This window comes from Sturnus vulgaris, chromosome 4 (assembly GCF_052056855.1).
Source record: "Sturnus vulgaris isolate bStuVul1 chromosome 4, bStuVul1.hap1, whole genome shotgun sequence".
In the NCBI taxonomy this organism is placed as follows: Eukaryota; Metazoa; Chordata; class Aves; order Passeriformes; family Sturnidae; genus Sturnus; species Sturnus vulgaris.
This window is the reverse complement of record NC_142246.1, coordinates 67,403,732-67,638,992: the sequence shown is the minus strand read 5'-3', so window position 1 is coordinate 67,638,992 and position 235,261 is coordinate 67,403,732. Positions and strand designations below refer to the sequence as shown.

At 37.5% G+C, this 235,261-nt stretch overlaps 3 long non-coding RNA genes across 15 annotated transcripts; 2 read left to right on the top strand and 1 right to left on the bottom strand.

Annotated features, from left to right (window-relative positions):
• The first annotated feature begins 9,941 nt into the window (after window positions 1-9,941).
• LOC148224070 (uncharacterized) lies at window positions 9,942-19,777 on the top strand. The gene is made up of 4 exons (XR_015803580.1): window positions 9,942-10,229; window positions 12,936-13,014; window positions 15,793-15,857; window positions 18,660-19,777. It is a non-coding gene; the product is annotated as an uncharacterized LOC148224070 (long non-coding RNA).
• Window positions 19,778-65,548: 45,771 nt separating this feature from the next.
• LOC148224069 (uncharacterized) lies at window positions 65,549-98,807 on the top strand. Its single transcript, XR_015803418.1, has 5 exons — window positions 65,549-66,547; window positions 67,509-67,594; window positions 68,462-68,537; window positions 70,542-70,668; window positions 97,611-98,807. It is a non-coding gene; the product is annotated as an uncharacterized LOC148224069 (long non-coding RNA).
• LOC148224068 (uncharacterized) lies at window positions 86,448-218,094 on the bottom strand. Of its 13 annotated transcripts, XR_015803411.1 has the most exons (11): window positions 217,726-218,094; window positions 216,763-217,158; window positions 215,532-215,658; window positions 203,264-203,336; window positions 185,676-185,825; window positions 181,168-181,205; window positions 179,596-179,724; window positions 174,245-174,373; window positions 106,341-108,852; window positions 87,447-87,592; window positions 86,448-86,792 (listed from the first exon to the last, which is right to left on the bottom strand). It is a non-coding gene; the product is annotated as an uncharacterized LOC148224068 (long non-coding RNA). The 13 variants fall into 13 exon arrangements; XR_015803410.1 differs by lacking the exon at window positions 185,676-185,825; XR_015803412.1 differs by lacking the exons at window positions 215,532-215,658; window positions 216,763-217,158; window positions 217,726-218,094 and adding exons at window positions 193,257-201,045; window positions 203,838-204,147.
• Between the last annotated feature and the right edge of the window lie 17,167 nt (window positions 218,095-235,261).

The following is a 235,261-nucleotide window of genomic DNA, read 5'->3' as shown; positions in this document are numbered from 1 at the left end:
CCATTATTGCTCTCTAGAGGGGAGTTGTAGGCTTTATATAATTAATTTAACAAAATGGACCGAAGGTAAGTGTGAATTTTTTCTTAAAAGGGATATTGGTAATATTGTACTGAAGACAGCATGTTCATGAAATATGATTGTCTACTGGATAACAAGATTATCCCCTACCAAATTCACCCTGTAAAGAAACAGGCCTAATATGCAATAAAGGAAAAGAATGTGATCACTAGAGTTGTGAAGCAGGTCTTTGATTGCCGCAATGTTGCCTTTTGAACAAAGTGGAATTCGGAAAGTTAGAGAGTTAGGGGTCAGAAAAGTTGTGAAGTGTCAAATCAATATTAAAAAAGACTTTCTTATATATTAAGTAAGATGCAGTTTAATATTACCAATTCTCAAGATGTATTTATTTTGAATGCTTTCAGCAAATTGAGATTTTTTTTTTTTACACAGTATTTGATCGGACATAACATTTTTAATATGACGGGTGTTTTAAATGACCAAATACATCAGATAGAAAAATTTCTTTCTGGCTCCAGTTGTCTTTGGTTTTGTAAGAAAATCTCAGGGTCACTTAAACCTATGGGTATGAATTGGTGTAAATCTTTCTTCTGCTGTTTATCACAATGTACAAATACAAATAACTTTGTTATTGAATACCATCAAGCATCAAGCATAGGCATACCTGACTTCTTCAAAAAATAGTTACTAAACTCTTATCTAAATAGATCATGTAGCCTTAAATAAATTTTAAACTTCTGTAAAGATATATTTTTCCTTTTTTATTCGGTGGCTTCTCTTCTGAGCTGTTATTGCCAAGGAAAACCTTTTACACTGTTCTCTGACACAGGGTAGGGATGTGTTTATAAGGACTTCTGCCTTGTTTCTTTCTCACTTGCCTGAGTCTTGTGTCCTTGTCCCTAGAGCAGAGGCAATTGCTCAGTGGTGTCACCTTTATGGTACCTCAGGTGCTGTTAGGCCGCTCAAGTCCCGGACCAAAGCTGCCGTCAGGTGAAGGAGGGGTGAGCTGGGGTGGTCCTCAGCCTCTTTATTCAGTTTAGCCATAATGTGCAAATCTCCTTGCTGGCAGCGTTTAAGCCATTTGCCATCACATTTCAGTGTGTGCCAGCGCTGCTGAGCCCAGAGCCCTGTGAGGCCCGGTGCCCCAGGACAGACCCCCCTGAGCCCCACAGTGCCAGGCCTGGCTTTGCAGGCTGGGCTGTGCGGGGCCAGAGGAATTGTTTGGATGGCCGCAGGCAGGGAGTTGTGGTCAGCGGCTCCATGGGCGGCTGCAGGCCAGGGATGAGGGGTGTCCCTCAGGGAGGGCGGTGCCTCGGCCCCGGGGCTCAGCAATGGCTTTTCCAATGGCACAGAGAGTGGCTGGAGCTGCCCTCAGCAGGGCCTTTGCAGGGGACAGGAAGCCGAGCGGGGCAGGGGCTGAGGAGAAGCTCTTGGGGTGCGCAGGGAGGAGAAGCTGAGCGCGAGCCGGCAGTGGGTGCTGCCAGCCCAGAGAGCAGCCGTGGGCTGGGCTGCATGGAAAGGGGCAAAGGGCAGCAGGCAAGGGAGGTGAGCGTGGCCCTCTGGGCCATTTTTGTGAGACCCTGCCTGGAGCACGACATGCGTGTGTGGGGGCCCCAGCATAAGGAGGACGGGGACCTGCAAGAAGGAGTTCAGAGGACTGAGAGGGAGAGAAAGAGGGAGTAGGATAATCAGATGGAACTAGGTGATTTTTGATGTCCTTCCCAACCCGTAAGTATACCATGACTCTAAAAGATGTGGGGATGTTTATTTCAACATGACTTACTCATAATATTATTAGCATAATATTTGATTCATTTTAGTTTTTATTATAATAATCTACTACTATTTCTTCTCTTTGTCCTTCTTCCTTTCTTCTCCTTGTACTTTTCCCTTTTCTCCTTCTTCTTCATTTTCTTCTTCTTTTACTTTTCCTTCTTCTATTCTTCTTCTACTTCTTATTCATATTCTTCTTATTCTTATTCCTATTCTTATTCCTATACTTATTCCTATTCTTAGTCCTATACTTATTCCTATTCTTATTCAATTTCTTTCTATTCTTAATTCCTATCCTTATTGAATGCTACTGTTTCTTAATCTTCTTCATATTCTTCTAATTATTCCTAGTCTAATATTTTTTGTGTGTGTATTTTTTGGGGGTTTTGTGGGTTTTTTTTGGATTTTTTTTTTTTCCCTACTACTAGTTATTTACATGGAAGGGTGTGATGTTAAAGCAGGAGCTTTTCCTGGAAGAGCTGTCCAGCGTCAGAGGATGTTGCTCTGGGAGGTGGTGGAGTCGCTCTCTCTGCAAGGTGTTGAGTCGTCCGGATGTGGCACCTGGGGACACGGTGTCAGGGCGATGGTGGTGGTGGTGCCCGACGCTGGGTGGGACAGGAGCGGCAGGCAGGTTTGGGGCCGGCCGAGTGCCTTGGATGGCGCAAAGCAGGCGGGTCCCGCCGAGGCCGCGGGGCCGTGCGCAGGCCAAGGCAGCCCGTGTGGCTCGCTCAGGCCGGGCATGGCTGCGGGCCGGCCGCCATGGCAGAGGCCCGGGCTGGCGCCGGCCGCGGCCCCTACTGCTCGGTGTGCGGAGCCAGGCAGGGGCAGCGGCAGAGGCGGCGCAGCGCCCGCAGTGCCCGCCGCAGCCGCGATGGCCGCCTCTTGATGGCCACGGGCGCCTCCACACGGGCAGGGGAGGAGGCGCAGCACGGCCCTGGGGAGCTCGGCTCGGCTGCTGCCGGCTCAACCCAGGCCTCGCGAGGGGCAGCCCCGGGGAACCCGCCTGCGGACAAACCTGCCCATCGTCGCTCTCGCTCTGCCTGGTCTTCAGTGAGCTCGAGGACGCTCACTCCGTCCCACTCGTCTTCCTCATGCAGCACGGCCTTGTCCCCGGTGGTCTGTTCCCAGCTGTGCTGCATGAGGTCTGGGAGGCTGTCGTTCTCCCAGTCGGACGGCAGAGAGGGTGTCTCACCATGCCCTGGGGACTCCACCTGCTGAACGGAGACTTCCTCCTCAGAAAACTGCTGGGCCATGGACTCCTCCCAGTCTGACGCTTCCTGGTGACAAGCGACATCGCTGTGGGACAGCTCTTCCTGGACGCAGTCATCCCAGTCGGACAGATGGTGAGTGTCGTGGATGTCTTCTGGGGAAAGCTCCTGCCCAATGCCGGCTTCCGCTGGGGATCCCTGATGGCAGCTATAGGTGACACTGCTGCAGGCCGGCAGGCCAGAGCTGTCACCTGCTGCCAGCCACTGCCCGCTGATGGCCTGATCTTCTGGCCTGCTGGGCATGGGGCTGGCTGCTTTGGAGTTTGGGTGGGTCTTTCCCTGCTCCATGTTCATTGTGCTGTAAGGCACAGAAGTCCCTGGAGCTGCTTCCTCCTGTATGAGTGGCACTCCTGGGACTGGGCAGCGCAGGGCCCTGTGCCCCTTATATACCCCTGCAGGTTGGGGCTGTTCCATGTCACCGGGACAACAGAACGCCCAACAACGCCCAGGAACCCGATAGAACGCCCCTGCGTCACAAAGGGCCCAGCCCAGCACCCCTTCAGCAGCCCAAGCCCGTGGAAGTGGCATGGAGCAGCACCCAGACCGGAGGGCTTCTAGCCCCTTGTCGTGATCCACTGATTAAAATGATCAGAAATGGCTCTGCCTCAATTAGGGTGCAAATGAGACCGTGTGCCAAAGTCAATAGCATGGGTTTTATTGAACGGTAAATTAGAGAGAGACAGAATGAGAGAGAGAGAAAAATAGAAATGGAATAGAGGTGGGGGGAGAGAAAGAGAGTGTCAGAGGCAAATGAAGTAGAAAACCTCAGCACTCTGTGGATCCCAATGGAATCCTGCTCTCTGATGGAGAGCATCCACAGATCCCTTGGAGATGGATCCCAGTGGCATACTGTGGATTCTCTACATCTCTGTCTTCTTGGTGCTCAGGGTCCCCCACAAACACGGAGTTCAGGGGGTCAGTGCACACTTGGGCCAGGGGGGAAGGCCCGGGTTCCTCCCCTGTCAGGGACAAGTCTGGCACAGCCATGGCAGCAGCCTCTGGCTCTGCTGCATCCCTTTGCATCAGGAGCAGTGCTGTGCTGCAAGGCCTCAGCAGTGAGTCTGGGCAGCGCTTTGGGGCTCTTGGATGGATTCTGGCCCCTCCTCAGGTGTCCCTCACGGCGATGTGCCGTGGATGTGGCCTTCCCTGGGTGGGCATTTTCCGGCTGAGGCAGTTTGTGTGAGGGAGGATGGGTGTTGACTGCCTGTGAGCAGAGGTTCCCCCACAGCCCCAGAACTCTCGTCCTCCCTGGCTGGCTGTGGGCAGTGTGTGCAAAGGTGGCCTCAGCAGATGAGCCTGTGGGCTACGGCCTTCCCCAGCCCCAGCCTGGCCCAAGGCGATTTTCTGAACAGCTGCTGGGTTTGGCTTTCTTTGGATACATTCTCCTGCCTGAGTCTTGTGTCCTTGTCCCTAGAGCAGAGGCAATTGCTCAATGGTGTCACCTTTATGGTACCTCAGGTGCTGTTAGGCCGCTCAAGTCCCGGACCAAAGCTGCCGTCAGGTGAAGGAGGGGTGAGCTGGGGTGGTCCTCAGCCTCTTTATTCAGTTTAGCCATAATGTGCAAATCTCCTTGCTGGCAGCGTTTAAGCCATTTGCCATCACATTTCAGTGCGTGCCAGCGCTGCTGAGCCCAGAGCCCTGTGAGGCCCGGTGCCCCAGGACAGACCCCCCCCGAGCCCCACAGTGCCAGGCCTGGCTTTGCAGGCTGGGCTGTGCGGGGCCAGAGGAATTGTTTGGATGGCCGCAGGCAGGGAGTCGTGGTCAGCGGCTCCATGGGCGGCTGCAGGCCAGGGATGAGGGGTGTCCCTCAGGGAGGGCGGTGCCTCGGCCCCGGGGCTCAGCAATGGCTTTTCCAATGGCACAGAGAGTGGCTGGAGCTGCCCTCAGCAGGGCCTTTGCAGGGGACAGGAAGCCGAGCGGGGCAGGGGCTGAGGAGAAGCTCTTGGGGTGCGCAGGGAGGAGAAGCTGAGCGCGAGCCGGCAGTGGGTGCTGCCAGCCCAGAGAGCAGCCGTGGGCTGGGCTGCATGGAAAGGGGCAAAGGGCAGCAGGCAAGGGAGGTGAGCGTGGCCCTCTGGGCCATTTTTGTGAGACCCTGCCTGGAGCACGACATGCGTGTGTGGGGGCCCCAGCATAAGGAGGACGGGGACCTGCAAGAAGGAGTTCAGAGGACTGAGAGGGAGAGAAAGAAGGAGTAGGATAATAGATGGAACTAGGTGATTTTTGATGTCCTTCCCAACCCGTAAGTATACTATGACTCTAAAAGATGTGGGGATGTTTATTTCAACATGACTTACTCATAATATTATTAGCATAATATTTGATTCATTTTAGTTTTTATTATAATAATCTACTACTATTTCTTCTCTTTGTCCTTCTTCCTTTCTTCTCCTTGTACTTTTCCCTTTTCTCCTTCTTCTTCATTTTCTTCTTCTTTTACTTTTCCTTCTTCTATTCTTCTTCTACTTCTTATTCATATTCTTCTTATTCTTATTCCTATTCTTATTCCTATACTTATTCCTATTCTTAGTCCTATACTTATTCCTATTCTTATTCAATTTCTTTCTATTCTTAATTCCTATCCTTATTGAATGCTACTGTTTCTTAATCTTCTTCATATTCTTCTAATTATTCCTAGTCTAATATTTTTTGTGTGTGTATTTTTTGGGGGTTTTGTGGGTTTTTTTTGGATTTTTTTTTTTTTCCCTACTACTAGTTATTTACATGGAAGGGTGTGATGTTAAAGCAGGAGCTTTTCCTGGAAGAGCTGTCCAGCGTCAGAGGATGTTGCTCTGGGAGGTGGTGGAGTCGCTCTCTCTGCAAGGTGTTGAGTCGTCCGGATGTGGCACCTGGGGACACGGTGTCAGGGCGATGGTGGTGGTGGTGCCCGACGCTGGGTGGGACAGGAGCGGCAGGCAGGTTTGGGGCCGGCTGAGTGCCTTGGATGGTGCAAAGCAGGCGGGTCCCGCTGAGGCCGCGGGGCCGTGCGCAGGCCAAGGCAGCCCGTGTGGCTCGCTCAGGCCGGGCATGGCTGCGGGCCGGCCGCCATGGCAGAGGCCCGGGCTGGCGCCGGCCGCGGCCCCTACTGCTCGGTGTGCGGAGCCAGGCAGGGGCAGCGGCAGAGGCGGCGCAGCGCCCGCAGTGCCCGCCGCAGCCGCGATGGCCGCCTCTTGATGGCCACGGGCGCCTCCACACGGGCAGGGGAGGAGGCGCAGCACGGCCCTGGGGAGCTCGGCTCGGCTGCTGCCGGCTCAACCCAGGCCTCGCGAGGGGCAGCCCCGGGGAACCCGCCTGCGGACAAACCTGCCCATCGTCGCTCTCGCTCTGCCTGGTCTTCAGTGAGCTCGAGGACGCTCACTCCGTCCCACTCGTCTTCCTCATGCAGCACGGCCTTGTCCCCGGTGGTCTGTTCCCAGCTGTGCTGCATGAGGTCTGGGAGGCTGTCGTTCTCCCAGTCGGACGGCAGAGAGGGTGTCTCACCATGCCCTGGGGACTCCACCTGCTGAACGGAGACTTCCTCCTCAGAAAACTGCTGGGCCATGGACTCCTCCCAGTCTGACGCTTCCTGGTGACAAGCGACATCGCTGTGGGACAGCTCTTCCTGGACGCAGTCATCCCAGTCGGACAGATGGTGAGTGTCGTGGATGTCTTCTGGGGAAAGCTCCTGCCCAATGCCGGCTTCCGCTGGGGATCCCTGATGGCAGCTATAGGTGACACTGCTGCAGGCCGGCAGGTCAGAACTGTCACCTGCTGCCAGCCACTGCCCGCTGATGGCCTGATCTTCTGGCCTGCTGGGCATGGGGCTGGCTGCTTTGGAGTTTGGGTGGGTCTTTCCCTGCTCCATGTTCATTGTGCTGTAAGGCACAGAAGTCCCTGGAGCTGCTTCCTCCTGTATGAGTGGCACTCCTGGGACTGGGCAGCGCAGGGCCCTGTGCCCCTTATATACCCCTGCAGGTTGGGGCTGTTCCATGTCACCGGGACAACAGAACGCCCAACAACGCCCAGGAACCCGATAGAACGCCCCTGCGTCACAAAGGGCCCAGCCCAGCACCCCTTCAGCAGCCCAAGCCCGTGGAAGTGGCATGGAGCAGCACCCAGACCGGAGGGCTTCTAGCCCCTTGTCGTGATCCACTGATTAAAATGATCAGAAATGGCTCTGCCTCAATTAGGGTGCAAATGAGACCGTGTGCCAAAGTCAATAGCATGGGTTTTATTGAACGGTAAACTAGAGAGAGACAGAATGAGAGAGAGAGAAAAATAGAAATGGAATAGAGGTGGGGGGAGAGAAAGAGAGTGTCAGAGGCAAATGAAGTAGAAAACCTCAGCACTCTGTGGATCCCAATGGAATCCTGCTCTCTGATGGAGAGCATCCACAGATCCCTTGGAGATGGATCCCAGTGGCATACTGTGGATTCTCTGCATCTCTGTCTTCTTGGTGCTCAGGGTCCCCCACAAACACGGAGTTCAGGGGGTCAGTGCACACTTGGGCCAGGGGGGAAGGCCCGGGTTCCTCCCCTGTCAGGGACGAGTCTGGCACAGCCATGGCAGCAGCCTCTGGCTCTGCTGCATCCCTTTGCATCAGGAGCAGTGCTGTGCTGCAAGGCCTCAGCAGTGAGTCTGGGCAGCGCTTTGGGGCTCTTGGATGGATTCTGGCCCCTCCTCAGGTGTCCCTCATGGCGATGTGCCGTGGATGTGGCCTTTCCTGGGTGGGCATTTTCCGGCTGAGGCAGTTTGTGTGAGGGAGGATGGGTGTTGACTGCCTGTGAGCAGAGGTTCCCCCACAGCCCCAGAACTCTCGTCCTCCCTGGCTGGCTGTGGGCAGTGTGTGCAAAGGTGGCCTCAGCGGATGAGCCTGTGGGCTACGGCCTTCCCCAGCCCCAGCCTGGCCCAAGGTGATTTTCAGCACAGCTGCTGGGTTTGGCTTTCTTTGGATACATTCTCCTGCCTGAGTCTTGTGTCCTTGTCCCTAGAGCAGAGGCAATTGCTCAGTGGTGTCACCTTTATGGTACCTCAGGTGCTGTTAGGCCGCTCAAGTCCCGGACCAAAGCTGCCGTCAGGTGAAGGAGGGGTGAGCTGGGGTGGTCTCAGCCTCTTTATTCAGTTTAGCCATAATGTGCAAATCTCCTTGCTGGCAGCGTTTAAGCCATTTGCCATCCCATTTCAGTGTGTGCCAGCGCTGCTGAGCCCAGAGCCCTGTGAGGCCCGGTGCCCCAGGACAGACCCCCCCCGAGCCCCACAGTGCCAGGCCTGGCTTTGCAGGCTGGGCTGTGCGGGGCCAGAGGAATTGTTTGGATGGCCGCAGGCAGGGAGTCGTGGTCAGCGGCTCCATGGGCGGCTGCAGGCCAGGGATGAGGGGTGTGCCTCAGGGAGGGCTGCGCCTCGGCCCCGGGGCTCAGCAATGGCTTTTCCAATGGCACAGAGAGTGGCTGGAGCTGCCCTCAGCAGGGCCTTTGCAGGGGACAGGAAGCCGAGCGGGGCAGGGGCTGAGGAGAAGCTCTTGGGGTGCGCAGGGAGGAGAAGCTGAGCGCGAGCCGGCAGTGGGTGCTGCCAGCCCAGAGAGCAGCCGTGGGCTGGGCTGCATGGAAAGGGGCAAAGGGCAGCAGGCAAGGGAGGTGAGCGTGGCCCTCTGGGCCATTTTTGTGAGACCCTGCCTGGAGCACGACATGCGTGTGTGGGGGCCCCAGCATAAGGAGGACGGGGACCTGCAAGAAGGAGTTCAGAGGACTGAGAGGGAGAGAAAGAAGGAGTAGGATAATAGATGGAACTAGGTGATTTTTGATGTCCTTCCCAACCCGTAAGTATACTATGACTCTAAAAGATGTGGGGATGTTTATTTCAACATGACTTACTCATAATATTATTAGCATAATATTTGATTCATTTTAGTTTTTATTATAATAATCTACTACTATTTCTTCTCTTTGTCCTTCTTCCTTTCTTCTCCTTGTACTTTTCCCTTTTCTCCTTCTTCTTCATTTTCTTCTTCTTTTACTTTTCCTTCTTCTATTCTTCTTCTACTTCTTATTCATATTCTTCTTATTCTTATTCCTATTCTTATTCCTATACTTATTCCTATTCTTAGTCCTATACTTATTCCTATTCTTATTCAATTTCTTTCTATTCTTAATTCCTATCCTTATTGAATGCTACTGTTTCTTAATCTTCTTCATATTCTTCTAATTATTCCTAGTCTAATATTTTTTGTGTGTGTATTTTTTGGGGGTTTTTTTTGGATTTTTTTTTTTTCCCTACTACTAGTTATTTACATGGACAGTTCTGATGTTAAAGCAGGAGCTTTTCCTGGAAGAGCTGTCCAGCGTCAGACGATGTTGCTCTGGGAGGTGGTGGAGTCGCTCTCTCTGCAAGGTGTTGAGTCGTCCGGATGTGGCACCTGGGGACACGGTGTCAGGGCGATGGTGGTGGTGGTGCCCGACGCTGGGTGGGACAGGAGCGGCAGGCAGGTTTGGGGCCGGCCGAGTGCCTTGGATGGCGCAAAGCAGGCGGGTCCCGCCGAGGCCGCGGGGCCGTGCGCAGGCCAAGGCAGCCCGTGTGGCTCGCTCAGGCCGGGCATGGCTGCGGGCCGGCCGCCATGGCAGAGGCCCGGGCTGGCGCCGGCCGCGGCCCCTACTGCTCGGTGTGCGGAGCCAGGCAGGGGCAGCGGCAGAGGCGGCGCAGCGCCCGCAGTGCCCGCCGCAGCCGCGATGGCCGCCTCTTGATGGCCACGGGCGCCTCCACACGGGCAGGGGAGGAGGCGCAGCACGGCCCTGGGGAGCTTGGCTCGGCTGCTGCCGGCTCAACCCAGGCCTCGCGAGGGGCAGCCCCGGGGAACCCGCCTGCGGACAAACCTGCCCATCGTCGCTCTCGCTCTGCCTGGTCTTCAGTGAGCTCGAGGACGCTCACTCCGTCCCACTCGTCTTCCTCATGCAGCACGGCCTTGTCCCCGGTGGTCTGTTCCCAGCTGTGCTGCATGAGGTCTGGGAGGCTGTCGTTCTCCCAGTCGGACGGCAGAGAGGGTGTCTCACCATGCCCTGTGGACTCCACCTGCTGAACGGAGACTTCCTCCTCAGAAAACTGCTGGGCTATGGACTCCTCCCAGTCTGACGCTTCCTGGTGACAGGCGACATCGCTGTGGGACAGCTCTTCCTGGACGCAGTCATCCCAGTCGGACAGATGGTGAGTGTCGTGGATGTCTTCTGGGGAAAGCTCCTGCCCAATGCCGGCTTCCGCTGGGGATCCCTGATGGCAGCTATAGGTGACACTGCTGCAGGCCGGCAGGTCAGAACTGTCACCTGCTGCCAGCCACTGCCCGCTGATGGCCTGATCTTCTGGCCTGCTGGGCATGGGGCTGGCTGCTTTGGAGTTTGGGTGGGTCTTTCCCTGCTCCATGTTCATTGTGCTGTAAGGCACAGAAGTCCCTGGAGCTGCTTCCTCCTGTATGAGTGGCACTCCTGGGACTGGGCAGCGCAGGGCCCTGTGCCCCTTATATACCCCTGCAGGTTGGGGCTGTTCCATGTCACCAGGACAACAGAACGCCCAACAACGCCCAGGAACCCGATAGAACGCCCCTGTGTCACAAAGGGCCCAGCCCAGCACCCCTTCAGCAGCCCAAGCCCGTGGAAGTGGCATGGAGCAGCACCCAGAGCGGAGGGCTTCTAGCCCCTTGTCGTGATCCACTGATTAAAATGATCAGAAATGGCTCTGCCTCAATTAGGGTGCAAATGAGACCGTGTGCCAAAGTCAATAGCATGGGTTTTATTGAACGGTAAATTAGAGAGAGACAGAATGAGAGAGAGAGAAAAATAGAAATGGAATAGAGGTGGGGGGAGAGAAAGAGAGTGTCAGAGGCAAATGAAGTAGAAAACCTCAGCACTCTGTGGATCCCAATGGAACCGTGCTCTCTGATGGAGAGCACCCACAGATCCCTTGGAGATGGATCCCAGTGGCATACTGTGGATTCTCTACATCTCTGTCTTCTTGGTGCTCAGGGTCCCCCACAAACACGGAGTTCAGGGGGTCAGTGCACACTTGGGCCAGGGGGGAAGGCCCGGGTTCCTCCCCTGTCAGGGACGAGTCTGGCACAGCCATGGCAGCAGCCTCTGGCTCTGCTGCATCCCTTTGCATCAGGAGCAGTGCTGTGCTGCAAGGCCTCAGCAGTGAGTCTGGGCAGCGCTTTGGGGCTCTTGGATGGATTCTGGCCCCTCCTCAGGTGTCCCTCACGGCGATGTGCCGTGGATGTGGCCTTCCCTGGGTGGGCATTTTCCGGCTGAGCCAGTTTGTGTGAGGGAGGATGGGTGTTGACTGCCTGTGAGCAGAGGTTCCCCCCACAGCCCCAGAACTCTCGTCCTCCCTGGCTGGCTGTGGGCAGTGTGTGCAAAGGTGGCCTCAGCAGATGAGCCTGTGGGCTACGGCCTTCCCCAGCCCCAGCCTGGCCCAAGGCGATTTTCTGAACAGCTGCTGGGTTTGGCTTTCTTTGGATACATTCTCCTGCCTGAGTCTTGTGTCCTTGTCCCTAGAGCAGAGGCAATTGCTCAGTGGTGTCACCTTTATGGTACCTCAGGTGCTGTTAGGCCGCTCAAGTCCCGGACCAAAGCTGCCGTCAGGTGAAGGAGGGGTGAGCTGGGGTGGTCCTCAGCCTCTTTATTCAGTTTAGCCATAATGTGCAAATCTCCTTCCTGGCAGTGTTTAAGTCATTTCCCGTAACATTTCCATCCAACACCCAGAAGGAATTCTGTTTGTCATTTTCCCACTCAGGTGGTGAACAGAGGGACAGGTTTGATACATGAAAAGGATGGAGTGTGTTTTTTGAAAGTGTAGAAATTAGATTAAATTTGCTTATGTGTATCTATTAATACAAGATCTTGAGATCTATCTACCACCTCGAACTCCTTCGAAGTAATTTTTGTCTTTCTGAATACTGTCATTCTCACCAGTGTGATTTCCTCTTGAGGTGCAATGTTATTGACAGTAGTAAGCCAGACAAGAACACTTTTCTTTGGTCAATTTGTCCCACTTCAGCACTGAGCAATTCTGATTAATGAAAGAAAAAATAATGCACCTGCAGGCAATGCCTAGAGAATCCAAATAATGCTGTATCTTGCAGCATTATATGCCTTTTAATCACATGTTATGGCTTAATACAGGACTGCAAAGTCATCAGCACAAGAAAAGTACAGACCTGAAGGCAAGATTACTGAAATGACACATATCCAAGAGTTGATACATGCCACAATTTCTCCATGGGCCGAGATTTGGGTCATAGCGTGAATCTATATACTGGGATGAGGGGGTGGTGAGGGAAGGAGAAAAACGGAGAGAATTGGTCAAGGCTACACAAAGAAAGATTAAGAAATTGAAGGCAAAGGAAGGAAGGAAAGGACAGAAATCAGAGGTTGTTAGAAATGACACACGGATTGAAATATGGCTTTTAAAAGGACCAAGAAACATAGAAATAAAGGAGTGATGGTCATGTTAGGCAGGCACAGACACCCCCAGTTGTGTCCCCCCACATCTCTCACTCAAAAAAAAAAAAGGTGATAAACCAGTTGAAAAACTAACATGAATTCTAGCCTGAAGTCTTCCCCAGCCTTTTAAATTGTTAAAATTATTTTTTATTAATTGACAAGAATAAAAAAGCAAAATCCTTTGGCACTCCTGTCTCCTTTTCTGTTCTCTGAGTGGGATCCATTTTCACGTTATCCAGATACTGTGTAAGAAAATGTGCTGGTCCAAGAGAGAAATGGCCCATGGCCCTTCAGTCCAGATATAGTCCATGTGGCTAGAGAGCTAGCAAGACATGAGCTGTAACAATCTTTGCAAAATCATTTGTGAAATGTGCTGCCTGCATTTTAAGCAGCAGGTCATCTTTGTTTCTGTTAACAGAAGTACCTTTTGTGTACCTCAGGAGGAGCCTTTCCACTTGTTTGACTGGATTTGTCTTCCTAGAACTCCATCTCAACAGGTTAGACGTCTGTCTGGGAATTAATCCTGTGTTTTTGATTAAACATCACTGTTTGTCTATTCATCCTCATCCTCATTCTTATTCTGTCCTGGTTTTAGAAAAGGAAAAACAAAACTCATGGCAGAGCCCACCCAAACCTTTGTGAACTCTAAAGAGACAATCTTTCATGTCACCTAGCAATGTAAATGAGTATTAGATGTAATAGTTATATTTAACTGTGTTGTTCAGCTCTTTACCTGTGAAAATATATTGAAAAGGGCATGTGATAGCACTGTTGTCTCTTCTGTAGTTAATTACCTGAGTGAAACAAACAAAAGGGTATGACCCCTATTTGGACTATGAACATTCTCCAGGCTTAAAGAATTTGTGGGCCATATCGTCTGAAGCAGTCTCATTTTCCATACCCTCGTTATGGCCAGTGGAGCTGGGACAATTTACAAGGGTGGAAGATCTGACCTGATGTCAATGTGATAGATAAAATGATACTTTATTCTCATTATCCTCAGTGTCAGCACATATGGCACTTCTATGTGATACAATTCCCTTAACACACAGCAAATATTTACTCAGCTCTTCTTTTTGCTTGAGCTGGACCATGGGTGACCAGCTGCCATCATCAATCAATTCATCAAGGGAAAGGTTTTAACCCTTACTTTATAAAAGCCCCTGATTGAATAGGTTTCTTCATGAGAGAGTGTCCAAATTCAACAGAATGATGATTCTTATGTCACTTGGAGTACTCGGCAGTAATATTTTACAGTCTCTTGGAAAACCACTGGTGCTATGAAGCCTGTTAAGAATTTCAGTTCATTTTGGAGGGAGGAACAGGGCTCCTTTATGATATGGATACTATGCTTTGGAATGTTAATATAGAAAGTATGATTACTTTCATTTCTATTTAAATTAAATATCGAATGCCAAGTATCCCAAGGTGCTGGATATGTAATATGAGATGTAAGATCCTCCATTCTGATGACAGTAACAAAGGCTATTCTGAAATCCAGAAGTCTCAATGCCTTGAAAAATTAATTCTCTCAGAGTTTTGTTTTATAAAATATATATAATTCAATGGCACTGGACGGCAAAACTACAGTGGCAAATTACAAGAGTTATGAAAAATTCACTTTGAAGCTAATATCAAGTCATCAAAAAAATGGAATACTCCTGACCCTTTCTCCAAAGTGTAAATTAGCAGCCTAATGGTAATATTCAAATGTAAGCTCCTTTTGATGAAAATAATATAGGAAAGTGCTTCCTACTGTGAATCATCCTAACATGAGAAATAGAATTTGGGTACTATGATCTCTGCAAAGGGCACAGCAAGCTGGCAAATATGGAAATAAAAGATGAAAGCAATTTTGTGCATCTCTTGCCAATGTTTTATTCCCTTTTTAGTTATTATATAAAATCCAAATATCTGAAAGCACTTTTCTGTGTTGCTATAAAAACAAATTACTTGCCTAACCAATTAAATGTTTTCATGCAAAAAACTGTAGTGATGAATGTAAATTAGAGCTAAAGTATGTAATATACTGACCATGCTTAAGAATATTTATTGTAAATATTGTGATCTATCAATAATAGGTGCTTTTACTGAAGCATTAATATTTGCATAAAAAAGAAAAAAAGGCAGTGATTTGAAATAGTATTATTACAAAATTATAGTTATGTAAAATATTTTCTTCCATAATTTTGTATTATAGGAGAAGAGTGTTTAAGAATTCTGAAGCATAGAGAAAGCAGATTATTTTTTTGTTTGTCCCACCCAACTAAGACCACTCAGGGCAAAGGTTGTACAGCCTAAAATTTCTCAATGCTGGAAAATCCCTTTTTTACTACTAAAAGCTTTATTGTATTATGCTAATTACTTTGCTCTTTTAGTGATGGAAATTAGACTACTTGTTGCCATATATGTTAATATCGTTAAGATTGTTTCTATGTATAAAGCAGACAGCTGTGCCTTTCCCATCATTAATTTTGCTTGCTTTCTTCCATTCACTTTTGGTGGACACATCTACTAAAATCTACTTTTCATCAAATGTTGACCCAGCTTGCTTTCCAAGATTGGCTAAGAATGAAAAGAATTGCAATAAACAAAAAATGGATATTCATGTTGCATTTTTATCTTGACAGTTCCAAGAGAGAGGTGAGAGCATCCTGGCTGATTCATTTAATTACTTCTGCAGAATCTTTATCTGACTTGAAAGCTTCCTCTCCTGAGGACAGATCTTTCCACCCACCTATCACTGATACTTAGAAGTACTCTTGAAATCAAAGATGTTCTGCTTTGGACTGAAACTCACTTAGTTTGTTATTGATAATAATTAATAAATAACTTTATATATGTCTATATAGAGTAGAATTGCTAAAAATGAGAGTTTACAGTGATCAATAGAATTTGTGTTGGTTGCTATTAAAATCTATTTGATAGCTCTTTAAATCTTCCACATTCTTTAGTCCAGTATATTTTTCAGAGCAGCATATTTGGGTGCATGACTGTAATTAGCTGAAGGCTCTGATCCAGAATAAAAGCTGAGAATTTGGAGCCAAAAGACAAAAAAAGCAAGCTTATCTGAGAACTTGAACTCAGAGTCAACCTTAGACTTTGGTCACTGGCAAATGTAAGTAACCTAAGGTAGTTATGGAATTGAACTGATATTTCTCCTCTTCAGCTAATGTTCTTGCACTCATGGTTGACATATTCCAGATAAAGTGCTTTGGTAGCCCAGCAATCACTAAGTTTGGTAGGATGTCTAAATTAAGTCTTTTTAATTACAGTTGAGAAACACCCTCCAGAAAGCTCCAGGCTCTGTTCTGTGCAGATGATCTGTATGTATGCATGGGTGAGTAAGTGGTGTCTGTCTCCTTTATAACAGGGAGAAAAGTGCTTATTATTAGTCAGATTGTATCTTGGATCTCTCTGAGTCACTACACTTCAATGCTGGCTAAGGTGCTTGTGCACAGATGTTGTGGGGTGTCATGAACTGGGTATTGTAAGGTTCAGGGCACTGTGGATGCTTACACATTGATTTTCTGTACATTAAGCTTGTATGATTGCCTGCACTAGCAAAATTTCTTATAATTTAGTGAATTGTGATGATAGAACCTTTTGACTTGGTTAAAAAATGCCATTTATTTAAGAATTGGAATTGATGATCCTTGTGGGTCCCTCCCAACTCAGGAAATTCTGGGATTCTATCAGCAGTAAATACTGTGAATTGTGTTTCCTAGAGAGCTGTATAATCTAGCCTCACACTAAAAATAACTGTGTATTTTGTGTCATGTATTTTGTGTTGTCCATGTAAGAAGGCCAAGTCATAAGCAAACTTCGTAAGAGTACAAAGAGGGGTGAGAATGCCTGAAAATAAGTATGAACAAAATTTAGGTACCAATTTAAATTGATTAGTTAAAAATCAGGCATCTTGATGTACATCTGGCTGTCACTTGTAATGCTAGAATCATTCTACTTCCTTCTCTCTTAAAACAGCTTCTTTCACAAAATTGCCTCTTCAGTCTACAAAACCAATCTTCTATTTTTTGTTATTTAATCCAACTTCCCTTGGGACTTAAAGTTCATTTATAAGTAAGGGACGTTTCTTACAAATGATAAACTTTGTCATGTACAGTGAGAATGTATCAGTCACAGGGTTTCAGAGAACAACTTCACCTCCACTATGGACAGGAGGGCAAACAGCAGAAAGAAGCATCCTGCTCTAAAACCTTTCCTGCATCAGCTCCTTTGGCATTATGATAATTAGATCATCTGTCTATATAGGCTCCATATGGTAATTTTTCTGTGAATGTTTTCTTTACTTGAACACAGTGTATCACTCTATTTACAGCTCCACATTGAAATTAACCTTGGAGACTGGGCTGAGTAGTGGAAAGTGTTTTATTACTCAAGGCAGGGGTGATGGAAATATGAGACATATTTTCTCTGATTCTGAAGAGTAGGAAACAAGTGACAGATAAATGAAGACATGCTCAGATCAGCTAAGAAAGTCTAGTATATCAGAAAATCCTGGACAAGTTTGCCAATAGGGTTACCGTGTTTTGTTTAAAAGTGCAGCAAATCAGAAAAAGTACCCCAGTTCTTTAGTCCACAGGCTGTAAAGTGTGCAAATCTTAGTTATGGCTCTGTACGAGCAGCCAGCTGGAACACTAAGAGCATGGTGTTTAAATAAACTTAAATCCCTTAAAATAACAACATCTCACTGCAATTTCAGCAGAGAGTAGTTCAATGAAATTGTTATTAATAGTCATCACCTTAAGAAATAACTAGAAGATAAAAAAAGAGGAATCTCCTTCATGTAACCCTAAAACAGTCCCAGTGTGGGTGAGTGAAAGTGTTGAGTGATGACTCAGAAGCCAGACTGGCTGGGCTGTTACACCTCAGGTCCACACTGGTGGCCATGCTGCTTGCCCCATCAGGCACGAGGAGCCACTGGCCCAGGGTGGAGCATCTTGAGCCTGGCTTTCACTGCGTGCCTGAGGCAGTGTCACAGTGCCAGGTCACACCCATCAGGTCCTTTTTTGTCATCAGGGGCTGATGAAAATCCTAGCCTGTTACTGACTTGCAAGGAAGCTGGCACCTTTTGGAACATCTGCCCCGCTTTTGGAGGAGTAAATGGATTAAAAGACAGTGCAGGGTCTCTGCAAGTAACAAGCAATGATTTCGTGGATAATTAGTGGAGAGCCTTTAATTGGTAGGTTGTCTCTTTTAAGTCTTTTTAAGACTTTGGGGCTGGCTTGCTGGATTAGATTGTTATTTACTTATGTATTTCACCTTTGAAAGATATTTTATGCTTTTATTGCATGAGATATTCTGATATCTGCCCCAAAATATTTTGGATTATTTCAGACCACTGCTGTACTTGTCAATGACAAAAATAAAATTGCTGCACTGTTTCCTTTTTTTTTAAAGAGTTCTAGAGCTGCAGTCTTCCATTTCATCTTTTCTATTGTTTCTCAATGTTAGGAACTAATAATTCAGAGATATCTCTGCCTGAATTAGGGTGCAAATAAGACCTGAATTATCTCTTTTTTGCCATCTGTGTCTATTGTGGTAGCTTATCTTGTGAGAATTTCCTCCTTTGTCAAAAGTTTAGAGCATCATTTTCATTTCTAGAGATGGGGATGTGCCAGTTTTTCTATCATATTCAAATCAGTTCTGAGTTTGCACACAGTAATCTTTATGATCAAACAGGACCACCCTCCTGTCACTTGATTTTAAAACTAAAAAAAAAAAAAAAAAAAAAAAAGAAAATTAAGCAGTTTTCACTAGCATCATCAGTCCTCCGAAGAGGATGAAAATAGTCAAAGCTAAATGCTACAACTATGACGTGTAATCCATGTAAATGAACACAAGGATTTTTGTTATTTAAAAATGAATTTAAAAATGAAAAGAAAAGCACTTGGGACTTCCTTCACTTTCCTTCATTGCTTAGTGTTGCAAAGTAAAAAGGGGCTAGAAGGATAATGGTATTTCCTCATCTTCATAACAAACTGCACTAGAATTTACTGGCACAGCAGGAAATTAAACAAGATTGTTTTGTTTTTTGTGGTTTTTTTTTTCAACCAGAGTATTGTGTTCCAGTTAAGAGATATTTGGAAATGTTCTGAAAATTCATTTTTGCTCCTTACAGAATTTACTATTGAAGGCTTCAAAGACACTCGTGGAAACCTATCTGGATAAACAAGAGAATGTATGCAACCCAAAGCTGGGACAAAGCATCTGGGCTTGAACAAAGTGATGAGAGGAAGTTCAATGCTTACAGATATACTTCTGATATTCAAATTAATTTCCACAGAGACTCAGCCTGGCCTTCTTGAAGGCAAACCATTCAAAATCCATCTTATTTCCATTTATATTTCCATTTTATATTTAATGTAGGCTGCAAGAGAGATGCAGTGCCTCGCTTCACTTTTTTAATCATTTCCCTGTTCTACTACATCTCAGTATTGCATACAAGTCCATCACTCACATTAGAGGCATGGTCTTGAGGAGACAGCTGGCAAGCTGGACTGTATTCCTACCTCACTGCTGAGGCACTTGGTAACTCTGGACATCTTCTAAACTTTTGTTTTCATCAGAATGCCTGCAGGCATCATGGAACAGTAACAGGCCTATTATCAGGATCAGCTAATTGCTGTATGCCGTAGCTAACAGGACCAGGGCTTCAGGTTTAGCTTATGTACATACAAAACAAGCTTAATTTACAAATTAATCCACATGTATTCCTAATGGAGACTGGCAAATAAAGCCCTGCAGTCAGACAAATGCAAAAACAATAGGAAACTAGAATTATGTGTTTTTCCTATCCATAAATTTAACGACTTCCTCATATGGATTGCAGCAGCTCCACATTTTCCACTTATATCACTATTCATGCCTACAGCCTAAAGCAAAACAAGAATGATTACTTTAAAATGCAAGATTTTTATGATGTAAAATTAGATTTTTATCTCATTGTCCTGGTCCTGACTACGAATTAGTTAATTTTTGCAGTAGCTGGGATGGGGCATGGCTGAGATCCAGAGGTTATTCTGAACCACCTTATGCCATTCAATGGGAATGAAGGAAGGAGTTCCTTTGGCTCAGGGTAGCTAGCATGGAGGTGGTTGGGCATTGTTGGGATCCTGTGCTATATTGTGCCTGTATAGCACTTGCAAGTGGATCACTCACCTCTCTTGTTTGCTTTTGCTATAAATGCTGTTACTGCTCTTATTTCATTGCTGTTTCCAGTAAATTGTTCTTATCTCAGTCTATGGTCATTGTCTTTTGTGTCTCTTGTTCTTCTCTCCACACTCCCAAAGGGGAGGAGGAGGAGGGGGAGTGATCAAGTGTGCAAGGTTTGGAGTGGTTTCAGTGGGAAAACTAAATTGAAGAATACCATTCTTAAACCACAACATACATTAACTGTATAGAATATGGAAATGGTATAGTATTTTTGCTGTCAGAGCAAAATGCTCAGATTATATTTGCATTTAGTTCTTCTATTCTCCAATGGCTGTAAATACAAGGAGGGTGTTCACATTTCTAAGCTCTTTAATGCCTTTATAATCATACTAGTAATAGTAGAGTTTACATTTTAGATTCTGTAAAAATAAAGGGCTCCTCCCAGTTTTGTATTATATGGGAACTGGTTTAAGCATCCCTTCCAGTCTTGTGACCAAGTGATTTATGAAGATGTTGAAGAGCCTTAGGCCTAGGATGGAGCCCTGCAGAACCCCACTACTGACAGGTCACCTTAAATCTGATTTAAGGAAATTTTCATTTCTGCAGAGAAATTCTGATGATTGTCAGTACACATGCCCTGTAGGTCAGTGTTATTTATTTAGTTTGTTTCTGTCCAGTATCTGTCCAATATCAAAGTGTTTTCTCACATCTCAAAAGCTACTATGTGACTTCATTTTTCATAAAGCCTCCTGCTCTCTGTTTCTGCTCTACTGATGTGAATTACTGATGTCCCACTCCCTGTGTTAGTGCTTTTTCTTGGTTGCTTTACAATTTGTGTATTTGCAGAGGAGCACAGTCCATGCAAAAATATGATATTCAGTACATATTTCTTTCTGCACAGTGCTACAGCCTGTAGCATTACCTGATGTCTAAGCCCTAATACAAGACTAACTTGTAGGTGAGAAAAAATGAAGAGTACCTAACAGAGTGTGTACATACTAGCAATCATCCAGTGTTTTTGCAGACACTATCAGCATGATGCCATGCACACACAGATCCATGCACACAATAAAGCAAAATTCTAGAATATGAACAACTCTGACAACAGAAGATGGCGTGGCACTGGTGAAGACACGACCATGAGTATGTCTCTGAAAATTACTTTTATTGACCTCTCAAATGAGTAATTCCAAAACTCTTCCTGATGCTAAATAAATAGCTACAAGGCAAGCACCACTTGTGCCAAATATTCACTAGGTCTGGCATAATGACAGTGATGACAGAAACCATTGCTTTTCATTGCTGTGTGCAACAATGCTATTTTAATATTTTGAAAAAGCAACAGTTGTACAGATGCATCATTAAATTGTTTCCTTTGGAACTATGCACCACGTTGGCAAAAGAATAAGAAATAAATTTAAAGTAGTTTAATTATAGAAATAGTAATCTCAAAATATTTTCCAGCATCTGCATTGCTAAGAAGCATTCAAATGTCTCAGGTATCAGCAGCCAAATAGTTATCAATATTAATCACTTCTCTGTCCCTGTTTTCCAGTAACTTGTATATCCCACTAGTGGGGTTCTTAAAACAGTGAAGGATATGTTTTCCTAAAATTTATGATGGCTTATTTAGCTAATTTGTATTCCAAAGGGTAATCCACAGTATAACTCCTCCCTGATGCTACAAAATGAGAAAGTGGAATAGTCAGTAGGACATTCAGTTGGGATTAAAGAGGTTTGACTTTTATCCAAGGCCATTAATGGCATAATTCATAACAGCAGACAGTTTGCCTCTCCTATCTTTGAAACAGGAAAATATTTACATGATCCTTTGAACTACTCTTTTGAACAGAGTTTAAGCATCTCACATTCTCATCTAACCTAGTAGATGGGTTGATCTCCTGCAATGAAACACATCTCCAACCAAATATCACCAAATATTTCAATTTGCAAAACATCACAGTGCTGTTCAACAACCAGGGAACCAATCTGCACAGCTCACTTGAGCCAATTCTGTGTTATAGAGAAAATAGTTATTTGTATGACTTTGGAGAAAAATAAAGGGGAAAAATGAAAAAAAAGGGTTACATCAGCCTGAAAGAAAGCACATTTTTCACTCCCACACACAAAAAAACCCTCAGACAAAACAAAAAAAAGCCCCATATCCAAAACCTTCAAAACCCCCAAATCCCCCAAGGGGTGTCTACCCCACCCCTTCCATCAATAGAAAAATAGATCAATAAGAAATGCCTGATCAATTTTGGTATTTGATTCCTTTATCAATTTTTTTCATATCTAGTGATGAGAATCGTAATTAGTGCTTTAATAAGGTGTTGAAGAATAGTAGACATCAAATGTTCTCATGACAACATCACTTAATGTTGCTTTCAGTGTAGCACAGGAAGAATGATGTGTAAACTCTGAAAAACTTCTCAGAAAAATATGCAAATGTTGTTTTCATGCAAGTCACATTGTGCAAGGCACAAAAACAGAAGACTGTTTTAAATGTTTGAGAACATTTAACCAAATTGTTCCTGAATGACCAAATGATAATTACTTCCAGAGATTATAGACCTCTTTAAAAACAAAAGGGCACTGTCACCCCAAACCACTGGTAGTTGTATGGAGGCTGAAATGCAAATGGCAAAGTTCAGCAATAAGGTGAATCTATTTTTGCATTTGTTGCAATGTAGAACTAATAAATGAATGCTGTGAATTCAGGGGCACAAAAGATGCCCTGTTATCTGATGGATTAGCATGTGAAGTAAATGAAACTGTCACAGAGATGACTGTTAACAGAACCAAATTTAGATTTAAAATGAGCCCTGAAAATACCTGCTAAAAGAGATTCAACAAGAAGAATTCACCGACTTCCCAAAGTGCAGGAGGTCGTGTATTACACCAATTCAATCAGCTGTGCCCCTTCACTGAAAAAAACAAGAAATGAAGAGCTCAAAGTGACTGAGATTAAAACAAGTTCTTAAAAGAAAGAGTGATACTCTATAACTAGGGTCGTGGGTCACACCATTTAAAGATAGCAGAAGCACTCTTCCAAAGAGTGCAAGACAAGGTCCAGATGGATCCATTTCTTTCAGAAGATCAGAGCACTCATGAAGGCTGAAAAAAAACAGACATAATGCCCTTGTTTTATATCACATTAGGAAAAGTTTTTATAACTCTAGAAAACCATGGCTAAACCCAAAAAAATGGCTGCAAATAGAATGTAACATCTTGTCTTCCTTACTTAGTAAAAGTGTCATAGTCACTGTATTCTAAGCTACATAGAGGCAAAAAATAACACTGCAAGATTCTAAAATCTGAGCTTGATGAGAGATTTTTCTAACTAAAATGAATAAAGAATAGAACATATCAACTGCAACAAACTAGATTATAGATTATGTTATTAGATATATCACTAAAATCCCTACTTTACCAACCTTGCTGCCTCTGAGGGACCTGAGATTGGCTGAAAAGCTACATTCTATTTGGGATCAATCCAAGGGAAAAGGAGAAAAAAGCCTCCCAGCACTCGTGGTTCTTGCAGTCCACCTGGGCTTTGAAGCATTCAGGCACACACCCTTCCCCTGACAGAGGAAGAGTAGCCCACTCACACTGGAATGCACTAAAACCATTAATTTTTAATGAGTCACTGTAGAAGCCATGTTTACACATCCTCACACCTACAAATGGATGATGGTTCCCCGCACAAAGAAAAGATCATAGCAAAATTAAAATCCCAAATCCCTTCCACTAAATTCTTCTACTTGAAAGAAGCATCTTCTCTAAGTGTTCCCCTTCTTGGCTGTTGGCAGAACAAAGCACATCTCCTTCCAATAAATTTATCTTTAGAAATTCAACCAGTCTACATTCTTTTTCTCTCCCCAAAAAAACCACTGGAAAGAGACTTTTGCAACTGTTTGAGCACAAAATGCAGGGCAGTTGTTACAGAATTAAAGGCAAAAAAAAAATCCCCGTGCAATTATATGGATAAATTAATACTTGTTCAACATGAATTATAAGATAGAACTGGTCAGTAGAGACCAGCAGAAATCAAGCAGAAGTCATCCAACATCTTAATGATGAGAAAGACCCTGCAGGAATTCAGCACAATGCAAGCATAAGTGCTGCTGAACCTTGGAAGAGTACAGTGTAGAGATTCTCCTATATTCTGAATTTGTGCTGGTTGGCATTATAAAAACGTGAAGCTGTTTTGAGTAATCAACTCGAATTCCTCCTGTAGCCCACCACAGCCAACTGCAGTCAATCTGCCCTATAATATCTTTAATTTTCTGGATACAGAAGAAGAAAATAAAGTGCAGTGGGAAAAGAAAAGGTAAGCATACAAAACCCAACTGGAAGAAATGTTGTCTTTGCATTTTTATGGCAACTTATCTAGGTTGTACAGGCCTCCCAAATTGCTATGCTGAAGCTTTAGATACTTAAGTATCAGAACACAATCTCTCTTTTTTCTAGCTTTCAAGGATATTTGGCCTATGATTTTCCTTCCAATCTTAAAAGCAAAACAGAGACACCTAGGTTAGGGTGTGTATGAATAAAGAAAGTTCTATTCCCTATATATTTTTCAATTTTACCTTAGCCAATGCTAAATGGTTTTCCAGTGTGACAAAACAAAGTTTTATTTTTCATATGTGGAAAAATAAAAAGCAGTGAGTATAAAGAAAGTAAAAATCTACATATATATGCAGAAGTCATCACTGTTTAAGTCAGAATTATCTCTTTATCATCACAGTTTTTAAATGATTCAAATAAAACTCCTATATAATTCCAACGAGGCCTGAGTAGAAAGCATCAAACAGTTACTAATATTTACAAATATGTCTTCCCTAAAGAAAAACTTAGTGAATTACTATTTAATAAGCAAGTTACCCAAATGATCCAAGTTATGAATACTAAATTTAAATTACAAGCTCTGCATTCAACCTTGAAAAAGCCATAAAAATTAATATAGCAATTGAGTGCTATTAAGGAAAAAAATGTCTATTATTTATCTATTGTTTCTAAATATCGTTGTTCAATCAGCTATTCAAAATTCATACCAAAAATTTTGTGAGTGCCTGTCACCATTAGAAAAATATAGAAAAAAAATTGGCAATAGCTCCCTAGGGTACAATATCTTTCTGACAATGGATTTTAAAACATATGCCAAAAATTAATGAGGCAGAAATTAAAACAGATTGAGTAAAGTTTAGAATAGAATAAAGTGAAAGATATTTATTATGAATTATTTTCACAGTTTACTGAAATAAAAAGAAAATAAAGACTGAGGCAATGATTGCTAGGAACCAATTATTAAAAGAGGTGCCTGAATTAGGGTGCAAATTAGACCATATACTGAAGTCAATAGTATAGCTTTTATTTAACTTATTTATAAGTATTATACTTGCATATACAGTCCTGCTTTTCACCATTTACTGTCGAATGTTGTGGGTTTACATTCTTTCTTCCAGTACTTGTGGTTATGCCCCAGGGTCCAACCAACTTGAATAATGAACTAAACCTCTGCATCCAGAGCAATGGCTAAATCTTCTACTATAGGTGCATCTCTTATTTCTTTGAAAAAGAAACCCTCTGTATAAATGGTAACTCTTTTTTTTGTCCATGTATTACATTTCTGACGAGTTAGGCCTCTCTTTGTGTCTTATTAAGACTCTCTGTAAGATTATGGGTATGAAAACTCAGTTTGGATTGGGTGATAGTGTGGTAAAGTCAGTTTTCAAGTATTTTTAGTGAATATTTTATTAGTCTAGGTATATTGTCCGAGACACCAGTGAATCTTTGGTTTCTAACCAGGAGCTAATTCCCCCCAGATTGAGAGCCTTCCCTTAAACTTGAAAAATTAATTGATTTCACAGTTCTGCATGTTTTCTATTTTTGCAAAATGTTACTGAAGTACAAAAGGGCAAAAGTCACTGTCTCTGTGGTGGACCTTAAACTCCCTAAGAATATTGAATAGAATCAGGAGTACATGGAGAAAAAGAGCTGTGAGGATTTAGTCCAAAGGTAACTCCTGCTTTTGTGTCTGACACTGTATGGAAGAGTGGCACAGATATTCCAGATGGAGTAGAATAAAATTAAATAGCTCAGCTCTGAAGAGTGGAGATATGGGGGAATAAATGGAAAGAAGGGAATGGTGAAGAGCAGGGAGAAAATTACCCATTTTGCATATAAATGATGTAATTACCCCCTCAGCTTCTCAGGCAGAAGTTGACATCCCTAATTAGAATAATTTTATGATCTTCTGGGGACAGATATACAAAAGCATAAAGAGAAAGAAAAAATAACAAATACAACCAACATCATAGGCTGCTTTTACAACATAATTTTGCAACAGAACTGATGATGTACATCCAGTCTCAGCTTTATAACAAATTACCATGTTTGTATTTTACTTCAGATGATTCACAGGGCTCGATATAAAAGGCAGAGACTGAATGAAACCTTTTCAGAGAAGAAAATGATGAAACCACAATACAAAGACAGGGATTTGAAAGCCTACTGTAATGTGTTTCATTATTTTCTTCTGATTAATACTGTAAAATGAAAGCCACTGTGTTTAACCTGTGCTGATGCTCCAGTTGCTGTAATTAAGCATGAGAACTTATAACTTGTGCATGCTGATTGTTTCATACAAAACCCCTGGCACATTTGCCAGGAAATACTCCATTAAATCTACACCAGACATGTCCAGCCACCAAGGTCTGCCATTGTTACTTGTCTAATTGATCTACAGTATTCCACCACATCTTCACTTCCTAATTGCTGGGCAAAAAAGCAGATCTTTAGCCTTTTCCAGATGGTGAGGTAGCAAGGGGACATGTTGTTTCTGCCATGTGGGAAGGAAGGGATTGTGCTACAAAGGAAGATAAAACCCAGAGAGTGTAGCAAATCTGGAAAATTCCATTATCATATGGCTCATCTTATCATTCTTATCATCTGACTGACTGATTTAATGTTGCCAAGAGACTTGACAGACCAACTTGTTAGCATTAGATACTGCACGCAGTCTTTATTGCTAAATCAATTGTTACCACTAATTTTACTCCAACAGGTTAATATTCCAGTAGTCAGGAGTTGGCTGAATGATATATTTGTGTACAGGCATTTCTTTTTTTTTTTTTTTTTTTTTTTTTTCCCTCACGTAGCTGATCCTCTTTTGCATTTCCTAAATGTGATTTCATGGTAAGGAGACAAGCTAGAAGCCAAGAGAATAAAATTATCCTCAGGCATAAATGCAGAAAAGCAGGCTTGAAATCTCAGAGGAACTGATGTTCTTGTCCTATAACCATTACTTAGAGTAGTGACTAAGTTTTGAATAATTTAGAAAAATTAAAATCTTTCTAGAGTTATTTTCATGTCCAATCCTGATTGATTAATTAATAAAAGCTAACAAAGATTTCAAGCCTCAGAAAAGCTTTGGGTTTCATTCTGCTCAGAGGATGGTCACGCTGTCAAGTCCATTAGTTCTGAGCTGATTCATCCTGCCCAAATTAATACGATTCTCTCATAGACCACAGAATCTGGAATAACCACTGTGGTTTTTGAGCTAATTAAATATTATCTATTGCACCACGTGCTTAATTCTTCAAGTCCATTTACATAGGTGGAAAGGGAAACATATTCCAGTTATTTTATCCAGAAATTAAGTCTCAGACGTCATAAAGATTAATCCTTCCCTTCCCGATTCCAGTGTTTGTTTTGCAAAAGAGAGAAGGACCAGATAAAATGACAGTAGGAGCTCAAAGCATCTCTCAAGGAGTGGTTTTGTGCAGGGGGCTCCACAGCAGGCACTGGTGGGGTGGTCAGTAGGGTTTAGGGTTTTTTTTTTTTGTGTTTTCCCAGTGTGAGTCATGGCTGCTCTGAACAGTGCACCTCCCAAATTTATGGTTTTTAAGGCTGGGAATAAAAATCAGTTCACAGAAAAGTGGAGTGATCAGTGAATATTCCTGAGTGAGATCTTTTGCAAAATGCCCTTCTGTGCAGGACTCTGAGGGAGCTCAGCAAAGGTGTCAGGGAGCTGAAAGAACATGTGCACAGGCAAAAAATGTCCTTTGGATGATGTGATGTCAATGAGAGAGCAACACAGCTCTACTCTTCCTCTGAGAGAAAAAGAAAATCAAAGGCAGAAGAGTGTAACACATTGTGCAGAAATTATCTGTAGCACCAGTACAATGTGTAACAAAGCTGGCAGAGAGGGACTTTGGTGGATATCATGGATGTGATGATCCTGCAAACATATAACATAAGGGATTGATTGTTGAAAATAAGCTGAGAACCATGTGGAATGATCCATCCTTCAGCTACCCCTGTCCACAAGGGAAGGGTGCTCAGCATTTACCCTCTTGCTGGAGTTGCTTTCAGTCAGAAAATCAAGATTTATTTGCAGAATGCTTAACTCAAAAGCAAATATATGGCTTTCCAGCTTCTCCTTTTGTCAAAATGTACATACATCCTGCCAAAAGTAATATGCAGTCAGTATCAGATAGAAATTTTGTTTATTTCTGGATTGCAGCGTGCATATAAATGAACCTGTCTTTATCGTTATTTCACAAGAGGTGTGCATTGCTGTCCACAGACCAGCATTTATCTTTCTGGTTCGTGGCACTCTGTGGATAATACATCACTAGAGCAGTGGTGCTAGTTATGATGTATGACACCAACATATCATAAAAGTGTTGCCACTTGTGTGATGTATTATTAAAAACACGGAACTAAACAGAAGGATCAATATAATACAGGTCCCTTAATTTTTTTTAAAGTGGGTTAGAAGTTTTCACATTAAAGAAAATGGGCTTCAGAGAGTTTACATAGAGTCTCAGTACATAACAGAAACAAATGAGAATAACTGTGATTTCATATATGACCCAGTTCTTAATGAAAAAAACCACTCTTTTAAAATTTCCTACCTTTCATGTCCTCTCTGTACTCAGCTGTGATGCAGCCAGCTTCCTACCACATTCTTACAGAGCATCTTCCACAAAATACCATTTTCTAATGTGCTCAATAATCATAGTATTTGAATGAGAAATTATTTTGATTTGACATTTCTACTTTTATTTCAGTTTTGCATCTCCTTCTAAAGTGCTTGGAGGGTTTTTCCCACCTTTTGCTCGGAAAGGTGAAACAGGAAGAGTCTGCCAGGTATTCACATACATGAACGTCAAGATATTGCAAAACATTATTAAAAGTAACAGTTGACACTTCTGGCTTCTGCAAAATCTCACATAAAGAAAAGAAATCCCTCAGCAAGCCAGAAAGACATTTTTAGGTTGAGAAGGTTCTGACCCTATACACCTTAACAGAATAAAACCTCAATATTAATGTCAGTTTTATTTTTATTGAGGAGTTGCAAGCAGTCTTTTTGCATTCTTCTCTTTTCTTATGGTTTTAGTGCAGCCACCTGTGTTGTCTTCTCTACTTGAGTATTTGCATTTGTCCATCTCATTTAGCCATTGTATTCTGCTCTCTACCCAAAACCTAATGGTTTTGGGATAGTGTATTTATTAACCTTTCCTGGGTAATGTCCACATTTTTTTCCTGCCTTGATATTATTTCCTTGACTCCACGAAGATACTTTATATTGTTTTATATACCCTTAATCTCTTTTTGCCTTAGATATGTAAATTAAGTTCCCTTCCTTGTTCTTCCTCTGTAATACTTTCTAATCCTTGAATCATTCCTGTGGTCCAAATTAGCAGCATGTGTGTTTTCTGGGGCCTTGGAACAGAAGAAGGAATTAAGAGTCCTCTGTCCACCACGAGGTGCTGCTGTGAACATACCTGTAAGGTCCAGCCCTAAACAAAGAGAATCACAATTCTTCTTGCACAGAGTGGGCTGTCCTATTTACCATGTATTTTCATCAGTTTTTGGTACTATTCACAGTCCCAGACCCTGTTTATGCATTAGATACTGTGTTTCCCAGCTCAAAGAGCTTAAAGTGGAAGATTTTAATTGCATGTGAGAAACCCCTAGCAGAGTCCCCTACAGAGAGAGCTACACATTGAAACCTCCATGGTGTTTCAGTTCCTTTGGAATACATATTTAAGACATATAATTTTAAGTGATAAATGTGTTTATACTTATAATGTATTTTGTCCTAAAAATAATGTTTCAATAAGAGCATTTCTGGGACAGTGAGAGAGGAGGGAAATAGTTTGGACTGTGCAACATCCAAAACCTCTGCAGTTTATGGAGCTCAATGGCAATTTACATCTCTTTGCCCCAGATTATACAGAGGTGTTCATTCAGATCATTCTGATGCAAATATAGCTAATTTTATCTAAGCCAGAGCAAGAATATAACACGGGTCTTCCAGCCAGTGACATATAATAACTGTCTTCTCTCTGAGGAGGGACAAAAATGTTTTTCTGTCTTCAGGTCTGAGTCTAAACAAACACCTACATGTGATCAAAGTACAAGTGATGCCAAAGAGAAATATGGTTGTGCTGATAGGCAGCTGAAGATGCACATCTATCTTCCAACTTCCTCTTCTCTCTCAATGTTGTCATTGCAAATGAATTAGCACAAATGATATGCTTGATGTAGAATTTCCCAAAGAATTGCCTATAAAAAACATGGGGTTTTTGGACAGAGTACAGAATTCTATATTGCTGTAGCACAGAAGAGATTTACTTAATAGAGTGAAAAATAATCTGTTAGGGTTGATTATGCTGTTGAATATGTATAAATGTGAATACAAATGTAAATGAGCAGTGTGATTGACATTTCATTTCTAAGTTTCTATATGAAGTACATATGTTCCAGTATTTTTTATGTTTGTGTACTTGAGAGTACCAACATCTCTAGGAAAAGCGACCCTTTGAAATTCTGAAAAGACACGAGTGAATGCTGACCCTTTTTAGAAAACCTGTAATTTCCCTGACATCAATCTCTGACTTTATGTACAGTGTTGGCAAGGAGTCAAGAGCAGAGGGACTGTCTTCTAGGACAGGAAAGGAATGTTAAATTTTCAGTGTTGTTTAATGCAAAGTTTCTCTGAAACATCATATATCTGTCTCTCTACCCTAACCTAGTCCTCACCATTCCCTATTTCTACACATATAAAGAGCCAATCTAGGAGCTGTGAAACAATGACCCACGGTTCCTACAAGTGAAACTTTCCTTCTGAGAATTCTCAGCTTTGAGATATAATGAGTGCAGTGAAGAAGTTAATTTTGGTAATGTCATGGGCATTCAGCACCATACCTTTTTAAGATAAATACAAATATGTATGTGTTGTATCTAGAAATAATGTAGTGGAAGGTGGATGTTGCAATTATTGGAAGTACATACAAGGTACAAAGAGAGACGAATGCGTCCCAACTGGCAGTCATAAGTAGAAAGTATAATGTAATTTCCTTTTTTTTAGAGCTGTGTTGGAGGTAAAAAGCTAGATGGGAGCCATTAGCTTTTAATGATTTATAATGTTTTTAAAAGCTTCCACAAAATGAACAGAGAAAAGAAGAATGGTACTGGTCTGTAATTCACAGATGGTCATTTAGGCAGAGAAAATATATCCTCTGATGTGTTTATGTGTAAACTTTTTGCAACACGAATAGAGACTTGATAAAAGGAGCAGAATCATGCAGCAATTATGTAAGGTACACAGTTAAATCCTGAACTTTTCGTTCAGAAAAATATCAGTAAATATGAGAATGTTGATTTGCAGAAACACATATTTGGAAAGACTCATGGGTTTCTTTTGAGAACTTTTTCATTAGCATCTAGTGCTGCCAAATTAAAGCAAAAGTAAATTAACTTAGTACATATATTGCTAAATTTCAAAAGGACAGAAATTTCCCTGAATACATAAAGAGAAGTCTAGAACTAAAATATATCTCACTGCAGCCTAGGTCAGAACAAAACATAGTATATAATTTCCCTTGATAAAGGCAACATGACTGCTAGGAATTGCTACCAGGCTTTTAAAGTACTATTATTTTCCTTAAACTGCATCCTTGCATCCAAATAATGTTATTATCTAAGGCAGCAAAACAAAGGGAGGATGAGTGTACATTTGGTTGAAGATTGAAGATAATTTATAGTTATTTCATTTTTATTGTGGAAAGAGAAAGAAAAAAGATGGTCAGCCCTTGAAAGAGGCTGGGAAAGTTCTATTTTCAGGCAGATACTGTGCATTATTCAGCAAACATCCTGGGTCAAGTAAACACAGAGCCTTTTTCCATGTCTCATAAATGTATCCTAGCACCTCTGACCATGGCTGCAAGCCCTACATTGCCATGTAGAAGGTGAACTGCATTTCCACAGAGACCACTATCTTATATTTTGTCCCATTAAATGTGCTTGATCTGTCTATATTTAAAAGCTGAAGCTCCTTCAATTGAGTGTTTTTTGCCAGTGTTTAGCTGCCTGCTGGTGTGTCCTAAATGAATGTGATACTTGGGAGCAAGTAGGTCAGGTTAGAATGGCTTCTGAAAGTGCAAAATCATTTTTGCTCCTTTGGGCTGCTGGTTTGCTCTGACGTGGTTGTCCAGTTTTGGGTACCAGGCACCCTGCTTGGAAGTGGATTGCTGCTTCTCAAGGAAATTATTTCTGTTCTGCAACCTGCAATTTAGTTATTACCTTTTGAAAGACTATTTCTCTTACTCTGGCTGGCTTTGGTGTCCACACAAGCTGGCTATTGTGAAGAACCCTATTAATAATTCTCAATATTTAATGTGGGTGATTTAAGGACCTTATTCTGTGTTGTCATTTTCTTTAGCACTGAAGCACTGGTCTGGCTCCCATTGATTCCTGAGATTAGGTAATTACTAGCTTGAGATGTAAGGGGAATGTAATTCAGCTATGGAAAACAGCATAATGCAATGCCATACACCTTGAAGAAACCTATTACATGACTTTGGGTGACGTTCTGGAATTTGACAACTATATGGCCTTGTTCCAAACAATTAAATGAATCTCTCTTCAGAGCATATGGTGTAGAGAACATGTCATGTTTGAGAAATATGGTTGGCTGGTAATCTTGATTTTTAATTTTGCAAAAGAACAATTATTTGGCACAGTATAAAGCCTTTTCCCTCCCCTTCTCTGTTAAGTACAGATGTGTTTTCTTCAAAGACAGAAAAAAAATCTTTTCAAGAAAATCCAGTCTTTCCTTGCATATCTGATAGCTATTAGTTTTTGTCTCAGTTCTTTTGAACAAAAGTGTGGCTGTTTTTATGTCCTATTGATGCTAAAAGTTTGTGATGAAAATCAAAATCCAGACTCAGCTATTGGAGATTTATAGATGAAGGATCTGGCTGGTATAATTGTTTCTAAAAAGGTGGTGCTTGAGACAAAAGATTCATTGTTTGATGCGCCAGAAATTTATCAACTAATCCTTCTCCCCTGCCTGAGATTCATAATTATGTTTAATAGTTGCACTAGGGTGGCTGGTGGAGGGGACCTGTTTGTGCTGCACAAAGAAGGAGCAACCTCACTTTTCCCAGGCTTCTGGAAGCATCTCAGGTGAGATGTGATGCCAGTACATCCCATTGGTTTCACTGGGCAGAGAGATGTGTTATTATACTCAAACCAGCCACAGACATCTGCCTGCCCCTTTCTGCTGTTCCTCAATTGTGGAGCACCTTCAGATTCCCTGAGCTGTCCTGGGTGAGGAGGATCAGAAGGTTCTGCCCAGCTGGCACAGGCTCCATCCAGGCTGGGCACTGTGCCTTGAGCTCCCCCAGAGTGCATTTTTCTCTCAGGAGCTAAGGGGATTAGGCTGTTCAGGGGAAGTCTAAGAGGATTGTAGATTTAAGAGATGGCCAAAGGGGCACATTTATAGTTTTTTAATTAAAAGATATTTTGACTAGGAAACCAGAAGGATTAAGGAATTGGTAAAACCCAGTTAATGTCAAGTGCAGGGTTGAACCACAAATTAGATGTATTTCTATCAGATCTTTGGCTTCTAATTTATTTTTTTCCTGAGATTAAACAATCTGTAAATCTTACTAAGGTAATTTCTCATCAATCTTTTTGACCACTCCACCCCTCCTGTCCACAATTATGACATTACAAACATATTTAAATCCAACACAGGTATTTGAATGGCTGGTAGTATAAAAAGGGTGACATTTAACAGACTATGAAATACTTAGAGAAAAATCTCATATTTCATGAGAGTAATAACTAAGTCCTCATTTTCTAAGCACAGATGTGTTTGAACATTTAAATGGACCAGTATTTACATTATTACTTTTATGTCTACTTATTTTAAATGATCCTCTGTATATGAAAGTCAAAAGGAGAGGCAGAGCATCAATCAGGTTATAAAGAGAAATTGTTGCAGTTCTAATTCTAATGCAAAATAACTCCTGTTCCTTATTTTATCTATAAATCTCTTGTTTTTATACTACTGAGTAATGTAAAATTATTTTAAAGGTAAAGTGAAGGTGTTAAGTCAAAGGAAGTAATTCTAAGTTTTTAATTATTCTACAAGTTTTGCCCTACAGCACATTTTCTTAAAACTGTACCTTTTGTTCAGCACTAAATTGCATGAATTACTTATAAGGCAGACAGATCAATATCTCAGAATGTCTTACAAATAATAGTTTAGATCAACTGGCAGTTTTTCTGGTTTTGTTGTTCATTCACCAACATTTTTTTCTCATAGAATTAACAGCAAAAATATGCTAGTGACATAAAAGAGTTCTTAATCAAATGAATCTGTCAGTTCAAGGACACAGCTTATATTTAAAATAATATTTAACAGCTGCTAGTATCCTGACTTTCAAAATATGAAGGGGAATAGGTGAATATTTCTGAAAATCTTTATTTCAGGTTTAGTATTGGCGAAATGTTGCAGGAAAAGTGTCCTGTGTATGACAGATGTCTGTATCTGCTTGTGGCTTTAGTAAACCATATTATTTGTTGGACTATGCTCTGTCAGGAGCATCTGTAAAATCATCTGCTTTGAATATCTTTGGAAAGTATTAGCACAAGGTTAAAAGGAAAAAAAATAAGCCAGGACCAGAAGACTTAAAGCACACAAACCAGTCCTAAAATCCCCTGTTTTTTGAAGTCCAAGCAGAAGATATCAGGGTCGAGCATGCTTCCTTAAATTTCCACCCAGGGATTTCTCTGAGGACATTGCTGTACCTTTAGTGCTTTACTGACATGTTATTTCATTCAGCACTTGTATCAGCTCCTATCAGCTCCCTGGAACACACTCTAATCTGTGTAGGGCCATGACTTGCTGCATAGGGTCAGTCTCTCAGACCTGGGCAAGGTGCTGCTCTTTCCTTTGCAACATTGTCCTCATATCCAAAGCAATGCCAGGATTTACTCTGCTGTTAAAGATAGTCACTTTTGACCCTCCTGTTTGTAAAAAAATCTCATGTCAATCCTAAAGCTAAAATACTGCTGAACCCCTTAATTTGTGGAGTTCTTTGATCTTATGGAATGAGAACATCTAAAAATACATCCATTCATTATTTTCCCTGTGTGATATTTTGAATGGATAATGCAGTCAAGCTCACTGTTTTGCTTTTTGTTTTAAAATAGAGTTGGTTCCTATTTATTTTTACTGCTTGTAATTAAAGGATTGGCTGGGTGCTCAATCGTGTCACACATCCCTTCTAGCTCTACCTTTTCTGAACGTGGATTTTGTAGTGACACTTTCTTCTGGCCCAAAAGATTCTCACTATCAACCAGCTTAATCTGTTCAGTCCAAAGCATTTTTTTCAAGAGAAATGAGGGCAAAAAAGCATTGCTTGGGTGCCAAGTGGCTTCTCTTGCTCTCACATTCAGTAGGAATTTGGGGCACCTGAATCTTTCAGGTACTCAAGTTTAAGTCAGAATTTAATTTGGATTCCTTTAGATATTTGTTGGTGCAGGTATGCTGTACAAAACTGACCTTGCATATTTTCCCTCTGTCTGTTTGTGCAGTTTATGGTGATGCTGTGTTCTTTCAGGATGTTTCTCTCCATGAACTCAACACTTTTTGAAGAATGAGTTCTGGCAATACTTGGAATCATATTGATTCCTGAATACAAGTTTTCCCTTTATTTTGTTCCCTGTTAAGTCTATATTTATAACATGCTATATAAAAGTGGAACTCACACTACCCTCCTACTTCCTTTAACAAATTCCCCCTGTATTGACAGCTACTACTTTGGTATTGATCTTTATCAGGCTGACTTTATTTACAGTGTAACATGTTCATACTAATAACATCAGTCTATAAAACAGTCAATAGAACATCCTAAACTGCATAAAACCACCTGATTAACAGTGTTTACAACACTCTCTTCTGAAATAAAAACACTGTGCTAGATTTAGACATCTGGCCCCCAATTCTTGGAGGGGTGATAACTTCTTTTCTCTCTCATTGTTAATGCTGGCCATGTTTTTATCTACTTTTTCATGAGGGTTATAGCTGCTGCTGCTGCAAAGCACCACTTATTCACACCTGGAACTTGGCTGATGCTCACTTCCCTTTACTTCTACCTGACATCTTCTATTAGGAGAGTTTTCAGCAATATATCTGTAAATGTTCTGGGCAAAGTCAAGGGAACATTGACATCAATCAATATTTCAGAATTATATTTCATGGGGTTTATAGTATTTGTCTGTTTATGTTTTGCTTTTCTATTTAATTGTTCATCTGCACTGTTTTTCTGGCAATTCAAATTAATTATCCTTCATAGATTCTCAAGATGCATTACACTCTTTATTTGTTATACTACTGACCATGATTAATGACCTAACACAATCTTAATATCTCATTTTTCACAATCATCATAAATTGTATGCTTTATATGCTTCCCATGCAAGATCTAAGTGAAAAAAATTATGTCATAATTAGGAAGCACAAGAATACTTTGCCAAAATAAGGCTGGCATTTCCATGCTTTTGATAAAAGGGTTTTATAGCAAATCAACTTAGCTTTCTGTTCTATTTTTATAGGTCAGGAACTTTACCATCTCATATTGAAGGAGGGTCTTTCTGCAAATATTTTGATTGCTGCCTTGAGAACTCACGAAACAGGTTGGACAAAACAGCCTGTCACATGTCAAGGTGGAACTGAAAGGCTCCTCATACCTGGTTTATATGGGATGGATCCCAGACCCACTGCTCCTTGGTGGCACACTGCCCAGCATGTCCCAGCTAAAAACAAGTGTCATACTGAAGGCTGGTGACGAGCACCATCACACTTCTTAATTCTCTTTTTTTTGCACCCAGGAGAGCTGTGGGCATGCAGGCTGCAGAGGAGCTGCAGCAGCTCCTACAGTCCCTGATATGGGTGACTGAGATATCCAGTATCAGCCCATCAGGCTGGATAAACTTGGTCTCTCCGAGTGTCACATTTAGTGTGACACCTTTTCATGCTTAGTTTCCCCCTGTCTTCCCTGGTCCTGCTGTCTTTCATCACTGTCTGGGTGACAGTGGAGGCTGAGAGCACAGAAGCATCAATCCCAGTCCCAAATCACCTGTAGCTGCACTTGTGGAAGAGTGAATGTTTAGCAGATCTCTTGCAGTTTACCACTTGATTTTAGATTTTAAACAACAACAAAAAAAACCACAGTAATGGAAATGGTAATTAATATTTTGAATTTTTTTATTATTATTAATGCAACATTTATGGTTTCTCTACTTGTATCTGTCTAATCATTCCCGAGTTAATGTCTTGCATTGGCAAAATGTTGTTTTGGAATATTCAGTGTGTTTGTTGCTATCAAAGTTGTTGTGTTTGTTTGTTATCAGATAACACCATGCACTCTGCTGAGAAGCAGGATCAGCAGTCAGTAAAATTGAAATTAGGTAATTCTTTGGCTATAAGCATAACTAATCAATTAACAGGATTTTTAAAATTCGTTTTTTTCTCAGTAGGAGTCATTGGACAGGAGTTCTTTAAGACTGGAGTCTTAAAGAAAAACCATATTATTCCTTCATCACAGAAGAGAGGAACTGTGAAGTGTTGGTGGGAAGAATCTGGAGAGACAGAAGAGTTGGATCTCTCTTCTGTCACTGCCCAAACAGCTTTGGGAGTGCAAGCTTCTCTTGATTTATCAGTCAGGATGCTTGTTTCTAAGGAGGAGATGCCAGGAATTGCACAAGTCCTCTAAGAAAAGCACTTAATGAAAGTTAAGGCTGCATGTTATGGTCAGGGTTAGGGGTTAGGACTGGAGTTAGTTCAACCTCACAGAGTTTTCTCAACTGATGCTTGAATTTGTAGTGCTAATTTTAATTTTACTGACTGAATTTTATTTTATTTCCTGATCTTTTAGAGACTCTCTTCCAGGTCTAGGAATCTTTACAGATTTTTGGACCTTGAAATAAAGTATGATTTTCCTCAGAAGTTAATTGCTGTTCAGATGAACTTTAAAATATCCAAGCAGAACTTCTATAAGCAATGTCTGGAGGGATAAGTGATTTCAGCTTTCAAAGAAGCACAAGAATGGATTACCTTTCAGGATTTTAAATGAAGCAACATGCAGCAGAAACACTTAATCAATAAGTTGTTTAATCAACTGGAGAACTAGTTATGACTACCAGGGTTTCTGCTACAAACTTACATCATTATTAGTAATTTTTTTTTCTTTATGCTAATAATGGAGGATTTTGTGCTTTTTTTCCTTGAAAAGCACTTCTCTCTAGACAGCACTGTTGGATAGGGAAATCAGAAGTGGTGTATTTATGATAAATAACTGAAGGAGAAGAATTCTGTATGTTAAATTCTGAAAAAAAATTATTCTCCTACTATTTGTAATGCTCTTTCCATTTCCCTGTTAACACTGCCCATAATTTGAAAAAAAAAATAGTTATTTTCATTTCAGCTCTTTTTCACTTTCACCGATGTTCTCTTTTTTAAAGTAGAATTAATTATTTTTTACTCCTACTGTTAAAAATGTTACAATTTTCCTTTTTAGTGAAGATCAACTGGGAAAACCCATAATTTACCTACATGTGAAATCAAAATCACTGGCCACAGAGATGGCAAAACCATCTTGTTCAACAATATGGAAGCTTATGCAAAGACAAAAGTATAATAATAATGGCAGATTTAATTATCAAAATAACAGAAATGGAAAAGTCATAGGCTTATTGAAAATGAGAGAATCTAAAATATTATTTACATGATGATTTAGCCACAATCTATAAAAACTCCCATGCATCTGGGAACTGCACTTCAAACACATAATTTTTTTGCTTCCATCTGCATCAGGACTGCTGTTTCAGAGTTGTTAGTGACACTTTAATGTAAATGCAGTTTGAAAATCTCAGTCGAGATTCCATGTCCATATTAAATGCAAATAAGACAAAAATCAAAGCAAATTTGATATGGTTAATGAACAAAACACTGTAATCTCTTTTCCCCTTTTCCTTTGGTGATTACTATATCTAATAGCATAAGACCATTAAATTGAGTCTGCATGCTTTCTGAATTTTTTTCAGAAGTATTCTATACTTTAGATTTTATGAACATGTTCATGTACATGAAAATTGTGTATCTTTATTAGAGGCACAGTGCTAAAACCAGAAGAATTCAAGCTTAGCCACAGCCACTCTTAACATAATTCCTGGTTCAGCTCTGTATCTGTCTCCTGATCTTTGGCTTTTTCTCCTCTTGACCCTGAGAAATAAGGCTGGTTAGAAAAGTCTGTGTTGAGGGTATTCTGATGGGTCTTTTGTGTCTTTGGTAAATAACACCAGAAATGCTATAAATCTGTTGCCCCCAACAGGAAGAAAACAGTGGAAAACTAAATAAACTCTTTATCCATTATTTCTCTGTATTCCTGGTCAGAACCAGCTCTATCTTTGCAATGTAAAGGGTTTTTTTGCAGAATTATTGTGTATTACGACTCAGTTGCAATTTCAAAATTGTGACCATCCTCCGTTAAGGGTAATAAGTGATGCTCAAAGAGCCAGATCAACTCCTTCAGCAATTTTCAGATTTGAAACTGCCTAGTTTGGAGCAGTTGCTAGATAACCTAGGACCAGCAGAGAGTAAAAAAGAGAAGGAACTGTGTGGGATGAACCACAGAACTGTCGGATTTGCCTTCACCACTTGCTCTGCAGATATTTTGTGGTTCTGTTATTGGGCTCATGAGGGCCAACAGCAAGAGTCTCTCAGGCCAATGCTTTGCAGAAAGCAGCTGAAGGTGTTCCTGCTGGAACATATTGAAAATTTTCAGTGAGACAAAGTGGGAGGGAGAATGGCAAATAACTGCACCATAATTGCACTCTGCTGAGTGACCCAGTGGAGCTGTCTCCAGCCAAACCAGACAGAAGATGTGTGGAAGGGATGAAATTCATAGAGATTTATGGAAAGTTTGGTAGAGTTTTCTTCTTTCAGCAAGCCTCTGAAAAGGAGTTGCTAAAGCAGAAAACAATCCTGCTTTTAAGAGAAATGATTGAGAGAGATTTGTTTTCTTTAGTTGTCTCCTGTCTATCCGCTTTTGAATAGTCTTGTTTTAAAAGCCTACGTCAATCAGTTTTCTTATTTCTTTCTGTAATTTGAAAAAAACAATTCATAGAATTTCAAAGCCTTTTGACATGCCTCGTTCAAAAAGATGTTCAAAACTTCTTCTAGATCAGAGTTCCACTCGAGTAAACTTTGAAGAATTTACAAACTGATAGTAATGCTACAAATGATCAATTGTTTATGAAACTTTCCTTTTCTGAAATCTGTACTATAAAAAGAAAGTCAAAAAGTGTTCTTTTGCCTATAATATTACCATTGGCAGGTTGTTAAAAACAAATTTTTTTTTATACTTATGTGAGGTACCTCATAGATTTTGTGAAGATTAGATAAGAAAAAGGTCTCTTTTCTCTTGGGATTTGTATTTCAGTCCTAAAGAGCAAATAATGAATTTGGGTATATTATAGTCCAATGCAGTTAACATTTAAGTAGGATGGCCATGTGCTAAAAAGTTGCCCACACTGTTTTAATTCAAATGACTGGAACAAAGCACTCATAGGATGCATCATGTCTCTCAAACATTAGATGTTAGAGGGAATTTAAACAAATTTTATGTACAAGGGAGTGGATGCATCACATCACATTCAAATATTCATGAATGAACAATGCTTGACTAATTCCAGAAGAACAAAAATAAGTGAATTTATTCATCTTTTCACATTATAATCTCATTATGTGGAAGTGCTTTTATGTCTTTTTAATTTTTTTTTGTTTGTTTGTTTATTGCAGGAGGGCTTCTAAGGTGTCTGCAAGTGGCTGTGCTGCTGTTCAATTTAATGGGCTCCAGCTGTGCAATGGCATTATCAGTAAGAAAGAAAAACATCGCTAGTAGAAAAAGCCAGGAAAACACGATACTTTTAAAGGGTTATTTGCTTATTGGGAGGATGCATCACTGATAGGTGTGTGTGGGGAGTTTTGAACAGCTCTGAAGGCATACTGAGTTGCACAGGCATGCAGTGTAATTTTGGTAACCTGAGAAACTACAGTGACACGATTAAAGATCTGCTCTGGAACGACTGCTCATACCTGAATGTCTTTTCACACATTCTTTGTCTGTAAAGGAATTCAGAATTATGTTTTTCTACGTGTTAGATAACTTGTTTATGAGATGTTTCTCAAATTCGTGGAGCTTCAAGAATTTTCCCCTGCCACCTTTGCTGCCACAGCTTCCTCTTATCTGCTCCACTGCATGCACAGAGCTGCATCGTTGCTGTGCTGCATCAGCACTGCTGGCTACCTAAGGGTCACACCCCAGGATTGCTTCCTGTGCTGTCCTAGCCCTCCATCTCTGGGATATTTTTATTTTAGGAACAACAAGAAATGCTTTGGTAACTGTTGTCACTATGTCCCCCTTCCCTTGTCTCTCACTCTCCAGCAGTGTTTTGGTAGCTGTTTGAGGTGAATGTACCAAAAGCAGCAGGTGATCACCGTGACTCACTGGGCACAGATTTCTTGCTCAGGGGCTGTTGTCTGATGATGACATTTACCATGGATGAGCTATTTGTGAGATTCAAGTGTATCTGTCATGCTCAAGTCCCTGTTTGCATCATACCTGTGCCTTCATTCTTGCAGGCACCACAAGGATAAGTTGATTTGACCCAGAAGAGCAGGGAAAGTGGAGTTAAAATAGAGTGTGTATAGGGAGGGGCAGGCAAGATTTGAAATTTGTGTTTCACAGAGCTGTGCCTAACTCTACATACTGAAAATCTGATGGTTTAGGGAAGGTACTGATTGCCAATCTTCTGAAAAAATCAGAGCCTTTTTGATAATGACCCAAAATGTAAGCTACTTTCTCTCTTTCTTTTGCCTTCTTTCTAAACCTAATTCGTTTTTCCTGCTGTACTGATTGATCTTGCTGAATTTGGCCAAGAGAATAAGGCTTGTTTACAATTAACTTGGAAATGCCATGAAATATATAGGAGGTTTTTTTGTTTTTTTTTCTTTTAGCCAAGGTACCACTAATTCCATTCAAATGTTCTCTTTTGTCTGTAATGATGTGACTTTGAATTTACTTTTTAAGAAATGCTCGTCATGAATATAAAATGCTCATCTTCAAAATCAACACAAAAAAAGATCCATTATTTCAATATGTTTTCTGTCATTCAGCTATGCTTTCTGGTTATTTTTAATGCTTAATCCATCACTTGTGACCTTCAGCATGGGAAAGGCAAATGTAAATCTTTCCAATAACAGAGAAACAAATGGAATGAAAATGAAGACTGTTTTGATAAAAATACTAAAAAGTGAAACAGAGAATTCAAGGTAAAGCTTTGCTCCTCAGAGGGCTGTTCTGCTGACTTTGTAGGAATTATTCATTTTATGTGCTTATACTTGAGGATAGGTAAACAAGACCACCTCAAGTTTTTTAAACTGTGTCAAGGGAAAAGTTGCAAATCCATATAAAATTTTTGATTTATGCTTTTCTTCTGTATCCTTAACCCAATGTGTTTGGGGTTCTTTTTGGGTGTTTTTTTTTGGTTTTTGTTTTTTTTCAGCCGGTTTTATCAGCCCTGTCCTGTTGGGGATTAGAGGCATGGAACTGAGGGCAGGAGACTGGACCTGCAGGAGAATATTTAAGGGCTGATAATTCACTATTGGGATCTCAAGCAACACAGGCTCTGTATTTCATTCCCACACATAATCTAATTATTGCTGACATTTGGGATAGAAAACTTTGGGACATAAATGAGATGTTACCCTCTTAGCTAAGATGGTAAACAGGTTTTCTTTTCCTACCTGGCACCCAGGAAATGTGACATGGGTTTTTTAACTATGAATATATTTTGGGCAGGTTTTGTCTGGTTGAAGGACTTTTAAATCATTGAATAGCACAAGAAGGAGATGTGCCTCTGTGATGTCCATGTGGTAAACCACACACATGGTTTTCAGATTAAAGTTCCTCTCATCTTTGACATGAGTGTGATGCTGGTTTTTCTGCACTGACTTTGGCCAATCCTGTTTGGAAAGGATGAGGTCTTCCCACACTCATCATTTAGCCATTTGTGATGGTGAGGGCTATTTGAAAATCGTGATGCACTAACATTGCCTCAACTAGAAATAATGATTGGAGATGACTTATTTTCTATATATATGAAAAAAGAAAGATGAAATGATTTTTCAGATAAAATCTACACACATTTTGGTTTTGACCTGTCAGAAATGTTCCTTTCTGACTTTTCTTTAGTGCTTGTAACTGGTTCCTTTGCCAGTCCTATGCTGGTCTCTAAAGGAGGTGCAGAAAGTGTGTGACCATCATCCTGTTTACTAACAGCAGATTTATTCCACTGAAATACCTTTAGTTACAGAGGACACCTCTCTAACTTTGTGCTCAGCTTTGTGTAGCACTCAGGGAATCAAACCCAACCCTAATCATAAATTAGGAATTACTTTTTAATCCTATTATGCTTTCTTTTGTTCCTATCTCCAGTTTATTGAATTAGTAGCAGTTAGTCCAAATAAGAAATCTGATAGAAAACTGGTGAAAGTGAGAAGCTTGTTGACGTTTTTGTGTCTGTATTTGAGTGACTTTAATATCTAACTGGGGATATGTTTCTCAGCAAGCTTTCTTTATATAAGAAATTCTCTTTGACTAACAGGAATAACAATTTAATTTTAGATGTGTGAAGATGCCTATGTCTCAAATGAAAATCCCTCAGAACAGTGTACTCAGCTAACACTGCATTCAGGCTGAGACTACATAATATACATTTTGTCTAACATAAAACCAAAGAAATTGCATCATAAAAGTCAAAACACTGTTTTCACTGGGGTTTAAAGGTCTGTATTGCTTTTGTAGCTAGGGAAAACAAGAAAATAGTTTATTCTAATATTTATTTTCCCTTTTTTCCCAGAGGATATGATATGACCTTTATGGAAGTCCATGTCCCAAGCAATGTTATAGTAGGCTTTCTAGCACCCCTTTCCTGATTCTTACACTTTCTCATTTAACATATTAATGTGATTGTGTAGAGAAAATTCAATATCTATATATTTCTCAAACTGTATGATTAATGTAATAAGTGCACTTTGTTTCCTGTTATTTATTTCTTACATAGCCCTAAAATGCCACTCACCATAACAGCAAATGCCACTTTAATTATCTATTTCTTTAATTAACTTCATTTCTCTCTCTGTATATACACTACCAGTCTTTTTCCTCTGATGGCTGTCACAGGTGGAAATGAGATGACAAGGTGGTTTGTGTCAGGTGGAAATTAGATAATATCATGGCTCTTACTACTCCTATGGGTTAGAAGTTGGAGTTAATCACTCTCATATTATCTCTGAAATAACAGTAGGAAATTTGCAACTCCAAATTAGTTCTGTAGTAATAAAATTAAGAGAGAAAAAGCAGTGAGAGCTAAGTTGAAAGTAGTGTTTTATGACACTTCACTGAGTAACTAGTAATCTGAAAAAGAAGGAAAACAAGAAATCAGCTAAGGGTCAAATAGAGATTTCAGACAGAAAATTAAAATAGACACAACTGTTGTAGCCTGATGCAGAAAAACCCCACCAATCCAAAATATTCAAATGCTTGCAATACAAATCCAATTTCTCCCTCAGAGTTATGTAAGTAAAGTTCTGCTACTTCATATACTCTGAATTATCCTCATTTGTTGAAGCTAAATATCTTGTAAAAGCAGAAGTTCTAGATAAAATTTGTTTGAATAAAACTGGTTTAGCTCTCCTGGAATTACATTAGGTGTGCTCGCAGAGGCATCGATATTATCTCAACTATTGGAGAAATACCTTTTCAAATTTTATAAGATTCATCTTCATTTTCCATACTGCTCTCCCCAGTATCAGCTCCTATATTCAAAAATTTTCAAAGCATAGATAGAATTGGGCTTCCTTAATTAGAATTTTCTGTATCCAAGATATTTCTGAGGATGATCCAGTTGATGTTTTAAAACTTCCTAGCATGCCCTGAAGAGGGCATGACTCCATTACTGACAGCTAATTCATTTACTTGGATTCACAATTGTATAAAGAGCTGCCTTTTTTAAATTTTTTTTTTAAGACAGACTTATTTGGCACTAAAGAAGAATTTGCTAAAACCTGATCCTTCTCCTGTCTTTTTTACAATGAGAGTCTCAAATGAGGTATCAGAATTTTTTCTCTTTAATCCATTTCCTATTGCCTAGACTGTCTACCATTATCTTTTGTCTCCAGCAGCAGAATGTTTGGCAATATTGATCCATCTCTTGTCTATTAATATATTATATTGTACATTACTCTAAATCACTTTGAAATGAGGTATTTCTCTGTGAGTTGATGAATTAAAGTATCTTTAAAATCTGATATGCAAATCAAGAGCCTCTGACTCCTGAAGGGCCAAATGTGAGAGAAGGAAGCTGTAGAGCAGTTCATAGGCAGGAATATTTGCATTATAGTTTGCAGTCACCTTGCAAAAGAAGTACATGGAGATGAGTTTGGGTATCTTGTTTGGGTAACCTGTTTAAAGCAAGTTTATGAATTCACCAACGGAAAACTGAGTTATTTAGCAAAAAATAGCAATGCCACAACTTTTTGATGCTTTACTATGGAATATCAGGCATATTTTATTTGACTTTAATGTTTCAGTAGTAATTTTACTGCATGAGACAGTATATCAGTAACAAACACTGTCGAATACTTAATAGTATGGCATTTAAAAAATTGAGGTTTTATATATTCTCTGTATTAATATATATTTTTCAAGAGGATTTTCTACGGTTCACCTTCATTATTTTCTCTTTGGCTCATGCCTTTTGAAGTAACAGCTCAGTTCCTGCAGGGCTACTTGTAAAAGACTGTCATTATTTAGAATGGATCATTTAATTAACCTACCACAGAGTCTGTAAGGAAAATTAATCAGTGTAGTTATAGCCTTGTATGAGTCACAATTACCAGGCAAATAGGTTACTGCCCAATAGAGTTGCTGCAATCCAACTGCACATAGGCTCAAAGAATTTGGGGACAAGCTTTGTTTACTTGTAATTACACCTAATGCCATTTACACTAGATAGGCTATAGCTTTTGTTGTTACTAATTAATTTATGTAGTGAGTAAAATAATTTATTTTAATACCAGTGTGTGACACTATCTGAGGCTAAACTGCCTGTCCTATGGCTAGAAGGAATAATTACAGAGAAAATATATCAATTAAATTGAGCTTTATTAAACTATGTTTATATCACAAACACAGTAAAGCAAACCTCCAAAGATCTGATCTGTATGCTTGACCTTGGGGCACTTACTTACCAGAACATTTTCAGTGACTCATACATTATGTTTCAATTGAATCATCAGGAAAACAAAGAATATTGATCCTTCATCTCATGATCTAAATCCACATACCTGGAGGACAGATTCCAGAAAAAATATTTCATCTCATTTGATATGGTAAAATCAGATTCCTTCCATAAAGAAAAGCTGAAAATTAGAAAGGATGCTCCAGTTAAAATAAATTGACCAACAGCAGAGCAGATCTTGCTGTTTCAAGTGTGGCTAGAGAGATTTTGTAAGATAATTAAACTTCAGAGTGGTAATTTTGAAACAACAAATAACATACCCTCAAGGTGCAAAGCACTGGTAGAGTGCTACCAGTGAATTTTTTTTCCAAAATTCCTGAAATAATACTTTACTCTGTTAGAAATGTTACTGCTTCTGTTGTTTAATTTGATTTCCTGCACCAGCTCACAAGCCCTTGTTTCTGTTTCCTGTGTGTTCCCGGTGTGCAGAGGTCCATGGGGCAGGAACTCCAGGGATGTTTCTGAGCAGGGCACAACCAGCAGACTGCAGGGAGCTGCACAAGAACACCTGCAGCTGCAGTGCCCACACTTCCAGCACGGTGTGAGAAGTTGGTAAGGGGCTTGCAAGAGCCAAGCTTGGTCACATCACTGTGTGAGTGTGTGTAACTGGAATATTGTGGTATTATAGAAGTGGGTTTAATCATTTTTAGCAGTTTATTAATTTAAATACTTTTTTTTCAGCAATTTTTTTTTTTTTAAGTCTGCAATTGTGGTGTATCCTTTGCATACCTGATACTGATCCTGGGTGTGTAGTTCAGTGAATTACCCATCCTTAAAAACTGGTCCATCCCTCCTGAGCAGAATGGTTTTCCCCCAGAGCAGACCTCTGCCCTGGATTTTCCTTCCATCAGCACGTGGCTCCTGTCACTGCCTCAGCAATGTTCACTGGAACAGCAGCACAGCATCCCTGCTTAGCCTTTTCCAGGACTGGAGACAAATTTCCATCCAACTTGGAATGTATGGACTAGTGTGGGATGCTACAAGTCTCATACTGCTGACAATTCCAGCACAGGTAGTTGGGAATTCAGATTACAAGCCTGAAGGGTTTAATGCACTGGGTTTATGAAGCAGTATTTGACAACTGCTCTGTGTATTTGAATGCTAGGGAAAAAAAAAAAAAAAGGCAAAATTAACAAGTTACTGTTCAATCTTCAGTATAAATTTCCTTCAGTTTGAAAGGTGACATCAGCCTGTGGATATTGTGCATGTACTTAGCCCATGACTGATAATGTTTGGTTTTGTATTTCACATCTTTCCTTGTGAGAGTGTGAAGCCCTCAGGCTTTTGGTTAATAAGGGCTTGTATGCTGGAGTGAAAAATTACTTAACATGTTAGGTAACCTTCAGTCATCTAAAATTTGCATGCTCAGCAAAGACAATTTGTTCACATCTCTGAGATTCACATAACTGGGAACAGTGGTGAAAACAAATACATTTTTTGACAGTTCAAAATAGATTTTACACAATTTAGGGCTAAGACGCACCCTCAGAATCTTTCAGTAATATCTGGTCTCTGCTTTTGCAATTTTAATGATTTATTATTTGCTGCCATTTTTGGAATTCTGATTTGAGCCAAAGAAAACTTGAGGGTTAGGAGGTACTAGTGCCAGCACTAGCAAAATACTGTAATTACAGCTAGAGGTTAAAAATTAATAGATATGATTTCTCACTGAAAGTTTCTGAGCAATTCAATGGGGTTACCTTGATGTATGAAATTCTGTACAGCTTTTCTGACAGGCCTGCATAAACTTTAACTGATACCTAAGAAACATACACTAAATACCCTTTCCTTTTCATTGCAGCATGGATATCATATAAATTGATAACATTCAAAATGGGTATCTGCAATACAAAGTGTTTTCAGGAAACAACTCATTTTTATGCATAGACTAAAGTTCAAGATATTTTCTGTTGATGTTTCCTAAAAGTATGGTTTTGTTAGCATTATATGAGGTTTGCAATCTGAAAACTGAAGATTTATGGAAAAATAATAGTATATGTAGGGGAGAAGTGGTATATGGCACAGGAGAAAAAGCATGCACTTACAGAAAGTAAATAAATGGTTTATTTTTTAAAAAGCTTGTTGGTTTTAGTTGTAATTGACTGAAAGTGCTGTATGTGACTAAGAGAAAATATCCATTTTATTTTAAAAGTAGAGAACACTTGTTTTCAGAATTTTACTATATTTGAAGATATGAAACTATTCACATCAATTAGATTTTTGGTTTCCTGTATTACTTTATACCTCAATGAATCCAAAAGTCCCTTACAATTATTTATAATATTTACCTAACCAAAAGAATATTTTGCTGTGGATTTTAAACAAAAATTGTCTTTCAAAAATATTAGCAGCTGAATTTACCTCAAACAGCTGGCCAGCAAAAGCCACTACCAAATTTAAACAATAACTTTCAAGATTAAAATTTTTCATTTTTAATAATACATAATATACCATTTATTTTCTCTTACTCTGCTCTGCTATTTTTCTGTAATTACAGTAATTTTTAAGTCTATCAATGTAGTCATATCAATTTAGGAAGCCAAATCTTAATACATTATATTTTTTACCATTGAAAGAGCACCCTGTTGTTGACAAACCCAATGTGCAATGTAGTTGTGTAGAACACTGAGCCAAAACAAGTTTCAAAAGCCTCTGGTAAAATATTCTCTGCTTAAGAAATTCTGGTATGAAATAGGTTTAAAGAGAATAATATAAATTTCATGTTTTGTTAGAAAGAGATTAAAAGTGTAAGTAGCTCATGTCTAATACATTGTTCATATATGTTCCTGTTCCTTATAACAAATTCTCATACCAAGCAAAGTTTTAAACTTGCAAAATAAAAAATTTCTAGAAAATCCTTAAATTTAAGGGTTGAGGATTTCACAACAAAAGACCCATTCAAACCTTGCCTTTTTTCTCCTGTTTTATAAACAGGCTTAAGTATTTCCTGGCTCATTTTCCCAACTTGTGAATCTCAATTCTGTGCTTATAAACAAACATTTAACTGAATGGGGAACTTTATATTCAACAAATGTACCGTTATTGATTTCCATATCAGAACTTGCTATTGAGTGTAAACATCCCACAATAATTTTTTGGTCTTATGTTTTTTCTATGTAGTGCTCTGCAGGATGCCTAAAAGTAATGTGAAAATAGCTTTATTTTAAAGCACAAAAACTGAAGGGACAGACAGGCTGAGCTAAATGCCCCAACTGTTAAACCTCAAGTTTACTGATGAAGTATTCCATACAATGGAATTTTTCAATTCTCATCTTAGAATTCATTGAATTCAAGTTAGAATTATCTAAAACTCCGATTCCAGTTTTAAATTGCATTTTCTTAGATGCCGTTATCTTCCTGTCAGCTCATGTTCTACTTTGCTAGATTGAAAGATCTTGCTAAAAATAGGGATTTACAGAAGAGGTGTCCTTTTAACTTGAGGACAAACATGACTTTGAGAGTTGAGCTCACTGTTGAAGCATGCTTCTGAAAGCTCTTCACATTCCTTTTGCTTGTTCTGAAGTGCAGGCAGAGGAAATGGAGGCAGCAGTTTTCTCATCAGTGCTGCACAGAGATGTCTCCTCACAGCACTGTGTTTCTCTTGTATATCTGGAAAATATTAGGGCCAGAGGGTCATGTAGAAATTGATAGCAATTCTATACAAGGGTATTCTTTTCTAAAATACCTCCTTTTAACATGACAAGACAGATGAATTTTCTGCCTTGCTTAAAATTAACTATGCACTCACACATTTCCCTACAGCTGCAATAGATTTAGCAGCACAATAAAACCCCCTCTGTCATCCCACCTTAGCATCTTAGGTAGGTTTTATGCAGAGACTGAGAGACCTATACCTTCAGAACCATCAGAGAAAAATAGACTAGAAAAAGTTTGGAGAAAGACTACCTCAAAGATGTTTTTTTCTTGTTGTTTTCTTCTTCTTTCTCATTGCTGTTTTTTTCTTTCTTTTTTTTTCATTAGATTCACTTAGATGCAATAGCTGATGATGTTCTTATTGTGTTCTCAGCATCACTAAGGAAATAAAATTTATCTATAAAATATCTTCTTCCAAAACAAAGTGTATTAATTTTCCACTTAAATCACAAACCAGATTTTGTTTTGTAGCTTCAACTGATTGCTTCAGGAGTGAAATAGTTTTTCATGCATAATGCACTTAAGGTTATAGTAGATGTTGCAATCTATAGCAAAAACTAAGAAAGTTTTTACTAGATATTTTAATGCTGGAAAAGAATCTGTATTTTTCAGTCAACTATCAGGTAAAACTAGTAGTGGTTTCAGGAAGGACAAGCTTCATAGAAAGAAATGTATATATGATAGCACAGGCCTTTAGTGTTCTAGAAAGACCATTGATAAGGTGCCCCTGCTGAAATCAAACCTTGCAGGACCAGAACACCTAAAAATCCTTGTTTTATGGTTAAGCCACAAATACAAATACAGTTGCTAAGTTAGGAATTTTGATTACATGACCAGCTCTGAGGATGTACTTCAAACCACAGTTCACAGACTTTAAAATCTCTTGTACTGTTAAACAGTATGGACAAACTAGCTGGATGTTACACTATCCCTATAATTTTTACGTTTTCCAACTGACTTAGAATCTGATAAATCCGGAGTAACTGACTCTGATGTTATTTCACTTATACATACATAATGATAGAGAGATTTTCTGGCAAAAATCTGCTCATGGTCTTTCTTTTCCTTGGTACTGTTCCTTCCTTGAAATCTGTTACTCTGCAACCAAAAATACTTACATTTTAAGATACATAAACTGTACCAGAGTGGTCAGATTGTACTGCTTCTTGTTTAAAGAATTATGTATCTCTTCAGTCTGATTATAGTCCTCTAGTTTATCCACTTAGTAAATCAAGTTGCAAGGTCATAGGATCCCCATAACAAAGATTGCACAATGTCACTGTGAGGTCAAATGTGGAGGTAGAGTAAAAGAAGAAGAAAAATGGGAAAAAAGAATCCCTCAGCAATGAAAATTGTCCAAATATAACAAGAAGATAGACGTCACAAATCAGACATCACTATTGCCCTGAAGTCAGCAACTGTCAAAAAATTTTTCCTTAACCAGAAAAAGGCTCTGCTTTTATCAGTGCCCTGCATGTGTGGACCAAATGCATCTCAGGGAAAGGAGCAACCAGAAGCCCAAGACATTCCAAGCAGAAGCTGTGAGAAACAAGCCACAATTTTGCCCGTGGATCTTACCAAGAATAGTATTTTCATAGGCTCATGTAATGTCATGGATCAGAAGAAACCTTAAAGGAAATCTACTTTAAGCTTCTCCCCTTAGAATTGGCTGAAATTTTTCCTAATTAAAAAAGGGGTGTGTGGTTTTTCTTTAATACTAATTTGATATGTTAATTTGCTACAAATGTTCTGAGTTGTCCTGTTAAATGGAAATTTTTGTGAATTTAGGAGCACCAGAACTTTGTCAATATTTCTTAAATTTACACTTTTCCTGCTGGTTGTAGCTGGGAAGGACCTGAACAAAATGACATTGAGAAGAATGATACGTTTGATCTGAAATGTAATGAAAATGATTTAGGAAAATCATGATGGTTTTTTGGCCAGCTGTGAATCAGAAAGTGGTGCATAGGAGCAGGAACTTTTGGGTGAAAAGTTTGGAGGCATTATGTTAACTCATATTGTAATTATGAGTATGTGAGGTCATTATGTAAACTTAACCTTCCTTCTCTTGCAACTGCTCACTTGCAATAATACTGCCCAATTCTGCTCTTGCAAAGTCCTACTTCCAGTCCCATGCTTCCTTTAATCCTTTCCTTCAGAGGTTTTAATGCATATAAGAGATTGTCAAATTTAGAGTCTACTGCTTGCTGGCTGTCATCAGAATGAGCTTCACAGATCATTCCTTTTTTTTTATTTTTTTTTTTTTCAGCTGAAGAAGTGTGAGAAGATTCAAGGGACTACTGACATCCTTTCAATTTGCCTTAGTCTCAACAGGGTTTTCTTTTGTTGCTTCTTAAGTTCAGCAGAGCAAGCAGAGAATGGGAAGCACACTGTGCACTTGAAGTCACAAGACATGTGGAAGAGAGGAGGGCAAAATTGTAGGAAGCACACTTCAGAGACAGGGGTACAATGCATGAGAGAGACATCCAAACATTAAAATTGTGTGTAACTGGTGAGCTACTGCTGCTCTGTTGTCTCTTTCTCCTTGCAGCACTTATGTTCCTTTCATCCACCATGCCTTTGAAGTACTGACTGTCCTCCAGCTGACCACTCTAGTGTGTTATCTTCACTGAAGTCCTGACTAGAACTACAGCTCAAGTTTTTCAAGAGTACTGTGGAAGTGTAAGGAAGCACTAGTCTTAATTTAAATGCTAGGAGCAGGGCAGCTTCTAAGCTCATGAGCAGAATCAGATTTTCTACAAGAATACATTACAAAGAAACTGCATTTTCCCCCCTAGCTGCTTATGTTCTTCGGCTTATAATCTTTTCAAATAGAAATTTTACTACTGAAAGTCAAGAATAATATCCAGAATTTATAATTTTCTTATTTAAGGGAGATTGTTAAAACAACCCTTCTAATGTTATTGAAAGACAAGGACTCATATTTGCTATAATTCTGCTGAGTTCTTTTTATTCATGTACATTTTCCTCTTAATGTTGAGTTCACTTTGGAACCGTATCGTTCCCAAATATAAATGAAAGCAACACTTGGCATTTCATTCTTGATGGCTGGAATTTGCCATCAAGAAGTTTTGAGTAAATCTGCACTAAAAAATAATGTATGTCTGAATTCAAAGCCCTTGAGATGTTTGTAAAGATTATTATCACCTTCAGTGTGTTTGGGCCAGGTCCTTTTTTAGAAACTGAAGGTAAACCTCTTTCTGACTTTTCATATTGCTTCATGGCAGTAACAAATAAAATCCTCTCCCTTACCACTTAGGAGCCTTCTGTTACAGCAGAATGGAGCACTCAGGCAGGATGTGGTGACATAAACTACTAGTCTTTGAGTTCAGCAACAATTTATTTATTATACTCTAAGTATTTACAGAATCTGTATTTGATTTATATAAACCTCACAATGTACACTTTTTTATGAGATTTTTCTGGTTGTAAATTCCATATTCCTCTGAGTGTGTTTTCATTTTTAATTTACTACATTCCCCAAAGGCTTTCTTTTAACTAGTTTGCTTGTTGTAAATTCAGCAGTGATATTCTTTAAATAAACAGAAGCACAGAACATAATTTCCTGGTAACACTGTTTAGAAAATGGATCAGAATAAGGCCCCAAAGCTATTCTGATGATGAATTAATTATAAGATTCCAAGAAAAAACATGGCATTGACATTTTACAAGTTTTGGCATGCAGCCTTGTATAATGCTGTGCACTTAATAAAGTTGTTATGACGCTTATAGTATGAACAAAGACTTAAGTCTCTAAGAATCAAACAGTATTTCAGCATAATGTAAACTCAAAGGGTAACCTCCTGTAGCTAGTTCTCCATTTAAATTCTGGAAATCTGTATTATGTAAACAGAACAAAAGAATGGCTGTTAAAATTCTGAGCCTATATTACAGCATCTTGACTGGCCTTTTCTCTTTTGTATAAATTTTCAACAGCTTTTTCTTTAGCAGTGAACATTTTTCAGTTTTTCATCATAAGAATGATCAAGAGAAAAGCATAGCATAGTAAATGTTTTTCCTTCATACTATTTCAGTAACAGTTTGGGTTCTTTCTTCTTTACATTTATGCATTTTCAAGTAATCTATCCATATATACCCATGTACTTTTGTGTCTCCAGCTGAGAAATTTGCCAATATTTAAAACTCAAAATTCCTGTAAAACTGAGGTAAGACATACCTGGTTTACAGTTTGGGAACTGAAACAAATAACACCCAAACGTGGTATACTCATAGGAATGCAAGTCACATTCCAATTAATAGAAATTAGATTGCTAATAAACCTTTCAATATTTCACCTGAAGAAATAAAGCCACTGACAGGAAGAACAGAAAATTCAGATGAGTGTGGTTTTGTATACTTGCTCTCTCCTTTCTCTGAAGGAAGCAAGCTGTAGCACTCACAGCTATTTTTTGCCACTTTTGCTACTGTAGGAAATATTTCTCAATCTTTCTCAAGCTGAAGGAGCTGCACAAGTTCATAAACATTATATTTTGCCTGACTTTAAATTAGCTATTCTGAGAGCAGGATCTGGATCTAGCAGGAAGGTTGCTGTGATATGCTGCAGTCAGTTAAGTTAATTTGTTGATTTGTTGATTTTCTGTGCTGGGTTTGGTGCTCCACAGCCTAAATATCTTGACTACACATGGACTGTCAGATAAATCCTGGCCTTGCTGAAATGTTTGTGACATGAATTGTGTGACTGTGTAACACCTGTCTGACCCTTACTCATATTCAGCATCATAACAAAGGGGGTTTATAATTGCTCAGTATTCTGGTGTTTCTGCATTTAGCCCTGGCCAAGGAAGTGCCATAGACTGTGAATAAGAAAAATTAATTTTCTAAATTGTTTAATAATTTCATAAAATGCAAATGACGTTATGACAAGAGCTTTAATTAGTTATTGTTTTAATTTGACTGCTTTATCCAGCTCTGTTATTACTTAGCCTTGGAAATTACCTTAATTCTGATGAAGCTGTTTTTCAGTCATAATGAATCCTACAGAAAATACTATATTATATATTCAGTTGGTATGCAAACTATCTGGATAAAGGATTTCCTTGCAGATAAAGGAATGGATTATGGAATCACAGAATCAGAGAATCAGCTAGGTTGGAAAAAACCAATGTGATTATCAGGTCCAGCCTGTGACCTGACACCACCTTGTCAACCAGACCATGGCACTGAGTGCCACATCCAGTCTCAAACACCTCCAGCAGGTAACTCTGGTTCCACCTCCCTGGGGAATTCCTTTCAATGCCCCCCCATCACTCTTTCTGTGGGGAAATTTTTTTAAATGTCCAGCCTAAACCTCACGTGGTGCACTTAAATCTGTGTCCCCTTGTCCTATCACTGGTAGCCTGTGAGCAGAGCCTGATTCCTCACCTGGCTACACCTTTCAGGTGATCCCTGAAGCTCTTTTTTTCCTGCCTAAAAAAACCCATTCTTTTTGTTAAAAACCAGATTGGTGTAACTCTGAGCAAGACAGCCTTGGTTTGCTGAGATACTTGTAAGCAAATAGCACTTTATACTTCACATCTGCTGGTTGTAAACTCTGAGCACAGGAGTAATGTTGTTAGTACAATAATTTAAAAAAATAGCAAAACATTTTATTTTTTAGAAAATTAGTATTATTAAGAATATATCAATATATTTATATTTGTTAAAAACAATGTTCTCTTGCACTCCAGCCAGCCAGGAGCTTATTCTAGTAAAAGAATAAAAAGGAAACACCTCCAGGCATCTGGGCAATACATTTATTTCTCAGCCAAGGCTCTCAGTGTATTCCACTTACACAAGAGAAAACCCTTCAATTATAGGATCCTTAATTTACCCAGGAAATTTCATAAGAAAAATGATTAATTACTTTAAGCAATCAGTTTTACAGTTAATCACAGTTTTTTTACTTAAACTGCAAAAGCAAAAGGGGATCTTATGAATAAAATATAAAGAAAAAAATGAAAAACATATTTTAGTCTAATAAATATGAAATTACCATTGAAATATTTCTTCAGTTAGACATATCTTGTTAGCATTATATCTCTTCATATTAATGTATGAAATACATGGGCTTGGAATATAGGCTTTAGCACAAAGCACAAGCAAAACTTTTGTTAAAATGACCCACTGCTACAAATTTCTGCATGTTTTTATTCCTTCCAATCCACCTTAACAACCAGAAGCACACTGCACATGGGAATAGAAAACCAGAACTGAGATGTGGTTAGGCATCCTTGACTTCTACTCAGTGACCCATTGTTTGTTTGGTTTGTTTTTTTTTTCCCCACTGCCCAAAACAGCAGAAGGAAAGACTTCAGCTTCCAGGGAGAACCATGACTTCAAAGGGGGAGATGTGAGCTGCATCCACTGAATAACAGAATATTTTGTGTGGCTCTCAAACCTTTGTGAGAGTTTGCAGGCTAACACAAGCAGGCAGAGGGATGCCATAGTGCTGCCAACTTCTCAGGATGCTCAAGAACTTTATGTTATGAACACAACCATAGAAATTTCACTGAGAAAAACCAAGGCACCTTTGGTGTTGGATAGCAGACATTCTGTTTCAGAAGTCCTGTACAGCACAGAAAGGACTAAATTCTTCTCCAGGCCCAGCCTGAATAACGTTTGAGTGCAGTATTCTAGATACTGTGAAGAAAATTAGATAGAAATTTCAAAGGAAAATGAGGAAGAAATTTACCTTACATTCTGATTGTCAAATTCTAACACTGCCCACGATTTTATCTGAAGTGGTTGAGTAATTCATGCCATACAGGCTGTATTTGGTATTATTACTGCTGATGGGCCACAGATTTGTGTGGCCAGACAAAGAGCAAAACAGTGTACTCCTCAGCACCAAAAATAAATTTGATAATTACTAGTTCTTACTGAAATTGAGCTATCAGGAGCACTGTCTCTCATCTGAGAGGCTGATAGCTGTTTACATTGATTAATATGCAGGAAAAAACATAGTTTCAATTGTAGGTAGAAGCACTGCTAAGGAGAAAATTTGAAGGAATGTTCTAGATTAGGGAAAATAGCATTCTTGGTCACCCAGATCGTGCTTATGCATCTTGGATTGAACCCACGGGGCCCTTGTTTGAGGAGATAACAGAAAGGAATGTTGCTGTTTACAGTGGTAGATGATGTTGCCTTTCTGCTGCAATGGTGTCCTGCTTGGAAAGCATTCTGAATGTCTTGTTAAAGCTGTGAAGTTTCAGCTGAGAGGCATCTCATTTGTGGCAAGGGCATTTGTGCTCCTGAAGCCATGATAGACATATAATGTTTTGCCATTAATGAAAATTTTCATCTACAGTGCAGTTGCATCAATTGATGGGATTTCTTTCTGGCACTGTGAACTCCGAGGATTTTTTTTCCTTTTAGTAAGAATTGATTACCCCTCTAGCTTTTCCTAGAAGGAGATGTTCACATCTAAAAGGTTTCTTACCATAATGGGTATCTCCTCTTATGAATACTTTTCTGGTTTTGTATTGACTCAGCCCCTGAGGCTAACACATCTATTTGGAAATACAGATTGAGAAGGTTTGTAAGGCTCAATTTAAACATGAGATATGAGTGATGGATTATGATCATGAAGAGAGTGGGGGGAAAAAAAAATCTGAAAACTATTAAACTTGCACTAATGATCACCTTAGTCCCTAAAAGAAAAGAAAAACCTCCTTAGCAGCAAAACCTCTGTTGTAGCTGATATATGATAGTTTTTGCAAGTTTTATTTGGGTTTGCAGTTTGTTGTAGTTTGCAAAGGTAACAGGGACAGTAACAGGCAGACTAGTAAGGGGGCAGTAGGTGATCACATTGATCATGTTCAGCTATGAAAAAAGAGACATGAGAGGATTATGTATCTGAAAAGGGAACGATCAATAAAGGTTTTCCTTAGGATGTTGTGACAATTTGCTAAGTGTTGTGAAATGTGGGCAAACGTAGAATTAGGGATGCACTGGTAATTGGAACTGTTGATATGGAACTATCATGAAGTTCCACAGTACAATCTGATATCAGAGGAAATTATTACTGTAAGTTGTCACAGCTCATTGGCAAGGAAGATACTGAGTCAGAGTGGACATGAGAGGGGACATGTTTGCTCACAGTCCAAAAAGAAAGAAGAAAAAAAAAGTAGTGTTCCAGAAAGAAAACTGAGGTAACAGCCCAGTGTTGCTGCATTTAAAAACTCCAAACATATTTTTATCTTATCAGCAGAAAAGGGGAAAATTCCAGTATAAAAAAGAGCATAAATCACCGAAGTTGTTCTTTGTCAGTCAAAATACAGGGGGAAAAGGGCACTTTAAAGTGTTAAATTATATATGAGAATTATATGGGGCTACAGCAGCAGGCCAGACTACAAAATACCAAGATTAAAATGATGATGCTGTAACCTCCATTTGACTTCACTGTACCTATGATAGTTTACACAGTCTGAAGTCTGACATTTTACAGGGTGCTCTGAAATATACCCCAGAATTTCAAACAGCCTTAAAGGAACACATATTCACCACTCTTATTCCTGTGTCCCACATGACTTTCACAGACCTGTAAAATTTCCTGCTGCCTGAAGATCTACCACTACCCCACACATCTCTGATGCCTTTTGTATCACCTCTGCACCATAAATATTTCACAGAATTGTGACTGGAGGGATGCAAGAATAGGTATAATTACCAATGCTCTTGTAGGAGAAGACAAAAACTACAAAACGTATTTTAAAAGATCAATTTCTATGAAAAATGAGAAAATTATACAGTACGTTGCTAGGTAAACAAAAAATACAAGGAAAAAGTCATGATTCTTTGTCAGCAAGGAATCTAGCAGCAAATTTCAGGATTGTAGTAATCAGAGCACATAGCTCTCAGATTCATCAAATCTATGTGCAATTATTTCAGATCATAAGAACAGAATAGTAACCCTGTCCATACAAATTTCTAATAAAATAAGTAATTGTGATCTAGTTAATGAGACCTCCTCTTATTTAACGTTTCTTGGCTATTAAATCCCTACGTTCCAGAAAGATTCTGATGATTTATGCTAGCAAAAAGACGGCTTCAGGTTTTATTTTGCCTTCTCATGAATGTATTTTTAATGTAGTCATTACTGAGTTAAACATTATTTATACTAGTGTGTGCAATCTAAATACCAAATACAGATGCAGCTGAATGTACAGGATGAAAGTGTGCACTTAATTTATAATTTTTTTCCTTCCAAGCAATAACTGTGTCAAGAAAGAAGCATGATTTTGAAAGTTAACTTTGCACAAAGGTGTGATTTTGCAAAGAATGTGATCTTAATTGGACGAATTTAAATCTTTTGAAGTGGTAAAATGCCTGTAAGCAGTAAGTGACTCCATCAAAACCTAAGTTCAGTTCAGCATCTCTTTCACTTCAGTACCTTTGATGAGACTTGAGATTCATCTGGTAATGGGAATTATCTGGTCCACACTATGCTTTCCAAACTTGCAGGAAACACACTCAGTGATGTGAAGGGTATTTGGGATCCTAACAGATCCACAATTACAGCCAAGTACAGAAACCCCAAAGTGACAGAATTGTGATGGTGTTTCCTTGGCTTTGGCTGAACAGATGTGAAGCCTACCTTATTGTTTATTACAGAGGTATTCCTGAATTATATAATATTTTTCTATCTTTTAACACTGGGAAGGCAGAATTTAGTCATTGTTAATTCTGTTCAGTTTGTAACTTATCCATGCCCAAGTCGTGGGTCAGACATTGTAAAAGTGGTCCAATCAGCAGGGGAAGAATTCTTGACATTAACATAAAATTCTAAGAAAATCCTGCATCAGTTTCAGACTGTAGTGGTATAAAGAATGTGATGTAATCCTATTCCTTCTGTTTAAGTGAATTGTGTCAAGTGGTTGAAATCACAGGCAATACTGTATGATGGCAGTGTCTTAAAAGACAATTTATATAGGGTTTTGTGCCTTAAAATGGTTGGTAAGGGATTTTAATTAGTCACATCAACTTGGATTAAGGCTGGAATCTACAAAGGTGCTCCAGGTTTGTGCATCCAAAGGAAAACTCAGGAAAATTTTCTTTTTACAGCTTTTCTAGAGGGCAGGTTGCTGGTTTTATTTATTTATTCATTTATTTAGGTTTAAGAACTCCCCACCACAGAGTGCTCATCCAGTACTCTGAGGCCCCATGACAGACACTTGAAACAGAATAAAGGTGATTAACACAATTAATCACTGTTGCATCAGCAGCACCAGAGATTTAGGAGTTACCTTGTTTGATTTTTAAAGTTTCTTAATAAAAAGATATCTGTTGTGACAAAATTTCTGGTACTGGGCATTGACCTTATTCACCTTTCTACTGCTTACACTTAAATTGTTATTTTCAGATAAAGAAAACAACATTTCAAGCATGGAAGCTATTGGCATTATTCTCCATTAGGCTGTGGATGCTAGTCACTGTGTGAGATATAAAGGGAATAATTATACAATTTATATTCTTTCTGGGCCCAAATTAGCAGGTGATTTGAGGTAAAACATGGATGAGTCTCCTATATCCAGACTGATGTTGCAAAGGAGATAGCTAAAAAGTGCCTGTGGTTATCTTGAAATGAATTTATATTAGAATTCTGTCCAATATACTATATAACATGGCCAGGACACTCAGGGTAAATAGAAAGTGATGGAGTTTTTTTTATTCTCCATAGCCTTTGTTCAAGTGTTCTTAGTAATGTTATTTATATTTCTTTTTTGTTTTATAAAAATGAAATTTTGAGAGTGGTATTTCAAACTGCTTGTGACCTGTTCTTTCCTAACAGAGTTAGTCTACATTTTTAAAGTACAGGACCATGTCTGATGGGCTCTTTTAGCTCTGATTCCTTTTCCTTGTCCCTGTGTTCAGTCAAACTGTATTGTTCATCATTCATGTCATAATGGCTATAGCTGGAATTACCTGCTTGATCATATTTGCAGCTTCCCAAGATCCAAGTCAGCTGCTCATATGTGTGTTCTCGTTTTCTGTTCCATCATGGGAATGGGGCTGTTTATTGTCTCAGGATCTTTTTTTCTTGTAGGACTGTGACATGATCAAGCCAAACAGTTGGTTTGATACCACAGAGATCAGGGAATTATTTTGACCAGTGTTTATCTATAATAACTGTTTGTAATTTTAAACTTCCTTGTTTTAGAAACTTTACAAACCATGGTTTTTACATGATGTAAAGACATGGATAATTTTTCCATGTATGTCTAATTTTACACACCAGACTTATTGGTTCATCGGAAGTGTTTTCCTTTATCCCTTTCATTTTACTTAGTTACAGATTTTCAAACCATGCTTGAGACAAAGTATAATAGTTTAGCTTCACAAAGTTATTAAAAAATGAGTAAATGAGATGCTCACCAAATACAATATTAAACTGAACATGAAATATACGAAAAATGTCAACATTTTCCACCTGAAATTGAAAGACTTTAATTAAAATCAAGTTAGATATATGTGTATTATACTAATATACTAAGTAAAATTATTTTTAAAAAGCTTTGGATTTATTTGATATGTCTACATTATTGTAGTCAAAGTTAAAATAATTTAGACAGTTCTCCCTCCACAATTTCAAGAACATCAGAGCATAAGAGCTTCTCTCTGAAAGGGATAATAATAATTTTTAGCAAAGAGACCTACACTCTCTCCATTGGGAGGCTTATATGAGAGATCTAAGTGTCTTCATGCTGTCCACACTATTTCATCTCACTGCTAGAAGTGGCTCGGCTTCATAAAGGGCAGGGGACTAAAATAAAAAAGGTATTTTAGAAGATCTTGAACTATTTCTGTATGAGTTAACCTGGAGCAGAGGCATTTTGTCACAGCTTCTTATAACATCTGCTGCTTTTCTTCGTCTTGCTACTGACAGTGCATCACCGTCCTTTGGATCCCTGATTTGTTTCTTTCTTTTTCTTTGAATTTCTAAGTATTTCTGCCTTTGAATAAAATCAGGGCAGTTTTTAGAAATGAGCCTGATTAGTCAGTATTTGTCATAGAGCATTCACCAGAAGACCATCAATTCTTTGTACAGCTGTCTGCCCGATTCACTCAAATTTACATTTGTCTAATAGCAACAGGACATAATGCTGCTTATGATTTTTGATTAATCTTTTTGACAATGTAGAAAACTCAATATCATTGTTTTTTCCAAATTTTGTGCAGGATTTTTCTTCTTAGAAAAATGATTAAAAAAGAAATTTCACTTTTCTTAAGTCATTTGCAATCCTATAACCAATCTGCAATCTCAGTGCTGCCTAACAAACATTCTTACTTCCTCTGTTCATTTCATGACTTTGTTCAGGTTTGGGGAGGATGAGGAATAGCAGAGAAAAGAGGAGGAAAATAATTGCTTGTATAAACAAGCATTGGTATATTAAAAATAAAAATGAGTCTTCTTATTTGGTGGAGTTCTATGTGATTCCCATGTTGAAATATACAGCACTTGAATGTGTTCTAGGTAAATACATAACCTAAAAAGAAAAAAAAAATCTAATTTAATTGCTTGATTCACTAATTTTAATATTTTTTTCAGAAATAACAATGGTATTAGTGAAATCACATCAGAATATGATAAAAATATTAAACACCTTTAATAGACAGAAGTAAGACTAAGAGGAAAGCTCACAAAGGTAGAAGTTATACATTATAATGAAAAAAATCTCATTCTTCAAGGGAAGAAAAGGAAGCCCAAAATTAGAATGGTTCTTTTTTTTTGTAACAGTGTCTGTTCTTTCCCCTTGCCACTGCTAAGCCACGAAGTAAACGTGTGGAAAATGAAATTAACGCTGACATACCCATCTCGTATCATGGAAATACAGGCTGACATGAAATAGCCAATAGAATCAATGGAATCAATAGTCTCTTTAGAAAAGCAGTGAAATAAAACTGAGAAGTTAAATTATGAATAGGAGTAGAAGTATTGAAGGATAAAGTCTGTTTCTGACTGAAAGCTGAAACGGCTTCACTGTGTGCTTCATCTGCTTATTTTGCAGGTGTTCATATTTATACTCACTTCAAGAGAAAACTCCTATTTAATTATAATTTCTATATCACTTTCAAGAAAGAGACTTTATAACAGCAGAAAGCAGCAGTTCACACTGAGATGCTGCAGTGATTGGCATCAGCACAAACCAAAAATAGGTGTAAGATACCCATTGCTTCTCCTTTGCTGTCCTGTAATAATCCCCCAAGCTACTTTGTCAGCTCATCTCATTCTGCTGTTTCACAAGAATGGCGTGCAAAGCACAGAATGAAAGCAAGAATATAGGCTGTAAAAAGTGTACATAAGATTATGGTATTTTTTTCTAGCTAGTTCATCATCAGCAGCAAAACACCTCTGAACTGTCTAGACAAAAAAGAGTCAGTAGAAAGAAGCATTATGTCAGAATTCAGTACCCTAACGTCATTACTTAAATTTTTTTTCTATTATTTTTCTAGACAAATATTTGAATATGCTTTCACACTTTCATATATTATGATGAATATATTCTTTCCAGATTTTAATTGCTTCACTATACACACATTCTGTAAAGTTACTCCATAATTTTACTCTTTTTCTTACCTCATTTGACCCATTTTTCTACAGTTACTTTATTTTAGATAAGATCTGTTTCAATGCAGAGGAAAACTACTTCTAAAGATCGTGTAACAATTGTAATTCTGTCTATGAATACAATATTTTTCTATATTTTAGCAGTAAGGCTGTTTTTTAGTCCTGTTAAAACCTGATTTTTTTTAAAAAGTTTACATATTTCAGAGAAGTGGAAATGAACAGAAGTCCCTTGTAAAGTCTGACCTCCTGGTTAATTTTTGGATTAAGTTCTAGCTGAGAACATCGTGCCATTTTGACCATGAAACAAAGGACATTTTCACAGTTGTCTGAAGTGCTCAGTAATCCTTTCCTTGCCTGTGGAGCTGAGCTGATGTGACGGGGGCTGAGGAGGAGATGGGGTGTTTGGTGATTGCGAGCGACGGAAAAGCCGCGCCTTGCAGAGCCAGGCAAGAGTGCTCAAAGAGCGAGGCAAACTCAGGAGCTCCTCTGCTCTCTGTGGATGTTGGGGTTTGTTTTATTCTCTTTTGTACTGCTCACCTTATTTCCTTTTACAGTTTTTATTTGTGTAATGTCCAGAACAAAGCCAAATGTAAACGGTAATGTTGGGTTAAATGTATAGGACGTTTTACCATTTTAACAGGTAAAACACCCCAAACATCCTCTAACACTCGAGATTCCCTTTTCACATATGCTAAAAAAAAATATTTAATAGTAACAGAAAACCCAGAGACAATGACAACAAGCACTTTTCTTTTTCCCAAAGGCTGTGGCACAGATGATGTCTGCTATTATTAAGATCTAACTCTAACTCGTCCATCTGTTATCTTCTTGTCTGTGCCATATCAGGTTATTCATAACTAAAGGCTGAATTTAAAAAAAAAAAGAAAAAAAAAGACTTTTTGCTTCTTTACAATCACCTTGAATGACCAGGACACTCTATTCATTACTGTCTTCTGTTTTTTGAAAATGAGAAATTTTGTACACTTCTGTGTTCTTTCATTTAGAGAAGCAGCTTTGTACTTCCAAAGGATTTTTGCACTTACTGAGTCCTAAGAGAATTGAGTCAAAATGAAGCAGCTTGCTTAATGTCTGTGTGATGCATCCTTTAAAATTCATTTCAGTAGCTTTAAGTGAAATGTATCTCAGGCATCTGAGAAGGAGGAGGGAATAAACAAAAAAAACCCCAAAAAACTTAAGTCATGAGAAAGAAGCCACAATTTTCCAGCATATTTTGCATCCCATCCAGGCAGATGTTTGACCTTAAGACATGTAAAGCAGATGGATTTGATCTGTTCTTGATCTCCCTGTAATTTTGTCTGGGGAGATGAGAGAAGCTCATCAGGAATTTAGCTAAATATGGGAAGTAAGTAGTCAAAAACAAAATGTTGGAGAATATTTTAATATACATATCGAAAACTAGGTTTATATTTTCACCAATTGCATAAATTCTACTGAAATAGTATAACAGCTTGTGTTTAAATGGGTGTGATAAGCCTATCAGGATATAATAAGAATATTTCTAATGAGGGATGTGATTTTCTTAAATTTGTTTAGAAATCTAGTTTTAGACTAGCCTGAAGAAAAACTAAAGCATTTTTCTCCATTTTGTAGTGCACTGGATATGTTTTTAATTGCAATATGTGCTTTATTACTCTAATGAAGAGCAACTGTAGTAAAGAGTCAGTCAAACCTGGCAGCCAGTTTACATTTCAGGGCAAAATGTGAAGCATCTCAATTAATTTTCCCAACTCAATTGTTGCAGTGCCTTCCAGCTGCATTGTCTACTTGGGGCATCCACTTCTCCACTGTTGGGGGTAAAGATGAAGATTTTTTCCTCCTTCTTCTAAATTTCAGTGATCCAATGAGAAGGATAAAAAGAAATATTTGCTTTCTTTGCTAGGTGTGTTTGAAAACTAATTGTTGTTTTGGATCGTCAAAATATTTTTGATACAATTTTTGGGTCATATTTTATTTTTGTAATAGTAGTAATTGAGAAACCTGGAAGACAAATTAAAAGCATTACACAAGGTGAGAAGAGAATTGCCTTTTTTTTTGGCACAAGAGACAAGAATGGCACACAGACCATGAAAGTTGCCAGCAGAGCCCATCTGTTAAGCAACAGAGGAAATCAGATGCTGCAAGGTTCCAGTGATTGCAGGAAAAGCAAACACTGAGAAGGGGTGAATAAAGGCAGGAAGGTCATTTTCACTTCTTTTCTTTTGTAAGCTGCTCTTAAGTTGGTTCTTTCCTGAGCAGGGCTGTGATTGATCAGTCGGCCTGAAATTGGATCCAGTCTTTGCATCGCTGGCTGTGTCTGGGCAGGCTCCTGAAACTTCAAGGGCAATATCCTCATGGCAGCAGCCCTTTGCTGGAGCATGGTTCTTGACAGATTTCTCTGCTGGATCTTTTCAATACTTGCTCATGTGCACAGATGCTACCTTGGGACTCCAAGGAGCTAGGAAGTTCAGGTCCATAGTTCACTTCTTTGGATAGAAATAGTTTTTTAAAAAGAGTAGAAATTCAGTCTTGAGCACAGATACTTCACTTCATACACGTGAGATATTCTTGGAAGAAACAAGTCCTGAGGAAACTTTTTTTCCCTAGCAAACCCATTTCTCTTATTGATCCAGACGATAATTTTCAGATCCTGCATTTACAAGAAGCATTAATGTGAGTCTCCTGGTTTTCAGCCAGGAAAGAGTAAAAATTTTTGGTTTTTTTTTCTCTACAGCCATGAGAGGGAGGAGCCTGAAACTCACGTGGATGTGTCTGGGTTGTTATTCTATGACACCTCAGGTCACCAGGAGGAGAGTGGAAGTCAGGAATTCTTGCTTCGAGAAGAAGGAGCTCGTGGCTTGTGGCCAGGGAAAACATGGGTACATTTTAAAATAGTAAATGTTCTCTCTAATGAAAAAAGCACACTGGAGTCTGGAATCAGGCCCACAATGGCAGAATCTGGAGGGGTTTTAGAGCTTCACTACAAAGACTGTCTAATTCTTTTATTCTGACACCTCTTACCCACAACACACACTTCCAATGCCAAAAGTACACAAGATTTTGCATTGTTAAGACTACTGTTGGCCTTTGTAAGCTTGTCTTGGCATGGACTTTAGGCTGTTAATTATCATGAAGAACTGTAGTCCAAAATGGTAATTTTACTAATTTTTTTTTAGAAAATCATAGAAAGAAAAAGCAACTCTGTTTGATCAAGTCACAAAGAAGAACCAATCAAAAAATTTCATTGTAGAATACAGTGGACTATAACTAAGTGTATAGTTACAGTGTCTATCTGAGGCTCAAGAAATCTTATAGTTACTTTTAGAATTAGATTCCCTATCTTAATACCTAACAAACTTTAAAAGATATATTATTGCTTTCTGTAGGAAAAAGAGTGGCAAGGAAAAAATGTGTGTATGTGGTTTCCCTGATGGAGAAAAAAGTAATAATAGAGTACAGCATTTTTCTATTGAATTGTCTGAAACAGTAAATATTTCTAAAACCATGGATATATCTATTTAACTTTTCTCTGCCTTTCATGGGAAAAGAAAATCCTACTGAAGATCTTGATTAGCAATTTTATAAATTCTACTCTACAGCACATATCATTCTATGCATTCATGACCTTCTAATTCTCTTTGCAAATGACTATAATTCACAAGTGCTTCGAGCAAAACATAAAAGCAAAAACGTGTGTATGTATATATATATGTATTTTTATATATATATGTATTTTTATATATATGTTATCTGTACAATGAAGCATGCAACTGTAGTTTTCACTGCAAATGTATGGAACTTTTCTTCTTTTATTGCCTGCCTTTTTCTTTCCATCATAAGCTATGCTGATATGTGCTTGTCCTGGACCAGAGTCTCTGAAAATGGTGACCAGAAAGAGAATGGTGCAGCTGGAAGTGGAAATGCCTGTAAGTTACTCTGGTTTTACTAAGCCTTACTTGAGGTAAGCTATCCTGCAGGGTCATTTAGAATGAAACTAGCTTGACTACCTGTCATTTTGTTCAGATCTTAAAAACACGACCAGCTTTTTAAAGAAATAACAAAACAGTTGCTTCATTCAGTCAATTAAATGAGATTCCAGCTCATATGGTTTAATACTGAACTTATTTTTAGGTGTTTGCAAGAAAATTAGAAATAGTCTCAACCTAGATGATCTGGAGCAGCTGCTTGCATGTGTCTGGCAGTAATAAAAGCTGGAAGCTGTGTAAGTTTATGGGGAAAAGCCTTGAGTAAATGAAAGGTGAAATTAAAAGAGTATTGTTTAGATTGTATCCAGTATATTGAAGTGTGTAAAGATGGATTAGCACTGTTTGTTACTAGTCTCTGTTCATATTATTTGACATTTCGATAGAAAATGCTTTTTCAGAGTTTTAAATCACTAAGGTAATCATTTAATGATGAGATATTGAAGGACCCTTTTTTTTTAAAAAAAAAAAGATAGTACTTGAAAGCTTTTCTATAAGAATGTGGATTTCCAAATTTTTCATAGAGCTAAAAAGGTTGGTGTTAAACAATAATTTTAATTAAAATATACTATGGTAAAATGTGAAGGGCCATATACATATGCATGCTTTTAAAATAAAAACAAAAATGTATATACTTCAAAATGAACCTAAAAGAGACAACTGTTCACTCATGTAAAATATTTAGAAGAATAAAAATTAATGTCTGTACGGAGTTTTAAGCAGTCTTTCTTTCACAGGTAATTTTTAGGCATTTGCTGAATCAGGAAAGGCAGGAAGAAAAACTGAGCAGCTTTCATCTCTCTTTTCCAGGTACCATTTTTTCCCCTCTATAGCAATATCCAGGTTCCAGTGGATTCTATGACAGAGACTTCTCCAGCAGTGAAAGGTATACCCCTCCTGTCTATCTGTGAGGAAAATTCACATTAATTTCCTGATCAGCTGTCACTCCATCTCTCATTCCCAACCACTGAGAATCCTTGCAGAGGATGGAGCACGGTGTGTGTGCTGCTGGGGGCTGCTCTCAGTAAACTCTGTGACAGCAAACTGAGGTGGTTAAGCACAGTTAAGTAGAGCCATTAGTGATGCTGGGATGTAAATAAGCTCAGAATGAAGTGCCCAAGATATTTTTCACAGCTGACTTCATGGCCAAAATATTCCATTCCCTGGATTAAGATTTATGTGGAATGATGCCTCCACCACTTAGTAAATTTTGCATCCAGTCTTGAAGAAAAGACTGCGAGACAATGTGTATCACTCATAATGACAACACCTTTAAACATAAATAACCAGATAAAAAAAGCTAATCATTAAATCCCCAAAATACTTTATCACTCCTACAATACACCTAACAGCTATGTGTGCCCGTGCTTTACTGTCTGCCTGTGGCTTTTATTTCCCAATTGACATTAAAAGCAGAATAGCTTTGGGTAATAGCTGAGGTTTTTTAATACACTGAACTTGACATCAGCACATTGCTGTATTCTGAATCACATCCTCATGCTCCCTCAGTCCAAGCAGTTCTGTTTGAGGAATAGAGGTGATCAGATTGGGTCTTCCTAGTGCATAAGATTAAGCAAAGTAAACCATTAATCAAATAGATATGCAAATTAGAAATAATAATATGAGGTGTTAGATAACACAATCTGCATGCAATAGCAGTTGGATCTCTCAGGAAATTAATTTAGCAAGAAGTCCATATTTAACAGACTGCGTGGTGGCATTAAGAATGAAAATCTAGACTATTAATCATGCAAGAAATTGAGATTAAATTGTATTTGTTAATTTCATAGTGAAGAGTTTTAAAATTGAAGCATTAACCATTTTCTTGAACCTTTATTTCGAGGCAATTGTAATTTAGAGGCAAGTGAAATACAGTTTTTATGGGTTAAAAACTCTTTATATATAATATATTTAATTGGCTATGAATGCTTTCTTTGAAAAAAAAAAAGGGCACAGATCTCGAATTATGTATCAGCTTGATCCTCACAATATTTTTCTCTTAGTTCCTTTGTTTATTTGTATCTCATCTACCCCAAGCTACACAGTGGTTGAGGATTCTGAAAAATTAGGCTTTTTCCAGATTTTTATTCATTTGTGATCAAAGTGTTTGATTTGTCTATGTCTATTTTTAATATATGAATGGAAAGCCATGAAGGATGCTTCATTTGCAAATGTTAGAGTTCAGGTCAACTGGAGCTAGTTTTGTTATTTCCTCTGCATTTTTTTAAGGCTTAAAGATTACTTTTAAACTTTGCCACTGCAACATGAAACATTGCAAGTGCAAACTGAAAACTACCTTAAATTATATTTCAACTTTGAATAAAAAGTGAAAGAAAAATTGGAGAATAAGTGGCATTTCTATTGAAATATTCAGTGTTATCACTGCTATTAAATAAGTTGCCTTCAGCCTTTAGAGAGGGCTTTGAAAGTCCATCCCTACTAAGTGGAGATAAAATGACACAGATAAGACCTGAGAGGTCAATATTTCTGATGAGGGATTAATTTAGTGGATGATCTTCAAAGAACTTTTTATATTTTTAATGTATTGAGTAGATGATTTGCTCATTATGAGTCACTGAATTTAGGCTTTACAAAGTTTAGTTGCCTTGAAATTATGGGTCCAGTCTAAGTAACAGATGATGTAGTTTATTTAGATAATACCTCAGGAGACAGATTCTTTCCTAGACAATGCTCTTACCTTTTACACCTTTATTTTAGGTGGAAGAGATTGCTTCTGTGAGGTGCTCTTTTCTCTAAAAAGACAAATGAAAAGAAAGTGCTTTAAGTTTCTAGATGGCAGAAATTAGATGAGCTTTTTCCATTAGGAAAAAATATTAAAAAAAAAAAATTTCAAAGCCAATGTCTGACTGAACTTCTATATTAATTACAGGTTTACTTGTGATTGTATCCAGTTTTACCTCAGCTAATTTCAGTGGTACCTTAGAAATCCATGCACTTCTACAAATTAATGGAATCTGATGGGGGAAAAGAAAATCTCATCAAATTGCAGTAGTAAGGTGATGCTTCACTACAAAATTGAATTTTAATATAGTGTATAATGTTCTAGTCTTACAAAATGTAATGAATGTAACTTTATGTCCATCTTATGAGAGTGTTATACTTGCCTCCCAAAACAGTTGCTAAACCTTTACAATTTATATCAGTTATTCTAGAAGTCCAGTCTTTTCTTGTGTAATAAAATATATTTGTTCCCCCCTATCCATCATATTATTTTGAAAGTGTTATTTTTTTAATTTGCTTTTTTGTAATGACGATTGCTAGTATTGTAGAATTCCCAGAGCTCTAATTTCATACTTAAAAAGCAGAACTAAGTTACAACATGTGTTTTTAAGGCAGACAATTTTGAAAGCTACACTTTACTTTCCCTTTTGCAGTACTGTTCAATGAGATTTCATAAAGGGCAACTGTTTACAAGTAAGTAATTTCTTGTTCTACTAACAGAATGTGAAGATTAGGTTTCATAACATTCTCAAATATCTTCTGGATGCTGTTTAAGGAGTATTCCCTGTTTACTCAGCACCAATATAATTTACACTTTTTTGTTATTCTAATAGGAATGCAGCATTATGTATCCTGGTGTGTTTTGTTCCATGCATTGTGCTTGTCTTTCCAATCTGATAACAGAGTATATTAAAACATCTGTCCTTGTGTTACAAGTATTTGTTATTGTAGGAGACAGGAAATCGAAATATGAAATTAATTTTCATTATGAATTGTACTTGCCCTTAAAAGAGATTGCTAGATACTGCATGTTTTTCTGTTTCAGAATAAGAAGTGAGATTATATCATATTACATTGATTAGAAATTCACTGTTAAAATGAAACTTGTGCTTGGAAAAAAGCACCCAGCATTTGTTTCTCTTCATTGAAAGAGTCAGGATTTCTGTGTCTCTCTGAAGGCAAGCACAGTCAGGATTTCAATCAGTTTTAGCATATGTGACAATTGAAGTGTGCCACGAGTTATATGAAACAGCGCAGATAATGGTTTTCTTTATAGGATGAAATTTATGCATCGATTATATTTGTATGTGTCTGGAATCTTTTAACATCAAAGAAGTTAAAGCAAGTTTTGGTATGCCACCATCAAGACTGTTTTGGTCGAAATAAAATGTCTTCTTTGTGATGTTTGTTTGGGAAGATTAATATCAGATGAGATTCTATTTTTATAAGAGTTGGAAACTTATTCAAGGCACAAAAAAGCCTAAAGATGCCTTTTACTCTAGTCAAACTTTGCAGCCCTCCTCAAAAAGTGGTTCAGAGTGTTTCTGAGTTCTAGGGGCTTTTAACTGTAGATTAATTATTAAAGATCAAATAATCGGTGGATTGATGATGAGATTTAGAAGATTGTTGTAATTTTCAAATTTTCCTTCAACTTGGGCTTTGATTTTTGTTTGTTTTATTGGTTTTGTTATCCTATGGCTTCTTTTCTTGAGATCCTAATGGTAAACTGCCTGTACTTATCCTACAGGCTTTTTTTCCCTGCTTTTTTTTTTTGTTTTGTTTTGGGTTTTTTTATCCACAGAAGGAAATATGTAAGATTGATTAGCTCACACATGGCACCCTTTAAATCATTACAACCTTCTTGAAATGGAGTTCTGCTCTGTGCAAAAAACCTGAAGTCTTCTGTTGGAGAATATGAGAACTTTTTTTTTTTTCTAGCAAAAAGAATTCATTCTCTCTCTCCCTCCCTCTCAAGACTTTAACTTCCATTTAAAATTTATATATGGCAGCAGAGCCACTTGAATACTTGTCTAACTCAAGTAAGTCAAGTTTTTTTTCCCAAAAAAGTTTATGCTCAGATGAATGGATATCCAAGTCTTTTTCTACTAAAGTCTTTTTGTATAAGAGTAAAATTTTTTAACTGTTAGGCAAATTCAGAGTGTATCTGACCCAAAAATATGGAAGCAGTAAAGAGAACAGCTATCTTGCCTGACTGACTGTGCAAATTCTAGCACTAAAATCTTCTAAAATGCTCTAAAATCCAAATTATCTAAACCTCTTTATTGCTTGATTTAATAGTTTATTGCTTGGAAATTTGCTGTGAGTCTTAATCCTTTCATGCACACCATGATAAAATAAGAATAATATCTTAAACATCCTATGATACTAGTCTTTAATTCATATTAGTGGTGCTGGTCACATTGCTGTGCTGTTCTGGGAAATGGCTTTGATTAGGTATAGGTAATGTTTCCCAAGTTTCTATAAAAACCACTGAGGTGGGTTGAGGCTGACAAGATTCTGGCACTCACCAAAGCCCCTTACTCACTGCCCTCTGCAGCCAGGAGAGAGAAAAATTAAAAAAAAAAAATTATATATTCTGTCTAATATCAGTCTAGACTCTAATCTTTCTGTGAAATCTAAGACAAGGAGTGGCAAGAGGAGACTAGAAAATAATATAGATTCTTGATTACAATAAGTAATTCTTTTTGTTCTGTTTGAGCATCTTTCACACTAAAATATTCTCATTGTACTGGCTGTCAGAGTTCTCACTCTCTGTTATTCAGCTGCAAGCCAGAACCTGAACTTGCACTAATACACTAATCTAAGTAAATGTGGCCAGAGGACCTCAGGGTCCATTTTATTCTGCATATCAGTGTACTGCTGATGCCCTGCTGTGGGATAGTAAAGGACACTTCAATTTAATTTTCATTTGAATTCAGTGATTTATAAAGTCATACTGCAAATTTGAGGCCAGTCTGCCAAGAGCTTCCTCCCAGGTGCAGCTTAGGTCAAGGAGCTCTGATCTCCTGGGAGCTCATGAATTGAGCAGGAGTTAGGGAAGGCAGTGACCAAAGTTACCTACAGTTAATTCCCTTTGGTTTGCAGTGCCAGCAGTGCCAGGCTGGTGTTCATGTCCAAATGTTAATGTGAGCAGGGGAAAAGGATGGGGAAACACCTCCCTGCTCTACAGAGGTACCTGCCTTGGTGTGTCCTGCTCCCCAAATAAAATGAAAAATTTGGAATATTTGTACATGCTGTCATGACATGGATGGGAAGAAAAGTCCCTTAGATCCAGCTCCCTCTTTATCCATGTGTGAGATACTTTGGCAAAAATGTTTGGCTTGCAGTCAGGAGAGTGATTAGAGAGGAGCAGGGCTGAAGTGCAGATGATGGCTAAAGAGAGGGGAGCTGTGGAGTTAAGTGTGGATGTACGAGCACATTTACTAAAACTGTGTGTCAGCACTCAGAGAAGCACAGTTTTGGTTTGTTTTTTTTGTTTACAGTAACCTTACACTACCATTGAAAGCTTCAGTAAGTGACTGCCTCAGTTCTGGCATCCAGCCTCTTTCAGTGTTCTTTCCTTCTGAATTTCACTGGCAGTTCAAAGTAGGGAAGTGAATTTGAAGTTGTTCTGCTTTGACAAAGTTAAGGTGTAAATCCTCTGAGAGAAAGCTTCACTTTTGACAACTAATACACCCTTGTTAAAATCTTTTGTTTGGCAGCTTTGACTGCATCACAGGAATGAAACTGATAATGATTGTTCTGAAGCATAACAGAGAGGAAGAGTGGACCCTCAGTCTCTAATTTAATGCATTCTTTGGTTTTAATGTAAAACTGAGAGGAAAAAAGCTGGATTTAAAGGAAAATACTTCATGTGGATAAACTGGTAATGCCATCAGAAGAACTGGGGAGATGATCTGAAATAGCCCAGGAACAGAATCAGGCCAACAAGAAGAGCACAGCTGTCAGTCCAGACTGCCCCATGTCTGAATACCTTGATCCACAGTCGAGAAGAATTTGTACCTAATGTCACTTATACATGTATCTTAAAGCATAAGTTTGGATGAGACAGGAGGAAGGGCAAGTTATTTATTATTTCCTTACAGAGAAGTTAATCAAGTCTTTTCTCAATTGTCTTGAGTTGGTAACTCTCAAAAATATGTTCCTCAGAATGTGGATAGCAGACCCATTAATATGTAATATATTCTTACATAAGTGGGATTCATACCATTATTACTTACTATCTTAATCATTAATAAACACCTGAAATTATTTTATTTTCAACCTTTAAGTAATGGGGAATTCTTGTGAAAGTAAAAAAAGTGGAAAAAATCAGCCTTTTGATCAGCTATATGTTCATCTCACAGGATGCCAAATGCAAAACAGTTCAGGTTTTAATCAGCAGTGAAACCTAGCTTAAGCTTAGAGTTCCTGAGAAACAATTTTTTTTTTCTAGAACGAGTAGCTGTTCATTATTTATATTTCTGTAAAATCTTTAGCTACTGTGGAGAGGGTCATGAATGATAAAAGAGCTAAAATAGAGTAATTTATATCTATGTTCCTTAATATCATACAGAACACAAGCTGATTTCAGAATAACTGTGAGTACACAATAAGCACAAACACATCTTTATAAAGCATAAATTTTAATGTCCAAGTAGTGACATTATCAGGTTAATACAGTCTGTGTGTGAATGACCAAAAATGTCAGTATTTAGCAATGGCTGTGCATGGCTTTCTTGGGTGGAAATTTGATTCCCTTTAATATTGTTTGGTTTATGTAGCTCTAGGGAATGCACAAATCTGAAGCCTTAGGCTACAATCTTAATAGATCTCCTAAGCCAGAATAAGTTTAGAAGGTAGCTCAAGTGGAAAACTGAACACTAATGGGATTGTGTGCTGTTGGTACAGACTTCTGAATGGCTATGAGCAGTTCAGTAAAAGCAGCGTTTTTAATATTCCTTCATATATTTTTAAAAGGGAGAGCTTAATCAATAAAGTTCTGTGGTGCAGTTTCCCTTCTCAAAAAATTAGTGATTTATCAGGTTGAAAGGAGATTTTTAGGTGATACTATCCAGATAAGATAGAATGGGAATGCCCAGTGTAGAGGCATGTGGTTAAGAGAGATGTCTCAATTGTTCTCATCTTTCTTGTTCATTCACAACAGTCCCTCACTGGGAGATCTCACACTTTTCCACTTTCCTTTCTGCCCTGAACTTTGGAAAATATTTGAAGTCACGTGTTCAAGTGCATTACCTATTTTCGGAAACAGAAAATCTTTTTGAGACAAATTTATCAGGGGCTGCCTGACATGCTTTGGCATCTGAGAGATGGGATATAAAGTGTAAGGAGGCATCTTAGCAAGATTTTAATTTAGCAAGGGGAGCCTGCAATACTGAAGTAACTCACAAGAGATATTTGGTGCCGGATCTGTGCTGGAAAAAAAAATGGCTCAGAGCATAAATGTAAATGTTAGTGCTGAGAGAGGAGCATGCATGTCTTCAGTATCAGAAAAATATGTGCTTACAGTCCTGACTGCCCACGTGGTTGTAAAATGAAGTATTCTAGATGTCAAATAACTCCTAGATGTTTGCCTGAAGGAAAACCAGGTATCATTAGTACATCACACTCCAGGATACCCTGTTACACCCAAAATACACCAGGGTGCTTGGAAGGCTTTTGAGGTTGAATGTAATCATTCCTATCATAAATTGATGGATTGCTGTATGACGTTTACTAATTAATTGCTATTTCAATTATAAAAAATCTCTGGCATTAAGGGCAAGACAATTTGTCTAGGGCTCAGACAAGTTGAGATTTAGTGTGGTCTCAAAGCAAGGATTTGAGAGGATTGGAATAGAGTCTTTTAATTGACTTAAAATATGAATGGATGGACTTGAGAGATGAAGGAGCACAGACTTGGAAAAAAGCTTGAAGAACAATTAGGTTTCTCAATGGGGTGAACTGAGGAAAAAAAGTCCTCTGTACTGTCTTTGGCAGTTAGAGTTAATAATACAATAGCAATGTGAAGTTACAACAGCAGGTGTAATCAGAAGATATAAGAAGGGATGGTCTCAAGACAATTTTGCATCCCTTGCATTTCTAAATTCTTCTACAGCAGAATGACTTTTGGAAGTGGGATTTCTGGTTGTGGCCATTTTTTTCTGTAGGGAGTAGGACTTTTACAGTTCAGTGTACTCTAAGAAAAGTAAATTGGGGTCAGCAATGCATAAAGGTGATTCTCCACAAGGAGAAAGCTGATGAAGTCATCAGTTTAAGTTCTTTGGATTTATTTAATGTATTCATTACTAAAATATAAAAAAATTTTATTTGCCTAGTTCTATTTCACTAGATCTAAACGTGCTTGTATTTTCACAAGTGAGTTTTGTTTCTAAGCTGAGAGAAGTAATGGGGTTTCAGATATACTTTTGTAAGTGTGAGCTTAAAAGAATTGATGATTCAGTTGTTTAGCCTGTTACAATGAATGGTTTTTCTCTTTTTTTTTTTTTTATAATCCTACCATATTATATGAGTTTTTAAATCTTTTTACTCTTTGTTAATTTCTCAAGAAATAGCAGATTTAATAATTTCAAATGCAATTTCGATTCCTCTCTGACTAGGAAAAGCACAAACTGTTGCTTCCCTTCTATTTTTCTAGGTTAAGATTTTTAAGCCTTTGATAAACCCCCACGACTAATAAGTGAAAGAAGGAATATAAAAACATTCAATGCACTCTGCAATGTGATTTTGCTGGTGTGGTCAATTGCATCATCTGAAAAGGAATGACATACTAGAAGGTGATTTGGGGAACAGTTTGATAATGTCCTTTTTATTTCATTGATTGACAATTTTCTAAACAGCCTGAGTACTGGGGCTAGCTGGATCCTTGCAGGAGTTAAATAAATGTATCATTGGGTGGGGGAGTTCATTTTTTGTTTTGGTTTGGTTTGGTTTTAACTATGAAAATATGGCACAGTAGATGACATGACACTTCCCACTTATTTTAAAAATGGGGAAATCTGTTGTGGTAACTCATGCTGTACAACATGGCACAGTTACAGACAACCCACCTCAACCTGGTGTCCCTCCACCTGTAGGAGGTCATACACAGCAGAAAAACTGGGAAACTGGGGCAGTGGGAACTGTCATTGTGCCATGTGATATTTCAATATGTTTCTGTTAGCATAGAAGAGACAATCTGCTATCATAGGATAGACAGATATGGCAGAAAATATATATAAGAAATATATATATATATAAGAAAAGCTTTAACTTGCTCACCATTCTTTAAGGCATGCTGATGTTGGTATTGCTAATTTGAATCAGACAGTTGGCTTGATTTCTCATTTGTTACTTCTTTGTACTTCAAGCATCTTGCTAATTAATTGCTGGACAGTTTCCTACTTGCTATGTGTCATCAAGAGAGTGAATGGCTCTGCATTGTGTTGTTTATATTTCGTGTTAATAAGTTAAACGTGTTAAAACTTTCAGTAATGGCCTATAAGGCAATCTGTGACAGAGTGGCTGTACTAAATTAAAGAGCTTTTTCTAATTTTATCTTCCCTCATTTACCTGTTGTCTGCTATTGAATCAAATAGTGAAACTGGTAATGTCCTTATGATAACAGCATTGGGAGCATGCTCAAATACCTTGTTTTCTGAAGAGATATATGTTATGTTATGAATTTATGTGGTCTTATTTTATGCTTTATGATATATGTTGTGTTAATGTTATGTTACGTTTGTTATATGTTATGTTTGTTTCCCAGCTGCATAGAATACAGATGAAATATTTTCATCCTCTACTATTTTCACCATTGTTTCTCCCCTGCTGCACCACTTTCTAGCCAGTTAAAATGGATCATACATCCTGTGAAAAAGTATGGATTATACTTTTCTGGTGAAGACTAAAAATGGACATGCATTATTGATCTTTCCTGTACTCCACAGCTAGGTGGAGTCATTTTGATCGAATTGCAAAATAATATAATGATTTCTTTAGAAAAAAAATTAATCTTCTACTACCCTCTGTCTGGCAATAAAATATATTTTTGCTGTCTCGTTGTCCACCTATACCATAGAGTCCCTGCAAGGAGGTTTTGGGATGTTCCTTTGAAACCTTTGCTGAAATAGAGGTACTGCCATCCTCTCATCCACAGACTTCATCATTTCATTAGAGAAGACAGGCTGGTCAAGGCTGATTGATTTTCTCCAAAGGAGTTAGGGTGGTACAACTGCTTAAGGACAGAATTGTGCTAAAACACTTCAGTTCTCAGTGTTAAAATCTCACAGCCAAGTGAAATTATTAATTATTAATGAGCTTCTAGAAAACAGGAAAAACTTCAACTCTTTCACTTCTCTAATAGTGTAGATTGTTGTTACAACAGTCCTACAGAAGAGAAAAAATTAACCATTACTGTCTTTATTCTGATGACTGCTAAGTGCAGTGAGTGGTAATATTTGGAGGGGCCTTCCTCTTTTAACTGCATAATCTTGTGAATAGCAAGAGCAGATATTTCCAGTAGCTTTTTGACTTTAAAGAAACAGGTGGAATTTAAGTTTTCAAAGTTCCCCTACTGCTTGTCTTTCATGTTTTCCCTGCAGAGTGTTCACACTTCATGCAGGTGCCTGTCTGTTTGCTTGAAAGGTTGTGATTCAGGCATGACCCAGTGTCTGGGATTCTGTTTTCCACTCTGGGTCTGGATGCTTGAAATCTGTATTTTGCAAGATCCAGTGTTTTATTTCGAAATCAGATTCTGGAAATAGGCCTATATTCCTAATATATGTAATAGCTGAAATGATTTTTTTTTTTAACGTTTCCTTTCTTTATAGCTCAGATAAAAACCCGAAGGCATTTAATGAGAATAATCAGTTCTAAGATTTTTATGACAACCCTGTGAAACTATTAGTGCAAGGACTTATTAAACTTTGAGCTTAAAACCATAACTTGGAAAATACAACCCAAGACTAGCCTTAGATAAATGATGTTTTATAGTGAATGCAAGAAACTGTATGTCTTCAGTGAATTTGCTTTTATAGCCTTAAGACTTGATAATACTCATGGAGAGTTTCAGAGTTGTGAAGCTTGAGGTGGCATAAAGGATGAGAAGCCCTTGACAATGCAAAAGAGAGCAGCTGAATATCAACAGTGTGTGTGTGACAGACACCTCACAAGTGGAGAAGAGAATGAAATGTGGTGGCATTTATTAAACATTAGAGATAATGTTCAATTTATTTGTAATATTAAACATAGATCCTTTCAGTTAGTACTTCGGAAAACCCCGACAAATTTTTTTAGGCTCACATTTTATTCTTAAATGATTTTTACTGTTTTTCCTCAAGTAAGTTCTCAACCTTCTGGCTAAAACACAAAGAAAAAAGCATGAGAATGTCATATATGTGGAAGGAAGGAAATTTTAGCTTAATTTGTAAATATTATATATATATATATATATATATATATATATATAATTTTTAAAGAAGCACACAAATACTTGAAAATGTTAAAAAAAAAAGGAAATTGCATGAAGGAAACAAACTTTTTTGTGCTCTTAGGATTTCAAATATGCAGATAACTAATACTGACCAGTTGTGAGAGGAGGAATTATAAGTGGATTTTCATCCTGAAAAAACTTAGACAGATGAGTCGTAAGCCTCTGGAAATGAGATTTCTGATGGAAACACCAAATCAACTTTTACTAAGTAGAGTGTCAGGAATATGACATTATAATAAAGTACACTGTTGTATCTTTATTTGCCTTTTGCAAACACAATGAACTGGCTTCGGTGGAGAAGGTGCCAGGGTGTTCCATCCACATCTGCTGCTTTACAGGATAATATAACAATATTCAGACATGTGATGCTGGGTGTTATGTGTTTGCACTAGAAAGGAATTTCCTTAATCGTGACTAGAATAAGTCTGTGAGTTTCTGTATGGATTATGGCATCTACACTCATCCCTGTGGGAACAGGTTTCAAGCCATCAATTTTTTATTTATTTATTTTTTTTGCAAGTAGTGATGACAACACCAGTAGTGCAGACTGGGGCCCTGTCTGGCTCATCCCCTGTCTGTCCCAGCAAAGGCTCAGCGTCAACCCATTCATCCTGTGCTGTTTTATTGATGACATTTGGTTTTGAATGTCTGCCACTGTGCTTGGCAGAACCTGGGCCTTTTGTTGTCCCATGCTTCCCAAAGATGAGCCCTGTTCAGGAGCCTGAGTCAGGATGTGGCTGAATGCACACAAACAGCAGTGCTGGCTCTCTCTGATCCCAGAACATGGACAGAAGACAGGAACTGGAGACAAGGGCTCTCTCCTCATCCTGCACTGACCTCTGCCTCGAGAATTCCCAGTGACACCTTTGGTTTAATAGCTTTGGATTACTCTTTTCTGCTGTCACCTCATATTCTTTTTGATGGTGGGAGAACTTGGAGCTGTGCCCATAAATCCTGGTGAGGGTCAGTGCCCAGCGAGGGGGAGGACTGGAGAGGTTGAACAGCTCCAGATTGGCAGCTTGGAGAGGTCAGGGCTCTTTGCCACCGTGTGCAGAAAAGAGCAGCCACCTTCCCACTGCCCTGAACAGCAAATTGGTCAGGTCCCAAACCAAATTAATGCCATGAAAGGTACACAAGCTATGTTGACATCTGTGGAGCTACTGCAAATGCTGTTAAGTGACAGAAGAACCACCGAGTCCTTTATTTTTCCTATTTTTCCCTCTTAGCTAGTAATAATGATGAATAACTAAAAAACTAAAGGCAAGTTAGGTTGGAACCCAAAATGTATAGACTTTCTTTTAAAGGAATCTCCATCTTCACAATGTTGCTTTTCTTGGGCTTTTTGTTTGTTTGATTTTTTATTTCAGGAAACCATGGCGTGATTTAGGCACCTGAATATTTTAAGCTTTTTCAAATGGCCTCTGGCATCCCAGACATCCACCAGGAGCTGGCAGAAAAAAGACAGAGCTGACAGAACATGCTTATCTTCCTAGGGCAGCATTTGGTGAAATGGCAGAAAAAATCTACATTTGAGCACCCAAGCTGCCCCACACGCCACGTGCTCATTAGATTTTCTGTTGTAACTGAGTGGAATATTTTAATCAATGTTTACAGCTGAGTTTTTGAAATCAAGCTACTAAAACCATATTATAGTCTGTGCTTTTGTAACTTGTAGTGGAGGGGTGCAAGTCTGGAAAAAGTCTGGTTTCCGTGCATAACTTAATCTTTTTAATGGTTATAAGGGTTACTGCCTTTACATTGTAATGCTTGCTCCATTGTGTGTCACAGTACTTGTGCTTTATTTAGTGATTGTTGAGATTAGCTCAATTTTGCACAGCACTGATCCAAGTACAAAATTTTCATTGGTTAAAAGAAAGGCATCTTTGAAAAAGGTCAAATATGTCAAAGATCCTTAGCTGGCATGTTTTGTCTTATAAACAGAAAGTTAGAAGAGCTGCATTGTTGCCCTCTTTTCATTAATATGTGTACTGAAAGAGTTTGTATTTCAAAGACTTTATTTGTACGTGCAAAAGCATAAAAATGCTACCAGAGAACAAAATGTCAAATAAAATATTTTTCCCATTCACACAAACATGCACAGCCATTTCTTGAATTCAGATCCACTTGAGAGCAAATAAAAGATATCTGGGAGGCAGTGAATGCAATTACTTCTTAACACCCCTTCCTCTGGCTCCAAATGTCAAAGATACAAAGACACAAATGTTTAAATTAACCGAGAAATATTTCCACTTCTTCTGCAATATTAACATCAAGACCTTTATTCATTCTCTTACTTTGTTATTATTTTATTTGTTTGGAAGCCCTGGAAAAGGTGTTTTTATGATCAAAACTTTCAGATCTTAAGTAATATATTCTAGGCAGGAGCTGTCACAATGTATTAGTCTGAGAATGACAGTGTTATTCTTCTAGTAATCTGAAACATTATGTTATTCAGCTGCTTTCTTATTATTAAATTTAATTAAGCCCAAAATTATGAGGCAGTTGGGTAATTGAAAATGTTGTAGAACTATTTTATTCTATTTGTGTAGCCACACCTTGGCCACGCTTGTCCTTTATAGCTGATCAAAACATGGGATTTCTATTTTTAGGAACTTCTTGAAGAACAAAACTATCCAATTAGAAATACAAGAGTTACATTTGTTTTTAATTGTTCGAAGAAGCAAAGATTAAGAATTATGCATAATTTCACAAAACTGTACATATTCTGCTCTTCCATACTAAAGGTACTCGAACAGCCTGGCATTAAACTTTTGGTTCTCCTCTCGATGTGGTTTGGCACTGTGAAAGATTTGTAAAAAAATATAGGTAATTCCCTCTATGGGATTATCTCCCAGCTCAAGGAATCATTTTAGGGTTCTCTGTGATGTTCCTGCATGAGCTTCTCCTTAGATTTTTCTAGAATAAGTATTTGGGTGGGGGAACTCCTGAAGTTTTCCACATGGGTGGAGAGGCTGTAACACTGCACCTGGCTTTTATATATTCCCACATGCCTGGAGCTCCTTAGGAGGCTAAATTATAAACAGAGGATTTTCTCATGAGTAAATCAAGCCAAAGGAATCGTGCCTGCACAGTTCTGCTGCCTACAGATTGCTGTCTTTTAAAACTTTTGGAGGTAATTGCTCACAATTTAGATTTAACAAGAGTCACAATAGCTGCACTTTTGCTTCGATTGCTGTACCACACATTAATGAGGTTTATAATAACTTCTGCACCCTATGAATATGTTATAAACTGAGATTCCTTACCTCTAGTCCATCCTCAGTCCTAGCATGCCTTGATAAATTTGACATGCCTGCTCTTGCTAAAATAATGGAATTTCCACTTTTGCTAGTACAATGAACTTTAGAAAGTGTTTAATCAGAGATGTTGTGCTCTAGAGGACCTTCAAAACTCAACTAATCTGTAAAGTTGATATTCTGAAGACAAAATAGCGTCTTAGTTATTAAAAGAAATTATCTGTACAGGAAGAAAAAAAGCTCTAAGTCTTTCCCTTCCAAATCTCAAGTGGTTAATGCATGACTCTGCATGAATCAGAAGGATTCATTTGATTCCTGTGCTGACCCCTTTCAGAAAATTTAATTTCTCCATCTCAAACATATTATTTTTGTCTAATACAAAAGGGCATTAACCTGAACCTTATTGCACCCTTTTACAATTAGTTACCCTTTTTGTGCATTAATCTTTTATATTATATGGAAGGATTAGTGTTTGAACACAATACAAAGCAAAGTCTGAATACAAAATCATTGTGGATACTCCCTGTATTTTATTTTGTATTATAGTGAGCTGATGAAAAATTTTTGACTTCATTTAGTCTCTGATTTGGTTTTGATCCCAAGGGTCAAGTATTAAAAAGTATTCTGTTTGTAGACTTAGCAAAGATCAGCGGTATGTTGTAATTACATCTGAGGATAGGAGATAAGCTTTTATCCTCATTAAGGCTGATTATTAAAAGAATGCATATGGGTAATTCACTAATGATAATTCTGAAATCTAAGTGTCTACTGAAAGTCAAGATTTGGATACCTTCCTCTCCAGTTCCTTCCAGAAAGGTCCAAAGCAACTCTTTGCAGTTTGACATACAGGTATAGTTGACATCCAAACCTTTTCTGTTCTGCATTTTTAAAAATTATTTTAAAAATTAATCTAAAGTGGAAAGCTAGGAAATAAGATGGAAATGTTTCTAAACCTGTAAATGATGGGTCATGTCTCAGTACACCTTTGAAACTAATTGCAAATGATAACTTTCTTTAGTTAATGAAGATAAAGAAGGAATTTTAAAACATGGGTGATGGCATGATATCTTTGGGGGTTTCATCTGCTTTTATGCAGGTGGAATACTGTTTGGTAGGAAACTATAGATTTTTAAGAACTTGTATATGTTCTGATTTTGCCTTTGACTCTAAATGTTTGGGTTTTTTCCTATTTCTGGTGTAACAAAGCTTTGAAAATCTGTTTGATTTCAAAGCATGTTCCCATGTACCACATTGGAAAAGGGATTAGTTTTCTTCCCAATTCCATTTCCACAATGATTTTAATAGATATTGCCTGATGGAACTTTAGAGAAAATACAATGTCTTTATTTAAAGTTTGGAGTTCTGCTGTTATATATGACAAGTTATTTACAAGCTTCTTTTCTGTATTATAGTACAATGACTACTCTTGCAGATAAAATAACATAAATTTAAATTAGAAACTGAGTGAAATTTGATGGCACATCTCATTAAAATGGTAAGCAAATAATTTAAGAATTTTAGCAGGTCTTCAATCTGTTGGAGAGATATCACAAAAATTACCTTGAGTTTCAATTCAGCCTCATCTCTTCTTCTATTGCTTATTGATTTTAATGTTTGAGGATAAACTTACTTCACAAAGTTAGAATTGATTAGGGCAGTGTTTTGTCTGTTAAAGTGGCATCTTTCATTTCCCCGGAGAGCTGGAAAGAACTTCTGCATTAAAACTAATACCAGCAACACTGTTCACGTTAGAATATCCATTTATACTAAAAGCTGTAAATGTTAGCTTTTCAGGGGACAAAGTGCCCTGCTGCTTTACTGATCAAATGAATTAGGATTGTAGAAAAATAACTGAAAAGATAAAGAGAAAATGATAGGATGAAATGTCCCTTTTCAGCATAGTAAATGATTGGGAATTGTGAACTAATTCATAGAAGTTGTGTACCATTTGTAGAAAATTAGAAGATACCAAATGATTACATTCATCAAATAAATGACTTGGCAGTTTTGTTTCCAAAGAGTGGGTATTATTAGAAGAAATTAATGAATCCATGAATACAATACAGATATACAGAAATTATAAATAGTGACATGAGTCATAATTTTAATGACCTGCATTGAATATGCTTCCACACATTATCTTGTTTGACTTAGCAATGATAATGCTGAAGAATTTGGTTGATACTGGTATGTGCAAACAAAAGGGAAAAGATGCCAAAGATTATTGATCTTCACTGAAATGTAAATAGTACAGATCCTGCCAGTCCAATCATTGATCATGTGTGCCTGTTGCAAAAGAATCTATTTATTTTAATGTATTTGGGAACAATCTGAAAGACGAAAGTGAGAGATGAACTGTAATAGTTGGGAGGCAACAAGAACGTTGCAGTCAGTTGTGAAGCTACTATGGTCAAGTTTAAATACTAAAAATGCTGTAAATTCAAATGTCACATGATCACACAACAGTAAGAATTAGCAAATACACGTATTATCATTCATTTTGTCAGTTGAATTTCAGAACAAAGGCTAACAATATTAATGTCTCTTTTATCCAATGAGCTGCAAATTGTGAAGTCAGTTGTCTTTTCTATCTAAACTCTTAAAATAATTGGGTAAATCTAGAAGAAAAATGTGAGTGTTTGTGACACAAATATACTTGAATTAATACCTGATTTTCCATGCATCAGAAAGGCTACTAGTACTCAGATAAATGATGTAATTTTCTGTAATAATGTGTGCTTATAAGATAGATGGTGTATGAAATGGCCACTTCTGTGTATTGTTCCAAATCCAGCACAATCTGCAATACTTCATTATTGCTCAAAGGTGATTTCAGCCTTGGAGGGATAAAAGATGTAAAGAAACACTAACTCGTTTCCAGGAAAAGGGAGAACTGCTCTATTACAGGTAACTTGTTTAAACAAACAAATACTGCAAGCATTTTCAAAGCAATGCATGATCATGTCTGCAACATTCTAGAGTTGAGTATGAGACTTGTAACCACTAAACTCTCTCCCTTATTCACCTCAGCTGGTCTGCATCATTTTGCTAATATTAATTATACCAGTTTCATCTTCTTAACCAGTTAGATTAATGCAAAGTTCCAGCAGGCAGAACTGGGATATATGGACAAGGTAAGATTTGAACATTAAGTATTTTTAACACCCCAGGACATTCAAATATTAGGGAGCAAACTGAAGTTCTTTTACTCTGGGTTGGCATACAGAAGAAAAACCAACCAGATATTCTCAAGATGTCAAAATCACACAAAAGTTTACTGGCAAAATAAAGAAAATCAAGGAAATTTGGCAAAGGCTTTAATACAACACCAAATTCACTATAAAACACTTATAGCATTAACCTATATCTCAACACATATAACTAGAAAGCTTTATTTCATAATATGTTAAGTTACCCAAAAAGCTCCATGTAAAGAGAATTAGGAGAAGAAGAGAGAGAGAGAAAGACAGGAAAGGTATAGAAAAACAAATATCCAGCTACCAGCTGGACAGCTCCGCCAGGATTTGGGCTGGGGATGAGGCATTTCACTGCCTCTCCTACCACAGACACACACAGGCATTCCAGGCATCCCAAAATGTCTTGAGGTATCCATATTTTCCAGTCTCTGTCTGAGTTTGACCCGAGTTTCCTGGGGAAAAAAAAAAAAGAAAAAAAGGAAAAAAAAGACAAGTTTGATTCTGTAGCAAAAACATGTTCTCATCTCATTTCCTTTGGCTTTTAAGTAACATATTGTGAACTTTCCTCAGTATAAATTATCTCTCTAAATAAGGCCAGAGTAATCAAAAGAGCCTTTTCTGAGGACTTTTTCTTCCTGAGTCCTTCTATGAAAGACAATTTTTAAACTTTACAGTTCCACATTTCAAGAACTCACAGGAATGCCCCAAGAAAGTGTGGGATCTACCTAACCAACTGTGCTGGTTATATTTGTTCCTTCATTTTGCCATTACTGAAGATGTTTTAGCAACATGAAAACTAGAATAGAATGGTCAGTTTATAAAAATCCACTTTACATGAATACTAAAGAATTTGCATATAAATAGGATTTTATATTTAAATGCCCTGTGGGTGAATGTGATCCCATACCCCTCAGAAATCAAAATCCTGAACCATCTCATTTAAAGTTTGCCTGCTGAAAAGAAGGTGAAGTTGGACACCTTTTGATTAACATGACATTCCTTACTGGAGAGTGCTTCCAAGACCAACAAATCACAATTCAATTAAGCTGTGCCCTGTCTGGTACTTTCAGTGTGTTCTCTGCAGTTCCTTTTTCATTCACACTTACCCCATTTTTCCCTTGACTCATTTTGCAAGGCTTCACGTGTAAAGTCCCACGAGAGAGGCAAATGAGGCACATTTCCAAAACCTGATTGCAGATCTTGCTGCTTAAGACACAGGCATTGCCCACGTGTGCCATTTTGTCAGCTGACTCTTTAACAGAGAGAAGAAGAAGTAACCATTAGGATGCATTTACATTTCTCCAAGCGCTTTGTTTGCTCCCCTATAATTAAAGGTGGTGTCAAATTTTCCGTTACCAAATCCTATTTTTAAGGCAGCAAAAACTTAGCACAAAGCCATGCCAGGCCTTTCCAAGCAGTGAAAAACCCAAGCCTGAGTTTATCATCGACTTTGTGCAGATGATAAACTGATTAAAGCCAGGGTAATGCAGCTGGCAGCCCATAGGAAGCACCAGCCACAGGCCATTTGTGGCTCACAAATGCACTTGGGCAGCATCCTCCTCACTCTTCCAGTTCCCAATGCCTTCTTTAAACATCAACCATCTCTCCTGCAGATTGTGCCTTTCCACACTGAACTGTGAGTTCCACAATAGATTTTTGTAAAGCTGGTGTGTGCACTCACACACGTGCATCATAAACACTCCAGTGTAATCTCTTTAAAAAAAGCTCTTTGCAGCAGCAGCCCATTCCCCCCAGTCCCCATCCCAAAGCAGCCAGGGGATGTGTGCCAGTGAGCCCCTGCATGCTGAGCTGCTGCAGCTTCTGTGGCCTCTTCTCTGCCTCTACTTGCCTCTTTTCTTCAGCATCTGCAGATAATTTGAGAAAAGTACTGTGTGAAATCTATAGAGCAAGTAGTTTAACATGGCATGAAAATTGCATTAACTTTTAGCACTAAACAAAGTCTTATCAGTTGGATTAGTGCCTTGAACGTTTTTAGATATTGCAAACCAAATCTAGGTGGGAAAGTAGCAGCCAGGGGGAGATCCTAGGGAATTTCCACAGAGGTGTTCCTGCCAAAGGCATCTGAAGTGACCTTAGGCCAGACAAACTGGGGAATGCTGCAGGATTTTCCTTTTTCTTTGCTGCCATCAGGCAGGAGCCTGGCAAACAGCAGGATGGGGGACAAGCCTCTGCTCCAGTACCTGTTTCTCTGTGGCAGAAACAACCACAGAAAGGAGGAAGAAAAATGGAATAATATCTATTAATTTGGAAATTACTGAATTGCATGCAGTTATTTTTAATTCAGCTGTTAGGTATGAGGATCTGTGGTGCACCCTGGATGGGCTCCTGTGAATGGATGCAAAGCACGACATTCATCTTTAATCTCTGAGTCTGTATTAAGGCTTTTTTTTTTTTTTTTTTTTTTTCCACTGGGTATGTGCTGTGTATATTGGGAGCACTCAAGCTTTGATTAAACTGAATTCAATCCCCGAGTCTTTCTAATGAACTGTAAAAACTCTCTCTAATTTACATTCAAACATCACTATGCTCTCCATACTGTAATTATATTAGTAATGATCTATCTGAAGGCTTCTTAAGTTTTATAGGAATTTACTTGTAATTATAAAAATATGGAGAAGAGATAAGGGAGAGAAAATCAGGCCATAAGAAAGGAAATAAAGATAAAGAAAGAAGCTAGGAAGGGAGGAAAAGAATCTAGAAAGACAGCAAGAACAGAAGAAACTACTAGCATGGCAACATGATTGTATAAAACCTTGTCAGAATCACTTTCTTGCATAAATAATATATCAAAAGAAAAGTTTTTAGCTTTATCAGAGTAGAGGCCTTTCCATTTAAAGTTAATGAGACTAAATAATATTTAATATTAATAGCATTAATAAATTTTAAGTAATTACAATACAATATACAAAAATAATATTCTTCCTCCGTGAGCAATCAGAGAGCTGCCATTTGGAAATTACAAGGAGTTAAATTCTAGCTGGCTATGAAATTACCTCCATTCTAAGACAAGCTCTTGGGACTGGTTTAAAATGCTAATCCCTTTTTCTTTTCTCTCTGCTTTTGATGAACAATTTCTCATGCTCATTTCATTGAGTAATAATGTCAAAGTGTTCAAAACCCAAGCATTTCAATTATAAGCATATCCCCAGCGATATCGCTGATATAAAAGTAATTTTTTGTCTGGTTAGGATTTGAATTGTTAACTCTTCATGGTTTTTAAATCAGAATTTGAAAACACACAGTAATAGTTATGGTATCTTGGCAGGTTAATGTAGTATGTCATGTCATATTTCTGTCTTGTGCCATGACATACAATGCATACAGAATTTCATTGTTATTTTGAAATGTTCTTGTTCTTTGTGTTGTACAATCCATTGCAGAAATTAAGGCTACAGGTTAACAAAATAGCAAGAATATGGGTCTTTTCCTTAATCCGTGTAAAGTAATATAATAAAAATTCAAAACATAATATTTTCTTTTTTCCTTTAAAATTTTGGTTTTGGTGTTTTTTCTCTCTAGAATGTTCTCTCCTTTTTTCATGTTTATTTAAACACAGCCAAATACTGATTAGACCTTTTTTTTTAACATGGATTTCTTTCTTCTGTAACTTCTCTTTCTTGACTAGGTGTTTGAAAATTCTGTTTTTGAAATAAAATTTAGGGTTTCTTTCACTCTATGCAGTGTGCAACCATAATATGCAAAAGAAACCACTGAATCATTGAGGGAAAAAAAAAAAGCGTTGCCTTGTCTTGGTAACATTTTTTTTCTGAGGGATTATACAAACCTTTCATTGACATTGATATTATTATGCTCCCAGTGATTTTCTCTGTTGTCTTAATTCCTGTTAAGTTACTAAGAGACAAAGCAGCTCTTGAGGATCAACATAGCATTAGTTCTCAAATTATTAGTCTCATTTTCTTCTTTAGTGCATTTTCATTCTCCTAAACCTTGCCACTAAAAGGGTTATTATTGTTGTGACAATAAGATGGGATAAGGAAAAAATTTATTCAAAGTCACAGCAAGGGTTTAAGGAGAGGCTGACACAGCCAAAGGGACTGACAAGGGCAATTAATGTAATCACAGAGTGCTGGATGTATGGGAAGATGAACAGAAGAAATGGGAAGACTGCATTTATAATTACCAATAATAACTCGTGTAAATAATGTGTGACTCAAATACAAGACAGGTCTCTACCTGCAGGCACTGACAAGCTTTTAGACATAGGACAGCAATAATGGTAAAAAAACTTGCTACTCCAGGAGAATAATTATCACCATGTCTAATGTCTATGTGGCATGTCAAAAATGCCCTGTTGTGTTTTTAGCTGTATTTAAAAGAGTAAGAACTGAATAAAATCCGAATGAATGCACAGGAGAAGATAAGAAGCCCATGGCAGTGTTGAAAGGCCAGCTGTAAATGTGTGCACAGGGATTTGGGGCCAGCCAGGGAAGGTAGTTCCAGCATGGGGAGTTGCCCAGGATTTTTTTTTCCTTTTTTTTTAAATTTTGGAATTTTTTAGTTATGTATAGAGTGGACAAATGCAACATTGTAAATTAGTAACTAGAAATTTGGGAAGCAGTGACCCCTGTTTGGGTCAGCTGTGAAAGTCCAGTCTATCTTCACTGGTTTAGGGGAGAAAACAATGACATAAACTAAATATTGCACAGACTAAGAAATATGATGCAAAATATTTGGACTAGGCTGCTTCCATAAATAATGCAGCTTCAAAAAAAGAGGAAAAAGTCAATCATTCTCTTATCCTGTGAGTATACATTTTTGTTTTGCAGACATTTAAAAGGATTTTGAAGTCCTATTTGAATATAAAGTATCATGAATTAAAAAAACAATCAAGTTTTCCAGCCTTGCTTTAACTTAATTTGGGAATTTGCCTGTTAAATTGATGTATATAAAAGAAGAAAGCAGTAGAAGTTTGTTTTCAATGCTGCTGAAGTTGTTTGCATCTGTCTCAGCAATTGGCTTCATTTCTTTAAGATGACAGAGTGTCCTTTTTATCACAGCTATCATACATTATTATGCAGATCCACAATGCCATATGGAAGCATAAATGATAAAATGCACTTTCATTTAAGCCAATATAAATAGTAGTTATTGACAAATTCATTCTTTTCATCCCTGATCTCCCCTCTCTGGCAATAAAGAAAAACTGAGACTACTTGTCTAAACAGTTAATACATAATTTAAAGGCAGAGTATCAAGAGCATTATCACAAAGTCCACACACAAATAGAAATCATATTTGTGTACAAATACAAATTAACTTTGGAGGCACCCATTTTTGTGAACAAATAACAGTAATCGTTTATATTGACACGTAGCAATTTGTAGTATGAATTATAGGAGAAGATAAATAATTTGAATTGGCAGCAATATATTCTGCTTTGAACTTGTGGGGATTTGGTAAAGCCTCAAAGTACAGCTATGATTGTCTTGAGAGCTTAGAGGCATTAAGAGTCCAAGAACTGACATCAAGATTTAGCACACTACTTGGAGGACTGAGAATACCTCAATGAAAAATAAATCAATGCTGTAAGTAAAGTTCTTTTAAAATCCAATACCTAACAGGTGGCATAAAGGAAAGTTTAGAAGTCTCACTGCAGTAAGTGCAGGTCAATGGCCAGTTGAGAAAAAAATAACCAAGTCTTCTGGATCTTTATACCTCAAGTGGAAAAAAAAAAAGTGTGGGTCAAATTTAAAGTTCTTTACTATTAAAAAGAAGTCAAAGAATGTTGTTTGTATTTCAGTAAGCTTCATATTCCTTATTCACAGAACTTGGTACCAGACCCATATTTCAAAAATAAAAGCAGCTTGTGTTAACCAATGAAAACCTCTTTTATATTTTTTCATTGCTCTGTCATCTTCAGCCAAAGTCAACAGCAAGTTATAGATCTTAAAGATGAGCAATTCCTTACATTTCCATGAGAAATGCTATACATAGAAGTGAGAGTCCACAGTGTGGAAAAGCCTGCAAGATAAGCTTGTTTTTTCCATGTGATGTGCTGGTTCTCCAGACAGTAGGAGCAGTGACATATTAAGGAATGCTGCACTTTGCAGAGGAAAGGGATATGTGAGAATCCAGAGCTCAAATTCAGTCATTAAAACGTGAAGGTAATGTCATTTTCTGGTGCTGTGTTCCAGAGTGCAGGATTGTGATATGGGTACAAACTACTGAGGGAGAAAAGCTTGAGCAAAAATTGTTATAATTGTCCTATAAAATCAGTTTGAGTTTGCAGAAAAAATCCCCCGTAATCACTGAGGCCACACAGGTTGATGTGTAGGAAATTCTATGAAGGGTAGATCCCAGACCTCCAGGATGGTGCATGGCATCACTGAGGAACTGAATGCTCTCTGTTTATAGGACACTGTACAGCAGTCATGGGATCCTTAAAACAGAGCACTGTAAAAAAGGTAAGACTTGTATTCGAAAAGAATAAATAAGAACTTTTGTTGTTCTGTGTTGTAAAAACATTTTCTGAAATAATGAAAGCAGTGCTCTAAGAATGACAGGCATATCTGTGAATTAATTGAAGATACTTGTGCACATAACAATCACAATAAGCAATAATCTAAATTAGCATTTTTCAGCCATAGCCTATTCTACCATTTTCTTCTGTTTAATGGTGACTGCCTGTGTACTTGAAACTGAGACTATTCGCTCTAAGTAATGGGAAACCTCAGGAAGACTCCTTCCTTTTATTCTGAAACTAAGCTGAAAAATGTTTATCTCAGGCCTTAGGTGGGTATCTTTATGCCCAAATCCAAGCCTGGCCATGCAGCAGAGACAGGAAGACTTATTCCCCAGTAAGCTACAATGCCATTGAGACTGACACTGTGCTTTAACTGCGTGTCTCAGAACGGCTGGTGGGGCAAATGGATCACGGTATGGTTTTTATGCTTCCTTTTGTTGGTTTATGAATTTGTTTGGGAGCAAAGCCACCAGAACTGTAAGTCAAATTATCAGCTCAACAGAGAGCTCCAAATAGCTCTGCAAGGCCGGGTTTGAATAAGACTCTCATATAATCTGGTTATAATAGTCTGTCTGGAATATATATTGAAAGAATCCTGCCTTTGAGGTCTGATCTTGTAGATTGAAGCCAAAGAGAATTCTGTGTGTAATAAAGTTGGTGTATTATAAATAGCACAATATTTGTGTAAATTAGTTTCTGCTAGATACGTTTTAATACCTCCAGCTTCAGATGTCATGAGAATTCTTTGCCCCAGCATAAAACAAATCACCAAACCTCGCACGAGCGGTGGCAGGAGTAGTTTAAAATCAAAAAGACATTCTATCTGCATGTGCACGGCAGCGACTGAATAGCAGCACGGGAAGTATAAAATCAGAAAGACATTACATCTTTGCAGGTTACACGTTGCTAACACGGCTGTGTGACTAATTTGATGTGACTCGGAGTCCCCAGGAGAAGATTTGTGGTTCTGTCAATCGCGTTGGGTGACAGAGCTGGGGAGCGGGCTGTTAATGCTCGGAGAGAAAACGTCGTGGTCGTGTGATTGAATTCTGGAAATACTGACTAAACAGTTTTCCATATCTTTGGAGCTGGTTAAATGGAGTGATAAATATCTCTAATTTCGAAAGTGCAGTTTCAGGGAGATTAAAACCATAGCAATACCCCATTGGTTATCGTCTTGCTTATTTTGCGGGATGACTTTGTGACCTGAAACCTGCAAAACTGAAATGCAGAATAATTTTAGATGCTACTTTATTTAAATATGAAGGAATGCAAAATTGGAGTACTTAGATGACAGCTACTCTGATTGATGCCAATTTCAGATTTTCAACCAATTTTTCACTGAAATTTTTTGAAGTAGAAATCATCTTTAAAGCCAAAGCCTTTCCCCTTTTATGCATGTCGTTCAATTAATTTAAAAAGTAACATAGTGTAACTAAGGTTTTCTACAATGGTTGCTGATTATAGAATATTTCCATAATGTTTAGCTGGAAAAACTGGAGTTTCACTTCTGTGGCTATATAAAGAAACAGGTTTGCAGTATGGAGAGGGATAGGCTGGAGAGATCTAATCTGAGATGCAGAAAGGTACCATGGCTTCACAATACATGTGTTAAGTGCTTCTTTAAAACTATAGTTACTGTACAATACCTATAGGAATAATGCAATAATGAAAGATGCCATCAAACTGAAAATAAGGGTATGAACACAAAAAAATTAGGAAGTGACTGCACACTCACAATTAGCATACTTGCATCTTATTAAACCAAAAAAAGGATATGGTCATATGCAAAATTTCTTATTAACAGTGAAAACAGATGAATTAAGAAAAACATGGGGATCTTTTGTGCAGTAGAGGAGAGGAAGGTTTGTCCTCTTCCTCATCTTCTATCTGTGTGTAGGGATTTTGGCCTGGTTTTCCATGCTTGTGGTAGGATGGGGCTGTGAGTGTAATACTATACTGCTTCATTGTGGTATGAGGGCTAGGATCCTTTCTGTATTGTTAAACTCAAGATTTTAATGGCTTTTGATGGTTAGTTCAGCTTATTTTGCCATCTCCCCTTTGTCTAGGAATATTATATATATTCCTTAATTGTATAGTTTTTTATGTCTAGGTGTTGAGCTATTATTCAAGACTTCTGCTTGGTCTCACTTACTAATTGCAGTAACCATAAAAAGCTCTTACTAACTACAAATTGCCTGTCATTATAGTCAGTTGTTTGAAATCACTGAAGCATTTCTAAATTCGTGAGATCTGCAAGGATATAAACTCAAATACTTTAAAGAAGTTATGACTACTCCAATAGGGTTCATCATAACACCACCTGCTAAATTTATTTTACTTTTATAAATCTGCATAAATAGTTATTGTGTCTTCATGCCATGACATTTTATAGCAGCTCATTTTTATTGGAAAACCAAATAGCATCAGGCCCCTTGAACAATCAGACACTTCTAAAGGCATAAGGACTCGTTATGGATATATCATTTCAGTCCTCCCAAACTCTGTCTTCAATGGCATTATGGTTCAATTAAGAGTCAACTATCAAAACAAAAACTGGCATGTACCATATGAAAAAAGCTTGTCCTGGTAGCACGAGCTGCGAGGCAAAATGGTTTTGAGGAGCAGAGTTACAGCCTGGAGTTTGCTGCCCACAGTTTAATTAGGCAGGCAGAGATCCATCAGTGAACTGGGACTCAGATTCTGCTGAAGGTTTCTTATCTCAGGGCACAGGTGGGTGTTAGGCTTTGGGAGGGAGGCAATGATTAGCTCATTCTTGTTTCCCCAGGTAAAGGATAAATAGAAAATTTGAAAGATTTTATTATAAAGCAAAGGAGAGAAATCGATAAAAAAGATCAGGTGAAATTTCTCTTTAATTCCTGAATGATTATATAAGAAAGATGAAAGCATCCCTGCTCTAAGACTTTGAGATGAGAGGACTAAAGTGCTTGAGTCTGTGAGAAACATGAAAAACAGTGAGTAAACAAATAAATCACACAAAGACATTGCGACTGGAGTGCTGACTTGTTATAGGATAAGTTTTAATTACAAGGGGATAATATGTCATAAAATGGGCTTAGCACATGCTCCTAATTAGTATTTTAAGTGATTTTCAGTTTAAATGTACTTGGATATAAAACAGACTTTGGGCTTCTAGATTTAAGATACTTTGAAGTTTTTTTTTTTCTAGTGCAATAGTTGAGGGAGACAACATTCCAGATCTTAACAACACTGAATTCTGCCTTTCACCTAAAGGCCTTTTGTTTTTTATTCTACTGCAATGTGTAGCTCAGGCAGAGAAAGAAAAAATATAACCTAAAATATAACCTAAACTTGGATTAATATACTCTATGCAGGGTATAAAGTAATAATTTAAAATAAGAATTGCAAATGAATGTGTTGTTGCTGAGATCTAAGGGCATTCTCATATGGTAATGATGCAATACTTTCACTCAACATGAGTTTGCCAATGCTCTGCTCCTTTTCCTGGGAATTGTGTGGCTAACGTGTCCTTGGAAAAGTTAGAAAATACTGATTCATTTAAAGTGAAATCTTTTGTGGAAATGCGGAAATCTGAAGAGAAACTTCATTAAAATATTAGACTGCTCCCCTTTGACTTTTCTGAAAGACTGGTAGAGTTTTCAATTAAAAACAAAATACCATTATGAAATGTAAAAAAGTATATACAATTCCATTGCCTGTAAATGTAAAAACTGAAGCTGATGTGAAATATTTTGTTTACAAAAATAAATTATTTGTATTATCTTTGGACCTGCAGGCATCTTAGCCTACTTCGTTTAACAGTGCCCAACAAAATAGAGGCAGGGGTTCTTTCCTGACTCATTCTGCATTTTTCCCCTTTGATGGCGTTCTGAAAAAGGGTTTCAAACTGGTTTTATTATCTCCAGGGTTCAGCTTCTTAATTGAAATGAACTCCGGGTAGTTTCACACCAGCAGTTTCTTTAAGGTTTATTTTCATTCCTATGAGGCAGGGAATCTCCTCGCAGGCGTTCTCCTGGTGAGAAGTTCCAGTGTCTCCCCCCACACCCTGTTGTTCTTGGGGAGCTGCTTATAGAGGTGACAATCCCTAACAGACTTTCTGGGGCTGGATCTTAAAAGCATTTTCTCCACAAACAGCAAAATTAGGGCCATGTCTAGTGAAAACAGAAGGGAACGTTCAGCTTACTGAGCTCATCCCATGGGCTTGACTGCAATGCTGAAGCAGGAGTCACTGCAAAGTCAGTGCTTGCTGAGTCCCACACACCAGCAGCAGCTGACCTTGTGGTGAGCAATGAATAAGGGCTGAAGCAGGGATATTCCATGGTATAAAGGTCTGGAAGGACAACGAGAGTCATTCTTTCTTGCCCGGGAAGAAAAGCTGCAAGGGAAGGTGCAGATACTTCCCTCATCCCTGCCTTATGCTAGCATCCTGCTGCTCCAAGGACATCAGAGATGAGCTCTGTGAGCCATGAGACAGAATGCCAGGCATGCTGGGCAGGAATTGGATGCATCATTTGCTTATTTCTGGCACCCATTTGGATGCCTGGAGAGGAGCTGTGCCATTCCCTGCTTCCCCAGGGGAGCTGTGGATCTGTTCCTCTCTGAGCAGTACAACGTAGCCCTCCCTGACTTGAACATTATGAAGATTCTTTCTAAAAATAATTATAAATAATTTAAAGTCTCTCATAGTTAGAGATTAAGCTGCTGTCAAATACAGCCATTTCTCCTAATCTCAGAATTTTAAAATTCTTTTTCTTTGTTACAGGCAGCACTGTGGAGTGATGCTGTTCCATGTAGAAAGATATTTGCAGAATTTGTCTTGAAGCAGTTTTAAATTTCTAAATGCAGCTTCTGGAGACCTGCCTGAAGGGACACCCCCAGGAAAAAAACCAAAGAAAACAAAAGAGAGCTTCTGCCTTGTGGTGCCTCAGCTTTCCCTGAGAGAACAGAATGAAAGAGAAAGAGCAGGAGAGCTTCAACCTGAGCCACCAGGACCTCAGAATGGATCAACACCACCCCTGTTCCATTTCCAGCTGCTGGGTCTTAGAGGGACAGTAGCAATTTTGGGCACAGATACGGAATACAACAGCATTTTGTGTTACACAGGACATTTGACTATAAATATAAGTGTCTGCAATCTCTTTTGACTTTGAGCAAATACAGCTGAAAATAGGAAACATACATATTTAACACCATTGTTCAAGAAGGATTGGAGTTTTTAACATTTTCATTTTTCCTTGAGGTAAACAATTTGTTTTGACTGATGGTATTTCAAGAGAATGTCTTCTTCATCCTTTTCCCTGACAATGTCTTTACATAGTCTGTATAACCTGCTGTTCTATTTCCCAGGGTATTCTTTTATTAAATACACCAATAACAAGAATAGAACAGTAATATTTAGCTTAAGGTTTCTTTTCAAATATGATAGTTTCATTTCTTTCCTTTCCCCTTAGAGTGTCCTACTTTGTGCTGGTGTTTTTTTAACAACTGCACTATATTGTGCAATTTTGGTCATCTCAAAAATAATGGCTTGATGGATCTTTCATTGACCAGGTACTGAAAGATAATATTGTAAATCCTTAAAATTGGGATGATTCTTAAAATACCATTATTATTTCTTCTTGCATCTAAGTAGAGAGGCAAATGAATTAGGTGAAAGCATCACTAGGCTTGTGTAGGCATATTGAAATAATATTAAAAGCTGGAAAGGTTCAATAGAATATACAAAACACTTTTTGCAAGTTAAGACTACGATAATCTGGTCTGTAGTTGTGTTTATAAGCATTAAAAAAGCTGTTTCCAATTCTGAGCTTCTAGGGTTCTCCATGGCATTTTCATTTCTGTTAAGAATTTTGTGAATGTTTCATTTCTATTTCATTTCTATTAATATATTTCTGGAATGGTTAAAAAATGTGATTTGGTTCTTGTTTAAGATGGCTTGGATGTGTGAGGTTAAAATATAAAAAACACAGTATTTGCCTTGAATTTGAATATCATAAATAAAAGAATAAAACTTTTCTGTGTGTATTGGACCAAAGACAAAAGTTTCCCTATATGAAAAGATGGAATTGATTCCACAGACAATATCTTCAAAAGTGGCATTTATGATCTTATCCTTTTATCACTTCCAAATGTATTAGTGCCACTATCTTTTATCTTGTGGTTATAATCCATGCCATGAAGATAAATTAGGAAATTAATAAGGACATCCCCCACAACTGGATCCACAGAAATTTATAGTGATTAGTGTTTTGCAAGGAAGTGGTGATGTAAAGTCCATAGGCTACATCTCCTGCAATTTCCTTATCTATCCTTTGTGCCAGGCTACCAAATTTTGGCTGGTTTTTATCTATAGAAATCACCTGCCTTTCTTTCTTGTGTTTTTTTTTCCCCCCATAATTTATTTTTGTGTGTTGCAGGTAAATACTCCTAAAGATGAAAGGGAGGGGTTTCCTGGGTGTGGTTTTTTGATGGTATGAAGGAAAAAAAAAAAATCTATCAAGGTGACTTAGTCTGCTTCCTTCCCACCCTTGGAAGTGTTCAAGGCCAGGCTGGATGGGGCTCTGTAGGTTACTTGCAGCAGTGGTAAAAAAGCAAGCTTGAAAGGCATCTGTCTTTTGTAATTTGCCATAATTTATTTTGTTTATGTTTACTTTTAATAATGTTAAATGTGCAGTTAAGTTTTTTTTAAGTGTTATTACTTTCCAAAGAGCAAAAAACTAATGGTGGGAATGTGTATTCAGCTCTGATTTGTCAGAGAGCCATAAAGAGAAAATGGCCTGTTTCAGTAATCAAAATGGTGCTGGCTTTGAGGAATCAACAGAAACTACACATGACAAATGATTAAAACAGATTTTGAAAGAACAGAAACAATAGGAAGGCAGTGGGGAAAAAAGTATTATTGTCACTAAGTAGCCTGAGTTAATTTGTTAAAATACTTTCCAGCCCAGGGAAAGTGCAGAGTAACAATCCTAATGTTCTAATTAAAGCCTTGTGCCTTACCAGGAAAAAACATCTTTTACTTGAAAGATGATTTAATGCCCAGAAGGTGATGAAATATATATCCAGGTTAAAAGCCATCCAGATTAGCTGAACTTTGCTTCTGTTTACAGGCTTGGTGCTCAGGTCCAGCAATTGATGAGAGATCAGCATTAATAAATATCTTTTTGACAGGAAATTTTATGGCAAGTTATTGAATTCAAGTCAAGATTTAGTTTCTATAAAAAGTGAAGAATAAGAAATATTTTTATATAGTAGCAAAGAGACCCCCACAGCAATCAAAACTGAGCAATAAGAGTGTTATCCTGTGTCCCAGTCTCATTAATTCCACTAATAATGTTTTTAGGAATCCATGAGCATCTGCAGAATAAGCTAACAGATCACACAGCCAACAGGTAAAAGGGAAAAAAAGAATTTGGTTTTACTGCCTTTTGGAAAAAACACCATTGCACTTCTCATATAACAGCTTTTAAAAATGAAAAGCATGTGGGTGGTGTGTACCTATGCATGTAAAGATGCCCATGCATGTTGATGTGTGGATGTTTTGAAGGAAGAGTGTTCTTGTGCATGTCTAGTCTATTTTCCTAGAGAAAAGCAGACAGAAATGGGATGCCTGCATGGTATATACCCTATATAACTACAATGTAGGATTTGCTGTGAAATTAACCTAGACTTCTTCTTTAATAGGGCTGCAATAATATTAATAATATTAATAATATTAATAATATTAATATTGGGTCATCTGAAGCTGCCACTGTTGTGCAGCAGGTGTAGCACCAGTAGTTCAGTCAGTGGCAAACCTCAAGAGGTGTTTTTAAGGCAAACACTACAACCACAAACTCCCTGCATTCTTGCCCAGTTAGAGTATTGTAGTGAATGAATAGAAGATCACTTAAATTGTTAGAAATGGAGGATTAGGGACTCTGTAGAGCTTCTGTTCCTCAGTGTAGTTTGTAAGTCTACATTTATAAATTTTCTAAGGAATTATCAGGTGATGGTTGTTTGGAGAAATAAAGTTTTTCAAGTGTTAAAACCCAGCAGGAGGGATTTTTTTTACTAAGCCAGTCCAAGTTGCAGTGCAAAGAGAATAGGGAAAGTTAATGTATTTCTACAAATATATAGCACTAGGAAAAAATAATTACATGTGAGAGATTTCTAGGAGTGTGTACATGAACCCCTCAAGATAAGCACTTACTCCTTCAGAAGCTTCAAATAAAATAAAAGAAAATAAAAAATCCAGTTACAGTGTCAAACTTTCTCTCAGAAAGCTCTTAACAAAACCTCCCAACTTTTGTCTCCTATCTCTAAAACTTTAAATCTCTTCCTTTGACTCAACAAAATCCTACAAAAAACTCTAGCCTTTTCATGGGTGTTCAAAAGAGCTTTTGCTAAGCCAGAATGTCATAAATGAGTCTTGTCTTGGAGACTCTGAGTGTGATTTAGGTGTCCTCTCTTTAGGCTGCATCTTTCTCTAATGGAATTTCATATTATGTAGAGTTAACTTTTCATATTATGTAGAGTTAACTGGGATGGATCACACAATGTTCTCCCTGCCAATTCTGCTAAGTTATGAAACGCAGTTTATTATGTGAAAACAGCATGCTATCCTGAAATTATTATACTGTTATGTCCTTTTTTTTTTTTTCTTTTAAATAGTAAAATACTATCACATATATCAGGAGTTTTGCAGAAGGAACATCTGACGAAACTGCACAGGAGGCAATACTTTTAATATTTCATGAAAAATAACGAAAATTTAAACAAGAAAGCAATGCAGCCTGGCAGTTTGAGAGATATACTTGCATTTAGTTAAGAAAACTAACCTGAGGAAGAAATAAATCATTGTATTTAGGAGGAAAAAACTCCTAGATTTCACACACTTTGTTCATCTCGGGTTAACCTTTTTAGAGAGATGTGGTATTTTTCAGACACTGAGAACATTATAGTTATATCTTAAACCATGCTGCCTTAGCAACTACATTCCAAATAGTAATTGGGGTGTACCTTCATAAGGTTTTGAAGAAAACTTGTCATTAAAACATCCACAGTGGAGGAAAATAGTCAGTGCTCGAATCACAGTGGATTTGCAGGTAGTGACATTCTGGTGGGAACCTCAGCATTTAAAGCAAGCAGATCTTCAGCACCTCTCCTCAGAACTACATCAAATGCCTGTGGAATACCTGCTCCTGATGTCCTGAATGCAAAGGCACAATAATATGGCCCTGGTTTTGGGATCTCAAACCTATCACAGACGCTGTGGCAGCAGCACAGAGGTTCCCCAAGGCATCTTTTCAGTGACAAAAGGAGGCTTTGTCGCTCTGGCTCCCACTGGGTTTGGGAATTGTGAAGGAAAAGAAATTTCTTGCATTAAAACTAAGTTATATAAATACAAAGATGCCTTTTTAAGGGATCTAGAGTACTGTGTTTTGTCCCCAAAGGTACAGCAAACACAGCAGTAGCTGCGTATGAAAGTGTGGATTTTGAAGAAAACTCTGTAGAGAAGAGAAGTGAAATGACTTCAAAACCAGCTTGATGTTTGGTTCTGCTTTTGGACACGTTGCAACCTTTAGTGGATGCTAGTATTCATGTTAGGAATTTGAATCCCTTTGCAGAAAGCCAATAATGCTTTTAAACCATTTAGTGCTATTCAGTTTTCAGTCTCAGTGTTACGTGGTTAAAGTCAGCCCCTGCCCTTGTCCTGGTTTAGGTTTCTGTTCTGTGAGTGCCATTTCGTATTTTTCACAGGTACCACATGCCTTTGTTGTCACCTTTTCTCATTATCACTGTAGGGATCCGTGCACACTGGTTGTTGTCTCTGAAATGAAGCCTTCAGCCTTTCCCTAACTTTCAGCTGGGACTACTCAGATGAGTTTTCTAAAGAACCATAAACTTGGGTAATTATGATTTCTGATCTGAATTTCATCCAAATTTGGTTTTCTGTTGCTCAACTCTGTCTCTCTTTAATTTCTACTGAAATGATGATTAGTTTCTGATGCACACACCAACTGGATAGAGCCAAGGTTCAATGAGACCCAAAGGAGGGATGCTGCCTTTTGTGGCTTACAGAGGCTCCAGCGTGGAATTTTTGGCTTTACAGAAACTGTCATACGTAAGTCCATGCTTGGAGACAAAGTCTGAATTAGAGATTTACTCTCATGCAGTCTGACTCATTTTATTTTCATTACTTTGGGGTTGATTCCCAACCCTTGCTCCTGTCTGCATCTCAATTTTCCCTTTTAAGGGATACAATTATGGTTGCTGGATAATAATGAATAAAATAATAAGCTAGTTAATGGAGGGTGCCTTTCACTAGTGTTATTGAATCAAGTGTGGCAAAAAATTTAAAACCATATGATATTTCTGAGAGATTTTGATCCAAGAATTTTAGTTCCATATGTTTACTCTAGCTAATATTCTTTTTAATAATGGATTAAATATTGCAGTAAATATTTTCATCTATTAGTGAATAAATCACAGGTACTCTAGAGTTCCTCTTTCATTCATTTTAACTGCACACTGCAGACATAAAAAAAAATAAATGGGTGTAAAAAACAGATGAATGATGAGTGAAAGCCAATTTGCAGGAGTAAGGTAAAGTCAAACTCAGATTTTGTGTCATAGTGTGGTAAAGTTTAGTATGAGAAATTTTTCACTGAGCTCTGTATCCTTAGACTAGGGTATTTTGTTGACCTATTCACACCCAGATGCATGATTTTTAACTATCCTACCCTAGTATTTATGACAGAAGACTCACTTGCTCATCTTGCCCATGCATACTTCCCAATGTATGACCATTTTAGCAGGGAAAGAAAGACAGTGCCTTTCCACAGGAAAATGTTTCCTTAAAAAATAACTAAATGTGGGATCACTGTGATGTGCAGTGGTACCACATGTTGCAGAGATGTGCAGATGCATCTCCATGATTCCACCAGCCCTGCAGGCCAGCTGTGAGACAGTGACACTCCAGGGGGCTGTGCCTATACTTCATTCTTAGTAAATGCACTCTGCATTTACAGTCCAGGGAATAGGGAAAACCTACTGATCTTTATTTAAAGAGAATATACACTGAGTTTCCTCTTCAAGGAAAGCATTGCTTTGCAGGAGAAAAGGCCCTGATGGTTCTTTTGTCAGTGACATTTTAAAAGCAGCTCTTTATAGTGTATCTCTTTCTGCTGTCATTAAGGGAGGACAAATAGAAGTATGCACACTGCCATGCTGGCACTCATCAGCACCAGTCTGGAAAAACACGCAGGCCTGGTTTCAATTTCTGCTTTTCTAGTGTTATTTAGTTCATTTGATCAGATAGTTGAAGTCCAAATACATAACACTACTTACAGCTAAAATATTTGGCAAAATGCTGCTACAGCCTGCTCAAAGTGTTTTAAGTAGTTAAGCATCCAAAGAGTACATAATAATGTATACACTTAAATGTATACATAAATTAGATTTAAGAACATGTAGCTCTACAGGTTTTGGAATGCTTTTTAAACTGCTGCTTTCTCTGTTAATTAAAAGCTTCCAGTGCCAGTTTGTTCCTGTTTTATTAAAGTGCTCCAGTGTTTGGAACCTTTCCATGAACAAATTAATATAAGCAGTGTGTGCATATATATGTTAGAAAACATCTTTTGGTAAGATAGTTCTTTGCTTCTTAATCTGCCAGCAAATACTAATCTACCAGAATGCAATTGTTTCTGCCCATAAATTGCATTCTTATACAATCTCACCAATATAATCTGATGGAGGAATCCCTATGCAGATATGAACCTACAGATATTTTTTAAAAGAATTTTGTATCAGGTATTTTAGAACTGCATGTGTTTTAAGCATTTTTTTTTTACAGCATATATAATTTACATACCACAAATATAGGAAATTTTCTTGTTTTACTTACTCACAACAAGCTGTAGAACTCATCTTTTCAGCTACATCCGTAAAAGTATGATAGCTGGGGTTCTGTTTTTTGTTCAGCAGAACACAAGGAGACATCAAGCCTTTTTGGCAATAAGTGTGATTTTTATTTCATATTCCAAATAGGAAAATATTCCATTGCTGAGTTCAGAAAAGAAATTCTCTTTTTTCTTCAAAGAAGTACATGCAGTAGTTTTGTGTCAAACTCACAGATGTATGCATGCATTTTATATGTGGATATGTGTAAATATGTACCCATATGACTTGGGGACCAAACTGGATAAACACTTGAGTCTTTCTCATGCTTTACAGGTTTCAAAAAATCCCTTCAATATGCTTTTCCCTTCATTTCACTCCTGATTTGCCTCTGCCTTTGACCACTTTTTATCTGTTTCTCCATCTGCCAATGATCTTACAGCAGCTAAAGCCCTGTTGTCTGATTTTAAAGGACATGGAAAGATCAGACAAAATGAAAGTTGGTCAAAACTTGGGAGCTGGCTGCAGCTGCAGCTCAGGGAAAATGAGGCTCTGTGCTGAGAACTAACTCACCAGCACTGGCCTCAGGACTTGCTGGGACTCTCCTTGGCTAGAGTTCATTTTAGCTTGTTTCTGCTGTGACAGCATTTGTCTTCCTGTCACAAGATTATTTCCTGCCTTGTTCAAGCTTATCTCCATGCATACCAAATGTGATCAAGATCTGGAAAACCTGTACAGTCTCTACAGAACGAGTGAGAAAACTCCTTTTGTGATAGCTGGGGCTGTGGGATGCTGTTGTGTATCAGGAATAGTGAAGTGGTGACAATCATCAAGCTTTAGCTGGGATCCAGTGGGGAAAAAAAAAATAAGTAAGCAAACTGCTTGAAGAAAACATGAAACAAAGTAGCCCTGGGCAGATCCAATACTGAAGAGAAAGAAATCTCGCCATAAATGTCACATTCCTCCCAGCAAAGCCCTTGGGATGCTGCTAATAACTTGATTCCCCTCCAAATTCCTTGAGTTTTTGGATCCAGATGGTCACCCTCAAGGCTGAACGTAACACTGAAGCAAAAGATTGGATACCTGAAAGTGAATGTATAGCTAAATAATTTTAAAATATTATTACTGATTTGTTGTTGTTGTTGGGGGTTTTTTTTGTAGCATTTGGGCACTGCTGTAACTGGGCTGATAGCAAGTGCCCATTGCATTTTGATTTGACTGTCAAAACCCTAATGTATCCTTAATTCCTTGGATCCACTTAAAATGCATATTCCCTTTCATCCATAGCAAGATCCTGAAGTGTAATGCTGTTGTGTTACTGGTTCATGCAACAGAACAACAAACTTTGGGGGTGTGACTGAGTCGTCCAAACACAGGATGTCTTTTGACACCACTTGCTGTCTCTGAGACATCTGTTGTAGGACACTGACAAAGTAAAATCAAAGCAGATTCATTCTGTACCAGAACTCCACAGGGAAGCTGAGTGGGACACCCAAGGATGTTTACCATGGCATTAGGTGCTGCTGTCTCAGGAAAAGCACTGCACTTCCATGACACATGATGTAAAGGCACAGTGACGAAAGCAAAGATTTCATGTGGGTTTTTAGCTCACCATAGTCCTTGGTGTGCAGCACGTTTCAGTGGGAAGCTTTATGAAGTCTGGCATCAGCCACCAGCTCTCCAGAGCTGGCTCCTCAGTGCTGGCCAAACATCAAGGGATTGTAGAAGGGAGAGCATGGAACAAGGAAAGAAAATCCAGGTGAGTACAGCTGAGGTTCTGTCTTTTATCAGGTCGCTGAAATAACTCCAGAGAAATCTAAAACTTGTCATAAGAAAAAAAAAAAATCACCATTTTTTTTCTTTCTTTTACTTAAAATTTTAACTAACTAGCTATGGTAAAGTTGAGAAATTAGGGAATCTATTAGCTCTTTGATACTTTCTGTTAATTTCGTGTGCAATGAGACTACTTGTCCCATACAGAGCAGAAACCAGGCAAGTTAGGTTCAGAAGCATCGTGGTAGGAGCTAAGTCAGAAAGAGCTTGCAGTCTTTGCATGTAGGAATGTAGGATAATTCCAATCCCAAATAGAAAGTACATAAAAAAGCTGATAAATCAGCACAGTAGGAATGGTGCCAACAGCAATGATGAAAGATATTAGTTTTGAAATTAAAAAAGGAAATTGTTTAAAACTCAGAACCTTGGGTTAAATAGTTGCTTCATTTCCCTCAGTTTTAAGCATTTTAACTTTCAAATTTACCTATGTAGTTTGGATTTAACTCCCCTAATGTTTATTTTGGGAAAATGGAATTGAAAACTGAATTGTCTAAGCACCTGTATTGGGTATAGGAGAGGGAATACAGAAGACAACTTATACATCTGAATTATTTTCCTGAGTCCAGTACAAATACCAATGATTGTAAATTCTAGGAGATATATATTATTTGCTCTGCAGTTTCAGTGGGATGGCAGTGAAATTATTAACAATGGCATCTCAGGTTTTATGTGAATATGCATCTCTGTAGTGTTTCCTTTGGTTCTTACCATAACAGCTATCAAAGCACAATGGAACTATTTTATTCCAAAGTTACTAGGCATAAAAATTTTTTTCAATATGAAGCAATATCTTCCCTTTAGCTGGGGAAACATAATCCTAAATCATGCCCAATCCCAGGGTTTGCATCAAAGGAGTACATATGTTTCTGTAGGTACTTCTACATCAGATATTTTCTTTCCTTGCTGAGGATCCAGCCCACACTGATTTCCTCCCGAGCCCTCCTCCTGCTCGCTGGCACAGGGGACACATCACTCCTGAGCTCTGGCTCCTGCCAGCTTCCTTGCAGCTGATCAGCCTGAAGGCACAACCACATCACTCTGCTTTGTTCCTGCCTGCATGCAGATAACAGGCTCTGCACCACAGGGCTTTTAACAACCAAGGGTCAATAAATTTCGTACAGCACATGCCATGACAGTCACAGGGATGCTGCCTGTACCAAGCCCTGTGGCAATTAACTACCAGGTAATGTCCCCTGTCAGGAATTTTACCTCTTTGACATCCAGCACTTTGGCACTTTAGCCTTCAAACAATTCTTCACAAAAGGTTCACGGCAGAGTTAACTCTATTTAAAAGTGAATCATTTTCTGGTTTGTTTTGTTCTGGAGAAAGATCAGTAGGAGTGTCTCTTTCTTTCCTCCTTGAAGCCTTCCATTCCCTAAGGAAGTTTGTGCAGCCATTCAAACACTGGTTTATCAGAGCACAGATGAAATGGGGAGTGGTGTGTTCCAGGGAGAGCATCAGCACTGCTCTGCATGGATTCCTCAGAGGGAGATCCAACAGCAAAATCAGTTGCTGGACACAATTCTTGTCCTATAGCATCTACATCTCTTCATCAATCCATAATCTATTTTTTTTTTAAACAGGGCTAATTCAAGAAGCCCTGGTAAAAATTTTAAATGTCTCAGAAATCTAAAAAAACCCAAAGTCATCAAGGTTAGGTGAAAGAAATTTTTTTTATTTTCCTAGAGCCAGAATAAAATAACTAGAAAATTCTGTGAGGAATTCATCCTCAAAAGCAGAAGAAAAAAGGGCTTTGTCCTTTGAGAAGTAGGTTCATGACTCAAAAATCTTGCTGGGCTTCAATACTGCATGAAGGCACTTGAAAAATCTCATCTTGATCTTCTGCTCTTCCAGTCATTCATATGACACTGCTGAGTGAAGGCTGTTTGTGATTTTCAGTTCAGATTATATTTTTCCTCTGCCAACATAAACATTTTTTTCATTTGAGAACCTTAAAATATCTTTTTAAAACACTATACTCAGTTGAATAGCTCACAGCAATATAGCTGGAGATATCTATATCTCTGGAAATGCATATTCCTGAAATTTAGGATGTGCAATGTCCTAAAATATTCTAAAATTGCCATTGTTTACAGCTTATCATAATGTATCATATATTAAATATAAAATTACATGTATTTATATTAATTAGATACTAATTTTAATTCTGGTTTTGAATGAAAACAAAGTAAAATAATTTCTACTCATCTTAATGGTTGAAATTCATGTACTACATGACAATGAAAAAGGAACAGTTCTTCTAGATACCCTTTGTTGAACTAGGTTCTCTCTGGAAGGAAAACAAAACATATATAAAACCTCATTTCATAAACCTGGAAAATGCAAGTGTGTCCAGCATTTTGCAATAGTTTTGCAATTTTATGTTTTTCTAATGATTTTTAATAACTTCAGAAGAAGAAAAAGATCATGCCTTAATCATCTTTAATGATGTCAGGAGAGGTTTGGAAACTGGTACCCGTAGCATGCATGGAATTTAAGGGTTCTTGTCAGGAGAATATTAGTAAATCAATATAATGTTGCTACACAACCATCTTTTTGCTGCACTGCTCTAGCAAAATAACAAAATAAGTTGCTTGAGATTCTTCAAGAAATGACTTCACTGTAGACGGATCCATAGAATCACAGAGTTCCCAACCCCCTGCCATGGCAGGGTCACCTGATGATCTCCTGCTGGAGAATATTTTGTATTTCAGTATTTTTTTTGTATTTTTTCCCCCCAGCCATTCTTCTAACATAAGGTTGTTCTGTTTTCTACAAGCTGGAGAGCTGGTTTGCCAAACCCCTGCTTCTTCCAAATACTTTGTCAATATCTGTAAATAGTGCAAAAGGTGGTTCCTGCAAAACTCAAATTCCATTCCATCACCATTCTGCTTGTGGAACGACTTGATCTGGAATGCATTTTTCTATGCAACCGGTACTGCAAATAGTCCTTAGATTTATGAGGCAACAGGTGATGAGGCAACAGGCTGTTACTCATCCTTTTGTACCAGATAAGTGCCCTCAAAAATAAAATTAGGGGATTGCAGCATTTCACGCTGATCATTCGCTTTTAGCAAACGCAGGCTGACATGAGCTGGCTGCTGTTAGCATCACGTTATGCCCATGACAGGGGAAAGCAGTTTCAGAGTTAGTGATGTGTTCAGCTCAGATATACACTGTAAGTTGTCTGAGCACTGGTAGAATAGCAATGGCAATTCTCCTGTAAGGAATTCAGTATTTTTCAGGTATTTAATTGGCTCAATGTTTTTCATTAATTGGGGGAACAGTGCCTTTGCTTTTTTAATCTACTTGATGTACCAAAAATGTATCTTGATGTGCTGTCCTGTAAACAGCCAGTCAGGGTTTTGTGGCACACACAAAGTTTCTGGTTTTTAAACACCTATGTACAATAAATAATGAATGAAATACCCTACAGTAAAATGCAATGCAGATAAGTCATCTGAGTCCAAAATTTAAATGTGAACCAGATGCTTTAATGTTTTAAAGAGCTGGCAGGATTCATCATGCCAGCACAAGGATTCTGTCAGGACAGCTGTTCTGCACGCTGAGTCCCAGCTGCAAACGTGATGTACCTTTCTGAAACCAACTCAAAATTGCCACAAATCCTTTGCTAAAAAGTTTCTCTGAGGCTTCAAAGGGACTTCAGTAATGATTAGGTTTCTGACATAAAAAGATTTGTTTACTGAAGAGGTCCAATATACAACATAAAGGAGAAATTAGAGTTAATGGCCACTCGTAAAACATTTCATTTGCCCTTGCCTGGGTCACCAGGCTATGACATTTCTTCTGTACCATTTATTTTTAGTAGAAAGAGTACTGCAATAATTGTGCCCAGTGATTGAAGATGAGGCCAGAGAGTAATTCCTTTGAAACAGAGCATGGAGCAGGAATGAAAAAAAAGGCCAAAATAACACTGAGAAAGTCATGTGTGTGTTTTACTTTAAGCATTTCTGGTACTGCAAAAATACCTTTTTGAAAGAGACCAACAAAAGATTTAAAGTCTTATAGTTCACAGACTAAAGAAGAAAGAACATCTCATAGTCCTCTTCCTTTTTTGGTTATTTTTGTTTTGCTAAGTGTACTCTCTCTGTTTGTCATTTTAGCTTAAAGATTTGTCTGCAGAATCTTTTCTTCTAAATTATTCTGTTCAGGGAGCTTTTGGGCATCAATCATTGCAAAAACAACCAGCAAAAGACAACAAATGACAGTCATTCATCATCTGAAACAAATGATTCTAAGTCTGTCAAAGGACAAACTCTAAACTTGCATTCTTTCATCAGGAAAATCATAACCAAAATAGATTAATTTTGAAATTGTACCAGAGAGAATTTGTGAAGTACACAGATAAATAGAAAACCGAGTTTGATTATTCCTCAAGGGGAGCTGCTTCCTTGCTGCTTTGTTATGCTAGACATGGAGGAAGCTTCCAGAAGCTTCTCACAAAAGCCACTTTTGTTGCCACCCTTCTACCCAAACCAGGCTGTGCAAACCCAACACAACCACCTATTGCTCCTGTGGATAAAAAAGGGAAAGAGCAGAAACTGTGCAAGAGGGCATGATAGAAATTCAGGAGGAGCAACAGGATGGGTTTCTTGTCATCATGAAGGGTCCCCCAGCTTAGGGCATTTGGGACAATACTTGTGGCATAAACTTCCTTGGGATTATACAGATTTTCTCCTACCACTCCTGTATCAGGAGCATTTAATCCATGGCAAAGAAAATGAGGTCCTGTTCCTGACTTCTGCAAGTGTTAAGTTTGTGTTTGGTCTGCAGTTTTGTCTGTAGACTTCTCTAAATCATGCCCAAATGTCACACTTCCTAAACCCCCCAAGAGATTTGGCCTTAATGATTGTTGCATAACACATCTTTTAGGGAAGAGGTTTTATATAATTTGACTAAGGAGAACATAGTGTCCATTAATGCCAAAAATTATAGTAAGAGCCCTGTATTTCTAAACAAACAACTATGTTTATTAGTAAACTTTATCAGTGCTTTCATAAAAAGACAAAATAAATTTGGTACCTTCATAGGGAAGGGGTATTTTTGAGAGCCAAAAGAGATTTGGTAACATGGCCTTTTAATAGGCTGCAGTCAGTATTCTCAAATTGAGAAGGAAACAGAAAACTGAAAAGATGGTACAAATTAGTCACAGCCTGCTGCTAGAATGACAATATCACTCTTGAAAATACTGTTAAAAGCAGAGAGAAAGCCAGCAAAGGGGAGTAGTTAAATATTTACCACCTGAAACTTGTAAAGAACTCAGCCATACCACAGCCCAGCTGCCCTCAATGTCTTGCCTCAGGAAGATCTGGGTTTCTTGGAACCAGAACATAATTCTGCTTTGTAACATATCAGTGTTTCAGGGTCAAGAGACTAAGAGTGCAGAAGTGCTATACAGAAGTGCATCTGCCTGCATTGCTGAAAGATTAATGGAAAAAAAGACAACAGTCAAAGGTACCACAAGGCCAAAAAAAAGCACAGGCTGAGAAAAGCCCCTCAGCTGTGCACATCACGGACCAAAAACTCAGCAGAAAGTCTCACTGTTGAATTGGCCATCATCATTCATTGGCAATCAAATCAACTCAGTAACCACCACTTTGTTGCAAACATTATTTTACTTCTGATTGGCAAATGCTGGTAATCATGTAAGTGGAAACCTTCTGTGGGGTTTTTAGACCAGCAAATTTTGTGTACGAGACTAACGCTGTTCCACGAGATGCTAAACAGCTTTTATTGGATGAAGCCCAAAACACTGGAAATAATCAACATTCACAACTGCATGCTTAGATCTATAAAAAAAGCTAGATTTTTAACTGGCTAGGTATGTAGATAGACCAATCCATATGCCATTTCAGGAACTGGCTGTTAAATTTATATCTAGAGGAAAAAAAAATAATGAAAGAACAGATCCAGCATGTTTTCTGAGTGACATTAAGAAAAAGCAGAGAGACCAATAGCTATTAATTCACAGTTCTATGAATACATGAAAAAAGAAATTAACTTTGTCTCAGTTTTCAAGTAATCTTATTAGTTAAAAATAGACAATCAAGCTGGAGCTAAATACAAGCTGGTATTCAGCCTAACTGGCTTTTCAGGAGAATATTTCCCTAAGACAAAGCTTATTATTATTTGAAAAAAAAGAATAATTTTTAATGCCTGTACGAGGCCCAAATATTGTTGCAATGTTGAACTGAGACTTTATTTTATGCTGAGTCAATAACTTTTGTGTTATTTCCAGGGCCAATGGAATATTAGAGTGAGTATGAAAATATTAAGTGTAAGGTTATATATTATGGACTTCAGGGGTTTTGTTTATTTGTTTTCTTTTGTTTGGTTTTTTTGTCTGTTTTTTAAAGCACCATAATATTCCTCATTAATGCAGTGAAAAAGCAATTCCAGAAGTTTTCAAAGCAGTTTTTACTACTGTTGTATGACATTGCCTGGTTGGATGAAAAACAGGTGAATGCAGAATTTTGGTTTTCCTTTCCAGGTTTCTTCAGGGACCTGGGGAATTTGTGGGCGTGCTTTTTCCTTTCACAAGTAAGGAGTAACAAAAGAAATATTATGATTTTTTTTTTTTTTTTCTTTTCTATTTCTTTCTTTTCTAAAAGGCTAATTCTTTTTTTCTTTTTTTTTCCCCAAAATTCTGGAAGAACACTGCTTAGCAAGGCACACAGCTAAATAAAACTGTTTTTTCTTACCTTTTCACAAGGGGGTATTTATATGATGCTGCAACATTAGGAAAAAGACCCCACAGATTGTTTGTAAACATAGCAAAACTAAGACTTTGTTTATATTAAACTAGACTTTGGATGTGGAGTTTTTTAGTTTTACTGACACTATGTCTTCCTGATCAAAGAAGAAGTTTATTTGGATGGTGCATTTTTATGTTTAGAAAGCAGAAAAGCATGTCAGAAAGTTTAAATAAAAAGAAAAGAATGGGTTGATTTTACCTTTTGCCAGGCACACCTGTATTCTGCTTACTAGGCAGCTATTTTTTTTTTAAAGTGCATTATTTGATTAGCTTCAAATAAATGGTTTAACGGTACTCAATAGATCGTTATTTAGTAATTGAAATAGAAATATTACATGTAGAATGAAATGATGAGAGGAAAATGCACAAGGATGCAGTTGGAGCCCACTAGAGATCATCATCAAGTTTAGATTTTGTGTATATGCCTGTGTCTGGCCCAGCACAATTTTCAAATGAGTTATTAGAGCTGTGAATTAAGGAGGAGGTGGGGGAAAATAACTTTTTTCTGTGCCACAGAGTGATTTTACAAACATGCTAAAACTTACCCCTTAAGCATGTACTTTTAATTTAGTATTTTATAGCTGTTTATGAAGCAGTGGGTTGTGGCAGTTTAAAATTCAGGGGTCACATTTTTCAAATGCTTTCTGCCTGTTGTCTTACTCTGATGGCACTCTGCATTAATAGTTAATTAATAATTAATAGTTAATTAATAATTTGCACTGGACCTTGCAGGACTGTATTTGGATTAGAGAGGTACCAGCACTGAAACAGTCAGGGATTGAACCTGAAGAAGAGCATGGAATGCTTTTCCAGAGGAATTGCTTCTTCTATTTAGAAGTATTTCACTGACAGGTTTTTGTTCAAAAAGAATTCTATTTATATTCACTTTATTCAGTCATAATGTGCTTTAAGCACCATATGTTGTCCTCAGAGAGGGTTTACAGATTTCCAAAAACTAGACTTTTTTTAAAATTCTCAGTTATGGCATTCAATTGTTCAAACTGAATGATAGTTTTACTTTTAGATCTAAATATTGTTTTCAAAAGAGGCATATCTTCCAGAACTTTCCTTTATTTTTTTTCCTTTCGTTTTCCCCACTTCACCTTAAATCAAGGATAAAATTGCTTAGTTTCTATTATGTTGCATCTGTGCTAAATGTGTTTGACTCCCACTCTGCTTTCTTTTTCCTCAAGGAAGAGAGAAATTGGAGCAAATAAAATTTTGAAGTTATTCTTTGAGCAGATTTGAGGTAGAGAAGAAATGAGCAGGAAGGATCTGAGGAGTGATAACCACTAAGCAGTGAAGCTAAACCAAAACACAGTGTAATTACAGCTGCTTTATTCCAGATACAATAATTGCTCCCATATCATGTCTCAAAACATATCTAAAAAGAGAAGGCTCAAAAGGGTAGAAAAATATGTAAAATTTATATGAGACTCTTCCTCAGATTATCTCCCAGAGTCCTGTAATTTGTCACCCAGGACTTCATGGATCACATTTTGCTTTGAACCTGCACCCCACGGGTCCATGCAACTTCTCAGCATTCGCCTCATCTTGCCATAAATTTCATAAACACTTATTATTTATACTTAAATGTCCATTATCAAGGAAAACACTTTCAGAATTCAATTCCCTGCCAGGGAGGAATTACAAACCCTGCTGCCTTCCAGTTCTGTGGAGCACTAGTTGGTCTGCTGATATGCCAGGTTTAGGGTAGTTAGTGACTGCCAATGTCCCAGCTCAGTTTGATGTTCCTCACACCCACCCAGGAGCCTCAGATGCACGAAGGGAGAGGGGACCAGGATGTTTTCAGCTGTATGGGTGTGCAAACATGAGCCTGAGCATGGAGAAGCATCCTTCCCCATTTACAGCTTTTGCTGGGCTCAAACATTTCTGCCTGCAGGGGCTGGTGGTGCTGGAGGCAACCAGAACTTGCCAGAAATGTGCAAAATAATTAAAACCTCAAGAAAAGCCAAACACACTGCTGGCCCTGAAGGACATACTGTTTATCATATTGTTTGTGGCAGCAGCTTCACTCAAAGAGAATCAAATTCATGTAAGTGGTGGAAGGAGGTCTTTCCTAACCTGGTTTGCTCTGCCTCATGTGGTTGGTGGAAACTCTCCTGTGGCCAGCTCAGCTCAGCAGGTCTGAAAAAAGCAGCTTGAGATGGCTGGTAAGGGCATGGTTGGAATTACAGATTTGGCCAAACTTCCATCTGTAAAATTAGGACAATAATTTCATATTATGTGTTACAAGGCTTCTAAAAATTACAGTGCTCGGCATTGCAAAAAGGACAAAATGATGATTTTCTGTGTCACTGTAATTTTTTAATATATTTTCTTTCTCTTTAAATGGAAGCCATCTCAGAAATTTAAAGCATCAGTAACTGGTCTCAGTTAAGTTTAACAATAACTGTTTTACTTCTCCCCAAATTGGCTATAAATTACCATAAAAACAAGCAATACTTACACCACCTCCCATAATATTTATTAGTAGGAGTCAACTGATTTTGTGGAATTGGCCATTCTAATCAGTGCTGTTCTGCTCTAAGAATGAATTCTCATAAGGTCAATACTTGATGCAAATTTATATTTACGAGGCGTTATCAGTGAAAAAGAATTGTACTGGCAAAATTTGACAGAAAACAACACAAAACCATTTCATTTTGTGCCAAAAATATAATGAGGTTTGATAATGGCAACAGAAATGAATCCATTTTGAGACAAATTTAAGATTTTAACCTTAGGAAAGGATCTCCTTAGAACCATATATGAACACTATTACAGTACCACTGAAAGGAACAGATGGCTTTTTTATTTTCCCAGAGGGAGATCTGCATGTGGATGAAGTGCAGTGCTATTAATGATCACAAAATCGCTTGAAAATATTTCAAACACAAATATTAGTATATCTCACACTTGGCAAATGTCTTCCTTTGAAGGAAGACATATATTTCCTTTCTTTTGAATTCTGGAAACAAGATTTTCCTTGAAACTAGAGGTACTACTGTAATTAAGGAATTGCTTGGTCAGTTTAACTGAATATTCAGGTGACACTGGCGAAAACTCAGGAAATGGAGAAAATTAATTATAAGATTTTAAGAGCACTTCAACATTGGCCTTTAACATGTCACACTGTTTCTGACAGACATCCTGCATTGACACATTTTTCTAGACTTTCTTTTATTGCCTAAATAATGGATACTAATTGTAAAACCTATAATGAAATGGTGTAAAATATAACACTGTGACCCTAACCTTGATATTTTCATCCCTTTTTTTATCACTACTCCTTTTATAGGAATTAGATTCCGATTGTACCTATTATTTGAGGTTTAGTCAATGCTTAATAAGGACTGTTAAATTTCATTGACACAAAGAATTCAACATTTGTACATCACATGCCTGTTTTCCTTGTGTCAAGAATAGCTCAATACTATCACTGTTCATTTCCTGATGTTCCAGGGAAGCAAAAGAGAAGCAGTTAATCCCTGAAATGTCAGTCAGCTGTTTTGGGAGAAATATATACATAAATTAAGCTTGCTATTTTCAAAAGATATCCAAACCTAACTGTGTAGTTGATTTTCTCATAAGATTGACTCCACCTTACTGTGGATTATTTTTTTGTTTGTGTCCTGATCAAAACTGTCTGGATGAAGTTGCTGATAAAGGTTTTCTCTCCACTTTCCCGAACTTTAATACTAAATCTCTAAACCTCCTAAAGGACTGCTGGAAATTAAGTGGATAAAACTGGAACTGTATTCCTTTTCCACCTAATTAACTGGGGTTTTTTCCTAACTCTTAACTTTAACTAGCACAGTCTGTCAGTTAGAGCTCTTTCTTTCTGGCATTTTTTGCACTTTCCTATTTCTAACAAAAATCTGCCATTTTTATCTTTCTGTTTCCAGTCTATCACAGGATCCTCGAGTCCAACTCTTAAATGAATGGGCCTACATGGGGATCAAACCCCCAGCCTTGGCATCATTAACACCACACTTTAATCAACTGAGCTAATCTCAGGACTTTTTTTTGCACATCTTGTTCAAATAATTATGAGTTTGACTTTTGCCCTTAACCTGAATCAGGAAAGCTTCTCTGATATTTAGCAGAAATGTTCCAACACATCTCTATGACATTTCTCAGGAAAAGAAAAAAAAGATGACTAATTAATAAAATAATTTTTCTGACCTTAAACCACTAAGAATTTGAAATCTAAATCAAATGTATTCAGCGAATGCCCCAGTTTATAATACTTGAGGAAATGAAAGAGCATAAATTAAAAAAAAACCCAAACAAACAAAAAAACAAACCAGCAAGAAGCAAAGTTGAGGTCAGAGTGTCAGTGCTCATAGTGGAAGCTTACATTTAAAATACATGAAAAAATGTCAAGAGGCTTGACCAAGGACAATTTTGAACAGTCATAAAAGCATCCAAGTCTGAAGGTTCGCATGCCTTTGTTTATGGCCAGTAACACCCCAGGTGTTTGCAGAGAGTCTCAGCTGGATAATTCCCTCTCTTTTTCAATGCCAATCAGCTGGGTGCTGGCACAGCTGGTTCAGCAGCCCTGCTGTGGGTGCAGGAGTTTGGGAAACAGGCACATCCAGGATAAGAACCTTTCCAAACTTGCCTGTGTCTAGCTAATGAAACTGAGCCAAGGAAGCATTTCCTGAAGAGGCAGGTATTAACATTCTTATCAAGGTTACTTAATCCTCATGCTGGCTTCAGTTGCTTCATGTGGCTTATTGACAAGATTTTGTGCTGTGACATTATCCTGGGCTGTGATGCCACGGGATTAACTCGTTGACTTTCACCTTTCCTGGTGAGCTGGCCATATGACACCACCATATGAGATCCCTGCCCAGCCAGCCAGAGGCAGCCCGAGATGGCCAGCATGCCAGCAAATCCCTCCTCTGATATTTGGGCTCCCCTAACAAAGTCTTTGAACAGATTTCTCTGTCTATCACCACCCAGGACAGATATTGCTGTGAGAACAGATTGATTAAGTGATGGAAAATTGCTTCACTGAGGTGAAGAATTAATTTAATGTAGTCACAAGGATGTTGTAATCTTACAGAAATGAATGCTCTGTGCTAACTAAACAGTCTGTTCACGTTGTAGGATACACTTAACATTTTGTTTTGTTATATATATATATTTAAAGGTTGGGGTTTTTTTTTTTAGTTTTAGTTTAGTGCAATTTTTTATTGAATGCATCAATTATTTGTAAATTGGTTTTATTTTTTCCTAGGTGACTTTCCAAGGCCTCTTGGCCTCCTTCCTTTGCATGCCAGAATTTAGAAGCTGGTTTCCATGGATTCTGTGCTTTCAGATTCTAAATTGATTTTCCACAATGTTCATATCATTAAAATTAGATAACTTAAATATTTGTGAAAACAAACAAATGAAGAAATTGGTGGTCTGGTCAGCCAATATTATTTTATGCAACTTTAATTTTCCATGAAGCAACCTCCATGAGGCTAAAGAAGTTAATCAGCTGGGGATGTGGGATAAAAAAACTGTGATCTTTCAGTGGATTCTGCATAAAAGCACCTGAAAATATCAGGTAGATTTATTTAAACAGTGCAAACCGTAGAAATGTGTTGAGTTAATCATAGCCTTGAATCAGTTCCCATTCTAAATATATCTGAGCTAGGTACATGCTTGGGGTGAGCAGGTGAGGGATGGGAAGTGGCTGGGTCTCTGCAGAGCTCTGGAGAGGCAGGTTTGATGCTGCTGCTGGAAGAAGCTGCAGTCAATCACCTCCTGTCACAGGGTGGGCACAGACATTGAGAGGAGCATCCTTAGAAGCAGTTTTTTCCTCTCACAGCTTCCCACATCCCACCAGTAACAAGACACAGTTCAATAAATTTTCTCATGATTGGTTTCCAACGCATCTCAGCCTCCTTAGCTCTTCACCCCCATCCATGGCTGGAGCACAGTGATCATGGCCCCTTATTTTGCACATAACAAGAAGTAATTTAGCCAATGCTAAAGAAGCACCTTTTATTAGATGATGCTTAATAAGACAAAAAGAAATCTCCGTGTCCTTTGTGTTAGCACAAAACCGTGAAGGCTGTTTATTGGCTGGTGACACGAGCTGACACTGCTAGTTCTGTCATATTCAAAGAGCCCTTGACACCAAATTTCATTTCTGCCTCCACACTTGTCTCCATGCTACGCTCACTTTCACAGGCTGCACTCACAGCTTGTGCTGTCAGGAGAAGCTTGGTTGGCTGGCAGGTCTGGAAGAAGGGCAGGGGATAAAAGTTCTAGGATTAGCACTTTAGTGTCTCTGTAGCCACTGCTGTAGGATGTGTGTGTCAGGTGGGGAACATCAGCTCTAGATGAGACACTTCTGCTTCAACTGATACACAGAAGAGAATTTACATTTGATCAGAGCACGTGAAACATAATTTAATGCTGAAACGACTCAATTATCATCCATCATTAGAGGGATGAGAAAAGGAAAAAATGGAATAGATTTTTTTTTCATTTTCTTCCTGATTCCCAGGTACTATCCCTGCTCTCCTTTATTTTGTTGACAGTTATCTGCCAGTACAGATGGCACAGATTGCTTATGGTGTCTCAGGATCTAAGGCAATTCTGGGCTAATTGTTATGAAGAAGAGAGTGCATGGATAAATATGATCCTACAGTTGCTCTTGCTTCCTCATGCTGCTTTCTGAACTACCCAATCTGGAGACTCACCGAAACAGGAAAAGGGGATTTGGTTCACTATAGCAATATCTTCAAAAAAGCTGTATTTGTTGTGTTTTTGAATATGAGTATCTAAGTAGTAAACACCAGAAGAGAATAAAGAAGCACTGTTCTAGTGATTTCAACTCTCAATTCTCTCAGTTCCATTGATTGTGTTATTCCATATGTGTAAGTCTTGCTTTGCAGAAAAAATGTAGCCTGCCTCAACTCCAAACCCAAGATCCTGCAGTATTTATAAAATAATCAGTATTCTTTCAGAGACACAAACTTCAACAGCAGATTAATGTACAGTAAGGGAAATAACTGCACATTTCCCCTCTCCTCTTTCTGAGGAAATAACTGAATTGTTTCATCCCTGTTTAACCCAGCTTTCAATTTTCACTCAGATCCCATAGCTCAGTAAAAACTCTTTCACCAAAGAAATAAAAGGAAAATAATAAAAAATCCCTCCCAAACAAATGAAAAATAAAATCCTCCCAGTACCAATTTCATTGCCAATCCTTTATGTGAGTTGGACCTAACTGCTTTCTATTGAGAATAAAACAAAACTCCAACTGATGAGGTCAGTAATCTAATTTTGCTCGAAGCAATCTGATAAACAAAACGCCAAAAGCAAAGTGAATATTCTACAAAGATAATAGGTTGAAGATAGAAATCAGTCTCTCAGGGTTGGAACCAGCTCAACCAAGGACTTATGCACACAGCTTTCAAGTCCTTTGCAGTCTCTCTCCAGGTCTTGAAACATTGAAAATTATACTAAATACCAATATATAATTTTCTCCTATAATTAATTTTTCAATCCAGGCTGGAATAGTCATGGTAATTAAATTTTCTGTGAAAAATTACAGCTGTATCTCCAAAGACAATGTGGCTTGATGAAACATCAGGAATCAGAATGAAACATCTGCATGTAACAAATTCTCCTCTGGCAATAAACTTCAAAGAGCTATGGATGAATGTAGTACTTGTTCATATGTGTATAATACATCTGTATTCAAACCTGTGAGAGCAGTTATCAGAAAGTTGGGGTTTTTTTCTTATTTTTAGCAACACTCTTCACTTATTTCTTTTTCCTTTACTTTGTCCAAGTTAAGTAGACCCAAAGAGGGGATATTGAACATATATCATTGGCTTAAGAGAATGTTAAATAAAGAAAATAACAAAAGGATACTCTTAATGCCTTTTTGCTCCTTGAGGAGGAGTCATTTCAGCAGAAGATATACATTCCTAACTGCAATCAGTAGAAGCCTCGATGCCACTTTTTAAAATTAAAAACACATCCCAGACTAATGCTGGTGGTAAAAGAGCTCCATCACTCTCACCTACCCAGCCTGTCTCAGGATCCAGGGCTGGACTGATCCATTCAGTTGATTTTTATTCAGAATCAGCGAGGATGGGAATCTCCAGTAGCTCGTACCTGCATTCTTTTCCTCACTGTGAATTTAGAGAGCCCTTTGAGCATGAAGCATCCCAGACAACAATCTTACACCAAACACACAGTATTCAAAGGAGCCTTGAGAAATGGCAAATCCAAACTGAAAGGTTTGGATTGATACCACTAGGTACTTATAAAAACACTTTCATGGGCACTTAAATGCTCTGCAAAATTAGAATTGGGCTTTTCAGTAGTTTGATTCACAATTCATCCTTGTTTTAGTGAATTAGTCAGGACTTTGTACTCCCTGATTACAAAAATCCATGACTAAAACTCATAAAGTTGATCCTTTACCCATAGCTATCATGGCTAGTAGGATTTCTTCTCTTCTTCTAGAGTTTCTAATAGCTTTTGAAATATGTATGTCTAGTAACCAAAGATCCCACTGGTGTGATTTGAAATACTCAGCTAAATGGCTTTGGAAAGATGATGCTCAACCAACCAGTTATCAAGGTCATGCCATTATTTGTCACTTTATGGTCTGTTGGTGAATGTGTAAAGGGAATGAGGAATTCACCTCTTCTCCAGATAACTCCCACTGTGCTACTCTGAAAAAAAAAAAAAAAGGGAAGCTAGTAGTACTTTGAAATTGCCACAGCGTTTTTCATATTGTTTCACCAAATAATTTATTTGCAATTTCCTTAATAACCAACATTGTTATTTAATGAGGATGGCTTTGTAATGATCAAAAGTTACATGCTTTTGTGGAGTGTTTTTATAATTACTATCATTCTTGTTTTAGGCTCTGGTATTACTCATTAATTAGACTCCTACTTGTTGGAAGGCACCAATGAAACTCAATTTATCACGTGCAAATATCTCTAAAAGGTACCTGAAGCAGCTCTAAATAACTAAAGAGGGAAGTAGAGTGCTGGATTTATCAGGCTGAGTTTGACAATGCCTGTGCTGCTCAGAGGCCCACCCCAAAGAGAAAAAGGCAGCAGCCCTGCAATTTTTCCTCTGGAAGCAGCATCACCAACAGGAGCCCATCAGGTCACAGCCAATCTGTTGGAGCCACTTTCAGTGCTGGGAACAAACCTGAGCTGACACAGGAACAGCTGCAGGTCCCGACACGGGCATGGCAGGCACAGACCCTCTCCTGCATGGACAAAAACACAGCTTTTGTGTATTTTAATCAGCTAGTAAGCAGGAAATTGAGTCTGCCCAACATTCTTTTTAATGTAAGAAAATATAAACATAATGCTTCAAACCAGCAACACAGAAAATCGGTGTTCATAAGTAATATAATATAAGTAATAAAATTTCCTGAATGTTGTTTTAATCTTTTATTTTTCACCCTTTTCTTGCATAATACAACTTTTCCTACACTTGTCTTTCTACACTTTTTACCATGAGTGATCACTGTGCAACTTGCCCGGTGCCTCACCTTTGCTGCTGGAAGAGTAAATAATTCTGGGGAGGCAAAGGCAGGTCCTGGGAGCTGTCAAAGGCAGATCGTTGCCACAGAAACTATGGCTTGCATTTTGCAGGTTCAGTTAGTTTGGTTTAATTTCTTCTGGTCTGAGAAAGGTGGTGTTCCTCTCCTGAAAAATGAAAAACCCCATGGCAATTGGAAAGCAGCAAGGCAGCAGTCTAGACACCTGGCTCAGCTTTTCATTAGGCACAGACTGTCTAATCCCAAGACTGATGGTGTGAGATGTTTTCATTTTCAATGCACGGGGAAAACTAAATTTTTTTCTATCTGCTTCACCTGCTTGGTAAGTGTATCATTAGGTAGCCTTTTCTAAGGGTTTAATTTGAAACCTGAGCTCTTTTTCTAGTCCAGTGACATAGGAAAACAATCACATTACCAAATCACTGCATCCACAGGTCTCCCTAGACCCATCAGGCAGCCATCATGCCACTGAAAACCTCATTGCCTTGTTGAATCCATTCATTAAAAGTTTAAAATAGCCTAAAAGAAATATTAGGCAAAAAAATTTACTGCACTGAAGGAAGATGAGTGACAAATCAAAGCACAATGCAAATTAAGAGGGCACTTGACTCTCGTGGTGTAAGGAAGAACCAGAATTTGAAGCTTATATCACATTCTTTTTGACAAAAGTAAGAATATTCAACATCATACAGACTTACACTGCTGCTGAAAGAAACAAACCTGATACAGAAGAGAAAAAAGCTTGCATTGAATAGGGTAGATGGAGAAAAAAAGAGATAAAATAAGGAGAGAGTGATTTATTTTTCACTGTGTCTCATATTCGATAATCTTACATGAAATACATTTCATCTTAGTGCTCTGAGGAGCTCTGCAGAAAGTCTGTGCTATAAAATCTCCTGCGTAATCATAAAACATTTGAGTTAAACATATGCTAGAGAAAATAAAAAGCAAAGATTTTAAATAGTCAAGAGGTCTTAAACCTATTTATCTTTTTTCTGCACAACTGTGCTTTCCAGCTGTTGTTTCTTATGATGATGAATTCTGCTGTGATCATTATGGACATCCTTTCAAGGGATAAGATTGTTTTTAACAAAGAGAAGGAAAGTCTTTGCTATTTAAATTGTTTATAAAGTCAGGTAGTTTTAGCAAATGACAAGTAATTTGGAAAAAAATATGTCTTCTGTTCTTAAAAAAATTGTGGAAGTTTGCAAATTCTTTCATTACAATGCCCTTATTTTTATCTTTCTGCTAATCCTCAGAGGACATACACAACCCTCCTGTTGATCAAGGCTGAAGTGCTGCATCTCAAACCACATTTTCAAGAGAAGATGACACATGTTTTGTGATTTATTTTGCCAATAAAAATGCTAGGGAAGATTACATTAAAAATGAGTGCCTTCTTTAGTCTTCTTACATTTTGTGTGCCTGCATGTGTGTGAGAAACCCAGACAAAACCCGGTGTAGTCTCCAGTGAGCTCCTGAAATGCCAGCCTATAATTTGGATTGACACCAGGCAAGAAACACTGATGATTTTTGGCATTCCCATGTTTCTGAACTGCCCCTGAGTGACTGTGGAGATTAGACTCTAAATTGGAGGATCAAAACACTCTCCTTGGCTTACAGCTCCAAGAATATCTTAACTTTTACCTGAGACAAGATCTGTGCTTAAACCTGCTCTTTGTTGCCTGGCCTGGAAGGAGCTGTGATGCCTGAGCCTGTCTGGATGGGTCTTCAGTCTGGACAGTCAGGAGATGTAAATCCAGAGTATTTTACCTTCCCACTTTAGTCAATGGGCTACAGACACCAAGAACAGAATCAATTTGAGTGGTTTAAATTTGGTTTTGTGTGCAATAACTGCAAGCATATTTTCCCTAACTCCCAGCTCTAAAAAACAGAGATGCTTTTGAGCTCTATCACTCAGGAAAAAATAACATTCCTTGTCCATTTTTTAAAACAGGATTTTGATTAATTTTACACTTCTCTCAGTCTCCATAACTTTCAGGCAGCCCATTAGACATTTAGCACAGCTTGAAAAATAATTGACTCCTTTTGATTAGTGAAAACATTTAAAAAGCTCAGAGGTCCTATTGCAGTCAGCCTACTGCTCATTGCTGTTTTCATTGCCCACTGATTAACTTTTAAAGTGAGGCTTCCCTAAAGTAGTAAGCTGAGAATTGGATTTGTTAGACCTCTACCCACTGCAGGATACAGTGGGCCTTCTAATGGATTTACACCAATTCCCCATGAAATACCAAAAACAGCAGTTGCAAGTTTTGTTACAAAACATAAAACAAAACAAATACCTGCTTTAAATGCCCCATTTTTCCTGAAATGTCAGACACACACTGTAGAATGATATCAGGAAAAAAAAATACATGAAAAATATACAAATTACAGGAAAATTATTAATGGTTTTGCTCCATCCATTTTTATTTCAATATGCACAATCAGTACCCATTATACTATATGGATTAGGTTGAAAGTTGCCTTAATAGATGTTCTTCATTTGGTATTTAGTGACAATATATTATAAACAAGGATCTATTTTTGCACTAAGTTTTAAAACACTAGGAGATAAAAGAAAAATTGTCCTTTCTACCCTCCCTTCTTTGAGTTGTTCCACATGGATTGAGAAAACCTCTATCTGTGTGCTCTGGGATGATCAGAGAAATGCAGAAGTTTGCCCTTCCTAACCCCCCTGCCCTTCATAACCTCTCTGCCCTCTTGTCCTCTTCAAAGGAGAGAAGAAATGAAGAATGGGACACTTGTGCCTTTTGATTCCTTTTGCCATTAGTCCAGCAGAACCAAATAAAGAGGTTATTTACATTGAGACCCAGGGGAACCCTCTCCTGCCATGTGCCACACCTCTGAGGTGGAGGAGGCAACCATCCAGAAAGACCAGTGAGTCCAAGAGCTCCATGCACACCCATATCTTGGACTGGTCTTGCCTAAAGACAAGTCCTTCTGCTTTACAAATGGAAAGGAATCAAGTGAGAAGCGATTCATCTGGTCTCAAATGTCTGAAAGTTACATATTGGTCTCTGAGGCATTTGTCTAGGCTGGTCTAATTAGCATACAGAACAAAGAGAAGTTGAGAGTGATCAAGTTCAGAAGGGGTAAGTATCACTTAAAAATAACCTTTTTAAAGGTGGATAAGGCAAATTTTCTCCTGAAGGTTCCTATATCTTTTCACCAACAATACAATGTCCCAACTGAGATTTTATGCATAATCTTTAGAGCTATAGTAATTTACAGTTAGAGTGCAACAATGTTGTTTGAAGAAAATGAGGCCTAAACTTGAAAAAATGAAAGGAAAGACATTTGAGGGAAATTTGAGTTTGAGGATTTAAGTTTGCAAAATGAGCTCTTTTTCAGGCCATGGCCATTCTGTTTCTTTGATACTCAACATGTATTTAAAACCTGGCAATTAAATTCAACAACGCAGATTTTCTAACTTGTATAAAAAGTTCAATTTTTTAGAAATGTTAGATTTGAAAGCCTAACAAGGATAGCTCCTGTAGCCTAAGACACATCCTTGAAATCCTCACTTGTATAAAGAAAGACAAACTTTGGCATCAGCGGTATCAAAATAATCCTGGAGACGGTGCATTAACTCAATTAGCCTTTTTGCACGTAATTCAGTTGGGTAAACTACAGAAAAAAAATGCTAACTGGAATCATATATGAATAACTCTAACTTCTGCCAGTCATCCCCACCTCCCATATCTCAGCAAGTAGTTCCCAGTGTGTGCTGCTGCTTGTTATCCAGGGTGTGTGTGCAAGAGGAATACCGCTCCATCCCACTGGAAATGCACAAAAACCGTATTTTTGTCCTTGCTGGAGAGGGTCTGTGCCTGCCATGCCCGTGTTGGGACCTGCAGCTGTTCCTGTGTCAGCTCAGGTTTGTTCCCAGCACTGAACCTGGCTGCCAACAGATTGGCTGTGACCTGATGGACTCCTGTTGGTGATGCTGCTTCCAGAGGAAGGATCGCAGAGCGCACAGCTAGCGGGAGGGAAAACACATTAGCCAAAATAATTTGATTTCAACAAGATAGGAACCCGAGCTGACCTGTTTTACTCTTGTTTATTAATTTGAGAGTCTCCACAGAAAACTGTCTTTTACGTTCAGGAAGTACAGGAAGTAGAACACCTTGCACATTAATTTTTAGTTCTAGAAGAGGTTTTTATTCTGAAAAAATTAAACGTGTATTCTTGAGCACTTGACTTATCCACCCTAATACATATCATTATTTTCTATGTATTTTCATTATTTTTCATGCATTTTCATGCTTTGCACACCTATTTCTTTCTTAGATTAACTTTTTAAAATGTTAGTTCTAAGACAAATACATTAATTATCTGCTATATGAATCTATATTGATTTTGTTTCTGGTTACCATAACAATTAGATGATCCAAAGAAGCAGAAATAAATGAAGTTTCATTGTTTTCATGTTATCATTAATTTTGCACTTGAAGGTGTAAATGGATCCAATTAATATTCTTTCATACACATCAAATGGAAAAGGTGGGTAAGCACAGTTGCTGTCCCCTCAGAAATAAGGACTTTGAAGTTTGTGTCCTACATTTAACCAAATGTTAATATTTTACAGATAAATAATTACATTGCAGGACAATAGAATTTCTAGTCCAAAGTAAGTTATTACCAGCAGCTAAAATGGAATCGTGTGTGTGTTGACAAATCACTAACAGTGAATAAAATTGTTCAAAATAAGCAACACAGATAAATATAAGCAAGTTTTCAAAATCATGCATTTTAAATACCGAATTATTGTTAAAAGGTTTATTAAAAATTGGCGACAAGAACATCTGTTTGGTAATTATTAAAAAATGCATCCGCTATGAATTAATATTTTTTACTAGTTTATTAAACATGGAAGATCTGTTCAAGCATTTAATTGGCTTTAAAGGAAACAACAACGAAGAATTCATTAGGTATTAACTAATTACTAAGCAAAGAAATTAGCACTTACTAATTAATTTGGTTGATGCCTTCCTTGGCCTAGTCCTAATACACAATTTCATCAGTATGTTTTGTACACATGGTTAGGGCTGGATTTTAGAATCCAGTTGTTTACCTAAGAAAGTGCAGTGATCAGTCAGCTGTGTACAGGAATGACAGGGGCATTTCTAGAAATTGTGCCTGATTGCTGCTAACTTCCCAGATGTTTTGATCTGATAAAAGAGCTTTTCCAAATCCTGTCTGAATTTACTTTTGCCTGTAAAGAAATAAAATAATTTCCTTTTAAGACCATCTATTCTGTTGCAGAGTTCACAGTGAAAAATGCATTAACTGCAGTGACATCAATTAATACTGCTGTAGGTAATTAAAATACTTACAGCTCAGAAGACATTTGAGCCTTTTGGACTCTTTAACATCGATGTCATTCCCATAATCATACCCCCAGTAAGTCTGGAAAGAACCATTTCCCTTTCTTATCATCACGTATCACACAGCATTTCAAAAGAGCAACAAGGAGCTCAAAAATAAAACATCACAGGGAGATTATTTGAGTTCTTGTGTGATTATAGTCACTGGCTTAGTGCCAGCTAACACCACCTGAGGTGTAGTATAATTGCCCAAAACTTCGATGCTTGTCATGTTTTATTTGTTAAGGGCCTGTCAACATTATCACTATAAATCCTAACTAGCAGTGATAGAAAAGTGATACTCATTTTAGAATGTATGAATACATGCAGGTAGATACATTTTGTGTATATATACACATATGTAGCTACGTATATAAGGTGTCTGTGGCACATATAATTTTTATATACATAGAGTTTATTTATGTAATGAATTTATTGCTGTATAGTAGTCATATACCATATGTAAATCTATATTGCAAATATATTGAATATGTATAAACGTACAAAGTATTTTTCATGTGTATGTGTATATATATATAATATTATATAATCGATATTAACTCTTTTGTTAAAGCCATAAATACATATATGTATATTTATATCTGCCTATTAATTGCAGCATGTTTGTCTATTTATAACTAGGAACCTCATTTTGATTCCATAGTGAGATATTCTGTGAATTAATATGTTGAATGTTAATGAAACATAACCTTCAGCACTCAAATATTTTTTACTGAAATGTTCAGAGTGGAGGACCTGATAGTGAAATCCCTAATCAATTCATAAATAAATAGAGTCTAAACAATACCAATGCAGTATTTAACATCTGATAAATCAAGAAATTAAATAAATACTTATAGATTTATTTCTTTCCAATAGCATAGTAGATTCCCAACTATCAGATTAACAAGAGAGGAGTAAAAGATAAACTATTTTAATCATATTTTGATTATTATGAATTACTGTATCTTCCATCCATGTTTGGGGAAGTGTGAGTAAAATGAGGTTGCTTCTCTTTCCTCTAAAAAGATCGAAGTACAGCCACCTTCCTATGTATTGCTTTTCTGAAGAGCAGCCTATCTTATTCACAAAGATAGAAAACCAAGAAAAATAAATTAAGATTTAGATTTTTAACTTGTGCTCAATTTGAAAAACTTGATGCCAGCTGAATTTATATTTGATATTCACATTACATTCAAGGTGCAAAGAAATAGGAGCCACAGCATCAATAACACAAAGGTAATGTATGTGTCAGCTTCAATATTATACCTGCATTATTGGAATTCTTGGTTCAATAAAATCTCTATGTTTAGCCATGGTATAAGCCTTAATACGAAATCCTACTTTTCACAAAATATTTCAAGACTGGTACATCATTTATCTTAATCACCTAGATGGGCTCTGGCTATAGATTGAAATCCTTCTCCAGCAAGGAGGGGGTTCCTCTAGAGATGTCATTTTTTGCTATAAGTAATCTCCACTGTCTGTGTCCCTGACCCCCGAACTGACATATAGACCTGCTGGACATGGAAGAGGAGTTTCCCCAGTGGCTGTGTCCTGTATTCCTCCTCCTTTAAAACTTACACATGGTTATGCTTCCAATGTTAAAGAATACCGGTGCTCAAGAAGAAAAAAAATCTAGTAACATAGGGTGTTGTGTTCTTTTAAAAACAGGACATGGAGGGGTCTCTTTTTCTCTTTCCCAGTTCCCAAGAGTGTACCTGCAAGTCCCCAAGGGATGTCTTGAGCAGTCTTAACTTTTTCCCCTTTTTCCCCACTGGGTTTTATTTTGTTTGTTTGTTTGTTTGTTTTTGTTAAGACCATTACAGGTAGGTACTCTGACTTTAACACCAATAAACCTCCAATATATGGGCATATGTTGGCTCAGAGATTTCACTTTTACTGCCAAGGTTATAAAGGTTAACTAAGAATATATTCCAGATTTGTGTCCAATGGACTGATGGTATAAGCAGTGGATACAGGATGTGCAGGAATTAAGTAATTCGAAGGGGATGACTCTTTCTGTTGAACTCTCAGATTTTCCTGGGTTTCAGATGATAGATATTTGTTATTTAACTTCCTTCCAACAACTTTGACACAATTAAGAGGTCCTTAAAGTAATAAAAATTGTTTGTTTTGGGGTTTTTATGGATGCTCAGGGTGGAAATCACATACTAAGTGCCAAAAGTACAATCTCAAAAGTATTCCATTTTCTTTCTGGACTTCTCTTTGCAGTCAAAGGCTTTTTTTTTTTTTTTTTCAATTTTATTTGCTGATTACAACATGTCCAGGAATTTACAATATGTGTGCACATGTGTTTGGGCACCTTTGTAAAACACAGAGAGTATCAATAATAATTTGCTTGCTTTTTTCTTTTTTACTGTGGTTTATGTCCTTCCCTTTGGACACCATAATCCTTCCACAGCAATGTCTCATGCAGTTTGATTTTTTTTCTCTGTATTTTAATTACTATAACCAGTTCAAATACTTCCTCATTTAAATGTATTTCTGTCTGTGCTAGCACAGGCATACATATGTGCAGAAAATAGTGTTTCCAAATGTAATTCAAGTCACCAGAGTGAAATATATAATAGTAACTGTAACTGCTGAAGTGAAAAAAGAAGGCAGAGCCTTACCTTGTCACAACAGATACAAAGCAGCATGGGAAGCACTGCACAGTAGCCTTTGGATTTTCTAGAATTAAATAAATGAGGAATTTCTGGATGAATAAATTTATTCAGATTTATTTTAATATTATTGGGGTCCTGATAATGTTCACCAAGGAAATAGCTGAGCAGATGAGCAGCTTCAATGTTTATTCTCATTTCAGTTCACCTCTGAGGTAAAAAATTATTTTAATTTTGTGGGCGGGGAACTGTCTCAATTTAGCATGCATTTCACATATGTGAACTTAATTAGATTGCATGCTAGAAGGAAACATCCCATGTTAAAATGAGCATCAATACTTCCATTACAGCACCAGGTTTCTCAGTAATGATTTCAGTACAGTGTCTACTTCTAGGATGATTCAATAACAAACACTTTATTTTTGAAATATGAAGGTGCAGCTCCTACTGATGTGATGGCTCAGTTCAGCCCCAGGGTTCAGTTAGTCCAGAAAAAGGTTTTGCTCTGATGTAACCCAATGCTGGACAAATGCTTTTATTTTAGGGTTCAAAAACTGCTGCTTAGTTTAACTAACTTTTGCAGAGATTGACTCACGTATCTGACAATGAGCAGCATTACCCTAACTTCTATAAAAAATATTCAAAAATCATCAAAGTGTTCTTTGTGTAAATAAATCTGTGCATTAATCACCAAACCCTAATATAAATATGAGCTAATACATCCACACATAAAAATTGTGTCCAAAAGAGGTGCTGAAAATCTGTTCTGATGATCATCATGGGACTCTGTTACCACCAACTTACATTTCTGCATGTCTATTTGCAGTAAACCACTGCTATTGTTGGCTTGTTTTGTGTCCCAGCACTACAAAAATTAGCTTCTGTTTGCTGGTACTTTTTTTAGCTTTTTGTTTTGTTTTGTTTTTTTCCCATTATTTTTCAAATTGATAATTAGGAACATCAAGAATAGAACTGAAACAACTCTCTGTCTTAATGTGACATAAAAATTCTTAAACTACTGCTGCTGGACATCATCATTCAACATGGTGACTTAATTAATTTTTGTTACACTTATCTGTCATTTTGCAGGTAGCAGGCTGCTTTTTATAAATGTTTTAATTTCCCTAATTATTCAATTTTCCTAATTATTCAAGTGGCAATGGGCTCATGATTCTACCATTCAGCAATGCCCTTCTATTGTTTGACAACTGTACTACAGTTTGTATTTTCTGTCACATTCAGACAAAAAACCCCGATATTTCAGCCAGTAAATGATTGAAATCCCATGGAAAATAATGACTCTTAAATTCTGGGCTCTGGATCATATTAAACAAGTATAGTAGCTCATATATAGCTCAATAAGTATATTAGATTCTAGACTAGCAAATACGAAAAGAACAATCAGTTTCATTGCTACCTTATAGACTTTAGTTTCATTCTTCTAAATGAAAAAATAGTAGGAAAAGGGTAAAAAATGAAGGAAAGAGGTTTTGTATGCATAAATGTTTGTCTGTAAGTGTTGGCATACAAACACTTCTGTTGGCATGCTAAAACATTCACACATAAACAGTTTTACGTGAATGTTTATAATAAAAAAAAAAAGGCACCTTCCTAAGGCACCTTTTACTATCATAAAAAAAAAAAAAGTGCATGGAAAAGCAAAGGGGCTTTGCTACTGATGTGGCTGGATCATTTTGCTGGATTCAGCAATCATGTTTGTGAATTCATCATTCTACTTACTGCCCAGTAGTAACCCAGAGTGAGATAAATCTCCTCTAAGTATACCTGCCTTGTAGAACTCTTCTTCCAGTTTGCCACATAACATTGAAAAAAATGAGGAAGAATAAATCCAAACTTTTTTTTTTTCTTTACTTTTTTTTTACTTTTTTATTTTGAGAGGGAACAAAGTAATATTAGCAGGCTCTTTTTATATATGAATGAAAGGTCAAATACTGAATTACTCCTGGAAATCTTATCCCTTAATTTTTCTTGAGATTATGGTCACATCTTTTCTTTCAGTATCACACAGTTCCACATTATGTTTCAAGCTATCATTATCACTGGGGAAAATTGCACCACATTTTTGGAAAAACGTTACTGACTTGGATGTGGTTCTTAATTGTGGAACTTAGCCCTACACTGGGGACTTGAAGAAACTTGGGGGGCACATGCTGGGATAAATTCTGAGCCTTCAGCTGAATATTTTTTTTCATTAGGCTACACAAGGTCTATTTAATTATTATTTAAGATTATTTAATGTACATACAGTCCCTAATGTGTGATTATAAAACTCTGATACTCCTAGAAAATAATTGCCAGAATCTCTTCAAATATTTTTGCTTATGAAATACAGTAAAATTATTAGTCTCAGGACAAAATTTAATTGCAAAACTGGAAAATGTCACCTAAATATAACTGAACATTTTAAAGGGCTTTCTGTATGCAAACTGGTAAGCAAGAACCAGAAAATTTATACATTGATTTTAGACTTATACCAAAAGCATAACATAATGTAATATTGCAGTAGGTATCACCAGGTGGCACTGTTACAAATATATTGATTTATCTCATGAATTGATAACAAGTGGGTGACTGTGATAATAATCCTGTTGTTTTAAGGGGGATTTTCCTCCTTATCATTTGCTCAGTATTTTTCTTTAATTTATTTGATTTGTGCCTTGGAAGTGATACTATCAGAGAAGGCTAGTGTGTGTTTGTATGGACCCACCTGTTTGATTTCCTTCCTCATTATCAATTTTTCCTTACATGATGTGCTACTGTGTTATTGGGAGAACAACAGCAACAAATCCAACACAATTTTACAGGTTAATTTTACAGAAATGTTCCTATATTTATTTATGGATTTTTCCTGCTTATGACAATCCTGTTAATTACAGACCAAGGAAACTCCAGCACCGTGTAACACCCATCAACTGATGTAGATTTGCTCTACCAGATCATCCCTAATCTAAAGCAGGTTAATTTCCAGGAGGTGCTTATGTCTGCTTTAAGCATTAGAGACGTGGTTATCCTTTCAGGTGTGGCCTGTAGGCAGGCAGGATTAGCTTTTCACACTGATATGGTCTCTCAAGATGTACTTAGCTATAATCCCCAGCAAGCTTGCTGTGTGCCTCCTGTCTGAGAGCACCTCCAGGGCTGCCTGCTTGGCCTAGGAGCCTTTCTTACCACCCTAAAATGGAGTTTTAGTTTAGATTTTATATTAATGATATTGATGCCCATGCTCCAGAGGAACAGGTCACTGAGGGAGTGGCCACAGGCAGGTCAGAGAACAGCTCTGTTTTGTTTTTACTAGGACAGTAATTGCATTAGTGCAAGCAAAAAATGGAGCAGGTGACATGGAAAGCAGGGCAGGGGAAAAGGGCAGGGTGACAGGAGCAATAAGCTGCCTCCCCTTCCACACAACCCCACTGAGCAGGCAAAGAACTGAAAGGAGAAGCTCAAAATCCCAAGGAGTGTAAAAACAGGATAAACCTTGAAAAAATAAAATTTGTGAACTTGCTAGGTCAGGAGATTCTGGGATTTAGATCACATTATCAACAAAACAAACTGAAAATACTCCCAGTTCCACAGAAAGCTTTAGAAAAGCTTTGGAAATGTGGTCATCCATGAAAATATCAAAACACAAAGAAAAGAGCCCAAAATGCTGAATGAGATCAGTTCTGTTCTCACCAGCACCAAGAAGAAGAGCAGACAGAAAAAACATGCAGCAAAATTGAGGCAAAAGGCATGAAATTGAGAGTCAGGAAATACTGAGTGACACTCCTAGAGATAAAACTCAGTGTCACTGATAAACCATGTAGGTAAAGGTGTCAGAGGAAGGCTGATTTAGGAGTACAGAAAGAGATAACCTGCAGAACTGCTGCACCACACAAGCAGGGTTTGGCCAGTCCTGCATTGAGATATTAACCATGGTTCCCACACTCATCATCCCCAAAAAAAAAAAAAAAGCAGGAGGATTTGAGCCAGAGCAGAAACAACACACACCTCACACTGGGGTAGTGATGCTTCCACTGGCCTGTGCAAATTTTTTGTCATGTGCACAGCAAATGTAAGTGCTATTCTTGCTTTACAAAACAACAAACTTACTCCAGGGGAAAAGAGGAAAGGAAAGGAAAGGAAAGGAAAGGAAAGGAAAGGAAAGGAAAGGAAAGGAAAGGAAAGGAAAGGAAAGGAAAGGAAAGGAAAGGAAAGGAAAGGAAAGGAAAGGAAAGGAAAGGAAAGGAAAGGAAAGGAAAGGAAAGGAAAGGAAAGGAAAGGAAAGGAAAGGAAAGGAAAGGAAAACCAAGCCACAACTCCCTAGCTGAACTTGTATGTGCATAAATTAATTCTTGTGGGTGTAATATAGGAAATTAGAGCAACCACCATAGCACCTGTAGAATCTGCTTGGAGGGCTCGAGCTAAGCACAGGAGCTGAGGCTCCTCTTTCCAAAGAGACACAATATCCCAGTCCAGATAAACAAAAGGAATGAGCTCCTTGTGCTGTGATGCTATTATGGGAGACACTGAGAAATCACCTTAACATGGCAACAGCTGCAGAAAGGCTGGTCTTTGACTGTTTGCCATGGCAGTCCCATGGCCAGTGTAACTCAAACACAGCCAAAGATTTAATGCAAAGCACATATCACAATGCCTGAAGCATTGCTCAATACTGATCACAAACACCCTGAAGTCTTCAAGGAGTAAGCAGAATCCCTTAAGAAGTACACATATATTATCTGCATTCATTGCTCGTGCCTGTCATGCACAGCTGTAAAATTTACAGTTGTGGTGACAGAAAGCAGCAAAGGAAACAAGCAGCAGCTAAGGAAACATGGGAATGTAGGCAAAACAAATGTAGGAACTCTGTGGGCTAACAGTGTGACAACAAACAGCCAAAAAGACACGTGGTGGAATTTGGAAGTACTCAAATTGCAGTAAGGCTAAGCTGTGAGAGGAAATGATCAAAATTAACTGGGCTGCTGAAAGTAATCCCAGTGGAAGGGATGGTTACTGACACGTCTGATTAGATGAAAAAATATTAACTCCGAACTTTTGGCTCACCCTGGGGTGGGAACAAGTTTCATGGCCCACCTTTTGGAATAAGATCAGCTAACAAAGTGTTAAAACCAAAAGAGCAGCCCAAAGAACAGAGGCTGCTTGGACACCTTACAGCCACCCAGAAAATAACTGATGACATAGGATTAACAGCATCAATTCCAGTAAGACACTTCTCAGTGCTGAAAATAAGAAAGGGATTTTACATGGAAACATGCCTTATTGAGAGTTATTTAGGTGTTTAACACAGAAACAAGCAAGCATTAAGGATATATCAGCCAGAAGTCAGAAGTTCTTTGCCAGTTTTCTCAGAGATGCTGTTTGGGAGGTAGTTTTCTTGTAGGCTTTTGAAAGAAGAAAGGCAATATTATATTGTTACAGACTCCTGTGCAAAATCTTGTTACCAGTGCAGTGAGAAGTCTCTCAAAAGCAGCACAGTGTGTCTTATACTTTGTAAGGAATACCTCCAAAAGCTTTTGCTTTTCTTCTCAGTTTCTAAGATGATTTATATGATTTATATTTTAAACTTTATATTGTCACCCATTCCATGTTCCTTTCCACTCCCCATCCAACTTGACCATGAACACCCCCCGTGATAGGACAACCACAACTTCTCTGGGCGACCTGTTTAATTCTTTTACCCCTCTCATTAAAAAAAAAAATATTTTTTATACCCAATCTAAATCCACCATCTTTCAGCTTAAAACAACTTTTCCTTGACCTAGCATTGGAAACCCTGGTAAAATGTCTCTGCTTTTCTAATAAACAATATTTGTTATATGGAGGGTCTTTTATAAAAGAATTCTGTACTGGTAAATGTCTTCAGCATGAAGAAACAGAAGAACAGATGTTACTGTCTCAGGCAAAGGTGCTGTGTGAGCCCCAGAAACTTCTTTACACTGCTGTGCCTCCTCCTATCCCCACAGGATTTTGCAATTTTGCAACTCCCCAATCTTGGTTCATGGTTCTTCTCATCACCTCGGTGGTATTGTGACATTTGGGAAGCATTTAAGAAGGCATAACAAAACGAAACAAAACAAACTAAAACAAACATACAAAAACCCCAATAAAAACCAAACAAAAACCAAACAAAACCCAACCAAACAAAAACCAAACTAACCAATCAACCCCAAAAAAAACCCCCAAAAAACAAACAAACCCCCACCCTAAACCAGAACCAAATCAACAACAAAAAAAAGCTCAAATAATTTTAATTTTACGTGTGCCTTCATTTGTTCACCAGGGGAACTTGCCTGGGGAAATGACAGGGACACTGTGCTGCAGCAGCTCCAGCAAACATGAGTGCTGGCTTCTGAGCCAGATGTTGCAAACATTTAAACAGCTGCCAGAGCCTTCTCAACCTGTCATCAGGCCTGACCTTAAACCCAGCTTGGTTTTTAAATGTTAGAGGGGAAAAAAGGTGGAAAAAATTAAAAAGCCCCAACAGGGTTAAGTTACACAGCTGCCTGAAATATTAAATTAAAAGACTGAACATCTGTTCACTTGCTTTTCAAAATTTAATGGTTTGGAGAGATATTCTGTTGTCTTAGATCCTTAAGAACATCTGAGACCCACACAGCTTCAGCACCTGTGAAAAATCGTCTCTCAAAACACATAGACTCTTCAAAGCTTATTGCTCCTGCTCTTTGCCAAACATATGTTGCTCAACACCACAACAAATTATTAATAATATTTAGGTCATACTTGACTTTTGCACAGTGAATTTCCCGAGAGAGAACCAAAACAATGTTTAAGCACCAACCAGCTTTTATTGCATGGAGAAATTACCATGAAATGGACCAAAGAAACTCCTGGAGAATTGGCTACTAGGAAATAAAAGAAGTATTAGATTAGTGTGTGCTCAGTTTGCATTTGTTTTAGGGTTTGTTTTTTTTTTTTAGCTACACTTTCCTCTTAATTAAAAAATTTAAATGAATTATTGTTTGCCAGGATCAAGCATAGTGTATAATGAACTTGTTAGATTCCTGCCACAGGATACTATTGTCACAGTTAAGGGAATTACTAGTGGTTATGGGAGGGAAGAATTAAGCCTTTGTATGAATAAGTATAGCCTCTGTAGTAAAACTGTTATTGTTCATGGGCAGCCAGGCCCTCTGTTAGAAAACATAGATGTAAAGTAAAGTAGAAAATCTGTACTCTAAACATCACTGTAATTTTAGAGCTAGGTGCTTGGGCTGTGCTTTTGGGACCAAATAGAAAGCACAAAGATATGGTTGGCATATTTTTGCAATACCAGACTTCAAGAGAAGGCAGAAAGTGAAAAGAAAAAAACCCAAAAACCTGGTCAGCAAGATTTCTGTTTATATTTCTGTGTTTATTTCTAATGTGTTTCCACTGGAAATATTTTTTTTCACTCCATAGGCTTTCCTTTGGTCGCCACAATTTACAGCCTTGATGCTCTGAAATTTCAGCTTTAGTTCCAACATCTGGAATATGAGGGTTTTGTTTAAAGATGATCTGAATGTTGGTGATATTTCTTTCCCTGTGTAACTTTAAAAAGGTTACACTTAAAGATGCTGGCTAGAAGTGAAACTAGACTGGCTTTCTTGCCACTCATGCATTGCAATGTGGTTTTAATGTTTTATAAGATGATGATTTAAATGAAAAAATGCACACCGTTAAAAGTAAACAGGTACAATTAATAATAATGGCAATGATAATAACAGCATTAATAATGTAAATCTCACAAAAGTCTCTTCAAATTGTGTAAAAGATAAAATGCAATTTCTAAGACTCCCTAAATCTATTAATAAATCTTCATTAAAAATTAAAACAATAGAATCAAAGCAAAAGATTGGAGGAGTAAAAAGCTATTGCATTTTATAAAAGCCATTTCATCAGATCAGAGAGAAGGGAAGCATTTTCAAAACAAATGCAAACTGTGAAGAAAGTTCAGGGTTTGGGGACAGGGAGGTGTGAAAGATGGAAGAAATTATATGAACAAAAAGCAGAGTAGAAAATGTTACACACTGCTAGGAATTCATTATTTCCCACTGAAGGAAATAAACAAATTCCTGGTGATTTATATGAAGGAAGTAGCATCATTAGGTATTGTTTAATAAAAGGAAAGCTAAATTGTGAATAGAAGGTTCTGTCACCTTGCATTATTTTTGAATTGTGGTGTCCCACATGCTCTCATGCTGTCACACACACACCATGTAGAGAATACTCCTACAGAATGAAAATCTTTTAAAACTCTCATTTATTACTTTAAATTAATTCAAAACCAAAAAATTCAAAACATATGGCTTAATAAAAAGAGAATTAGGTGCACACTGTGAAAATAATCCAACAAAGATAAGAAGAAAATTGATTTAGGAAGACATCCTTTAGGAAAATAACCCATTGCTGCTTGGAAGCCGTGGCTTAGGTGCAGTAAATTTTAGATATTAAGAATATTTCCACCTCATACATGCACACAGCTACATGAGTACATACAGGGTGCCCTGATTACAGATATGGGCTGTATAATGGCCATTTGTTGAGCCTTGCAGTTTTAGATGCCATTCCACATTTAACATTTTTGATGGAAGACCTATGTGATACTCATTCCAACACTGGCACCCTCAAGTCATATTTCTTCCCTTGTCACAAAGTATTTATTTTTATCAGGAGCTTGTCATTCAAGTATATTTTTAAAAAGTGAAGAAATGGGCAGCAGCAGAACCTCTATGTGAAATGTGAAATGTGAAGATGTCTCTCAGTTTAGTGCTACTATTTGATTGTTATACATAAAAAACCCAAATATCTATTCAAAGACTTCAGGCATCAGAAGGGAGAGAGGGGATGGAAGGCATAGGTGATATTGAATTTTTCACCTAGTCTCACAAAATATCCAAAATAATCTGGCTCTCATCCCAACCAAACACAACACATTCTGTAGCTGTCTTTCTCCCTGGCTGTGTCAGATTTGGCAGCTCTAACAAAATTTGGCTGAAATAGGTCGAAGTGTGCTGGACAGGCTTAATGACAGAGGAGATCTTGAAGTCCAAAGCATAAAATAATAAAGCTAAAGCCATGTTAAATTCATGCCTCCTCTGATGTGTATAAACACTGGGGGAGGAAACAGAAACTGCTATAGTAAAAATAGGATTTATTAATCCATATTGTAGTAAAACAACTTTATATATATGTTTTCCTGCTATTCTCCAGGAAAAATACCCATAATAATTCTCAGCACTGACTCAGCACCTCAGCATCTACATAATAAGTTTCTGACAGACCCTTATGTTGTGCAACTTGTTCCTCATCATATTTGGCAAATAAAATTTCTCAAGTTTAAGATGAAAATTTCTTTTCCACTGGGAACTGGAGCAAGTGAGAATTAAGGACAGGACAGCCTTGGGATGATGATAAAGCCAAAATTCTTTCTGATTTGCTGCTAAACATTCTGGAATGTAACCTGCATGTCTGCATTTTGTCCACACACAAACTCCAATCCATCCTACACTTAAGAGTGAAGGTTCAGTTTGGCTCTCTCCTGTAATTAGGCAGGAATAGATCCACTGTACACCTTCACTTGTGTTCCCATGCTGCAGGGGTATGGTTTGGGATTTTCCTGTGCTCACATATCCTCATCTTTCACTTCCACCTGCATATATGTCCATGTACCAACCTCTGTCAGATCTTTAGGTATGTCTGAAAGGAAAATTAGCAATGTGAGTCAGAACTCTGCCTTCGGTATCACAGAGGCATTTCATTGCATATTTCATGTGCAGCATCTTCATATTCTGAAGCAAAAATTTTAACAACATCACACATTTCTTTTAGCTTATGCTAAAGGCTTGTCTGAGTAGGAATGGACTCTCTACAAGTAATACACGTACTCCAAATATGTGAGGTTAGCAAACATGTACCAAAATGTGGTTTCATGATTTAATATTCATTGTAACTCCTGTTATATTCTATGAAAAAAAAATCAATTAATTTTATCTGTTTAAGTATACTTTCTGCATAGTGTGGCTTTGTTGAGCACATTGATTATATGAAACCTTGTCATATATTGCAAGTGATGATCTATTTTTTTTAAAGCTTTAATCTTTCTTCATTAGGGCGTGCTTGACTTGATTGATCATGTAGTGATCTAAGCCAAAACCTGCTGGTTTTAATCCTTGTGACAAACTGCTGCCCAGTTCTGCCAGCCAAAGTTGGAAAATGCCATATTGCTAAATAGAGAGACATCTGACAAAGACAAGAACATTGAACAGGAGCCTGTGAGTTTCTGCTGTGCCTGAGCTGTGGCTGCTGCCCTGCCTAGGAGCCTGAAAACCAGGCATATCTCTTTCTTTTATCACCTGAAAGCCCCAGATCTGTGGCTGAGGAAACAGATCCACAGAGATGCCCATGGTGGTAACTGGTGGCCTCCAATGTGGAGAATAGGATGAGCTCCTGCTGTTGGGGGAGACAGAGAAATGCAGATTTCTTCTACCCCCAGAGCAAGGGCTGGTTTGGGTGAAAGCATTCACACACTTTCATCCACCCCCAAATTGTCACACTCCACAAAAAGAGTTACAGAGGAGTGAATGGGAATGAGGTAAGAAATTCACTCCTCTTTTGCAGTTCTGAGTGTGACATGATAAATTCTGATAATGCTAACCTGGGTTGCCTGCCTACTTCAGTACATTGCACAGGAGCTGCAGGTATCTAATTCAGTGGCAGCTGATGCTATGGTGATAAAAGTCACAATGTGCTGCTGTGTTTTGGGTTTTTTTGGGGGGTGGAGCTGAGTTGGTAGATTGTTTCTAAAGCACGAAGTTGCAAGAACATCCCAATTAAGAAATTCTGATCACCCTTCCCTTATAGTTAATTTTCCTCCACTTGGCTGTCCCATCTGGCATTCACCAAACATACTCTGCCTCCATTTTCTTTCCCCAGAAAATCCCAAAGCATTCCACAGCAGCCTGACATAGAAGAGGACACCATTATTTTTTGAGCACAGCTCCCCAGCAGTACAGTACAAGAGCCATTTACAGTGCTGTAAAACTCAGACAATTTGTTTAGTAAATCAGTTTCAGGAAAGCTTACAGCATGTACTGCTTTTACCATCACAGGTGGCACATGGCTGCTATACATTTGACATTTTGGAGTGTGTTTTCATGGCTCCTAAAAGGTCTTTTTGTCATACAATTATCTAAAAACCTGTTCCCTTAGGAGACTTGAAAATGAACAGCCTCACTGTTCATGTGCATCGATTTGCTCGCATAGAATATCGATCCTCATGAGGCTTTTCTTGTTCTACATCATCCTAGAAGGGCTCAAAAATAAATACACGTGTGTGTAAACATGATCTTTTCCCACCTCACAAAGGTAATGAGGACGATTGCAAACGACTTTATTTCAGTTTATTCTGAAATGCCAACTTTTGTGCATGCATTTGTATATCCACTCTTTCCCAATGAATCATAAAGTTGTAAGGGTTTCACAGCTACCATTCAGATTTTATTTGTGTCTTTCTGGAAATATCAGAGGCAAGTAATGCACTGCAGTCTGAGCATATCTAAATTTATCCATGTGATTTTATACTTGTGTCTGAATAACATGGTAATCAACACTATTTTGAGATGCAAGCTTTGATCCTTATTGTTGCTAACAACAATATCCATACTGATGTGCAGTATTCTTAACAAAGCCTATCATGCGGAATTTTGCAATTAAAATACAACTAAAAAGCAATATAAAATAAATGTTTGAATTTGATTTAAAATATGAGTGAATCAGCTCTCTAAATAGGCAAGCAAATTAAGAATATTAGGAAACAAATTCCAAATTGTCCTTTCAGAAAGGAGGAATTCTGCAGCTTACAGATGGTTGAGAGTCCTCCAAGAGAGTGAAATGAAGCTGGAGTTCAGCTTACAAACCCTGGGCCACCCCATTACCCTCACAGCACCCAGCTCTTTCTTTCTGGGGCTCATTCTCAATCAAAACAGAGTTCTTGAGGTCCTTCAGCTCCACCTTGAAGAAGACTTCATGGTCTTCTTACCCTAGCAGTAAGGGCTTCATTTGATGGCAGCAGATGCTGAGGTTAGAGTGAAGACCATTTCATATCCTCTTCAAAAAATCACACGTAAAAAGTATGACCCCAGCCTGAATGAAAAGCTGTTAAAGACAACAAAAAGCTAATTTTTATTTACAAACTGACTAAATTTATGCAAAAACTCCCTGGGAAGCAATCACTGAAACACATAACAGCATAGTATTCTGAGTATCACTATTATTTGAAATCTCAGATTGCTCTGCCAGTGTTGCAATTGCTTTTCTTGCTTCCTTAATTCACACACACATGCAGAAATTCAGTTTCCTTAAGCTGGTTATTTCACCCTGCTCTAACAGAGAGTCTGTCTGACATCTCTGCACTTTAGACACCTATTTCACTTCTTAAAATGAGTTCTGTTTTTTTAAATGAAGACTTCAGAATATTATACATATTTGTATATACATATATATATATATATACACATATAATGAAAAATTTAGAGCAGACTGTACTGCTTCATCCTAGTTGATAAATTATACATTATGACACGCTGTAACCCCTACCAGTGGTACTCCAGGTATGATATACTGGTTTTGCATATAATCTCCTCTTGGGAAGCATGCTTTCCACTTCTGAGTTTAGTCACTACCTCCAGCAGAAATTTCACAAGATTAGAAGAATATAAGAAAAGTAAAAAAAAATAAAATAAAAAAAAAATCTGAAGAAAAGTTTTCATGCCAGGAGAAATTAATGGAATAAACTTACCAATAGGAATTTTCCTGGTAGCCTAAAATTTTAGATATGGATCATTCCTAGGCCATGAGGATGCTGTTTGATGAAACAAAGACATGAAACGCTGTTGAACATGCCAAAGCCTACCTGTTGCTGGGTTCACTGCCTTGAAATACTTTGCTAACTTTTTTTCTGACCTCTAGTTTTTAAATTCAGTTTCTACCCTGGACTCATATTCTCACGTCTAGCTTACCCAAACTTGTTCAGAAAAAGAGTGAAATTCCCTTAGTGATAGCTAAAATGCTTCAGGGACCCACGTGTGTTTTGCTGGTCCTGTCCTACATAAAAATATGCAATAAGGTTTGGCACTGTTTAGTTTGATTATCCCATATTCTTTCTATTTCATACTGTAAGGGGGAAGTAAGCCTGATGGAAGTAAAAGAGACTCTGTTGGCTCATCAGGGGTAAAAGAATGAACAACAAATGAAAACTACTCTTGGCAATCTAGTGCTCTGCTGTATTTTATCCTTAATTAAATTTATTTACATTTGCAGAATGATGTGGTTCCCAGATATTGATGGGTTAAAGACTATTATTTGGTAAACTATCAGGTCTTTGGATGAGAGTGAGGGGGTTCCACACTTTTTATGTTTGAAACAGCAAATCTATTGTCTGGTGATTATACAGAAAGGTTAAATTTGCTTCAATGTCAACCATGCCCATCCATGTTATGTCAACTACTCTGAATTTTTTACGTATGCTCTACATCATTTTTCAATCAAGTTCAATGCCTAGAAATACTAATGAGTTTTCAGGATGGTGTAGAGCTCTTAAGATGACCTTTGAGCAAAGAATTTGGACACCAAACAATGTGAGCCTGCTGTTATGGATTATTCACTGAAGGAAATTATGCCTCTTTTGGAATGATGGTAAAAATAGTTTCTGCCTAGGTAATATTAGAAAACAATTGTAGAATAAAATTGATTATTTTCTTTCTTTTATGTCTCCTTTGTGGGAAGTAGGCACACAGCTACTACCTGAAGTAGGTAAACCCACAAATTTCAGCATTTTAAGAGCTGGCATTCTAAAGAAGTCTGAATTTTTCCAACTACAATAAGCATGGGCTGGCACTTGCCAGTAGTCAATAAGATTATTTTTTCCCCCATAATCCTTTTATATTATTTGTGTCATTAACACACTGCATGCCTGCACAAGGCAGGAAAAAAATAGAGATAGGAATTTAGTATCACCTCTCCATGGGGGTTGACACATTTTGGGCCTTAAAAATGCAAATAATGCCAATTGCTACTTGAGGCTGAATTAGACCATATTCTGCTTAAATTGATTCTAGCAACAGCAAAACTTTTATGCTGGAAAAAAATGGGGGAGAAGAGAAGAAAATCTGACATAATTTGGGCTAACAATTGGACAAAAGCTGATGTAGTGATGTTAACTTCAAAAAATGTCTCTGGAGGGTCACAAAAGGCAGATAAATAACTTGACTGAGATCAAAACAGATAGGAAATGTTGCCTGTCAATGCTATGGGCTTTAGCACCACCACTAATATATAACTTGAACCATTATTTAGTGTTGTACTGTCCCAAAGGTCTTTAGAAGATACATTTATACAGTATAGTCATCACATCCATATTAAATCATGAGTGAGAATCTATTTCAATTTCTTTTTCACCTTCAGCTGTTTGAGCACAGACCATACAGACATGATTTATAAATCTCTAGGCTGCTCCTTATATCACAAGGGTCAGACTAGTCCCTTGTTGACATAAATATTAGAGACTTCAAAATCAGCCTAATTTTTCTCATTAACCCATTAGGCTATCCCTGCTCTATTTCCTCTTCCATTTCATATGTGTAAAGATATTACAAATACAACATAAAAATCAATTCTCTTTGTGTCATGAAAGGCTTTTTCTCCACTTCCAAATTCAATTTATTCATTAAAAGAGCTGAAAAACTGTTTCAGAAATTATCCTTCCCCTCCCCACCCTGCTGCTACCAAACAAAAATAAAACATTTGCTTCTAGCAGTCTTAAAGGATGTTTGATGCTCCAGAGAGCCTTCAACATTCATTATAGAGTCAACCAGAGCTTCATTAAATATCAGTCTAGCATGTGTATATGTGGTGCTGAGCACTGGCCTCAGGACCCCCCTTAGGCAATTTTCTATAGGCTCCTTTCATGTGTCATTTGGCTTTGACTTGGGGCGATTATCACTTTCATCATTGACAATAGAAAACTCATTCCTGTGTGCATTTAATTTTCATTACTCCTTGCCCCGTGAAGATGACTGACACACACAGATTCTTTTTCATCCTTTTAAGTATTGTTATGAATAATTTTAAATTCTTGCCTTGGAGTGGTCTTGCATTAGCATTGGTGGATGAAATAAAATTAAAACTGTGTACTGGCACTGAGAAAACCTGTTGGGTTATTCTGGTCTAGTAGCCAAAGACAAACTCTCAGAGGTTCACAGACTCACACCATCACACAGGATGGCTCAGGCTGGAAGGGACCACAGTGGGTTTCCTGTTCCAACCTCCCTGCTCAAGCAGAGTCATCCTAAAGCACATGGCACAGGAATACGTCCAGAAGGTTCTGGAATATTTCCAGTGAGGGAGACTCCACACTCCAGGCAATATGCTCTAGTGTGCAGTCACTGACACAGGAAAGAAGATATTCCTCATATTCAGGTGGAACTTCCTTCAGTTTCTACCTGTTTCCTCTTGTCCTGTTGCTTGGCATCACTAAGGAGAGCGTGGTCCATCCTCTGGACATCCTCCTTTTGGATAATTAAGATGTTAATGAAGTCCCTTCTCAGTTGTCTCTTCTCCCCCTTCTGCAGAGACTTCTTACAGACATATAAGTAACAAGTTCCAGAAGCAATATTTGGCATTTTTAAAAAATTTATTGAAAATGCGGAGTGATGCATTTTACTATATCTGTTTTAAACGGTGCCTGTTACAACTCACATTGGCTTATTTTAATGCCTGATTTTTAGAAAAAATGTGTAAGACATGAATCAAAGACATTTTCCTACAATAACCTGACCACACAATCCTGCTTTAGGATTAAGTCAATTTTCTTTTCTTCCCTTTGTAATTTCTGAGGTTTCCTAGTGCATGACAGCTTATCTTGAAATATTTTGACACCTCATATTTCAAATCTTTTCCTATATAATAAAAATTTTGGCTATCGTCTCTATATGAAGACTTGCAAAGAAGTCCTGAGAAGACAAACTGCTCTGTTTGTCAGAGCCAGTTTGGAGAAGCCTCCCTTGAGGCAGATTTTTGGCTTCTCTTACATGTGCAGTGGGGATAAACTGTGGCCAGACGTTTCAGAGACTCTGTTTCTGTATCAGAACAGAGTTATTTGGGTGCAATGGTCTCAATCAGAAGTGAATGCTTTGATGTAGATAAAATAATAAATAAATTCCACAAAGTTTTCCTTCCCATTATATTCAAGATTAAAATCTATTTTCATTGCTGGTACTGATGATGTGTTAGAATGTAAAAGGTATTATGTACAATGTCAAGATATCATCTTGAGCTCTATTTGTTTACCAAGACACTGGACACCATACTATTGACCTTTGACTCTCTTTTGTGTCTCTTTATCTCTCTTTCTTCTCCTAAATTCCTCTTCTCAGAATCTGGGTATCTTGAAGCTGGACTGGCTAGAGTTTGCTAGAGAATGCTTTGTGAAATGTCTTACTTTGATTGGATGTTTGCATTAAAATTTGCCAAGTACGTTTTTCTCTAAAGTTTGCCAGTAAAATTTGCTGTTCAGCCTCCTGAGAAGTTTGTTGCTCTCTCCTGTGTGCTGCCCAAGGGTATCAAATACCTAAGCCCCTTTAAAAACTCACTGAGCGAGCTAGGGGTGTAACACCACTTTAAATAGCAAATGGCTTTAATATCTGTAACCAGATGCCTGAGGGTAAATTTGAACCTATGAAAAGAAAAACTTTGAGCTTTTATTCCAGTTTATTCTTGTCTAGAATCAGAATCTAATTGCCTTGAAATATTATGCCAGCCATTCTCACATTGTACCTCCAGAATCTTTGCTATAAAGTATTAGGAAAAACTCTGACCCATACCCTAATATGCAGAGATCACCATTTAAAACATATTTATTCACCTTAAATAGAGACACATTACACCCTAGGCTTCCTGAAAGAGAATAGTTAAAATTCTTACAGTTGCACGGCAGAAATTTGAATTCTTAAACTTGCATTCTAGCTGAAAGGGCAGTGGAATTTGAAACAAATTCTTTAACAAAGGTTAAAAAGTTGTTTGCCATTTGAAATGAGTTTTTTGAAGGAAAGGGAGACTAAAGTTGTAAAACACTGTCCTTAAAAAAGCACTGAAGACAAGATTCATGCTATGTTAGGACAAAAATAATCTCAGTTTTGCACCCAGTCTCATCCTGACTCCCGAGGAACACCAAATGAATGCGATAATGAAGGGTTTGTTGCATTGCACGGTTTTCACAGAGGCTGACTGGATACATTTTATGCAAGGAAAATCTCACTTCTGAAGATTTGTGAAGCCAGATGGTGCCCCATGAAGTTGCCTTGGAGCAAAGTAGCTCTTTCATCATTTGAGAAATGCCCAGTTTTTGTAGTTACATACGGAATTCTTTTTGCTTTAAGGACGGCACTTGACAAACAGGGTACGCCGTGTCTCTGTTGATCCCAACTGCCCCAATTATTTCCATTAGTCATCAGAAGAACTAAAATCCAGCAGAGAAAGTATATAAAAAATATTAATTAATTAATTTAAAAAAGGAGATCCTGTTAATTAAATTTGCCACAGAATTCAGATCTCGTTTTAAATACTAGAAAATATAAGCCATAATTATATATATAACATATAAAGAATGGTCCGTGCCATCCTTCAGCAGCCAAATGCCATGCCTTTGGATAAAGTGGAGAAATTTAAATATTTGATGCTTCTTAACAACAAGATGTGTGGTACCCACTGTGTCATTTCTTTGATTTTGGTGTATATGAATCAGTTGAGGTGAGTGTATAGTGAATAACCAATTCACTGGAGACCTCACATCAGCAACACTTCAGTGGTGACACACACAGTCAGAGAAAAGTCAAGAGGAATTTATGATGGCTGGCAATTTTGGCCTGGTGCCTTGGAAACACAACCTGTTGTATTTAAATAGGTCAGCACTGCCAGACTTATAGTGTAATTAATGTTGATTAAATCCATGTAGGACTGAGAAAATACGAAGTAACAATGGGTTTGGAACTGTTTCATATGTGACATAAGTAATCAAGACACAGAAATCTAAATGTCTTATGGATGGCCAGATTATGATTCAACCCTGATTGAATTTTATTTCATTGCTTGAATATTTAAACATTTTAATTACAGGCATTTCTTATTTTACTGTGGGTTTAGTTTTTTGGTTTTGTTTTTGTTTGTTTGTTTTGTTTTTTAATTAAACACGACTGGTAACTGTCATTAGCTGCGAATAAACTATTCAACAAATAAAATAACTTAAATGGATATGAGGAAAAGTGGTTAATATTAATTTTGTACAATCACCTTAGAATGAAGCAAGAAAAATAACCCCAAACTTCTGTCTAATCATCCAACCAAATAAAGTCTCATAAATAGGCTAAATATTTGGAAGATATTCTGGAAAAAAACTCATCAAGCAGAAGATTAATGCAGCAGGAGTGATTTTGTGCAGACAGTTCTATACAGCAAACACTCCTGTAAAAGCTCATCTTCAACATTGCTGGAGTTGGTGTCATACAGGAACTTTCAGAAAAAAAACCTAGTTTTCAGGAATTTTTAAATTTTTTAAACTGTCTTCCACGATTTTTTAGGTCAGCCTAAATACGTCTTTTCTGCTCTTAATTTTCCCTGTTGTCACTGAACAGAGATAGGATCTACTAATCTTCCTATTTTGTCTTGTCTGCATTATTATTATGGGGAAAAGATGTGTAAAATTGCATGCTTTTCCACTGAAGATGCTATCAGCAAAGGTCAGCAGAAGTCCTGTTCACCCAGATCATTATGAAGGGGAAAAAAAAAGCACCTTTTGCTACAAAAACTTACTTTTCCTCAGGTCTGCTATAAAGTGGAATTAAGATATAAAAAGATGCAAAATTCTGAGTCAAATTGATCCAGGTAGAGCAATACACACTGAAAGCAGAGTCATGATTGAACATTCCCACTTCAGATCTCTGGGAGGTGCTCAAGGGGCCAAAAGTTATATTCAAATCATGACTTTTTTGTTAGCTTTGGCTTGAGGAAAGCTCTCTAAGCCAGTTATGGCTAACTAACTATCGTGAACTGATTTGGAGGTGGGCTCATTTCATTTGCAGTCCAAAGAGCAGACTCTTACTGGATTTATTTTCCATTATTTACAATGGAAATAAGCTCATCACCATTCCATTTTACGTTTCATATTAATCAATTCATTTTTCGAGCCTGCAATCATTTTATTAATTCCAATAGGTACTTCATGCATTGTTAATGATAACATAAATAAAAACAACAAAAAATCCAGAATCTGGTTAAAAGCAACACTTTCAACATTTTAGTCTGCCACTATTCTGTGTGACTGGTGTGGATGGAACTCACATCACTTTCAGCACAATTATTTGTGATGGCCAACTTTGCACAGTGGATTACAGTTTCAGGATATGACTGAGAAAACATCCATAACATTTTGAAGAGCAGCAGTGCTATAATTTTCTATATGTGTGTGGCAAAGCCTATTTTTTCTTAGATCAGTCTACCAGAGGTGCTAAAGGGAGCTGTCAGTTTTTCTAAATTAAGGTCTTACATTAAAAAGAAGAATATCTCAAATATATGCAGATAGTGCCATGAAAATATATATAAAATAGTGTCAGAATGGAAAAATAGCTATAAGGATTCTCATTAATCTATAAAGTATTTCAATAACTTAAAAATTTCATTTGATCTTCCAAAAGTATTAAGTAATTTTATATAATAATGAGTATTACTCTTTTATATAAGATTAATAAGGAGGTATTATATATAATAAGGAGGTATTTATATTTTCCAAGCTGCCTTTTGCACACAAACATTGTTTGGTGATCAAAACGACTATTTTAGAATAGTTCAGGAGTTGTCCTCTATAGACCTGACAAAAATTAATATCACTCTGCTTCCAGTGAATTTATCCCGAAATTCCAGGACTCCTGAGGATTTTCCTGTTGATTTAAATAACAAGAACTACATCTTAAAGAAAATGCTCTCTCCATTGAGAAACATTATAAGCATAGGTATGCAAATAGTTTATGATACTGTTTAAGATTAAAAACATTGAAATTATATCTAAGAAAGCTCTCTTCCAACCTCTGCTTCCCTGTATAAAAGTTGATGTTTCCCAGTCATCACACTGGCAATAATCTCCATAAAGAAATACTTTAACACTACATCTTCAAGAGAAATGGATAACAGTACTAAAACTTTCTCAAATTATATAATTTTATATTTATTTTGTTGTTATACTAATATCCAGGCCCATGACATCATGCAGAAACATAATTAATGTGCACAGAGCAAGACAAAATAAACATTTTGTCTTGGTAACCAATAAATCTCAACTTTTACCTCTCTCAATCAGGATGGGGATTTTATTATTATTTTTAAAATTACTTTATGAACACTTTAATTTTTAAGCAAATTGTAAAGCTATTTGTTGTGTGTCCCTTCACAAGGATTTTATTTCACCTTTTTCCATAGACTTCTCCAGCCACCATTTATTCATATTTCTTTATTTCATATAGTAGTAGTTAAAACAGCTAGCAAAAGCCTAAAAAACAAGACTGAGCTGACCAGAAATTAAAAATAGTGACATGTCTTCAAAGGAAAATGCAAAAATAAAATGTTAATCACCAATAGTATGTTCATGAAAACTCCTATCCAAGCAAAGATTAGCATCTGATAATGCTTACAGGTTATAATGAAACAAAAGAGTCAGAGCTATAGAGATGACAAGGACAATTATTACTTTGGTGGTGACAACTGCTACTGTCTATAGTGTGTATATATATGTCTATATATAACCTGGTTTTATTTCCAATTGCAAAAGCAGAGTGATACTTGAAGTTTAAAATTGACTTGTGTGTGTGTGTGGGAGAGTCTCATTGCAGTTCAGCAGACCCTGTAATTTCCATGAAACACATCAATTTATAAGGCTCAAACCATCCTTATTTTGACAAGTGCAACTAACAAGCTGCAAAGAGGTTTTTTTTTTTTCCCGGAAAGATCATTATTCTGTGAATTCCTATTGACACATAAGATGCCATTCATCCTTCATAAGTGAAACAGGAGGCAAAAGCAGCAGCTGAGTGCAGAGGTGTAAGGTCAGATCTTCAGCTCCCACCACCCTGCAGGCTCTCCTTGCTTTTGTGCCTTCCTCTGCTTTAGTAGTGCCCCATGAGTGAAGGAAGCAACAGAAAAAAATAGCCGAGGATGAAATGATTTTTAAGTACTTGAATTTAGATTACATTTTAGAGCTGACAGGTGAAAATTGGAAATGGTAAATACAAAGGCCCTAAGCAAATAATCTGTATTAGCAAGAAAGAAGAAGGTCCCAGGTTGTTCTCTCTGTCATTCCAAAAGGAAGGGATAACATGTTGTCATATGATATCCAAAATAACCTCTCTTTTTCCAATTAACAGGATTGCATTAGAGGTTCAGATTTTCCTCATTGGAAATACTGAACTGAATTTCACAGATGCAAATCAGATTCACTCTTTACCTGAATGAATTTAAGATTTGCAATAGTATAATTACAGAAATTGTATTTACATTTATTATGCTAATATACATTACATTTCACAAGTTATAAAAAACATTTCATATAATGGGTGCAGATATCATATTTCTAGCATTAAAATGTTGCTAAAATGATCTCCCACGTAAAAAGAATATTTTTGTTCATGTTTTCCTTCTAAATAACTGTGAAAAAGGCTTTGCACAGAGTCTCCTCACTATAGTGGTTTTTTCCCCAATTTTTTCTTGGAAGCTTTGGCCTCCTAATGTTGGCTGCACAATATTTTGTAGCTAAACCCTTTATTTCTAGGAAGCTTCTTGTTTTCTGGTCTTCATTCTTGGTTGGTTCTGAGGACTGAGATTATTAGCAGAGAAGGCTCAATCAAGTGACATCAGGGTATCATAACCTGCTTGAAGAGCCCTAAGAAGATGTTTTTTGTTTGGTCAGAAGGAGTTTCAAAATGCAAAATAATTTCTAAAAAAGTAATTGACTTTTCAATTTCAATAGTTGCTTTGTGTAGTTAGGTACAAATGTAACTCTGAAAAAGATGTGTTTAAAATTAAAAAGTGGCATTACCCCCCTTTTTCTTAATCTGAAATTAATACACCCTTAAGAGCTAACTAGCAGTATAGAGCACAGATAGTAACCATCAGGTCTCACTTAAGGCAAAAGACCATATGGAAAATCCTATTTGGGGTAGGAGAAAGTAAGAAAGTGGCAGGGTTACTATGTGGTTGGTACAGAAAGAGATGGAAATTGGGTGGATGAAGAGTGTATTTTTTAAGGGATCCCTTTTTTCTCATTGTAGGGTCTTTAGCTGCTTCCATTGAGAGGATGGAGGGAGGGCTGGGACATCCTCCCCAAACCAGCAGCATCAGCCCAAGTCCATGGCCTTTGTCACTCTTCCTTCCCTAGCAATAGTCAGAGAAATAACCCTAAATTTCACACTTCCCCTGCTTTTCCAGGAAGTTTTTGTGTCCAGAATAGCCCCAGCTGCAAGACACAGTCTTGCTTACCACCTTACTGCTATCTTCTTTTATTGCAGATCAGCCTTGGAGAAGAAATTTTTGTTCTCCTTTATGTAAGAATGGAAAAAATTGAAAAAAAGGCCACATGGATTCAGTTCCTCTCAAGGTGGCTCTTTCCTGTTGAAATGCCACCATGGCTATTTTACTTTAAAGCACAAATTATTAAGATTTGCTTGATTAATATGGGATAGTAATTTGATAAAGACTGGACAGTCAAATAATATTTTCTAGAATATGAGTAAAAATTCCTTGAAAAGATGGGGAGAGAGAGAGCATTGAGACTTGGTATCAGATATTAATAATGATTACCTTTATATTAATCTGGAAAGTAATAGCAACATGAACTGCTACTTTGCACTAATAGTTGCATCCAGTATATCGAGTTCAAATATACAATATTTCTTCTCTGAACAGTCTCAGCCTAGAGTGCAAATTAATATTGCCCAAATAAGCACCAGGCACTGAGCACAGAAATGATATGGCACAAAACCTGAGTTTACAATGACTGTCAGACACGCAGTTGAAGCCAAATGAAAGCCAGTTGGAAGCTGCTCAGAAATTTGGCAGTTAAAATACATATTTTAGCCTTATGGCTACATTCATTGCCATATGTTGAGAGCTGTCCCTCTCTATTTGTGTGTATGTTTGCAATTGTCTAGCCCTATTTATTTGCAGTCCCTTATTTAGGCATAATGGCTCAGCTACTAAGAGATATTAACATATTGCTGCAGATTGAAGGCAGAACAACAGATACAATTAGAGGTTGAGAGGAGACTGAACCATGTCAAAAGATCAAGTCTTATTTAATCACACAGTGGTAACTACCCTATAGCCCTGCTCTTGTCAAAGTCTATTTCAGCCTATATTCTATATTTCCTCTCAAAAGTAACCCTAATACACTGAAATAACAGAAAAGTTATATCAAACAGAAAAGTTATATCAAACTGCAAATGCTTGATCTAAACTCACCTCAGTGTTCCTGACCAGGCTGTTGATCAGCAAGACAACATCTAGCTCTAAAAAGGGGGGGTCATATATTGGATACTGAAATTACCATGAGACTAATATTTTGGAAAGGGCCTGTCACTGCCTTTTGGAGAATGCATATTCACAACTACAGCAAATGTGAGAAATTCATTTTACCACAGTGCCTTTGTTATTATTCTGATTGAGAAATGCATCCCAGTAGACTCAAAGCAGAGGGAAAATGAAACAGCATTTTCCTCTCCACCAGCTCCAACTAGATCTGACAATACTTGGCACAACCCTTTGATTTCAGCTTTTATTGCTTCCCTAGCATGTTTTTTTTTTTGGTTTTGTTTTCCTCCTGGTTTTTTTTCCTCTTGTGGTTCTTTTCCTGATTTCCCTCTAACATACATTGAGTTCAGCCAGCTAAGAAACATCATCTTTTTGCAGCACAGCCATGAGGCTCCAACGAAAAGCAATGTTTTAAACAACATAAGGCTGCTAAAAGTTTGCTGAGGTTCAGAGTGGCTGATAAGCCATTACACTGTGCCTGTAGCATCCCAGCAGCGAGGCTGCAGGGGAAGAAAATTCCAGAGACATAAGATGACAGAGAGAAGCTGCATTTTCTTTTCTTTCTTTTTTTTTTAAGTTTTTTCCTACTTTGCGAGTTTGTTTTGCTTTAAAACACATAGAATCAAACATCAGCAGCAAAAACCAACATTTCAAAACTACCTAAATTGCCTCCATCTTCTTTTTCCTCAAGATAGATTTTATTCCATACTGTCTGTTTATACTGTGGTTTCACCTTGTAAAGTACTTCAAAACTTAAGGAGAAGGAATGATGGAAACTAAATAAAAGGTCTTAATTAATTATGTGCAAGTTATAGATTGTTTTCTGGATGATTTTAAAGCTGGTTATTAACAGGTCTCGTGCTGGCTGTTAACAGGAGAGCAAGTTGGCCATAGCCAGATACAAAACTCATAACAGCCAAATCATGTCCCTACAGACAGCTAGCTGGCCTCTTTTATCATGGGATCCACCACAATGGGAGCTCTTTCTAAATGCATTTATCCCCACAAAGCTCCCACAAGCCAGAAAAGACCTCTTGTCATGATTACCTCAAGTGTTTATGCAGCCTAAGAGCAAAGACAAAGAAGAATTTAGGTTCTGAAGTCCAGAAATTCAGTTCCCAAATACTCCTCTGCAAAGGGTTAGCTGCACCACTTAATGAGGGGCTTGTCTTTATTTTCTTCTCTCTTCACTCAGAGTCAGGATTAAAGACATGAAGGAGACGAATTTTCTCATGTTTGGACTTGGTTGTTTATTAATTCTTATCTATAGTACAGAGAGTTCTGCAACACTTCTAGCCACCAGCTAAAAGTGAGCAAAAAGGAGGCAAATGTAGCTAGTTACAAGGCTTTTTAAAGCTAAGTACTTCAATAAAGAGCTAACACCTATATTATTTATACTTTTAACCCAATAACCAAATATCTGTGACCCACAGTGCAGCACTAACCATCCAACCAAAAACTACTGGCTGAAAGCATGAAGAATAAGGAAGAGAGACAATTCCCAAGAACCTCAATTTTGTCCCATACCTATTACTACATTCTAAAACCCCAAATTCAAAACCCTTCACTATGTGAAATTGCACACTTTTATTCTAACTACACACCAGTGATTCTAACTTCATCACTCAAATTTGGAAGTTTTCTCCAAGGCCTCAGGTTAAAAGCAGTGTTCTCCTGGGGGTCAGTGTCAGAAAGAACAGAAAGCTCAAAACTCCCAGGCTTCTGGGTTCCAACACTCCCTGTTTATTTGAGTACACAGGCACTTAGCAATAAGCCTTCTCCATCTTCTCAGTCTCCATGAAAGCCTTCCTTTTGTAATGAAAAATTCAGCATTTCAAATCTTTAATTGGTATCTTCAAAAGAAGTCCCTAATAGGTGCCAGGGGAAAGATGTGAGCGTGGCTAATGAGAGTCAAGAAGCCTCACATGTGCTGGGAGGAGTGACAGGGCAAAGAGCAAGGCAGCCCCAGCTCTGTAGCACTTTGATATTCACAGAACACCCATCGGTCAAGAGATTTTCTGCCTGGAAGCATGCTCCTTCTAGAAATGTATACCTGAACCTTGAGATCAGTCTGATCTTTTTTTGGTAGGTTTGATTTGCACTCCACCTACTCTCTCTGCCTGTGAGGAAAATAGCAAGTTTTTCCCCTAAAATTCATATTATACAGTTATCTTCTTTTTCCCCTTCCATCATGCTTTCCCCACGGCATAACATCTTATTTCATGTAATGCCCTGTAAATACTAACTCTGCTGGGTAAGGCTTGAGGGAAAACATTTCAGAATTTGCAGCATAATGAATTAGAGAAGCACAGATAGGCTTCTCTTTTTTTGAAGTTCCCAGACTAACATCCATCTGTCTGTCTTTTATTCTCAGATAAAACTTTTTTCTAAACCTTTCCAAAGGCATGAACCCTCCTGATAGAAGGAGGGTTCATTTACCCAGCTCTGATCAGCAGGACTGTGAAGTGAGTGTCTTCCATACAGCTTCTGGAAAGGATTAGGAAGGAATCAAATAAAATCTGAGATTTGCTGTTAATTATGAATGTCCAAAAGGAAGTGTGGTAATTGAAGAGAAAGCAAGAGACAGTTCCACAGCTTTTAAATTAGAATGTTATGACTGCAAAACTAGAGCCTCAGAGTCAGGTGTCCTGCAAAATAATTCACAGAAAAATTTCCTATGAGGTAATAAATTTTATATCTTACATTTTCAGATTCTTGAAGACATAAGCAGAAGAAATAGCTCATTGATGCATCTCAGGAGAAAAACCTTTAGAAGAAATGTTAGCATTCCACACCAAACAGAAGCATTGCAGTATAACCTAAAATATTCCACTTGGGTAGGTTATTTTACTGTCCTGATAGAAAAATAAAATTCCTTCTGACTCCATAGACGGAATTTAAAGATTCCAAAAGGCAATTGTATGGAAAACACTAACTGTGAAATATACTCTTTTTTTTATAACACTGAAGTATAAATTATTTAAAAACTCCCTAAAGTTTTAATGGGATTGCCCATTTGGTGATTGCAGTGGGACCGTGCCAATATGTATATTGAACATACAGAACACAGAAAACATCAAGGATCAATCCTCTCAGCTGATATTTTGAATCCATTTCCACTGGCACAAAGGAAAATTTTGGCTCCTAGCAGCATCCTTACTAAAATCAGTAGTCTGTGACTACCCAAAAGTTTTCTCCATGTGGTGCCCTATTGCAGGCAGTGAGAAACTTTGCTAGATCAGTGTCCCAGGCTTTCAGGGTAGGAGCTGTGACAGAGATGGGCAGGGAAGGAGACGATGCAATGCCACATCCGACAGCAATGCTGGAAGGTGGTGTTTGGAATGAGGACTGTGGCTGGCTCCTCAGGATCTGTTAATAGGCCACGTAGGACAGAATGAATCCAGAAATAGAAATCGGTTTCTAAAGTGGCATTTTAAACAGCTTTGTGCTTTCTTTCAGTGAAAGTACCAGTTTCTTTTTCAAAACATAGAGAAGCACACATGATTGCACACAACTCTGGTCTTACTGTTTTTTTCTGATCCTTTCCAGAAAAATAATTAAGTTTCCACATATCCTGCAGGACATTTATTGTTGAAGCTATTATGCAATTACACACATTTGTTCCTTTACAAAATAAGTGTATCTATCCATTACTCTAGATGCATCTGATCATGATAATTGTAGTGCCCTGAGCTCTTGATACTTCCCAGAGCAGGTTCTCTGAACAGTCTCATTTAAATATAACAAGTGTGTCACCGCCTTTAAATTAAATTTACACTTAAGGCTGACTTTTAAGTCAGCCTACTTGGCAGCTTTTGCTAATACAGTTGTCTGTTTCTCATCTACAGAGATACCTTTTCTTTCCAGAGTAAATCTTATGCAGAGGTCTGCAGAAATACCTGGAATTTCTGTCAAAACAGAAGCCAGGGAATTGCTTGATTCTTGATTCAATCTGACATTGCAAGCCTTGATTTGAGGCTTGAAATAGATTGATTTACAAATAAACAAATAAAGTTCTAGAACTGAAAAAATGAATATACATCATGCAGCTTCTTTTCTTGGAATACCAAAGATAGCTCGGGGTAATGAATGCATCCAGGATGAATATATTTGGGTTAGCAAAGCAATAAAAATTGGCATGCAGATGCCTCTCAAGTATAAGAATCAAAGCCAGAAACAGAAAAAGTATGGGTGACAGCAACTGTTTCATGTCTTGTGTATGGAGGTTGGAAATACAGCATATTCTTTCAGAAAATGTAAGAAATACATGTGGTGTTGTGACAGATTAGCTTTTAAAGTAAATGTATAGCAATTAGATAAATTAAATAATGTTTTCAGAGAGACTGCAATTTGCGAAATATGTGTTGGACTGGAATGGTTTATTAATATGGTTTGTTAGTTAGGATGCCAAGAATGATTTAAATTGAATTGAATTAACACAAAGGTTTCTTAGTTAAACATCATCTAGCTGAAGGGGCGAGCAATCATGATCAATTTCAATATGGCAGAAAGATATCTCTGAAGTATGTATTGAAAAAACTATGTATATTATAAATGTTCAAGAATGTGAAGATAGCAACGATTGAAAAAAATATTAGGCTTAGGAACTACACTATTTAATCACACTTTTCCTATTCAAGGAAAAAAAAGAAAATTGAGTTGCATTTTCTGACCTTAAGATTCACAACTTACTCTCCCAGTTTGTTTAACATCTTTTCTACATATTGCATCTAGAGGATACAACAGCTGGAATAAGGAAAAATTTTGACTGCTGTTACATCTACTAACATTCACCCTTGTCATATTTTGCACAGTACATTAAGCAAAAACATAACAGGCAGTTATTACAAGCCTGCTTTCTATTTCAGTGAGTCTTTGTTAGGCAGGGGCAAGAGAGCAAGAAAAATGAGCAGAGGTGAAAAAACAGCAAAAGAAACAAAACCCTCAAACCAAAACAGAATAATTACACTGTACATGTTAGGAGCAGTAGTGAGGTTTTCAGAACTCCAATGTACTTGTTATGAAGGACATGATAAATGTAATATTGAAGCAGAACAAAAGATAAATACTCTGTGAAAGCAAACAAAAAATATTGCTATCAAACCAGTAATCTAATCACAGGGATTGAAGAGGAAAGGGGAGAGATGACAAGATGCATTTTGCAGCCCTGCAGTGGGGCCACGATGCAGTACAATGAGGCATAAGGTGAAGAACATCTTCCGTGTGCATTTTACATGCATTCTTGTAGGCGTCTGCAATATGTTCACTTTTTTTTTTCCCTTGTTGCATTTCTTCTCAGTGCACAGGAAGCAGCTGTGCTTCACTGAGAGCAGGGGTGGTGCAAGCTCTGCTGAACCCCTGGGTCCTCCTGGGGGATGTTCCAGTTAGATGGAAAGTCTTCTGTGACTGCCCAGGGGCACCAGCACAGCCAGCCAGGGGTCACCCAGCACCTGCCACAGCACATCTGGAAAGGGAATGCAACTGCTATTTCTGCAAACCTTTCCTTTCCCTGTCCCTCTGCCTTTCTTCTCTCTCCTCTGCTCCCCTCCTCCAGTCGATGAGCAGCATTTCCTAAATTTTGGCTGTATTTGCAAATAGTTTGGAGATGATGGAACTTGCTTTTTTTTTGCAAAAGTTTTGGCTGAAAAGCTAAAATTCACTCAGGTTCACATTACCTGCAATTGTCAAACTGGCTTTCTTGACATCAGTGTTTTACCCTTAGGGTGGTTCCAGTTTGGAAATATGAGATGTGGGCCATTGTCAAGTGAGTTAGCAAAGTTCAGTGAAATCGATTTGAAATAGGGGAGGAAACAAACACCTTCTTTTGCACAAAAGATATAAGTGATGTTGTGAAAAGGCTACTCCTGTGCAACAGGATGACTGAGAAGTACTTTCTCACTCTTCAAGAGACCAAATAAATATTTTAATTATTCTTAATGAAGTAACATGGTTCTTAGTTATGTTTACCAAATTTAAAGGTCATAATTAATTTCCATCAATTAAATCTTATTGCAGATCTTCTGAAAGCACACTGAAAAAAGCACACTTAGTTGACATAGGAAAGTAGAAAAGCCAGTCCATAGCCCACTGAAAAATCCATGAATATATGCTTTATTTTGATTGTAGATAAAGCCTAAGAGTTTAAGAAAAACCGCTGAAAATTTTAAAATAAACACATACATCTCTATCTGTATATATTGTTTTTTATTTGTTGCCATGCCCCATCCGTCTCCCATGTAAAAGAAAAGTATTAAAAAATAGGAATCATGATTGCTTTCTAAGTACACAGGAGATAGGAAATCAAATCAATGGTCCTTATCTTGGCAGACTATTGAAATCTCCAGGAACACCGAGAATTTCCTGGCATCTCTTTGCATGAGAAATCCAGTATGTTATTTGTACCCCCACAAAGGTGAACGATTATAACACATTTTTTAGTCAAATCTTACTCACTGATAAGAGTGTGTCCTGGGAGCCAGAGAAACCCATTTCTTCCTAGGGATAAAACAAAATGTCATCCAGAGGAGATTGTCCACCTTTATTACAGAAAATGCTAGCAAACACCAGCAATGTCTCACTAGCAGTCTATTGTAATTCCAGTTAGCAAAAATATATTCATTGTTCTACAGGTAAATGCATAAGCAAAATCAGTTTCTGAACTCCTCGGTTATAAATAAGGTTTATCACTAGGAAAAATATGGGGTTAATATTTAAACTGGGGAGAGCAAGGTTAAAAAATTAAACACATGGCTGTAAATATTGGACCACATACACCTTCATCAAATTATTGTTGCTGTTACTGCTGGTTTCAGCTCAGTGCTGTTTCTTCTCAGCCTGTGATCTTTGCCTTTTGTGCCTCCAGCTGGAGGGGTGAGGGGGAGCAGCATGTGGTTTTATTGGGAGCACTAAATGGGAGAATTCCATTTCTAAACCACAGAGTTATCTATTCTTTTTAAAGAATTTCTCTCTTTATCCAAATCTCATGCCATATAACAATACTCATTTCTGTCTTAAATATGTGTCTTCACAAATTAAAACAAATAAAAAATAAGTCGAAATTATAGCAGACTTAAAATGGATTTTAGTATCCATTTCATCAAATTTCTGGATGACATATTATTTAGCTCAATAAGGAAAGAAAAGAAATTACTTTTAGGGTTACTTGAACTCAATATGGAGATAATAACATCATGCAGACCTGATGCTGATAATTGCAATGAAGGAGTCCAAAGAAAATATTTTGTAATTATCACCAAAACCACTTAGGCCTTTGGATTCATGTTTGTGAAACTCCACTCTCCTGTTTGATGACATCCCCAGTGAACTGGATGTCAGTGCTATCAGAATATTATTTCCCCATTATCACCTGAGTGGCTTAATAGTCACACTTCAGATTTTTCTTCAAATAAAGTCTAAAAGCAGTGAAAAAAAATGGAGAAGATGCAAATATTAGGTTCCATATGACAAAGACATGTACGGGGTTATTTTTCACCTAAATACGACTTTGCTAATGTAACAAGATTTGTTTTCTAATTCTAAGAATCATGTGTTAAGTCCCCCATATTTTTGAGAAAAAACTGTTCATGAATTATGGGACAGGGGGTTAATTGTTCCTATCAGTTCTTTCAGTTGTTTCCATTCTGGTTCTGTTTCACAACCTTTACCTTCACTGACTTCTGAATGAGGTTTATCAACGGGACAATTGGATTACAATTGTATCAGAGAAAACCAATAAATAATACTGAGAAGTGTCACTTTCTAGAATGGAATACTAATACTTCTTTGGGGTCTGTTACATAATAGTCCTCAGTAATATAAATTAGTTATTTAGAAGCCAATGCAGTTTTATATATTCCCAAGGATAAGCTTTCAGATTTTTTTAAACTGAAATATCAAGGGAAGCTTGAATTACAAACATCAAGAAGTATGGTTGCAGTACTTAAAATATTAGAAAATTCAACTAGACTGGAAACACAGAGTGAATCCCTTATGCTTGGGATCTCATTGTGAATTAAAAGTCTCCCTTGGCTGTTAATACCCACAAGTCAATAAGTTGATATGTTAGGTTAATTCCACGTGATGACAGCAAGCAGTCCCACACTGACAGAGGCTGACATGCAGTACGAGTACCACAGAAGCAATGTGGAGTTTCTGTCAGGAACAAAATACACATTTCCAGCTGAAGTCAGTACCTGCCAGCCTGCCAAAGTGCCAGCAGCCAGCTCTGAGCGCACTTGCTGCAGATTTTTGAGACTGTCACATCACTGAATCAAAGTTGCTCAGTGGTTGCCAAATGTTAGCTCATTAAGCTGAAGGAATTACTGAGTGGCCTCAGCAAAGAAAACAAGTTCAGAGAGAAGTATGTGAATAAGACAGTGTCTGCTGACTTGCTTACATGGAGCCTGGTACTTCAGCAGTTGTTCCATTTGCTCTGTCTTGAACAAGGTTTTCAGGTTTAGAATATTCAGGAAAGCCTGAGATGTTTTCTTAGCTAGTGCTAAAAGCTAAAAGCAATGGCCTCCAATACTGACAACGAGGTAAGATTTTTTTTCCCAAGGACCAAGAAGTAAAAACTGCAACTACATTTGCCCCTGGAAAAAAATATTCACGTGAATAGTAAGAACAGAGTTGTCAATCAGCATGCTTAGGGAAGATTTTTGATGTACTATGACCAAGAGAGAAGTGATTTCAGGAGCAATACCTAAAACTGGCATATTGGTATATTCCTTTGGGAATTTCTGATTAGCTTCCCTTCCTGATTTGTTACCCAGTGAAAATATTATTTTTGAAAACCCTCACAACTGAGCCTAATGCTGGCAGAGATGTGGAACCCCAGGAATGAAGGGAACACAGGCAGTGAGGAGTGAGGAATAAATGGGTCAGTGGAAGTGCAGAACATGTACCCGCTGGAGGCTGTTCTTTCCTTTTCCTCAACAACAGAAAAAGAAAGCTGTTTATCTGCTAATACTGTACCAAAAAATATACTATAACATCAATTTATTTTATTGAGTGCACAAGTAGTCAACATTAAGTAGATTTATGGCTTTAAAAACTGTTTTATTGTGTGTGTCTGAGGAAATTTCTCTCTTCTAGATAAAGCTGCACTTCAGCTACACAAGGAGTGTGTATGGGATCTGCTTTATAGGAACCATTTGGCACATGCTCTGCTTTTAGATTTGTGAAAGTGAAATCACATTTGATGGCACTACAGCTGTAATTTAAATCAGCTCTTGGCCTAACTGTGTTCTGAAAACAGCTGCAGCATAGCATGGCAATGGGAAAACACCACCTGACATTTCCAATGTTAGGATATAAATGTAGGGTATCACATTAATAGCAATCAGCTTCTCTGGACTGAGATGAAGAGAGTGGAATTGCTGGCTGGTAGAGATTTGTGAAAGCCTGAGGAAAAGGCTGCAGTGGGGAATGCTAGGAAAGAAGGTAGCCAGGGGATTAATTTTTGAGAGCCTGCTTACAGATTGTGAATGCAGTTAAAAAGATAATTTTGTTTTGGTGTGACTTATTTCCATTGCATGCAGAAGGAACTGTGTGGTTTTGGCTGTAGTATAATTGGCTTTACAATGAGTGTTTTTGGAATATGATGTTAATTGACCACATCTAATCACAATACTTTTAAAAGAAACCACTCTGATTAGGCAAGGTCTTATTGTTAAAGCTTTTCTTTACAAATGTTTTCATGAAGATCAGATATAACTTTTTTTTTTCAGTTAGATCATTCTAAATAAACCTGCAGAGAAGATGACCAGGGAGCAGGCTCTCTTCAGCTTTACCAGACAGATTCAGAGTAGGATTTGCAGGAATGCTGCAGGAAGGTTTGCAGGAAGATGGCTCCATCTACAGACAGAGGCTACAGGGATCTGTAGCTCAGTGTGTGGGTTGCAGAGCCAGGTGATTTCAGCCAGGCTCTCTAACCCACATGAGCCAGCCACACAACCTTCCCTCGAGATTTTAGGCTTCAATGCATGTCATGAGGCAGAATGTCAGCCCATTTTCAGCATGTCTGTGGAATGGAACAAGGTCTTGGTTTTTCCCAGAACCAAACTATAATCTGAGCCTCACAAAAAAAAAAAAACAAACAACATTAAAAAGAATTAATCAAAGCTTTTTGATATATCCATTAACTGACTTTTCATTTCCCTCCTTTCATCACATTTAATTCCTTAACATCTGGGATACTTCAGGAGCAGCCAGTCGTACTGGATTTATAAACAGGCAGACCAATCAAATTGCCACAGGTGGAATAACTATATTGGGGGAAACAAAAAATAGTTTAAGACACTGGCACTTGCCAGCCCAGGAATGCAGCATGTCATCATCTCAGCTGAGATTGTGTCTGTCAATCTGTGGAGTTCAATTCCTACTTAAACACGTGATAAGTCCTTTCTAAATGTCTCAGTCATCTGCAGAACCTCTTTACATCTGATTTGCCAGCTGTCTAAATCTTTGTCTGTGCTTGTAGATTGCTGTCTGTCCAAATAAGCCCTGGCAACTCATTCTGGCAAGCTCCTCCTCTGTGAGAGCTCAGACACCCTTAAATGAGAGTAAAATCTACATTTCTCACAGGACTCATTCCCCTCTGAGCTTCTCCTGAGCACATGCAGGTTCTCCCAGGTATTTCTCCTGTGGAAGGTGATATACCACCATATTGTCCAAAGCTGTGTGGGGATAAGGCTTGGCTGAATTTAAACTGGAAGAACTCAAGGGTTGGTGTTTGGTTCTCATCCTCACACATTTGTCTTGGATTCTGTGGATATAAACTCTGCCTGAGATAACAGGTCTTATCCTAATTGTTTGTCACTGAGTTCTGGCAGAAACGTCTTCATCAAAGAAAAGTCAAAATCTTTTTACAATCAATACTGAAATGTTTTTCAATTGCAGTTTCTAAGGGTGAAAAAAAAATCATTATAGTATTTACAATTATGAAGTCCTTCTGCAGAGAAACAATCAGTTCTGACCTCCTGACAGCAAGCACTGTGCCAGTGCTTGCTATGACATATCCTAAACTACTATTCAGTTTTGATTTAGAGATCAAGTCAAGCATTGCAGTGTATCAAACACATGTCAATGACGGCTGCTGAACTGATGACTCAGCAGACTCACTATTTTCAGGTCTATTGTGAGGTGAACCTGGAAATACCACACTTCTAGTAGTGATTATATACTTCATATATTTCTTCTACACAAAAAATAAGCATACTTTCCTAAGGCAGTCAAAAACGGATTATATTTATTTTGAAAACATCCAGCTCACCTATATATTTGCATTCAAGCAAATTAGTTTAGTAGCAGAAATAGCTGCTGAAATAAATGAATTCAATGTGGAAAATTTGCAGTGATCATTTAAAATTATGGATGTCAACACCAGGAAACAGAATCTAACAGCAATGCTTACCCAGTCATGATAAGAATACTTGTACCTGCAGTCTAAAAGCCTAGAACACAAATATTCTCAATGAATGCCTTGGCAGTTTGCTACTAATCAATAAATTTCTGCAATACTTGAATTTTAAACCCAGAAAATCACAGAGCACGAGCAGCTTTGAACAGAAAGAAGCCAATGCACAGAGAATACAGGAGCACTCACCCATCTTCTCAGAAATGATGCTTCCCCTGCATTCCTGTGCATCACTGTTTAGACAATCTATTCTGGATACACAAATTAACAGCGCTTTCATTTTGCCCCGATGAATTTCCCTGCTTTAATACCACATTCTAGATCACCTGCATAGCACACTGTGATTTTGTGCTCCCCAGGAAGAGCAGCTGAGAGGTTGCTGCCAGTTCATAATGGCCAGGAATTTTGGCAATGGGACCAAACACCGCAAGACCCATGAAAGTGACCCAATGTTATTGGCTGGTGATAACTTTCTTTTCAGAGATTGATTCTTTTTCATTGTACTCCTGGCTGAGAGCAGGTGTACAGAATAATAGCCCATGGCAACAAAGAAGATGAAAGTCAATTACAGCTGGAGATGAGAAAGAAAATTCATTTTTAGTCCGTGTTAGCTGTTGCCCCAGCGAACACAACGACATGCTTTTATCACATAAGAGCAAAAAAAGTCAAGGTCTAATCTTTGCTCTTTAACCCCCTTTCTGCTTTATGCAATATAGAAAGTATAACTTTTTTTTTTTTTTAATATATCTATATGTCTTTGGTGCATGTCAAGTTGTCTGCCTGAAAAGCAACTCTAAAGCATTATTTTGTACCACAGAGTACAGTTTTGGCAGAGTGGATTTTCAGGAGGCCTGGATACAGATTTGAATTCTATTTAAACATATTGACCTTCTTGGTCACAGATTTTTATGAACTTTATCCATGTGAGGAAAGGAACAAAACCCCAGAGATACTGGAAATTTAAAGGTTTCCTAGAATCTCCCTTCCTTTCCCCAAGCTTTCAAAATTAAAAACAAAACAAATAAAAAAAAAAGAAAAAGAGAGAAGGAAAATCTCCCTGCCCACAGGATAATTTCCCCCTTTTTTTATCCTGTCAATAGACAGTAAAAGTAATTTTTTAAAAAGCTGAAATAGCATTTTATTTTCACTCCCAAATGGAATAATGAAATGTCTGCTTCCTTATGGAAGTTATCACAGCAAAATGTTTTAAATTCCCTCTTATATCAGTGTTTTCATGTGGTAATACACCAATGTGATATATAGTGCATGTTAACTTAATAGCAGAATAAATCACATTATTTGTATTACAGACTGAATTATTAATCTCCTACCCATATGCTTTCCTATTCCATCAGGCAGTTCAATAAGCAAATGCAGCAAAGGTTCATGGTTTTTCCCCAAGAAAAACTAATTTGCATTAATTACTAGTTTTATTTTTTTTTTTTGCACATTGCTTTCCCACATACTTAGGTAGTAAGCATTCTTGTCCAAACTTTACTATTTCCCCCAGAAAGTATTAATGTTAAACCTAAATTTGGCATAAAATATATTGTGAGATTTTCTGAGTAAGGACGTCTTTTCCTGTATTTTATTAAGAATTTCAGAAGAAATCAGCACAGAGAAGTTAGGTTTTTAATTGAAAATAGCACTGTAAAATCATGAAAATTATTATAAATGTTCATGTTTCTCTGAATTTCCTTTTAACCTAGTAACCACAATGTGTTCCTGAGGACAGATGTGATGAACCAAACTGCACTCAGCAATGCTAGAAATCAACTACACAACACCACTATGGGTGGACATGAGCCACTGAAACCAGCTACAGCATACAAATAACACACAGAGGGCAATAAGCGACCTATTTTGTGAAAATCATGCTTTTATTTGGTTTTACTTCCTTAAACAACGAGCTGTGTCAATAAGAGCCAGCTTTTGTGTGCTTGTTTGCAGATCCAGGCACGGAGATGCTCACATGGACACACTCCCAGTTGTATGACACCTTTTTTTATTTTGACAGTCAGAGAATCACAGAGTGGTTTGATTTGGAAGGGACCTTACAGAATATCTCGCTCCAACCCCCCCCTGCCTGGGCAGGGACACTTTTCACTAGACCAGGCTGCTCAGAGCTCCATCCAGCCTGGTCTTGAGTGCTTCCAGACATGGACCATGCACAGCTTCTCTGCACAGCCTCTTCCAGTGCCTCACCAACTCATGGTAAAACATTTCCCCACAATATCCAATCTAAAGATGCTCACTTTCAGTTTGAAGCCATGACCCCTTTTCCTATCACTTGTAAAAAGTCTGTCTCCAGCTCTCTTGCAGGTCCCCTTTAGTCCATTAACCATATTTTCTTTTTTCTTACTCTAGTCTCTTTTAGACACTTTTGACTGTGAAACCAGGCTGAATAATGACATACATCTACCTAAACACACAGAGAGCACTATGCTTCACTTTGACTCTCAATCTGCACCTGAATCTTATCATTATATTGAGCAATATCACAGAATAGATGAAACTAGGTGATTTCAATAGGAGATGAGAAATCGAAAAAAAAAAAATTATGAAACTCATGTTAAAAAGCCTCCCAAGCCAGATTATCTTCATTTATTAAATGTGCAACATACTATTTTATTTAAAATTGACACAAGGTTATAATGCCATGGTTTAGAAACAGCAATCTTCAATTTAGTACATCCCCATATACAGGCAGGCAAACCCCTGAGACTGGCAGGGTCCTCTACAAGGAAGTTCATGTACTAAAATTATCCTAAATATTAATTGACTGCTTCAAAGACAACATCAAAGTGTTACTGAGGAAGATCTGCAGACAACATAAGGCTTGACAGACTGGTAAGTACTGAAGAGGAAGGTAGAGACAGAGACCAGGCAGTCTTTGGCAACAATAATTCAGTTTAACCAAACCAAAAAAAGTCAGCAATACTCACATACTAGGTAGGCAAATGTTTAGGAAAATATTGAGAAAGAATTTGGGAGCAATAAGCAGAAAACAGTGACTGTAGAGCCAACAATATTTTACTTGGACCACAAATATTTTTTACATATAGAGAAGTTATGTTACTTCTTTAGACATCACTCATGAGGGCTTCTGTTCTCCCAGTGCTTACCAGAACTCCTTCCCACCTGAGTCTGAACACACAAACCCCTCTGAGAAGTTACTTCTCTCTAGTTACATCCTCCACAGCTGCTTGCATCATGACAAATTTAAGATGTAAGAAATAAAAAAAGCCAGTTACTTTGACCTATCACAAATATTTTCCTAATGACAAGACTGCTCCTCCTTTGCCAAGAAAAAATCGCCCTTTGTTCTCAGAATATTTAGGAGAAATGACACCGAAATAATGTCAACCTAGGATTGGGGTCAAGAGTGAGGAAAAAACCACTCCCTGACTAGAACAACTTTTAATTTCTAAATTATGAAGGGCAAGTGTGGTGTTAAATGGCTCTCTGTGGCTCATTCTGCCCCATGCAGTAACATTCCCTCACTTTTGATGGGGAGACGATATGACATATATGTGCAGGAAAGATCTTCATCTTTCATCCTTGGTACCTTGTTGGTTATGATTCAGGGAACTCATCACTAGGGAATAAAGTGAAATTGAACTTAAGCAACTCATTACCTAGTGAGACACTATTATAAATATAGAAGACAAAAAGTGAGAGATAAAAGTGTAAGGCCCAAAACTACTCACTCAATGTAACTTTTAAAAGGGCTTACACTTGTTCATGTACTCTAAGTTAGATGCCTGGGAGAAATACTGACAAGATGTTCTCAAGAGGTCAAAGCAGCAAAAAAGACTTGACTAGAAACATTAGAGAATCAGAGAACTTTGGCAAAAGGTTTAGACCAGCATTCAGTCGACATGAAACACTTCCCAAAGCATTAACTTAACCCATTCAACTTCACAATCTCTAAGCCCATTCTATTTTAAGTGACTCTAAAACGCCAAGAAAAGGGAATTAGAAGAGAAAGAGAAAAAGAAAGAAAAGTTATAGAAAAGCAGACATTCAGGTGCCAGCTCCTGGTTTCCAGCAGTGTTCAGCTGATAGAAATTCCAAGAGGAGGTAGGGTGCCTGCCCCATGTTCTGCTTCAAACACCCCTTGACCTTCCTGGGCCCATGTCCCAGGTGGGATTTTGGGTCATTTGGCCACTCAGGAGCTGTGTTGGGGCTCCAGAGGTGGGTGTGGAGCATCCTCTGCTGTGCCAGGGATGTGAGCCACTGCCAGCCTGGGATACAGGCTCTGGGAATGGGGTGCACAGGACAGGGCACTGCCTCACATGGGCAAGACACAACCTGTCCTTTCCTTCACACACATGCACCCCAAAATGTCTCGAGGCATCCATCTGTCCAGTCTCTCACAAAAAGACAGCTTAAACACCCTGTATAAGGTCTGCAGGTACAGATCATATTTATATCTGTATGTGTGCATATGGAAATACCCCATTATTGATCCAGAAGATTTGTGGGAGATAATCCAAATGAAAAAAAGAATTAGTGCGTGGAAGCAGAGACTGAGCCAAAAAAAGGAACATTCAAGGAAATTTAGCGAGGGTGACCCACTTCTCTGAGGAAAAACTCAAAACCAGACCACACTACAATAACATCTGATGACAAGAAACCTTCTGCTGACTGGATGGACACTCACACTGAGAAGCCTTTTAAAATGAAGAAATTCTCTGTAGAGTATGTATGCTCCTACACTGAGGAATTCTTCGGAAAAAAAAATGATAACAGCATCAAAAGATGAAATTCAAAATTACAGACATATCACAGAAAGAGAACAACATGTCTCTGCAGAGCCATCCCCTGAGAAATATCCTTATTTGATTGTTTTCCATGTCCTGACTTCAGAGAACACTAAAAATCTACCCTTTCCTTGAGAAAGTCAAAGTCCTCATTACAAAACACAGATGACATTTTTCTACACTACATCCCCAAACCTGGCAGGTGCATCCCACAGGGAGGTGCTAGGATGGGCAGGCTGTTTGCTCCTACAGATTCCCAATAACAAACGCATCCCCTTGGCTCCAGAAATCCACTCCCTGTGCAAGATGTTTCTGAAATGCATTCCTTCATGGAAGGCAATACAGCCACGCTGAAACCTTCCCTCCACTGCTGCCCAGGGGAATGTGGTACCTACTTCAGGGTGCCTACTTTATTCTAGAAAGTTTGTGTACTGCCTCACAGCAGTGCTGCCAAAGGGTTGCTAAAGGAAATCTTCAAACTGCAAAGCTAATTCTCGATGTAAATTAATGGTCTAGACTGAGATGGTAGATGTTCCCCCATGTTTGGTATATGCCATGCTATATTTTCAACCCACTTGCTCAGCTGGAGTTTTGATCTGAGAGCTGCATCTGCCTTCCCTTGTTCATATCTGATAACTCTTATGAGAACAAGTTAATAATTCACAGTAAAACTCGGGTCATCCTTTCCTTTGAATAAGTACAAGTATTTTTTGACAGCTCTGAGAAACACTTATCTTTCCTAATAATTTTAAAGATCTAATATATTTTTAATAGCGTTCCTTTAAAGGAAGTCAGTCCAAGACACTTTTCCCCTGGTGTTTTCTGCTGCATGTGGGATAGTATTTTCAAAGATATAAAATGGAGTTTCAAGGGAAAGGTTTTTTTATGGCTCCTTTGATAACTGCATATTTCATGATAAGAGGAATAGTGTTCTAAAGTACAGAGAACATGGAATACCTTACCTTCCTCCAACACATTTGGCAATCTGGATGCTGCAGTCACTGTCAGGATTTCTGCATTTCTGAGCAAGTAGGTTTATGGGGAAATCAGGAAAGAGGGACAGATCCCTTCTCTGTACTCTCTCTAGTTCTGCAACATGAGAGTAGCCAACACTGTGGCTCATTGCACACAATATTTTTGAATAGTTTTGCATTTTACCTCAGTAGTGGCATGCATAAAATGTGAACATGGTTACTGAATGGAAATGCATCTTTTTGCATGGGAAGACCCAACATGCTTTTGTAAATATGTTTTTTGAACTATTTTGTACAGTCTTAACATGTACAGAGCTGTATTAGTTCTCTCTCCTGAAGTTTCATATTAAATTCATATGTCAATTACACAGGATGTACCCTGCTAAGCCTGGGAATTATATGAAAAAACTCTTGACATTTGATAAACTTGGCCTTGTGCAACAATCACCGAGGGTCTAGGCACTTTTCCTACCAGGCATAGCACAATATAACACTGCAGGACTGTTGGATATAGATGGAAAAAGGTCTTTGGTAAGAGTATTACCTTTCTACAGGTTGATATTTTTGTTCATTTCCTATAGCAGTTACTCAAAACTTTGTTCATAATATGAAGTGAATTTGCTCCAATGAACAAAATAGTTAAAATGTACTTATTGTAGATTCATAACTTTGTGGGAAATAGATACATCTAAAGTGGAAAGCTAGAAATGCGAAGTAAATTAAGTTTTTAGGAATACATTTAAAAATTTCCACATCCCATCCAATTTTTAAAACTTGCTATTGTCAAACTGCAGTCTGAAAGGACTCCTTGCCTATTAGGCAGTCCTCAAATCATATTGATATTATCATTACAACCTGTTGGAAACAAACAAATAGTAGTGTCTGTGTTTTCCTTTTATCAATCCCCTCCTAAAAAATTAGTTACTGTATTCTTCTAGTGAATAATTAGACACATTTTGAATCTCCAAGGAGCTCTACATTAAGTTTTCCTATTACTTAAAATGAAAGCTACAGTCTAAGCACCTAAACAATTTTAGCATCAGACTCCTCCTTGGACATAAATTCAAAAATATTCTGCAGTAATCCGCTTGCAAGTTCACATTAGTTTCTTGCTGTTAATAAGTAAAAATCACAGTGAAGCTCCATAAAAATCAGATTAATACAAGTTTAATAAGCCCCATTGAAAGTCATTTCTCAGATATTCATGGTCCAGTTATCTTGGAAAGGATGTAGGAAAGAAAACAAAAACCATCTCTAGCCTCATGTTCATGCAGCAGCAGAAACAAAGGCAAAGCAGTAATTTCCTCTACCATGCTGTAGAGAGGAGCCCACGTTTTGCTCAGTTGTCAGAAACCAGCAATGCTGTGCAGCTAAAAGTCAGCATGGGCAGAGCAGGCAAATGGGAATGACAGGATTAAGCAGTGCTGTTGTTCCATACCAGCAGTTTTATCCCTCAGTGATTATTTAGTTAGTGAATGGAAAATGGGAATGTGGAAGTTATGACCAAGTGTTAAAGGGTTCTAGCAGCCCCAGCCAGTGACTGTTGATGGAAATGGGGTGTCAATATCATGGTTAGATGATGGAAAAGCTTGATTTTACTTAGGAACCTGTAAATATTGAGAAGCATTGAGATTCGAAACCATTTACTAGTGTGGTACAATCTAAACCTTTGAGAAAACAGATACCTAAACAGGAAACAGCTCCACTGAACTATTCAGAGTGAGGTTTGCAGTTCTCTTCTTTATGTTTCTAGTTCTTTTGATCTCTTTGAGTATTTGTTGAGGAATTATCCTGCAGAAGCTGAGCATCTCAGATTTATATGCAGGACTTAAAATATTTTGCCAATATTTTAATATCTTAATATTTGTGCCTGCTTCATGGATAAAAAACTATGTGATATTACACTAAATATAATTAGGAACCATAATTATGCTCTCCTAATACGCGGTATAAGCTGGTTTTCTTCTTCAAAGCCTACACACTTTCTTAGTTTTCCTTTTGTTGGCAAATAGTTGCTATTTGCATCTTCTGGCTTTATTTTGGATTAAAATTTCTCTAGGGAGCTGACTTCATTGTCTGTGTTTGTTTTTACTCTAACACAACCAAAATAAAAAGTTATGTAAATGTGAAGCGTGAAGGTTTGTGCTTGCATTTTCTTCCTTCTGAAAGAAATTCTCAATTTTGTAAATACCCAGGTCTGGAAGTGGCAGAGTCAGGAGTATGTTGATTTCCAGGTGCAAACAGCCTCTATTGCACAAAGCTGCCTATAGGTCCTCACTGTGCCAAAAGCAGTGCCTGCTTCCCATGCAGATTTGTAATTACTGTTCTCAGTAATTTATATTCTTCTTTATATTATTTTATTATTTTCATATTGTTTGCTCCAGTTATCCTACCTCTTTCCATGACTAGGGCACAGAAAATTTTTGTCTCTAGTTTTACTCATAATGTTCTCATTCCACTATGGCCTTATTCAGTTTTCATAAGGCCTGACTGTTGTTCCCCCATTAGAAAAATTAATATTGTTAAAGAAATCAGTGCATGACTCACCATGAACAAAGACAGTCTGCTGAATGCATAGGGTACCAGGTGTTCTTAGGTCAGCTTCAGGTCTTTTCTCACTCCTTTGACTTTAGAGAATGTGATTTTCGTGGCACAAATTGACTTTATATTAATGATCTGAAAAAAAAACCAAAAAACAAACCAAAACCAAAACAACAAAAAACCCAGAGAAAAGAAATAATATTTCCAATGTTTTACAGGAAGCATTCAAAGGTAGGGATGAGGTCTTCCAAGTCCCAGGCAATGACTTAATTTCCTGTCCCTTCCTCATCACTAGAGGGTGGCTTAGAAAAGAGCACAGCTAAGAAAATGCTGAAGCCTTGAAATGAGAACAATTGGATTCAGAGCTAAGAAACACAACCTCACATCCCATCTCATGCAAAAATCCACACCAAAACCATTCTTCTTTTCGAAGGAGATAGCATGATGACTGAATATAAAACCTTTGGTGTTTTTCTTACCTGAAATATTTACAAGCTCTAACTGCTGAATACCTGAAGGCTGCAAGTGATGCCCACTCAGTCTGCAGGCAGCTGCCATACATGACACATTGGCAGTGATTTTTTTTTGCAGCTTTGTCACATTCCAATGAATGTATTATAATTACTGCCATCAGTACCACAACTGCACTGAAAATGAAGCCAAATGTAATTTTGATCAGAGCTCTGAAGGTGGGAAGAATTTAATGAATTTAACCTTTTCTCTCGTAAGATAATATTTAATCACTGGGGTCAATATGTGAAAACTATTTTGAAAAACTATGTTTAAAATAGTCTAAATACTTGGGTTTGAGCAAGAAATTGAGATTGATGCTAGAGAAACATGCTTTCAAAAATAAGGATCTTTCTTTACTTTTTCATACATCTTTAAAAGCAAATAATATTGTGAATGTCTGAAAAATAATGAACAACAATTCAGACTTTCTAGCAGGTGTTTATTTGATTTTCCAACAAGTTAATTATTCAGTTTTAATAACACACAAGTGCTCAGAATTTAGATTTTCAGAAAGAGAAAGTGGTTTAAAGCACGTGATTTAGGATCTCACAAGCTCGGTCAGGAAACCTTTGTATCACAAAGTGAAACATAAATAGGCTCTGCTAATAATTACAAACTTGACAATAGTTTATTAGAGCACGTGGCATATTCAGTAGTGTCATTTCATTTTATCTGTCATTTTGCTAAAATACAACGTGGTAAAAAGAAAACATTTTTTATCATGTTATAATTAAGCAAACACCTGGAAGTCGTGGCAGCCAATAACTTAAGGTTCTTACATTTCTATTCGTTTTAGGTGAAAAAATTTTAAGAAACACTTCCTTTGTTTGAAAGAGAGATGATTTTTTGACTTGTGATAAGTGTCTGGGAAGAATGTGGAAGCATGTGATATGTGCATGCATTTTAAAATTTTTTAAAAATTATAATTCATTACTATAATCATGCTGGAATCATATCCATTACCACTGTTTCTCTGTGTTTCCCCTGACTGAAGTTTAACGAACAATCACTATCACTGTCTTCCTAAAATACAGTGTACAAAAATCTGTATATGAAATTGCAAACCTGAGTCAATAATTACAGACTGTGTGTGTGTGGTCGTTTCTGACACCTTTTTTCTGTTCCTGTACAGCAAGAAAAGCCTGGAGGCAGTATTTTATTTTTCATAAATTATTTTGATTTCATAAATCATTCTTGCAATTTTTCGTATCCTGTATGTCACAACCATTCTTCTATAAAAACAAAAGAAAGTGGATTCCAAATACATCTAAGCCTTGAACTTTTTTTGTATTTTTCTTGATTTCCAAACATAAATTTATTTCACAGTACATTACTTTCTATTACACACTTTTGTACTTTATCATGAATACCCCTTCATTATTTGAATCAGCAAAACTAAATGTAGTGTGGGCTGTTTGGCTCCATACATCAGCAATCTCACCATGGATCAGATAGCTGAAGAAAAATCAAATAAATGACTGCAACACACCATTGTTTTAATTTAAAAATTAAATTTGAGGGTTTTTTTTTCTTCAACTCTAATGTATTTATGTCTATAAATGGACTAATGTATTGCCATCTTTAACATGCAATACCCAAATCTACAGCTTATTAAGTAACATGTTTCTTATACAAATCAGCTACCTCATACATGCTGAACACATCACATTCCTTATTTAAGAGAAGAAGCTGCTGCCAGGAAATATTTATCATTAGCTCTTTTTGAGTGTGATACACCCATTAATGTAAAAGCAGGACATTTCAAAGAGGCAAAACTTCAAAATGCAGCTGAGCATCCTACATGGACATCATGCTCTGATAAGTGTGGGGCCTTTCAGATGTTGTGCAGCATTGTTGTATATTACATTACACCAGTTCTTGGAGAGATTTACATTTCCTTTACTGGTTTTTTTTCCCCCCCCTCTTTTTACTGAATATATCATCTCTCAACACAATTTGAAATAATGAAAATTTGATTTATAGTGTATGAAAAATATATGCACGCTCAGAGTCGGCTTCTAAATAATTCCTTCACTTGGTCCAACTAATGTCAGCTCATAAATGTAACTTCTCACTGTGTGAGCAGAAGATGTGAGAATAGTTGTGAGAAGATAGAAGATGTGAGATCTGGCTACCTGGGCAGCTCATTTTAAAGGCTTGAGAAAATTTGCTCTGCCCTCAAGAAAGAAGAGCCCACCGAGTACATACAGGGTACCTTTCTGCTTTCCCAATGGATTCTGCTCTTTGCTGGCCTCTGTTCCAGCTCACCAACCTGTGCAATACTTCTGCATTTATTTATGCATCTGCAGATGGCATCCTGAATGTCATTGCCTAGCACTTAGAAAAGCTGAGGCAAACAGTTGTTTCCTTCTCCAACATAATCAAGTCAATAAAGTCATTAGGGAGACAACCCAAGGACACCCAAGGGAGTGGATTATGTGGTTCCTGGGGTAAGCCTCTTCAAGTCAGTACTTTATAATCCAAATTTCTGGGTCGTTGATCACTCTTCATAATTTTTAAAGCAACTTTTTTGGCAGTCTTGAGTAAGCTTTGGTAGGAATTGATTGAAACCTTATGGTTTTCGTCTCCAAAAATCCTACTGACTACAAACCAGTGTAGTCCCAATTTTGTCATCTAATAATTTCATCCACAACCAGTTTCAAACGTGTTTCTTGTGTCAATAAGCCAAGTTTGCACATGCCTCAGAAATGTTTGCTGGCCACCACTACAAAGAGTTGCATTCACAGGCACATTCCCTGGGCAGACTGTTCCAGGGCTTGACCACCTTTTCTGCAGAGAAATTTTCCTAATATCTAATCTAAACCTTCCCTTATTATGAACATTTTGGAGAGCTCAATAAATACATACATACGCCTTTGGATTTTCTATATTTAGCTACAAAGCTAAACTCTGAGAACTATAAAAATACTTCTTTTTTAGAAGACCCTCTCCATGTTTCTTAGCTGCTGCTGTTGAGAGTAATAATAGAAGTGGTTATGGCAGAGGGCACTTGCCTGACTCCAGAGTTATAACTCAAAGTTGCTCAAAGAGCATGCTGCATTTAATAACAAGGGTTTGCATTAGGAATTTATCAAACACAAATACCTGAGGTGTTTTTTTTTAATTATAAAATATTTCTCATCGTTCCATTTAAGTCTGGCCAAGAAAAGAGACAGTAAAATTCTTTACATCTATAGCTCTCAAAGAAGACACCAGATACCTTAGGAAACAAACATGAAAAACTTAAAACTGACTGATGTAGTGGCACTGAAGGAACAAACCAAAAAGGACAGTAGTGTTGTAGAACAGAGCAGGCTGCTCACATCCTAGGAAAAAGCACCCATTATGTGATGCACTTACAGGAACAGCTCAAAGGTGACTTTGTGAGTGTACTCACTCTAAAAACACAGCTAGATAGTGTATGTTAATCAGCAAGACCATGAGTTTTTCCAGCTTAGCAGCTCATAAGGTTTTAATCTGTTACCTAAGAGACCACCAGCAGACAAGTACATCTGCATGATGCAAATTGAAGCACCTGTATCTTAAATTTACCAAAGAAAACAGAGTGACTCTTTTTAGTCAATTTTCATTGTGTATGTCATTCAGTCCATATCTTGAACACCTCAGAGACATTGACACAGAGAGCAGGATTTTTGATCACCTGTCTCGAAATTTTAGAATTGTGCCATTCAGAGTTAGCATCGGCAGTGCACATTCCTATATTATTAACCAGCTCTAATGTTAATATGCCAGTAATGTCTGTAGTGAAAGAGGGAACTCTGAACTTGCCCTGGCAGCAAGTAGAGTTTGGCAGATGCACAACAGTTCATTCTCACAGACTGTAAGGTTTTATCAGTTTAGAAAGTTACAGTGAAATCAAACTCGATCAACTGTAATTTTATTTTAGGCGCTGCATGGGCTTGGCAAGTCAGAGAAAGTCTCAGGATGCTGAACATTTTCTTCATTCACAAAATGCAATTCTTTGAGCAGCTTCCTCTTGCAGTGAAAAAATAAAACTAAGGATGGGACAATTCCCAGTACTAAGGGGAGTTTTTAGGAGAATATAGATTCTTCTTTGAAAAGTAATTCCTTCAAAATCTAGATTTTGTAATGCTTGAAAGAAGAGTCTATATCTGAGCTGTCATTTCTTTCATAAGTTTTGTCTGTCACTGAAAAAATGATTGCTGAATTTCAGAGAAAGAGCCAACTCTGTTTTGCAAAAATCAATTCAAGACAAAGTTCAATATATAAGATTTTCAGATTTGACCCTCAGAAAACTGCTTTGAAATATTTCCCTATGTGCCCTTTGAGCCAAATGATGTTGATCCAAGTACACAAAGAATAGTTAAGTAATTAGTGAATGCAATTACTCCATCAATGGGTCACACTGAATGCATGATAGGAGAAGAGATAAAGCAGAAAATCAGTCTGTGCATCTAAGGTCCTTGCATTACCACTGTACCTTAGATGTTGTATAGTGCAACATGAAAAGGAAAGAATACCCACTAATGATACTTAATTGGCTGTTCAGTGTCTTCTCTCTTTTTCTGGCTAAACTGTCAATGGATTATTGACTGGTTGAATCACAGAAATTGCTTCCTCTTCATTTCTTACTGTTAAACTTCTATACTTTGATGTATTTTGTCTTTGAAACTGTTTTATTGCATTTTGGCAGTGGGTTTTTTTTTTTGTTTCTTTTGATTTTGTATTTTTGTTGTTGTTTTTTTTTTTTTTAAAGTCCAAACACCCTATAGCCAAACCAATGCTTTCTAGTGAAACTACATGACAAAAGGAAGTATAAATGCTGTGCAATTTTATGCAAACAGCAAATTAAACAAACTTACCAATGATTCCAACTGTGTATCTTAAGACAAGTATATTTAACATATGATTGTGAATAACAAGCTCCTGAAGATTCCAACCAGTTTCTGCAATCATAATTATTCTTAAGGGACTATGCAGCATTATTCTATCTGGGAAAAGAAGAATATGATAGTAAACTAATAGAAAAAAACCAAACAAAAACAGCAACCTTTTTTTTCCCTGTTGCTATCAAACAGTAAAAAGTAGTAAAATACACTATACAATATATTTTTGACACAGAGGTACTAGTAGCAGTACTAGTAGTAGGTCTTTCACAGCAACTTGTAAGCTTTGGAAATTCTTCTGTGTACGATTCAGACAAAACCAAGCCCACCCAAACCGTTCTGGAATTCTACAAAATCCAAGCAGCTGCACCAAACTGGCTATTGGGAAGAAAGTTAACTTCATTCCAATCACAACCAAGGCAGCATTGCACCTGAAGGCTCTGACCTATTGTGCCTGTGTGGCCTGAATATTTATGTCTATAAAGTAGGTGTAGTCTGAGACATAATACAAAAGGGGTTTTTTTCGCTTTTTTTTTGCTTCCTGCAGGCTCTCTATAAACTCAAAAATAAAAACTGTATTTATACATCAACATAATGTTAAAAAGGTTGTTAAAAACTTACAAGTCAACTCTCAGTTGCTAACTATAGGTTTTATGCTGGACTCCAAAGTACAATGAGTATTTCTTTCCCACACAGTTCAGAAGAAGAGAAGAAAAAATATTAAACTACCAAACTTCCCGGAGCTCCTGAGTATTTGTCTCCAATATTGAGAACATTAGATTAAAACAAAGTTAGTAGAAACATTATACTTTTACACAATATAGTGTGACATACATAGAGAATATTAAAATAGTTTCTGTCTTTGAACTAGCTAAGGCTGGTACACTTTATTTTTAATTAGATATACTATAGCATTCTGCTTTTGGTAGTGTTAAATCTTTGACATAACTTATGCCTGACTTTAAACTGAATACAAACATGTTCTCTGCTAGGTACTAAAATAGCCAAGATTTTTCACAATGCTTTTCCAAGGAAATACACAAGGTCCTTTATGGAAGGACAGAGAAGAGCAAATAATGTCAAACTTCAAACTCCCAAAGCATCAATGTGCCCCCTGAGAGGGCAGTGGCTGCTTGAAGGGCCCCTCCATGCCTGCCCCATGGGATGGGAGCTCCTGAGGTTTGGTTCTCAACCAGCCTGAGGCAGCAAACATGCAGCCAGGGGTGGGATAGGAACAGTCTGACTGACCCACAGACCTGGTCAGAGCCCTAGCAATGCTCACACTTCACATTTCTTTTGTTTCATTTAGTTCACAGTTTGTAAGACAGATGATGTTACCACTCTTTTCTTATTTTTTTGTTTTGTTTTCAGAAATATCTTTTGTCCAAGCTGTGCCTTACCACTTTGAAAGGTAGGTGTCAATTACAGCAGAATGCCATGTTTAATTTTCCTAGGTGATCCCTAAAATTATCTAGAAACATTTAAATTAAATAGCCTGGAAACCATAGAAATTATTATCCTACTTTACTCAGCCAGCTTAAAACCTACCTGCAGTAGTAGTACCCAGAATTCCCATCATGCCATGTCTGTAGTAAAAAGGAAGGAAAAGGATGAGAACAGATTAATGTGATAGCTGAACTTGCTCTTTCTATTTCTTCTCATCCTTCCTTTGAATATATTGCTTTGTCCTGACTGATTCTTTTGGAGATTTTAGCATTTCTGCACCTTCTTTAAAACAAGAGTGAATTCAGCCAAAAAATAAAACAGACAGAAAAGAAAAGGTTGAATTGCAAGGCACATAGATTTAATTTAGATTTTAATTTAGATAAGATACTGATTATTTTCTCAGACATGGTGCTTCAGGATCCTCAATCTGGAGCAAAATGCCAGAACACTTACAGAGATGTTAAACAAACAAATGCCACAACTTTCCAGAGAGGTCTTACAAACCCCTCAGTGCTGTTTTTCTCTCTTTTTGTGGCAATGTTCTTAAAAACAACCCTGCAGATGAGTAAATGTGCTATGAATGTACAGGAGGATGGCTGCTTTGTCACACATAAGAGATGCCCCTGTAAGCCAGTGCTTACTTGAATCTGGGCTTCACCTAACAGCATGTCAAACATGAAGATAAACCGAAAAATATATGACATTTCATATGAAATTTCAAATGAGTGTTTCATGTTAGGACTTGGGGAGAGAGAAGGAAATATATGTATTTTAAGATCTATATTATATATTTTGAAATGCTACATGCACGTATTGAAATACTACTATAGCAGACGAGGTAGGTCTGACACATTGCCTCCCTTTTTCATAAACCAGCAACCTCGTATTTTCCTCTGTTTTGGTGTCTGAGAAATTCTACTTTGAGGCAATAAATCTTTGTTCTATTTCCTAGGCTAAAGATTTAATGGCATATATGTTCAGAAAAGGTGACTGGAAGAACAAAAATGAAAGATCAGCAATCCTATTCCCCGTTCGCTTTTCACCACTCTCAGCTGAAGAAAGTTATTATCACCCTGGTAATATGTGAGATTAGTGTTAGGAAACATTTTAGGGTTGTAACCTCAATTCAGCTAGACTGAAGTTTTTTAAAGAAAGAAGTATATTTTCCAAGAATTTGTGGGAAGCAAGTTCTTTCTATAAAATGAAAGAAAATCCTCACATTTCCATTAAGGTAGAGGTAATATACATCATATTTCTGTCAGGCTTTAACTTCCTTTTGTAAGTAAATGTCTCCTGTCTGTGGGTTTATATAAAGCAATGTTTGTTCATAAAGGGTTGATGTTTACCTTATCCTACTTATGAAGTGAAGCAGAAAAAAAAAAAAACCTGCCCTGAAGAAGTCTCGTAAGCTCCTAGTGATATCTAGCCTGGGGTTCTGCAATCTGTTCTGCTATTTAATATGTCTGTAAAAATCACTTTGTTTCACCTAAAGCAAGACAAATTCCAGCCTCCACTGCAACTGATGGCTGCCAGGGGGTGCATACAAAACATCAGGTGTGAGAGGGAGTGCTAAATCAACGAGCCTATGGAATTCATGCCAACATCCAACATTCAACATCCAATATCCAGCATCCAATATCCAACAGCAGCTGGAAAATGCTGTGCCCACCCCCAGGCCACGTGACCATTGCAGGTGTCACATTGCCTAATCTCTGAATTCACTTCTTCAGCATCTCCCATGTCCTGCAAGCAAAGGATAGACTGGAGACCATTTCTAGGAAGAGTTGCATCTATGCCTTGGATACATGTTTTTTAAAAATCAGTTCCATCCAATGAAATTTGATTAATGTGTATTCATAAAAGCTACACACTATTGATTTGAAGAATTTTTCAAATACCAGATAAAATTCTCAGGTTGTAATTGCAGTGGGATAAAATTTTCTAAGCCTCTCTGACATTCAAAGCTGACTAACTACAATTTTTTTTTTAACTTTACTATATACGAAGCAACAGCCAGACACTTTTGATTAAATTTGTATCAGAATTTTTCTGAATAGTGAAAGAGCTTGGAAAGAGAGTTTTCCTCCAGAGAAATATCTACGTGACCTCTCAACCTTTAAAATGGTATAATTACCATTTATGTAAAAATACAATTAAGAGGAGAGATCCAGATTAATTTTAGAGGCTTAGTACTCACAAGACTTTCTTTCCTTATTCTGTTGTTAGCTTGGGATCTTTAAATATGGCTATTGTTACATTAAGTGCTTCAAAGTAAAATTTTTCATTGTCACATGGATTTAACTCCAGCAGGAAGATCTTCCACTGATAGCACTCAAAACCTCATCATGGGGAATAAAGGAATGTACCATAAACGTGGGTGCAAGAATTTGCTGTTTCCCTAATTCATGTTTTAGCAGCCTAATCAAACTACAACAAGTTATAATTATTAGTCCAGTGTTAATACTATCAGCACCTCACATCCTGATTCATAAAACCTCATTAATGACAGTGTAAATTGTTATATCAGAAAACCTGCAATAAACTGCCAGTTATGGCTGGTGTCTCACTCACTTTCCAGAAGCCCTCCTGGCCCCAAGGTTGATGTCATCAGCCTTCCTCCAGGGTGGTGTGAGTTTTCCCACGAGAAGATTGTTGGGTTTCCCTTACACAATGCCCACATGAGGTCTGCAGCCTGCATCTGCATCTTTCCATCCCCTGGGCACCCACCAGACTACTTGGGCTACTGCCCAAGGGGATCCCACTGGGATCAGGGCACAGAGCCCCTCACCCCCAGACACACTCTGCTGGAGAGGACACAGCCATGTGGCTTTTTGACAGCAACAGCAACAAATTTTATTCACTGGGTGACACTGAGATAAAAAAAATCTCCTTTATTGGTGCACATTTTTGCTTGTTTGCATTGGTTTCATTGATACTCTGTCTTGCACACTGTATGTGCCAGATACACATCTGTTACCAGATGTGTTATTACCCAAATCAGACAATCCATCTACATCTTCATGGACCACTGAACATTTTAAACCAAATGACCACAGCTCTGCAGAGATCTTCCAGTAAGTGGGCAATGATAGCTTTCCTTCATGTCCCAAAGCAAGAGGGGCTGGGAAGGGATGCCCAGAGGGACAGCCAGTGTGACAGGCTGACTGTGTGGGTGGGATGAGGTACAGCAGAGCTTTTTATTCTGCTGCCAGGCTTACTTCTCTCCATTTCCACCATACTGCTAGTGTATACATTTACCCTGGGATGAATAAATTATCTGGCTCACAGTATATTACAATTGAAAGGGGACTATCTAATTGCTGGAAAGCAGATGGCCTTACCCTTTTGAGTATTTCTGACAAGAACAAAAAAAAATTACTGGCCTACAGATATATTCCCATAGGTTGTGATCCTGTCAGATTCCATCAGCCAGGGAAATTTGGATATGATGACTGGCCTGTAATAGAATTTTTCAAGGAAAAACTTCAAACAACACACACTTCTTTTTTTTTTTTTTGTACCAGTAGAATCACATCTGCATACCACAAAAGGAAAGAAAAATTCACACCCTTCTGGTCTTTCTTGCTTATTTACTTCTTGCAGTATAGCCACAATTGTGCTGATTATCTCTATTACTTCGACTTCCCATCTTTCCTTTTTTTTTCTGAAAATAATTAATTTAATCATTTTTATGGATAAATGATTTAATGGTGATATAAGAAATCAACAGAGACTCTTAATGAGAAACTGGGCTAAAGATACACTGTGAATATATGCAAATTATTTTAGTAGGTCTTTCAGAGTTATATTGATATATTATTGCCTTGGAAAATAAGCATCTCCAAATAGTTTTAGAATACTAGACTTTTGTAGTTAGGTTAAAACTGGACAACAACATTGTACAGCATACTAAATGGTCAAATATTACAGAGGGGAATTATGGCAAACCAGATAATTGAATTTGTAACAAGGAACATAAATGGCTTAGTGTTATAGCAAAAAAAAATATTTTGAAACAGAAAAAAGCTGACATAATCTTTTTACAAGAAATTCACTTAAGAAAACAAGATGCTATCAGCATAGGAACACCTTGGATAAGAGGGAGTCAGCAAAACAGCTTTGCACAAAACAAGACTACTTTCAAAATACTTGGTCATTTCTATCTGACATCAAGGAGATTTTCTGACTGTTAAATAAATACAGAAAGAACAGTCCAATTTTAGTTAACATGTATGGACGTAATTCAAATAAAGGCTCTTCCACAGCACAGGTTTTTATTTAACAGCATGACAAATGTTCCCGTGGAATACACAGTTTAGGGCTGACCTTCCTGCTCCACTGATATACAAGCACACACATAACATGGAAGAGTCCAAAACAATGGGAAAATTATATGTATTTTGATGCATTTGTGGCAGAGTTATGATCTCTTGGAGAGGAAAGGACAGTGAAATGCAGCTGACATATTTTTGTTGTCGTTAGCATTTAATCTCAGAAAATTATTGATTCCTATGTGTAAGAGCTCCATGCCCCACTCAGCATGAAGTCTGTGACTCAGAGCTTGGCTGCCTCCTTCCCTTGCTCTCCCCTACCACCATCCAGTCCCTCACCAGGGTGGAAGTATGCATCCCTTCCCTCCAAGGTGTAGAGAAGATGGGAGCTCCCTTGCCCAGAGTGCTTGTCCCCTCCTCTCTTGCACAGATTCTTCAGGGACACCATCAGTTTGTTATCTCAGTGCAGCATTAGTGGTCTACAGTGCTCTGCTGGGAGATAGGCAATTATTAGAGGCATGGAAGACAGGGAGACAGAAATCCTTACCAGTCCTCTTTAAGTGAAGGAGTTGTTAATGCTCCTGACTCCTTGAAATTAATCTGACAGGAAGAACTGTAAAAAGCCCAGACACATCTATCCTTGTGCAGCCTCAGAAAGCACAGGAGAACGCTGCAGCCTTCACTGTCAAACAAGGTTTATTGAAACAGGACCACTTGTGTGAAGCAACACTCCTTCAAACTGATAATCCTGCTGAGCTGAAATATTCCCCTCCTGGGAAAAGGCAGTCTACATTAATAGTGGCAGCAAAATGAAGCCCAAAATCATTCCAGAAGGTACTTTACCTCTGGCATAATCTCTGTGACATTTCAGCCCTGATTAAGAAGTCTCTAGAGAAGTGTTCAGATTTTCCCCTGGTTTCTGGGCCAAGGATGCAGCTTTCCCTGCTGACACCTCCCCCTGGTCACTGTGAGCTCCTTTGCCTGCACCTTTTGCCCTGTCCTGGGTTAATTTGGTGCCCATGCACAGCAGAAAGCTGCCCCAGCACAGCAATGACAAAAAAGTGACACATTTTGTCCTGATTTAATACTCTGGAAAGGAGTCATAGGTGCAGATTCCAAGGATGTAGCAGAAAACAGCAAGACAAAGGGAGGAAATAATAGGTGAATAATTTTTTATAGTAGGTGAGCATAATACCATGAAAATTCAGGGAAGTAAAGCTCAATAAATACACATAATTTTCTATCACTTTATAAAATGTTGCTGGTCATCATATGAATACAATTAATGCTTTTATTGGCTCGTCCTTGCTCCATTTTATAGATCTTTTTTGTATATAAAACATGTTAATACATACAGAGAGTAAAAAGAACTATACTTTTTTAGAATAAGCACTCCTTTTCTTATTCTCCAAAGTCAACCCATATAAAAATGTTTCTCAAATCTTGCTAAGTAATTCCCTAGTCCTGCTGCAAGGTGAATTTTTTTGCTAGGTAACGGTAGATTGTAGAACTTTATATTGATAATATGTCAGAAGTGAAGACATTAACAGGTCACAGTACCCTTCAAATTAATTTTATAAATATTTTTAATAACAGTGAGCACTGCTTAGCTAATAAAACACCGAATTATTTCAGGATGTCACTGATATTGCATTAGTTGACCAAGTAGCATGCTCCAGTAGTAAAAGATGTTGATAAGGAACATTTTTACTATTATCTTTTTCATGTCTGTCCCACATAGTCACTGCTCTTTAAAGGGTTAAGGATCTGCCAGAGCTTTTTAAAGCACAATATCTTGAATTCCAGCAAGTGTTACACCCACATTTTGAGCATCCTTAGGGGACTCAGCAGCTCAGGCAGCACAAAATCTACCTTCTTATCTTTCATGAACGTATTTTCTTGAGCCTCTTTTCCCTCACCTGGCACACGAGGAGTGGTGCCCCTCTAATTATGTGATCTACATTCCTCTCTAAGTCATGAGACCTTGCCAGGCACATGGAAAACACAAATGCCAAGATAGCAGTCATGTCTTTGAGTGATGGAATTGAGAGGAGGAATCAAGATTTAAATTACAGATACACTCAAGACACATGTCATGGGGTTTAGCTTAATTTTAAAGACTCCAGATACTTAAAATTAAGATGGCAATGACATGGACTCGGTTATTTCTGCCCTTTGAGACGAGTATTTGACATCCACCCAAGTTCCCACTGTGGAGCCATTTACATACAAATATGCAATCAGTGCAAACTCCAGAGAAGAAGACTCAGGGCATAGATTTATCTCCTCTGTAAATTCTGTGCAGGGAAGAAATATCACAGCCTTGCCCACAAGGGGACATCACTGCACTCAAACACATCCAGCAATGTGAGCACAAACACACACGTTCTCAGTCTGGGAAACACTTGCCAAATTTCATGTTTGTGTTTTTTAGTCATTGTGGAATCTGACAGGGACTCCTAATAACCTGTTAATACCGAGCACAAATAAATCATTTGAGAGGAAAATTATAGTCTGGAAATTCCAGCTAGGCTTCAGACAAATAACTAACATTCCAGAAAATCAAGTTTTACTTTGAGTAATGATCGATTGTGCTTGCTGAAATTACATTTACAAAACATTATAGCATTTCAATCATTGACACTCATATAACAGCCACTGCAGATTCTAAAGTTTATTTATGAATTCTAAGAATTGCAAGATGGTAAATAACATAAAAATTTATTTATAGCTACTCATTTAAATAAAAGCAATGTATCCACTTCAGTGGAATCTCTAAACTCTTTTATTCATTTCTTATGAGTAATCAGGTTAACAAAATTTGTTTTGTGACAGTCTTGACAGAAAGAATGCACATCATGTGAATATCCATCTAAAAAAAGTTACTAGCTATAAAACTAATCAGTCTTTAATGTCCTTTGTGGACTTAAGAAGCATCCTTCTGGAAAAGGTGTTACCCTTTTGCAGATACCATGGCATTTTCACAAAGTGTAAAGGCAACAAAAGATTCCTGAGAAGTTAATAAATGAAACATACCCTTAAACTTTAATTGGTTTTTAATTACAATGTGGTACCTTTTTTGATTTCTTTTTAATTCTTCTTATGCAAGAGTTGTTAGGAGTGATGTAGGAGTGAAGAACACCTTCCCACTTACCCAAAGAATACATTGGTTTTTCCTTAGGACATGTCGAGTGGGAAGCTAAATCTGCAGCAGGTGAGCAATTGGCAGAATGGTTTTTATTTAAGCTCTTTCTGAATTAGGCTCTGAAGAGGCCATTTTTCTGGTGTGAATCACAATTGTGCTTTGGTATCCTCCTGAATCAACATAACTTTCCACATTTCTGTTCTGCTTTGCCAACATAAGAGTCATCCTTAAATGGTACAATAAATCTACATCCAATAGTCTTGTAATTACAGAAATAGAAAGGTTTTTCCAACACTGAAAAAGAATTATCTTCACAGATTTCTAGGTACAGACAAACTCTATTCAGTAGTAAAATTCAGTACCCTCTAGCCCAAGAGGAACAGAAAAATAAACTGAAGGATAAAATGTGTGATTATGATTACTGGGGCAGGTCTAAACATGAGACTGTAAGCCTCTGCAGTTAACTGGACTTGTCCAGGATACCAAGATATCCAAGGCTTCAAAACAGCAAATTGAGTCAATCAATCAAGATTCCTAGAGAAACCCATTGTAATAAAGGATGCTCAGTAGGAGAGATTTCAGCAGCAGATGTTCAAGCACCAGAATGTGAAGATATTGTTACCTCAAAGGTTTTAGTGAACAACATTATGGAACAATATAATAATCAAAATTTGAGTTTAGAAGCACATGAGAAAATCTCATTTCCCAGTCTTTAAAAATGAGACCATAATAAAACATACTTCTGCCAAAAACGCCTAAGTAACAAGGAAGATATCTGCACTACAAGTTTCAGAAATGAGCCATGAAAACTAAATGTTCAGTGAAATATTCTTTGGTTCAGGCTGTATCCTGCTTTCTGAGGACAGAGCATGACTCTGAAATCCTGGGACAGCTGATCATTTTGAATAAAAGGATTTAATGCACAAGCTCTCCTCCACACCTTTCAAAAGGAGACTGCTGACCTTGTTTCACCACAATTTCCTTTCCTCACCAATGCCAGCCATGGCATTTAATAAGCCTGGTAATAACACAAGAGTTTAGAATGATATAATACCTTAAGCACACATCAGTACCAGAGGCCCCACACATTTATCTTAATAAATGAATCAAGCATCCAAAGAAAATTATTTTAATTCATTTGTTTAAATATAACCTTTGGTCAAGATGCTGAGAGTTGTCTAAAATAGGAAATGAGTTACCTAAACCCATGTTGTAGAGTACCCCAAATCAGAAACGTTTGGTTTTACCTATGCTTAAATTCCTTCAGGACACAGAGTGCCCTTCACTCCAGACAATCTTATCATCTTTTTGTGCTTAATTTCTGTTATTTTCTTTAGAAAAATTAGGCTAAAGATCAGTTTTGAATATTACAAAATAAGAGATGTATAAACAACAAATATTGTACAATTGGACACAGTTTGTTGATTATTTTGATTGCTTTATACTCCAGGTCCCTGTGTAAACTAAATAAAGAAGCCCAAAACTTTAAAATAATTTTATTAACTTAACATAAAGATGGGTCTACAGATAAAATTATTTAAAAGATGGAAAAGCAGTAAACTTCTGATAATTCAGTTAATTAAGTAAAGAAGAATTTGAATAAGTGAAAAAGGTGCATAAGAAAATTCTTTACAACAAAGTCAGAGTAACAAATCAGAATATACAACAGTTTTATAAACTTCTTACATATCAAGTAAGAAGACATCATATTCACTCACCTATACAGACCTTACACAAGCTGGACTGAATCCCTTCCAGCCCAGTCTTGCTAAAAGGATGTCCTACAGGAATTGCTGGAAGATCACTTTTAGGATTTTGAATTAAAGTCTAATCCGGGTTTTCCTTTTTTTTTTTTTTTTTTTCTTTCTATAATGAGGTGATGCAAACAAGCACTTAAGAAAATTTAGTTTTGAAAAGCACTTAACTCCCACAGAAATTAGTGATAATAAGCACCTGACTCTCTGCTTTGGCATTCTCTGGATTCCAGTTGTAATAATGCCTTCAAAGATCTGGTCCTAAGTGAATAAATGTAATGTTCTCTCTTTTTAACTATATACCATTCTACTGTCTTCAAATCTACTCTGGAGCAAGCTCTGTCTCTTTTCTGTGAGCAGCTCAAACCTTCTGGATTCTGAATACAGTTTGTGTTGCTATTTGGTACAAATAAAACAGAATATTACTAAATATGTGTTCTGGAGCCTGGGGTACTTGCTTATAGATTACTTTGCAACCAGCTTGATATTTTTGATGGAAATTAGTTTGCATGAACATTTATCCTTTTGAGCTTTAAACATAACAGTGGGACTCATGAGAACAGAAACAAAAACTTTGCAAATGTTAAAGGAATAAAGCATCTGGCAGAGACTTTTAACGTGCTTAGGAATAACATATCCCACTGGACATGACCATTTTGTTGCTGGGAAAAAAAAATTGTTAATTCTTCTTTTAAGACATTTCATGAGATTGTAGGCACATGTACTGTTTTAATAGTGAAGAACTAAGACTTGTTCAAATATACAGTTAAGTGTGAAATCATAGAATCATTAAAGTTAGAAAAGACCTCCAAAATCATTCAGAAAAGACCTCCAAATGCAATCACATAATTCAAAAAGAGTTCAAGCCATGCCAACACAGATTATGTACTCTGTATCCATAACAGACCACTTCCTCCAAGTAGAGATTTTCCCCCTTCACCTGAAAGCAGAAGTTAAATTCCTTTTATCTACTACCTTCTCCTCCAACCCCTAACTTATGGTCTCTGTGATCCACACCAAGGGATGTGGAGAGAAGGTGGGAGGGATTCAATAGTGCCTCCTTTTCAGACTCCACAGAACATTCCATGAAGGGTCAAGATTTACACATGGGTGTGATTTGCCCTTCTCCTCTTGGACCAGATTTCTGGACAAGAGTATTTTCAGCTCAAAAGGACATTTGAGGTAAAAATTTCTTGCTTTTCCTGAAGTGCAAAGCACAAGATATGGGTTAACTGCAGTGGTTTAGAGAGAAGCCAGTGTGAGAAATGACTGATTTGTTAGCCATACTCTTTGTATTCTACTTTCCTAGGATAAAGGAAAACTGTCAATCCAACAATCTCAAAGACTTGAAGCTTTTTTTTTTTTAATTTTAAGATCATGGAAAACTACCATTATTATTAATATTGCAGTGGTAACACTGGACAAAGGTTTTAGTAACTGTGGCTTGGTTTTTCTCACAGTGCTGCAGACCATGAAAAGAAAGGATGAGAATCATGCAAATTAAATTTATGCTCTTCGGAAGTGCTCTAACTACTGCTCTTGGTGGCATCTGTACAGGAAGACTGTAAGGCAAGATTTAGTGACAATTCAGTGGAGAAATACATAGTGGAGAAAGAAGAAGTAGTTACAATATAGTTATAAGAAGGACATGATCCACTTTTATTTTCTTTTGTTAAGCTGTGATTTTAATTAATTCACATGAACAAGAAATATTAATTATTAATTACTAACAGGTCAGTTGTTATATCATAGTCTTTATAAATCTTCCATTGAAATTGTGTCCCAGATAATTCTTCAAACGTGATTTGAGAGTTAAGCAGCATTTATGGAAATCTATTTGGAGAATTTTTCTGTTAAGTCTCTTTAGAATTGCTAAATACCTTCTCTATGCCAAAAGACAACAAAACTTCACTTTATAACATTGGGCAGAATAGGTATTTGAGGGCTATAAAGGAGTAAAGGCTCAGTAATCAGCACACAGTCAGGGGATGGGGACTTCATTGCCTTTTAATTAGTGAGAGAACAGGTTTGTGAATAGATATTCCTGGGAAACAGGAGAAATGGCAGGGAACTATGGAATGAACTCATTTGTATTATTTAAATAGTGTGAACAACTCATTTACTTCAGGGTCTGTGTAAAAATATTGCTATTTCTTCTCTATACTATCGATACATATATGTCTGAAGGGGAAAAAAGAAAAAAAATAGAAAATAAATATATTTTGCATATATAAATCATCACAAAGTCCTACTTCGACAATAATTTATGACTGTATGTAGAGTAAACCATTGGACTGGGACTAGAATTGGCTAAAATATTTAAATGTATTTTAAATATAGTTTTGGGTGAAGAGAGTACTGGGAAGCATAACTGCTTGAAAGCTTCTTTTTCAAAGAGAAAAACAGGATTTTTCATACTATTTTAACCAAAACTATTATCAAAACTTCTATCAAAGCAAAAGGTGACTTCTACCTTTGCTAACAGTAATTATATTTATGATTAAGCATATAGAATTTACAGTTAATTTTCTATTTTACCATATTTCAATAGGAATAGAGAAATATCAGTAAATTTTTGTGCATCAGATGTTCTGAAAGGAGTAATTAATATAACAAAATTTATTATCATTTGCAAGTTTTCCAAGATAATAAAAAATTAAAATCAATGGGGAAAAAAGATCATTGTGATAAAATAGAAAGGTACAAAAAAGTATTTCCTTCTTAAAAATGAAATCTCTTTTTATAGGACTGAGACTATCACTGATGACAGTTTCATTCTTAGCTCTGACCTGATTATCTTGCATGTTGTAAAAAAGTAATAGATTGATGTGGGTTGAAGAAGCAGTTTGTGATCATAGTAAATGTCCTGCGAAGTTAAAATATTGAATTAATACATCAAATCTTCATCAGTTCTGCTGGAACATTTGTGGAAAATAGTAATATTTGATGTCAGGTAAAATACAACCAAACCTTTCAGTGTTTCAGAGCCCTGAAGTTTCAGAGAGTAAGAGCTCAACTCACTTTTGGAGAGTGACATTTTAATGCTCAGCTGAAACTTCCCTGATGAACAAAGAAGAAGGTTGGTTCCACATCAGGTCCCTGGTGATAACTCATCTGAAACTACTGTGGCTGACTCTTCTGCCTGAAGAAAACGAAGCAGTTATTTTTATTTCCTCTAACTACTAGTTTTGTTTTCCATTCAGCCCCCCTCATTTATCTTTATGATTAACAACACAATGCTGTGATAAAAAATAATTTTAAAATTTTATTTCTGTTTTATAATTTTCATCATTCTGTCCTTCCAGTAAAAATATTGATTGCTTGAATCTTTTTCTTATAAAAAACTCAAAGGAATCAAGGAAAGCATGGGGTTTTTTTATTATTAAAAAGTATTACTGGTACTTCTTCCTTGTTTTATATTTAAATATGACCTATTTAGAAAATTAAAGAAATAATAAAGAAATGGGGTAGGCTGAAGCAGCAGGTGGTGATGTCTAACTCTACATTTAGCACAAACTCCCAGTACGAGTGTATTCATAGCTTTCCTGATTTCCCATCAGTGAAAAAGGATCAGTATTGGTTATGTAGTGTGGGACTTCCAACATTCAATATCTGATTACCTGAACAAAAAGAAGACTCACCAGATGTATGAAGCCAAGAATTCCTTGCTTGTCCAACTTGTGTTTAAAGCAGCTAATAGTGCTAGTTGGAAAAGAAAGCCTCACTAATAATGTAAATTAAAGCATTCTATGGGAAAACCTGCCTGTTCCATACTGCTTTTGCCTGGTGCCATAGCCCCAGGTGCCCTCCTGGCCACAGGGTCAACAGCATCAGCTGTCACCTCCTCCAGGGTGGGAGGGAGTTTCATCAAACTGCCATTGTCCCAAAGGCATGTCCAGCAGAATGCATCCATCATGGAAGTCCCTGCCTCCTCATGCTTGGCTTACTTTTGTTTATCTGCCCAGAAGTACAGCCAGGCATGTGTAATTATGGGGGAAGAAGAAAAAAATTCCCCTGTTAAGAAGTGGAAGACAAGCAGAGAAAATTAAGCATGTTTTTTTGTTAAATACAATAGTTAAATGAACCATCCATGACCAAGAAACCTGAAAGTCCTTGGGACCCTGGAATACAACCACTCTGATGAGACAGAGGTGTGTACTTGTGTTTAAAGTTGAAAGCAAACTTTCAGACCCTGTCTTTGTATTTACTCCTTCAGCTGTTTAATTCCCCCAACTCTCTTCATAATGTTGAACACCTGGAGCTGGATTCAAATTTAGGGATAACCATATATAGGCTTCATATTCACAGGAGCACAAAGAGAAAAAGAAAATATTTTAGTACTTTTGGAGGGCTCATAAGACACGCAGTCTCCAGAACAGAGGAGCAAAGCACACTGGCATATACCTCAAAGAACAAAATCATGTATTTTTTAATGGACTTTTCTTGTGAATTTTCTCCTTAAAAAATGAAAGAAAACACAACTTAGACTTTGCAAGACTTACAAAGTAAAGATAGCCCAGTGGCGTATTATGAAAAAATCATCATAAATGTTCCCACAGAGTTAGCACTGGATTAAAATTAATTTCTAAGAGATTCATCAATTTAACAAGTCAGATCAATTTAGTAGAACAACTGTTTTATGGCTTCCAGTATCCTTTAGGAACTTTCTATTTTAACTAATTGCTACATCATTTTCTAAATTGAAAGGATTCATTTTAGATAGGATCTTTTCCATTATCAAAAATATTCATTAACAGTAATTTTCACAGCAAGTGAATTCCAAAAGTTCCATTTCTGAGAAATGAATTTAAAAATTCTTGTGACTATTTGCTACTTATACTCTTGGTGGCATCAATCCAGGAGGAAATCAGAATTATCAATCTAATGGAGTAAGATAGAATGTGAATTGAATTTTAGGTTCTATATATTTTTAATCTAGAAAATAAAATAACCTAGTAGACTAAATTTAATGTAGAAGTGATGCTAGAGAATATTGTTCAAATTTTGGATATTAACTTATTCATCAGCAAATTATTCCTTTCCCCTAAAACAAGAATGAAACTTTTATTTTCAACCACAGAACACTGTTATGCTCCAATTTTAGCAGAGTTACTATTTTAATTCTACTATGAGATACAAATTTACTTTTCTTAAGGAACTAGGAAGAAAAGCCTTTCATTTTGTTCAAAGTAAATCAAGTTATTGCGTTCTCACTGGCTGCTGTTACTCAAGGCTACCTAGGGACGTATATGGGGAGAAGAAAATGGCAACACAGCCCCCATACATTCTCCTATCCCCTGAAAAACTACAGTTCAAGGGGTATTCCTGAGACAGCTGAAAGTACTTCTGTTATTTTTAATGACTCTCAACTGGGTTTTTCCCTTTATGAAGTTGTTAGGTTGGTTTCAAACCTGTACTGGCATTTAGCACTTAGAGCATTCTGCACAAAAACTTCTACAGCTTAATTGATCATTACATGAAGAACTATTCCTTGTACTGAAGATGTTCTCTCCTAGTTTCTTTTGATGAATCTCCTAATCATGTCTCCTAAAGCAATGTGAAATATTCACATAAATTAAGACTTACCGAGTCAAATTGCTCTCTAATAGTTTAGTGAAGTTGTATTTTTTCTGTTTTCTCAACTACAGAGAAAAATGTCTGCCTTATCTAACAGAGGAAAAAAATTGTAAATATTAAACAAAAGGAAGATCTACGTCTCCAGGTTTTCAAGTTCCCAAATACTTTCACCAGAAGTACCCAAAATTATATGGATACCTGTGGGATGAAAAAAAAAATCGCCTTTTTTTTTTGATAACTCTGACGACAAATTCACACAAATTTCATTTCGTAATACTAGACATGATCTCACTCGTTTGTTCTATATGCATCAGAATCCACATGGAGAGTCACAAACTTTTGTTTTCTTAAAAGGTGTATACTAAATCATGACTTTAAAAACAATGCTATATTGGAAAGATAGCATGTCACAAAAATGGTGACAAAAACCCCACAGGAGCTGGTGATGAATTTTTATTTAGCTGTAAAGAAGATACATACTTTTAAAATGAAATTTTCAGGATAAAATTTCAAAGTAAATGACAGTGCAAAGCAAGTCACATTCAAGATGTTCTAATAATTTATTCTCCAGATATGATAGCAGTTTTCATAGCAATTACTTTTTGAATAGTAATTTTGCCATTCATTGGTTAAGCATATGAAAATTTTACCTTCTTTTGAACATATTCCTCACAAACCACATCACATAAATATTTGCTCAGTGCTTCTGCTGAAAATCACCTCTAGGCATTGCTCCATCTAGAGCAATCTGAAGTAAATTTTCCCATTCTAACATTTCCCTCATGCATTGGCTCTGACCAGTCTTTTTAGCAGTAACTCTCTGTTCTAAACACCAGGTGTGTCTAACTCAGGTCCTTCTGTAAAAGACAGTGATCAAAATCAGATTTATCACAAAGGGAATTGCAGGACTTTGGCCAAATATTTTGTCTGGTGAGTGAGGAAAATATTTTAGTATTTTTTTTCTCCAACAACCTTTTTAATGCTTTTCTCCCTATCCTCGTCTAATTCCAGAGTAACTATTTAAAGCACATTCTGGGTGATATTGACCTACATGCAAACATTCTGAATTTAGGGAAAAATGTTTAAATTGATCCTTCTAAACTTTCATCTCAGCATGGTCTCCTACTGAATACCACATGTCTGAATTATTTTTCCTTCCATAATCTGAATAATTTCATTCTCTCCCAGCACAATTTTTGGGTTTAATTTCTGCTTTGAAAATATATTTTTGCAAGAGCTCTAAGGGACTGTAAAGAATCAATAAATAACAGCTCAGACCAAAATTGAAAGAGGATCTAGATGTTTAAAGAGGGAGATCACACGTGGCAGTAAGCCTGGTTAGGTTCTCTTGGTGCATATAGAAGAAGCTGTGCCTGAGCAGAGGCTGTGTGTAAAAGTGTTAGATTTTGATCCACTGCTCAGTTTTTCATTCCAGACCCATTTTTGTGGTGCTGCTTCTCTGCTTCATCACCGTGACAAAGCACTGACCATCAACTTCAGTCACATTCACATGAAAACCTGACAGAAATACAGAATTGTTGGAAATACGTTCTCTACTTCTACCTCCATCAGTTTGACTATTGTTCCAATTCTATTAAAAACTGGTATTACAGAAAAAAAAAATAAAAAGCACCTTAAAATGTTGCACAGAACAGTTAAACCCAAAATCTTTGAAAGCCAGTTTCCTATTCATCTATACATAATGGATATTGGTGGAAAATTGTTTTTGCTTCTTCTTTCTAGAATTTGTAATCTATTTCAAAACCCTTTTTAAGAGAATCCCTCTTTCATTTTTTCCTCTATTTTTCATTTTTGCTTTCGAAAACTTGAAAATAAGCCAACACAGATAAACAATAATCTTTCATTTTTCGTGTCCCTGAACAAAATTCTTTCAAGGTATATACTTTATTATTTTTACCTCATTATAAAAAAACCCTATTTTTATTGCATTTTACTCTTTTTTTTCACTATAATTTCAAATTTTGCTGAAACAGATTGCACACAATTGGATTGAGCTCGACAGATGTTTAAATTGGACACATATGCCTAAAGCATTTAAGGTATTGCTCATTAAAGTTATACATGCCTAAGAGATTTCATGGATCATGGTTTAATGATAGTTTCTTCCACTCCCAATGCAGTCAGTAATAGCACTTAAACACAAGGTCAAGAGGTACTGCTAACATTCACTGCCCTGTTTGTTGTTTTTTTTTCATCTTTTCCCCTTTTTTTGGAATGAGCTGTTGTACAATGTCCCCTCACTCTCTCCAAGAGCTCAGCTATAATTACATATGCATAGAAACGATTACAAATACATGCTATCCTTCTGCCTCATTAGTCAGAAATCTGAGGGGGAAATGCCACTACTAATATGGCTTAAAACACACTTGGCTTGATTTTTGTCAAGTTTTAATCCTATTACTTCAAGTGTTTATTAATTAGCATTGCGTGTAATAATAACTCTTGCATAAATAATAAAATGCAGCTGTTTGTGACCCTCTGAAACACATCAACTCTCCAAAATTATGTTCTCAGTTATTATGTATGCTATTAACTTTGATTTTTCTTGTTAAATCACTCATTGCAATTTATTTTATATTACCATAGTGCTGCCAATCATCCCAAAATTAGTTTTTTTCCTTAAAGAGCAGTTGTGGCCATGTTTCCTTTCAACGTGGTTTATTGTTCACATACTAATTGTCCCTCCAGGCTGTTACTCTAATCAATATCTAAGATTGTACATGAACATATGATGACAGCTTTGTCCTCACCAGCCTAAATTGTGAACAATGTAATAAAGGAAAAAGTTATCATTAATAGTTGTCTTTAGTATATTGAACTGCAGTTGAAGAGTGCAAAGTGAATTCACCACAATGATTTCAGTCTTACCAGGTCTTCAGCGTCATTAAAATGTGTAACAATAAACTCCCTCACCTGTCCAAGTGAGGACAGGTGACATCCTAAAAAATTGTCCACCACTTCAGACTTATTGTTGGTGTCTGAGCCAGCCATTAGCCCATGGTTAACAGAGCAGTTAACCAGAGAAAACCCATATCTCCTTGGGAACTGGAGAAAAATGCAGAGTACTTACCACGTTCTTATTTTTTTGGACACTGTTTTCTCATGTAAATTTAACTTTTTTTTTTTTTTCTTTTTTCAAATGGTAAAATATTCTCATAGCCAGTCTTGGCCTTGCAAGCATTTTCTTTACCTTCCTTTTCAGCCTACCACCCTTTCAACTGTTGCATGCTCTCCCCATCTGCAAAATCAGATACAAGTACCGTCAAATCTCTTTATGAGTGAAGCTGACAACCCTTTTCAAAAGTGATAATGAAGATCTCTGTTTTGTATCATCACATCATGCAAAAGGTAGTTGCAGAAATGCTGAAGAAATTCCCATGTCTCCATGACACCTTCTACTAATCCAGGTTCCTCAAAGGCTCTGTTCAACCTGGCCTTGAAGACTTCCAGGAATGGGGCATCCAAGCTTTCTGTTCTTTTTGTTCTGTTCTGTTCTGTTTAAATAAAAGCTTTAAAGCATTGCTAAAATGTGTTATTGCTATGGATTTTTAATTTGAATTGGATAACACCACAAATATGAAATTATATAACCAAGTATCTTTACATTAAAGTAATTTGAAGGGACTTTAAGTGTACTACCTTTTAGGGTCAAAATTTATTATGCTTATGTGATCTGTTCCAAAAAAGTCTCTCTGGGTTTAGGATGGAAAAAGGGATAGTCTGAAGCTTAACTTCAGTCTCAGAACCTGACTTATAGCATTCTTATAAGACAGCTATTGCTGACTGCTATTAATGAGGTATCCTGGGTTTTGGAATGTTTCCAGTTGCAAAGCTGGTCTCCTCAGAATCATTAATGAGGTCCCAATTATCCTGCTGTGGGGCAAGTGTGAGTTATGCAGTCACACAGGCTCCACCTTCAAGATGTCTACAGCATTTAATGGACTGTGTATACAAAATCCACTTTGAGGAACAGACAGAAAGGTTTAGGTGGCTCAGGTAAAAGCTTCAATCTTGTCAGCTGTACACACAATGCAAAAGATAACAAAACAAAAAAATAAGAGTTTTATGCCTATGCAAATGAGTGGGTACCAAATATATTGAGATTTCTTTTCATGTAGAAAATCCTCCAAGCTTTCCAATATCATAGCCAATGTAGTGATGACCACATTCCCAGTGTGTTCTGTTTATTCAGAGAGTCAGTATTTTCTTTATTTTTTATCTTAAACCAGATTAAAATATCTTTCTCTTCCCCAAATCTATTATTTTATTCATTTAACAATGAAACAAACAATAATTATTAATGAGCCACGGGCCCAGTTTACAGCTTTGTAGTTTTTCTCACACTTACAATAGCCCTTTATAGCAGGTGAATAAGATCTTGAATAAGATCTCATGGTCAAGTTGAGAAATGCTGATTTGTCCTGTTCAAAATAATTTTGGTAAAAGCATAATAGGGACTCCTAGGACAAAATTCAAACAAACAAACAAAATAAATACATTATTTGATTTGGTCCTGAAAATGTACTTCTGCAACTTCAAAACACTCTTTGAAACTTTTTCTCCTGCACCTGTCCCACTATTATTCCAGCGCTAATAATGAATGTAACAATCTTGTAATTCATTCTTATCCCAAAAGGATCTCATGTGATAAAGAAATGTTCAAATGGTAGATATTGGTGAGAAAAGTTTTTTTGAACAGCTGACTTGAGATTTTAAGTAGCCTGGTACAAAAGTCAATATTCAGGGTAACGTTTTGATTGTCTTGCATATTTTACAAGTCAAAAAGGAAATCACTATAAAAGAAGCAACATGGTCAATTTAACACATTAGTCAGAAGATAGTAGTTGAAAATTTAATAATATTGCAAACAATGATAGATAATCTATTATGAGAGATAACCAATTATGATAGATAATCTATTTTATTAGCCTTATGCCCTGGGTGGGCTATGGCACTGTGGACAACAGAGATATCAAAATCCCAAGGCTTATTTATCTGAGCTGCTCATCTTCCCTTATCTGCTGCACAGCCTTACAATGCTGTCTCTCCAGCTGCCATAGCCCAAGTTCTGAAAGGCATCAGTGGAATTCTCAGACAAACTGACCTGGGAAGATTATCTCTTGATAGTTTCAGTCTCAGATAGAGATTTTTCTTCATCATTGGCAAGTCACGAGAGAAGTCACTTCTTAGCTGTATGTGCAAGTACATGGAGCTTTAAAACAAAAAATAAAAATCGGGAAAGCATTATTCTGGTACCACAGCGAGTTTATTTCATTTGGCAGAACTGAATTTTGCCCATAGCCTTCCTGAAATACATGAGAGCCTGATTCATTAAAAAATAAATTATTTAAATTTGCCTGTTATCACATTAATATGCCATTGTTACAAAAAAAGCCTAACGAACCAAGAAATTACTTTATGGCATTTAAACACAGCAAGTAGATATTTAAATACCAACTTAGCAACAAAAATTTGTTTGCTAAGGGAATGAACCTGGACTTGTCCAACAGCTTTGACATATGCTGAAGCATCCAGAGAAAATACTGACAATACTGATCCAAGTGTGCTGGTAAGTTGTGCTATGTCTGGAATGTATCAGTTTCATAATCCAGACAGAAGGAAAATATAATTACAGAGTGGTCAGTTTTGGCTAATGCTTCTATTATCATTTTCACAAAAAGCTATAGACACAATTCCTTTATAAAAAGCTTCTAGTGCTTAAAGTACTTTTATAGCTCTTAAAATCTACATCTTGCTTTACTCTGATGATGAGGATAATGAATAGTCTCAAACCATGTCAAAACAACTGCACTTTAGGTCTTCACATAAGGAGAGAAGAGGAGGAGTGAATCAATTTTTAATTTTCTAAATGATGGAATCAAATTTGTGAAAGAATGCAAAGCAAGAGTAAGTTCTTTATATCTGTACAGTCTTCAGGACTGTGCTGAAGAAAAGCTAGAGAATTTTTCCTTCTGTATTCATTATAAACCACAAAATTTTAGTCAGAAATGTGCTATGTTTTAGCACCACTTACCATCTTTTCACTTTTTCTCCCTAGGAGGATGTATCTGAGCCACTCTAAATCTTCTGCCAGCAAAAGCAGGAGAGGTCAAAAAACCTCTCAGGTTGTTGGAAAGGCATTCTTGGCAGCAGGGATCAGAAATATTGGGCATAAGAAAGACAGGATGTAGGAAAAGAGGTAGACCACAAGAAGAAGATATATGCAGAAGTCTTGTGACACATTTTAAAATAAGTAAAGTAAAGTCATTGTCCAGTTACACTTTTGGCTTTTTTTCAAGTAGCTCACAAATATTTTTGTTTACTAACAGAGCCATCACACTTATTGAATTATTCAGCCTTAAACTGCTTGCACATACCCAAGCCATACTCAAACCTATCCACATAACCTTTGCATCATTCATGCCAGAAATTCAACACCAGTGTTGCAGTGTGTTGTTTTTGCATGGAAAAAAAAGAAGATTATCCAATTTCTTGAAGAGTCTTAGCTACATAAGAATGACCTTGAGAAGGCACATAAGCAAGACAATTTACTTGAGGACTTTGATGCTCAACCAAGAAACTTTCTGGCCTGATGACAGTACCAAACAGAGATGCAGGACTGAAGCCTTATTCTCTCTTTATCATTCCCTTGCCAGTAAGACAGGGAAGCTAATTCTCTCAGGCTCTGTGACATTCTCAGAATGAAAACATCTCAGAACTAATAAATGTCCTGAATTTAGTGTTTACATTAGCAGGGAGCAGGTTCCCTTTGGTGTTAAGCAATTATAAAGAAATCTGCAAACAGCTGACATGCAGTGTACAGCCCTTATTCAAAACAATATGTGAGAGCAAAGACAAGGTTTTTATATCTCTTTAGAATGATTTTACAACACCATATGTGGGTTACTAAAAGTTTAATAGTAGTTTTATGAATTTTTGTAGTTTTCACTCACTTGATAACAAAGCCAATTATGTCTATGGGATCTTCTGAATACTTAGAGGAATTTCTGCAAAAGTTGTGAATTAGAGAAGCAGAATTTATTCAGAATTTATTATTGAGCACAACATTTGCTTATCCATCTGTGGGCATCTTGCTCTGTTTATGCTACTTTATTTAAAAGGTCTAAGACTTTTAGCTTCATCCCTTGGCATTCATATGACAAAGTGCAGCCTCTATTTGCACCTGAATAAATGGGAGACAGTGAGCTGATTATTTCTGACAGTCAGTAAAGAGAGAAGCAAACATACTGGCAGAAATCGATGTGCAGCACTAAGACAAGAAGAGGAGCTAAAGGTAACCTGCCTCAAACGGCCAGCCAAGGCACTTTTACCAAATGTGGAGGAAAGTAGCTTAAAACAATATTATCAAATAACCACTTGGTCAAATGTGTCAAATAAATCAAAAGCTAGCAGCAAATGAAAAAAATTACCTTGGGAGCCAGTGTGCACGCAGCTTCTTCACGAAGTGACAGTGAAAGATGACACTCACTTAATACAGCATATCTGTTAGTACATGAAGAATGGCAGTTTATTCTAATTATGTTTTTATAAAGTAGCCTTATGTTTCTGCATGCATATTCCCCTGTTTACAGTACCTTGTTTCAAAAGAGTGGCTCTGTAATGCAAAGTTTACTCTCTCATTCGAATCATATGCTTTGTGTTTATGAAAAATGCTGCTTCTCACTGCAGTATTACCAGATATGTTAATTTTACTGAGAAAATGTAGCTAAAAAGCAGAATCTCTACTTGAGCATAGAAAAAACAATGAAAAAATCCCAAGAAATAAAACTCATGCTGTGTATGTTTCCATCTCTGATAGCTCATAATGCATTTTAACCACAGGAATCTTCCCATCATGTATTAATTATGGTCTACAAATAAAATCATTATCATTATGTAATGAAAAATGTGAGTAAATTACTTTTAATATCATGTGCAGTAGAAATTCAACAGAAGCCATGCAATTTTTATATTGGCATTTCTCATTATCACGTTTGCTCCTACCTGCTGTGGATGTTATTTGGCATTTCTTTTCCCTTCACGACAAACAAACAGAGATTTACAGAAAGGTCTCTCAGAATAGTCGTGCCTGGCTCTGACGTATATTAAAGAATAGTACATCAGCTCTCCAAAAACGATCTCTTTTTGCCTCTGCTCTCTGTTCTTTTGCAAGAGCCTTAGAATTTCTATTTGTGCTCAATTGCTCTACTTGAGTGGATAAAACAGCTTGGCAAGCAGGGCTCAGTTAAGCACTTCTAGAGCTTTTGCTAAATAAAACCCCCTTTCTTCTGGGAGTCTGCAAAAAGACCATTGAGTGCACTTCTTCCAGCCAATATAATCTAAGTACATATTGACATACCTATGGACAATTTTGGAAAAACCCTTGCTTAGAAATTTGCCTTGATCTTATACCTTTAAGAATCCCTTGAAGATCCCCTGAAGGGAGGATGTTCAATACGTTTAAGACGAGGCTGAAACCTCAGCTTTGATGTTGTCAAACGTCTCCCAGCCAATGCAAGAAAAAGTGGGTTCTGGAGCAAGTATTGATCAAATGTAATGATTAAATCACACCTTCAGGAAATAGTGGTTACTGCCACAACAGAGACCATGTGGAGCTGGCAGTGCAAATTCCATATGCAGGGATCTCCAGCAGTAAGGACAGGCTTGGAGGGGAGGTGAGAGGCGTTTCTGTCTGCACACATCAGAAGCCTGGATTGGGCTATAATCAAATTTAGTAATTGTTTCATCAGCAAAACATCTTTATACGAGAATGTTGGGACACACAAAATAAGAAGGAAAGAATAAGGGGAGGACTTGGTAGTGGATGGGACTGAATTATTTGGAGCATCCTGTGCTCCTGTAAACTAAAAAAAAAAAAAAGGAGGCATTTGCTGCAGTAAATGATCAGTATTTCTGTGTTGTAAATAGTTCACAGTAATGTGGACCTTACATATTTCCTCAGGATGCAACATGAAACATCATCTTAGACTGCATTCTTCTGTATGAATTTAATCTCCCCACATACTTTGCCTTCTTTACTTTAGCTAAAGGGAAATTTTCAATCAACTTCCTGACATATTCATTTATAAATGTGCATGTGTGCACTCTGTGGTGCACCTAAGCATTTATTCATAAGAGAAACAAACACTCCTCAGGAATTGGAAGAGAGAAATCAAGTCTCTGGATTACTTGAGAAGAAAAATTTCAAATAGACATTATTGAACTAAAAAAATTCTGGACAAAGAAAGTTTACTGATATCATACTTCTAAAGAATTTCTCTCCCATATGCCTGTCTAGGTACCCATCCTATAACTCCCTTATTGAAAAAGATTCAAGAAAATATTAACTAATAAAACAACTTATTTCCTGAAAGTGTTACTTCATTAATAAAATACGAGGCTGGACTCTCAGCCAAAGCCGAGTTCCTTTGTCAGTCATGGGTGATGTGAAAGACTCCTAACTGGTAAAAAAATTTGCTAAGTTGTTTTTTGGCCCTGTTGGAATCCAGGAGGATTTTTCCACTAACTTCTTTTGGACCAGCATGCCCTTTAAAATATTGTAAAGATCTGTCATGCCTAAAAGCCCTCAGTGACATGACACAGCATTATCCTGAGTATCCACAGTATATCTCTCATCTCCACTGCCTCTGCATTCAGGCACTCCAGGACAGGAGGCACTTGAGCAAGTGTGGAGTATAAAAGGCACTGAAGATCTGACTCGAAGCACAGAAAACAAATGAGCCATGTGAAAAATTTCTCTTTGTCATAAGTTTTCAGAATAAATTAAAGATGAAACATTTGTCTGGCTCTACTGCAGATGGTCTGATAAAATATTGTTTTAAGAGACCTTAATCACATGACTATAATCATTATAACATAAATTGATTCAGAAGAGATTGAATCAATTTAATAAATTAATTTAATGCTTCTGGGTGTAATTATTATTCTGCATTTATTATGTAGGATTTTTATTAGCTTAATGGTTTTACACATTTATCAGATACTCAGTGAAGAAAATTTCAGTTACTCATAAAGAATCTGAACAAATCAGCAATTACTTTATTTCTTTTAAATGGTTTTATTATAATGACTTGCTATTTTGGCTCTTAGCAGTCATGACAAATTTCTTCAGCTTCATTGAGAAAATACTCTATCCAACATCATCGAAAGCCACAAAACAGACTCAGCTGATTGCATTGCACTGTAAATCGTGTTTAAATATCTTTATAATGCAACAATTTAAAAGAATCGTTTTCATTTTATACATTTTTTAAATAAACAAATAATTTTAACATTTTTTGAGTAAATGCTAATGCCTTTGACAAACGTTTTAATTTTCATTCTCACTATTCTAAAGCATGCCTAAATCTCTTTTCTAGTCCTGCATGCACATAGTGAAACCATGTAAATTTTATTATTATGGGCATTCGGCATTTTATGATTTACTTTGGCTTCTCTTCGAAATCAAAATATTTTCTAAAGAAAATCTCTGCATTTTGAAAATTTGACTGGAAAAAAAATCCAGTAATTTATAGCAAAGTGTTCATTTAAATCTGATGTTATTTATTGAAGGAGCAGCATTCACACTGTAAAAAGTTCACACAAATTTGTGCATGTCCAGTTGATCTTAGCTGAGCTTGGTCAAACTGCATTGCATGGGAAGAGCCACTCAGTAAAATTATGTTCCTCAAACTGACTGCTGTAGCCCAGACTCCTCATGTCCAAAGAATACAGCTTGCAGAAAATTGGCAAAATGTTTTTTTTTTTTCTATCTGCTGGCTCGCCTGATATTCCCCCAGGCATCCTTGTGAAATGCCTGTGGAAACCAAACCAGAGCTGGGGAGTCCACAGGCTTTCGAAGCTGTGAGAGGAAGAACTGGCAATTGATCTCTCTTTGGTTGTTTTGCATCCAAAACCAACCTGTCCCTCAATGGATTAACCTTGCCAGTGCATTATTTACTGCTGTAAATAAATATATATACTACTGCTGCAGCATAGAAAGGTAAACAGTAGAGCTCTTGCATTTTGCATTCACCACACACTCTGTTTTGATTCAAAGTTCTCTAAATTAACTGACAAAAAATGACCTGAAGTTGACTTTTGTTAAAAAGGTGAGTATTCTAAGGTATTTCTTTCTCTTGAGAATGGTTTGGGCTTTACATTTACTTACAGAATTAAATGGTTCTTTTAGGATGATTTCTATTTGGACACAGTTTAAAGCATTAGTAACTTTTAGACAGCAGTTTTAAAAACATTTCTGACATAAAAATGGATTTGTTTGCATGCAGATGAATTCCATAGTAATCTCATCCTTTCCAGGTTGCTATTGCTATAGCCAAGATTAATTAATTGGAAATATTAAAGTTAGGATTAACTCTTGGAATTGATTCAGAAATCATTAGAAAGTTTGTAGCTCTGACACACAAATAGTTTTGATTTTCAAAAGTTAGCATTATACCAACAATAAGTACTTTTAAAAATCCAAATGGCTTGCAATGGGAAAAGGAACTATAAAATTTATAGACTATAAAACTATAGAAAGTCATTCTAGATTGTTCCAGTCAGAGTTTAATATTTGTCCATCTGTTTACATTTCCTTTTTGCAAGAGTATAGAGTTTTCATAAACTCATTATCTTCATTGTGTAACTCCATCTGACCAGCAAAAACAGTTTTTAGCTCCTAGTTTTGTGGCTAAGTGGTGAAAAATAATTCCACTCTAATGTAACCAAAGTGAGAACTACTGGAGATGGCTTCCAAAAATGAGGTAATTCAGAAAATCAGAGATTTTTAGGTCTGGATCAAAATTTCATCTAGGAAAGTTTTTCCAAAAAATGTTTCAGTGAGACTCTATAAACAAGACAAGAGTCACTGTGCACATTCTCATTTCTCCAATGTAAACTTTCCCAAGCATGTGCTGTGAGACACTCAAAAGACTTTTTTCCAGACGAAGACAAACACTGATCCATCTTAGGATAAAACTACCTGATTAAATCATAGCATTTTAATTATAACCAAGGAAGAAAATAATTAAGAATATTCAAAAAGAAATGAGGGAACAGGAGAAAACTTTGCTTGTTATAGTGACTGGCTAGCAAGTTTATTAAGAGAAACAGATTTAAGAAAGAGTAAAGCAAGTTACTACCAATGTGCAACACAAAATAACAAAAAATAAAATCTCCAAGTTATGGTTTAGGATAGAATGTATCCAGGAAAATTATGAAAAACAAAATAGGACATTTTCTTTTTCAAGTTTTATTCTTGGAAAGCACTAAAGACAAAGGAGAGCTATTTAAAAGAAGACTGAATTTTCAAAAGACTTGTGACAGCTGGCTATTTTTAGAAGCTCTCTATGCTGTTGTTTTAAATCCTTGCCTTTCTTATTGGGTTGAAATTAGATAAATCTTAATTAAGACTTTTTATTTTTGCCTTGACTAATGATATAACAGTTTCCATGAAAAGTCAGAGCTTTCACTTGGAAGGAAAATATTCTTTATCATTCAGATCAATGTAATTTTAGAAAACAGAAACAGATAAAGAATTTTCTATCTCGGTTTCTTTGGAGCAGGATAGCCAAGAGATGGAAAGCACCAAAGGATGAGTCATAAAACTTACAATTCATAAATAAGATTATCTAATTCACGTTTTCATGGACATATACATGGTGAAATTTATGATACATTATAATGGACCAGTAACAATTCTTTCCCATTTATTATCTAATTTCCAAAGTGAGGAGGCCTGACAAAAGTTTTGTTGAGGTTCTGTAGGGACAGAGTTACTAACATATACTATTAGAACCCTTCTATTAAAACAGACAACAGCACAGATGCCTCAGTAGATTATCCTTCCCCTTGGGCTTGAAGAAATGTCATTTCTACAGTTTAACACATCTCGGCAACCTTTGTCATTTGCACGTTAGCAAAAACCCCAAAGTATTAAAAGAAAATGAGTCTCACCTTTTTTATGCTCAGCAATTACACCTTAGAATGAAACACCTTGTTATATAGGATGTGATAGGCCTTAAAATGGTCAAAACGTCAAAAAAGTGAAAAAAATGATAAATTAAGACAAAAAAAAAGTTATATTTAATCTGAGTTGCCTAAAATGCCAGCCATACTGCAGAAAAGTTTACAAGTGTCAGGAGCCAGATCCTGCCCCTATATCCTCCTTAGTGGTGTTAATTTGAGTTGGGCTCTATTTTTAAATAGGTAAATATAATTAAATAAGTTTCTGAGCTTTGGTAGCTACCCTAATTTGAACATGCAGTATGTCTTCAGCTGAATTATCCATTTCAGCTGGCCTACAAAGAAAAATAGTTCATCATGCAGGAGATTTCTGGCTGTTTATTTCATTCTGTATGGGTTTTATTCCTAGCATGTCCCTAAATATTTTCTCTACTTTAGCCTTATGCACCATATAGTAACATAGCACTAATTTCTTTCTACAGTTTTATTATTGCACAATATTTCAGTTAAAAATATTTGGCTTGTATCCTCTGGCAAGGAGAATTGCTGGTTTTATGAAATATTATCCATCAACTTAGATAAATTTGTTCATCTTGCAAAGTTCTCTTTGCAAAAGAGTTGAAACAGATGCATTTATGCTCTGTCCTAAATCATTTTTCAGCACATTAATACACGGCTTGCTATTTTCTAGCAGTCTTATGGAAATTATTATTAACTGTGGGTTTGTTTGCTTTTTATATTCATTGATGCTTAGCCCCCAAAGTTGGTAAAAATCCCAGGAAACCAGGGGGTCATTCATTTTAATAAATAGAACATTGCTAGACCTCATATTTCGACACGTAATTAATGCACTTTCTTTTTGCACCCTGTTTTTAGGGTCGATGACGTGCAGTATTTGGAATTTTTTGGAATTTTTGGAACCTAGAAATATTACTGGAGCAGCATCTCATGATGAGATCAAAATGATCACAAGTTGGAGGAATTCTTGAGAGCAGAATCTCATCCCTGCATACATCCAGATTTAGAATCCTGATCTAAGTGCTTAGGTCCATACAAAGGAATGACAAAACGGTTAAAATGTCTTTACACAAATATGATATGAACTTCCATGTCTAATAATGACCAAGGACTGCTTTTTCATGTGGAGCCTGTGATATATGTGGACTCGTCCTGCTAATCAGTTTTGGTCTGATAGGCACTTACTGTTATCCTTCAAATTCAATAATAAGGTTAAGAGGGCTAGCAGGATTGAGAAATGACTGCTGCCGTTTATCTTAGGTGCAGAGCCAGCTTTTAAATGAAAAAATTGCCGTGTGAATCACCACTTTAGAGGGATCATTTTATGCTCAGCTTTTCTTACTCTAATCTTCCAGTCCTCAGCCACCCATTAAACAGTATGTTTTGCACTCACAAATTTAACATCTGAGAGATCTCAACATATCTTCCCAACAGGCATCCTCAGGAAAATTTAAAATATTGGATAATCACCATATATGAATTTTCTTGAGGAAAATGAAGGAGCAAAGCCACATGGAAGTGGTTTTTTCTTTTCCTAACATTTCCAAATTCCTGATGGCATCTGGATAATTAACTCTTTGGAATTTTAATTTAGAGCTGATCTAAAGTGTTCTTTATGACAGTAATCTCAAACTATAGCAGATTATTTCTTTGTAGACCAAATCATAAAACTTATCTGGTTGTATTCTTTGGTGTCTTTCTTAAGAAAATCTGAAGCAATATAGAAAAAAAAAAATGGGATACTTTTTTTTGTGATAGAGATTTAAAAACAGAAAATACCATAAAATATGAGCACATTTGAAACATGAGTAATACATCCCCTATGAGGTCACAAAAACAAAGTGCAAACAACTATTTGAAAGCAACTACTGTGCAGTACCTCTTAAGGAAATCACCTCTAGATTGTCAGATTCCCTCTCAAAACTCATGGATATCAACTTCTCAGCTTCTTTTTTACCAATCTGTCCCCTAGAATTTCACAGCCTTCCTTAAACCACTGGCTCTCCATAGCGCTTGTGCATGATTGGTGCACAAATAAATACGTGAAATACAGCAGGTGCATTGGCAGGATGGTTCTGTTGCATTCAGGCAAGAGGCTTAAGTATTTGTAATTTCATAAATTATATATAAATAAGACCAGCATGTAATTAAATGATTTTCAGTCTCACACGGGTAAATATGGCATGAAAATGAAATGAAAAGTAAATGTATTTACTTTTTCTGATGTCTTACTACATAATTTATTAAGCTGGTGCTGTTCATTATATTTTATACTTCTGTATCTTTCTATATGAATTCTTTAACAATATCAAATGAAGAAAACTTCTATTTAAATTAATAATTTCAGAGCTAAACATTAATATTCAAATCAAATATGATGTTATTGTGGGACTTAAGGGAGACAAAGAAAAACTTTTATGCTGAGCACAATGAAGGATTGATAGGCATTTCTGTTATCTCATTCATTAGTCATTCTGGACAGTTCAGACAAGTTGTTACCTACAATAATGGAGAGCATTCTACTTGTGGAAGGTTAATTTAAAGTCTATTTTTATACTGAACTGAAGAAAACTGTTTATTTATATATTTATTGATTGTGACAAAATAGATATTTGCATTCTTCCTAAAGGAATAGGTAATATTAGTAAAGCTGTAGCCAGGAGCCTGACATAAGATGTAATAAACAGCATATTCCATGGGAGGATGACCACTTAGGTTAAGCTGTACAGTAAATAAATAATAATAAATTTGCATTAAATTTCAGAAATTTATAAAGCAGGCAAGAAAGAGGAGAATTCTTATGACCGTCTTTGCAAATCTTTTACTTTCAGCTCCTATCTCCATCACTTCTCTGCATAATTCCCCTTCTGAATTTAAATCCACGTCTTGTTTGTTCCTTCAGAGACATCTTCCCAATTTCTTCATTGATAGTGTCAGCCCATAAAGTCAAGCACAGCTAATCTGTCACTAGCACAGGAACTATATCAATCTTACACATCATTTTGCAAACTCTGAGCAGCCACATCCAAACTTTCCCACTTTCATAGTGGAGAGTAACATCACCAAAACAGTTAAGGCTTAACAATTATCCTCTGATTTTTCAGTGGTTTATATTTTTGCTTCATAAAATAAAATAAAACAAAACCAAATCTAAACTTTCAGCAAATATTTATTCATTCTGTTTTTTCTGTCTTCAGCATTTTTCTAGACTGCCCAGTTGAAAACAGGTATAGATATAAAATATTGGTTCAATATATGTATTAATCCAACCAAATATTTCAAGAAAAAAATCAAATTCTCGTTATGTGTGAAAAAATTATGTTTGTTCTGCATAAAAACCCCATAGTTTTCTAGGGGAAAAAAAACCCTGTGAAAATTCTAAATATTCATCTCCATCTAAATTGTTATTATAGCATCAGTAATGTCTTAACACTATGAATAACTTCTTGTTTGTAAACCAACACCCAATTCACTTGGTCATAAGTGAGTGAATCATCAGATTTAGATGGATGGCAACATAAATTTTGGGAAGCAATGAACAGGCTTGTACACTGGCTGTATCTGACTCCTTGTCTTGCATATCCCTTCTACCTGGGTCTCCATCTTTTGCTACTGGATCCCATCCAAGCTGGCCCTCATGCCAAAGCCATCCATTTCATCTCCCAAATCTCACACTGCCTCCAGACGTTCACAGGACCTTTGTTTCAAGACTAAGGTTTTCAAGAAACAAGCAGGCAGACATGTGGAAGCTGATGCCCTTGTCACTGTGCATTAACCAGCAAACCAAGCCATCAAATATTCTGTTTGTGGGGAGGAGGCAGGGTGAATGTTTAATAATTAGCTGCTTTGGCTCAGCAGTCATTCCCATGTGGCTTTAAAAGCTGTGAACTCTGTTCTTTAAGATGAGACCCCTTTTTATCACCATTACAAACCCACTTGGTATTATAATTAAAACCTTGCAGAAAATGTTCCTACAACTTTTGAGCATGCACAGATTTCCTTCACTTCTTTTACCTTGGCTCGACTCTGTGGGTGCAGGTGCATGCACACACACTTATACACACTGATGAGAAATAAAAAGGGATGCCACTGCCTCCCTGCTTCTTGGGAAGACATTTTTCTACAAAGGTGATCATTTCTTATGGGTAAGAGTTCATGTGTTTTATATGTGACTACTGAACCAGGCACTGGAGTCCTTTCGGTGGTACTAGACAACAAATCTGCCACAGGGAGCTGTGTCCCCATTTCACTTCAGCCTTTCCTGACCTCCAGAACTTCCTTCTGATGCTGCTAGGATTTAACCTCGTCCAAGGCTTGTAGGTATGTGACTTTTCTTAGAATAAAAATTGCATAACTGCTCCAATATTAAATTTCAATGGTTGTGCATCGAAGGGCTCTGGTGTAATTTGTTGGACAGAAAGACCTTTTTAAGATTCTTGGGCAGCCTTGGGTAGTTTGTTGAATTGGTAGGAAATATCTAGTAGATCTGTGACACACTTGATCTTTCTGCAAAAATGCAAGAGAAGAGGTTAGATTATGCTGAGAGCCCCTTGAGGCAGATTTTAGCATGCAGAGTGGGTACGACTTTTACAATCATCCTTGGATCACGAGGGCACAGTTCAACAGATTGAATCCTCAAAGGGATGGCATTTCTAGAGATTTAGGATGTTTTGCCCAATTTATGTCTATTTCTAGTGGAAACTGAATCCTACTATTTCGACCTCCTCCATTTCCTGCATAATTTCTTCTGGTTTTAGTTCTCATATTGAATGTTTCTTCACAGATCCAAAGTATGACTGTGACAGCACAAGCACTCTGCTAAAAATAAATATTTCTGAATATTATTTTTTAGGAGTAGGATATATTACCAGCACTATAAATAACTAAAGCACTGACTCTTTTATGATGGAAATGAATTCAGAATTTATGAATTAGTATTTTTCCTCTAAGAGTATATAACAGCAAAGAAAACATGCCATTACCAGAAATATCTATAGTGATTAAAATGGTAATTAATGACAGCCCCTCTTATTAGCTTAAAACAAAGCAAATTACAGATAAGCCTATTTTTTTTTTTTTTTTTTTTTGATAGGAAGAAAGTGCTTATGACAGGTGGTGCTAAATACTGAGAAGAGCAGGAAATCACACATACCCTTATCTTTCACGTAGGGGCATAAATATATTTCCAGAGGGGATAACAACCATTAAGACAGCTCTAAAGTTTAAAATCTGAAAGAATTTCAAGCACATAGCTAGTCATTTTGCCTTCCTCACAGATCCATTTATGAGGTTTATGTTCTAATTCTGCTGACATCAACATGTGGAGGCAGAATCAGGGCCATATTTTACACTGAATCAGAAATTTAATTTATATGAAAAATTACATGTTTTCATTTTAACTCAGTTTTGAGTTGCTTACATCTTCCTGAAAGCAGACACATAAATCACACACACAGACATTTATGGCAGGCATCTTGGCTTTGCTCAAAATATTTACTAATGAGAACAAGAAAGCCTTTCCTAAAAGGTGGAGACTTCTGCAAGAACTCAGAAAGCTGAAGTACCTTATTAAAGATTCCTGAAGAAACCATGAGAAAAAATTTCCTTTTTAAATTCAGGTGTTCAAAAAATGAATTTGTCAACTTGCATTCAAAAAATTCTCTGAAGCAATTTTGCTTAAGTTTTAAGTGTAGTGGCTTCTAGATGGCAATAAAAGTTTTGGAAAGCTGTGAGACTCAAGAAAGATACAATCAAAGTAGTCATTCAAAGTTCATCACAGATTTTCTTACAATAAAGAAAATTTGGTTTTTAGTGTGGAGTAAACATGGTTGCCTTACTCAATGACTGCATTTGTCAGATGCATTAAAGCTGCTGAATGTGGAGCATTTGGGGTTGAAATTCTTAAAGTTAGAAAGTATTAAATATTTTGTATGCAACTTGAAATTCTTTTCCAGTCACTCCAGTCTCTTCCAGCACAAGGGCTGGCAAGCAGTCCTGCACTTGACTTTTAGAAAGCCACAAAAAAGGAGTGACAAACAAGCCAGCACAAGTCAACCAGGCTGGCAATTCTTTGCTCTTGCAGAATTTTCTTGAGAGAAATCAAACACCAACTGTGTGATTTGCATCATTCAGAAGAAATTTTCTGCACAGCAGAATGTTTACATGCGTCCAAGGCATGGAATTTCTCTTTATGCTCTTAAGGAACACTTGGAGGTTGTTATGCAAGATCACGCTTCCCACAAAAGACATACTAAATCCAGTTTCCACTGTCCATCTACTGTCATACTTAGAGATAATTGAAAGGTACAGAAAACTGGAGAGTTAAATCTTGGAGCTTTGCAATGTGTTTATCTCATCAAGCTCTTGAAAAAATATAGAGATTCAGTGCCATTTAAGTTTTTGTGTCACAGTTGAAATGAGTAAAAAAATACTCTGAACACCATCTTACTTTTGGGTGTAAGTAACCAAAGAGTTCATCTGACAAAGATTCTTGGACAGTGTGAGAATGAATTTTATGAAGGCAAACAAAGAGAAATTTGTCCTCCTAAACAAGAATGCAGAGACCTGAACTGAATGCTTGGTCTCTGTCCAAAGCCCTGAACAAAAACTTCAGAGTATTCTTCAGAAAAAGCAACACGAGAAATGTAAATGTAAACAATAGAATGTAAAAATTATGTCAAAGCTGGGCCCTGCAATTCTGTATTACCTACTTACCAGGTCTAGATTCAAGATGGAAACTCTGGATTTCAATTTCCTCCTCTTTTAAGCTGTAGCAAGGACCCAAACAATCCAGTGGCTGATTCAGAGGCTGAAAGGAAACTGGCAGCATCATCCTCTGGGGCTGTGAGGCATACCAAGGATGAAAGTAATCTGAAATAAACCCCTTTGTACAAAATTCTATAACAGTATATCTAAAACATTCATACAGACTTGAAAGGTTAATAAATTTATTTCCATTCTAGCTTTATGTAAATTTCAAATACGGACACCATGTTTAAGATATGACTCCCAGGATCTCCAAGCACCTACACAACTTCAAATTAATATCAGCCTGTCAGGAATGTCAGATGCCAGAAGGTGCACTGAGTGCATGGGCAAAATTAAGCTCAAAGACCTATTCAAAGCACACAGACACATCCTGCCCTATGCTCTATATCCACATGAAAAAATCACATAATGCTTCAAAATCCTCATTCTACACAGATTTGTGGTGTCCATCCAGTAACTTGTTTTCTGCCCAATAATCTGGTTGACAAAATGATAGGAATATCATTTAATGAACCAAACATAACTGACCTAAAATTGCATTTTGTAATAGGTTCAAAAATCTTGGCTTGGAAGATTTCGCTTCAGATAAAAGTGCTTATAACAATTTCCAGAGAAAATTAAAGGTGATAAGGGAAATTAATGTCTTAAACTTTTTCTTGCTGCATTGCTTCTTTTTCAAACTAGTATTAAATCACAGGTGGATAATAAATTTCCTACAAGTAAGTTGAAAAACTATGAAATATGTTCAGATAGCTACAATGGAAGGCATTTGAAAGATTATGCTACGAGGCATTCATTAAGTGTCTGAAATTTTCTGACAGTGTCTCAAATACCTTTGTAAATTACTATAGTCTGGACTTTTGTTTGTATAAAAATGTAATCTGTTTCTTCTTGGAAGACATTATTCTTTATAAACTGGGAGAAAGTGTATGTGTGGTGTGGTGACACTGGCTGGATTCCAGGCACCCACCAAAGTCATTCTGTCACTCCCCTCTGCAGCTGGATAGGAGAGAGAAAATATAACAAAGGATTCATGAATTAAAGACTGGGGAAGATCACTCAGCAAACACTGTCATAAGCAAAACAGGCTCTAATGAGAGATATGAAGTGAGTTTATTGCTAACAAAATCAGAGAAGTATAATGACAAGTAAAATAAAACCCTTAGAAACACCTTACCTCTTTCCCAACTCTACCTCATCCCCAGTGGTGCAGGGAGACAGGGAATGGAGATTATGATCTCAGTTCATCATTTTTTGTGATGGATCACAGCTTCCTCTCAAGCATCCTCCTGCTCCAGTGTGGGGCTCCTCCATGGGCTGTGCGTGGATCTCTGTATCCCCCATGGATCCCCATGGGCTGTGGGTGGATCTCTGTATCCTCCATGGATCCCATGGGCTGTGGGAGGATCCCTGCATCCCCCATGGATCCCCATGGCTGCACCACGTCCTGCAGGGCAACCCCAGCTCTGGTTCCTGCAGCACCTCCTGCCCCTCCTTCTGCACTGACCTTGGTGTCTACAGGGCTGCTCCTCTCACATCTCGTCACCTGCGTCTTGTCTGGCTGCAATTACATCTGCAATTTAATATTTTTTTCTTCTTAAATCTCTTATCACAGGGGCATTATCATCATTGTTAAATTGGCCCAGCCTTGTCCACTGGCACATCTGTTTGAAGCCCCCAGGGACTGGCTCTGCTGGACATGCAGGATGTTTCCAGCAGCTTCTCACAGAAGCCACCTTTGTAGCCCCCCGCTATCAAAGACTGGCTATGCAAACCCAATTTAAGGTGTTATATTTCATTTTTGCTAGCTTTTCAATATGATTGATGCAGACCTTTAATGTGTTCATTCTGTAACATGAATTCATATTCAAATAGATAGTTAAGAAACATGAACAGCATCAAATACTCAACAGTGAAAATCTGAACTACCCCTACCATCCACCTCTCATCAAGAAAGAGTCCATCAGTGAAATTTTTAGTAATTTTGATTTTGGAGTCTTTTCTAAGGAGTTATTTATAAGGAAACTGGAACCAGAACTGAGAAAAGCAGACTAAGAAAAATTCAGTATCTAAATAAAAAAATTGTGAAGCATGTGCGATAAATTTCCATCCCCTTTTAAAGAAATTAAAACTGACTTACACTGTATATCCACGACACTGCAAAAATCCAGTAAACACGCTTCACCTACCCTGTTGAACAGATTGCACTGCATTATACAGGTTTCAGACTAATGCTGATATTTCCATTTTATAGGAAGAGGTCTCACAACCTGTATCTGATCTAGGTGTATAAAATGCTATTTTCAGGCAGGCACAGAACCACAGCATGTTGAAACAGCAGTTTGTAAGAGGTTGCCAGTAGTTTCCCACTAATAGCTGTGGTGCAATTAGTACATGTGAGCTGTTATGCTCATCCTGCCTGCTCCTCTCATCAGATCAGACAGCTGCACAGCACGCCTCCAGACAGGCACTGCAGAGAGCTCCAGCACGGCAAGGCATGTTCTGTGCAGCCCTGGAGACATCCATGCTGCAGGATGTGTGCTCACAGCACTCGAGCTGGGTTCCTGGTGGGCCTGTGGTACACAGCTGAAGAACTCTATTCTCAGCAGGCACACGTCCATCTAAACTCAGTTGGATCAGGCTTCAGCAGATGAGATGGGGATGTGAACAGGTGTCTTTGATGGGCAGTGAAAATCTGGCAAATAGACTGGATGAAATGTATCTGTCCCTAATGAGTACTGCCTTGAAACATCCCACTTTGCAGCTATCATATCTTTCTGTTTTGGTTTAAACCCAGCCAGCAGCTAAGCACCACCCAGCTGTTCACTCAGTCCCTCCATGGAGTGCAGAGGAGAATAAGAAAAAGATAAAACTCATTGAATAAGAACAGCTTGAGAAGTAAAATAAACATTATTATTTCATAATCTTTATTAATATTATTGCCATTATTATTATTATTATTGCTATTACTACTATTATTACTATAGTTTTGTAGTTGTTTTTTTTTTCTTCCCCCTCAAAAAAAAAAAGAGAATGAGAGAGAGGAGAGAGGAATAAAACCCAGCACAGACAAGTGATGCACAGTACAATTGCTCACCACCCACTGATCGATGCTCAGCCCAGCCCTGGCTTTCAGACAACCTGACTGTTTTATGTACTGGACATGATGCTCTATGGTATAGAATATCCCTTTGGCTAGCTCAGGTCAGGTTTAGAGCAGCATTCAACCAACATGAAACCTCCCAAAGCATTAATTCAGCCCATTCAACTCTGCTAACTCTGAGCCTGTTCGATTTTTAGTGAGTCTAAAATGCCAAGAAAAGGGAATTAGAAACAGCAAGAGAGACAAAAAAGGATAGAAAAGCACACATTCAGCTATCAGCTCCTGGTTTCCAGTAGTGTCCAGCTGATAGAAATTCCAAGAGGAGGTAGGGTGCCTGCCCCATGTTCTGCTTCAAACACCCCTTGGCCTTCCTGGGCCCATGTCCCAGGTGGGATTTTGGGTCATTTGGCCACTCAGGAGCTGGGTTGGGGCTCCAGAGGTGGGTGTGGAGCATCCTCTGCTGTGCCAGGGATGGGAGCCACTGCCAGCCTGGGATACAGGCTCTGGGAATGGGGTGCACAGGACAGGGCACTGCCTCTCATGGGCAAGTCCCAGCCTGTCCTTTCCCTCACACACATACACCCCAAAATGTCTCGAGACATCCATCTGTCCAGTCTCTCACAGGAATCCCAAAGAAATGTTCTGTCAGGGTCAAGAACAGAAGAACTGGCTCTATTCAGAGTCCAAGATTTTTGCACCACTTTTTCACTAAACATTCCCTTATCCCACCCAAGAGCTCCATGGGACATCTTGCCCAGAGCAGAACATTGTTCCCACACCAGGATAAACCAGCAGGTTTATGTAGCTAAATATGCAGTTTATGAGGAGATATCCAGCAGTGTGAGGGGATCAATACAGTTGAACCAAGTTCTGCCAAATCTTCACCTTTCTCTCTCTTCCCCACCTCGTATTTACACATAAAACTACCCATTTGGAAATGTTTCTGTGTAACTTCTTCTTTGCCACTTGAGCTCCTCGATAATTTACTCTTAGCATGAAGACTGGAATGTCCATCCTACCAAAATGCAGTATATTAGAAAGATCAAAGTGCTACAGCAAAATAACATAAATCACAAAATGCAATATGCCAAGTCTGACACCTCTTTGGCATCACCAAAACGGTAACTAGAGTGAGAAATTATATGTAATTATCTTCTTGCTGATAGTCTCTGAAGACTGTAATTTCATGGTGCCTGGATGTCATTTTCAGAACCTTCTGCCTCTTTGCAGTACTGCAAGGCACACTTTCAGCTATCATCTGGGGACACTTGAAATAAAAGTAGGAGTAAAGGAGAGACACGTGAAAGTTTTATTTGGAGAAAGAAATCATGACAATTTTCAAAATTACAGTAATATTTTAGCATTGTTCCTGTTGAAGGCAGAAATCTTCAGGAGATGCCTGATCTCTTCCTGTGGGCTGTACATTATTGAATCTCACTTGAGACTCGATAGTGAGGGAATATTATGGTCTAGGAAAAAAAGGTAGATCTCAAAGTTAGAAGTTGATTTGCCTCATGTTGCCTCCTTTCTGTTTAGGCCAACAGGGCAAATAGGACAGAACAGATCCAACTAATTAGACACAAAGGCAGGATGTGGATGACTCCTAAATCCTTTACCTGACAATATGAGAGCTGAAGTATTAAGTGATCAGCAGTAAATTTCACTTTTTTGTTGTGGTGATGCCACTTTTGAGAATCATTTGATTTAATTAAAGCACACAAGGAGAATTACTCTGCTGACATGTTGTTGATTTAGTTGACCTCTGTTAATACAGGTAATGAATTATAGCTAATTTATTTGCTTTTTTCCTGGTTTATGATTGTTTTTCACTTCCTTTTCCTCACACTCCTTGTGCTAAAGAGGCCAGGAATTGACATCAACATGACTATCCCTGAATAAATTGTTTGTTAAAGGCATTACACCTTCACTTGGCAAGTAGAAAGGGATGGAGGTGAGACTGAAGGTGAGATCTGTATTTTTTAACCTCTCAGAAAGCCGCTGGAACTTGAAGAAGTTGGATTTCTCCAGAAGCATAACAAAGAGATCAAGTGTTAGCATAGGGTGTTGAAAAACCACAGAGCCTGAAAGACTTACAAACACAAAGGAAAGTGAAGTAGGGAGAAGAGCAGAAAGGATAAGAGGCAGAATATATGAGTTTGGCTATCCCACCCTTCTTGCCCAGCTCTTCTGTGCTGGAGCTGCCTCACACACAAGCTGCTGGGAGCAGAGGCAGAGGAGGTCGGGCACCTCCACTGCAGGGGACATAAAATCTCTGGTTGTTCTGACAATGGGGTTACTGGGATGGGAGAGAGAAGAGATTTTACCAGTGCAAAAAAGCAGAGGGAGAGGAAGGTAGGTGGAGCAGACAGGGAGGAAGCAAGCGGCACTGTAGGGTTTGGGTTGTAGCAGCAGAGAGAGGAGAGTTCCAGTGTCTGTGCCACCCTGCAGGTGAGGTGGCACAATTGCTGCACTGCAGGGTGGAAACTTCTGCTATTCTGTCACATTAGAAAGCATAGAAAGAGAGCAGGGAAACAATTTCGGTTCAGGGGCAGTGCTGAATGAGGTGGGTAAGAAAGTTCCCGTGTTCTGTAATAATTCTTTTTGTGAAATTTGACATGATTTTGGTGAATATAAAATATTTAAATGCTGAATGAAAGAATTTGCTTTAGCTCATAGATTATTCAACCTGTAAAGGAAATAACTTTAAATAAAGCAAAAAAAAAAACACAAAAAAACCCCAACCAACAGAAGTAGGTCCAAACTGACTGATTTTAAGCACAGCCAGATATATTGCTTCCTTTGTGCATGTTAAATCAAACAATGGTTTGGGATGGAAGAGACCTTAAAGATCAGCTCATTCCAAACACCCTGTCACGTCTAATGCTCAGTTACCTCAAGGCTTTCTTAAGAGATGTGCCAAGATTTCCCTCGATTTGATAATTCTTGAGCACCTAATCTAAAAATGCAACCTTCCAATGGAGGAATCATGCTGAACAGTTTTAAAGGCACTTTATTGCTGTGTCTCTTCAGTAGATGGATGTATCACACTGCAAAATAACCTGATGCAAACCTGGGATTTGTGCAGAGGCATATCAGCATCCTGGCTTTTCCTCAGCCCACGCAGATTCTGGAAAAGATACAGCAAAAAAAATTTCAAACCCCACAGGAGCAGAGCACTACTGAGCAAAGATTTCCTTTGTGTTTCAAACTTGAAAGAAATGTGGTCATCTAATAGAAAAGCTGTCAGAAACTATTTACTTAAATAATTAATTTGAAGTCATTTGTTTTGCATGTTGCCAGTAAAAGTAATGTGTCAGGAAAAATGCCAAAAACAGAAGGGTATTTTCTCAATTTTTTTTTCTTGGTATCCATCTGTGTCTATTCTGCAGCAGTACAACTCATAAGAGGCCACATTCTATTACGTGATTTCCCCCAGTTATTACACTCAAGCAGACTACAAATCATTTGTTTAATTTCTGATTACAGTTGCTTTGTTCCAAGGGAAAATTTCAGAGTAAGCTCACTACCGAGTGTAATGCTGTTCAATAGAATCTATAGGTTATTTATCAAAACCACTTGGAAGTGGTAAACCACAGTCATGAAAAAGATGAAGCAAAGCTCTGCAATCCTGTGTCCCAAAGGTATGATAATCATATCTCTTGATAATCATATCTCCCTCTACTGCCTTATTGCTAATTAAATTAATTAATTAGGGAAGTCTTTCCCAAGTGGACTTGATTTAATATGCTGTATGTAATTAGCAGCTCTTGGAAATGGAGATGAGATGATTTCTCCCCTTTTTTTTTTTTGGTGTCACAAAGAGCTCTCAAAAGCTTTTCAGAGAAAGCAAATGATCAGGCTTCTCATTTGGTCCAGTGGCAGCTCTAACATAAGTGTCTAAAAGCATTTTTTCACAGAAGAAAAAGAAAAAAGAAAAAAAAAGAGTCACTATGATTAAGGACAATGAGGTTTTTTAGTGATGCTGACACACTTCGTGAGCTGGCCTGAACAGTCTTCCAAATTTAAATTAATAACAAAGAAATTCCTATTAAGAGTAAATAAATGCAATTTCTGTGGGGATGATAGTGCAGCAGTGGAGATGTGTGCAGGGATTGTGTGGTGGGGTGACCCTGTCTGGGTGCTGAGTACCCACTAAATCCAATCTGTCACTCCTCTCCTCAGCTGGGCAGCAGGAAGAAAATTTGGCAGGCTCATGGGTTGAGATAAGGATAGGGAGAGCTCCATCACCAATTCCCATCATGGGAAAAACAGACTCAGTTGGGGGAGAATAGTTTAATTTATTACCCATCAAATCAGAGTAGGATAGTGAGAAAATTGAATCTTAAACCAGCTTTCTCCCACCCCTCCCTTCTTCCTGGGCTTTGCTTTACTCCCAGATTTTCTGCTTACTCCTCTTAAGTCCTTTGGACATGAGGTAAGCTTCTGGCAATATCTCACAGAAGCTCCCCCTGAAGCCCCCACTCTGATCCCAAAACCTTGTCACACAGACACAAGGGAACAGCTCACAAACCTACCAAATTTTGTGAAAATAACCTTTAATATACGTGACAAGTAAAGAATGTGAAGAAATATGTTTCATTATTTCTTAAGATATTCTAGATGATAGGGTCATCTCCTAATATCACAGAAAATACAAATGTTGTTTTAATAATAATTAAAATAGCTTTGAATTTGTAGCTGTATCATTAAAGCAATCATTTTATTTATAAAATAAATTATTTTCTAGGGATACACACACACACCACACACACTTGGATAGAGTACAGAGGAGGAGGCAATTCCCAAGCAGCTGGTCAGGAAAGTTTTCCATTGCTCAGCCTGCCACAATTGCTTTATCATCTACCTGTGACCTCTTCCTCTGCCTGCTAACACCTTCCTCAGATTTATTCTAGAATGCCTGACACCTTAATATCTGCCAGTGGCTTGCAGTGATAAAACTTTTCCAGGGGAAACTGCTTCTGCTTTTATTCAAACATGTTTCATTTTGTCTCCAAAAGTCCGGGATGAGGAAGTCTCAGTGCTAAGGCACAGACAGATAATCCATGCCTAAAAAGGGAACTTTAAAAGAAGAATATTTTAAAGGATGTATCAAGATGAAAAGTTTTTTTTTTTTTAATGCCATTTCAAAATAGCAATTTCATGCTTTTGATAGGCTACTGACTGCCAAAAGATAAACAATCCTCCCCTTCCCAGTATTAATGTAGTGCCTGTTAGAGCCTGTTAGAAAAAACCACTGAGGTTGCCAAACAATATAACAATACAAAGTACTACTTTCCTTTATGTGGATGAAGCTTTTCCCTTTGAATTTTTTCTTAGAAAAATAAAGCCTAGTGGAAGACACACCTTTCTGCCTCCAAAATCATTAGTGATGGGCTGATGATTCCAGCTTCACTGCCTGCTCCCTTTCATTCTGTGTGAACAACAGCCCCTCCAAACAGGCTGTATATAATAAATGCAACAGTAATATAAGCAAAAAGAATTTAGACATTTCTCTTCAGCAGCAAAGAAGTCTTCCCTACTGACATCCTTATTCATATTATTTCTAAAATGTTCAGTATTGCCAGAGAAGTATTTCTACCTATGTTTTATAAATCTGAAAGATTCTGAACTGTTCTGAAGCTATCATGTAGCTGAAAAGAAATAAGGGAAACAACCAGTACTCATTTTTGTAGTATTTGTGCTTCTCTGCTAAAAAATCAACTTTTTAGTTAAATATTTGGGAGAGGGAAATGCTTACTGTTGCAAGCAAAAATAAATATTCCTGCACAAGAAGGCTTAAGAAAACCCAAACAACAAAAAGAGACACATATACATTAGAATGCTTGGAATCTCCTTGTGCTCTGTATTAGAGAAAAAAAAATGTCCTTGAGGAAATTTCCTCCTGCAGTATGGATTAATGTGATACAGATATGGGAAAACAAAACCCAATTGCTAAACCTTAAAATCACAAAGCAGAATACAAAACAAGGAGGTGTGCAGGGTTGAGAGCACAGGATGGGATGACTGACAAGCAGTTGTGGCTTGCAGATGTTATTACTACAGAGAGCACAGAGTTCCTCTTTGAGGACAATAATCTCGAAGATTATTCTTAGCAACTCATAACTTGTAAACCATACACTGGGGAATAGAATGCTTTACTTTTTAGTGTGTGAAAAGGTCCTGGAGGCTGAGATGCACTGGCAGGCATCTGCTGAGACTGAAAATTGTCACTTTGGAATGTCATTTATGGAGGTCATTAATTAATCACGTCAATAATTAAAAATACACTAGGATAAAATGAAAAGACTATGTCAACAAAAATTCCTTAATGTCTTTTCTAAGGACTTTTGGAGCAGAGCCATCACTTTGATCGCGCTTTTTTGGTACTTAGGACTCAGGGGGAAATTCCATTCTATTTCCCGATGGTTTGATCAACTTCTCTTTGAGCCGGGGTTGAGCTGAGCCTGTCCTGTCTGTTCATGGCCCCTCAGACCCTCTCCTCCTGCCCAGAGCAGCGCAGGGGAGCCGTGTGTGCAGCCTCCAGGGATGAGCAGCATCCCCTGGCTCACAGCTCCCGGCTCCTTTCCCACCGGAGGGCACTGCAGGCTGAGGCAACAGCCCCCGGCTGCAATTAATCCACACATAACGAGGCAAACAAAAAAAAACAACAGCAAGAACAAGAAAAACAAACAAACAAACAAAAAAACCCCCAAAACCCCACGAAAAAACCCCACCGCCACTAACAAAAAAACCACAAACCCACGAACTCCCACTCAAAAAACCAAAAACCCAAAAATAAACAAAAAACCCCCCAATCAAACAAGAAAAAAAAACCCAAACAAATACTCCCCCTAAAGAAACAAAGCCCAAACCCCAGGCGCACACACAAAGCTAATCTCTGTCCAGACTGAAGATCAGGATTCCCAAGCCAGCCAAGAAAGGCAGTTGGTAAATAGCTCAGACATTTCCCAACCTCAAAAAACGCTTACCAGGGATTGCATTTATTTCTTTTTTAAATGCATCAAACACAAGAGAGGAGAGCTGGAGGATTCAGCAACAGGATTCTGATAATCTCACTTTGGTCTCAGCTGTTTGGGTCTGGCTGGGGTCAATCCCATCACATGTCACTGGTCCCTGCTGACTGACCAGAAATCCACTCTGAAGTTTCTGGTATCACTGAGGTAATTTGACAAATGTGAGCAACACTGGAAAAGCGTGGAAATATCAATAAAGACAGCAAGAACTAAATTGGTAAGGATCAAAAATCAAAACAGTGTCAATCAAGCTTCAAAAATTCTCCTGGGAGCTACTGAACTCTTGCAGCAGTACACAAAGAGGGAGAGCTGATATTTTTCTAAACATCTCATTGCCTGCACTCAGATCCTTAACTGAAGACTCCCACTAATCACTTACATTTTACCATCTCTTACAGACATGAAATTCAGAAGAAACATCTAAAATATCAGAAAAATGGAGGATCAAAAGAATGCATTGAATAACTAAAATATCAGTGTTTTCTTTTATAAGGTGTGGGCTCAGGGAACATTAACAGCCAGCAGCAGTAAGACCAAGCACATCTGCTCCAGGCTTTCTTAGATAGGACAAGGGGGAATAGCTTTAAACTGAAAGAGGGAAGGTTTAGATTAGATAGCAGGGAGAAATTCTTTTCTATGAGGGTGGTGAGACACTGGAACAGGTTGCCCAGAGGAGCTGTGGATGCTCCATGCCTGGAAGTGTTCAAGGCCAGGCTGGATGGGGCTGTGAGCAACTTGGTTTAGTGAAAGGTGTCCCTGCCCATGGCAGGGGAGTTGGAATGGTCCCTTTCAACACAAACAATTCTATTGCTCTGTCAGTATTATCAACAATTTGTGTGTGTCTGTGCACATGCTGACATGCAATTAACATAGATTTCACATTCCAGGGGAATGAGCAGCAGTGAAACATGTCACTAAATACTGCTAAATGCTCTTTCCTACAGCCTTACATTTTTCCTTCAATTGCCATTTCTAACTTCAGGGAGTTGTTGATCTTTCATCAGGCTCTGGGATGGCAAACCATCCAAGTGGAACTGTGCTGAAATCACATAAACCATCTTCTGGAAATATGTCTGACTGTGTCTCCATTGAACTGAGGCCACAGGGGGAGATAGATTAGATTAATTATAGAATCATTAATTAATTAGGTGTGTTTAAAGTTAGTTGAGTTTGCATTTTTCCCCTGGAATGGCCCACTGTTGATATCTGTATTTTTAAGAATAAAGATCATCATGCTTGGATAAGTGTTGTAATTGATAGAGGGAGAATAACCAGATTAATGGTATTTTTGCCTCTCTCTAGCATTAACAGAGAAAGGACAAGGAAATAAATGGTGTGGTTCTCTCTTGTCTTTTCCCTATAGCTATGTTTTCAAGCTAAATGTGTAAAACAAACCAGTTATTTTGCATTCATATTTATGTTCAGAATTTCCTCTCCAGAAGTGTTTTGCTTACAGTTGAGATACAAAAAAAAAAAAAAAAATCCAGCTCTTTTGGGAGGACAAGAGTTACACTGCTGAAGTAAACGAAATGTGTTTGAAGAAACTCTTTGAGGGAGGGGGAGGACAAAAGGGAAGTATTTTTTCCTAGGTACTGGTCATAAAGGGTATCCAAACCTTGAGTATTTAGTGAAGGGTATCATCAAGGCAGGTGAGAGAAAAGGAAGACTCTTGCAGAGAGCAGAAAGGTAAATTAAAGGAAGGCACCAAGGAGAAAATTGAATGCTGTAGAGCCTTTGGAAATTGCTTATGCATAGCTCTATGTATGCATGTATTTTAACTTTCTTAATAACTTTCTTTGAGTTATTAAGCACGTGAGCTGCAAATAGAGCTGAAGAAGCTACTAGAACTGTACTTTTATACTTCTTTATTTTTTTTTCAGTTTGAAAAGTTTCATTATGGTCACGGAGATTTTTATAAAAAATCCAACTTATCTCTATGACACAGTGATTATTCCTCATGAATAAAATAATGATTCTGGCTCTCCAGCTTTTTCAGAACAGTAGTCTTTAGAGGAACTAATAACTTCATACAGTCAATGCTTTTTGTGTTCTCTTAAAAAAAATTAGAAACAAAACAAACCAAAAGACTTTACTACCTATTTTTAAGGAATCTCTCCCAATATTACCCTTGTATGTGCAGAGATCCAGAATTCATGTCTTAAAACATATAATGAACAAAGTAATAAAAACATGAAATGAAAAATAAACCAAAATGAAAGATGCACTTTATCTTATTTTCTATATATATTTTATTATTAACTATCCTGGGCTTGAATTCACAAGTCAAAGCTAAGTACATCTGGCTAAAACTGTAGAGGCTTTTATCTTCTGTTTTAAGAGTCAACAATAACACCTCAGTAAAATGAAATCTCCTCATTCCCTCTCAGAACAGTGGAAGACAGTTAAAATTAAGATTCACAAGGCTTTAAGGTTTAAGAAGTGATTTTACTTTGTATTGTCAGCCTAGGAAAAGGCAAAGAACAAAAAAGATATCTTAGAACATTAAATCAGTGCTACACATTTTGAATGTTAATAATGAAAAAAAAATGGTATCATTCTCATCTGGTAATAATTAAATTCTCTCAAGCAGATAAAAGGAATGTTTACCTAGCATATATCTATATATGCATGCATATATAATAATATCCTTTAAAATCAAATAAACTTCATATTTTAAGTGTGGGCCTACAGTATATCTGAAGCAAGATATAGAAGATGAGTGATCTTGTCTTGCTTCCAAGCAGGCAGGTGATTTAAAAGTTGTAAAAAGGCACCACACAGTTGAAGTTCTGTGAGTTCTGTAGGACAGTAGAAAATGGTAAATCTTTATGGTAACAGCAAGATTTCTGTCTATGTCATGGAGCATTATTGATTGCTGTCCAGCACACAGCAAGACAAAACACTCAGTAATAACTCACCAGGGCTGTTGCCCAATAAAGTCAATGCTAATTTCTGATAGCACTGGGCTGAGCTCACCAAGCATTAGGTTTCACAACTCCTGCTTCTAGGAATCAGCCAAATTATCAGCTGGTGTAAATCAGCTTGACTTCAGTGCAGTCAAGAATCTGTGTTGATTTAAAAGGAGTCAGTGACATTTACATTATGTCCTTCAAGGGGTCTTGTGGGGAATGTCAGTCAGTAATAACTTTCAGCCTTTTGCTCAGTGCTCCACATGACAGGAGACACACCACAAATCGTTCTTTTTGACCAGCCATCATTATAGGCATAAGCAAAATTACAAAAAGCCTGCTCTCTGAACATCCTCCTCTTCAGCAGAGTTGTCTTCCTGCCTTTCATAATGTCAAATTTTGGTGTTGCATCACTAGAGAAACCCAAGGAAGAGAAAGCAGGAACCTCTTCTCCCACTTTGGAACACTGCCCGGCCTGGGGGACAAGGTCCCTTGGTTCCACTCACACTTTCTGTAGCAGCACATGCCAGCAAACCCACTGCTCCAGACTTTTCCTTACCATTTGTCAGATTTTCCTGGGGCAAATAAAATTTATTTACCAGTTTTATGCACCTAGGAATTCTGGAGCCGATTGGACTCTTTGCTCTTTGAGATGATGTCTAATCCAAGTGCTTATTGAAGGCAAAAATATATCCATTCAAGCCAGATGACATAAAATGGATTATCAAAATATTATCTCCAAATTATCATACTGATTTCACCTATAACTAGTTGGCAAATTAGATTACCAGTATTCCAACAAAAGAAATATAATTTCTGAACTCAGCTTTGTGTACAGTGGAAAATAAAATTTTGCAACCTGTCAACCAAAATTTTGCAAGACTTTTGAACAATGTTCAAGTTTTTGTAGTAAAGATGTTCCTGCTTCATGCTTAAGTCACCTGAAATCATCTCAGTGCATGCTATTAGCTCTTCAGGAAAATCATTTAGACTTACAGAAATACTTTCTCATTGATCCTCTTTTCACTCAAGTATGATAAGGACACAGACATAAAGTTTAAAAATAATTTGTTTAATTGTGCTTCTATCGGGAATATCAATGTGTAGGACAAGGATTTTCCACTTCTGCATGGAGCTATTATTTAAAGATAAAAGTTATTTAAAATAATCTAAAAGTAGTGCCAGAAAGGAAAAATAGGCCAAGACAGAATATTAATTTTACACTCCTGGCTTCTATTGTCAACTGGACATGCTTTGCTATCACTTCTTTACCTCACCAATTACCTGCCTTTATTGAATCTCATTTTTATCTTGTTCTAAGAAAGAGAGAATGGAAACAGTCCTCATTTCCTTTTCTATCCCTCGTCTTCAGCACCTGGATCATCCTAAATTCACATGAGCATGAGAAATCTCTGCATTAGTTACATGACTTGGGTTGTTGCATACTTTTCAATCAATATGAAGATGAAAAAAACATAAAGATCTACTTATTTAAAAAAATTGATTGTATTTTGTGGAGATACTTGCCAGCAATATTAGCTAGAACTGTTCAGTTGATGTTGTATGTTTTTACTATGTGTATTTGCATACATGTACTTACAGAGGAGAGATAAAGCAACTGTGTGTTCATTGGTATCTACTTTGACCTTCCTTTGCTTTCTTTTTGGTGTTTCTGCATTTTTCTTAAGTCTAGAGAGATGAGCTATTGACTTGATAAATTACCTACCATAAGTAAAACAAGCAAGAAATAGCATGCTAAAAACTAAGTAATGTTTCTTTTTATTTTAATTTTTTTTCCTCTCTTGTTTCCTCTTTTTCTCCCCCCTTATTTCCCCCCCCTTTTCTTTTTATACTTGGAATTAGTAGGGTACTTTTCACTGTCATGAAATTGCTTAAAACCTAGTCTGGGTAGAAAACCTTTATCCTCTGAGAGCTGCTTGATTTCTCTCACAGTGAGTAACAGAGTTTGAGGTCTCAATCCAAAAGCACAGCTCAGACTGAGAGGTGTCTGCACCACAGCTGAAGTTTCCCTGATGGTTTCATTGAACACTCAAAATAAATTCCCTTCCCATCCCAGCAGCAGTTCTCCAGATGGCTGTTAAGAAATGATTTTCCAACAGGGAGTAAATAAATACACAATAGATTTCTGAGAAGCGATAATAAATAATTCTGCCTGGTCCTTGCACTATATCTATTTTGAAGATAAATAAAGGTCTGTGGTGTCAAGAGCTGTCAATCCTTCTTTTGTGATGTTATGAGCACAATCTCAGAGCCACACTACGCTTGAAAAGCACACTTCACACAATAAATGTCTATGCCTAAGACACATCTCTTTTCACCAAACTTCATTAGAGAATGTTTCACCAGACTTCCAAAAATTTAGAGGGGCATGCATCAGAAAACCAGTGCAGAGGAGCAGCAGGTTTGAATGCAAACATTACAATCTGAAACCTCCTTTTGATTTTTAGTGCCCCCATTCACGTGTGCCAACACATGTTCACATTGTATTTTGCATTTTGAAGAAATACCCAGTGAATAGGCTGAGTAATAGGAGTCTCAATAGAAAGTTTTATTTATTAAGCCACTGAGCTGAATATTTATCTGTTCCTGTGTTACAAGTGCTCAGCCACGTATCTGCTTTTCAAACACTGTAGAGACAAATGTCAAATTTCGTGATGTAAAATTAGCAGTTTTATGCCATACACAGCTGAGTAACAAAGCAAAAATGAAACTAATTAATCTCAAATTGTACTTATTTTGCTCTTCTTTTTCTCACTGCCTTTCATCTGTGTGGAATCAGGCCTTCACTGGCACAAAGTTGTTTATATGACAAAAATTCACAGTTAAAGCACAGGTGGGATATATACAAGCAAAATTATGCAAAGGTATTTTTTTCCTTTATTTTTCTACATAACTACTTCTAAAAACTTTACAGCTAACAATGAAAAAGATCATGTTTTCTCAAGCTGTTATGTCTGTTCTTATTTGCTGCCACTAAAGTAATCACAAACCCACACATCATTTCACTCTGAGAAACACTCCTGAAAAAGGCAAACTGCTCTGCTCTCGTGTTGGTCAGAGCAGACAGTCCGTGTTGCTGTAGACAGTATTAAATGTAAAAATAGTAGCTCCACCTATTGGCAAAATGCATAAACTGAGCCATCAAATTTCATACTAGCATTCATCCTGCTACTGAATCTTAAGGCTGAAAACTATTATTTTCAGATTTTTTTAATTATTCAGAGTGAACAAGCTTATTAATATGGGTTTTTTGATTTCTTTTACAGTACATCTGACATAGAATGCAATAGGACTTCGTTTTAAACTGGGAAAGAAACAAAAACATAAGCCCTAAATTTATAATGTTGAGGTCAGATTTGTTTGGAATATATCTCAAAGGTCTGAAACCTTTTTATGTTGTGGATTTTGCATATGGACTAATGTTGTGATCCAGAATTTCGGGTCTCAAATTTTTGACAAGTCCCTCTTATTTAAATGGACTATAAATGGAGACAAAAATTAGTGTGGAGGGAAAGTATTCTAGCATTGGGGTGAAAAGACAAGATTGTCAAGTATTTGTGCATATCAACATCTCTATATACAATGTGACCTATGAACTGCCCTTGGCTTGCAGCTCCCATGATTCTGCTTAATATAAATAAAAACAAATGGCTTCAGGCAAGAGATGGAATGTGAAATAATAAAAATAAATCTTTAATGTAACTGAATACGAGAGGCTAAGGCCTGGGTGGGCAACTTCAAGTTGTATCCAGATGGCATTTACACTGTTAATCCACAAATTTTTTCATTACTCTTCTGCTTAATTTTGGTTACTTGTGTTGGCTCAGAACACCCCTAGCCTAATTTTAACTTTATTAGACAACTTATTTCTGATGATTTCTTTTTTATTATCTCTCTAGGATTGATGCTTATAGAATCATTTTTGTATTTATATTTTAAAAGTGATATTATTTCGTTTTTTAGACATCATTAGTATTTATTAAAATATGTTTCTTCCATGCATTACCATTGACACTGCAATTTTTTAATGTCGTCTCCTTCTCTTTCTCTGCTCCTCCTGTTCATTGCTCCATTATTTATTCTCAGAAGGAAAATGTTGCTGATCTTGGTAGGTCGGATTCCCACAGCAAAAAACTCTCTCTGCTGTTAAGACTGGCTGTTGACCTTTCATTCTGCATTCCTGGGCAATTTACTGTTTTCTCCTACAGTGCCCAATTCTTAATTTTTAATTTTTTTTTTTAAATGCTGGGTTTTCCCTAAAAGCAAAGATTCCTTGTGTGCAGGAGTATGTAATTTTTCCTTTTATTCTGGTGCTTTTGAAGAGTGCTAACAGCCCTTGTATCTGCAAACCATCAGCAGCACGATGTGTTTCTTAGAAAATCATGCCAAACCCTATAATGACTCATCAGAGCTCTGGGGTGAAGACCTCTGCTGGCAAGGGGATATTTGTTGTGCTTGCAGTCTCCTGAATCTCAGGATTCATGATTTCATGGCCTCATTTTAGAACCATGAGATCATTAGTGATGTTGGAAAAGAACATCGAGTCCAACCGGCTCACAAAGTGCCGCTCTACTCATTTTTTGGAAGCTGCCAGGGATGGAGACTCCACCACTCCATTTAGAAGCAAAGTGGTTCCATCTGCCACCAACACCCAACACTCTTTGCCTGTGAGGAGTCCTTCCAGTTAACAAATGACAGGACAAGAGAAAATGGAATCAAGTTGCACCAGGGGAAGTTTAGATTAGCCATTAGGATTTTTTTTTTTCCCACACAAGGGTTTTAAAATATGGGAAAACGCTGCCCAGGCGTGTCTAGAGTCACCATTCCTGGAAGTGTTCAAAAAACTTGTGAATATGGCACTTAAGGACATAGTTTAATGGTGAACATAGTGGCAGTGCAAGGTTAGTAGTTGTATTTAATGATCTTAAAGGTCTTTTCCAACCTTATAAATTCTATGTTTCTATGATTTTGCTAGCAGAAAGGCCAGCAAGAATGTATCTGTCTTGGTCTCCTCTGCAAAGTCTCTTTTCTAATCTAAATTGCAATAAACAGATTAAGATTGCATTTACCACCTTCTTATAGCTAAGTTTTATGTTTTCTTAGCAGCAGGCATTTCTTCATAGCATTCTCTGTATGAAAGATTTTTTAATTCAGTGGAAGGAACAATTCAATTTATTTTTTTATCTACAAGAATGCATTAGCTTAATAATTTACGTGGGCTCCCTTGGCTTCATGACACTGTTTTCAAGAATGCAAACAGAGCCAGCCACACTGCAGCTGCAGGCTTGTAAATACTTGCCTAACAAAGCAGTTCTACTCCAGCTAATGAATCTTGGGGAAGCCGACACCGCAGCCCCGGCTACAAATGGAATTCATTACATAGACTGAAAACGAGCAAGACAGACTGCACCATTTCCTTGGGCCCTCTGAAGACATGCCACGTGCTGTAGATCAGCCTGGGTTGGGACAGAGTGTTGTTATATATGTGTTTGTGTACAGCTATCCCCATGGAACATGAGAACAGCATGTTGGAAATCTGTTAAGGATTTAGAGGTTTCTGTCTGAGGGACAGAATAGGATAGAATATATCTGAGTTATACCCCAAATTGTGGCAGAGGGCTGTGGTTATGTGGCTGCCCTCATGTCAGGGCACAGAGGATGCCTCACCTGTCAGACCCCCCTCAATATTACATCCAAACCTCCCAGAAGCTCCCCTGCAGCAGGTGGAAGATATTACACCTGGCTAAACAGAAAGAGACAAACATCTTGCCCAAGTCCACAGAAATGACTTGGTGAAAGAGCCAAGCACAGAGGAAAGCAGTTTTGACTCCTCATAATTTGTTTTAATCAGTAGTCACAATGTGTCATGAATGTGTGATTATTATGCCTGCATCCATAGCTCTCCAGCACTTGGTGTCTCAAAAATGCATTACAGGTTTAATTTCTCTCACAATTACGTCAGTTTTACATGTGCCACAACTGGAATTACTCTCAACTTGCCCCTTTGTTGCTGTGAAGAAAAACCAAGATTTATATGTCATCTAGGGAGAAATACATTTTGGTACAACAAGTTTATTTGACTTCTGACTAATAAACAAAAGCAGATTGTGGACTGAAATGAATTATAGCAGGGGACAAATGATTTATCAGCAGAGAGAAAATTTATCATGACAAGAAGTCATATAGATTATTCTTGTGAGAGTTTCAGGTAGCTGTTCATTTTTTAAATCATTACTAAGTCATTCAAAATTAGTAAGCCTAACATAAAAAGCCATCACATTGAATTTCTAGGGGATAATATTTGTAGGGTATACCCTTTGTATGCACTTCAAGCCATAGCCTGGTTTAGTGAATTATGTACATTTCTTGAACTCAAGTGGACTATGGCTTGTTAAATTACATGTTGCAGTGTATCCAATACTTTAAAACATGAGACTATCAGCCTACCAATAGATTGCATCCTCTACATTCACATTATTGAGTGATTATTGATTAGTGAAATGAGTGGAAATCTTTCACCAAAAAAATTGGAGGTAGTCCTTCCTGAAGTATGCAGGAGGAAAGCTTTGACCTGTAAATCTTAGGAGTTATACTAGTTTCATATTTAAA